The 288,358-nt window shown below is 47.2% G+C and overlaps 1 protein-coding gene, 1 long non-coding RNA gene and 1 other non-coding gene across 5 annotated transcripts; 1 reads left to right on the forward strand and 2 right to left on the reverse strand.

Moving 5' to 3' along the window:
• Nucleotides 1-1,904: 1,904 nt before the first annotated feature.
• Nucleotides 1,905-1,976, reverse strand: TRNAQ-UUG (transfer RNA glutamine (anticodon UUG)). The gene has a single exon. It is a non-coding gene; the product is annotated as a tRNA-Gln (tRNA).
• A 60,402-nt stretch (nt 1,977-62,378) lies between these two features.
• NLE1 (notchless homolog 1) lies at nt 62,379-214,025 on the reverse strand. Of its 3 annotated transcripts, XM_063954009.1 has the most exons (14): nt 213,834-214,021; nt 207,423-207,525; nt 203,435-203,571; nt 202,120-202,337; nt 201,950-202,029; nt 165,753-165,829; nt 140,429-140,526; nt 138,837-139,029; nt 124,606-124,741; nt 123,575-123,621; nt 101,462-101,664; nt 91,741-91,900; nt 90,431-90,501; nt 62,379-62,734 (listed from the first exon to the last, which is right to left on the reverse strand). In XM_063954009.1, exons 3-14 carry the CDS (start codon nt 203,567-203,569, stop codon nt 62,722-62,724), a joined length of 1,431 nt encoding a protein of 476 aa, XP_063810079.1. In that variant the 5' UTR covers nt 203,570-203,571; nt 207,423-207,525; nt 213,834-214,021; the 3' UTR covers nt 62,379-62,721. The 3 variants fall into 3 exon arrangements, with proteins under 3 accessions (XP_063810079.1, XP_063810078.1, XP_063810080.1); XM_063954008.1 differs by lacking the exon at nt 207,423-207,525 and having other exon boundaries at nt 213,834-214,022; XM_063954010.1 differs by lacking the exons at nt 123,575-123,621; nt 124,606-124,741; nt 207,423-207,525 and having other exon boundaries at nt 213,834-214,025.
• A 52,858-nt stretch (nt 214,026-266,883) lies between these two features.
• Nucleotides 266,884-268,686, forward strand: LOC135050920 (uncharacterized). The gene is made up of 4 exons (XR_010241923.1): nt 266,884-266,947; nt 267,616-267,657; nt 267,961-268,041; nt 268,624-268,686. It is a non-coding gene; the product is annotated as an uncharacterized LOC135050920 (long non-coding RNA).
• Nucleotides 268,687-288,358: the final 19,672 nt, after the last annotated feature.

Consider the following 288,358-nt stretch of genomic DNA (forward strand, 5'->3'; position numbering starts at 1 on the left):
ATTTTCACTGTGTGTTTGTAAATTTCTTAGGCTAATTACCCATAGCAATACAACTGCACATATAACATGTGTTGTTAATGCATGTTAACTCGATGTAAACATATGTGCAAATAAGTAATTGTGCTAAACAAGACTACACACATTTGCACTTTGCGTCTAGGTTGCGCTGAATTAGTTTTATACTCTTGGGGGTAATTCAGACCTGTGCGTTTTCACACAGCGGGCGATCAGGTCTGTACTGTGCATGCATATACACCGCAATGCACCAGCGGGTCGGACGACTGCACCGGGCATCGGTACATAGAGACGGGATGGTGCGAAAAAAGCGATTGCATGGGCGATCGCAAGTTGACTGACAGGAAGAGGCCGTTTGTGGGTGGCAACTGACCAGTTTAGAGGAGTGTCCAGGGAAATGCAGGAGGGACCAGGCGTTTGGAAGGAGGGTTTCTGACGTCAGCTCCGGCCCCGATCATCGCAGCGGCTGAGTAAGTCTTGGATTGAGCAGAAACTGAACAAAATGATGTTTATGAAGTTATGCTACAAATGCGATCGCACATCTGCGCACAGCTAATACCTTCCCCCTGTATGCGGCGACTACCTGATCGCAGGGATGCAAAAAACACACCCTAGCGATCAGGTCTGATTTACCCCCCTTGTTCCGTTTCAGTGTATCTGACATATGCCAGCACAGTTGAAAATATATAATAATTTCAGTTGGAGCCAGAGGAGGATTCAGGCTGCATCTGGCTACACACTAAGGGACTAATTCCTAGATGTAGCTGGATTTGCTATCACTGCTGCTTCCTTTAATAGAGCATGTTGGAAACAGGTTGAAATGCAATATATAAAGTTGATAACCATAATAATACCAACCAATCTATAGTAGAAGAAAACTTCAGGTCAGGTCAGTGGTGGCACCGGGGTCGGTGACACCTGATGCAGCCAAAAAATAAACCCCTGCGTGCACCGAAGATGCATGCTTGAAAAGGGGTATGGCTTTGTGGTCTTGTGAGGCCCTGCTGATGTCACTAAAGGGGGCGTAGCCTCACAGGGGAAGCCCCTGATTACCTCACTGTGAGGGTGCGCAGGCTGCCCCAGAGACTCTTCCAGCACTGGCGGCTCATTCTCAGTGACAGGAGCTGAGTGCTGTTCCTCCTGCAGAGGAGTCAGCAATTCTGTGTCACACCTTGGAAGGGTGACACCCGGGTGCAGCCTGCACCCCCTTGTGATGCTTCTGCTTCAGGTAATACATACAAGTTTTGTTTCTGTCTGATGTAATGACCACAGATTTATATTAAAGTTTTTTTCTAAGACAGCATCTGAAGGGTTTGGTATGATATGTGGGCAGTCATAACGTCAACTGTCATCATGTGACCATGTCGACATGCCCATAGACACTGATGAAATGTGGACATGTTAGAATGTTGAAATAGTGTTTCTGGTGGCCCAGCGGTGACGACTTAACTTCTCCTGGCAGCTGTAGCATCTCCAGCAGCATCGTGTGGGTCCCGGTGGTCATATCTTCTGGGTCAGACCTCTGCTCCTCCTTCATTCCAGTAAGTTATTTCTTCACTATCCTTAACCCTAAATCCTACCCCTCCCTCTAGTGTCTCCGCATCCTACCTTCCTGCCCGCAGCCTAACCCTAATGTCAACTTTCTGACAATGTCTGCATTTTAAAATACAAATCCCCAAGAGAGGGGAAGGACAAAAGAAACCAGGTATACTTTGTGGTGCACTCTACCCAACTGACAATTTTTAAATAAGATTTCACAGAAATGTATATCCTCAGTAATATTAGTAAGTATTGGTTTAAATGCCCATAACCAAAATGGTTGCCTGAAATTATTTTTCTAATGGGACTAAATATGTCCTTTATTAATAGAGCGAAAAATAAACAACGTTAGGTCCCACCGAGATTTTAGCTCGGATTACTGGATTCAAAGTCCAGAGTGCTAACCATTACACCATGGAACCCTCAACTATTCGCTCTATTAATAAAGGACATATTTAGTCCCATTAGAAAAATAATTTCAGGCAACCATTTTGGTTATGGGCATTTAAACCAATACTTACTAATATTACTGAGGATATACATTTCTGTGATATCTTATTTAAAAATTGTCAGTTGGGTAGAGTGCACCACAAAGTATACCTGGTTTCTTTTGTCCTTCCCCTCTCTTGGGGATTTGTATTTTATAGCCTCACTCAAACCAGGTGGTAGCACCTTTTTGAGCCTTTAAAAAAAAATTGTTTTTTTTGTTTACCACATACATTTGTAAACTCCCAAAATTAGGGTTTGATTGGATATAGTAAAAGGCATCCCAACTTTGTAATGAAAACTGTTATCAATTTATCTTGGTGCGGGTTACCCCCCAGTATCTGGCAGGATTGTCTTGCCTGACCAGCACTGGAACTTTTGAATGTCTGCATTTTCCCTGTCTGAGAATGCCAACACATTGGCTGTCAACATTTTAAAAATGTCAGTATAATTACTGTTGACAAGTTGCACCTTTTGACTGCAGATAAGTAATAAAAAAAAATATTGTATCCACAGCAGTTTTGGTCTCTGGCAATAAACCTTATGTCTCCTGTACTGTTCCTAAGGATCCACTAGTGCTTCTATTGCAGAGGCCTTGCATCCAGCATCTAAATCTGACAACAAATTGATTACACATATGTGTAATGCTTCTAAACTCCTAATACCCAAACACTGGAAATCCCCTCAGACTCCCACTCAATCTGACCTTGTTAACCGGTTGGTATATTTCTTCCATGGAGCATATTACCTCCCTATTAAACAATGCTTTGTCTACATAACATCACACATGAAGGTCTTGGTTAATTTTCCACAAATCCACTATGCTGGAAGTGCACCCTTGTTACCTTTCTTTTACCTTACTATTATTATTTCCCTTTCACGTCTGGTGAAGAGCTATCAGATAGCACTCCATGAAACAGCAACCAGATCATACCATAGATTGTATTACCAGGAAGGTTTATTGCATTGCTCTAACTGGGTGTCCCGATGCCCTGAGTGTATGATGTCATGTGGAGGGGTGGGGCCGCCATTGTAGTGAATTACAGCAATACCCAGAGCATTTTTAGGATGACATGGGTGTACATACTGCAGTGTGCACATCTGAAGCAACGTGGGACAGTGGGGTGGCGGCAGTGGCACAGAGAGGGGAGGTGTACTAATTACCCAGGACTTATGGAGGGGTCCGCCAGTCACTTGCCACCACCCCCCCTCCGCCCCTCCTTACCTGTCAGCTCCCTTTTAGTGTCCCCAGCCTGGCCTGCATTGTGTAAGGAACCTGCAGCAGGGGTAGCATTCACACTGATCATGCCCCCCTCCTGATCTGCTCCTGGCTGCCTCTTCACAGCGCCATAAAAACTATTTTTAATTATATATATTTTTTTGTAAGGAGACGTCATGCCACGCCCCAAATTAGTGGGCCCGGGGACAGAGAGGGAGAGGCAGAGAATGAAAGGAGAGACATGGAGAAAAAAGGAGAGAGACATGGAGAGAGTCATATATGTATGCAATATATGTATAATGTATAAGTGCAATACTAAGTGCAACAGACCTTTGTATCAAAAGGGTTAGGAAAAGCACCAGGAAAAGGAAGCCAGTGTGGTTCACAAAAGAAGTATCAATTAGTGTAAAAGCAAAAAAGATGGCTTTTAGGAAATATAAACAGACTCAAAATAATAACGACAAAGAGGTGTATCTTGACAGACGGGAGGATGCTAAGAAAGTAATCAGACGTGCAAAGGCAGAAGCTGAGGAGAAAATGGCCCAGTCAGTAGATAAAGGAGGCAAAACTTTTATTAAATATATAAGTGAAAGGAGAAAAACAAATGGAGGAATAATAAGACTTAAAACAGAGAGTGAGCATTTGGTGGAGGGTGACAAGGCAATAGCAGATCACCTAAATAATTATTTTTCTCAGTATTTACTACAGAAGAAGGGATGGGGCCACAGTTAAGTTGCAAGGACATTCATAAAAAAAAGGCAGATGATAGTACATTTACAGAGGAGAAGGTCCTAACAGAACTTTCAAAACTAAAAGTGGGTAAATCAATGGGACCAGAAGGGATACACCCAAGGATACTCAAAGAGCTAAAAGATGTGCTGGTTACACCTTTAGCAGAATTATTTAACCAGTCACTAAATACAGGTGCTATTCCAGAGGACTGGAAAAGAGCAAATGTAGTTCCACTGCACAAAAGTGGAAGCAAGGAAGAAGCAAGTAACTACAGACCAGTAAGCCTCACATCAGTAGTAGGGAAAGTAATGGAAAAACTATAAAAATAAAGAGTTGTGGAATATCTTAAATCAGACAACTTACAGGATCCAAAACAGCATGGATTTACTGGTGGGAGATCATGCCAAACAAATCTTATTGACTTTTTTTGACTCTGTGACAAAAATAATAGATCAAGGGGGAGCTGTAGATGTAGCATATCTAGACTTTAGTAAGGCATTTCACACTGTCCCACATCGCAGACTGCTAAATAAACTTGAAAGCGTGGGGGTGGATTATAAAACAGTTAAATGGATAAGAACTTGGTTGCAGGATAGGAAACAGACAGTTGTAGTAAATGGAGTACAATCTATGGAGGGAAATGTTACCAGTGGAGTACCCTAGGGATCTGTACTTGGTCCAGTTCTCTTCAATATCTTTGTTGGTGACATTGCAGATGGTATTGAAGGGAAGGTATGCCTTTTTGCAGATGATACACAGATATGCAACAGGGTAGGCACACCGGGAGGAGTAAAACAAATGATTGATGACCTAGCTAGGCTTGAGAAATGGTCAAGAACGTGGCAACTACAGTTTAATGCTAAAAAATGCAAAATCATGCACTTGGGTCTCAAAAACCCAAAGGCTAAATATAGTATCAAGGGTACTATAATGGAAACTACTGAAGAGGAAAGGAATTTAGGAGTCACTATTTCAAGTGACTTGAAATCAGGAAAGCAATGCAGCAAAGCAATGAGAAAGGCAAGTCAGATGCTTGGTTGCATAGGGAGAGGAATCAGTAGCAGGAAAAAAGAAGTGATAATGCCACTGTATACAGATGTAGCCACCTTTATCTTGAGTGGCTGAGGCGTTTGTCCCGATCGAGCATACGCAGCATACTGGGGCGTAGGGAGGCGCCCCTAGTCACAGAGAGGCTATCTAATCGCACGGAGACAGACGTTTGGCGTTTGGCGTTACCTTTACGTGTAATACCTGCGATCATTCACCAGACGTCGCTTTTTACAATCACCACTGCGCATGCGTGTGGGCTCCCGTAAAATATAATACTGAAATACTGTATACTGTATAGTAAGGACTACTTTACTAGTGCGTCTCGATACGCTGAATCCCGCAGACAAAGCAACATAAAACCAGTAGTGTACACTGACGCAAATGGACGTGTTAGAGGTTCATTATTGCCTAATGATATTAGGAATATTGGCCCTCATTCCGAGTTGTTCGCTCGCAAGCTGCTTTTAGCAGCATTGCACACGCTAAGCCGCCGCCTACTGGGAGTGAATCTTAGCTTATCAAAATTGCGAACGAAAGATTCTCAAAATTGTGAATAGAAATTTCTTTGCAGTTTCAGAGTAGCTCGGGACTTACTCTGCCATTGCAATCAGTTCAGTAAGTTTCGTTCCTGGTTTGACGTCACAAACACACCCAGCGTTCGCCCAGACACTCCCCCGTTTCTCCAGCCACTCCCGCATTTTTCCCAGAAACGGTAGCGTTCTTACACACACACCCATAAAACGGCCAGTTTCCGCCCAGAAACACCCACTTCCTGTCAATCACACTCCGATCACCAGAACGAAGAAAAAACCTCGTAATGCCGTGAGTAAAATACCAAACTTCTTAGCAAATTTACTTGGCGCAGTCACAGTGCGAACATTGCGCATGCGCAATTAGCGGAAAATCACTGCGATGCGAAACAAAATAACGAGCGAACAACTCGGAATGAGGGCCATTGTACAGTATGTTAGCATCCTAATCCCGTAGCCATTATGGCTTAATCAAAACTAATGGATTTATTCATCTGTCTGCGGCGAAGTGGTGAAGTGTTCCGCTTCCTATACTCAGAGTCCCGTGTTCGATTCCTAAAGTACTGTACAGTACGAACGCATGTTAGTTTTTTCCAGACACTTTATAAAATTTTTTATTCACATAAACCAGGGCAAAGCTGCAGGAGCAGATGTACTGTTAAGGTTCTATGCACCATACGGTACACATACAATTCTGTAGCAGGGCAGACTCAATTGAAATGGCTACTGCCTGTGACTCCTTGCCCCATGGAGGCCCTCAGCTATGGAGCAAGTGATGACATAGATTTTGCGGACAACGGGGCAGTGCTGAAGGTGCGTCACAATCCCCTCGCTAAAATACATAGGGGCGATAGGAATAAGCGAGGTCTATGTACTTTACGATACACCGGACTTGATCGCACTATGGAGCAATGCTGAAGGAGCGTCACAAACCCCTCGCTAAAATACATAGGGGCGATAGGAATAAGCGAGGTCTATGCACATTACGGTACACCGGACTTGATCGCATAGCACACTGTCAAAATGGCCGTCGCCCCTGAACCCCCACCACGTGGCAGGCAGCGCTCGGAGATGGAGTAAGAGATAGCTGTAGTCTTGAAGGCTACGGGGCAATGCTGAAGGAGCGTCACAATCCCCTCGCTAAAATACACGGGCGATAGGGATAAGCGAGGTCTATCATTACGGTACACCGGACTCGATCGCATAGCACACTGTCAAAATGGCCGTCGCTCCTAAACCCCCACCACGTGGCTGGCAGCGCTCGGAGATACAGTAGGTAAGTTCTGTCACCATAAGCTGTCTGCTGTGTATAGCAGATTTCCATCTGGGATGCATTTGTGTGTTTGTAATAAGAAAAAAACATTTTACTGTACATTTAGTGGATACAGTATTTCTCCCAGATAACGGCACATCATACTGTACAGTTACCCCCATGTACTGTACTGTACCATACTGTATAATGGAATATTTAATGGAAAAGCATCAATATTAATGTAAAAAAAAGTATTTATTACAACATCCGATTGCATGTACTGTACTGATCAAAATGTACAGTACTCTTATTCAGGACTTATAAAACAGAAAATAACTGTTCATACACATCAATAACATTACTACTGTATAATATTCTACATTAGTTTATGCAATAATCAGACAAAGGCAATTTTAAAAACATTTTTAATAATGCACCAATTTAAAATTTTAAACAGAAAATACAGTACAGAACTACATATTTGTGGCTTGACCATTTCTTTCGACTATAACAGGTAATACTTTATACAGGTGATTTAAATAATTATTACAATGTTCAGGTGTGAGTACTTCTAGCCAAAATGTCTTTATCCCATCCAACAGCTGCTGTTTTGTTGTTGGCTTCGCAACACTCCTAATGTACCTCTTCAATTGAGCCCACACTAATTCAATTGGATTCATGTCTGGTGATCTATAAAAAAAAAAGAGTATAGAAAAAAAGTTAGTCAATTAATGACATTAAATAGAGAAAATTAAACATACGGTATTGTACTGTATATTAAACAAAAAATACATTTACAGTACTAGAGTGCTATCCAAAATTTTACTTGTACACTGTTGAAAGAATACTCACTCTGGTGGTGTGCGTTCCCAATTCATACCTTTCTCTTCCATAAATTTGGCTAAGGCGGAGTGTTTAGGATCATTGTCTTGGAATATCCTATGGTGAGTTGGGTAATATTTATTCACAAATGGCACCATACATCCCTCTACTATTGTTTCTTGGAAAGATTTCTTATCCATGATCCCTACAGAAATAAAAAAATGTTGTTCATTAATAAGCAACTCATTTTATTGTGCAGTTACATGTACTCTACAGTACAACATGTATTTTTAAAGAACACAGGCACAGAATAAAGTATAGTACCTTCGAAAAATAATAGGGGACCAGCTCCTAATCGTGATATGCCTCCCCATACATGGACTTTCAATGGATGCTTTGGGCGTGGTTTTAATGAGATATGGTTACGTTTCCGGAATGACATTCTGGAGAACCGCTCAAGGGCAACAGACGATTCATCTGTGAAAATGACATCATGAAATGTTTCACCACTCTCAATCCATCGCCGTGCCTGTTCCACTCTCTTTTCTTTATTCACATCTCTTATCATGGGAGATATCCTGTGAAGAGCCAAAAATAATGAAATCAGATACAGTAATGAAAGAGATTACTGTATATACAGTAGACTGTATGTTCAGTATACTGTATTATATACCTACTGTATACATTAAACTGTACATACATTACAGTATATACAGAGTAATATATATATATATATATATATATACATACATACACACACACACACACACACACACACACACACACACACACACAAACAAACACAGTATACAGTATGTAATCATCACAATAAGCCGGCAAAGCTTCATTGCTGTCTCTGAGTGCCTATACAGTAGGTATCTCTTTTGGGATAGATTATATATATATATATATATATACATATACACACACACATACGGTATATAGTATAAAGTACACACTCTGTATAATGATTTATGTCATTGTTATATCACTTATCAAGGGATTATTAACAGTGAATAAGTGTGCATTTACCATCGTCATCCCGTAGCGAAGCACGGGTATTCAGATATCTACAATGTTATTTATACTGTGTGTTTAATATTTACATTTAGTTTTGTAAACAGACATTCTTAACATCACGGGCAACCAGATCTCACAGGAAGTGTCCCACCCTCCCTCCCATCTGGATTGCAGTGAGTTATCTGTGCTGGTCAGGACAGGGGGGTGGGACTGTATAAATCACTACAGTATGTACACTACTGTATTTGACAATACTTACCAGCTTGGCGGCACCTGTCCCGCCTTCTGTGCCGTCGTGCTCCCAGCCCTGTAAAAATATATATACAGTATAATGGCAGCATACTGTAGAGCCAATGAAGTTAAAAATTGACAGCATCTTTATGACATCACTATCAATGGAATTGTTCATTCTAGTACCCTGCACCTAATCACTCAGGCGGGCATAGTGTACCGTACTGTCTTCAAAACTTAAGGGGCACATTTCTAAATGTGACATACAGTACACTTACAGTCTCGCTACAGTACAGTAGGTCCAGGGACAGGGAGGGAATTCAGGTCCTGTGCAATACACAAACGCCGAAAATGTACAGTACTGTTTTGCTCAATTAGTTGCGTCAGAATACACTAATTTCTACTCATTGCCGCTGTGTAGTTGCATTTAGCGTAAAGAATCGCTCCTGCAGATGTACTCTGATTTATATGTAACTTGTGTGCACCCTTCCATTGACTGTCTTACAATGAAAATAAAGTAATACAGTATATTATTACAATAAAAAAAAATAAAAAAGAAGGCACATCAGGTCTCGAACCCTGGATCCCCAGCGTGGGAGGTGGGAGCCTTCATCGCTAGCCCACGATGCCTCATGAGATTCCCAAATTCGTGTGTAAAAGTACAGCAAACAGCGCCCGGCCCCCTCCCCATTGGTGTTGGTTTATGCCTTAGGGGACTCGGACGCTCGCATTTGTAAAGCACGGTATTTTCCACTGCCTCCCGCTAGCCCATCGCCCTTCCCCCCTGGGAGCCTGCACAGATCATGCAGTGGACCTGGAGGGAATTCAGGTCCTGTGCAATACACAAACGCCGAAGATCTACAGTACTGGTTTATTCACTCAGAATACACTCATTTCTACTCATTACCGCTGTGTAGTGGCATTTAGCGTAAAGAATCGCTCCTGCAGATCTACTCTGATTTATGTGAAACTTGTGTGCATCCTTCCATTGGATGTATTAGAGAGAAAAAAAAATATTAAAGTGAATGTCACGGGAACACATAAAAAAAAAAGGTTGGCACTTCCTTCCCATTGGTGTTGGTTTATGCCGTAGGGGACTCGGACACTCATATAATTGCATTTCAAAGGCACGGTATTTTCCATAGTCTCCCCCTACCCCCATCGCCCTTCCCCCCTGGGAGCCTGCACAGATCATGCAGTGGACAGGGAGGGAATTCAGGTCCTGTGCAATACACAAACGCCGAAAATGTACAGTACTGTTTTGCTCAATTTGTTGCGTCAGAATACACTCATTTCTACTCATTGCCGCTGTGTAGTTGCATTTAGCGTAAAGAATCGCTCCTGCAGATGTACTCTGATTTATATGTAACTTGTGTGCACCCTTCCATTGACTGTCTTACAATGCAAATAAAGTAATACAGTATATTATTACAATAAAAAAAAAAAAAAAAGGCACATCAGGTCTCGAACCCTGGACCCCCAGCGTGGGAGGTGGGAGCCTTCATTGCTAGCCCACGATGCCTCATGAGAGATTCCCAAATTTGTGTGTAAAACTACAGCAAACAGCGCCCGGCCACCTCCCCATTGGTGTTGGTTTATGCCTTAGGGGACTCGGACGCTCGCATTTGTAAAGCACGGTATTTTCCACCGCCTCCCGCTAGCCCACCATACCCATTATGCCTTAGGGAACTCAGACGCTCATTTACTGTACATGTATTTTAAAAGCACGGTGTTTATACATTGTACTGTACATTCTTCCTTTTACACAATTAGTTGCGTCTCCATAGGTCACCATCTTTTTCCACCGCCTCCCGTTACGCCTACAGTATTAACATTACAGTCGTCACTGACCAATTGCCAGAGCTGTAGATCAATCCTCCGCTATACTGTACGATTGAAAGTACTGGATTAGTGGAGCATTAGCCACCCAGTGGTGGAGATGTGTAATGCATGCTGAATATCTAGAATCGCCTCAACGTGCCTGCCTGTGATTAAACTCAGCTATCGCCTTAGCGTGACTAAACGTCCGTCTAGGCGGAGAATCGGTCAAGATAAAGGTGGCTACATCTGTAGGTCATTGGTGCGGCCCCATCTGGAATACTGTGTCCAGTTCTGGAGACCATATCTCCATAAGGATATAAATACATTAGAGAGTGTACAAAGAAGGGCAACTAAAATGGTGCATGGCCTACATCACAAAACTTACCCGGAAAGGCTAAAAGATCTTAACATGTATAGTTTGGAGGAGAGAAGGGAAAGGGAGGACATGATAGAAACTTTAAAATATATCAAGAGTCTTAAAGTTCAGGAGGGAAACATTCTTCAAAGGAAGAGAAATATTAGAACTCGAGGACATACACTGAGACTGGAGGTGGGGAGGTTCAGGGAAAATTTAAGGAAATATTACTTCACAGAAAGGGTAGTGGATAAGTGGAATAGCCTCCCATCAGAGGTGGTAGAAGCTAAGACTGTAGAGCAATTTAAACATGCTTGGGATAGGAATATGAATATCCTTACAAAGAATTAAGGTTCAAAAAGGGTTGAGATTACCTAAAGGATAAAAAAAAGGGGCAGACTAGATGGGCCAAGTGGTTCATATCTGCCGTCAAATTCTATGTTTCTATGATGTGTGTGCGAGAGAGAGATAAAAATGTAGAGAGACATTTAGAGAAACAGAGAGCGAAAAAGTGTGAGAGAGGTGTCTGAGCTGAGAGAGAGGAGTGTGAGAGAGAGGTCTTTGGGCAGTGAGAGAGAGGAGTGTGAGAGAGAGGTGTCTGGGCTGAGAGAGAGAGCAAATGAGTGTGAGAGAGAGAGTTGGCTGGGATGAGAGAAACAGGAGTGTGAGAGAGGTGTCTGGGCTGAGAGAAAGAATGAGGGAGTTGGCTAGGCTGAGAGCAGGTGAGACACTGCCAGAAAATGAAGCAGGGGGAGTCGGAGAACATTAAAGGCCACTCATGCAGCTGGCTCACTTTGGGAATAGAGAGAGTTGCTCAGGGCTGGCCAGTGCACTGACACATGAGCAAGCTAACACAGACACTGGCCCCTTCTGTTAATTTATTTTTATTGAATAAGGGAAAGGTCAGCTGAGTTGAGGAGATAGATAAGAGATAAGATAATAGTTTTTTGTCACTAAAAACATTAGAAAAATGCAGAAGTGAAATAGCAATACAGTACACTTATGCTTCAATAGACAAATGAGAGTTCAAACCAACAATTATATAAGGAAAAACTGTTCCTCATCCTGCTAGTATGGCAACCAAGACACCTATAACGCTTCCCAGAGGGCAAGAGGGGAAAAATTGAATGAAAAGGATTATTATTATTATTATTATCCTTTATTTATATGGCGCCACAAGGGTTCCGCAGCGCCCGATTACAGAATACATAAACAAATAATCAAACAGGAATACAGCAACTTACAGTTGATGACAGTATAGGACAAGTACAGGGTAAATAAACATAGTTACATCAGCAGATGACACTGGGATAAGTATCAGGTGGCAGAAGACTGCTGGATGTGGTGCAGTTGAAGATTATTAAAGTAAGAAAGGATAAGCACATGAGGAAAGAGGGCTCTGCTCGTGAGAGCTTACATTCTAAAGGGGAGGGGTAGACAGACAGGGGTGACACAGATGGGGTACATAGAGAGCGTAGAACAGAGGGTTAGGATGAGATTTGGCTGGGTTTGGTGAAGAAGTGGGTCTTGAGAGATCGTTTGAAGTTTTGTAGAGAGGTGGAGAGTTTGAGGGGGAGAGGTAGGGAATTCCAAAGAAGTAGTGCAGCACGTGAAAAATCTTGGAGGTAGGAGTGGGAGGAAGTAATCCGTAGGCAGGAGATTCGGCGTGCATTAGCAGAGCGAAGAGGACAGGTGGGAGTGTAAAGGGAGATAAGGTCAGAGATGTAGATGGGAGAGGAGTGGGTGAGGGCTTTGTAAGCGAGTGTGAGAAGCTTGAAATGGATTCTGAAAGGGAAGGGGAGCCAGTGAAGGTCTAGTAAGAGAGGAGAGGTGGACGTATTGCGTTTGGTGAGGAAGATGAGCCGGGCAGCAGCATTGAGGATAGATTGGAGTGGAGAGAGGTATTTGTCAGGAGTGCCAGTCAGGAGCAGATTACAGTAGTCCAGTCTGGAGATGACCAGTGAGTGGATAAGAGTCTTAGTAGCATCCTGGATCAGATAGGGTCTGATCCTGGAAATATTTTTTAGATGAAAATGGCAGGTTTGTGAGAGGTGCTGAATGTGTGGTTTGAAGGAGAGGGAGGAGTCAAGGATTACTCCAAGACAGCGCACTTGGGGGCTAGAGGAGATAGTAGTGCCATCAATAGATAATGAGATTGTAGGAGGTGAGGTTATGCGGGAGGGAGGAAAGATGATCAGCTCTGTCTTAGACATGTTAAGTCTAAGAAAGCGCTGGGACATCCAGGAAGAGGTAGCAGAGAGACAGTTGGAGATACGAGTGAGGAGAGCAGGGGAGAGGTCTGGAGAGGAAAGATAGATTTGGGTGTCATCAGCATAGAGATGATATTGGAAATCAAAAGAACTAATGAGCTTACCTAGTGAGGACGTATAAGAGAGAAGAGAAGAGGACCAAGGACAGAACCTTGGGGTACCCCTACAGTTAGTGGAAGTGAGGGGGAGGTGGAGTCATGAGAGGAGACAGAGAAAGAACGGTCAGAAAGGTAGGAGGAGCCAAGAGAGGGCAGTGTCACGCAGACCAATGGAGTGAAGAATTTGCAGTAGGAGAGGATGGTCCACAGTGTCAAAAGCAGCAGAGAGATCAAGTAGAATAAGTATAGAGTAGTGTCCCTTAGATTTAGCAGCATGGAGGTCATTGCATACTTTTGTAAGGGCAGTTTCAGTGGAGTGGAGAGGATGGAAGCCAGACTGGAATGGGTCAAGCAGTGAGTGTGAGGAAAGAAAGGAAGTAAGGCGGTTGTAGACAATACGCTCAAGGAGTTTGGAGGCAAAAGGGAGGAGAGAGATGGGTCGGTAGTTGGAGAGAGTGTTTGGATCAAGTGTAGGTTTTTTAAGAATAGGAGAGATGAGTGCATGCTTGAAGGCAGAGGGGACAGTGCCTGATGAGAGGGACAGATTGAGAAGGTGGGAAAGATGGGAACAAGCAGAAGGAGAGAGGTAGCGGAGGAGGCGGGAGGGGATAGGGTCAAGTGGGGAGGTGGTGAGGGGACAGGAACGAATGAGGGCCATGACTTCCTCTCCAGATGCATGGAAGAAAGATGTCAGAGTAGGTGCGAGGGATGGGGAGGGTTGGTAAGGGATGGGAGAAAGCTGGTTACTGATGGTCTGGTGTGATGTGATGTCCTGACGTATGGAGTCAATTTTGGATGTGAAGTAAGTGGCAAAGTCAAGAGCAGAGAGTGAGGAAGGGAGATGAGGTGGAGGTGGGCAGAGGAGTGAGTTGAGAGTGGCAAAGAGGCGCCGAGGGGTTGGAAGACTGGGAGGAGATGAGGTTCTTGAAGTATGACTGTTTAGCAATAGAAAGGGCAGCACTGAAGGATGAGAGCATAAGTTTGAAATGGAGGAAGTCTGCCTTAGAGTGTGATTTCCTCCAGTGTCGCTCAGCAGTACGTGAGCATTTTTGCAGATATCTGGTGCATTTGGTGTGCCAGGGTTGAGGTGTTAATTTGCGACGGTGAATAGTGGTTGGTGGAGCAACAGAGTCAAGAGCAGAAGTAAGGGATGCATTGTATGTGGAAGTGGCTTGTTCAGGGCATGAGAGAGAGAGAATAGGAGAGAGAAGTGAATCAAACAGGGAGGAAAGGAATGTGGTGTCAATAGCTTCAATGTTACGCTTAGTGATGGTAGCCTTAGGAGGTAGAGATGGGGAAGTCGAGAGAGATAGGTTAAAGGAGAGCAGGTGGTGGTCAGAGTGGGGAAATGGGGAGTTGGAAAAATCAGAAATATCACAGCGGTGAGTGAAGACCAGATCCAGTGAGCTCCCATTCACATGGGAGGGTGAGGAGGTCCACTGGGAGAGACCAAGTGAAGAGGTGAGGTTAAGGAGTTTAGAGGCAGGGGATTGTGTGGGGATGTCAATAGGGATGTTGAAATCGCCTAGGATAATGGAGGGAATGTCAGAAGAGAGGAAGTGAGGAAGCCAGGAAGCAAAGTTGTCGATGAATTTGGAAGCAGTGCCAGGGGGGCGGTAAATGACAGCTACTCTAAGATGGACTGGTTGGAAGAGGCGTATGGCATGGGCCTCAAATGTAGAGAATGTAAGGGATGGTTCTATCCCTAATGGCTACTATCCCTAATTATCCTATTAGCCTTAGCCACACTCCTTTTATTAAATATCTCCTCCAGTTTAGACAGGGGTTTACCAATAATCCTCTCAGCAGATTTAAGTACCCTACACAGTGTATTACGATCAGCACATTTTGTATTACCATACCACACAGTGATTGCATATGTCAGACTCTCAATCACGCAGCAGTAGAAATTAACTAGAATCGGATTTTGCAAACCCGCTGCCGAAGTCTTTGCAAACAGAAAAGGCGTTGCTCAGCAGTAATATGCGAAGACCAAGACAGATCTTCAGAGAAATTTATTCCTAAAATTTTTATTTTGGAAACCCTTTCTACTTCCTCGCCATTGAGAAAAAGCGGATGTACTGGATTTTTCCTAGACTTCCTAAAGTCAATAACAACTTCCTTTGTTTTCTTGTTGTTTAACAGCAGGTTATTATGCTCTCCCCATTCTATTAGTTGCTTTACTTCCTCCCTATAACTATCCTCCTCTCCTTTATTAATCAATCCCACAAGTGTAGTATCATCAGCAAATATTACCATAAAATTTGAATCTGAATGGGACATACAATCAAAGATATACAAAGAATATATAAATGGACTTAAGACACATCCTGAGGGACTCCTACATTTAATACCAATTCTGATGAATAGACAGGGCCCATCCTGACTGACTGAGGACGATTCGTCAAAAAGTCCAACAACCAATCACAGATATGCGTGTCATAGCCAATCTTTAAAAGCTTATCAATCAATATAGTTGGCAAAACAGTATTAAAGATATTTATACTTTTCTGTGCGGACTTAGGGGGTCATTCCGACCCGTTCACACGCTGCTGTTAGTCGCAGCAGTGTGAACGGGTTGGGTCTGCACTTGCGCGGCGGCCTCAATGCGCATGTGCGTCATTGCCCAGTGATGGCCGTCGCCGGGCAATGACCTGAAGAACGAAGAAAGCGTTCGCTGGAGCGATCGCAAGAAGATTGACAGCAGGAAGGCATTCCGGGGCGGCAACTCACCATTTTCTGGGAGTGGTAAGTCCAACGCAGGCATGTCCAGGCGTTTGGAGGGCGGATGTCTGACGTCAATTCCGCGACCTGCATCGCTGGATCGATCGCACAGGGTAAGTCTTACCCTGGTCTTCTTTTACAGGAAACTTAGCCCTGCTATGCAGAAATACACTCCCCCATAGGCAGCGTCTAGTTGATCGCACGGGCAGCAAAAAGTTGCTATGTGCGAGCAACTTGGAATGACCCCCTTAAACACTGCTTCTTACACAGCAGAACTATTCACCTTCTGGGGCAGCAAGAAAGCTGCTTCACCCCCGAGTCACACCTGATATTGCATTTTCTCCTTTCCAAGAAAGTGTTTATAAGTAAAACGACCGATGTCTCATAAGAACTGTCTGACCAGAGCCCATTAACTAAAGCTGGCCATAAACAAGAACAATTTTAGGTATTAATACATGATTTGGACGCCTTGATCGATGCATCATGTGAACATCGTGCATTATTTGGGTACAATTACGATTCGATGCACGGTCCCACGGGTCGAATGTTGCATCCTCTGATCATACGTGCAGCCCATATTATCTGACGTAATTGTATGCACATCCTACCATGTTTTATGTACGTACAATGCATTGTTTGATGGATCGTTCGATCAGCGTCATTTAAGTGTATGCTTTTTGTGAGGCATACGATGGATCGAGAGATGATCCATTGTATAGGGGTGCACGATGGGTCGTAAGATCGTATGCACATCGTATGTACATCGTATGTATATCGTGTGTCATACAAACACCAAATCGTGAGTCTAGGACTGCCAAGGAATTCAAGGGAAATTGTGAGAATACTCGCATCTGATGCTGGTCATTCTAATATATGGCCAGCATACCTTACAGGCTGACATTTCACTAGGGAGCAGACTGGCAGCACAAACTCCCCCTACAAACATTGAGAGGGGGGGGGGGGCGGGGGGGGGGAGGAAGAAAGAGTCCCTTTAAAAAAAAGTCTGACTTGACCAGTATCCCGCACGGCTGCTGAACTCAGATTTCATAACATCCCGACCCAGGAGGGAGATTATTAAATAACATTCAGTAAATATGGGTTACATCTTTAATACACAAGTTAACATCAAGGGGTATATTTACTGCGCAGCAGCTGCTTGCCTGCAGCTCCGGACACAGGAAGTACAACAGCCATAATATTACATGTAACAACAGGCGTGTTGTACATTTAATATTATGTCAATGTAAATCCTGCGGCAAGGACTGATGGCAAGAGGCAGCGCTGAAAAGCTGCCGCTTAGTTAGATATACCCCCACGTGCTTCACAATGATTTTTCACAATTGAAATATTTAATAGCTAACTAATATAAAAGCTTTAAACACCCATTATCCTCCTGTACAGAACTAAGGTAAAAATTAGACTGAATGTAATTACTCACCATACTGAGATTGCTGCCACCAGGGCCGCAACTAGGGGGGGAAAGGGGCCTAGGGGGGCGCATGCCCCGGGCGCCAGACTCTAGGGGGCGACTTAAAGCTTAATTAAAACTTCTGCTCCACTTTCTGTCCGCCCGCTGGTAATCACGGACGAGAGGAGCTGCGCACATACAAGCTACAGTTGCACACTGACAGACTACGGAGTTGTCAGCATGCCACGCCTCCCTCCCTCCACACCCCGGCCGGGACCCTACACTTCCGGCCAGAGACCACGCTGACTACGGAGACTCCAATCCCTCCCCCCACACACACACGCTGGCTGGGAATCTGCACTTCAGGCTGGCTCTGCACGTTCATCAGATAGGTGCAGTCAGTCAGCCCACACACTGCAGCCAGATAAGGGACTTTATTATCAACTCACTGTCCCTGAGGTCATTCAAGCATCAAGCTGCTGCCATTAACTGTTGCATTACATTTTATGGGGACACTGTGTATGGTATAAGTTGGGGACACTATGGCATACTATTGGGATGCTGTGTGGCATATGTGGGGACACTGTGTTCCATAATATGGGGATGCTGTGTGGCATTATATGTGGGGACACTGTGCGGCATTATATGTGGGTACACTGTGTGACATTATATGTGGGGACACTGTGCGGCATTATATGTGGAGACACTGTGTGACATTATATGGGAACGCTGTGTGACATAATGTGGGGACACTGTGGCATTATGTGGGGACACTGTGTGCCATAATATGGGAACGCTGTGTGGCCTTATATGTGGGGACACTGTGCGGCCTTATATGTGGGGACACTGTGTGACATTATATGTGGACGCTGTGTGACATAATGTGGGGACACTGTGTGGCATTATATGGGGATGCTGTGTGGCATTATATGTGGTGACACTGTGTGGCATTATATGGGTACGCTATGTGCAATAATGTGGGGACACTGTGGCATTATGTGGGGACACTGTGTGCCATAATATGGGAACGCTGTGTGGCCTTATATGTGGGGACACTGTGCGGCCTTATATGTGGGGACACTGTGTGACATTATATGTGGACGCTGTGTGACATAATGTGGGGACACTGTGTGGCATTATATGGGGATGCTGTGTGGCATTATATGTGGTGACACTGTGTGGCATTATATGGGTACGCTATGTGCAATAATATGGGGATGCTGTGTGCCATTATATGGGGATGTTGTGTGCCACAATGTGGGGACACTGTCTGCATAATGTGGGGGGACCTTGTGTGGGATATTATGTGGGAACACTGGCATAATATTGGGACACTATGGCATAATATAGGGACACTGTGATGTATGGGGTACCCTATGTGGCATAATGTAATATTTCATGAAAAGTCACAGTCTGTAGTTATGCCGCGGGGGGGGGGGGGTGTTACTGCCTTTCCCCGGGTAACAAAAATCCTAGTTTCGGCCCTGCTGCCACACAAGAGCAGAGCATAATAATGCCAGACTTTCCCCACTCCCAGTAGGACTTTCCAACAAACAATGCTGCTTGCAGTTCCATACTCTCATGATCTGGCACAGAAAAAACATTTCAATGTTTTAGGAAGTTTTAACAGAAATGCAATGTAACACAATGAATTGTTGTGTATTGCCAGGGCCGGATTAACAATGGGGCGGATGGAGCTGCAGCTCCTGGCCCCACATTGAAAATAGGCCCACAGCCTGCCACAGTTGAGAGGGCCATAATCGCCGGCATTAATGAGTCACTCTGACTCATTTTATGTTGCTGCCAGACATTGCCTTGGCCCCCAGTCTGCAAATCCCGGCCAGAGCAGGAGGAGTCACCGATCTCCTCTTGAGCGTTTCCTCCCCACAGATTATTGATCTGCCTGGCCAGTGGGGAGGAGGAGCCGCTTTCCCCTCTACTCCAACTCCTCCCCCCTAGACTTTAGTGCTGCGGATGAGGACGGTCCAGCCGGTGGGGGAGGAGGGGCACTGCAACGTAACTGCTGCACCACCTCCGCATTCACACCAGTTGCCCGCACCGCACACAGCAGTGGTCTGACTTCCTGCCACCTGCACCACACACCGCACTGGCCGCCACCCCTCCCCCCACAGCTGCCTCCCACACCGCACTGGCCTCCACCCCTCCCCCCAGCCGCCTCCCGCACCGCACACCAAGCTGGGCGCCATCCCTACCCACCAGCCGCCTTCCGCACTGCACACTACGCTAGACGCAAACCCCGTCGCCCGCCTCCAACATCACACCGTGCTACCTTTTTTTTTTGTTAGGTTTTTTAAAAGGAGAAGATTGACATGATTTCCTGGTGGGCTGGCCAGAGATGGGGCTGTGGAAAGGATTTTTTTCCTGGGCCTGCCCTGTATTGATGTACTGCCTGGAGAGGACTGGTTACAAGAGCAGTGCCAGTGCTCCACCACTTACTGGAGCTCCTCGCTTTTACACCCTGCCTAATTAGGTAATAACAATATTATATGTCTGTTACATATTACACAACTGTTATTCTCTGGTACTCATGTTATTTTGTATATCTATTTTATCCTGTTTTCATTCTCTTTCCACCAATATCCCCCTGTTAATCCCCCTGTGCTGCTCTCGTCTCCCCTTTATTCCTCCTGTATTCCTCGTCTTCCTCCGTTATTCCCCCTGTGCTGCCCTCATCTCCCCGTTATTCTCTCTGTGTTCCTCTTGTCTCCATCATTATTCCCCGTGTTCCTTGTCTCCCCCCATTATTCCACCTGTGTTCCTCTTGTCTCCCCACGTTATCCCCCTGTGTTCCTCTTGTCTCCCCCCGTTATTCCCTGTGTTCCTCGCCTCCCCCCGTGTTGCTCTTGTCTCCCCCCGTTATTCCCCGTGTTCCTCGTCTCCCCCAGTTATTCCCCGTTTCTCTTGTCTCGTCCCATTATTCCCCGTGTTTCTTGTGTATTCACTTGTCATTCCCCATTTGTTACTCTTGTCTCCGCCCCATTATTCCCTGTATCTCTTGTCTCCACCGTTATTTCCCCTGTGTTTCTCATGTATTCCCCCGTCATTCCCCTTGTGGTCCTCCTGTGTCCCCTCGTTATTCTCCCTGTGTTCCTCTTGTCTCCCCCCGTTATTCACCCTGTGTTCCTCTTCCACTGACGCATATACAGTTTAGGAGGGGGGCACACTGATGCATACACAGACTAGGAGGGGGGCACGCTGACGCATTTACAGACTAGAAGGGGGGCACACTGACGCCTATACAGACTAGGAGAGGAGGGGGGCACACTGATGCCTATACAGACTAGGAATGGGCACACTGATGCCTATACCGATTAGGAGGGGAGGGGGGCACACTGGCGACTATAGAGATTAGGAGTAGAGGGTGGGCACACTAATACACATACAGACAAGGATGGCAGGGGGGCACACTGATGCCTATACAGACTAGGAGGGGGCACACTGAAGCCTATACAGATAAGAAGGGGAGGGGGCACACTGATACATATACAGACTAGGTGGGGGCACACCGACGCATATACAGACTAGGAGGGGGCATACTGACGCATATACAGACTAGGAAGGGAGGGGGCACATTAATGAATGTACTTTGAAGGACACATTCCTTTTCAGTGGCCATGTCCCCTTTTTAGGCGTGCGCAACAGTAATCCCATTTCATTTGCCATACCCCTACTTCAAAATTCCGACTTCCACGACCTCTGTATGTATGTGTGTGGTTGAAGGTAGACACTAGCTATGACCTCCATGGAAATAACCACACCCATGGCAAAAGCCACACACCCTATTTATACTACCCTCATCGCAGCGCTTGTCATACCTCCTGCCAAAGCACACAATAGGCCCTTCATGCATTTCAGCTCCAGGCCCATGTGGACCTTAATCTGGCACTGTTATTGCCTAGACTAGTAATAAACATGTTACATTTACATATGCATCAAACGGTGCGTTCCAATCTTACTAGTAAAATGCTAACAGCTGAACCAACAATACTTAACCAAGTAACAGTGCAGGAAGAACGAAGCACCGGGCGGGCGCCCAGTATCCTCTACAGACTACGAGAAAAGGATTTACCAGTAGGTAATTAAAATCCTATTTTCTCTTACGTCCTAGAGGATACTGTGGTTCCATTTAGTACCATGGGGATGTACCAAAGCTCCCAAACCGGGTGGGAGAGTGCAGAGGCTTCTGCAGAACAGATTTACCAAACTGAAGGTCCTCAGAGGCCAAAGTATCGCAAACGTGTTCGAACCAGACCAAGTAGCCGATCGACAGAGCTGTAAAACCGAGATACCCGGGCAGCCGCCCAGGAAGAACCCACCGACCTAGTAGAGTGGGCCTGTGCAGATTTTGGAACCGGCAAACTTGCCGTGGAATAAGCATGCTGGATAGTGAACCAGATCCAGCGTGCAACTGACTGCGTTGAAGCAGAACACCCAATTTTATTGGGATCATATAGAACGAACAGCGAGTCGGATTTCCTGTAACGAGCTGTCCTCTTTATGTATACCTTCAAAGCCCTCACCACATCCAAAGACTTTGAAGTAGCAGAGGTGTTGGTGACAACCGGAAACCACAATAGGCTGGTTGATGTGAAACTCAGACACCACTTTCGGAAGAAATTGCTGATGAGTTCTGAGTTCAGCTCTGTCCTCATGGAAAATTAAATAGGGGCTCTTGTGAGACAAAGCCCCAGCTCCGACACACGTCTTTCTGAAGTCAAGGCCAACAGTGTGACGGTCTTCCACATAAGATATTTTACGTCTACCTTCTGTAACGGTTCAAACCAGTCCGAATGGAGGAACTGCAGCACCAAATTAAGATCCCAAGGTGCCAGTGGCGTGCGGTGAGGTCAGTGGCTGGCGAGGCACTGCAGCCATAATCTCTGTGAAGTCCCGACGATGTTATCTTCTGCCGCCGTGCCAATGCCCAATACTGCCGCCACTAATGGATGCCGACCCGGCCAATGGCCTACAAAATCGCCGCCATCAACTGCCTGACCCCCAGCCGCTAACCTGCATCTCAGTCTGATGCTGCCAGTGCCTGCAGCCTTCCTGCTCATCAAACTTGTGATGAGCAGGCGGCTAATACATTGTCAAATTTTATAAATTTATGGTAGACAGAAAGGTGGAATATGGGGAGATGGGAGAGAGAAGAGAAATATGGGGAGATGGGAGAGAGAGTGAGTTGAAATATGGAGACAGGAGGAATAGGGATAGATGAGAGAGTAGGAATAGGGGGAGATGGCAGAGAGAGAGAGAGAGAGAGAGAGAGAGAGAGAGGGTAATAGGATGAGAAGGAAGAGAGACGGAATAGGGGGCAGAAGGAAGATAGAGAAGTAATAGTGGGATAGAGGGAGATGGGAGAGGAGGAATAGAGGAGATGGCAAAGAGAGAGGAGAAATAGGGGTATACGGGAAAGAGGAATAGCGAGGAAACAGGAGAGAGAGAGGAATAGAGGGAAATGGCAGAGAGAGAGAAAGGAGGAATAAGGAGAGACGAGAGAGAGAGAGAGAGAGAGGAGGAGCAGGCTGGCAGACTGGGCGTAGTAGTGGTGGAGAGCAGGGGGCAGGATTGGAGTAACAGTAGTGCAGAATAGGGGGACAGACAAGGAGTAATAGAAGGGGGTAGCAGGATGGGAGTAGTGGTGGGAAAAAGTGGGTAGTATGGGATCTCACCTCCTCTTATGCAGCTCCCAGCCATTGCTCCTTCCATGCAAGCTCACACAGGACGGACAGACAGCCTCAGTAGAAGTTATGGGTTCCGCTCCTCTGGTGTTCTCTGCATAGTCCAGGGGAGCATGGGCGTGGCCTGCAATCGGGTTGGGGGTGGGGCAGGGCCGCACATCCGCACCAGGTGTACATAAGGCTCTTCGTTTTCTGGCTGCCCGCAGCAGTGCCCTCCTCATCACTGGAGCTGTCTGTCCCAGTTCACTTTGTGACAGTCCAGGGGCAAATGCAGGATTTTTAGGGGGGGTTCCAGATATGAGAGAGAGGGAGAGAGATAGAAATAGAAGAGAGTGCACATATATGGAAACCTCCAACCCACTGCAAGTGTGTGTATATGTGTGAGAGATATATAAACAAAGAGCTAAGGAGACATGGGGAGGGAAAGACAGACAGACATGGGGAGAGAGGGGGACATGGGGAGTGAGACACAGACATGTTGAGAGAGAGAGACATACATGCTGAGAGACAGTTCTGGAAAGAGAGTAACTTGGGTGGGAGAAAGAGACACAAACATGGAAAGAGAAATGGACATGGGGAGAGAGAGACAGACATAAGGAGGGATAAGACATGGAGAAAGAGACAGACATGGGGAGGGAGAGATACAGGGAGAGAGAGAGAGTGAGAGTGCAATTAGCATTAAAATCACATATGTTTAAAAAGTACATGATGTAATATGTAACAGTTTATGCCCCTGTTCCAATAATACAGAATACATTTCAGTATACCTGTTCCTAGTGTAGTCCCTGGGGTGTGATAGGCAGTCTACCGATGAGCACAAAATCAGCAGCATTGAATAGTTACCGCAGCTGATGGTATGGTCACAATGGACAAGGTCGCATTCTGGCGGCGGGGATCCCGACGATTGACCCTACCATCAGCTGCGGTAACTATTCAATGCTGCTGATTTTGTGCTCATCAATAGACTGCCTATCACCCCCAGGGACTATACTAGGAACAGGTATACTGAAATGTATTCTGTATTATTGGAACAGGGGCATAAACTGTTACATATTACTTCATGTACTTTTTAAACATGTGATTTTAGCACAGATTGCAAGCTGGTTGTCACTTTACTATTTCTGTAATATACATGGGATATTTGCCATATTAAAGTGTTTTAATATATTAACCATGCCATCTCTTTTATATTATTATATCATTATATGTTATTCTATTGAGTGCTCTTTCATCATGTATTTTTTCGTACAGCGGAGAGAGATAGAGACAGAGACTGACATATGGAGGGAGAGAGGCATGGAGAGACAGACACAGGGAAAGAGACAGAAACAGGGAGAGACATATATGCAGAGAGAGAGAGAGACAGACATGAAGAAAGTGATATGGGGAGGGAGACTGGTATGGGAAGGGACTCAGAGAGAGAGAGAGAGAGAGAGAGAGAGAGAGAGAGAGAGAGAGAGAGAGGAGGGGGGCACACACAGCTAGACACATGGAGAGAGAGAAAAACAGGCATGGGGAGAGAAGACTACTTAACCGATCAGCCGGCCAGCCATCCCCCCTCCAGCATGCCAGTCACGAACCCATACCTCCCAACATGACCCTCTCCAGGAGAGACAGAATGCTCTGCTCCTGCTCTTCTCTCTTAATGTATGATTGCCATCACCTGTGGTGAAACACCTTTCTTATCAAGTAACTAGTTCAACACAGGTGAGGGCAATCCTACATTAAGAGGGAAGTCCAGGAACAGAGCATTTTGTCCCTCCTGGAGAGGGTCATATTGGGAGGTATGCGAACCTGCTGCAGAGTCACTTACTCACCCGACCTCTGAACTCTCAAAGGCCCATGGGAACTGCCTGAGAGGAGCTGGCCGGGTGAGGAAGTGACTCTGCAGCTCCCCCTACGTTCAGTCAGCCCAGCCCCCACATAAGGATAACATACCTCTCAACATGACCCTCTCCAGGAGGGACAGAATGCTCTGCTCCTGGATTTCCCTCTTACTGCATGATTGCCATCACCTGTGCTGAAACACCTTTCTTATCTATTAGCCTGTTCAACACAGGTGTCGGCAATCATACACTAAGAGAAAAGTTCAGGAGCAGAGCATTGTGTCCCTCCTGGAGAGGGTCATGTTGAGAGGTATGGGATGAGGCTTTGCTGCAGCTGCTCATTACAGATAGAGCCTGCACTGCTGCCCTGAAGTCCTCCGTCTCCGGTAAACATCGGTGGGGGAAGGGGGTCACAATCGGCAGCAACTGGTGTTAGCTCGGATTGCTGCAGTCAGCCCGGGAAGGCAGGGGCGTGCTCTCATAACTTCTAGAGGTGCCGCTTGCAGGTCTTTTTGTAATGGGCTTTTACTGCCCGATGCCTGGCCCCGTTCCCCGCTTCCGGCCCTTTCACATAGCCAGCGGGATTCACAAGTAAAACAGTTTTTTTACATAAATAGATGATTAAAATAATATAAAGGCTAAGCACATACTTATGACACATCATGTGTGTCATAAGTATCTTCTTTCTATTATTTTGATCATTTAAGACAGGGGAGGCCCTGCCTCCCCCGACTGCATGTCCCTGTAAGGTGCCATGGGAGGCACAAAGGGAGGGTGGATGCGCAGAACCCCTTTCAAAAACATATGTACCTCAGGGAGAAAAGCCAATTGTTTCTGAAAGAAAAAGGACAAGGCCAAAATCTGGTCCACACCCACACCTGCCTGCAGAAAAAGCAGGAAACGTCCAAGGTGAAATTCCACCGCAGAATAAGTTCTGCTCTCGCACCAAGAGACTTATTTCTTCCAAATACGGTGGTAATGTATGTAGACGTTACCCCCTTCCTGGCTTTAATCATAGTCAGGATAACATTGTTAAGGATCCCTCTTCTGGCTAAAATCAGCCGTTCAACTTCCATGCCATCAAACGTAGCCACGGTAAGTCCTGATAGACGAATGGGCCCTGTTGCAGAAGATCCTCGCGAAGAGGTAGAGTCCACGGATCTTCGAAGAGCATCTCCAGAAGGTCCACGTACCAGGCCCTTCTTGGCCAGTCCGGAGCAATGAATATTGCTTGAACCTTTTCCCTTTTTATTCTTTTGAGAATTCTTAGGATCAGAGGAAGTGGAGGAAACACGTACACCGTCTGATAGACCCATGGAGTCATCACAGCATCTACCACCACTGCCTGTGGGTCTCTCGACCTGGAACAATACTGCTTTAGCTTCTTGTTGAGACGAGAGGCCATCATGTCGATCTGTGGATACTCCCACTGACGTGTAAAGCACCTGCACACTTCCGGGTGAAGGCCCTACTCCCTCGGGTGAAGGTCGTGTCTGCTGAGGAAGTCCCTTTCCCAGTTGTCCACTTCCGGAATGAAGAACGCTGACAACACCACAGCATATTTTTCTGCCCAGAAGAGAATTCTTGACACCTCTGACATTGCTACTCTGCTTTTTGTTCCGCCCTGTCAGTTTATGTGCATCACTGCCGTCACATTGTCCGACTGGACCTGAATGGCCCGATCATGAAGAAGATAAGAGGCCTGCAGAAGGGTGTTGTATATGGCCCTGAGTTCCAGAATGTTGATTGGAAGGGTGACTTCCTGACTTGACCATTTTCCTTGAAACTGCACCCCCTGGGTGACTGCCCCAACCTCTGAGGCTTGCGTCCGTGGTTAACAGGATCAGTCCTGAATTCCAAACCACCGACCCTCGACGAGGTGAGAAATCTGTAACCACCACAGAAGAGAGATCCTGGCTTTGGGTGACAGATGGTTCCTCTGGTGCATGTGAAGATGTGATCCCGACCATTTGTCCAACAGATCGAGCTGGAAGGGTCTTGCGTGAAACCTTCCGTATTGAAGTGCCTCGTAAAATGCCACAATTTTCCCCAGAAGGCGAATGCATAGATGCACCGATATCCGGGTTGGCTTCAGGACATCCCGAACCATCGACTGAATTACCATTGCCTTTTCCAATGGAAGGAACACTTTCTGTGACTCCATGTCCAGTATCATTCCCAGCAATGGGAGCCTCCGTGCTGGCTCTAAGTGAGATTTCGGAAGGTTCAGAATCCACCCGTGATCCTGGAGAAGTTTTGTTGAGAGGCCAATGCTGTCCAACAACCTCTCCCTGGACGGCGCCTTTATCAGAAGTTCATCCAGGTACGGAATTATGTTCACTCCCTGCTTGCGAGGGAGAAACATCATCTCTGCCATCACTTTGGTGAATACCCTCGGTGCCGTAGAGAGACCAAATGGCAGGGCCTGGAACTGGTAGTGACAGTCCTGCAGTGCAAACCGTAGATAAGCCTGAGGAGGAGGCCAGATCGGAATGTGAGGGTACGCATCCTTGATATCCAGAGAAACAGGGAATTCCCCTTCCTCCAGACCTGAGATCACCACTCTCAGAGACTCCATCTTGAACACTCCTAAGAACGGATTCAAGGACTTGAGGTTCAGAATTGGTCGTACCGAACCGTCTGGTGCAGATGAGGTGGAACTGGAACAATGACTTGCATCTGTACCAGTTTTTGGATGGCCTGCTGTAAAGTTATACTTGCCTCCTGTGAAGCTGGTAAGCCTGACCTGAAGAATCTGTGAGGTGGGAGGTCTTGGAACTCCAGTCTGTAGCCCTGGGATATAACATCTATGACCCAGGGATCCCGGCACGAACTTGACCAGATATGACTGAAGAATTTTAGTCGGGCTCCCACCTGACAGCCCTCCAGACATCGCGGTCCACCGTCATGCTGAAGGCTTTGAGGAAGCAGAGCCTGAGCTCTGTTCCTGAGCACCTGCATTTGCTGGTTTGCGTGGTTTACCTCTTGCACCTCTGGAAGACGTAGAAGCACCTCTGGATTTTCCCTTAAACTTGGCCGCCCGAAAGGACTGTAAATTTGAAGCTGAATAAGCTTTCCTGGCTGGGAGAGCTGCGGAAAGGAAGATACGTAGACTTATCCGCAGTAGCTTTGGAGATCCATTTGTCTAGTTTGTCTCCAAACAAGGCCTGTCCTGTGAATGGCAGGCCTTCCACGCCTTTCCTGGAGTCCGCATCAGCAGTCCACTGGCGTAGCCACAAGCCCCTGTGTGCTGACACTGCTATAGCGGTTGTGCGTGCATTAAGCAAACCAATCTCTTTTATGGCTTCCACCATAAAGTTCGCAGAGTCCTGGATATGCTGCAGGAGTAAAACAACATCCCCCCTAGACAAAGAATCTAACACCTCAATTTGTTACCTGACCATTTAGCCATCGCTTTTGTGATCTATGCACATGCAATAGTGGGTCTTTGTGCCACCCTAGCAGCTCTGTACAATGGCCCTCATTCCGAGTTGTTCGCTCGCTAGCAGATTTTAGCAGCATTGCACACGCTAAGCCGCCGCCCTCTGGGAGTGTATCTTAGCTTAGCAGAATTGCGAACGAAATATTAGCAGAATTGCGAATAGAAATTTCTTAGCAGTTTCTGAGTAGCTCCAGACTTACTCAGCCATTGCGATCAGTTCAGTCAGTTTCGTTCCTGGTTTGACGTCACAAACACACCCAGCGTTCGCCCAGACACTCCCCCGTTTCTTCAGACACTCCCGCGTTTTTCCCAGAAACGTCAGCGTTTTTTCGCACACGCCCAGAAAACGGCCAGTTTCCGCCCAGAAACACCCACTTCCTGTCAATCACAGTACGATCACCAGAACGATGAAAAATCCTTGTTTTGCCGTGAGTAAAATACCTAACTTTTGTGTAAAATAACTAAGCGCATGCGCTCTGCGAACCTTGCGCATGCGCAGTAAGCGACTAATCGCAATATAGTGAAAATCGTCAACGAGCTAACAACTCGGAATGACCACCAATGATTTGAGTGAAGTCGTAATTTTACGATCAGCCGTATCTTTTAGGGAGGCTGCACCAGGGACAGATAATACAATTTTGAGACTGTGTCCACTATCGGTGGATTTTCAAATTTTTTCCTATCCTCCAGAGGAAAAGATGAGAGCAACCTTTTAGGGACTTGAAATTTCTTATCAGGATTAACCCACGGTTCTTTAAACAGGGTATTCAATTCCTTTGACGTAGGAAAAGTGACTGAGGACTTCTGTTTTACATTAAAATAAGATTCCTCACACTCCTCTGACACCTTATCAGGAATTTGCAGAACATCTCTGATATCCTCTATAAGAGCCTCTATTCCCTGTGACAGAGTGGCATCCCCCACTCCAAATCCACCTCACCCTCCTCCATGTCTAACCTGTCAGAGTCAGACTGCAGGATATGGGCCCTGCTTAGCTAAAAAAGTTTTGTGTAAAGCAAGACCAGCCCTAGACACACTTACCCTGTGCGACGATCTCAGCGTTGATGGGCTCGGCTTTGACGTAACACCTCCGCCCTCCGTTTGCCTGGACACACCTGCGTTTCACTTACCACTCCCCGAAAACATCAGGAAACTGTAAGGTGACGCCCAGGAACGCCCTCGCGACGTCCATCTTCTTGTGGTCGCCACTGTGACTGCTTTCTTCATTGTAAGCACCGTTGCCGCAATGCGCACGTCGTGTATGCGCATTCCGGACCTGTTCGCACCGCAGCTGCGAGCGAATGGGTCGGAATGACCCCCTGGGTCTCTATTCATAAACTCATCCATAGTCTGTCTTAAGTATTACGTCTCTTTCTCATTGTGGGATAGCTTTGTAGAAATATTTGAGATCATTCCCTTAATGGAATTAACCCAATCCGGTTCAGCCCCGCTATTATGGGAAAGTTTGAGTCCCCACAGTAGTGAGCCCCCTGTGAAGAGGAACACTCCGCTGTATAAGAAACACACTCACATAATGTAAATGTGACAGCACGCACGCACGCACGCACGCACGCACACACACACACACACACACACACACACGAAAAGGTTAAGCACAATTAACCCACAGAGAGCCCTTCAGGGAGACACAGAGTAATCTGGAGCCAGCCCCCACCGCGCCCTTATCGCTAATGCCAAGCTTAGCCGGGTCGCAGACTAAGTACCCTGATAGAGACTTAGGGGGTCATTTCGACCTGATCGCACATTGCTGTTTCTCGCAGCGCAACGATCAGGTCACTACTGCTCATGCGTATGCACCGCAATGCGCAGGCGCGGCGTACGGGTACAAAGCGTATTGTTGCTATGTGATGGATTTAACGAAGAATCCATTCGCACAGCCGATCGCAAGGACAGGAAGAAGGCGTTTCTGGGTGGCAACTGACCATTTTCTGGGAGTGCTGTAGAAAACGCAGGCTTTTGCAGGGCGGGTGTCTGACGTCAAATGCCGGGACCTGACAGCAGGGCCGGCTCCAGGCTTACTAGCACCCTGAGCGAGAAAATGTCAAAGCGCCCTCCCCTATGCGCGCGCCTTCGGCGCTCGCGCGCTCATGGGAGAGTAGGTGTGACCTCCTGGAAGAGTGGGCGTGGCCTCGCAACGTCAGATTATCAAACCATAAGTAAATATATTTTCACCCCCCCTCTACGCACACAATTAGCAGCCTTACACATAACAGCCATAGTAGCATTCCTTACGCACAATGGTGGTCATTCTGACCTGATTGCACGCTGCAGTTTATCGCGATTGGGTCAGAACTGCACATCATGCCAGACGGCCGAAGGCCATCTTTGCAGTACGAACGCCTCTGCCTGACTGACAGGCAGAGGCGGTTGCTGGGCGGAGGGGGACGAAACGGCATTTCGTGGGCGCGGTCCAGCCAATGCAGGCATGGCTGGACCGTGCTGACGTCACATGCAGCCGCTGAGGGTCGGTGACTAAAGCTGCGCTGGCCAGGAGCTACAGTACTCCTAAAGTGCAAAAGCATCACCGCTGTGCGATGCTTTTGCACTTCTACTGTAATACTTGTTGCTCCCCTGCCTACATGCAAAACGATAGACAGTGTGCGCCGAAGGCGCGCAGCAAAAATTTAGGGGCTTTGCTTCGTGGGGAAGGGGCGGGGTCTCATAATAGTGGCAATTCGCATTACACCACACAGTAGTGCAGCTAATACACATTGCACCAGGTAGAACATCCTATACACACTGCGACAGGTAGAGCACATTATACACTTTGTGCCAGGCAGAGCACGTTATACACTTTGCGCCAGACAGAGCACTGAGATACATTGCACCGAGACACATTGCCTAGCCACAGACGCCTAGCGGGAACACTACATGACATGTCCCCCAGCAGTGCCAGCTACACATGACATGCCCCCCAGCAGTTCCGGCTACACATGACATGCCCCCCAGCAGTGCCAGATACACATGACATGCCCCCCAGCAGTGCCAGATACACACGACATGCCCCCCAGTAGTGCCAGATACATAAATGCCACCACAGTGCCAGATATGCCCCCACAGTGCCAGATACACATGACATGCGCCCCAACAGTGCCAGATACATATGACTTGCCCCCCAGCAATGCCAGATACACATGACATGATACATAAATGCCCCCACAGTGCCAGATACATAAATGCCCCCAGTGTCAGATATGCCCCCACAGTGCCAGATACATAAATACCCCCAAAGTGCCAGATATGCCCCCACAGTGCCAGATACATAAATACCCCCACAGTGCCAGATATGCCCCCACAGTGCCAGATACATAAATACCCCACAGTGCCAGATACATAAATGCCCCCACAGTGCCAGAAACATTAATGCCCCACAGTGCCTTGCCCAATGCATAAATGCCCCCACAGTACCTGTGCTGGAAGGGGGAGTGCTGAGGGCCGCGGGCGGGCTTTTGCTAAACTACAATACGCACAGCTCCCCTGCACAAGCGATCGCACACTTGCTATGCGAAAATACACTCCCTTATAGGAAGCAACTATCTGATCGCACGGCTGCAAAAAAGTGCTACCGTGCGATCAACTCGGAATGATCCCCTTAGTACACTAATTATCGCTCCCCCCTGCTATGCGACCCTGGTACCGCTGAGGTAATCTGGAGTCACACTGGAGGAGCTGCGTGTCCCTGTCAGTCAGCGTCTGTGTCCACTGCAAAGGGAAAATGACACTGGTGAGCTGCTGGATCCTCTCATAGTGAAGTCCCGCCCCTTCAATGGCGCGCGGTCTTCCAGCTTTTTTTATACTGGCTGAGGTAATCTGTTGCTTAAAATGGAGAGAAAAACGTTTTAAGGCTGTTTTTGCCAGTGTGGGTACTGTGTACAGTGTACTGAGACGCAGCTGTGTACTGTGTCTGAAGACGCATTCTGCCCCGGTTTGAAGCTGTGCGTCTCCATACCCTCATGGCGCGATGATGGCCGGCGATCCGCTAGTCGGGACGCCGGCTTAGTACTTAACACTCTTCTTTCTTCTAGCTCTGTTAGGGGTGGCAGTGTGCGCCAGGAATGTACACTCGCCGTGGTGGGGCTTGCGAATAGTTCCCTCAGGAGCTGTGTCCTGGCGGCGAGGAACAAGACCATTAACCCTTCAAGAGGTTGGGCCGCCCCCCCTACCCCCCCCCCCCTAAATCCCATGAAGGAGGCAGGCTGGTGCCAACCAGCCATGCCTGAAAATAACAAACATATAAAATAAATGCAGAAAACTCTTCAGGAGCTTCCATAAGCATGACCGGCTCCTCCTCTAAACTGAGTCTGATAGGAGGGGCATAGAGGGAGGAGCCAGCCATTCTTAAAGTGCCGATGGCTCCTAGTGGACCCGTCTAACCCAGGGTACTAAATGGAACCCCAGTATCCTCTAGGACGTAAGAGAAGAGAAAAAAAACACTTGTCAGCCTTGTACTATACCTTTATATGGTCACTGTGGAGACTCCTCCTGTCTGTTTCAGTAAACGGGGGTGGATGCCATATATTATGCACAGACAGGAAATTGGTATAATCTGGATGGATTAAAAATCCTGTGCTGTAGTTCTTTTAAGCAGTCCACCAGCAAACTTTGGAGTCAATCCAATTGCTGGCGATGTTTTCGCCACCATGAGTTAGGGGGACATGTACTAAGCAGTGATAAAAGTGGAGAAGTGAGCCAGTGGAGAAGTTGCCCTTGACAACCAATCAGCTGCTCTGTATACTTTTATAGTATGCAAATTATAAATGTTACGGCAATGCTGATTGGTTGCCATGGGCAACTTCTCCACTGGCTCACTTCTCCACTTTTATCACTGCTTAGTACATGTACCCCTTAGTACTTTACGGCAGCTCGGACACACACAATTTAGGGCCTAATTCAGACCTGATCGCTACACTGCGTTTTTGCAGAAGTTTGTGATCAGATAGCCACCGAAATCACCTTTCATTTCTGACCTGTGAGGTTAATTCCTGAGCGGGAATCGGATTTACCGGTTGGCAAGCCGATGCACTAAGCTCTGCCATGAAGCCATACTGCAAACAGTGAACTGACTTTTCAGGGAAAAACTTGGTCAGTACAACACAGCCGCATGGCTGCACCGAGACCTGACTGCGAAGCCGCACTGGGGACAGCGAGCTGCACTGTGAACAGCGAGCGGACCCGTCAGGGAAGCACCCGGACAACACAACACAGCCACACTTCTGTACTGGGACCAGGCTGTAAACGAGCTACCTGTGGATAACCATAATAAGAAACATGCTCGCTATATGAAGGCTGGCCGATATATTCAGGTATTAACCCAATACATCAGACAGTGCCAATAAAGATAAAACCATTGAGACATAATAATAGCATCTAAAATCCCTAATTTTCAGATCCGATTGCTCCTAATCTACTATCATGCGGAGAGACATTAGGGATTAATAACAACTAATCCAACAAAGGATTGTTTACTGTATAAAATCCCTCAAAAACTATATTATTCCGTAGTGCAGACGGATTTAAGGGACACTGGTATTTCAGGAGTCGAGAGGTTATTTGTTTAAAATCATTTTCCTATTAATGGCTATTTCTATAAAGAATTGAGGTTTTTATGTTTTATATATGTATATCTATTTATGACAGAGTGATATTAAATTAAATATATTTTTACACTTAATTTCACCTTTTTGCGCTCCCCCTACCTTTGTTCTACGTTTACCTAAGAGTATTGGGGGTTGGCAATCCCCACGTTTCTGAGGGTGAGCTGCACTAAGGTCATTCTCCAGTATCCTAGGCTATATATGGGCGCCCCTTCCTTAGTTGTAGTTATATAAGAGGACAAAGAGATTTATGGTAGACTTACCATTGTTAAATCTCTTTCTGCGAGGTACACTGGATTCCACAGGGAATAACATCGGGGTGTAGAGTTGGATCTTGATGCGAGGCACCAACAGGCTAAAGCTTTGACTGTTCCCAGGATGCACTGCACCGCCTCCTCTAGGCACTGGAGCTCAGTTTTGTTAACCAGTCCAATGCAGTAGCAGGTAAGAGAGACGGTAGATGTTAGTAACACAGAACCACATTCTCACGACAGGAGAAGGGACTAGCTGCTAATGCCATACAAACCCAAAGAAGCTAAGTGCGTCAGGGTGGGCGCCCTGTGGAATCCAGTGTACCTTGCAGAAAGAGATTTAACAATGGTAAGTCTACCATAAATCTCCATTTCTGCAGCGGGTACACTGGTATTCCACAGGGAATTACATCGGGGATGTCCTAAAGCAGTTCCTCATGGGAGGGGACGCACTGTAGCGGGCCCAAGAACCCGGCATCCAAAGGAAGCATCCTAGGATCCAGAAGTATCAAAGGAATAGAACCTGATGAACGTGTTCACTGAGGACCACGTAACCGTCTAGCATAATTGTTATGCGGACGCGCCACGGCAGGCCGCCCAAGAAGGTCCAACAGACCAAGTAGAATGGGCTTTAATAGCAGTAGGAGCTGGGAGCCCAGCCTACGCATAGGCTTGTGCAATCACCATTCTAATCCATCTGGCCAAGGTTTGCTTATTCGCAGGCCAGCCACGTTTGTGAAAACCAAAAAGTACAAAAAGGGAATCTGACCTCCTGATAGAGGCAGTCCTTTCCACATAAATACGGAGAGCCCGTACCACATCCAAAGACCCTTCTTTGGAAAACAAACCAGAAGAGATGAAGGCCGGAACCACAATCTCCTGGTTAAGGTGAAAAGATGATACCACCATAGGCAAATAACCTGGGCGAGTTCGAAGAACTGCCCGGTCACGGTGAAAAATCAGAAAGAGTGGATGACAGGACAACGCGCCTAAGTCCGACACCCTCCTAGCAGAGGCAATAGCCAACAGAAACACGACCTTAAGCATAAGGCATTTAAGGTCCACAGATTCAAGAGGTTCAAATGGAGACTCTTGCAGGGCATTTAGGATGACAGACAGATCCCATGGAGCCACAGGAGGGACATAGGGAGGCTGAATCCGTAGAACACCCTCAGTGAAAGTTTGAACGTCAGGAAGAGATCCAATTTTTCTCTGAAACCACACCGAAAAGGCAGAGATATGAACCTTGAGGGAGGCCAGACAAAGGCCCAAGCCCAGGCCTTGTAGAAAAGCCAAAAGTCTGGGAGTTTTTAAAGTATATGCATCATAATTCTTAGCAGCACACCATGTGAAGTAAGAATTCCAGACCCTGTAATAAATCCGAGCCGAAGCTGGTTTATGGGCTTTCAACATAGTTTGAATGATCACCTCGGAGAATCTTTTTGCCCTCAGAAGTTATGCTTCAAAAGCTACGCCATCAAAGCCAGTCTGGCCAGGTCCGGGTAGACACAAGGGCCCTGAACGAGGATGTCTGGGCGTTGAGGAAGTAGACGAGGACGCTCGATCGATAGACCCTGCAGGTCTGAGAACCAATGCCGTCTGGGCCACCCTGGAGCGACTAGAAGTAGTATTCCTCGTTCTTGTTTAAACTTCCGTATTACGCTGGGCAGGAGTGACACTGGAGGGAACATGTATGGCAGCCGAAAGTTCCACGGAATTGCCAGGGCGTCCACAAACGCTGCTTGAGGATCCCTTGTCTTTGCTCTGAAGACCGGAACCGTATGATTGTGTTGAGACGCCATCAGGTCTACATCTGGTAGGCCCCACTTGTCCACTAGGAGTTGAAAGACTTTGGGATGAAGACTCCACTCTCTGGTGTGCACGTCCTAACGACTGAGGAAGTCCACTTCCTAGCTGAGCACTCCCGGAATGAACACTGCCGATATGGTTGGCAGACAGCGTTCCGCCCATTGTGGGATTTTTGACACTTTCACCATTGCCATGCGGCTTCGAGTGCCGCCTTGATGATTTATGTATGCCACCATGGTGGCGTTGTCTGATTGTACTTGAACAGACCTGTTCTGTACCAGAGGCAGAGCCAGTGTCAACACACTGAACACTGCCCGCAATTCCAGAATGTTTATTGGGAGAAGAGATTCCTCCCTGGTCCACCAACCCTGGAGAGAGTGCTGTCCAACACCGCGCCCCAACCTCGCAGACTGGCATCCGTTGTCAGGAGGACCCAGTTGGAGATCCAGAAGGGACGGCCCCTGCTCAGTGGCCGATGAACCTCCGGAGTCAAGGAGATCATTTGAGACCTGATCTGATGAGGCAGGCCATCCCATTTGGAAAGGATTAACCTCAGCAGAGGGCAAGAATGAAATTGAGCATACTCTACCATGTCGAAAGCCGACACCATGAGACCTAGTACTTGCATCGCCAAGTGAATCAACACACTCTGGCAAAGAGGAAGCATCTGATCTTGTCCTGAAGTTTGAGGACCTTCTCCGGAGACAGGAACAGTCTTTGGCTGTGTGTGTCCAGCAACGCCCCCAGGTGCTCCATGCTCCGAGCAGGGACCAACTAGGACTTTTTCCAATTGATGACCCACCCGTGGGCTTGAAGGAATTAGACTGACATCTCCAGTTGACTGAGGAGGACATCTTGGGAGTTTGCCAGAATCAGCAAGTCATCTAGATACATCAGGATCCTGATTCCCCGATGACGGCGGAAAGCCGGCATCACAGCCATTACCTTGGTGAAAATCCGAGGTGCCGTGGCCAGTCCAAATGGCAGAGCCTGGAATTGAAAATTAGGGTTGCCAATAGCAAACTGCAGATATTGCTGATGCGAAATGGCAATAGGTATGTGCATCCTGTATGTCCAGGGATACAATATAGTCCTCGAGTTCCATGGCCAGAACAATAGAGCGCAGGGTTTCCCTACAGAATTTGGACACTCTTACAAATGTGTTCAATGAATTGAGGTTGAGGATAGGCCAGAAAGACCCATTTGGTTTCGGAACTAGAAACCAGGTCGAATAGTATCCCCTGCCTCTCTGGGACAGTGGTACTGGCACTACCACTCCTGTTTCCAGGAGGGAACGTACAACCAGGTGTAGAGCTTGCACTTTCAACGAATCCGACGGGGATAACCTTTGAACAGAATTGGCGAGGGGGACGTCTCTTGAAAGAGATTGCGTACCCGTGAGAGACAACTTCCCGCACCCAGGCATCTGAAGTGGTCTTTAACCAGGCCTGGGCGAACTGCAGAAGTCTGCCTCCCACCCTGGGGTCCCCCAGGGGGAGGCCCGCCCCATCATGCAGCAGGCTTCTCTTGTTTGAAAGCAGGCTGATGGGCGGCCCAGGACTGTTTAGATTTGGGCTTAGTGATTTTAGAAGTATGAGCCTGTCTCGGGTACGTCTGAACTTTTGCTTTACTTTGAGTCCAAAAGGAATGAAAAGTTGTACTATTAGCCTTCTGAGCAGAAGGATTAGTAGTTGGGAGAAATGCAGTCTTGGCCGTCGCCAAGTCAGTTACAATCTTGTTCAGATCCTCCCCAAATAGTATATCTCCCTTGAAAGGAAGCACCTCCAAGGTCTTTTTAGAGTCCAGATCCACTTTCCAGGACCTCAACCAAAGTATCTGGTGAGCCAGGATAGACGTAGTAGAAGCCTTGGCCGCCATGACCCCTGCATCAGAGGCCGCCTCCTGAATATAGTTAGAGGCTGTGGTAATATACGACAGATATTGTCTGGCAGTGTCAGAAAAATCCTGAGGTAGCTCAACCTCAATTGCCTGAACCCATGCTTCAATTCCTTTTGCCACCCAAGAGGCCGCCATAGTTGGACTATGTACAGCACCGGTAAGAGTGTAATTATACTTCAGGCATCCCTCCACATGCTTATCTGTCAGTTCCTTCAGTGAGGTGACAGGCAGAGTAGATGACACCACAAGAAAGACAGGCGACATGAGAGTCCACCGGCGGTGGAGTTTCCCACTTGTTACTCAACTCCGCAGGGATTGGATAACGAGCTAGCATATTTTTACACAGGGAAAATTTCTTTCCTGGAGATGACCAGGATTCCTGACATATGTCAATTAAAAGGTCAGAATGTGGTAAAACAACTTTAGTAACCTTCTGACGCTTAAACTTATCTTAAACGTAACAGGGGGCTCAATTCATCATCAATCTGGAGAATCAGCTTGATAGCCTCCGCAAGGTCAGGAACATCAACCTGGGTTGTAGATTCCGCATCAGAAGCAACTGTATCAGCGTCTGACGGATCAGTATATTCACCATCCTCATCGGAAGAATTATCCAAAATATTAGTGGATTGTGAGGAAGAAATTGCCCTTTTAGATGACCCCTTGGTCCCAGAGGGCGTGGGGTGGACTTTTGTCTACCCAAAGTTTGATTTAGGTAGACGGAGTATCCGCCCATGGCGGATTGACTACAGGGACAATATGTGGCTGTAATGGCATAGGAGGCCCCACAGGGGGCGTAAGATGCGTTACAAGCGTAGTCAGCATATTTAAAAAAGCTGCCCAAGTTGGGTCCTGATTGGCCGCAGGCGGACTGGGAGATGTATGACACCCAGCGCCTGAACCAGCAGCTAACACTTCCCCCACTGGTGAATCTGTGGCAACAGCACTGCATGATGCAGTAGCGTCTGCAGATGTCCCGCCCTGTGAAGCAGTCATTGTATGGGATGTAGCCTTAGGGTGTAACAGTACAATATAGCCAGACAAACAAAAACCAGCAAATAATCCCCTGTGTTATTGTGTTATTGTGACAGTAAACACAGAGCACAAACAGAGGATTTAAGCGGTGTGGGGTGACTGAAAAACACAGTGAGAAATACAAACAGTATACCCTGTGTAGCACTATATATTATATTATATGAGACCCTGACGCACTTAGTTTCCCAGGGTACAGAATATAGTGATATCAAAATGTGTGATACACAAGAAAGGAATCCACACAGCTATAGCCACACTCAGTCACAGGTACAATGTAGGAATTACTATATATAAACAATAAAACTGCACTGGATTAGTAAATTACATATAAGTATGTATGTACACAGATATAACAATGCACAGTAAACACTGGATGTTTATCACAGAATACTTGTACTAAATACAGGTTGAGTATCCCATATCCAAATATTCCGAAATACAGACTTTTTTGAGTGAGAGTGAGACAATGAAACTTTTGTTTTTTGATGGCTCAATGTACACAAACTTTGTTTAACACACAAAGTTATTAAAAATATTGTATTAAATGACCTTCAGGCTGTGTGTATAAGGTGTATATGAAACATAAATAAATTGTGTGAATGTAGACACTTTGTTTAATGCACAAAGTTATAAACAATATTGGCTAAAATTACCTTCAGGCTGTGTGTATAAGGTGTATTTGTAACATAAATGCATTCTGTGCTTAGACTTGGGTCCCATCACCATGATATCTCATTATGGTATGCAATTATTCCAAAATACGGAAAAATCCGATATCCAAAATACCTCTGGTCCCAAGCATTTTGGATAAGGGATACTCAACCTGTATTCAGATAGCAGTACACTTGTTCTTAACTAACACTGTCTAAAATTACATGTAGTATACTTAAGTGTCTGTAAATGACCAGCGCTGATGAGACAGGCGGATTTACAGAGGAGACAGTGCCCAGCAGTCCCGGAGATCAGCCCAGCTAGGTAATGGCGCCAAAATCTCAGTCAGTAAGTGAGGGAAAGAGAACTGCAGCTCCAGGGCAGGAACACCAGCAGTAGATGGCGCCCGGAACTGGGGGAGTGGCTGCAGGTTAGTGCCTTATCCCCTCTGCTGGACTTCACCGGGTACTGTGGAGCCTTTTATAAACAGATTTTAGTAAATCGAACCTGTGCTCCTTGCCCTGGTGCAGGGCCGGCTCTAGGCATGTTCGAATAGAGCGGCCGCGCAGGGCGCCACCCTTAATGGGCGCCGCCATATTCGAACATGGAGCCGGACCTGTGCACTGCAGCATCGTCCTTGACTTGTGTGCGCTATACGCGCTGAGCGGCGCCGGTGTCTAACGTCAGACGCCGGCGCCGCGCGCACACAAGCGCCTTGGACTTGGAGGCCTCCTGGCAGCCTGCCCGCACCTGCACTGCACCCGCCCGCACCCGGACAGCAGTACTCCTCCCCCTCCAACGCCGCAGGTATTGGGGTGGGGGGGGGGGTGAATCATTTATGGATGGCACTGTGGGGGCATTTATCTGGCACTGTGGGGGCATTTATCTGGCACTGGGGGCATTTATCTGGCACTGTGGGGGCATATCTGGCACTGTGGGGGCATTTATCTGGCACTGTGGGGGAATTTATCTGGCACTGGGGCATTTATCTGGCACTGTGGGGGCATTTATCTGGCACTGTGGGAGCATTTATCTGGCACTGGGGGCATTTATGTGCACTGTGGGGTCATATCTGGCACTGTGGGGTCATTTATCTGGCACTGTGGGGTCATTTATCTGGCACTGTGGGGGCATTTATCTGGCACTGTGGGGGCATTTATCTGGCACTGTGGGGGCATTTATCTGGCACTGTGGGGGCATTTCTGTATCTGGCAGTGTAGGGGCATTTATGTAGGGACATATCTGGCACTGTGTGGCCATTTATGTATCTGGCATTGCTGGGGGGCATGTCATGTGTTGCTGGCACTGCTGGGGGCATATCTGGCACTGTGGGGTCATATCTGGCACTGTGGGGGCATTTATCTGGCACTGTGGGGGCATTTATCTGGCACTGTGGGGGCATTTATCTGGCACTGTGGGGGCATTTTTCTGGCACTGTGGGGGCATTTATCTAGCACTGTGGGGGCATTTATCTAGCACTGTGGGGGCTTTTCTGTATCTGGCACTGTGGGGGCATTTCTGTATCTGGCACTGTAGGGGCATTTATGTAGGGACATATCTGGCACTGTGTGGCCATTTATGTATCTGGCATTGCTGGGGGGCATGTCATGTGTTGCTGGCACTGCTGGGGGGCATGTCATGTGTAGCTGGCACGGCTGGGGAGCATATCATGTAGTGTTCCCGCTAGGCGTCTGTGGCTAGGCAATGCGTCTAACGTGCTCTGCCTGGCGCAAAGTGTCTAACGTGCTCTGCCTGGCGCAAAGTGTCTAACGTGCTCTGCCTGGCGCAAAGTGTCTAACGTGCTCTGCCTGGCGCAAAGTGTCTAACGTGCTCTGCCTGGCGCAAAGTGTCTAGGAGGTTCTACCTTGTGCAGTGTGTATTAACTGCACTACTGTGTGGTGTAATGCGAATTGCCAGTATTATGTGGCCACGCACCTTCCCCACGAAGCAACGCCCCTAAATTGTTGCTGCGCGCCTTCAGTGCGCACTGTCCATGCTTTACCATGTAGGTAGATGAGCACCAAGCATTACAGTATGTACATAATTTTGCCCTCCTAACTTAAAAATGTGCCCTCCCTGCCCTAAAAAGTGAACACTATCGTGTAGCTGGCACTGCTGGGGGGCATATTGTGTGTAGCTGGCACTGCTGGGGGGCATATCATGTCTATCTGGCACTGCACATTGTGTATCTGGCACTATACTGGAGACATTATGTGTATCTGACACTATACTGGAGACATTGTGTGTAAGGAACACTACTGTGGCTGTTATGTGTAAGGCTGCTAATTGTGTGCGTAGAGGGGGTGTGAAAACATATTTATTTATAGTCTAATAATATGAAGTTATGAGGCCACGCCCATTTTCCAAGAGGCCACGCCCACTTTCCCTGGAGCGCGCGCACCGGGGTGGGGGGTGGGGGTGCTTTTACATGTTTTCGCTCAGGGTGCTAGTAGGCCTGGAGCCGACCCTGCCCTGGTGGATATGGTGGGGTCTCTGTCCGACACAGTGTCCACACCAGCGGCGCAGTCCGTCTCCTGGGACCGCAACCGGATCGAGATTTACCGGCGGGTCCTACCTGGGGGACCCTCTTACCTCCTCCAGTTAGTGCAGCCACGCGATCCTGGAGAGTGACAGCGGTGGTGTGCCTGAAAATCGGTGTGTCTCCGCTGCAAGTACCCGGGAATCAGGCCGTGGGAGTATGCAGTGCCGCTGAGGGAGGTGATGGAGCCACAGCACAGCATGTCATAAAGACATAGAAAGTGCTGCGGCCCTTGAAGTCTTCTAAAAAGCTCTTTTCAGGGCTGCCTAGCACAGCCCCACCTGTTAGTGACATGCACTGTAGGCATCAACTTACAAACTGAGCTCCAGTGCCTGGAGGCGGAGCTATAGAGGAGGCAGTTCAGTGCATCCTGGGAACAGTCAAAGCTTTAGCATGTTGATGCCTCGGATCAAGATCCAACTCTACACCCCAATGTTATTCCCTGTGGAATACCAGTGTACCCCGCTGAAGAAATTGAAATATCTAATTTGTCTATTATTAAATACACTGCTCAAAAAAAATAAGATTTTACTCACCGGTAAATCTATTTCTCGTAGTCCGTAGTAGATGCTGGGTACTCCGTAAGGACCATGGGGAATAGACGGGCTCCGCAGGAGACTGGGCACTTTAAAGAAAGATTTAGTACTATCTGGTGTGCACTGGCTCCTCCCTCTATGTCCCTCCTCCAGACCTCAGTTAAGGAAACTGTGCCCGGAAGAGCAGACATTATAAAGAAAGGATTTTGGAATCCCGGGTAAGACTCATACCAGCCACACCAATCACACCGTATAACTTGTGATACACTTATCCAGTCAACAGTATGAACAACAACAGGGCATCAACAATGGATGACAACATAACATAACCCATTATTAAGCAATAACTTTTATACACGTATTGCAGAAAGTCCGCACTAGGGACGGGCGCCCAGCATCCACTACGGACTACGAGAAATAGATTTACCGGTGAGTAAAATCTTATTTTCTCTAACGTCCTAGTGGATGCTGGGGACTCCGTAAGGACCATGGGGATTATACCAAAGCTCCCAAACGGGCGGGAGAGTGCGGATGACTCTGCAGCACCGAATGGGCAAACTCAAGGTCCTCCTCAGCCAGGGTATCAAACTTGTAGAATTTTGCAAATGTGTTTGAACCCAACCAAGCAGCAGCTCAGCAAAGCTGTAAAGCCGAGACCCCTCGGGCAGCCGCCCAAGAAGAACCCACCTTCCTTGTGGAATGGGCTTTCACTGATTTTGGATGCGGCAATCCAGCCGCAGAATGAGCCTGCTGAATCGTGTTACAGATCCAGCGGGCAACGGTTTGCTTTGAAGCAGGAGCACCCAACTTGTTGGGGGCATACAGGATAAACAGCGAGTCAGTTTACCTGACTCCAGGCGTTCTGGCTACATAAATCTTCAAAGCCCTGACTACATCTAGTAACCTGGAATCCTCCAAGTCACGAGTAGCCGCAGGCACTACAATAGGTTGGTTCAAATGAAAAGATGACACCACCTTTGGCAAAAATTGGGGACGAGTCCACAATTCTGCCCTGTCCATATGATAAACCAGATAGGGGCTTTTACATGACAAAGCCGCCAATTCTGACACACGCCTAGCCGAAGCTAAGGCCAATAGCATGACCACCTTCCACGTGAGATACTTTAGATCCACGGTCTTAAGTGGTTCAAACCAGTGGGATTTTAGGAAACCCAACACCACGTTGAGATTCCAAGGTGCCACTGGTGGCACAAAAGGGGGCTGAATATGCAGCACTCCCTTAACAAACGTCTGAACTTCAGGAAGAGACGCCAGTTCCTTTTGAAAGAAAATGGATAGGGCCAAAATCTGGACCTTTATGGATCCCAACTTCAAGCCCATAGTCACTCCAGACTGTAGAAAGTGCAGAAATCTGCCCAGTTGGAAATCCTCTGTAGGGGCCTTCCTGGCCTCACACCAAGCAACATATTTTCGCCATATGCGGTGATAATGCTTTGCTGTCACGTCCTTCCTAGCCTTTATCAGCGTAGGAATAACTTCCTCCGGAATGCCTTTTTCCGCTAGGATCCGGCGTTCAACCGCCATGCCGTCAAACGCAGCCGCGGTAAGTCTTGGAACAGGCAGGGCCCCTGTTGCAACAGGTCCTGTCTGAGAGGCAGAGGCCATGGGTCCTCTGTGAGCATTTCTTGCAGTTCCGGGTACCAAGGCCTTCTTGGCCAATCCGGAACAATGAGTATTGTTCTCACTCCTCTTCTTCTTACGATTCTCAGTACCTTGGGTATGAGAGGAAGAGGAGGAAACACATAGACCGACTGGAACACCCACGGTGTTACCAGGGCGTCCACATCTATCGCCTGAGGGTCTCTTGACCTGGCGCAATACCGTTGTAGCTTTTTGTTGAGACGGGACGCCATCATGTCTACCTGTGGCAGTTCCCATCGATTTGTAATCTGAATGAAAACTTCGTGATGAAGTCCCCACTCTCCCGGGTGAAGGTCGTGCCTGCTGAGGAAGTCTGCTTCCCAGTTGTCCACCCCCCGAATGAACACTGCTGACAGTGCTTGCACGTGATTCTCCGCCCACCGAAGAATCCTGGTGGCTTCCGCCATCCGACTCTGCTTCTTGTGCCGCCCTGGCGGTTTACATGAGCCACCGCGGTGATGTTGTCTGACTGAATCAGCACTGGTTGGTTGCGAAGCAGGGGCTCCGCTTGACTCAGGACGTTGAATATGGCCCTTAGTTCCAGGATATTTATATGCAGACAAGCCTCCTGACTTGACCACAACCCTTGGAAGTTTCTTCCCTGAGTGACTGCCCCCCACCCTCGGAGGCTCGCATCCGTGGTCACCAGGACCCAGTCCTGTATGCCGAACCTGCGGCCCTCGAGAAGGTGAGCACTCTGTAGCCACCACAGAAGAGACACCCTGGCCCTGGGGGACAGGGTGATCAGCCGATGCATCTGAAGATGCGATCCGGACCATTTGTCCAACAGATCCCATTGAAAGATCCTCGCATGGAACCTGCCGAAGGGAATGGCTTCGTACGATGCCACCATCTTTCCCAGGACTCGCGTGCAGTGATGCACCGACACCTGTTTCGGTTTTAAGAGGTCTCTGACTAGAGTCACAAGCTCTTGAGCCTTCTCCATCAGGAGAAACACCTTCTTCTGGTCTGTGTCCAGAATCATGCCCAGAAAGGGCAGACGCGTCGTAGGAATCAGCTGCGACTTTGGGATATTCAGAATCCAGCCATGCTGTTGCAACACTTCCTGAGAGTGCGCTACATTGATCTGCAACTGCTCCCTCGACCTCGCCTTTATGAGGAGATCGTCCAAGTATGGGATAACTGTGACTCCTTGCTTTCTCAGGATCACCATCATTTCTGCCGTTACCTTGGTAAATATTCTCGGTGCCGTGGAGAGCCCAAACGGAAACGTCTGGAATTGGTAATGACAGCCCTGTACCACAAATCTGAGGTACTTCTGATGAGGCGGATAAATGGGGACATGCAAGTAAGCATCCTTGATGTCCAGAGACACCATAAAATCCCCCTCTTCCAGTTTTGCATTGACCGCTCTGAGCGATTCCATTTTGAACTTGAATCTTTTCAGATAAATGTTCAGAGACTTTAAATTTAATATAGGTCTGACCGAACCGTCCGGTTTCGGTACCACAAACATTGTGAAATAGTATCCCTTTCCCTGTTGAAGAAGGGGAACCTTTACCACCACCTGCTGGAGAAATAGCTTGTGAATTGCCGCTACCACTACTTCCCTTTCTATGGGGGAAGCAGGCAGGGCCGATTTTAGGTAACGTTGAGGGGGCATCACCTCGAATTCCAGCTTGTATCCCTGAGACACAATCTGTATAGCCCAGGGATCCACCTGTGAGCGAACCCACTGGTGGCTGAAATGTCGGAGACGCGCCCCCACCGCTCCTGGCTCCACCCGTGGAGCCCCAGCGTCATGCGGTGGATTTAGTGGAAGCCGGGGAGGACTTCTGTTCCTGGGAACTAGCTGTAAGGTGCAGCTTTTTTCCTCTACCCCTGCCTCTAGCAAGAAAGGAAGCACCTCTGACCTTCTTGCTTCTTTGTGCGCGAAAGGACTGCATTTGGTATTACGGTGCTTTCTTAGGTTGTGAGGGAATATATGGCAAAAAGTTTGACTTCCCAGCAGTAGCTGTGGAAATCAGGTCCGAGAGACCGTACCCAAACAATTCCTCACCCTTGTAAGGTAACACCTCCATGTGTTTTTTGGAGTCGGCATCACCTGTCCACTGCTGAGTCCACAGGACCCTCCTGGCAGAAATTGACATTGCATTAATTCTAGAGCCCAGTAGGCAAATGTCCCTCTGGGCATCCCTCATATATAGGACAGTGTCTTTTATATGCCCCAGGGTCAGCATAATGGTATCCCTGTCCAATGTATCCATTTCCTCAGACAGATTATCTGTCCACGCTGCTACAGCACTACACATCCACGCCGACGCAATTGCCGGCCTCAGTAGAGTCCCTGAATGTGTATAAACAGATTTCAGGATACTTTCCTGCTTTCTATCTGCAGGATCCTTTAGGGTGGCCGTATCCTGCGACGGCAGGGCCACCTTCTTAGATAAGCGTGTGAGAGCTTTATCTACCCTAGGGGAGGATTCCCAGCGCACCCTGTCCTCCGGTGGGAAAGGGTACGCCATAAGCAACCTTTTGGAAATCAGGACTTTCTTATCTGGGGAATCCCACGCTCTTTCACATAACTCATTTAACTCATGTGAAGGGGGAAAAGTCACCTCTTGCTTTTTCTCCCCATACATATAAACCCTCTTGTCAGGGACAGGGTTTACCTCTGATATGTGTAAAACATCCTTCATCGCTATAATCATGTAACGTATAGCTTTTGTCATTTTCGGTTGCAATTTTGCATCATCGTCGTCGACACTGGAGTCTAAATCCGTGTCGACATCTGTGTCAACCATTTTGGATAGTGGGCGCTTTTGAGACCCTGAGGGCCTCTGCGCTGTAGGATCAGGCATGGGTTGAGACCCTGACTGGCCCGAGGTATCAGCTTTATCCAACCTTTTATGTAACGAGTTTACATTATCATTTAACACCTTCCACATATCCATCCAATCAGGTGTCGGCACCGTCGGCGGCGACACGTCAGTCAACTGCACTTGCTCTGCCTCCACATAGCCCTCTTCGTCAAACATGTCGACACACGCGTACCGACACACCACACACACAGGGGAAGCTCTAAATGAGGACAGGACCCCCACAAGGCCTTTTGGAGAGACAGAGAGAGAGAGTATGCCAGCACACACCCCAGCGCTATATAACCCAGGGATTACACAGTAACTTAGTGTTTACCCAGTAGCTGCTGTATTATGATTATTGCGCCTAAATTTAGGTGCCCCCCCCTCTCTTTTTCACCCTTCTACCGTGATTCTGCAGGGGAGAGCCTGGGGAGCTTCCTCTCAGCGGAGCTGTGGCAGGAAAATGGCGCTGGTGAGTGCTGAGGACGAAGGCCCCGCCCCCTAAGCGGCGGGCTTCTGTCCCGCGATTTTCTGTAAAATAAATGGCGGGGGCTCATACATATAACAGTGTCCCACTGTCTATATGCAGTTTTCGCAAGGAGGTATCAATTGCTGCCCAAGGCGCCCCCCCCTGCGCCATGCACCCTACAGTGACCGGAGTGTGTGGGTTAGTGTGGGCGCAATGGCGCACAGCTGCAGTGCTGTGCGCTACCTCATGTGAAGACAGGAGTCTTCTCCGCTTCTGCCGGCTTCTGTCTTCTGGCTCTGCGAGGGGTACGGCGGCGCGGCTCCGGGAACGGACGACAAGGTCAGGTCCCGTGTTCGATCCCTCTGGAGCTAATGGTGTCCAGTAGCCTAAGAAGCGCTACTTAGCCGCAGTTAGTAGGTTTGCTTCTCTCCCCTCAGTCCCACGTAGCAGAGAGTCTGTTGCCAGCAGAAGCTCTCTGAAAATAAAAAAACCTAACTAAAATACTTTCTTATTAGCAAGCTCAGGAGAGCTCACTAAAAGCACCCAGCTCTGTCCGGGCACAGATTCTAACTGAGGTCTGGAGGAGGGGCATAGAGGGAGGAGCCAGTGCACACCAGATAGTACTAAATCTTTCTTTAGAGTGCCCAGTCTCCTGCGGAGCCCGTCTATTCCCCATGGTCCTTACGGAGTCCCCAGCATCCACTAGGACGTTAGAGAAATAAAGGGAACACTTAAACAACACAATGTAACTCCAAGTCAATCACACTTCTGTGAAATCAAACTATCCACTTAGGAAGCAACACTGAATGACAATCAATTTCACATGCTGTTGTGCAAATAGAATAGACAACAGGTGGAAATTATAAGCAATTAGCAAGACACCCCCAATAAAGTAGTTGTTCTGCAGGTGGTGACCACAGGCCACTTCTCAGCTCCTATGCTTTCTGGCTGATGTTTTGGTCGCTTTTGAAAGCTGGCGGTGCTTTCACTCTAGAGGTAGCATGAGATGGAGTCTACAACCCACACAAGTGGCTCAGGTAGTGCAGCTCATCCAGGATGGCACATCAATGCGAGCTGTGGCAAGAAGGTTTGCTGTGTCTGTCAGCGTAGTGTCCAGAGCATGGAGGCGCTACCAGGAGACAGGCCAGTACATCAGGAGACGCGGAGGAGGCCGTAGGAGGGCAACAACCCAGGACCGCTACCTCCGCCTTTGTGCAAGGAGGAACACTGCCAGAGCCCTGCAAAATGACCTCCAGCAAGCCACAAATGTGCATGTGTCTACTCAAATGATCAGAAACAGACTCCATGAGGGTGGTATGAGGGCCCGACGTCCACAGGTGGGGGTTGTGCTTACAGCCCAACACCATGCAGGACGTTTGGCATTTGTCAGAGAACACCAAGATTGGCAAATTCGCCACTGGCGCCCTGTGCTCTTCACAGATAAAAGCAGGTTCTCACTGAGCACATGTGACAGACGTGACAGAGTCTGGAGACGCCAAGGAGAACGCTCTGCTGCCTGCAACATCCTCCAGCATGACCGGTTTGGCAGTGGGTCAGTAATGGTGTGGGGTGGCATTTCTTTGGGGGGCCGCACAGCCCTCCATGTGCTCGCCAGAGGTAGCCTGACTGCCATTAGGTACCGAGATGAGATCCTCAGACCCCTTGTGAGACAATATGCTGGTGCGGTTGGCCCTGGGTTCCTCCTAATGCAAGACAATGCTAGACCTCATGTGGCTGGAGTGTGTCAGCAGTTCCTGCAAGACGAAGGCATTGATGCTATGGACTGGCCCGCCCGTTCCCCAGACCTGAATCCAATTGAGCACATCATGTCTCGCTCCATCCATCAACGCCACGTTGCACCACAGACTTCCAGGAGTTGGCGGATGCTTTAGTTCAGGTCTGGGAGGAGATCCCTCAGGAGACCATCTGCCACCTCATTAGGAGCATGCCCAGGCGTTGTAGGGAGGTCATACAGGCACGTGGAGGCCACACACATTACTGAGCCTCATTTTGACTTGTTTTAAGGACATTGCATCAAAGTTGGATCAGCCTGTAGTGTTTTTCCACTATAATTTTGAGTGACTCCAAATCCAGAGCTCCATGGGTTAATAAATTTGATTTCCATTGATCATTTTTGTGTGATTTTGTTGTCAGCACATTCAACTATGTAAAGAACAAAGTATTTAATAAGAATATTTAATTAATTCAGATCTAGGATGTGTTATTTTAGTGTTTCCTTTAATTTTTTGAGCAGTATATAGTTTTCGTGAAGCCTCCATCGCGGGCCCCCTCCTCTCCAGGCAGCAAATAGGCTCTGGCATAAAGCCAGAGTGTACTGCGCATGCGCTGGTCACCAGAAACATGGCGCCCGCGCCTTGTTTCCAGGGACAACTCTAGTACGCTTGCACAAATCACTTGAAAATGGGCGCAGCGCCCATTTTCAGAGTGATTTATGACCACACTGGAGGGCAGCCGCGCGGGACTCCGGAGTGATACAGATGGAACCACGCTCATCTGAGGCGGCTCCATCGCAGGCGTACACTCCCGGCATGACTAGGCGATCCATGCGCCTAGTCACGCCGGGAGTGCATAGAGACATTCTCTCATTCATAGAATAGGAGAGCGTCTCCATCTGGGCACGCGTGCCCGCCCGCCTGGATGGAGACGCTCTTCCATACTAGTGAATGGGGCGGTCTCGGTCATGGGCAAGTGCGCCCAGCCAGGGACGGAGACGCCCGAGTTCTAGGCACAGACGGAGCCACAACTAGCGTGGCTCCATCTGTAAGTATAATATATGGGTGCAGTGTGCGCAGTATGGGCCCATGTGCACTGCACCCACTATAGAAACGCCTATGATAGTTTTCTTTTGCATTGTCTATGTCTTTATGTGAGGAATTCAATGACATAAGGGTATAATTCAAAGAAACTGTAATTGCCACTGTTTTGACAATTCCTCTAGTCTACCTAGATCCTCAATCATTTATTTTATCCCTCCTGGTAAAGTTCTGTAATGGTTATCCGTTCACATTATTGGGGATGAGTACCGCTGGATACAGCGGTTCCTTTCGCCCCAAATATGACAATCTCCTGTGAAACACATAGACCGAGTGGTGGAACGCAAATCGCGTCACCGCAAAGCGTCCGCTTCCGGAAACAGGCAGTGGAACGCATGTACGTGCCGTGGAACGCATACATGCGCCACGAAGAAGTAGCGGCGGGCGCCATGTGCGGATGCCGTCAAGCCTGTGTACTATGCACAATGGAACCTTCTCTACGAGCCCAAGTTTACGAGGGAAAACTTACACCAGCCCACATCTTATGGGCTCGTTTCCTGCTAGATTATGCATTACCTAGTTTAAAATTAACCAAATTGTAGTTTTTGCACAATATGCTTGCTTTGCGGAGATGTTTTCTTAATTTAGAACACGTAAATTCACAATTTTATTTATATTGACCTTAATTCATTACATGAATGTGAGGTCATGTCCTGTATACCTCATTGGTCAGTGCCCAGATAAATAGCATGGGGCTGCACAGTGCCCACATGTCTTGAGGAAGGCTCCTGTTGAGCCGAAACACGTCGACAATACTGGGCACTGTGCAACCTCTTTTACTCCAAGAAGCCAACCTTTGAGGTATTTTTTATTATCTAATGCATTTTATGAAATTTGGATTTTTTAATATATTTTTTGTTGCGATTTATGTTTTTATTTGAGTCTCCTTCCACGGAGTAACTAGCGACTGTTTGTATGAATTACATTTTTTATAAAAATGGATTGATTGGCACCATTTTTTATTTCTTGATTTGGAACTGCCAAACTACGTACTGGTTCTCTGAAGTCTGAAATAATTGTGGACTCAAAAGATACCTTGATAAGAATATCTTAACTTCTTGTCTTGTGAGTGTGGTACGCAACTTTATTGATACAACAATATAGGAGAAAGATACCTTTATACACTTGACTCTCCCCACTTTAAAGTGAGTTTAGGTATGCTTTTCCATGCATACTATATGGTGAAGGACACTCAAAGAGGGTGAAGAATTCCAAAAGAAACCTTTCTGTGCACACATTCGTTCTCCTTAGTGTGAGTTGGGGTACGCACTCTATCCCCTATCTATTCTAGTGTCCCTTTCTATTCTGATGGGATAAGGACAGCTCTATCCATCTAAAAAGAAAATAGCGCATTAAAACAATACTACACATTGTATGTTTGCTTCTTCTGTCTTCATATAAAACCACTGGATATCAACTGCTCCTATTGAGAAACACTTGTTGAGCCATCAGTTTCCTGAAGTCTGAAGTGGCTGTGGATCTCAAAGATACCTCGATAGGAATATCTCCACTTTTTGTCCTGTGAGTGTGGTACGCATTTCCATTTGATACAGCAGTAATAGGAGAAAAGATACCTTTATATATTTGACTCATTCCCACTTTAAAGTGAGTTTAGGTATGCTCTTCCATGCATACTTTATGGTGAAGGACACAAAGAGGGTGAAGATATCATTAGAAACCTTTCTGTACACATATTCGCTCCTCCTAGTGTGAGTTGGGGTACGCACTGTATATAGATCCCCCACCTACGCTATTGCTTCCTTTTTCCTGATGGGATTAGGTCAATTTTATATATGAAAAGAAAAACATCACACAAAACAATACTACACATTGCATGTCTGCTTTTTCTGTTTTCATATAAAATCACTGGACATTATCCACATCAATTGAGAACGTTCTTTGAACAATTGAGGATCAACCCAACGAGAACATCTCCAAGGGACGTATATATTATATTTATTCCATTTTACTTTTTACTCTGGTGCTTATACTGAAAAAACTTGTCTTTTTCTTGTGAAATATAAAAATAATTAGACTAACACAAAGAAGATATTTCTACTATAGTCTTTGTATTTTTCATATACTTTATATAGTCAAAACTCTGAACTCTGGTGTATAAGTTAGTATGACAGGAGAGGCTCTGCCTCACTTCACCTCGCGTCACTGGCATCAGCATGCCGACCGCACGACATTCTGTGGTGCGATTCCGGCAGCAAAATTGGCGGTTAGAGACCGCCACGTTACTGCCGGGCTGGGGAACACAGTGGTGGCCAGGGGCTCTAGAAACTAGGTGAGAGCTGCGCACTACGGGGGCATTATGCCGCATGTAATGCAACCAAGCCAGGTAATATACACCTAGCTCCGGTTGCATCACGTGCGACTATGCCAGTTAAGTGGTTAATATTTCCAACTGCCTCACCATCATCACTGCAAACATAACATGAAAAAACGAGATGTTAAGAACTTGCCGTTGTTAAATCTCTTTATGCGAGGTATACTGGGCTCCATAGGGATTAACATTGGGGTGTAGAGTAGGATCTTGATCCGAGGCACCAACAGGCTCAAAGCTTTGACTGTTTCCAAGATGCACAGCCCCGCCTCCTCTATAACCCCACCACCGTGCACAGGAGCTCAGTTTCGTTAACCAGTCCAATGCAGTAGCAGGTACTAGAGACGACAATCGTGAGTAGCCACATACACCACACACTCACTACAGGAGAGGGTGTCACCGGCTAATGCCACACAAACCCAAAGAAGCCAAGTGCGTCAGGGAGGGCATTTTGTGGAGCCCAGTATACCTCACAGAAAGAGATTTAACGGTAAGTTCTTACCATAAATCTAGTTTTCTGCTGCGGGGTACACTGGGCGCCACAAGGATTAACATCGGGATGTCCTAGAGCAGTTCCTTATGGGAGGGGACACACTGTAGAAGGCACAAGAACCCGGCGTCCAAAGGAAGCATCCTGGGAGGTGGAAGTATCGAAGGCATAGAACCTAATGAACGTGTTCACTGAGGACCACGTAGCCGCCTTGCACAATTGTTCAAGGGTCGCACCACGGCGGGCCGCCCAAGAAGGTACGACAGACCAAGTAGAATGGGCTTTAATGGTAGCAGGAGCTTGAAGGCCAGCCTGTACATAGGCATGTGCAATCACCATTCTAATCCATCTGGCCAAAGTCTGCTTGTTAGCAGGCCAGCCACGTTTGTGAAAACCAAACAGTACAAAAAGAGAATCAGATTTCCGAATGGAAGAGGTGGTCTTCACATAGATACGGTGAGCCCGTACCACATCCAAAGACCGCTCTTTAGATGACAACTCAGGAGAATTAAAGGCCGGAACCATAATCTCCTGGTTAAGGTGGAAGGAAGACACCACCTTGGGTAAATAACCTGGGCGCGTTCTAAGAACCGCCCGGTCACGGTGAAAAATGAGATGGGGGACTTGCAGGGTAACGCACCCAAGTCCAAGACCCTTCTAGCTGAAGCGATAGCCAGCAAAAACAAAACCTTAAGGGATAGCCACTTAAGGGCCGCAGACGCAAGAGGTTCAAATGGAGACTCTTGCAAGGCCTCCAGAACCACCGACAGATCCCAAGGGGCCACAGGTGGTACATAAGGAGGCTGAATCCGCAACACGCCCTGAGTGAAGGTATGATCATCAGGCAGAGCAGCAATCTTTCTCTGAAACCAATCCGACAAGGCAGAAATGTGAACCTTGAGGGAGGCCAGACGAAGGCCCAAGTCCAGGCCCTGTTGTAGGAAGGCGAGCAGTTTGGCATAATGGGTGCAGTGTATATGGGCTCATACTGCACCATTATACTTACAGATGCCCCATGGAGGTTCGGATTCAGAAGGCTGAGACAGTATATTATAGTCCAGAGTACATGGGATAGACTCTTCAGGAGAAGATACACACTCTGCAGCACAAGATACAGAGTCCCTAGACATGGTTATGTGAGCTATACAAACACACACACAGGAAAATGTCAAGCACAATTTCCCCCAGAGTACCTTCAGAGAGACACAGAGTATAAGGAGCCAGCCACACAGCACCCCATTAGGCAGTTTATAGAGTAAATAGCCAGCGCTGACTGAATAACCTTAATAGATTAAACAGCTATTTCTAAACTCTCCCCTCCTGTCTATAACACCCTGGTACCGCAGAGGTATGCTGGAGTTATGTGGAGGGCAGTGCTCCCCCTCAGCGTCTCTTCAGTGTGATCTGCAGGGAGAAAATGGCGCTGGTGAGTGCTGGATCCACTCTGAGGAAGCCTCGCCCCCTGTAATGGCGGGGCTTCCCGCTTTCCAGGATTATACTGGCCTGAGGTGATTTAGCTGCTAACAGTGGGACTAGCCCCTGTTAGCATAGTGACCAGTGTAGGGTATTTGCGCTGGCCCAGGGCGTCCCTCACAGCGCCGCACACAAGTACCGCTGAGCCCTCTGGAGCGCAGCCTGTCAGATCTGCACTCCTACCCTCGTGCCGCCATTCCCGTCGGCGTCCCGCTTCCCGGGGCGCCGGCGTCATACTCGCCACTCCGACTTCTGGCTGTTAGGGGGCGGCGGCCGTGCTGCGGGAGTAAGCGGTCGCCTCGGGGGCTTGTGATCACCACCCTCAGGAGCTCAGTGTCCTGTCAGCGGAGATAGAGAACCAATAACCTCTAGGGTTGGTTCCTACTCCCCCACTAAGTACCACGAAGCAGGGAGGCTGTTGCCATTAGCCTCCCTGAAGCTAACTCTTTTAAAAAACAATAAAACTAGAAAAACTCCTAGGAGCTCCCCTAGCTGTGACCGGCTCCATCGGGCACATTTTCTAAACTGAGTCTGGTAGAAGGGGCATAGAGGGAGGAGCCAGCCCACACTATTAAACTCTTAAAGTGCCCATGGCTCCCATCTTTACCCCATGGTACTAATGTGGACCCCAGCATCCTCTAGGGCGTAAGAGAAACATAGTTATGCGCTTGGGTAGTTAGAATCTTTTAGAAGGCTGTGCCCAAGCAACCTCTAATAGGTCCTCAAGTTGCGATGAGGTAGGACACAGAGTTGTCTCCTCCTTTTTCTTGGAGAGGTGCCTTGTCTCTAGGGGACGGGTACGCCTCCACAATTTGTAATACCTCCCTAATGGACTTGACTAGGGCCTCTACATCTGTCAGTGAAAGGAATCTTCTGGGACTGAGGCTGACCCAAACTCAGACGTGACAGACCCACTGTCATCTTTATCTGGGAGGTGTCCCAGCTCAGATTCACCCTCTTAAACCGGGGTAGAGCTCTTGTGTACTGGAAACCTATGCGCGGAAGTCCTTTCCCTGTCCAGTAGTTGTTGAACTGAAGTGTACGCCTGCGCTAAGTTCTGCACAGATTGTGTAAATGACTATCCATGGTGGTTCTGTAGTGGGAAAGGTGTTAGCCTGCATAGGCGTGCCGACTACGGGAGCAGGTGTAGGGGCTAATAGCTGAGACATTACCTGTGTCAGCATAAAAGCCCATGAAGGTTTCTGTTCTTCATGTAGCCCCTCTTGATGGTGTCCGCTCTTGCCGGCACCAATATAAAACTGGCGGGCCCGGGCTAGGGTGTATGGGACAGGAGGCCTGAGGGGTGATGGATAAAGAAAAGTAACCCATTGGTGCCCAGATGCCTCCCCATCCAGCCTATACCCAACGTAATGACAACTGTGCCCCCTAGTGGACAAAAAAGAAATAAGATATACACACAGGCAAAGCCACAGGTAGAAGCTAGTATACCTATAAATGTGTGTATACTAGTGATGAGCGGGTTCGGTTCCTCGGAAACCGCCCCCCCCCGAACTTCACCCATTTTACACGGGCCTGAGGCATACTCTGATTCTCCCGTATGGCTCGGTTAACACGAGCGCGCCCGAACGTCACCATCCCGCTGTCGGATTCTCGCGAGATTCGGATTCTACATAAGCAGCCGCGCGTCGCCGCCATTTTCACTCGTGCATTGGAAATGTTAGGGAGAGGACGTGGCTGGCGTCCTCTCCGTTTATTAATGTTGATGCAAATATTTGTGCTTATTGCTTAATTGTGGGGACTGGGGAGCAGCTGTATAATATAGGAGGAGTACAGTGCAGAGTTTTGCTGACAATGACCACTAGTGTACGTTGTCTGCCTGAAAAACACTCCATATCTGTGCTCAGTGTGCTGCATATATCTGTGCTCACACTGCTTAATTGTGGGGACTGGGGAGCAGCTGTATTATATAGGAGTACAGTGCAGAGTTTTGCTGACAGTGACCACCAGTATACGTTGTCTGCCTGAAAAACACTCCATATCTGTGCTCAGTGTGCTGCATATATCTGTGCTCACACTGCTTAATTGTGGGAACTAGGGAGCAGCTGTATTATATAGGAGTACAGTGCAGAGTTTTGCTGACAGTGACCACCAGTATACGTTGTCTGCCTGAAAAACACTCCATATCTGTGCTCAGTGTGCTGCATATATCTGTGCTCACACTGCTTAATTGTGGGGACTGGGGAGCAGCTGTATTATATAGGAGGAGTACAGTGCAGAGTTTTGCTGACAGTGACCACCAGTATACGTTGTCTGCCTGAAAAACACTCCATATCTGTGCTCAGTGTGCTGCATATATCTGTGCTCACACTGCTTTATTGTAGGGACTGGGGAGCAGCTGTATTATATAGGAAGAGTACAGTGCAGAGTTTTGCTGACAGTGACCACCAGTATACATTGTCTGCCTGAAAAACACTCCATATCTGTGCTCAGTGTGCTGCATATATCTGTGCTCACACTGCTTTATTGTGGGGACTGGGGACCAGCTGTATTATATAGGAGGAGTACAGTGCAGTTTTTTGCTTACAGTGACCACCAGCATATATAGCAGTATGGTACGGTAGGCCACTGCTCTACCTACCTCTGTGTCGTCAAGTATACTATCCATCTAGATTCTATACCTGTGGTGCATTTTAATTTTGCAGTTTGCTGACAGTGACCACCAGTATATATAGCAGTACGGTACGGAAGGCCACTGCTCTACCTACCTCTGTGTCGTCAAGTATACTATCCATCCATACCTGTGGTGCATTTCAGTTGTGCGCAGTATATATAGTAGTAGGCCATTGCTATTGATACTGGCATATAATTCCACACATTAAAAAATGGAGAACAAAAATGTTGAGGTTAAAATAGGAAAAGATCAAGATCCACTTCCACCTCGTGCTGAAGCTGCTGCCACTAGTCATGGCCGAGACGATGAAATGCCATCAACGTCGTCTGCCAAGGCCGATGCCCAATGTCCTAGTAGAGAGCATGTAAAATTAAAAAAACAAAAGTTCAGTAAAATGACCCAAAAATCAAAATTGAAAGCGTCTGATGAGAAGCGTAAACTTGCCAATATGCCATTTACGACACGGATTGGCAAGGAACGGCTGAGGCCCTGGCCTATGTTCATGGCTAGTGGTTCAGATTCACATGAGGATGGAAGCACTCATCCTCTCGCTAGAAAAATGAAAAGACTTAAGCTGGCAAAAGCACAGCAAAGAACTGTGCATTCTTCTAAATCACAAATCCCCAAGGAGAGTCCAATTGTGTCGGTTGCGATGCCTGACCTTCCCAACACTGGATGGGAAGAGCTTGCGCCTTCCACCATTTGCACGCCCCCTGCAAGTGCTGGAAGGAGCACCCGCAGTCCAGTTCCTGATAGTCAAATTGAAGATGTCACTGTTGAAGTACACCAGGATGAGGATATGGGTGTTGCTGGCGCTGGGGAGGAAATTGACAAGGAGGATTCTGATGGTGGGGTGGTTTGTTTAAGTCAGGCACCCGGGGAGACACCTGTTGTCCGCGGGACGAATATGGCCATTGACATGCCTGGTCAAAATACAAAAAAAAAAAAATCACCTCTTCGGTGTGGAATTATTTCAACACAAATGCGGACAACTGGTGTCAAGCAGTATGTTGCCTTTGTGAAGCTGTAATAAGTAGGGGTAAGGACGTTAACCACCTAGGAACATCCTCCCTTATACGTCACCTGGTCCGCATTCATCATAAGTCAGTGACAAGTTCAAAAACTTTGGATGACAGCGGAAGCAGTCCACTGACCACTAAATCCGTTCCTCTTGTAACCAAGCTCCTGCAAACCACACCACCAACTCCCTCAGTGTCAATTTCCACCTTACACAGGAAAGCCAATAGTCCTGCAGGCCATGTCACTGGCAAGTCTGACGAGTCCTCTCCTGCCTGGGATTCCTCCGATGCATCCTTGAGTGTAACGCCTACTGCTGCTGGCGCTGCTGTTGTTGCTGCTGGGAGTCGATCGTCATCCCAGAGGGGAAGTCGGAAGACCACTTGTACTACTTCCAGTAAGCAATGGACTGTCCAACAGTCCTTTGCGAGGAAGATGAAATATCACAGCAGTCATCCTGCTGCAAAGCGGATAACTCAGGTCTTGTCAGCCTGGGTGGTGAGAAACGTGGTTCCGGTATCCACCGTTAATTCCGAGGCAACTAGAGACTTGATTGAGGTACTGTGTCCCTGGTACCAAATACCATCTAGGTTCCATTTCTCTAGGCAGGCGATACCGAAAATGTACACAGACCTCAGAAAAAGAGTCACCAGTGTCCTAAAAAATGCAGTTGTACCCAATGTCCACTTAACCACGGACATGTGGACAAGTGGAGCAGGGCAGACTCGGGACTATAGGACTGCGACAGCCCACTGGGTAGATGTATTGCCTCCCGCAGCAAGAACAGCAGCAGCGGCACCAGTAGCAGCATCTCGCAAACGCCAACTCGTTCCTAGGCAGGCTACGCTTTGGATCACCGCTTCCATAAGAGGCACACAGCTGACAACCTCTTACGGAAACTGAGGAACATCATCACAGAACGGCTTACCCCAATTGGACTCTCCTGGGAATTTGTGACATCGGACAACGCCACCAATATTGTGCGTGCATTACATCTGGGCAAATTCCAGCACGTCCCATGTTTTGCACATACATTGAATTTGGTGGTGCAGAATTATTTAAAAAACGTCAGGGGCGTGCAAGAGATGCTGTCGGTGGCCCGAAGAATTGCGGGCCACTTTCGGCATTCAGCCACCACGTGCCGAAGACTGGAGCACCAGCAAACAGTCCTGAACCTGCCCTGCCATCATCTGAAGCAAGAGGTGGTAACGAGGTGGAATTCAACCCTCTATATTCTTCAGAGGATGGAGGAGCAGCAAAAGGCCATTCAAGCCTATACATCTGCCCACGATATAGGCAAAGGAGGGGGAATGCACCTGACTCAAGCGCAGTGGAGAATGATTTCAACGTTGTGCAAGGTTCTGCAACCCTTTGAACTTGCCACACGTGAAGTCAGTTCAGACACTGCCAGCCTGAGTCAGGTCATTCCCCTCATCAGGCTTTTGCAGAAGAAGCTGGAGACATTGAAGGAGGAGCTAAAACAGAGCGATTCTGCTAGGCATGTGGGACTTGTGGATGGAGCCCTTAATTCGCTTAACCAGGATTCACGGGTGATCAATCTGTTGAAATCAGAGCACTACATTTTGGCCACCGTGCTCGACCCTAGATTTAAAACCTACGTTGTATCTCTCTTTCCGGCAGACACAAGTCTGCAGGGGTTCAAAGACCTGCTGGTAAGAAAATTGTCAAGTCAAGCGGAACGTGACCCGTCAACAGCTCCTCCTTCACATTCTCCCGCAACTGGGGGTGCGAGGAAAAGGCTAAGAATTCCGAGCCCACCCGCTGGCGGTGATGCAGGGCAGTCTGGAGCGAGTGCTGACATCTGGTCCGGACTGAAGGACCTGGCAACGATTACTGACATGTCGTCTACTGTCACTGCATATGATTCGGTCACCATTGAAAGAATGGTGGAGGATTATATGAGTGACCGCATCCAAGTAGGCACGTCAGACAGTCCGTACGTATACTGGCAGGAAAAAGAGGCAATTTGGAGGCCCTTGCACAAACTGGCTTTATTCTACCTAAGTGGCCCTCCCTCCAGTGTGTACTCCGAAAGAGTGTTTAGTGCAGCCGCTCACCTTGTCAGCAATCGGCGTACGAGGTTACTTCCAGAAAATGTGGAGAAGATGATGTTCATCAAAATGAATTATAATCAATTCCTCCGTGGAGACATTCACCAGCAATTGCCTCCAGAAAGTACACAGGGATCTGAGATGGTGGATTCCAGTGGGGACGAATTAATAATCTGTAAGGAAGGTGATGTACACAGTGAAAGGGGTGAGGAATCGGAGGATGATGATGAGGTGGACATCTTGCCTCTGTAGAGCCAGTTTGTGCAAGGAGAGATTGATTGCTTCTTTTTTGGTGGGGGCTCAAACCAACCAGTCATTTCAGTCACAGTCGTGTAGCAGACCCTGTCGCTGAAATGATGGGTTCGTTAAAGAGTGCATGTCCTGTTTATACAACATAAGGGTGGGTGGGAGGGTCCAAGGACAATTCCATCTTGCACCTCTTTTTTCTTTCATTTTTCTTTGCATCATGTGCTGTTTGGGGACAATTTTTTTTGAAGTGCCATCCTGCCTGACACTGCAGTGCCACTCCTAGATGGGCCAGGCGTTTGTGTTGGCCACTTGTGTCGCTTAGCTTAGTCACACAGCGACCTTGGGGCGCCTCTTTTTTTCTTTGCATCATGTGCTGTTTGGGGACTATTTTTTTTTTTAAGTGCCATCCTGCCTGACACTGCAGTGCCACTCCTAGATGGGCCAGGTGTTTGTGTCGGTCACTTGTGTCGCTTAGCTTAGCCATCCAGCGACCTCTGTGCAAATTTTAGGACTAAAAAAATATATAGTGAGGTGTTCAGAATAGACTGAAAATGAGTGTAAATTATGGTTATTGAGGTTAATAATACTATGGGATCAAAATGACCCCCAAATTCTATGATTTAAGCTGTTTTTGAGGGGTTTTTTTGTAAAAAAAACATGCGAATCCACAACACACCCGAATCCGACAAAAAATTTTCAGGGAGGTTTTGCCAAAACGCATCCGAATCCAAAACACGGCCGCGGAACCGAATCCAAAACCCGAAAAATTTCCGGTGCACATCACTAGTGTATACACACACTCGAACACATCTTGTGCACACATTTAAAAAAAACAAAAAACATTTATTCTAGAACATATAAGTTTTCAGCCCTGTTACTCCTTCAATTTTAAAACGCTACATAAAGTATATTTGACATCCTTATACTGAGAGAGCCTAGTGAATTACCTTTTCAAGTAAAATATATTAAAATTAACTGTAAAAAGTTACAAAGTCCTGAATAATATATTACTATGTAAACCAGACCAATAATAAATATTTATTGTAAACTGACTGATCACAAACTCCAGAATTGGCTTGTTGATAAAAGTTAAAATTTTGGTAAATGTGTAAGTGGATTTTTGTTTGTGCATATCAGTGCTTAAAGAGTAAGGAAACTTATCATTGCACTTTCATAGTAGCCTTAATTCTACTACGGGTACACAACCCATGATGAGGTATCTGCTCTGTGCCCCTTTAGCTTACTCCCTGGTGCATTTTGGACATTTCTTTGTATGCCGACACAAAGTGTATAACAAACAGATTTCCAGAAATGTTTACTATGACTGTCTTTGGCATTGCAGCCTGGGTAATGAGCAGAACAGCATCAAGTGATTGAATTCCAGATGGGCCCTCCACGAGCTGCCTGGGAAATACAAAAGCTCAGTGCGCTGCATCTTGGAAATGCATGGAGTTCTAAGTTGATAACCATAAGGCATTTAATATAGAAAGGAGAAGAAAAACAACATCAATTATGTTTATATAGTACAAATCTGTGATGTGCTGTCTGCACAATGTTTTCTGTGCCGTTTTCCTCAATCCAAAGATCAACTCTTACTCCGTTCTCTTCTGAAAACTCTTATCAGAGTCACATTTCCGGTTGTATTTAGGTCAACATAAACAGATTTGCCCATTTGCAATGGGTCTGTAGAAATGTTAACAGTAAAATGTCCTCTGCTTTAGGTCGTGTTCACACAAACTCCCATCTTCATAATGAAAGTGTCATTCATTCTCGCAAGCAAGTCATTTGACTGGACTTACCGTCTCCATCTGTATTAGAAAGACACAGCGTTACATAATAATGGTCATGGCAGCTATAAACAGGCATGTACTGTAGGAAGACTTTCTTGCAGTAACGTATCATCAGGATAGCATGGGCCATTTATAACACTGGAAATCATATTAATGGAAAATGAAATGATCATTAACAGAAATTAGATTTGGATAGAATATATACGTTATGGTAAGAACTTACCGTTGATAACGGTATTTCTCCTAAGTCCACAGGTTCCACAGGATAACAATGGGATATGATGGAGCGACTGCGGATTGGCACCAAATGATCACAAGCTTTCAGGCCTCCCAGGATGCAACGGGCCCGTCCATATATCCCCGCCCACTGGCTCAGGCAAATCAGTTGGATTCCAAAGCATCTAGGCAGGAGCATCATGTAGAGCCCTAATCAGGCGAGAAGAACACACATGCACACCCTTCCGTACAAGAAGGAAGAGGTTAGTGAGTTGCAAGATCCTCAAATCAGGTGAGTCAGGGTGGGATCTCTGTGGAACCTGTGGACTTAGGAGAAATACCGTTATCAACGATAAGTTCTTACCATAACGTATATTTCTCCGGCAGGGTCCACAGGTTATCCACAGGATAACAATGGGATTTCCCAAAGCAATTTTGGTGGTGGGGAAGCTCCTGATTGGACAGGAGAACCTTTCGCCCAAATTCAGCATCATGAGAGGCAAAAGTATCCAAGCATAATGTCTATTGAATGTGTTAATGGAAGACTATGTGGCTGCCTTACATATCTGTTCTGCTGAAGCACCATGTTGTGCTGCCTATGAAGGACCTACCTTACGAGTAGAGTGAACACAGACATTAGCCGGAACAGGGAGATTCGCTTGAGTATGCTTCCGAAATCGTCATTCGAAGCCCTCTAGCCAGCGTCTATTTAGTAGCAGGCCATCCGCTCTTGTGAATTCCGTAGAACATGAAGAGAGAATCTGTCTTTCTGATGGCACTTGTGCGATCCACGTAGATCCTTAATGCTCGGAGTACGTCCCGTGACGCATCTCCCGCAGAAAATCCCGATACCTCAAAAACTGGGACTACATTTTCTTCATTAAGGTGGAAATTAGACACCCCCTTAGGAAGATACCCAGACCTAGTTCTGAGAACTGCTTTATCTGGATAAAAAAAAAACAGAAAAGGAGAACAATATTACAGCGCTCCTAAATCTGACACTCTTCTAGCTGACACCATAGCCAGTAGAAAGAGAACTTTAGCTGTTAACCATTTAAGATCCACTTTATCAAGTGGTTCAAACGGAGCAACTTGAAGGGCTTTGAGGACTAGACATAAGTCCCAAGGCACTGTAGAAGGAACAAAAGGAGGTTGAATGCACAGCATTCCCTGGAAAAAGTACGCACATCCTGTAAATTGGCAATTTTTCTTTTGGAACCCTACAGTCAATGCTGATACTTGTACTCTCAAGGAAGCCACCTTCAAACCCTTATCCATTCCTGCCTGAAGGAAATCTAAGATCTAGGAAACTTGGAAAGATTTCAGGTCCAATTTTTTTCACTGCACCATGAATATAGGCCTACCATATTCGGTGATAAGTGCGAGCTGAGGAGGGTTTCCTTGCTCTGTGCAATGTTTGAATTTAACTGTAGTGAGAATCCTCTTGACTTCAGGATAGAAGTTTCAAGAGCCACGCCGTCAACGATAGTCGATCCAGATGCCTGTGATAACAAGGACCCTGCATTAGTAGATCTGGACGTTGAGGGAGCAGACGTGGAGCATCCATCGACATTCTCTGTAGATCTATGTACCATTGCCTTCTGGGCTAAGCCAGAGCTATTAGAATCACGGCACCCTTTGCTTCTTTTATCTTCCTCACCACCCTGGTAGCAGGATGATCGGAGGAAATAGACACGCCAGATGAAACTCCCATTTCACTGACAAGGCGTCCACAAAAATCACTCCCGTATGCAGGCACTTAGTTGTTCAGACGGGACGCAATGAGATCTATCTCTGTCAAACCCCACTTGTCTACCAGAGTCTGAAAGACTTCCGGGTGTAGAGCCCATTCGCTTGCTTGAATGGCGTGTCGACTGAGAAAATCCGCTTCCCAGTTTAGGACTCCTGGAACAAATACTGCAGACAATGCTGGAAGATGGAGTTCTGCCCACTTTAGTATGTGACTTACCTCCTTCATTGCTATTTCGCTGTGCGTTCCTCCCTGATGGTTGAGGTACGCTCCCGCTGTTAAATTGTCCGAGCGGATCTGGACTGGTCTTCCTTGAAATGTGTCTTTTGCCTGAATCAGCGCCATGTATATGGCCCGAAGTTCTAACAGATTTATTGGCAGGCAACTTTCTTCTATGGTCCATTGTCCCTGGAACCATAATCTTCCGGACACTGCTCCCCAGCCCTGGAAACTGGTAGCTGTTGTCAGGATCTCCCATCTGATATATTGTATGCCGGAGAAAAGTATATAGAGGTTTCATTGTCTGATAAATCATCCTGTGTAGCCTGTGCAGTTGATGATTTATTTACACTCGGTTTCTCAGCTTGTTTTATTAGAGAAGCTGTTGGGGATACCTTAGGTAGAGAGCTGCCTGTATGGGTTAATAATGAACCCTATTCCTGGTATCGAAGCTTTAGGAATTAACCTTTCAGCTATCCTGGACAAGGTCTGTTAAAACATCACCCAAAGGGGATTTATCTATTATGCTGACAAGAAAACCATTTTACAAATTAACCATCCTGTACCAGATCAGAGAAGATAATACAGTTATTGCAAGACAACATAATATGAGTGTTGGTGTTACTTTAAGTGTACTCTCGTCACCTTTGCCGCTCTTAGACATGATAAATAATCACAGTGTACTACACAATTTGTGACTAACCACTTTATTGTTCTAAAGTGATATCAATCTAATCCCCTACCCATGCACCAGCATTGAGGATCAGAAGACCAACTGACAAACATATTAGTCAGCAATCACACTAGCAGTCACGTTATATATGTCATATGAGCACATAATCAACTACAAACACATTTTAAAGTATGTAGGAGTACATATTACTGAATTCTGTTTTATACAGATCTTAATGTATTCAGACGCATTGCGAAAACAACAGTAATGTACACAGATTCATATGCAATAGGCACCTAAACTTAACTATTCATACTGACAAAAGTAGATAGAAATTTAGTGCTGTATAACCTGTACTTGGTAGAGTGGGTTACAGGGAGACTCACCTCACTTCCAAGATCGATCAATACGTTAGCGAACGTTGAGTGGATCCAGACGCTACTAGTGTACACCGGCGCTCCGGGAACTTTAAGTGAACACAGACGCACTGTGCATACAGATGCACCGGCCATACAGACGCCTGTATTGCGACCGGGTCTCCTCGTGGTAGCGCTTAATGAACACAGACACAGCGGCCTATGCTGCGACCGAGACCCCTCGTGGTAGCGTCTGAGATGGAAGTAAGGCAACAGTTCATGGCGGGAGACTCGTGGAAACTGGTCATGAACTGGTGGGAGGGGCGACCAGGAGAGCGTCCAACTCCCCACCGCTGACATTAACCCTAGGGATCGCAGCCTCATACTATTCCTGGTGCCTTATGATCCCTAAGGCCTAGCGCTGGAGCACCCGTGGTGGCGGCGCGTCAGCTACTGTTTCGTAGTCTCCTTCCAATACAGTGCGTCTGTGTCCGTATTCCCAGACTTACGGGGAACCGATGCCTTACCTCTCCCCGTGCTCCAGCCACAGCCTGGTCACGTCTGCTGGACCTACTAGTATATCCGACACAGACGCCCGCCGAGACAGCACTGTACACATGGGTAAGCATTGTTGCAACCCGGCGGAGAGTTTTTGGAGCGACTCTTTCCAATATGCGTATAAGACGCTGTTAAGAAAGATCGCTCAAAAACATAGTAAGACTATAAAAATAAAATAAGAAAGCTTAGGGCTGCCCCAGAACAGCAGCCCTCTGACCATGGTCCGACTCCTGCCGCACCAAACAAAAAACTTATTTGCCTGAGCCAGTGGGCGGGGATATAGAGACGGGCCCGTTGCATCCTGGGAGGCCTGAAAGCTTGTGATTGTTTGGTGCCAATCCGCTGTCGCTCCATCATATCCCATTGTTATGCTGTGGATAACCTGTGGACCGTGCCGGAGAAAACCTAAGTAAAATCTAATCCCATAAAGGTTACTTCCCTGAGGCCTGTTGTTTTAGCTATCTAGCAGGTTCCAACACCCACCACTGCACTCTCTTAGCATGGTCAGTGGACACGACTGAAGAGTCCCATGCTTTCTAACTTCTTCCTGCCAGCCAACTCTACAGGCACTGGAATCAATGTGTAGCCTGTACGCTGGATCAGTAGTAAGTTACTTTTTTTTTCTTTTTTAAATGGTAATGGTATACTTTGGACAGCTCACTTTGTAGGAAGCCTCCTCCACAACCACATTTGGAGTTTTTATTCCTCTATCTTTGATGGCCCAAGACAACATTGAGACCAGTAGTTGGATTAATGCAGCCTTCCTATCTAACCATGACCTAAAGGATAACTTAGGGCCTGATTCAGAGATGGATGGTTTTGCTGTGCATCAATATGCTAGTGACTGCATTGGACTTCTGAAGGAAAATTTAAGACACCTCCTGCCAGCATCGCAGTTCCAAGTGCTGCGTCCAAACATCCTGCGTCTTGGGGGAGTTAAAGATCCTGTTGCTGTAAAGTGCAGCGTGTACCACACTGGTTTGGCCGGGTGAAGGCATTCGTCGGCAATTAAGTCACCCTCCATAAAATCTTTTCAGCATTAAAACGGAGGATTTTGGTATTTACCGATAAATCCCTTTTTCGGAAGACATATGGGTCACTGGCACAACTTCAAGACTGTGGGGTGATGATGGTGGCTTACAGGGAGCTGGCACTTTAAATAATCCTTGAAGTGTAACAGGCTCCTCCCCCTCTATCCTCCCATCATCCCTCAGTTATGAATTAGCCGAGAGGAGACGGGAACAAGAGAAAAGAACTATCCGAAGAAAGAGAGCACATACTCAAACAGAACAGAACAATGAAGGCAAGAGAACAGCAACGGGCGGGCGACCAGTGTCCCCTATGGCTTCCAAAAAGAGATTTATCGGTAAGTACCAAAATCCTCCTTTTTCTGTCAACCACTAGGGGACACTGGCACAACTTCAAGACCGTGGGGACGTCCCAAAGTTTCCCCCCTGGGCGGAGATCGCCGAGGAACTTGCAAAGCAAGACGGCCAAACCGTGAAGATGAAGCCACAAAAGTATCAAACTTGTAGAACTTGGCAAACGTGTGAATACTGGACTGAGTCGCTGCTCTACAGAGTTGAGACGTGGTGGCCCCCCTACTGGCGGCCCAGGAAGACTCAACTGAGCGTGTAGAGTGGGCCGCAATGGATAATGGAGGTTTCCTAGATTGGTGTAGATAGGCTTGACGAATAGTCAACCGAATCCAGTGGGTCAAGGTCTGCTTTTCTAGCAGACCACCCTCGCCGCGGAAGATCATAAAGCACAAATAAAGCATCAGTCTTTTGTAACGGTGCTGTCCGTTCCATGTAGCTTTTCAACATTCTCACTACATCCAGAGAAGGAGGTGTCCCAGAGTCCTCCTGTAAGGACGGTACCACAATCGGCTGATTTATATGAAAAGCTGACACGACCTTGGGAAGAAAGGAAGCATGTGTTCTCAACTCAGCCTGAAATCAGGCTGAAAAATCAAGTCGGGAGTCATACAAAACAATGCACTTCATTCAGATACCCTCCAGGCTGAACCTATGGCTAATAGAAAAACAGTCTTCCAAGTAAGATAGTTAATATCTGCACCTTCCAAGGGTTCAAAACAGAGTGACTGCAGATAATTCAGCACCAAGTCCCAAGGAGCTGAAGAGGGAACAAACGGGGGTTGTACCCGAAGGACCCCTTGTAGGAAAGTTTGCACATCCGGTAGGAGTGCTAGGAGTCTCTGAAAGTCGATAAGGCAGATACCTGAACTTTCAGGGATCCTAGACAAAGTCCGGAATTTAAACCTACCGGAAGAACGAGCAAGAACCATGAGAGACTAAAAGAATCTGATTGAAACCCCTTTCAGTCACACCAAGAGATATAAGAACGCCACATGCGATGGTAATGGGCTGCCGTAACAGGTTTTCGTGCATGCAACATCGTGGGAATCCCACTTTCCGAAATCCCTTTGTGTTTTAGGATGTCTGCCTCAAGAGCCATCCCGTTAAACGTAGTCGTAGTAAATCTGGATACACGAATGGCCCTTGTTGGAGTAGATACGTTTGCAGAGGTAGAGGCCAAGGATCATCCGCTAGCAGAAGGCGCAGGTCTGAAAACCAATCTCTCCAAGGTCAATCTGGTGCCACCAAGATCACGGTGATTGACTCTTGAGAATTCGAGACAATAGAGGAAACATGTATACTAGGTTGTACGGCCAAGGCACAGCCAGAGCGTCTACAGCTTCCATCTGGGGATCCTGTGTTCTGGATATGTATCAAGGAAGCTGATGATTGAGATCGGACGCCATGAATTCCACCTCCGGACACCCCCCAGCGTTGTGTCAGAGTACCCATTCACCCAGATGCAGCTCCTGACGGCTGAGGTAGTCTGCTTCCTAATTGTCTACTCCTGGAATGAATACTGCTGAGAGGACTACAGCATAGCATTCGGCCCACTGGAGTATGTCTGTCACCTTTCGCATTGCTTGGCAACTGTGAGTTCCTCCCAGCTTGTTTACATATGCTACGGCAGTCGTTTTCCCAAACAAACGAATGCATAAATGAACTGATACCAGCCTTGGCTTGAGGACAGCTTGAACCAGTTTCTGTATACCCAGAGCTTTGTCTTGAGGCAGAAAAACTTTCTGGACGTTGGTGTCCAGGATCACACTGAGAAACTGGATACGCTGTGACGGCTGAAGGTTGGCTTTCTGAAAATTGATTATCCGTGTTCCACTAACACATTGTATGTTAACAGAGCATGCTCCTAGAGAATGAGATCTGATGGAGATTTGAGGAGGTGGTCATCTAGGTATGGTATTACTGGGACTCCCAGTGATCTGAGGTGAGCAATCATCACGACAGGACCTTGATAAACACCCTGGGGCTGTGGACAGACCTAATGGCAAAGCTCTGAACTGAAAATTATCCTGTTGAATCGCAAACCTGAGAAACGCTTGGTGTGGTTCCCATATCGGAATGTGGACATATGCATCCTTGATGTCCACAGATATCATAAATTCCTTAGGTTCCAGGCTCGAGATCACCGAGTTGAGCGACTCCATCTTGAACCGGTAATAAGACAGAAACTGATTTAACGATTTCAGATTTGGTCGTACAGTACCGCCTGGTTTCGGTACTACGAAAAGTTTGGAATAGTAACCCTTCTTTCGTTGAAGCAGTGGTACCTGCATTAACACAGCCGATTCTACCAAGAACTGTATTGCACCTTGAAGGGCCAATCCTTTATCCAGAAGAAGTGGAAGACCTGTCATAAAATATTTCTTTGGTGGCAAAACTTCGAAATCTAACTTGTACCCTTGGGAGATGATATTGTGATCAACGCTTTGATATCTTGAACCAGGCATCCTGAAAGTTTGGAAGCCGCGCCCCCACCGTACTTGAGCCGCGGTGGGAGGGGAGACCGTCATGCCATGGTCTTTTCTGCAGGCTTTAGGTCTTGACGACGAGCAGCGACTGGTTGCTTGCCGTGACCTCTACCTCACAAGGGTGTAGCTCTTCCGCGCCCTCTAAAAGGCTGAGTGCAACAAAAAGGACCGAAAGGAAATTCCAGTATAAGAGCGCTTAGGTGGTGGCGGAAGGGTTGGTAAAAAGGTAGATTTATCACCCGTAGCCTGAGAAATTAACAAGTCTAGTTCTTTTCCAAAAAGAATGTCACTTGTAAACGGAAGTGCTTCCGCCGCTCTTTTTGACTCAGCGTCAACTTGCCATGACCGAAGCCAAAGAACTCTTCTGGCTGCAATAGTTACTGCTGAGATTCTCGAGTTAACTTGTCCGATATATCTAGCCGCTTCTCCTAGGTATATAGCTGATATAATATGTTCCGCTAAGATCAATACTTCTTCTAACGGAACTCCCTCTTGTAAGTCCTTTATCAATTTAGTGGCCCAATGCTCCGCTGACTTGTTCACCCAGGAACTTACCAAGGTTGGTCTAAGTGAGACACCTGCAGCCGAACAGATGAACTTCAACATGGTGTCCAGCTTCCGGTCAGGCGGGTCTTTCAACGAAGTTGCTTCCAGAACACGTAATGCAGTCTTTTTGGACAACCTGGATAGAGAAGAGACCACTCGAGGTCACATCTCCCATTTATCCGTCATAGTTGATGGAAATGGATAAGTACTCAGAAAACTTTTAGGCATTTGAAACCGCTAGTCCGGGTGTTTCCAAACCTCCGTCAGCTGCTCATCCAGTTTCTTGGAAAAAGGATGTGACCGATAAATGCTGCTTTCTACCAAATAAAGCAGTATATGGTGAATCCAATTTCAAAACTTAACCACCTGAGAAAGTTCCTGTGGAACTTCTTCGTCTGGGTCAGTAATTTCACCCAGCTCACGATCATCCTCTTCAGCTTCGTCCTGAGAGAGAAGAGAGAAGACCTGCCACCTAGGGTGGTTCTGTAGCAAAAGAAAGTGCATAACGTTGATGAATCTCCTTAACCATCTTTCGTAAAGCAGACACCTCATTATGTAATTGTGAGATGGTTAACTAATGTAACCTCTGAAGCACCAGGAAGGAATCGTCTGTGAGCTTTGTTTTTCTTCTTCTTTTCTTTACACCTAGCACAGATAAATAGTTTTTGTGATGCTTTATTAGCTGGTCCCTTGTCTGCAACTGCGACGGACAGAGTGGAGACACATACAATTCACACTAGCACTCTCAATAACACAGAGAGAGAGAGAGAGAGAGAGAGAGAGAGAGAGAGAGAGAGAGAGAGAGGAGACTATCAGAAGGATAGAGGGAGGTATAATATTAGTACTACTCCCCCTATTCTAACTCTCTCTGCCATTAACCTGTATTTTATGTGCAGGCTTTCAGGTTTCTGGCAGTCTGACGTAATGTGCACCTGTCTCTGCTAACAGTTGCTGAATCCTGAGGAGAGAAGAAACATTGTTGCTATTCATGAGCTGCCTAGCTGAGGAAGGCGCCTGTTTCTGTGATTTGACAGTTTGAAAACCTGCCAACGGTGCACAGGGGGATCCTGTCTCTAGGTCGACAGTAAACAGGTCGACCACTATTGTTCGACAGTAAGTAGGTCAACATGTTTTTTTTAGGTCGACAGGGACTCTAGGTCGACATGGTTTTTAAATTTTTATTTTTATTTTTTTAACTTTCTCATTATTTACGATCCACGTGGGCTACAATTGGGAATGGTAACCTTGCCCGAAGCATGGCGAGCCATGAGAGGGGACATGGTGCACTAATTGAGGTTCCCGGTCACTGTACAGAGAAAAAGACATCAAAAAATAAGAATTTACTTACCGATAATTCTATTTCTCGGAGTCCGTAGTGGATGCTGGGGTTCCTGAAAGGACCATGGGGAATAGCGGCTCCGCAGGAGACAGGGCACAAAAAGTAAAGCTTTTACAGGTCAGGTGGTGTGCACTGGCTCCTCCCCCTATGACCCTCCTCCAGACTCCAGTTAGGTACTGTGCCCGGACGAGCGTACACAATAAGGGAGGATTTTGAATCCCGGGTAAGACTCATACCAGCCACACCAATCACACCGTACAACTTGTGATCTAAACCCAGTTAACAGTATGATAACAGAGGAGCCTCTGAAAGATGGCTCCCTAAACAAAATAACCCGAAATAGTTAACAATAACTATGTACAAGTCTTGCAGATAATCCGCACTTGGGATGGGCGCCCAGCATCCACTACGGACTCCGAGAAATAGAATTATCGGTAAGTAAATTCTTATTTTCTCTATCGTCCTAAGTGGATGCTGGGGTTCCTGAAAGGACCATGGGGATTATACCAAAGCTCCCAAACGGGCGGGAAAGTGCGGATGACTCTGCAGCACCGAATGAGAGAACTCCAGGTCCTCTTTTGCCAGGGTATCAAATTTGTAAAATTTTACAAACGTGTTCTCCCCTGACCACGTAGCTGCTCGGCAGAGTTGTAATGCCGAGACCCCTCGGGCAGCCGCCCAGGATGAGCCCACCTTCCTTGTGGAATGGGCCTTAACAGAATTAGGCTGTGGTAGGCCTGCCACAGAATGTGCAAGTTGAATCGTGTTACAAATCCAACGAGCAATCGACTGCTTAGAAGCAGGTGCACCCAACTTGTTGGGTGCATACAGTATAAACAGCGAGTCAGATTTTCTGACTCCAGCCGTCCTTGAAATGTATATCTTTAAAGCTCTGACAACGTCCAACAACTTGGAGTCTTCCAAGTCGTTTGTAGCCGCAGGCACTACAATAGGCTGGTTCAGGTGAAACGCTGACACCACCTTCGGGAGAAAATGCGGACGCGTCCGCAGCTCTGCCCTATCTGAATGGAAACTTAAATAAGGACTTTTATAAGATAAAGCCGCCAGTTCTGATACTCTCCTGGCCGAAGCCAGGGCCAGTAACATAGTCACTTTCCATGTGAGATATTTCAAATCCACCTTCTTAAGTGGTTCAAACCAATGGGATTTGAGGAAATCTAAAACTACATTTAGATCCCACGGTGCCACCGGAGGCACCACAGGAGGCTGTATATGCAGTACTCCTTTGACAAAAGTCTGGACCTCAGGAACTGAGGCCAATTCTTTTTGGAAGAATATAGACAGGGCCGAAATTTGAACCTTAATAGATCCCAATTTGAGACCCATAGACAATCCTGATTGCAGGAAATGTAGGAAACGACCCAGTTGAAATTCCTTCGTCGGAGCATTCCGACCCTCGCACCATGCCACATATTTCCGCCAAATGCGGTGATAATGCTTTGCGGTGACTTCTTTCCTTGCCTTAATCAAGGTAGGAATGACTTCTTCAGGAATGCCTTTTTCTTTTAGAATCTGGCGTTCAACCGCCATGCCGTCAAACGCAGCCGCGGTAAGTCTTGAAAAAGACAAGGACCCTGCTGAGGCAGGTCCCTTCTCAGAGGTAGAGGCCACGGATCGTCCGTGACCATCTCTTGAAGTTCCGGGTACCAAGTCCTTCTTGGCCAATCCGGAGCCACTAGTATCGTTCTTACTCCTCTTTGCCGTATAATCCTCAATACCTTTGGTATGAGAGGCAGAGGAGGAAACACATATACCGACTGGTACACCCAAGGTGTTACCAGCGCATCCACAGCTATTGCCTGCGGATCTCTTGACCTGGCGCAATACCTGTCCAGTTTTTTGTTGAGGCGAGACGCCATCATGTCCACCATTGGTTTTTCCCAACGGTTTATTATCATGAGGAAAACTTCTGAATGAAGTCCCCACTCTCCCGGGTGAAGATCGTGTCTGCTGAGGAAGTCTGCTTCCCAGTTGTCCACGTCCGGGATGAATACTGCTGACAATGCTATCACGTGATTCTCCGCCCAGCGAAGGATCCTGGCAGCTTCTGCCATTGCACTCCTGCTTCTTGTGCCGCCCTGTCTGTTTACATGGGCGACTGCCGTGATGTTGTCCGACTGGATCAACACCGGTCTTCCTTGAAGCAGAGGTTCCGCCTGGTTTAGAGCATTGTAGATTGCTCTTAGTTCCAGAATGTTTATGTGAAGAGACTTTTCCAGGCTCGTCCACACTCCCTGGAAGTTTCTTCCCTGTGTGACTGCTCCCCAGCCTCTCAGGCTGGCGTCCGTGGTCACCAGGATCCAATCCTGTATGCCGAATCTGCGGCCCTCCAGTAGATGAGCCTCCTGCAACCACCACAGAAGAGATACCCTTGTCCTTGGAGACAGGGTTATCCGCTGATGCATCTGAAGATGCGATCCGGACCATTCGTCCAGCAAATCTCCCTGAAAATGTTTTGCGTGAGATCTGCCGAATGGAATCGCTTCGTAAGAAGCCACCATTTTTCCCAGGCCTCCTGTGCATTAATGCACTGATACTTGGCCTGGTTTTAGGAGGTTTCTGACTAGGTCGGATAACTCCCTGGCTTTCCCCTCCAGGAGAAATACCTTTTTCTGGACTATGCCCAGAATCATTCCTGGGAACAGCAGACGTATCATCGGAAAACACAGCTGCGATTTTTGGAATATTTAGAATCCACTCGTGCTATCGTAGAACTACTTTAGATAGTTCTTTTCCGACCTCCAACTGTTCTCTGGAACTTGCCCCTTTCAGGATATCGTCCAAGTAAGGGATAATTAAGATGCCCTTTTCTTTGAAGAGAGTCATCTTTTCGGCCATTACCTTGGTAAAGGCCCTGGGTGCCGTGGATAATTCAACGGCAACTTTTGAAACTGATATTGACAGTTCTGTATCACGAACCCGATGTACCCTTGTTGAGAAGGGCAAATTTGGACATGGAGGTAATCCTTGATGTCCAGGGACACCATATAGTCCCCTTCTTTCCGGTTCGCTATCACTGCTCTGAGTGACTCCATCTTGATTTGAACCTTTATGTAAGTGTTCAAAGATTTCAGATTTAGACTATGTCTCACCAAGCCGTCTGGCTTCAGTACCACCATATAGTGTGGAAGACTAATACCCTTTTCCTTGTTGTAGGAGGGGTACTTTGATTATCACCTGCTGGAAATACAGCTTGTGAATTTTTCCCAATACTGCCTCCCTGTTGGAGGGAGCCGTTGGTAACGCAGACTTCAGGAACCTGCGAGGAAAAGATGTCTCGACTCTCCAATCTGTACCCCTGGGATAATACTAGTACGATCCAGGGGTCAACTTGCGAGTGATCCCACTGCGCGTTGAGACTCTTGAGACTACACCCCCACCTAACCTGAGTCCGCTTACACGGCCCCAGCGTCATGCTGGGGACTTGGCAGACGCGGTGGAAGGCTTCCTTTCCTGGGAAGGAGCTGTCTGCTGCAGTCTACTTCCCTTTCCTCTATGTCTGGGCAGATATGACTGGCCTTTTGCCCGCTTGCCCTCATGGGAACGGAAGGATTGAGGCTGAAAAGACGGTGTCTGTTTCTGCTGAGATGTAACTTGGGGTAAAAAGGTTGGATTTCCAGCTGTTGCCGAGACCCCCAGGTCCGTTGGACCGACCCCAAATAACTCTTTCCCTTTATACGGCCATACTTCCATGTGTCGTATGGGATATGTATCACCTGACCACTGTCGTGTCCATGACATCTTCTGGGAGATATGGATCACGCACTTATTTTGATGCCAGAGTGCACATATCCCTCTGTGCATCTCGCATACATAAATATATAATGCATCCTATTAAATGCTCTATATCAATCAAATATTTTCAGTCAGGGAAACCGACCAAGCCAACCCAGCACTGCATCTCCAGGCTGATGGCGATCGCTGGTCGCAGTATAACCACCTTATGTGTGTATATACTTTTTAGGATATTTTTCCAGCTGCCTATCAGCTGGCTCCTTGAGGGCGGCCGTATCTGGCGACGGTAACGCCACTTGATAAGCGTGTGAGCGCCTTATTCATTCCCAACGCGCCCTAACTTCTGGCGGGAAAGGGTATAACGCCAATATTTGCTATCGGGGTAAACCCACGCATCATCACACACTTTATTTTATTTTATCTGATTCAGGAAAAACTACAGGTAGTTTTTTCACTCCCACATAATACCCTTTTTTGTGGTACTTGTAGTATCAGAAATATGTAACACCTCCTTCATTGCCCTTAACGTGTGGCCCTAATAAGGAATACGTTTGTTTATTCACCGTCGACACTGGATTCAGTGTCGGTGTCTGTGTCTGTGTCGACCGACTGAGGTAAATGGGCGTTATTAAAAACCCCTGACGGTGTTTCTGAGACGCCTGGACCGGTACTAATTGTTTGTCGGCCGTCTCATGTCGTCAACCGACCTTGCAGCGTGTTGACATTCTCACGTAATTCCCTAAATAAGCCATCCATACCGGTGTCGACTCCCTAGAGAGTGACATCACCATCATAGGCAATTGCTCCGCCTCCTCCAACATCGTCCTCATACATGTCGACACACACGTACCGACACACAGCACACACACCGGGAATGCTCTGACAGAGGACAGGACCCCACTAGCCCTTTGGAGAGACAGAGGGAGAGTTTGCCAGCACACACCAAAAAAACGCTATAATTACATAGGGACAACCTTATATAAGTGTTTCTCCCTTATAGCATCTTTAATATATTTATGTCGCCAATTTAGTGCCCCCCCTCTCTGTTTAAACCCTGTTTCTGTAGTGCAGTGCAGGGGAGAGCCTGGGAGCCTTCTCTCCAGCCTTTCTGTGAGAGAAAATGGCGCTGTGTGCTGAGGAGATAGGCCCCGCCCCTTTTTCGGCGGGCTCGTCTCCCGCTATTTATTGTATTTAGGCAGGGGTTAAATATCTCCATATAGCCTCTGGGGGCTATATGTGAGGTATTTTTAGCCTTATATAGGTTTACATTTGCCTCCCAGGGCGCCCCCCCCCAGCGCCCTGCACCCTCAGTGACTGCCGTGTGAAGTGTGCTGAGAGGAAAATGGCGCACAGCTGCAGTGCTGTGCGCTACCTTTAGAAGACTGCAGGAGTCTTCAGCCGCCGATTCTGGACCTCTTCTTGCTTCAGCATCTGCGAGGGGGCCGGCGGCGAGGCTCCGGTGACCATCCAGGCTGTACCTGTGATCGTCCCTCTGGAGCTTCATGTCCAGTAGCCAAGAAGCCAATCCATCCTGCACGCAGGTGAGTTCACTTCTTCTCCCCTCTGTCCCTCGTTGCAGTGATCCTGTTGCCAGCAGGAATCACTGTAAAATAAAAAACCTAAGCTAAACTTCTCTAAGCAGCTCTTTATGAGAGCCACCTAGAATTGCACCCTTCTCGGCCGGGCACAAAAATCTAACTGGAGTCTGGAGGAGGGTCATAGGGGGAGGAGCCAGTGCACACCACCTGACCTGTAAAAGCTTTACTTTTTGTGCCCTGTCTCCTGCGGAGCCGCTATTCCCCATGGTCCTTTCAGGAACCCCAGCATCCACTTAGGACGATAGAGAAAAAGTAAAAAAACAAACAAACCTCATGTCGACCTTTTCTCATATCGACCTAGTACATGTCGACCTAGAGTCCCTGTCGACCTAAGTCTAATCTACCTAATTTACCACACCCTGCACAGGCACCCATCTCAACCAGGTCCAGAAGCGCCATTTGAGTGGGTGCCTTACACAATTAAAATCAGCCTTTGGCTGCCCCCAACTCACAAGGTGCTCCAGATGCTGTCTACCTTCTAGTTAAATGCCCTGCGCCTTAGCCCCAGATCCGCTGCTTACCGCAGATCCGCTCAACTATCCTCCGCTGTATACTCCCTCTATTCTGCACTGAGTGAGCAATGTTGTCGCGCTGTGTACTGTCAGCGCGACAGTGCACTGGAGGCCACGCCGTGGCCACTCGCGCACAGTGCCCCGCACAAAGAGGCTCACTCACCGACACTGCATACTGTCAGCATGGCAGTGTAGTGGAGACCGCGCCGCTGCCAGTCATAGCCTGCGGGGAGAGGAGGGAATGTGGGGGACACCGCTGCACTGGACGCAGGCGCTGCACAGTGCATCACACAAGGAGGCTCACTCACCCAACCAGAGCCTCAGGATGTGGTTGTCTCAGGAGGAACAGTGCTTCTCAGGTTAAGCGCTTTTCTCCTTGCTGTCTCGGTAGGAATAGTGCCTCTCAGGTTAAGCGCTGTAATCCTTGTGCAGTTTGACGCATGTAACCCGGACCCCACATATAAGTGGCGAAGGGTTCCTGAGGCTGAGGGATCCAAGTCCCATGAATAAAAAAGCAAAATAAATTAAATAAATGAAAGTAAATATAGACTGAGCTGGAGCTCAGTCAGCAGTGACCGCCTCCCTCGGCACAAATTAAAATCAGGATTTTGGTACTTACCGATAAATCCCTTTCTCCGATTCCACAGGGGCCACTGGAGCGTAGTTACAATGGGGAATAGTAGGCAGTAATTGGGAGCTGGCACTTTAAAATTCTTCACACTGTGGCTAGCTCCTCCCCTACTATCTCCCCTCCAAGCCAGTCTACGTAAAACTGTGCCCGAGGAGAGCTGGAAAAACCCAAACCGTAAGGTAGAGGAGGTTAATGAAGCCCTGTAAACCAGGATAACACAAATCAAACCTGGAACAGAACCTAACAAACAACCGGCTAGCCCGAACTCAACAAGCAGTCATATGGTGATCTGCAAACCGTTAAGCAAAAAACAAGGAGGAACAGCGCTGGGCGGGCGTCCAGTGGCCCCTGTGGAATCGGAGAAAGGGATTTATCGGTAAGTACCAAAATCCTGATTTCTCCTTCATCCACTAGGGGCCACTGGAGCGTAGTTACAATGGGGACGTCCCAGAGCTCCCAAAAACGGGTGGGAGAGCGCTGAGAGTCCTGTAAAATCGCTCGGCCAAACTGTGATGCAGAGGCCGCAAAAGTGTCAAACTTGTAGAATTTGACAAAACGAATGTCGGTCTGACCAAGTAGCCGCCCGACATAAAGTATTCATGGAGACCCCACTGGCAGCTGACCACTAAGGTCCCATAACGCGCGTAAAGTGCGCTGAAATGGAAAACGGAGGCTCCCGAGCCACCGCTAAGAAGCCTGTGTGATGGTCAGATGTATCCAACAGCCCAGCATATGCTGGGACCCCGGCTATTTAGTACGGGAGCATCGTACAGAACAAAGAAGAAAACCCCTTTGTCGAATAGCCTAAGACCTCTGTAGAGAGAGACGGCGAGCCTTGACAACAGTCAACTAGTAACTGAAAAAACACTAGTGTCAGATTTATATGAAAAACGGACATCCCCTTTGGAAGAAACGACCTCTGAGGCCGAAGCTCAGCCGGGGGAGTTGCCAATAGAGTACTCCCTAAAAGAGAGCCCAAACTTACGGCCGCCAGGCTAATCTCTTTTGGAAGAAAACCGAAAAAGGCAGAGACCTAAAATTCAGGTCAATGTGGTTTTAAGCGCAGCGGAGCAAAACCTCCCATAGAAACCAAAGATGACGGCCGAATGGTAACTGAAAGAAGGGGAAAACCCCCTTTTATCCTTACTATGTACCATACAGTTTTCCAAAGGTGGCAAAAGCGAGAAGAGGTAACAGACTTCTGAAATCGGGGCCCAGTAGGCCTAACCGAACTAGGGAACTCCTCCCTTCAGAGGTCTCGTGAACAGTCACACGGTTAAATGAAACCAGTGTAAGATTGAACAAAGAAAAGGACCCTGTTGAAGTAGACCGTCCAGTCGAGGTAGGAGCCAAGGCTCCTCTACCGACAACAGTTGTAGCCGTATCTTCAAGTCATGGGTGGCCCAACCAGAGCCACCGAGAGGACTAGCACGCATACTCTCCTCCTGTGTTACCGAAAGTGAGGTAGAAATAGAAAAGGAGGCAGGATAGAATAACCAGAAACTCCCAGGAGCCCCGAAGGCATCCTCCGCTACTGCCACCAGAGCTCACGTCCGTGAGTAGTAAAGGGTTAAAGAGTCAGTCAGAACGCCCTGAGGTCGATTCGAAATCTCCGCCCACAGCAGACCAGCTGACAAAACTCCGGGGAATGTTCCCTCACCCAGGAGTCTGACCTGGTGGCCTGACCTGGAAAGAAGATTGTTGTCCCCCGCTCAGAGGGGAATGTAGGCGACCACTCATTGCGTCGCAACTTGACTGAAGAAATAGAGTACCTGGTGCCGAGGAAGGAAAAATCCTCTGACGGACCGTGTTGAGAAAACGTCTACGAGGAGCATAAATTGGATCTGTGTCGAACCAAAAGCTCCTGGATCCTCGGGATATTCAGAAGCCACCTAATGTACAGAGTGGGATAGTAGCAGTAGATTGTCCCAAAAGGGAACCAACGTCACCTCTTGCCTTTGAAAAAGTTATTCTGCGAACTTCCTGAACCCTGTGGGATCGGAAGAGAGACCGAAAGGAAAGGACTGACAGTGAAAATGAGAATCCTGTAATGCGAATCTGAGAAAAGCCTGATGAGGAAACCCAACCGAAATCAGTAAACAGGCATCTCTGAAGACAAGGGACACGTAAAACTCCCTTTCTTGTTCAAACTAGTAATCACAGACTGAAAGGATTCTAAGGCCAGAATATGCCTAGCCAAGCCCACTGGCTTCGGAACGTGAAAAGAAGACAAAGACCTGAGAACTGTCCCGATTCAAATGATATGTGAAAAACAGGGATCAACACCCTTTGCGGTTAGGAGTATATAGAGCGCCGCCTGCAGTATGACTCTTGTCATCGTAAATCGTCCGACCCATGCCGAGGGACTCCTGAGACGGTTGTACTCTAAAATCCAGTCTGTAACCGCCCAAGCCTTCTCCCACTGACATGCGCCTATCCTGGGACCCTCCAGGTGGTAGGAAGGTCTGACCTGTAGTGGGTGTATAGGATGATCAAACATCAGACTGGACCGAGGCTGTTGAACCTCTGCTTCAGCCTTTTACCTGAGATCCCCTGGCGACGGAGATATCGCCCGTGTGGAGTCGAAAGCTTGAAAGGGCACGGAAAAATCTAAAGGAAAGACCGGTAAAGGTCTGTCTTGGAGCTGGGGCAGTAGTAGGCTAAAGCAAAGTGGACTTACCTCCAATGGCTCAAGAAATCCTGCAGCAAGTTCCTTCCTCTGAACCATCTGCCCCGTAGGATTTCATGTTCACCTGTCACTGTCGCAGCCCCAGAGGTCGTCGGGTTAAGACAGCCCAAATGAAAATGCAGGTTCCGAGTCTGCAGACGTGGAGACCTCCAAAGAACATAAAGCAGAATCGTGATTCTGATCTATACCAAAGTATCAAATGATCCTGATGCGAAACATCCTGTAACCTAGAGGATAATTGTTCCACAACCTACCTGCTCCGGACAAGGTAGGACCCAGCTGCCACATATGTGTCTTCGATGGATCCCTGAGCAAGGTTGCCTCAGGAAAACGGCAGCTTGGTGGACCGGCGATACATCGAGGGGTATACCCTGGAGAGGTCCTGATACCATTTCCTGCCGTCTGCGGGTAAAGGATAGGAAAACAAACATTGTTTGATACCTGAAATTGTGTATTCGGGTGTCTGCCGGCCGCCCACCGGAGCCTACCCAGCTCATCCGAAACTGGACCAGTCGCTGTCCTTTCGTCATCGGCGTCGACCCTGATGTACTTGACGTGCCCGCCTCCTTTACCTGCAGTATCAGCCGAACTGCTGTATAATGCACCTGGAAATTCTGAGACACTGGTTCAGACTCTGGACATCTTTCTCCACCTCCCGGAGAGGCCTTTCCACTGCTGAGTTGTGTAACATGGAAGGTTATCAAGGCTCTTTTAGAAACCTGGAGAGGTGAAATGACGTACAAGGTCTCTGGTTAACAGCGACATTACCTGCATAATCTGAGCTTGTCAAACAGGAGTGTCCTGCAGGTGCGTGGAGGGCTAAGCAGATGGCTCCACCGCATACTTCACACCTAAGAGGGAATTCCTTGACTATCCCAGGTGAGACAAACGAAAGGAGAAAAGGTGGGTTAAATAAACACAGCCCTCTGCAAGGTCTGCACTATAATGTGTAGTGACAGACACGTTCAAATAAACTTTCTGGAGCAGCGGAGACCTGAACCATTAGGTCTGCGCTGTGGGACATGAGTCTTAGCCACTAGACTATAGGTCCCTTCAGATACCCGCTACAGCAACTGTCTGATGCCACACACATTCCCCAAATTACTACCAGTATTATTATTATTATTAAGTGAAACAAAGGAATAATACAGGGAAGGTAACACCCGCCCTGTATGTAAGGTACTGCTAAATTAGGAAGACGCAATACATGTTTCTCGGAGGCTCCGCTGGTTTCCCAAAATGGCGTGCAGTCTGCGAGAAAGGCCGGGGGGAAAAGTTATGTGGCAAGGCGGAGCTAATGTGAAACCAGTCTTATAATAAAAACATTGCTACTATATATGGTAGTGTAACAGCATACACATATATATACATACATATATATATATATACACACACACACCCATACATAACCCCATACATATATATATATATATATACCCACATATTTACATATATATATATACATAATTAAGCCAATTGGGTAGAGGGTGATATGTGAACCTGGGTTCCTAATCAGCTCCACTATTATGCCAATGCATTCATGAGCCCCTGATATAGAGCAGGCTCTAATCCATGTGTGTGTGTGCTGGGGAGTGGGGAGCCCGCTGAGCAAAGCGGGATTAAGCTCCTTTGAGATCTTAAATGAAGCGGTAAACTCCCTGACTCTCCCTCCAGCAATGTGTGAAATGAGGCAGGGAGCCCGCTGTGCAGAGCGGAATTAGGTCCAAAATTTAACTAACCCGCTTCAGTTCCACGATGAGCGCCCTGTATCCCCCTCCGGCAATGCGTGCGGGGAGCAGGGAGCCCGCTGTACAGATCGGGAAATGCAGTGGATGGAGAGCGGGGCGCTGAGTGCAGCGCGGGAGCCTGTAGCTTACCCGGAGCGGTGAGCGCCCAGTATCCCCTGCCGGCAAAGCGTGAGCAGGGAGCCCGCTGTACAGAGCGGGAAATGCAGTGGCTGGGGAGCGGGGTGCTGAGCCTGCAGCGCGGAAGCCTGTAGCTTACCCGGAGCGGTGAGCGCCCTGTATCCCCTGCCGGGGAGCCCGCTGTACAGAGCGGGAAATACAGTGGCTGGGGAGCGGGGCGCTGAGCCCGCTGTGCAGCCCGTGAGTATCCTGGCCGGGTCGCGGGGAGCGCTCGCTGTACCGAGCAGGAGTTAGCTCCGCCCCCCGCTCTGGTGCAAAATTTAAACAAACCCGTCGGTGAGTGCCCTGCATCCCCCGCCGGCAATGTGTGTCGCGGGCGGGGAGCAGGGAGCGCTGAGCCGCAGTACAGAGCGGGCGCTGTGCATAGCGCACTGAAGCTCCGCCCACCCCTTAAAGGCGCCAAATTTGAATCAGAAAAGGCGCCTTGATCATACAGTGGCACACTGAAGGAATAAACCTATTACTTAGAGCACATTGCACCAGTAAATGTGTAATGTGATATATAAATCATACATCAATGTGAAGGGGGGGTGTTTACTCACCACTGCTTGCAGATGATGGAGTGGCCCCGACACGCGCCGCACGCAGCGGTGTCCGGCCTCTGTTAACGGAGTGTGCGCCGCACGCAGCGGACAGAGTGGCCCCAACACGCGCCGCACGCAGCGGTGTTCGGCCACTGTTACTTACCACTGCCGTGCTGCCGGAATCTTCTGCTGGATGGAGTGGCCGCGACACGCGCCGCACGCAGCGGTGTCCGCCAACTCAGGAGAGCTCAGTGTCTCCCTCAGCCGGGGCCCATCCCGAGCCGCACGCAGCTGCGATGGGACCCCGCCGGCAGCTCCCACGGTGCAGACTGGCAGTGGCAGAGCTGCCAGTCTGTGCGTGTATGTAAGAAAAAAGAAAATAATAAAGAAAAAAGAAAAATTCTTCAGCTAAACCCAAGTGAACCAGCTCCCTCGGGCACTAAACTAAGACTGGCTTGGAGGGGAGATAGTAGGGGAGGAGCTAGCCACAGTGTGAAGAATTTTAAAGTGCCAGCTCCCAATTACTGCCTACTATTCCCCATTGTAACTACGCTCCAGTGGCCCCTAGTGGATGAAGGAGAAATCTGAGGGATGATGGGGATAGAGGGGGAGGAGCCTGTTACACTTCTTAAAGTGCCAGCTCCCTGTAAACCACCATCATCACCCCACGGTCTTGAAGTTGTGCCAGTGTCCCCTGGTGGCTGACAGAAAAAATCCAGAACTTAAAGCAAGTTTTATTAATTGAAGCATTAACATATGATAAGGCAAATAAATATCCATGTAAGCTGTGTAGTGTGGGCCTGAATGACCAGTCCCAGCTATTCTAGCATGTCAAACCAACAGATCACGGGACTTTAAAATACGGTAAAACTACTCTAAAATAAGAATTTACTTACCGATAATTCTATTTCTCGGAGTCCGTAGTGGATGCTGGGGTTCCTGAAAGGACCATGGGGAATAGCGGCTCCGCAGGAGACAGGGCACAAAAGTAAAGCTTTTACAGGTCAGGTGGTGTGTACTGGCTCCTCCCCCTATGACCCTCCTCCAGACTCCAGTTAGGTACTGTGCCCGGACGAGCGTACACAATAAGGGAGGATTTTGAATCCCGGGTAAGACTCATACCAGCCACACCAATCACACCGTACAACTTGTGATCTAAACCCAGTTAACAGTATGATAACAGAGGAGCCTCTGAAAGATGGCTTCCTAAACAATAACCCGAATTAGTTAACAATAACTATGTACAAGTATTGCAGATAATCCGCACTTGGGATGGGCGCCCAGCATCCACTACGGACTCCGAGAAATAGAATTATCGGTAAGTAAATTCTTATTTTCTCTATCGTCCTAAGTGGATGCTGGGGTTCCTGAAAGGACCATGGGGATTATACCAAAGCTCCCAAACGGGCGGGAGAGTGCGGATGACTCTGCAGCACCGAATGAGAGAACTCCAGGTCCTCCTTTGCCAGGGTATCAAATTTGTAAAAATTTACAAACGTGTTCTCCCCTGACCACGTAGCTGCTCGGCAGAGTTGTAATGCCGAGACCCCTCGGGCAGCCGCCCAAGATGAGCCCACCTTCCTTGCGGAATGGGCCTTAACAGATTTAGGCTGTGGCAGGCCTGCCACAGAATGTACAAGTTGAATTTTGTTACAAAACCAACGAGCAATCGACTGCTTAGAAGCAGGTGCACCCAACTTTTTGGGTGCATACAGTATAAACAGCGAGTCAGATTTTCTGACTCCAGCCGTCCTTTAAATGTATATTTTTAAGGCTCTGACAACGTCCAACAACTTGGAGTCCTTCAAGTCGTCTGTAGCCGCAGGCACTACAATAGGCTGGTTCAGGTGAAACGCTGATACCACCTTAGGGAGAAAATGCGGACGCGTCCGCAGCTCTGCCCTATGTCGAATGGAAAATTAAATAAGGGCTTTTATAAGACAAAGCCGCCAGTTCAGATACTCTCCCGGCCGAAGCCAGGGCCAGTAACATAGTCACTTTCCATGTGAGATATTTCAAATCCACATTCTTTAGTGGTTCAAACCAATTGGATTTGAGGAAATCTAAAACTACATTTAGATCCCACGGTGCCACCTTAGGCACCACAGGAGGCTGTATATGCAGTACTCCTTTGATAAAAATCTGGACCTCAGGGACTGAGGCCAATTCTTTGTGGAAGAATATTGATAGGGCCGAAATTTGAACCTTAATAGATCCCAATTTGAGACCCATAGACAATCCTGATTGCAGGAAATGTAGGAAAACGACCCAGTTGAAATTCCTCCATCGGAGCACTCCGCTGCTCGCACCACGCAACATATTTTCGCCAAATACGGCGATAATGCTTCGCGGTGACTTCCTTCCTTGCCTTTATCAAGGTAGGAATGACTTCTTCTGGAATGCCTTTTCCTTTTAGGATCTGGCATTCAACGCCATGCCGTCAAACGCAGCCGCGGTAAGTCTTGAAAAAGACAAGGACCCTGCTGAAGCAGGTCCCTTCTCAGAAGTAGAGGCCACGGATCGTCCGTGACCATCTCTTGAAGTTCCGGGTACCAAGTCCTTCTTGGCCAATCCGGAGCCACTAGTCTTACTCCTCTTTGCCGTATAATCCTCAATACCTTTGGTATGAGAGGCAGAGGAGGAAACACATATACCGACTGGTACACCCAAGGTGTTACCAGCGCGTCCACAGCTATTGCCTGCGGATCTCTTGACCTGGCGCAATACCTGTCCAGTGTTTTGTTGAGGCGAGACGCCATCATGTCCACCATTGGTTTTACCCAACGGTTTAATAGCATGTGGAAAACTTCTGGATGAAGTCCCCACTCTCCCGGGTGAAGGTCGTGTCTGCTGAGGAAGTCTGCTTCCCAGTTGTCCACGCCCGGGATGAATACTGCTGACAGTGCTATCACGTGATTCTCCGCCCAGCGAAGGATCCTGGCAGCTTCTGCCATTGCCCTCCTGCTTCTTGTGCCGCCCTGTCTGTTTACATGGCCGACTGCCGTGATGTTGTCCGACTGGATCAACACCGGTCTTCCTTGAAGCAGAGGTTCCGCCTGGCTTAGAGCATTGTAGATTGCTCTTAGTTCCAGAATGCTTATGTGAAGAGACTTTTTCAGGCTCGACCACACTCCCTGGAAATTTCTTCCCTGTGTGACTGCTCCCCAGCCTCTCAGGCTGGCATCCGTGGTCACCAGGATCCAATCCTGTATGCCGAATCTGCGGCCCTCCAATAGATGAGCCTCCTGCAACCACCACAGAAGGGATACCCTTGTCCTCGGCGACAGGGTTATCCGCAGGTGCATCTGAAGATGCGACCCTGACCATTTGTCCAACAGATCCCTTTGCATGGAATCTGCCGAAAGGGATTGCTTCGTAAGAAGCTACCATTTTTTCCCAGGACTCTTGTGCATTGATGTACAGACACCTTTCCTGGTTTTAGGAGGTTCCTGACCAGGTCAGATAACTCCTTGGCTTTTTCTTCGGGAAGAAAAACCTTTTTCTGAACTGTGTCCAGAATCATCCCCAGGAACAGCAGACGAGTTGTCGGCATTAATTGGGATTTTGGAATATTCAGAATCCATCCGTGCTGCTTTAGCACCTCTTGAGATAGTGCTAAACCCATCTCTAGCTGTTCTCTGGACCTTGCCCTTATTAGGAGATCGTCCAAGTATGGGATAATTAATACGCCTTTTCTTCGAAGAAGAAATATTATCTCGGCCATTACCTTTGTAAAGACCCGAGGTGCCGTGGACAAACCAAACGGCAGCGTCTGAAACTGATAGTGACAGTTTTGTACAACGAACCTGAGGTACCCCTGGTGTGAGGGGTAATTGGAACGTGGAGATACGCATCCTTGATGTCCAAGGATACCATAAAGTCCCCTTCTTCCAGGTTCGCTATCACTGCTCTGAGTGACTCCATCTTGAACTTGAACTTCTTTATGTATAGGTTCAAGGACTTCAGATTTAGAATAGGCCTTACCGAGCCATCCGGCTTCGGTACCACAAATAGAGTGGAATAATACCCCTTCCCTTGTTGTAGAAGAGGTACCTTGACTATCACCTGCTGAGAATACAGCTTGTGAATGGCTTCCAAAACCGTCTCCCTTTCTGAGGGGGACGTTGGTAAAGCAGACTTCAGGAAACGGCGAGGTGGCTCTGTCTCTAATTTCAACCTGTACCCCTGAGATATTATCTGCAGGATCCAGGGATTTACCTGCGAGTGAGCCCACTGCGCGCTGTAATTTTTGAGACGACCGCCTACCGCCCCCGAGTCCGCTTGCGAAGCCCCAGCGTCATGCTGAGGCTTTTGTAGAAGCCGGGGAGGGCTTCTGTTCCTGGGAAGGAGCTGCCTGTTGCTGTCTCTTCCCTCGTCCTCTGCCTCGTGGCAGATATGAATAGCCCTTTGCTCTCTTATTTTTAAAGGAACGAAAGGGCTGCGGTTGAAAGGTCGGTGCCTTTTTCTGTTGGGGAGTGACTTGAGGTAGAAAAGGTGGATTTCCCGGCCGTAGCCGTGGCCACCAAATCCGATAGACCGACCTCAAATAACTCCTCTACGCATCGCCTGTCCACTGTCGTGTCCATAAAGCTCTTCTGGCCGAAATGGACATAGCACTTACCCGTGATGCCAGTGTGCAGATATCTCTCTGTGCATCACGCATATAAAGAAATGCATCCTTTATTTGTTCTAACGACAGTAAAATATTGTCCCTGTCCAGGGTATCAATATTTTCGATCAGGGACTCTGACCAAACTACCCCAGCACTGCACATCCAGGCAGTCGCAATAGCTGGTCGTAGTATAACACCTGCATGTGTGTATATACCTTTTTGGATATTTTCCATCCTCCTATCTGATGGATCTTTAAGTGCGTCCGTCTCAGGAGAGGGTAACGCCACTTGTTTTGATAAGCGTGTTAGCGCTTTGTCCACCCTAGGAGGTGTTTCCCAGCGCTCCCTAACCTCTGGCGGGAAAGGGTATAAAGCCAATAACTTCTTTGAAATTAGCAGTTTTTTATCGGGGCACCCCACGCTTCATCACACACGTCATTTAATTCTTCTGATTCGGTAAAAACTACTGGTAGTTTTTTCACCCCCACATAATACCCTGTTTAGTGGTACCTGTAGTATCAGCTAAATGTAACATCTCCTTTATTGCCAAAATCATATAACGTGTGGCCCTACTGGAAAATACGGTTGATTCGTCACCTTCACCACCGGAATCAGTGCCTGTGTCTGGGTCTGTGTCGACCGACTGAGGCAAGGGACGTTTTACAGCCCCTGACGGTGTTTGAGGCGCCTGGACAGACACTAATTGAGTGTCCGGCCGCCTCATGTCGGCAAACGACTGCTTAAGCGAGTTGACGCTATCCCGTAATTCCACAAATAAAGGCATCCATTCTGGTGTCGACCCCCTAGGAGGTGACATCCTCATATTTGGCAATTGCTCCGCCTCCACACCAATAACGTCCTCATACATGTCGACACACACGTACCGACACACAGCAGACACACAGGGAATGCTCTATACGAAGACAGGACCCACTAGTCTTTGGGGAGACAGAGGGAGAGTCTGCCAGCACACACCAAAAAGCGCTATATATGACAGGGATAGCCTTATGATTAAGTGCTCCCTTATAGCTGCTTTTATATTTATATATTGCCATTTATTCTGCCCCCCCTCTCTGTTATACCCTGTTTCTGTAGTGCAGTGCAGGGGAGAGACCTGGGAGCCTTCCTGACCAGCGGAGCTGTGACAGAAAATGGCGCCGTGTGCTGAGGAGATAGGCCCCGCCCCTTTTTCGGCGGGCTCGTCTCCCGCTATTTAGTACATTTAGGCAGGGGTAAATATCTCCATATAGCCTCTGGGGCTATATGTGAGGTATTTTTAGCCTTTTTAAAGGTTTTCATTTGCCTCCCAGGGCGCCCCCCCCCAGCGCCCTGCACCCTCAGTGACTGCCGTGGGAAGTGTGCTGAGAGGAAAATGGCGCACAGCTGCAGTGCTGTGCGCTACCTTAAGAAGACTGCAGGAGTCTTCAGCCGCCGATTCTGGACCTCTTCTTGCTTCAGCATCTGTGAGGGGGCCGGCGGCGTGGCTCCGGTGACCATCCAGGCTGTACCTGTGATCGTCCCTCTGGAGCTTCATGTCCAGTAGCCAAGAAGCCAATCCATCCTGCACGCAGGTGAGTTCACTTCTTCTCCCCTCTGTCCCTCGTTGCAGTGATCCTGTTGCCAGCAGGAATCACTGTAAAATAAAAAACCTAAGCTAAACTCTCTAAGCAGCTCTTTATGAGAGCCACCTAGAATTGCACCCTTCTCGGCCGGGCACAAAAATCTAACTGGAGTCTGGAGGAGGGTCATAGGGGGAGGAGCCAGTACACACCACCTGACCTGTAAAAGCTTTACTTTTGTGCCCTGTCTCCTGCGGAGCCGCTATTCCCCATGGTCCTTTCAGGAACCCCAGCATCCACTTAGGACGATAGAGAAAATGCATTACTTCTCACATCCATACTATATTCATTATCGTATAAAAGAGTATGTGTGTGTCCATACTTACATCCTTAAGCATTTATCCTTTCCTCCGCTGGCTACTCTCTGCCCATCTGGGCTCCAATCAACAGCAAAAACCTAGAGAAAGAATATTAATTTAAAGCAGGGTCAATATGGAACTACAGCTGTGTCCTCATACATCAAGCCTCAATACGCCATGCACCTCGATATGATTAGCGTGAGCCGGCAGTTCCAAGGCAGCTGTGCTAACATCGGCCACCTTTTTTTTTTTTGCATTGCTATGCGACGAAGACGCACAAGCAGACTCTGCTGATTAAAATGATATGTGGCATGACTAAAATCACTAGTTCTATGGGAAGTGTTTGAAGAACCCTTTCTGGATCACGGCTGCTTGTTTAAATAATCCATACAGGCGGATATTCAACCCTTGATGTGGCTGCAAGTGCACACGCATCGTGGTTCTATCTTGCAGCTCCAGGGTGCAAAGAGCTGCACCCGAAGATTGTACAATGTAAAGCGAGCACAAAATAAAGAGTTCGGTGTACAGAGCATAGGACACAGCTTGTCAGGAAATATGGACAGTGTTATAGAAACCTCATTGTGCCAATCTTGGGAGGAATCCAATTGCCGACCGGAATATTAAAAAACCCGGCTGAGCAGGATTTTTCCAGCAGCCACCAGGTTTTGGTATTCAACTGCATGACAGAAAGTGGACCAAGGAGATTTCTATTGAAATCACTGCATGTTTGTTCCCGAACCTCCAAAAACGAGTCTGATTTTTCCTACAATCGTTAATTTTAGGAAAAATCACAGGGACCTGCTCTGGCACACCCCCTGAGGACTGATTAAGCAGCTGGAAGTTTCCTATTAGCTTAGTCAATAACTCATCTGCCGACGTAGTGTCTTCTGTATCCAGCGCTGGGAGCCAGGTCCTCTGGAGCAGGGTGAGTATGTATTAGTGTGTATAGATGACCTCGGAAAATGGCCGCTAGGAAAAACCATTTCCCAGTAGCCCCTGTACCTCCCTGCAGCCACCTCCCCAGCCAGAAGATAGAGGGGAGACCACCGGACAGGTATCAGTTTTTTTTTTTTCCACGCTGCAGGGTTTTCAGTGCTGAAGACACTGATCAATTTTTTTTTTATGATTGGATACCGCGGGTATCGGGAGATGCGTACCAGCGGTAATCCAAAATTGGGTGCGTGGTAACCAAGGTTTTTTACCTCACTAAAACTTGCTCCCAATTTAATCTGCCCCTTTGTGTGACATTTTGATATTTTCAATGGAGTGTAATTAATGAGGGCTGCAGTACAGCAAGGTAAAACTGAATATTGAACAACTGTATGAGTATCACATACCTCATCTGCATGTCCTGGGAGATCCACAGACAGCTTCTTGGTTTTTGTATCCCAGACTTTGAGTGTGCTATCACTACTCCCACTGACCAAAAGTCTGCTATCTGCTGACCAGGCAATCTGATAGACCGCAGACACGTGACCACGCAAAGAAGTAATGTACCTAAAATTCAACAATAAAACAAGACATTTATGCTTCAGTTTAAACAATAATCTCAATTCAGTCGCTTGTGACCAGCACCAGTTTTCCACCGATTATCTGTAATTTTCATTAGGTTGCAGTAACTGGACTTAAGCATCAAAACTTTGTTTTCAAAAATAAAATTGTTGGTCCATACAACAGAACACGGGTACTGTACTTTCCACATCTTAATTTCTTCCTTTTGTGGCTATGAAGGATATAAGGGCTCATTTATCAATACATTTGCACTGACCAATATCAACCTATCACCTTTAAAAGTCTAGTACAGTGGCTCCCAAACTCGGTCCTCAAGGACACCCAACAGTTCCTGTTTTCCAGGTCACCAAGCAGTAGTACAGGTGTATTCATTACGCACTGACATATTTTAAAAGATCCACAGGTGGAGCAAATTATTTAACTTGTGATTCTGTGAGGATAACTGGAAAACATGAACTATTGGGGGTTCTGAAGTCGAAGTTTGGGAACCACTGGTCTAGTACAATAAAAATCAAAACCAACAATAAATGTATGCTTAGAGAAGTAGAATTTTGCACCTAAATCCAGTGTTGATAAATGAGCTCTAATCTGTGTATTTATAAATTTAATAGTTTAAAAACCAAATAAAAACTGAATACCGTTGGAGCTGTATAAATACACGTAAATGGATCACACTCAAATGTATTTATAGTGTTCAATAATTCATAAAAAACATTGTAGAATACAAAGCCCACGTGTTTTGGGTTTTACCATAGCAAATAGCAAAGTGGTATGTAGCTACAGCTCAACTCACCATAACTAAAGCTGGGCATACAGAGTCAGATAAAATGTCAGGATGGCGGGCATTTTTTCTGACAGCCTGACACCAATTCAATATCATGGGCATACATCTCACAGTGTATGACCACGCGATATCTTGGTTCCCTCCCCTGGCAAGGAGGCATTTACCCTGTTGATCAGTGGCGTAAGTCCGTCCCAGTTGCCGGGAGGCAAGACAAATATTGGTGCCCCCAACCATATTTAGATAAATATATTTTGTATGTGTGCGTGTGTACGTGTGTATGGAGTGTTCTGAAAAAACAAATAGATATACTGTATGTATACATTTCATTGTCTTTTATTTTAAATCACACATTTCTTAGCAGTAATACCCAGGATTAGAACCCATGACCTGTTACACTGACAGCAGACACTTTACTGATGGAGTTATTTGTTCCTGTACAGTAAGCATGAGAATTCTAACTATATGAAGTTACGTGTAATTGTCAGAAAAGTAACTTCATATAGTTAGAACTCTTATTTCCTATACAGGAGCAAACAGTGCTTCTAATGTAATAGGTTGTGGTTTCTAATCCTGGGAATGACACTTGTAAAATGTGTATCTACAGTATAATAAAAATGGTGTGATTTGTAAGGTGCAGGGACCAGTGAGGAAGTTGGCCACTGAAGAGATAGTGGCAGCTATCAATTAACTTAATAAAATGGTGTCACAGAATGGAAGGAGAGGTGCCCCCCTCCAGAGCAGGAGCCCGGCGGCAGATTACTCCGTGGCCTCCCAGAGTTACGCCTCTGCTGTTGATCTCTGATCAGGTCAGTTGGGCATGTTGCAAGATTTCTCATTCCGGACTGTCTGATCAGTCATGGCACACACTGTTGGATCTGCTTACTGATGCACATAGTACAGTTGTTTGGTACTGTGCACACACACACAGGACCTGTTGTGCAAATGCACGGAAGGGTCCTGCGATGTAGGAAGCAAACTGGCATCAGACTGTCAGTGATTGATAGCCTGATGCCATTTTGGGGGCAGCAACGGCCTCTGTTTGTGAAAACGGAGGCGTGTCGCTGTTTAGGGGGAGGGAAGAGGCCAGGGATCCCCGTCATCGGACAGAGTTCCTGGCCTCCGCACGGGCGGCTTGCGCTTCCCTATGGGTGCCGCAAACCACCCAATGGCGAGTCAGTGATCTGATGCCTGTGACCTAGGAGGCGTCTACTTGTAACAATCTGCCAATAATCCAAGGATCGAGCAGATAACTGCATAATATATGCCCGGTATAACTAATGCCATCAGTCTCCTACTGACTCATGTACTCTAGCACCTCCCTAATTTCCAGCTATGGTTTTGTGTGCTATCTTTTAAGAAAAGTGCCCCAAAGTTTCATATAACTCAGATATATAAAATCCAATACACATGAACAGTAATTTTAGCAGTGTGTGTACTTTGCCTAAATATATAAAAAAAACATTTCCCCAGGTATGCAACAGGTTCCTATTATTCTTCCTAGATCAACATGCAGTATAAACGGTGATGTTTGTCAGCACAGGTTACTTCATTAACACAAGAATTAGGACTACAAGTAGCTGAAAGTATGAAGGCGCATTACAAGCTTGATACTGTACATGTGACAAACAAATCAATGTCTGAATCTTTCACAGTCTGTGTTGGCCAGTGCTACTGAATGTCTTTCTGCCATTTCATCTTGGTTGCCCTCTTGCCACCTCTAACAGAGTTCATATTATTTCCCACAATTCAACAGAAGCTGCCTACATGATATCTCTATCTGTGAGCAATACAAAAACAAACCCTACTCATCTAGCTCAATGCCTATTTTGGCTAATCCCTATTCTTTCTTCCCCTCATCCAGTCTTCATCCAAATCCTGTGACATACAAGGTGGTGCATAAACATTAATTCATAAACTCATCGGATTGACTATTGCAAATTACATTTTACTGGTCTTTGCCTAAACATATGTTCACCCTTACAATTTTAAATGCATTGGCTAGATTGAAGTTCCTGAAATCTGCTCTGCTCTTTTAGCCCCTACACAGGTTGCCTGTATTCTATGAAAAATGATTTTGGTACTTACCTTTAAATCTCAGATTCTATAGGGGACGATGGAGTTACACTGGAGTATAGACGAGTGAAGAGTGGAGCTGGGCACTTTAAGTTTCTTAAGAATTATAGTTGGCTCCTCCCTTTCTATACCCTGCAAGACCAAAGCTGGGCACGCACTTGAGTGACGTGCATTCATTCTAACATCGGAACTAATGCCCATAAGCCCTGAACAATCATGTTTTGTCCTTCATTAGCATACTACAGGATGCTAGCGATATCGTCAGGTTTGATACCAGGATGATCTCACTAGCGATCGTGGGCACCCACATATTAGGCATACACACTGCCTGATATGCGATGTGGGCTATATATCGTACCGACCAGCCAGATCGGACCTACATATCGCTTAGTGTGTACCCAGTTTAAGTTAACATTAACTAAGCCACAGTGGAGACGTACAGTAAGGACAACAAAGTAAGAGGACAAGGAACAAACAGAACCATTAGGAATCCCGTCCAAGGACCGTAACAGAGAAAAAGTAATACTGCAGGCATCAACATTCAGGCATAACAAGAACAATGGCAGGAAAAGAGCAGCACTGGGCAGGTGTCCAGTGACCTCTATGGAATCGGAGGAAGGGATTCAACGGTAAGTACCAAATTCCTGTTTTCTCCTTCATCCACTAGGGGACACTGGAGTTACACTGGGGATGTCTCAAAGCTTCCTTCTCAGGTGGGAGACCTGCGAAACCCTGCAGCCAAACCCTGCATCAGAGGCAGCAAAGGTATCTAAAACAGTAAAATAAAACGTGTGGATCGAGGACCAAGTGGCTGCACGGTAAAGCTGTAGCACAGAAGCACCTCTGCGAGCAGCCCAGGAGGTACCAATAGAGTGCATAGATGGAAACAGGTGCTTGGAAGCAGGCCAACTGTCTTAACCAAAGAAATAAATCTGCACAGGATATAACAATTGTAGTTCAGTGGATTAGAAATATTATTGAACCAAAGTAAAAGCCTACTTTAATGATTAATTCAGCAAACGGTTGGTGGTGCTCCCGGAGGATAGTTATGACAACTATGAAACAACAGGTATAGTCTTTTGAAGAGACAAAAGACCAAAAAAGCAACTATAAGCCTTTTCCAGGGCACACTTGAAAAATTGAAATTGTGAAATTATTAAAATATAACTTTTATTAGTATATACTTAAGAAAAGACGAGAGCTGGCATCGATAATTAGAGAGCATAAATGTTCACAAGTACTAATGTACCTATTATAGGCGAAATAATAATATAGGTAAGCGAAAATAAATGAACCCTCATTCAAAGAAATAATGCATACATATCCTCTGTAATCGAGATTTTATTCGAATGAGGTCACTACCTCGGGTCTGATATAGTCTAATAAATGACCAAGCTCTCGGAGCGAAACGTGCGTCACTTCCGGTTCCGGTGCCCGAACTTCCGGTCGCACGGACCGCGGCCACCGGCGCCTCACTCCTCGGCTCATGCTCTGTCCCTTGATCTGCGGCCTTCCTGAACAGGTTGGGTAAGATGGCCATCGGCCCTTGGCCGAAAACGGGTTTTCCCTACCCAGCCGCAGCTCCCCCTTCTTTAGCCATAAGATTCACCACGTATTTCCCCAATTAATAGGGGACGGAAAAAACTTTTCTGCTATGCTTTGTGATGTATTTACACTCTTGTGTCTGGCAGCATCATAGAGCACAAAAAAGTAAACTGATTTGCTTAGCGATGCTGTCCTGGCAAGGTAGATACGGACAGCCCGAACCACATCCAGTGATGGAGAAGATGCATCATCAGCTGACAATACTTCAACCACAATAGGTTAAATTATGTGGAATGCGGTACCACCTTTAGCAAGAAAGCCTTGTGCGAATACTTGGCTCGATCGTCATGGAATACGAGATATGGGGAGCAACAGGATAATGCCCCAAGCTCCGAAACCCTCAGAGTTTAAGCCAAAAGGAGAACAGTCTTCCAATACAGGTACTTGAGGTTCACCTCATGCAGGGGCTCTAACACGGCAGACGGGATAAAAGGTTAAGACCCCAAGGTGCTATAGGAGGTACAAAGAGTGTCTGGACTCAAAGAACGCGCTGGAGGAATGTCTGTAGCTTCAAAAAAATACCAGCATCCAGACCCGCCTGCAGTAACAGAAGGCGGGGGAAATAGCCAGAAGTAAGTTGTGGAGAGCACACAGCGTTCACACCACACCACGCCACATAAGACCTCCAAATGCGATGGTAGTGTGTGGATGTTACCGGCTTCCAGGGCTCGAAGCATGGTAGGAACAGCAGCTTCCGGAACACCCCTGCATTTTAGGATTGCGAGCTCAACAGCCATGCAATAAAATGCAGATGTGGTAAGTTGAGGTACACGAACGGACCGTGATGAAGAAGACCTGACCTAAATGGAAGCAGCCAAGCAGAAAAAGGACTGAATACCACACATGGCAAAGTCAATCAGGCGCCATCAGAATGACTCTGGCAGACTCTGGCTTGATGAGATTGAGCACCTGCGGAACAAGGGTAAAGGGAGGAAACAGATAGACGGTACCGCCACGAGCCACGGAACGGCAAGAACATCCAGTGCCTCCGCTGCTGGATCCTGCATCCTGGAGCAATATCTTGGAAGCTGGTGATTCTGCCGAGAAGCCATGAGATCTATACGAGGCTGGAATAGCTGCTGGATACCTCCGGATGAAGGGCCATTTTCCTGGGATAGCGATCCTGGCGACTGGACTCACGAAGGGACAAGCGACAGAGTCATCCCCCCGTATGCGTAAGCTGGTGTCCGTGGTCAGGAAAATCCAATCCCAGATGCCCAAATAGTGACCCGCTGTGAGATGAGAGGACTGAATTCCACACAGCAGCGAGATAAGAGTCTGAGGAGACAGTCAAACAAGTATGTCATTTGAAGATGGGACTCGGACCACTGGGACAGAAGGCCTCGGAATACGCCACTATCCTGCCAAGCAGTCGAATACACAGGTAAACAGAAACCTTCAGCTTGAAAACCATCCTGGCCGATTCTCAAATTGCCTCAGTCTTGTCCGATTACTCCCAAAAACTGAAGACGCTGTGACGGCACCAGATTGGACTTCTGGTTAACAAGCGGACAATGCAGCAAAGCTAGATGAGAACTTGTGTCAAGGTAACGTGACAGAAAAGCCTTTCTGCCGACGGAGCCTTGCTGAGAAGGTCTTCAAGGTACTGCACAATGAACACCCGAGTCCGTACATGGGCAACAACCACTGCCATTTACCTTGGTAAATTCCCTGCGGGCAGAGCTTAAAACTGGGAATGGGAGCCCCTAGGGAAAACTGGAGAAATGCCTGATGCAGTTCCCAAATCAGGATGTGGAGATAAGCATCCTTGATGTTCAAGGACACTAAACAGTTCATAGCCTTCAGACCCGTAATCGCTGAATATAGATATGCACAATCGAAGTGGTGAAACATCAAATAAACATTTAAGGAGAGATTTAAGACAGGTCGGCCTGAGCAGTCCGACTTCGGAACTACAAACAGATTTGAGTAAAAGCCGGGAGTGCACTAATGCACTTGGAGAAAAATTTCTGAGACTAGCAGCTGTGTACTGCTTGCTGTATTCAGGACTGTGGTAAAAAAACAAACTGGTTAAACAAAACAAACTATCTTGTAAGCATGGGAAACGCAGAAGGCTAGCACCCACCCATGGAGCCACCAGGTGAGACGGGAGACCATCATGCAGCTGGTTTATCTACAGGCTTGAGGTCTGGAAGACAGGCAGATCTAGCAAGACAACTACTGGACTTACCGCAGATGGGCTCGAAAAGAGCAAAAAGTTCCGAACAGGACCAGCATGGAGCCACAGTGTATGAAGGCAAAAAAGGTATAAACACTTGGACATCTGGAATTTTTATCTGGATATTTCCAAGCTGTGGATACCTGCTCCACTAATTGAAGGGTAGTGGGAAAGGTATACGCAAGCTTCTTTTTCTTGCTAAATAGAGAGGTGTCCTGAGTCCCCGCTGCGTCCGAGTTGGAGATCTTAAAAACCCAACAGACTACTGTGATGAGGGACTCTATCCCCTGGGCCATAGAATCTAATTCTAGCAGCAGGGATTCTTCCCAATCTGAGTTCTCCCAACCTCAACTTCCTCCCCTTGCAAGGAACGTGCTGCATCTGAGTCATCCTCAGACTGAAGGACCACAGGAAGAAGCCTCTTCCGAATCGGAAGCCTAGCAGTGCTATTCGAAGTCTTGGAGGGGGACTCCAACATTTTGTCTCCTAGCCTCTCTAAGGAGGAAGAGACCTGCATTAAACCCTCAACTGAGAAAGCTAACCCTTGAGCCCATGCTGGCTCTGACACCTGGGAACAAGGCAGGGAACCAGAACCATCTCTCCTTGCGGACCTCTGTTCCCGACGGGAGGCCGACAGTTCAGACAAGGCTCCTGCTAAAGGAAGCCACCAAGGGTGGTGTATCAGCAGATGCAACAGCCACAAGACACACAGAGAGCCGCACACTCCGAGCGGGCCTGTGAACATTTTTTGTTGCTCGTTCCAGCAAAAACATTTTGGCCAGTAACCTTGTCTGAGGAAGCTCCTTTTCCTGCCATCTATACACACAGGGCACCAGAATAACAGAAGAAATACTCTGCACTAAACACATTTACTAACAACAGCACACAAACACACAGAATGTCGTGTTGGGAAATGACAGACAGCGGTATAACAAGCAGCACACTGCCAGATTGCACAGAAAATACAGATAAAACGGCAATTGAGAGGAGAGAACATAGGGAGCGAGTCCCACAGAGAATCAGTAGCTCTGTCCTGCACTACTGTACCAACAGAGATGTAGTACAACTCACTGCCCCATAGTGTCCTGAAGGATGAAAGCACTGTGGAGCTCTGCTGGCTGCCGGTGCTGCAATGCAATAGAAAATTTCGGGCATACACATAGAGCAGCATGCCAATTCAGAGAAGAAGACCAATTTCCTGTAGGGGCTGAAGGAATGGTCGGACCAATAAGGGCTAATGCAAGTCAAAAGGCCTCCGCGGCGCAGCATCCAAACAGGGGTGTGGGATTGGCTGCACCGCCACCAAGCCCCAAACCAATTTTAATTTTAGGTGCACGCCATGGCGGGCAACTGTACGGAAAGCAGTAATATCGATAGAGGAGAATGTGCTGACTGCACTGCTAGCTGAGTGTCATTACACAGAAGCACAGTGGGTCTGCTGTCATTCTACGCAACCTAAGCTGACTAGGCGTATCCGTGACTTTAGGTACCCATCTACCAAGGAAAATGGGGTATACTCACAGCTGCTTGCCTGCCGGTGTGCGGGGGCACAGAGGGTCCAATGACTCTGTGGCCAAGGACCCGGACACTGGGCAGGTAAGCTGTGGCGGTTCCCTCCAGCAGCTCCCACAGCATAGGCAAACTGCGGGAGCATGCAGTCTGCCTGTACTCAAAGAAGAAGATCAAATAAATAAAAAAATAGTAAAGGAATTTCTTTTTTCTAAAGGCTGGAGACAGCTTAAAAGCACCTGCCTCCCTTGAACACAATCTAAACTGAGTCTTGTGGGGTATAGAGAGGGAGGAGCCAACTAGAATACTAAAGGAATTTAAATACACGGGTGCCCACTGTCGCTAGTGAAATCATCCAGGTTTCAAACCTGATGCTATCGCTAGCATCCTGCAGTATGCTAATGAAGGACAGAACATGATTGTTTCGTCATTTATTAATATCGATCCTTTGTGTGTGGGCAATCAGGGTTTATGGGCATTAGTTCCAATGTTGGAATGAATACCCGTCGCTCAAGTGTGTGCCCAGCTTTGGTCTTGTAGGGTATAGAAAGGGAGGAGCCAACTATAATTCTTAAGACACAAAGTGCCCGGCTCCACTCTTCACTCGTCTATATCCCAGTGTAATTCCAGTGTCCCCTAGTGGATGAAGGAGAAATATAAAAAATACTTCTAACATACAAAGCAATTCATAAAACCACACATCTCTCTTCCATTGTCTCTATATATCTCCCAACTCAACCCCCAGCTCTGCATATGTCATCCATACTCATTACTTGAGACCATACTTGATTACAAGGCTGCACCTGTTCTTTGAAATTCAACCCACTGTACAACAAGACTTCCCCTTTGTCCCCATGCTTTTAACTGCTCCCTGAAAACTCACCCCTTTAAACAAGCTTACCAAATTCCTGAGCCTACTTCCCTAGGCATTTATATTGGATTACCACCTCTCTTTACAGTTCATGTAACTTACAGACACCATACTTATACAGTATATAAAAAAATCCTGACTCATGTCCAGATAATAAAGCCTCACTAAGAATGTGTTCCCATAGCTAACTGACTACATCAATAAATAGTAAGTGGCATTTAACCTTATGGGGGGAATTCAAATGTTTGAAAAGTCGGTTGGGTGTCTGTTTTTTTCCTGTCTATTAGATAGGAAAAACAGACACCCAACTGACTTTTAAAGCAATTGAATACCCCCTTATGTATCAAACTCCTATTTGACGTAAATTGTAATGTTGACAGAATGGCTTTCTTTTTACTTTGTCTGTCAATTACTAATCTTGTTCTATTACTTTGTTTACCACTAATTGTCAAGTGATGTGGAATATGCTGGCATTATAATTAAATATTAATAATAGTTTTAATTAGGTGACAAAAAAAGACTTACTTTCCGGTTTTACCATCCCACAGCTTTACTGATTTGTCAAAAGAGGCACTAGCAATGACTCTAGTGTCAGGAGAAAAGAGAACTTCATTGATGAGAGCCTGATGTCCAGTCATTCTCTGCAAAGGCTTCTTATCCTCAGCTGGGGCCCAAAGGAAGAGTGTGAAGTCATCAGAGCCAGACACAAGTCTCTCAGGAGCTTGCCCCTGTTTAAGGTCAAGAAGGTTAGCAAAACAATTAAAGAAAAAAGGATTTTCATACCTACTGGTAAATCCTTTACTCGTAGTCCATAAGGTATACTGGGGTCACTTAGTACAATGGGGTATAGATGGGGTCCAAAGGAGCCGGTGCACTTTAAATTTCTTCAACTGGGTGTGCTGGCTCCTCCCCTCTATGCTCCTACAACCAGTAGAGGTAAAACTGTGCCCGAAGGAGAATGAACATACTTGAGAGAAGGAACATAACAGTGAGTGGTGAGAATCATACACCAGCACACCAACAACATAAAACGACCAGCAACGGCTGGTAACAAACAGCAACAGCTGAACAGGTAAACTTCCTGAAAAGTAACCTGCAGACACGTCAACGCACTGAGGCGGGCGCCAAGTATCCCTTATGGACTACGAGAAAAGGATTTACCAGTAGGTATTAATATCCTATTTTCTCTAACATCCATAAGGGATACTGGGGTCAATTAGTACAATGGGGACATCCCAAAGCTTTCAGAACGGGTGGGAAAGTGCGGAGACGTCTGCAGCACCACCTGCTCAAACTGGGAATCCTCTTTGGCCAGGGTATCAAACTTGCAGAACTCCACAAAAGGTGTTCTTCCCCGACCAGTTAACAGCTTGGCATAGTTGCAAGGCCGGGACCCCACCGATCTTGTAGAGTGGGCCTTTAGAGACTGCAGAACAGGTAAGGCTGCTGACACATAGGCCTGTTGGATAGTAAGCCTAAGCCAATGAGCAATGGACTGCTTAGAAGCAGGGAAACCCTTTTTCTGCACATCATAAAGCACAAACAAGGAATCCGTCTTCTTGATATAGATCTTCAATGCTCGCACAGCATCCAATGCCTCCGGAGGAGCAGAAGTGCCAGAGCCTGACGGAACTACAATAGGTTGATTTAATTGGAACGCATAGACGACCTTCAGCGGGAATTGCTGCCTAGTCTTGAGCTCCGCTCTGTCCTCGTAAAAGACCAAGTAGGGATTTTTACACGACAAGGCCTCCAATTCTAAAACACGCCTAGCAGAAGCCAGGGCCAGTAACATCACTGTCTTCCACGTGAGGTACTTGTCTTCTACCATCATCAGAGGTTCAAAACAGGAGGACTGTAGAAATTCCAGCACTACACTCAAATCCCAGGATGCCGTGGGCGGCACGAAAGCAGGTTGTATGTGGAGTACCCCTTGCAAGAAGGTCTGGAAGAAAATTAAGAGCTGAAATCTGGACCTTAATAGAACCCAGACGTAAGCCCTTACCCACACCAGCCTGAAGGGAATGTAATAAACGTCCCAAGTAGAACTTTGCAGGCAGATACGTGCGTTCCTTGCACCAAGAGACATTTTTTCTCCAGATATGATAGTGTTTTGACGTCACAGGCTTCCTGGCCTGAACCATGGTAGCAATAACCTTTTTGGAAAGGCCCTTGTGAGCTAGGATATTCCGCTCAACCTCCATGCCGTCAAACGAAGTCGCCGTAAGTCCGGGAAGACGAACGGTACTTGTTGAAGATCTCTTCTCATTGGCAGAGGCCAGGAGTCTTCGACAGACATGTCCAGAAGATCCACGTACCACGCCCTCCGAGACCAATCCGGGGCAATCAGAATTGCCTGGACTCCTTGATTCCTGATTCGCTTGAGCACCCTTGGGATCAATGGAATCGGAGGAAACAGGTAGACCAGCCGGTAAGGCCAAGGCGACGTCAGTGCATCTACTGACGTCGCCTGAGGGTCCCTGGTTCGTGAGAAGCCCCACTAGTCGATGATCTGCTGAAACCCCACTTTCCCGGGTGGAGATCGTAACGACTCAGGTAGTCCGCTTCCCAGTTGTCCACTACCAGAATGAAGATTGCGGACATTGCGCTTGCATTTCTTTCTGCCCAGAAGAGTATCTTTGACACTTCTCGCATGCAGGCCCTGATTTTTGTCCCTCCTTGTCGATTTATGTACGCCACGCCGTGGCGCTGTCCGACTGAACTTGGATCGCGTAATTCTTGAGTAGAGGAGAGGCCTGATGCAGGGCATTGTAGATCGCCTGAAGTACCAGAATGTTGATCGGAGGAGGGCTTCGTGGGCTGACCACCTGTCCTAGAACTGTCTCTCCTGGGTGACAGCTTACCATCCGCTCAGACTTGCATCTGTCGTGAGGAGGATCCAATTCTGAATCCCGAAACTTCGACCTGGTGGCTACAGGTTTGAGGACTGTAGCCACTATAGGAGGGAAATCCTGGCCTGAGGTGACCGCCGTATTATCCGGTGAATCTGAAGATGTGATCCGGACCACTTGCTCAGGAGATCCAATTGAAATGTTCTGGCATGGAACATTCCGTACTGGATCGCCTCGTACGAGGCTACCATTTTTCTCAACAATCTTATGTAAAGATGGATGGATCTTCGAGTAGGCCGTAGAACCAGACCATCTCCAGTAGTGTTCTCGCTTAGTCCTCTGAGAGGAACACTTTCTGAGCCACAGTATCCAGAAACATTCCCATGAACAAGAGCTGCTGAGTTGGCTGCAGGCGGGACTTCTGTAAATTGAGGATCCACCCATGGTGTGACAGAACCTGAATAGTGTTGTCTATATGGAGCAATAAAAGCTCCCTGGATCTCGCTTTTATCAAGAGATCGTCCAGACAAGGGACAATATTGACCCCCTAGACCCGAGCTGGATCATCATCTCCGCCATCACCTTCGTGAACACCCTCGGAGCTGTGGACAGGCCGAAGGGTAGCGCCTGGAACTGGTAGTGATCGTTCAGCAGGGAAAACCGCAAGTAAACCTGGTGAGGTGGCCCAATCGGGATATGGAGATAGGCGTCCTTTATATCCAGCGAGACCATGAACTCACGTTCTTCCATACCCGCAATCATTGCTCGCAAGGATTCCATCTTGAACTTGAAAACCTTTAGGTAAGGGTTCAAGGATTATATATTCAGAATGGGCCTTACCGAACCGTCCGGTTTAAGTATTAGCCCTTTCCCTGTTGTAGTGGCACTGGAACAACGACTTGGCACTAGAACAACTTTAGGATGGCCTGTTGCAGCGTAACTCATGTATCCTCTAAAGCTGGTAAGCTTGATTTGATAAATCGTTGGGGGAGGAGCGCTGTCGAACTCCAGCTTGTAGCCCTGAGCTTTCCCAGATGCGGCTGAAGTGACGCAGTCGAGCTCCCACCTCGAGATCCCCCCCGGATGGTGGGTACCGTCATGCTGAGGCCTTAGTGGAAGCTGAACTGGTGCTCTGTTCCTGAGAACCTGCAGTTGCTGGTTTTCTTGTCTTACCTCTGGTGCTTCTAGTCTCATTGGAGGAACCTCTGGCTCTAGATCTAAATTTGTTAGACCGAAAGGACTGGGCAGACAGCCCCGGGTAGGAAAGTCTAGCCGGCGGGGCACCAGAGGGGAGAAACGTGGATTTCCTTGCAGTAACCTTAGAAATCCACGTATCCAACTCAACCCCCGAATAGTCACTCCACCGAGAAGGGGGGAGACTCCACACTGCGCTTAGAATCTGCGTCCGCAATCCACTGACGCAGCCATAGGGCTCTGCATGCCGACACTGCCATGGCAGTAGTCCTAGCATTGAGAGCGCCTAATTCCTTGGCAGAATCACACAGGACGTGTGCAGTGTCTTGGATGTGTCTTATGAGGGTCACCGTAGTAACCAGGGGCATATCACCCCTAAGACCATCCTGAATTGTGACATACACTGCATAATTGGTGTTTGACCATGTTTACAGTAGACAACACACACACACACACACACACACACACACACACACACACACACACACACACACACACACGTATTACAATAGCAAGACTGCCTTACTATATGTGAGGAGGAGACATAAAATGAGAGAGGGACAGCACACCCAAGCTTGTCAGGCTCAGTGAGACTGCAAGTTGTATCTATACATATATCACAATGAAACATCGGAATTATTGTTCTTTTCAGGACATTATATAGTGTACAATAACGGTTCTCCCCCTTATTTACACCCCTGTACCAGTTTTCTAAGTATCTGTGAGTGTCTGGAGGAGCTGTGTGTCCTTGCTGCTGCAGCTGGAAGCAGAGGAAGGCGCCAAACCGCCGCTAGTCCTGCTCTGAGGAAGCTCCGCCCCCTGTAATGGCGCCGGAGCTAAGGAGATATTTATGCTGGCAAAGTCTCCCATACAGTGTAAAACATCACATAAATGCTAGTTTTCACTTCCGCTGCCAGTGTACACAGGGGTGCTATAGCGGATCCCCCCAACCCTGTGCAGCACCAAGAACAGGGGGTTCCGCCTAGCGGACCCCTGGTTTGTACTCGCCACTCTTCTCACCAGACTATGTTAGGGGTGTGCGGCGTGCTGCGATTGCGTTCGCTAAGGCTCAATGCCCTGCGGTACCAACAACCTCTCAGGACGGTGGTCCTGCAGTGGGGAAGCGGCTCTGACGTCTTAAGAGACCGGTAACCGCTTCTCCTTAACTCCCACGGTGCAGGTATACGGTTGCTTAAACTGTATACCGAAAATAACAAAGTTTAAAATAAACTGAAGAACAAATTATCTGGAGCTCCATAGTGTGCATCCTCTCCTGGGGGCACATTTTTCTAAACTGGCTGTAGGAGGGGGCATAGAGGGGAGGAGCCAGCACACCCAGTTGAAGAAACTTAAAGTGCACCGGCTCCTATGGATCCCATCTATACCCCATCGTACTAAGTGACCCCAGTATCCCTTATGGATGTTAGAGAAAATACAGTGTCTAAATTTGTTACGGGCCCCATACTTTATCCCTCTTACAAGCACAGCATTATGTATCTAATGTGATCTCCCTTCTCTCATCCATGGATTGGGTGAATAAGTTCGGCTCTTACCTTCTACTGAAGCTGGGCTAACTCTCCTTTTTATAAGATTATTTGAATTCCATCAGCAGGATGTAATGCAGTCTGAGACTGCCAGAGGTGCGGGTTGGGTGCGGGTTGCCGGGCGATCCCGGACGTTTTTTTTAAAGAGATAATCGCTTACAAGGCAAAACCATGTCTATTAAGTTATTGTCCCTTTTAAAAAACGTCAGACCGGATGGAAACCTGCACCTTCGGCGACCTCGGACTGCATTACATCCCGCCACATATTATAGTGGACACTATGTCAGAGGTATAACACAATGGCAGAAACATTTTACACATTTCAGCAAATTTAAAATCTTACAGGCACTTCTTTATTCTATTCAGGTTCTTACTAGCCACTAAGTATATAAGGAATGTTTTCTAAAAGGTTTTATAGAGAATATCTATCTCCTCCTGTTGTCACTTATTGGTATTTCTTCCTCGTCATCTTACCCTTAGTGTGCTAGACCGGCTGCTTCCCTATATCACTGTTTTTGGGATAATCAAGAAATTATGGCTTCAAATTAAACAATTTGCTCTACTAGATTTAGTTAATTTTTTTGACATTCACACCTGCATGGGCTATTTTTGGCATTCTGACAACTAATTCTAGAATTTCGCCAGATTACCATAAATTACTTTTGATACTTTCAGCCGTGAAAAGGAAATGCATACTCCAGCAATGGATACACCCTTCTCCACCTTCCATACAAATTTTTTAAAAGATATATTATTGTATGTTTTCAAGATGGATTCGATAGAAACATCACATCGATTTGAAAAGTTATTTTCTGTTTGGCAATCCTTTATGGAACTCTTACACTCAGATTAAATAACAAATCCATAATTGTATTTGTGGTACTTTATGCTATGAGACTAGATTATATTTGTATGACACTCCTGTTCAAATGTGATGTTCACCATGTTTGCAAGTGTTATTGGTCTGTAGGTGATCTATCCCCATTACACCCTCTACTCTCATTTTGCACACGTTTCAGTATCATCCTGGTATGTTTTATACATACTGTATTATGCTCTATGTAGCCTGTGTGTAATGTTTCTTGGTCACTGTGCATTGTTTGTAGTGTCAACATCTTTCTTTCTGTTACTCAATGCATCGTCTTTACAATTTTGTAATTTTTATATCAAAGTTTCCAATAAAAACAATGAAAAAGAAAATACCATGTATCTATAAAAAGTCTGCAAAGATGTTCTGTTCAAGACTTAGGGGGGACATTTACTTAGCAGTGATAAAAGTGGAGAAGTTAGCCAGTGGAGATGTTGCCCATGGCAACCAATCAGCATTGACGTAACATTTATAATTTGCATACTATAAAAAATAAGATTTTAAACCTACCGGTAAATCTTTTTCTCGTAGTCCGTAGAGGATGCTGGGGACTCCGTAAGGACCATGGGGATAGACGGGCTCCGCAGGAGACATGGGCACTTTAAGACAGACTTTAGGTATGGGTGTGCACTGGCTCCTCCCTCTATGCCCCTCCTCCAGACCTCAGTTAGAGAAACTGTGCCTAGAGGAGACGGACAGTACGAGGAAAGGATTTTGTTAATCCAAGGGCAAGATTCATACCAGCCACACCGTATAACTTGTGATATACTAACCAGTTAACAGTATGAAACCAACATAACATCAGTCCAAGGACCGATGAAAACTATAACATAACCCTTATGTAAGCAAAACTATATACAAGTCTTGCAGAAGTAGTCCGCACTTGGGACGGGCGCCCAGCATCCTCTACGGACTACGAGAAAAAGATTTACTGGTAGGTCTAAAATCTTATTTTCTCTTACGTCCTAGAGGATGCTGGGGACTCCGTAAGGACCATGGGGATTATACCAAAGCTCCCAAACGGGCGGGAGAGTGCGGATGACTCTGCAGCACAGACTGAGCAAACAGGAGGTCCTCCTCAGCCAGGGTATCAAACTTGTAGAACTTTGCAAAGGTGTTTGAACCCGACCAAGTAGCAGCTCGGCACAGCTGTAGTGCCGAGACCCCTCGGGCAGCCGCCCAAGAAGAGCCCACCTTCCTTGTGGAATGGGCCTTGACCAATTTTGGTAACGGCAATCCAGCCGTGGAATGAGCCTGCTGAATCGTGTTACAGATCCAGCGAGCAATAGTCTGCTTTGAAGCAGGTGCGCCAACCTTGTTGGCCGCATATAGGACAAACAGTGCTTCTGTTTTCCTGACTCTAGCCGTTCTGGCCACGTAAATTTTCAAAGCCCTGACTACATCAAGGGACTCGGAACCCTCCAAGTCGTGCGTAGCCACAGGTACCACAATAGGTTGGTTCATATGAAAAGATGACACCACCTTAGGCAAGAATTGAGGGCGGGTCCGCAATTCCGCTCTATCCATATGGAAAACTAGATAGGGGCTTTTATGAGACAAAGCCGCCAATTCCGATACTCGCCTAGCCGAAGCCAAGGCTAACAACATGACCACTTTCCAAGTGAGATAATTTAACTCCACCGTTTTAAGTGGTTCAAACCAGTGTGACTTAAGGAAACTCAACACCACGTTAAAGGTCCCAAGGTGCCACCGGAGGTACAAAAGGAGGCTGAATATGCAGCACTGCCTTTACAAAAGTCTGTACTTCTGGGAGAAGAGCCAATTCCTTTTGAAAGAAAATGGATAAGGCCGAAATCTGAACCTTAATGAAGCCTAATTTTAGGCCCAAATTCACTCCAGTTTGTAGGAAATTAAGGAAACGGCCCAGATGGAATTCTCCCGGAGGAGCATTCCAGGCCTCACACCAAGCAACATATTTTCGCCATATACGGTGATAACGTTTAGCCGTCACGTCCTTCCTAGCCTTTATCAGAGTAGGAATGACCTCATCCGGAATGCCCTTTTCCGCTAGGATCCAGCGTTCAACCGCCATGCCGTCAAACGCAGTCGCGGTAAGTCTTGGAACAGACAGGGCCCCTGTTGCAACAGGTCCTGTCATAGAGGAAGAGGCCATGGATCTTCTGTGAGCATTTCCAGTAGATCCGGATACCAGGTCCTTCGTGGCCAATCTGGAACAATGAGAATTGTCTGTACTCCTCTTTTCCTTATTATTCTCAACACCTTTGGGATGAGAGGAAGAGGAGGAAACACATAGACCCACTGGAACACCCACGGTGTCACTAGGGCGTCTACAGCTACCGCCTGAGGGTCTCTTGATCTGGCGCAATACCTCTGTAGCTTTTTGTTGAGGCGGGATGCCATCATGTCTATCTGGGGCAGTCCCCACTGACTTGCAATCTGTGCGAAGACTTCCTGATGAAGTCCCCACTCTCCTGGATGCAGGTCGTGTCTGCTGAGGAAGTCTGCTTCCCAGTTGTCCACTCCCGGAATGAACACTGCTGACAGTGCTCTTACATGATTTTCCGCCCAGCGAAGAATCCTGGCGGCTTCAGCCATTGCCACTCTGCTCCTTGTGCCGCCCTGGCGGTTTACATGAGCCACTGCGGTGATGTTGCCTGACTGGATCAGAACTGGTCGGTCTCGCAGTAAGGTCTCTGCTTGACGTAGGGCGTTTTATATGGCCCTCAGTTCCAGGATGTTGATGTGAAGACAAGTCTCTTGACTTGACCAAAGACCTTGGAAGTTTCTTCCCTGCATGACTGCTCCCCAACCTCGGAGGCTTGCGTCCGTGGTCACCAGGATCCAGTCCTGAATGCCGAACCTGCGTCCCTCTAGAAGGTGAGCACTCTGCAGCCACCACAGGAGAGATACCCTGGCTCTGGGGGACAGGGTGATCAACCGATGCATTTGTAGATGTGACCCGGACCACTTGTCCAATAAGTCCCATTGGAAAGTCCTCGCATGGAACCTGCCGAAGGGAATGGCTTCGTATGCTGCCACCATCTTTCCCAGGACTCGAGTGCAGTGGTGCACTGACACCTGTTTTGACTTCAATAAGTTCCTGACCAGAGTCATGAGTTCCTGAGCTTTTTCTATCGGAAGATAAACCTTTTTCTGGTCTGTATCCAGAATCAAGCCCAAGAAAGTCAGACGAGTCGTAGGAACCAACTGCGACTTCGGGATATTGAGAATCTTCCGTGTTGCTGTAACACCTGAAATTGACACACTGTTCAGTAACTGCGCTCTTGATCTCGCTTTTATGAGGAGATTGTCCAAGTACGGGATAACTGTGACACCTTGCTTGCGCAGGAGCACCATCATTTCCGCCATTACCTTGGTGAAAATTCTCGGGGCCGTGGAAAGCCCAAATGGCAACGTCTGAAATTGGTAATGACAATCCTGTACCACAAATCTCAGGTACGCCTGATGAGGTGGATAAATGGGAACATGAAGGTATGCATCCTTTATGTCGAAAGATACCATAAAATTCCCCCCCTTCCAGGCTGGCGATGACCGCTCTGAGCGATTCCATCTTGAACCTCTTCAAGTATAGGTTCAGGGATTTTAAATTTAAAATGGGTCTGACCGAACCGTCCGGTTTCGAGACCACAAATAGGGTTGAGTAATATCCCCTCCCTTGTTGAAGCAGGGGAACCTTGACCACCACCTGTTGAAGATACAATTTGTGAATTGCATTTAACACTATCTCCCTTTCCGGGGGAGAAGCTGGTAGGGCCGATTTGAAAAACCGGCGAGGAGGCACCTCTTCGAATTCCAGCTTGTAACCCTGGGAAACAATTTCTATTGCCCAGGGATCCAACTGGGAGTGAACCCAGATGTGGCTGAAAACTCGAAGACGTGCCCCCACTGGGGCGGACTCCTGTAGCGGAGCCCCAGCGTCATGTGGTGGATTTTGTAGAGGCCGGGGAGGACTTCTGTTCTTGGGAACTAGCTGTGTTGTGCAGATTTTTTCCTCTGCCCTTACCTCTGGTAAGAAAGGACGCACCTCGTACTTTCTTGTTTCTTTGTGATCGAAAGGACTGCCTTTGATAATGTGGCGCTTTCTTAGGCTGTGAGGGAATAAAAGTTAGAAAATTTGATTTACCAGCTGTAGCTGTGGAGACCAGGTCCGAGAGACCTTCCCCAAACAATTCCTTACCCTTGTAAGGTAAAACCTCCATATGCCTCTTTGAATCGGCATCCCCTGTCAATTGCCGGGTCCATAGGACTCGTCTAGCAGAAATGGACATCGCGTTGATTCTAGAACCCAGTAGACTAATGTCTCTTTGAGCATCTCTCATATATAAGACCACATCTTTTATATGCCCCAGGGTCAATAAAATGGTATCCTTATCTAGGTTCTCAATATCCGCTGATAAGGTATCTGTCCAAGCTGCTACAGCGCTACAAACCCAGGCCGACGCAATCGCCGCTCTGAGTAAAGTACCAGAGTGTGTGTAAATGGACTTAAAGATAACCTCCTGCTTGCGGTCAGCAGGGTCCCTGACGGTAGCCGTATCTTGGGATGGCAGCGCTACCTTTTTGGATAAGCGTGTTAATGCCTTATCCACCTTAGGGGAGGATTCCCACCGTATCCTGTCCGTTGGCGGGAAAGGAAGGATACGCCATAAGAATCCTTTTGGGAATCTACAGGTTTTTTTTCTGGTGATTCCCAAGCTTTTTCACATAATTCATTCAACTCATGTGAGGGGGGAAAGGTTACCTCAGGTTTCTTCCCCTTATACATGTGTACCCTTGTGTCAGGGACAGGGGGTTCCTCTGTGATATGCAAAACATCTTTTATTGCAATGATCATATATCGAATACATTTAGCCACTTTTGGCTGTAATTTTGCATCATCGTAGTCGACACTGGAGTCAGAATCTGTGTCGGTATCTGTGGTTACAATTTGTGATAGTGGGCGCTTCTGAGACCCCGAAGGTCCCTGCGACATAGGGACAGACATGGGTTGACTCCCTGGCTGTTCCCTAGCTTCAGCTTTGTCTAATCTTTTGTGCAATAAAATAAGATTTTACTTACCGATAAATCTATTTCTCATAGTCCGTAGTGGATGCTGGGGACTCCGTCAGGACCATGGGGAATAGCGGCTCCGCAGGAGACAGGGCACAAAAGCAAGCTTTTAGGATCACATGGTGTGTACTGGCTCCTCCCCCTATGACCCTCCTCCAAGCCTCAGTTAGGTACTGTGCCCGGACGAGCGTACACAATAAGGAAGGATCTTGAATCCCGGGTAAGACTCATACCAGCCACACCAATCACACCGTACAACTTGTGATTTGAACCCAGTTAACAGTATGATAACAATGAAGTAGCCTCTAAAAAAGATGGCTCACAACAATAATAACCCGATTTTTTTGTAACAATAACTATGTACAAGTAATGCAGACAATCCGCACTTGGGATGGGCGCCCAGCATCCACTACGGACTATGAGAAATAGATTTATCAGTAAGTAAAATCTTATTTTCTCTAACGTCCTAGTGGATGCTGGGGACTCCGTCAGGACCATGGGGATTATACCAAAGCTCCCAAACGGGCGGGAGAGTGCGGATGACTCTGCAGCACCGAATGAGAGAACTCCAGGTCCTCCTCAGCCAGGGTATCAAATTTGTAGAATTTAGCAAACGTGTTTGCCCCTGACCAAGTTGCAGCTCGGCAAAGTTGTAAAGCCGAGACCCCTCGGGCAGCCGCCCAAGATGAGCCCACCTTCCTTGTGGAATGGGCATTCACAGATTTTGGCTGTGGCAGGCCTGCCACAGAATGTGCAAGCTGAATTGTACTACAAATCCAACGAGCAATAGTCTGCTTAGAAGCAGGAGCACCCAGCTTTTTGGGTGCCTACAATATAAACAGCAAGTCAGACTTTCTGACTCCAGCCGTCCTGGAATTATATATATATATATATATATATATATATATATATATATATATATATATATATATATATATATATATATATTTTCAGGGCCCTGACAACGTCTAGCAACTTGGAGTCCTCCAAGTCCCTAGTAGCCGCAGGCACCACAATAGGTTGTTTCAGGTGAAACGCTGACACCACCTTAGGAAGAAACTGGGGACGAGTCCGCAGTTCTGCCCTGTCCCGAATGGAAAATCAAATATGGGCTTTTGTAAGACAAAGCCGCCAATTTTGACAATCGCCTGGCCGAGGCCAGGGCCAACAGCATGGTCACTTTCCATGTGAGATATTTCAAATCCACAGATTTGAGTGGTTCAAACCAATATGATTTGAGGAATCCCAACACTACGTTGAGATCCCACGGTGCCACTGGAGGCACACAAGGGCTGTATATGCAATACTCCCTTGACAAAACGTCTGGACTTCAGGAACTGAAGCCAATTCTTTCTGGAAGAAAATCTATAGGGCCGAAACTTGAACCTTAATGGACCCCAATTTGAGGCTCATAGACACTCCTGTTTTCAGGAAGTGCAGAAATCGACCTAGTTGAAATTTTTTCGTGGGGCCTTCCTGGCCTCACCCACGCAACATATTTTTACCACATGTGGTGATAACGTTGTGCGGTCACCTCCTTCCTGGCTTTGACCAGGGTAGGTATGACCTCTTCCGGAATGCCTTTTCCCTTAGGATCCGGCGTTCAAACCGCCATGCCATCAAACGCAGTCGCGGTAAGTCTTGGAACAGACAAGGTCCCTGCTGGAGCAGGTCCTTTCTTAAAGGCCGATGCCACGGTTCCTCTTGGAACAGACATGGTACTTGCTGAAAGCAAATCCCTTCTTAGCTCCCGAGGCCATTAGTCCTCTGTGAGCATCTCTTGAAGTTCCGGTTACCAAGTCCCTCTTGGCCAATCCGGAGCCACGAGTATAGTTCTTACTCCTCTATGTCTTATAATTCTCAATACCTTGGTTATGAGAAGCAGAGGAGGGAACACATACACCGCCTGTTACACCCACGGTGTTACCAGGACGTCCACAGCTATCGCCTGAAGGTCTCGTGACCTGGCGCAATACCTGTCCCATTTTTTGTTCGGGCGGGACGCCATCATGTCCACCTTTGGTCTTTCCCAACGGTTCACAATCATGCGGAAAACTTCCCGATGAAGTTCCCACAATCCCGGGTGGAGGTCGTGCCTGCTGAGGAAGTCTGCTTCCCAGTCGTCCACTCCCGGAATGAACACTGCTGACAGTGCTATCACATGATTTTCCGCCTAGCGAAAAATCCTTGCAGTTTTGCCACTGCCCTCCTGCTTCTTGTGCCGCCCTTTCTGTTTACGTGGGCGACTGCCGTGATGTTATCCCACTGGATCAATACCGGCTGACCTTGAAGCAGAGGTCTTGCTAAGCTTAGAGCATTATAAATTTGCTCTTAGCTCCAGTATATTTATGTGGAGAGAATTCTCCAGACTTGATCACACTCCTTGTGTGACTGCTCCCCAGCCTCTCAGGCTGGCCTCCGTGGTCACGAGCATCCAATCCTGAATGCCGAATCTGCGGCCCTCTAGAAGATGAGCACTCTGTAATCACCACAGGAGAGACACCCTTGTCCTTGGATATAGGGTTATCCGCTGATGCATCTGAAGATGCGATCCGGACCATTTGTCCAGCAGATCCCACTGAAGAGTTCTTGCGTGAAATCTGCCGAATGGAAGCGCTTCGTAATAAGCCACCATTTTTACCAGGACTCTTGTGCAATGATGCACTGACACTTTTCCTGGTTTTAGGAGGATCCCGATTAGCTCGGATAACTCCCTGGCTTTCTCCTCTGGGAGAAACACCTTTTCCTGGACTGTGTCCAGAATCATCCCTAGGACCAGCAGACGTGTCGTCGGAACAACTGCGGTTTTGGAATATTTAGAATCCACCCGTGCTGTCGTAGAACTACTTGAGATAGTGCTACTCCGACCTCCAACTGTTCTCTGGACCTTGTTCTTATCAGGAGGTCGTCCATTTTCTTTGAAGACGAATCCTCCTTACGGTCATTACCTTGGTAAGGACCCGGGGTGCCTTGGACAATCCAACGGCATCGTCTTGAAACTGATAGTGACAGTTCTGTACCACGAACCTGAGGTACCCTTGGTGAGAAAAGGCAAATTTTGGGACATGGAGGTAAGCATCCCTGATGTCCCGGGACACCATATAGTCCCCTTGTTCTTTGCTATCACTGCTCTGAGTGACTCCATCTGGATTTGAACCCTTGTAAGTGTTCAAATTTTTCAGATTTAGAATAGGTCTCACCTAGCCTTCAGTACCACCATATAGTGTGGAGTAATACCCCTTTCCTTGTTGTCGGAGGGGTAATTTTATTATCACCTGCTGGGAATACAGCTTGTGAATTGTTTTCAATACTGCCTCCCTGTCGGAGGGAGACATTGGTACAGCAGACTACAGGAACCTGCGAGGGGGGAAACCTCTCGACATTCCAATCTGTACCCCTTGGATACTACTTGTAGGATCCAGGGGTCCTGTACGGTCCCAGCGTCATGCTGAGAACTTGGTAGAAGCGGTGGAGGGCTTCTGTTCCTGGGAATGGGCTGCCTGCTGCAGTCTTCTTCCCTTTCCTCTATCCCTGGGCAGATATGACTCTTATAGGGACGAAAGGACTGAGGCTGAAAAGACGGTGTCTTTTTCTGCAGAGATGTGACTTAGGGTAAAAAAACGGTGGATTTTCCAGCAGTTGCCCTGGCCACCAGGTCCCATGGACCGACCCCAAATAACTCCTCCCCTTTATACAGCAATACATCTTTGTGCCGTTTGGAATCTGCATCACCTGACCACTGTCGTGTCCATAAACAACATCTTGCAGATATGGACATCGCATTTACTCTTGATGCCAGAGTGCAAATATCCCTCTGCGCATCTCGCATATATATAAATGCATCCTTTAAATGCTCTATAGTCAATAAAATACTGTCCCTGTCAAAGGTATCAATATTTTTAGTCAGGGAATCCGACCAAGCCACCTCAGCTCTGCACATCCAGGCTGAGGCGATCGCTGGTCGCAGTATAACACCAGCATGTGTGTGTATACTTTTTAGGATATTTTTCAGCCTCCTATCAGCTGGCTCCTTAAGTACGGCCCTATCCGTAGATGGTACCGCCACTTGTTCTGATAAGCGTGTGAGCGCCTTATCCACCCTGAGGGGTGTTTCCCACCGCGCCTTAACTTCTGGCGGGAAAAGGTATACCGCCAATAATTTTCTATCGGGGGAAACCCACGCATCATCACACACTTCATTTAATTTATCTGATTCAGGAAAAACTACAGGTAGTTTTTTCACCTCACATATAATACCCTTTTTTGTGGTACTTGGAGTATCAGAAATATGTAACACCTCCTTCATTGCCCTTAACGTGTGGCCCTAAAAGAAAATACGTTTGTTTCTTCACCGTCGACACTGAAATCAGTGTCCGTGTCTGGGTCTGTGTCGACCGACTGAGGTAAATGGGCATTTTACAGCCCCTGACGGTGTTTGAGACGCCTGGACAGATACTAATTTGTTCGCCGGCCCTCTCATGTCGTCAACCGGCTTGCAGCGTGTTGACATTGTCACGTAATTTCCATAAATAAGCCATCCATTCCGGTGTCGACTCCCTAGAGAGTGACATCACCATTACAGGCAATTTGCTCCGCCTCCTCACCAATATTTTCCTCATACATGTCGACACACACGTACCGACATACAGCACACACATAGGGAATGCTCTGATAGAGGACAGGACCCACTAGCCCTTTGGGGAGACAGAGGGAGAGTTTGCCAGCACACACCAAAACGCTATAATTATCCAGGGACAACCTTTATATAAGTGTTCCTCCCTTATAGCATTTTAATATATATACATATCGCCAAATCAGTGCCCCCCCTCTCTGTTTTAACCCTGTTTCTGTAGTGCAGTGCAGGGGAGAGCATGGGAGCCTTCCCACCAGCCTTTCTGTGAGGGAAAATGGCGCTGTGTGCTGAGGAGAATAGGCCCCGCCCCCTTTTCGGCGGGCTTCTTCTCCGGAGTTTTAGATATCTGGCAGGGGTTAAATACATCCATATAGCCTCAAGGGCTATATGTGATGTATTTTTCGCCATACAGGTATTATACATTGCTGCCCAGGGCGCCCCCCCCCAGCGCCCTGCACCCTCCGTGACCGCTGTGTGAAGTGTGCTGACAACAATGGCACACAGCTGCAGTGCTGTGCGCTACCTGATGAAGACTGAGAGTCTTCTGCCGCCTGGTTCCGGACCTCTTCATCTTCAGCGTCTGCAAGGGGGGTCGGCGGCGCGGCTCCGGGACGAACCCCAGGGCGAGCCCTGTGTTCCGACTCCCTCTGGAGCTATGTCCAGTAGCCTAAGAATCCAATCCATCCTGCACGCAGGTGAGTTGAAAATCTCTCCCCTAAGTCCCTCGATGCAGTGAGCCTGTTGCCAGCAGGACTCACTGAAAATAAAGAACCTAAAAACTTTTTCTAAGTAACTCTTTAAGAGAGCCACCTAGATTGCACCCTTCTCGGCCGGGCACAAAAACCTAACTGAGGCTTGGAGGAGGGTCATAGGGGGAGGAGCCAGTACACACCATGTGATCCTAAAAGCTTGCTTTTGTGCCCTGTCTCCTGCGGAGACGCTATTCCCCATGGTCCTGACGGAGTCCCCAGCATCCACTAGGACGTTAGAGAAATTTACATTAGCACTTAAAACCTTCCACATATCCATCCAGTCAGGTGTCGGCGTTGTCGACGTAGACACCACACTCATTCTCTCCTCCTCCTCCCCCTGAAAGCCTTCTACCTCAGACATGTCGACACACGCGTACCGACACACCACACACGCAGGGAATCCTCTTCTCTGAAGACAGTTCCTCCTCAGCCAGGGTATCAAACTTGTAGAACTTTGCAAAGGTGTTTGAACCCGACCAAGTAGCAGCTCGGCACAGCTGTAGTGCCGAGACCCCTCGGGCAGCCGCCCAAGAAGAGCCCACCTTCCTTGTGGAATGGGCCTTGACCAATTTTGGTAACGGCAATCCAGCCGTGGAATGAGCCTGCTGAATCGTGTTACAGATCCAGCGAGCAATAGTCTGCTTTGAAGCAGGTGCGCCAACCTTGTTGGCCGCATATAGGACAAACAGTGCTTCTGTTTTCCTGACTCTAGCCATTCTGGCCACGTAAATTTTCAAAGCCCTGACTACATCAAGGGACTCGGAACCCTCCAAGTCGTGCGTAGCCACAGGTACCACAATAGGTTGGTTCATATGAAAAGATGACACCACCTTAGGCAAGAATTGAGGGCGGGTCCGCAATTCCGCTCTATCCATATGGAAAACTAGATAGGGGCTTTTATGAGACAAAGCCGCCAATTCCGATACTCGCCTAGCCGAAGCCAAGGCTAACAACATGACCACTTTCCAAGTGAGATAATTTAACTCCACCGTTTTAAGTGGTTCAAACCAGTGTGACTTAAGGAAACTCAACACCACGTTAAAGGTCCCAAGGTGCCACCGGAGGTACAAAAGGAGGCTGAATATGCAGCACTGCCTTTACAAAAGTCTGTACTTCTGGGAGAAGAGCCAATTCCTTTTGAAAGAAAATGGATAAGGCCGAAATCTGAACCTTAATGAAGCCTAATTTTAGGCCCAAATTCACTCCAGTTTGTAGGAAATGAAGGAAACGGCCCAGATGGAATTCTCCCGGAGGAGCATTCCTGGCCTCACACCAAGCAACATATTTTCGCCATATACGGTGATAACGTTTAGCTGTCACGTCCTTCCTAGCCTTTATCAGAGTAGGAATGACCTCATCCGGAATGCCCTTTTCCGCTAGGATCCAGCGTTCAACCGCCATGCCGTCAAACGCAGTCGCGGTAAGTCTTGGAACAGACAGGGCCCCAGTTGCAACAGGTCCTGTCAGAGGAAGAGGCCATGGATCTTCTGTGAGCATTTCCAGTAGATCCGGATACCAGGTCCTTCGTGGCCAATCTGGAACAATGAGAATTGTCTGTACTCCTCTTTTCCTTATTATTCTCAACACCTTTGGGATGAGAGGAAGAAACACATAGACCCACTGGAACACCCACGGTGTCACTAGGGCGTCTACAGCTACCGCCTGAGGGTCTCTTGATCTGGCGCAATACCTCTGTAGCTTTTTGTTGAGGCGGGATGCCATCATGTCTATCTGGGGCAGTCCCCACTGACTTGCAATCTGTGCGAAGACTTCCTGATGAAGTCCCCACTCTCCTGGATGCAGGTCGTGTCTGCTGAGGAAGTCTGCTTCCCAGTTGTCCACTCCCGGAATGAACACTGCTGACAGTGCTCTTACATGATTTTCCGCCCAGCGAAGAATCCTGGCGGCTTCAGCCATTGCCACTCTGCTCCTTGTGCCGCCCTGGCGGTTTACATGAGCCACTGCGGTGATGTTGTCTAACTGGATCAGAACTGGTCGGTCTCGCAGTAAGGTCTCTGCTTGACGTAGGGCGTTTTATATGGCCCTCAGTTCCAGGATGTTGATGTGAAGACAAGTCTCTTGACTTGACCAAAGACCTTGGAAGTTTCTTCCCTGCATGACTGCTCCCCAACCTCGGAGGCTTACGTCCGTGGTCACCAGGATCCAGTCCTGAATGCCGAACCTGCGTCCCTCTAGAAGGTGAGCACTCTGCAGCCACCACAGGAGAGATACCCTGGCTCTGGGGGACAGGGTGATCAACCGATGCATTTGTAGATGTGACCCGGACCACTTGTCCAATAAGTCCCATTGGAAAGTCCTCGCATGGAACCTGCCGAAGGGAATGGCTTCGTATGCTGCCACCATCTTTCCCAGGACTCGAGTGCAGTGGTGCACTGACACCTGTTTTGACTTCAATAAGTTCCTGACCAGAGTCATGAGTTCCTGAGCTTTTTCTATCGGAAGATAAACCTTTTTCTGGTCTGTATCCAGAATCAAGCCCAAGAAAGTCAGACGAGTCGTAGGAACCAACTGCGACTTCGGGATATTGAGAATCTTCCGTGTTGCTGTAACACCTGAAATTGACACACTGTTCAGTAACTGCGCTCTTGATCTCGCTTTTATGAGGAGATCGTCCAAGTACGGGATAACTGTGACACCTTGCTTGCGCAGGAGCACCATCATTTCCGCCATTACCTTGGTGAAAATTCTCGGGGCCGTGGAAAGCCCAAATGGCAACGTCTGAAATTGGTAATGACAATCCTGTACCACAAATCTCAGGTACGCCTGATGAGGTGGATAAATGGGAACATGAAGGTATGCATCCTTTATGTCGAAAGATACCATAAAATTCCCCCCCTTCCAGGCTGGCGATGACCGCTCTGAGCGATTCCATCTTGAACCTCTTCAAGTATAGGTTCAGGGATTTTAAATTTAAAATGGGTCTGACCGAACCGTCCGGTTTCGAGACCACAAATAGGGTTGAGTAATATCCCCTCCCTTGTTGAAGCAGGGGAACCTTGACCACCACCTGTTGAAGATACAATTTGTGAATTGCATTTAACACTATCTCCCTTTCCGGGGGAGAAGCTGGTAGGGCCGATTTGAAAAACCGGCGAGGAGGCACCTCTTCGAATTCCAGCTTGTAACCCTGGGAAACAATTTCTATTGCCCAGGGATCCAACTGGGAGTGAACCCAGATGTGGCTGAAAACTCGAAGACGTGCCCCCACTGGGGCGGACTCCTGTAGCGGAGCCCCAGCGTCATGCGGTGGATTTTGTAGAGGCCGGGGAGGACTTCTGTTCTTGGGAACTAGCTGTGTTGTGCAGATTTTTTCCTCTGCCCTTACCTCTGGTAAGAAAGGACGCACCTCGTACTTTCTTGTTTCTTTGTGTTCGAAAGGACTGCCTTTGATAATGTGGCGCTTTCTTAGGCTGTGAGGGAATAAAAGTTAGAAAATTTGATTTACCAGCTGTAGCTGTGGAGACCAGGTCCGAGAGACCTTCCCCAAACAATTCCTTACCCTTGTAAGGTAAAACCTCCATATGCCTCTTTGAATCGGCATCCCCTGTCAATTGCCGGGTCCATAGGACTCGTCTAGCAGAAATGGACATCGCGTTGATTCTAGAACCCAGTAGACTAATGTCTCTTTGAGCATCTCTCATATATAAGACCACATCTTTTATATGCCCCAGGGTCAATAAAATGGTATCCTTATCTAGGTTCTCAATATCCGCCGATAAGGTATCTGTCCAAGCTGCTACAGCGCTACAAACCCAGGCCGACGCAATCGCCGGTCTGAGTAAAGTACCAGAGTGTGTGTAAATGGACTTAAAGATAACCTCCTGCTTGCGGTCAGCAGGGTCCCTGACGGTAGCCGAATCTTGGGATGGCAGCGCTACCTTTTTGGATAAGCGTGTTAATGCCTTATCCACCTTAGGGGAGGATTCCCACCGTATCCTGTCCGTTGGCGGGAAAGGAAGGATACGCCATAAGAATCCTTTTGGGAATCTACAGGTTTTTTTCTGGTGATTCCCAAGCTTTTTCACATAATTCATTCAACTCATGTGAGGGGGGAAAGGTTACCTCAGGTTTCTTCCCCTTATACATGTGTACCCTTGTGTCAGGGACAGGGGGTTCCTCTGTGATATGCAAAACATCTTTTATTGCAATGATCATATATCGAATACATTTAGCCACTTTTGGCTGTAATTTTGCATCATCGTAGTTGACACTGGAGTCAGAATCTGTGTCGGTATCTGTGGTTACAATTTGGGATAGTGGGCGCTTTTGAGATCCCGAAGGTCCCTGCGACATAGGGACAGACATGGGTTGACTCCCTGGCTGTTCCCTAGCTTCAGCTTTGTCTAATCTTTTGTGCAATAAATTTACATTAGCACTTAAAACCTTCCACATATCCATCCAGTCAGGTGTCGGCGTTGTCGACGGAGACACCACACTCATTCTCTCCTCCTCCTCCCCATGAAAGCCTTCTACCTCAGACATGTCGACACACGCGTACCGACACACCACACACGCAGGGAATCCTCTTCTCTGAAGACAGTTCCTCCACAAGGCCCTTTGGAGAGACAGAGAGAGAGAGAGTATGCCAGCACACACCCAGCGCTATATGACCCAGGAAAAAACACTATATAAATATATGTTTACCCAGTAGCGCTGTTTGTACATGTATATATGCGCCAAATTATGTGCCCCCCCCCTTCTTCAAAACCCTCTTTCACCGTGGTTAAGCAGGGGAGAGTCCGGGGAGCTTCCTCTCAGTGCTGTGCTGTGGAGAAAATGGCGCTGGTGAGTGCTGAGGGAGAAGCCCCGCCCCCTCGGCGGCGGGCTTCTGTCCCGCTCAAATATACTGAAACTGGCGGGGGCTCATTATATATACAGTGCCCAACTGTATATATGTCTATTTTTGCCAGAAAGAGGTTTATATGCTGCCCAGGGCGCCCCCCCTGCGCCCTGCATTCTTACAGTGACTGCCGTGTGTGAGGTGTATGGGAGCAATGGTGCACAGCTTCACCGCTGTGCGTTACCTCAGTGAAGATCATGAAGTCTTCTGCCGCCTTTGAAGTCTTCTTTTCTTCTCATACTCACCCGGCTTCTATCTTCCGGCTCTGTGAGGACGACGGCGGCGCGGCTCTGGGACGTACGGCGAGGGTGAGACCTGCGTACCGATCCCTCTGGAGCTAATGGTGTCCAGTAGCCTAAGAAGCAGAGCCTTGAAACTCACAGAAGTAGGTCTGCTTCTCTCCCCTCAGTCCCTCGATGCAGGGAGTCTGTTGCCAGCAGGCTCCCTGAAAATAAAAAACCTAACAAAATACTTTCTGACAGGAAACTCAGTAGAGCTCCCTGTAATGTACCCAGTCTCCTCTGGGCACAGTAGTAAACTGAGGTCTGGAGGAGGGGCATAGAGGGAGGAGCCAGTGCACACCCATACCTAAAGTCTTTCTTAAAGTGCCCATGTCTCCTGCGGAGCCCGTCTATCCCCATGGTCCTTACGGAGTCCTTAGCATCCTCTAGGACGTAAGAGAAATATACAGAGCAGCTGATTGGTTGCCATGGTCAACTTCTCCACTGGCTCACTTCTCCACTTTTATCACTGCTTAGTAAATGTCCCCCTTAGTCAAAAAGTGTAACGCTATAAGCACAAAAGAGCAAATACAGAATTCTTGCAAATTTTTTTATAATGCAGTAACTCTAGCAAGGCAAAATTTTCTTATCATATACACACCCGAACTTGATTGTATCTCTGCAAAGCTTTCTCCTTCAGATCCTCCACTAGAATGTAGCAAACAAACACTCTTATTGACAAATATAGAAAATATCTTCTAGCATGTAACTGAATATAGTATTTTGAAATTTTCTTCTAGAACCTAATCCTTAAAGGCCAACAAACATTTTCATCTTCGCAATTGTCAAGTTCCAAATGATTGCATAATAATTTACAATTGCAGATTTGTCTTAAAGCAAACTTCAACTTGCTTACAGAGCCTTGTTTTATAAGCTTCAATCCCTCTACAAAATATTTATAGGCGACTTCCCTCTCAAATTAAATACTTTGGAAAACACCTCATGACAAAGAAATGCATCAGACATTACTAAGTTAATGGTATTATTGGAGATCCCAGGTCCCAAAAAATGACAGATCAGGCAAGGGAATGAAACCACGATCCTTTGAAGCTGGCTCATCACCTACACAGAAATAAGATAAAACGAACATATGCAATCTCCTGTGCTAGGGACAACGTATTGAAGTAACAGTGCCTTTAAGAGCTAATGATATAATTTTGAATGTGAAGTCTATCTATAAAATATACAGGATAATAACAGAACTCTGCATTAGTACTGATTTTATGACTTACTATTTTCAAATAGGGGTCTATTTACTAAGCCTTGGATGAAGATAAATGACCAGCCAATCAGTGTCTAACTTCCATGTCACAGGCTGGGTTTGAAAAATGACAGGAGCTGAATGGCTGGTACTTTATCTCCGTCCACTTTATCTCCATCCAAGGCTTAGTAAATACACCCTTAGGGGGACATTAACTAAGCAGTGGTAAGAGCGGAGAAGTGAGCCAGTGGAGAAGTTGCCACATCAACCAATCAGCAGCTCTGAATAATTTTATAGTATGCAAATTATAGATGTTACTTCAGTGCTGATTGGTTGCCATTGGCACTTCTCCACTGGCTCACTTCTCCGCTGTAATCACTGCTTAGTAAATGTCCCCCTAAGTGTAGCATTAACAAACAAAAGACACTTACAGGAGCCACGCATGTCTTGGGGATTGATGGAGGCTTCAGCTGGATTGAAAGCCCCTGTGCGAAGAACGTAGTCTGTGCTAAGTGCCATGGTGTTAACCCAGTGTGCATGACCTTGTAGAGTGCGACATAGAACTCCCTATAAGAAATTTTAAGATATAAACCTGACCTGCAAGAAAATAAGATTTTAAACCTACCGGTAAACCTTTTTCTCTTAGTCCGTAAATGATGCTGAGGACCCCGTAAGGACCATGGGGTATAGACTGGCTCCGCAGGAGACATGGGCACTATAAAGAACTTTAGATGGGTGTGCACTGGCTCCTCCCTCTACGCCCCTCCTCCAGACCTCAAATAGAGAAACTGTGCCCAGAGGAGACGGACAGTACGAGGAAAGGATTTTTGTTAATCTAAGGGCAAGATTCATACCAGCCCACACCATCCACACCGTATAACCTGGAATATACGCAACCAGTTAACCGTATGAACAAAACAGTATCAGTCAACGACTGATCTTAACTGTAACATAACCCTTATGTAAACAACAACTATATACAAGTCATGCAGAAATATGTCCGCACTGGGACGGGCGCCCAGCATCCTCTACGGACTAGGAGAAAAAGATTTACCGGTAGGTTTAAAATCTTATTTTCTCTTACGTCCTAGAGGATGCTGGGGACTCCGTAAGGACCATGGGGATTATACCAAAGCTCCCAATCGGGCGGAAGAGTGCGGATGACTCTGCAGCACCGATTGAGCAAACATGAGGTCCTCATCACCCAGGGTATCAAACTTGTAGAATTTTGCAAAAGTGTTTGAACCCGACCAAGTAGCCGCTCGGCAAAGCTGTAAAGCCGAGACGCCACGGGCAGGCGCCCAAGAAGAGCCCACCTTCCTTTACAGAATTTGGTAACGGCAATCCAGCCGTAGAATGAGCCTGCTGAATCGTGTTACAGATCCAGCGAGCAATAGTCTGCTTAGAAGCAGGAGCGCCAACCTTGTTTGCTGCATACAGGACAAACAGTGCCTCTGTTTTCCTAATCCGAGCCGTCCTGGCTACGTAAATTTTTAAGGCCCTGACTACATCAAGTGACATGGAGTCCTCCAAGTCTCCCGTAGCCACAGGCACCACAATAGGTTGGTTCATATGAAACGATGACACCACCTTAGGCAAAAATTGAGGACGAGTCCTCAACTCAGCTCTATCCACATAGAAAATGAGATAGGGGCTCTTATGAGACAAAGCCGCCAATTCGGACACCCGCCTAGCAGATGCTAAGGCCAACAACATGACCACCTTCCAAGTGAGAAATTTTAATTCAACTGTTTGAAGAGGCTCAAACCAAAAGGAGGCTGGATGTGCAGCACTCCCTTCACAAAAGTCTGGACTTCTGGGATAGAAGCCAATTCATTCTGGAAGAGTATAGATAGGTCCGAAATCTGTACCTTAATAGAGCCTAACTTTAGGCCCATATCCACTCCTGTCTGTAGAAAGTGGAGAAAACGGCCCAAGTGGAAATCTTCCGTAGGAGCATTCTTAGCTTCACACCAAGATACATACTTCCTCCAGATACGGTGATAATGTTTCGCCGTCACCTCCTTCCTAGCCTTTATCAGAGTAGCGATGACCTCCTCCGGAATACCTTTCTCAGCTAGGATTCGGTATTCAACCGCCATGCCGTCAAACGTAACCGCGGTAAGTCTTGGAACACGCAGGGCCCCTGTTGCAACAGGTCCTCTCTGAGAGGAAGAGGCCACGGATCGTCTGTGAGCATCTCCTGTAGATCCGAATACCAGGCCCTTCGAGGCCAATCTGGAACAATGAGTATTGTCTGCACTCTTGTTCGTCTTATGATTCTCAATATTTTTGAGATGAGCGGAAGAGGAGGGAACACATAGACCGACTGAAACACCCACGGTGTCACCAGGGCGTCCACCGCTACTGCCTGAGGGTCCCTTGACCTGGCACAATACCTCCGAAGCTTCTTGTTGAGGCGTGATGCCATCATGTCTATTTGAAGAAGTCCCCAAAAACTTGTTATCTCGGCAAAAACTTCTTGATGAAGTCCCCACTCTCCTGGATGGAGACCGGGTCTGCTGAGGAAGTCTGCTTCCCAGTTGTCCACTCCCGGAATGAATACCGCTGACAGAGCGCTTACGTGATTTTCTGCCCAGCGCAGAATCCTGGTGGCTTCCGCCATTGCCACTCTGCTCCTTGTCCCGCCTTGGCGGTTTACATGAGCCACGGCTGTGACGTTGTCTGATTGAATCAGAACCGGTAGGTCGCGAAGAAGATTCTCCACTTGTCGTAGGCCGTTGTATATGGCCCTTAATTCCAGTATGTTGAGGTGTAGATAAGCCTCCTGGCTTGACCATAGTCCCTGAAAATTCCTTCCTTGTGTGACTGCTCCCCATCCTCGGAGGCTCGCGTCCGTGCTCACCAAAACCCAGTCTTGAATGCCGAACCTGCGACCCTCTAGAAGGTGAGCACTCTGCAGCCACCACAGGAGAGACACCCTGGCCCTGGGGGACAGGGTTATTTTCTGATGTATTTGAAGATGGGACCCGGACCACTTGCCCAGAAGGTCCCACTGAAAAGTCCTCGCATGAAACCTGCCGAAGGGGATGGCCTCGTAGGTTGCCACCATTTTCCCCAGTACTCGAGTGCATTGATGGACTGACACTCTTTTTGGTTTTAGCAGGTCTCTGACCATGTTCTGGAGTTCCTGTGTTTTTTCCATTGGGAGAAAAACCCTCTTCTGTTCCGTGTCCAGAATCATGCCTAAGAAAGATAGTCGAGTCGTTGGAATCAACTGTGACTTTGGTAGGTTTAGAATCCAACCATGCTGCTGCAGCACTCTCAAGGAGAGCGACATGCTTTTTTGCAACTGTTCCTTTCATCTCGCTTTTATCAGGAGATCGTCCAAGTACGGGATAATTGTGACTCCTTGCCTGCGCCTTGCCTTGCCATAATTTCCGCCATTACCTTGGTGAAAACCCTCGGGGCCGTGGAAAGCCCAAACGGCAACGTCTGAAACTGGTAATGACAGTCCTGTACAGCGAATCTCAGGTATGCCTGATGAGGAGGATATATGGGGACGTGAAGGTATGCATCCTTTATGTCCAGTGACACCATAAAATCCCCCCCTTCCAGGCTGGAGATAACTGCCCTGAGCGATTCCATCTTGAACTTGAACCTTTTTAAGTACAGGTTTAGGGATTTTAAATTTAGAATGGGTATGACCGAGCCATCCGGTTTCGGGACCACAAACAGATTGAATAATACCCTTTTCCCTGTTGAATTAAGGGAACCCTGATAATCACTTGCTGTTGACACAGCTTTTGAATTGCAGCTAAAACTATCTCCCTCTCTGGGGGAGAAGCTGGTAAAGCCGATTTGAAGAATCGGCGAGGAGGCACGTCTTCGAATTCCAGCTTGTAGCCTTGGGATACAATTTCCATTGCCCAAGGAGCCACGTCCGACTGAACCCAGACGTGACTGAAGAGTCGAAGATGTGCCCCCACCGGCGCGGACTCCCTCAGTGGAGCCCCTGCGTCATGCGGTGGATTTAGTAGAAGCCGGGGAGGACTTCTGCTCCTGGGAACTAGCCGTAGCCGGCATTCTTTTCCCTCTACCCTTACCTCTGGCGAGGAAGGAAGAGCCTCGACCTCGTCTGGACTTATGCGACTGAAAGGACTGCATCTGATACTGTGGTGTTTTCTTTTGCTGTGGGGGAACATAAGGCAAAAAAGTAGATTAACTCGCGGTAGCTGTGGAAACCAGGTCCAGACCTTCCCCAAATAAAACCTCACCCTTGTAAGGCAAAACTTCCATATGCCTCTGAGTCGGCATCACCCGTCCATTGGCGGGTCCACAGTGCTCGCCTAGCCGAAATCACCATGGCGTTGGCCCCCGAACCTAGTAGCCCAACGTCTCTCTGAGTGTCTCTCATATATAAGACTGCGTCTTTGATGTGACCTAATGTCAAAATGGTATCCCTATCAAGGGTATCAATTATCAGCTGACAAGGTATCTGTCCAAGCTGCTACCGCACTACAAACCCAAGCCGATGCTATTGCCGGTCTGAGCAAAGCACCCGTATGTGTATAAACTGATTTTAAGGTCGTTTCCTGTCTACGATCAGCAGGATCCTTGAGGGCTGCCGTGTCTGGAGACGGTAGCACCACCTTCTTGGATAAGCGCGTTAAAGCTTTGTCCACCCTGGGCGAGGATTCCCACCGTACCCTGTCCTGTGCAGGGAAAGGGTATGCCATAAGAATTCTCTTGGGAATCTGCAGTTTCTTGTCTGGAGTTTCCCAAGCCTTTTCAAATAGCGCGTTCAGCTCATGAGATGGGGGAAACGTTACCTCAGGTTTCTTTTCCTTAAAGATGTGTACCCTCGTGTCAGGGACAGAGGGGTCATCTGTGATATGTAAAACATCTTTTTGCAATAATCATATAATGAACACTTTTGGCCACCCTTGGGTGTAACCTTGCATCATCGTAGTCGACACTGGAGTCAGAACTGGTATCAGTGTCTGCTATTTGGGATAGGGGGCGTTTTTGAGACCCTGCAGGGCCCTGTGACACCGTCAAAGCCATTGATTGACTCCCTGTATCATCCCTGGACTCAGCTTTGTCCAATCTCTTATGTAATAAAGTCACATTTGCATTTAAAACATTCCACATATCCAACCAATCAGGTGTCGGCGTTGCCGACGAAGACACCACAATCCTCTGCTCCACCTCCTCCTTAGATGAGCCTTCCGCTTCAGACATGCCGACACGCGTACCGACACCCCCCCCCCCACACACACACACACACACACACACACACACACACACACACACACACAGGGGTATATGTTTATGGAGACAGTTCCCCAATAAGGCCCCTTGGAGAAACAGAGAGAGAGAGAGAGAGTATGCCAGCACACACCCAGCGCCAACTGACACTGGAAATCAATTCCCAGATAAACAGCGCATATATATATATATATATATATATACACACATATACATACACACACACACCTCACTGCGCCAATTATAAGTGCCCCCCACACCCCTCTTTTTGCCCTCTGTCACCGTGTTCAGCAGGGGAGAGTCCGGGGAGCCAGCTTCTCTGCAGTGTGCTGTGGAGAAAATGGCGCTGGTTAGTGCTGTGGGATCAAGATCCGCCCCCTCAGTGGCGGGCTTCGGTCCCGCTCAAATTTTCCATACTGGCGGGGGATTATATAATCTACTGCCTCCGCAGCCTATATAACTTATTAGCCAGTCCTAGAGGTATATTATTGCTGCCCAGGGCCCCCCCCCCCCTGCACCCATCCGTGCGTGCAGTGTGTGTTGCGTGTGGGAGCAATGGCGCGCAGCGTTACCTCAGAAAAGAACTGAAGTCTTCTTTCTTTTAATACTCACCCGGCTTCTATCTTCCGGCTCTGTGAGGAGGACGGCGGCGCGGCTCCGGGACGAGCGGCGAGGTTGAGACCTGCGTTCCGACCCTCTGGAGCTAATGGTGTCCAGTATCCTAAGAAGCAGAACCTATCATTTTAGTAGGTCTGCTTCTCTCTCCTCAGTCCCACGATGCAGGAAGCCTGTTGCCAGCAGTGCTCCCTGAAAATAAAAAACCTAACAAAATTCTTTTTCAGAGAAACTCAGGAGAGCTCCCCTGTAATGCACCCAGCCTCCTCTGGGCACAGAATCTAACTGAGGTCTGGAGGAGGGGCATAGAGGGAGGAGCCAGTGCACACCCATCTAAAGTTCTTTATAGTGCCAATGTCTCCTGCGGAGCCCGTCTATACCCCATGGTCCTTAAGGAGTCCCCAGCATCCTCTAGGACGTAAGAGAAAAACATTGTAATTGAGGCTCATACAAATGGGTGGTTTTACATCTGTTCTGCCAGGAGTTCAGCTTGAACACTTAAAAAGTAGTGCTCACTAGAAGTCTAGACAGTGCTTTTAGAAAGCACTAGATCAAATAAAACATAGTAAGTAGCAGTTCAAGGTAGGAGCGACATTTGCTAATACAGTATACCATAGTTTAAAGGCAGTGCCACACTGGACAATATTTTAAACTATATCGCTCATTTTCACCTTTCAGAGCGACATAGTTTAATATATCGCCCAGTGAGTCCGGTACAAACGATGCACCTACCGCGGTTCGTAAACTCAGTAGTCTGTCCCTGCAGCTCAATTCTAGCTACTTTATTGGCGACACAGTGCATATCATTCAGGTGTTCATGAAATTGCTCAGTGTGGCCGCACTTTCGCATTCACTATCGTTCAACTGGGAGTACGGGAAATTCAAGGGAAAATAATGAACGACATCGTTCATGCTGTCCAGTGTGGCACTGCTCTAAGTATTTACAGTAGTGGTCTATCACCATTTTGATAAGTGTCCAATCTGTGGACATGATTTGAACGTTCAACAGGGCTTAGTACTGTGAAAGAGTTAAACCAATGGATCCCTTACAATACTTTCATCAGCTACATTATTGGTCAATTAACCACTTAACTGGTGTGGTTGCATGGGATACGACAGCAGCCAGCAGTGGTTTAGCTGACTAGGTTAAATCACATGAGACCGCACAGCCCTGCTGTGTAGCCTGGTTTTTGACAAGAACATCCAGTCTGCAGATGTGCAGAACTGGTCTCCTTTGACTCCCTGGACCCCCATGCAGTGATGCGGCAATATATGAAAGCTGACATCAAAGCTGGAATCGTGCCCCATAATGCCATGCAAACGGGATCAAAGTCTGAGTAGGGAAATTACCCTCCCCAGGCACCATTTGCCTGATCTCTGAAAGTGATCAGTAAACAGGGAGACTAATCATCAGTCTCCCCCAACACACACTGCGCTCTTCACGTGAGGGGGTGAGTAAATAAGAATTTACTCACCGGTAATTCTATTTCTCGTAGTCCGTAGTGGATGCTGGGTACTCCGTAAGAACCATGGGGAATAGACGGGCTCCGCAGGAGACTGGGCACTCTTAAAAGAAAGATTAGGTACTATATCTGGTGTGCACTGGCTCCTCCCTCTATGCCCCTGCTCCAGACCTCAGTTAGGGAAACTGTGCCCGGAAGAGCTGACATTACTAGGAAAGGATTTGGAATCCAGGGTAAGACTCATACCAGCCACACCGTACAACTTGTGATAACTATACCCAGTTAACAGTATGAACAACAACTGAGCCTCATTCAACAGATGGCTCAGAACAATAACCCTATAGTTAAGCAATAACTATATACAAGTATTGCAGAAAGTCCGCACTTGGGACGGGCTCCCAGCATCCACTACGGACTACGAGAAATAGAATTACCGGTGAGTAAATTCTTATTTTCTCTGACGTCCTAGTGGATGCTGGGTACTCCGTAAGGACCATGGGGATTATACCAAAGCTCCCAAACGGGCGGGAGAGTGCGGATGACTCTGCATCACCGAATGAGCAAACTCAAGGTCCTCCTCAGCCAGGGTATCAAACTTGTAGAATTTTGCAAAAGTGTTTGATCCCGACCAAGTAGCAGCTCGGCAAAGTTGTAAAGCCGAGACCCCTCGGGCAGCCGCCCAAGAAGAGCCCACCTTCCTCGTGGAATGGGCTTTTACTGATTTAGGATGCGGCAGTCCAGCCACAGAATGTGCAAGTTGAATCGTGCTACAGATCCAGCGAGCAATAGTCTGCTTAGAAGCAGGAGCACCCAGCTTGTTGGGTGCATGCAGGATAAACAGCGAGTCAGTTTTTCTGACTCTAGCCGTCCTGGAAACATAGATTTTCAGGGCCCGGACTACGTCCAGCAACTTGGAATCCTCCAAGTCCCGAGTAGCCGCAGGCACCACAATAGGTTGGTTTAAATGAAACGCTGATACCACCTTTGGGAGAAATTGGGGACGAGTCCTCAATTCTGCCCTGTCCATATGGAAGATCAGATAAGGGCTTTTACATGACAAAGCCGCCAATTCTGACACACGCCTAGCCGAAGCCAAGGCCAAAAGCATGACCACTTTCCACGTGAGATACTTCAACTCCACGGTCTGAAGAAGTGGCTCAAACCAATGTGATTTTAGGAAATCCAACACTACGTTGATATCCCAAGGTGCCACAGGAGGCACAAAAGGGGGCTGAATATGCAGCACTCCCTTAACAAACGTCTGAACTTCAGGCAGTGAAGCCAGTTCTTTTTGAAAGAAAATAGACAGGGCCGAAATCTGGACTTTAATGGATTCCAATTTTAGGCCCATAGTCACTCCTGACTGTAGGAAATGCAGAAATCGACCCAGCTGAAATTCCTCTGTTGGGGCCTTCATGGCCTCACACCAAGCAACATATTTTCGCCATATGCGGTGATAATGCTTTGCTGTCACATCCTTCCTAGCTTTTATCAGCGTAGGAATGACTTCAACCGGAATGCCCTTTTCCATCAGGATCCGGCGTTCAACCGCCATGCCGTCAAACGCAGCCGCGGTTTGTCTTGGAACAGACAGGGCCCCTGCTGTAGCAGGTCCTGTCGGAGCGGCAGAGGCCAAGGGTCCTCTGAGATCATTTCTTGTAGTTCCGGGTACCAAGTTCTTCTTGGCCAATCCGGAACGATGAGTATAGTTCTTACTCCTCTCTTTCTTATTATCCTCAGTACCTTTGGTATGAGAGGAAGAGGAGGGAACACATAAACCGACTGGTACACCCACGGTGTCACTAGAGCGTCCACAGCTATCGCCTGAGGGTCCCTTGACCTGGCGCAATATCTTTTTAGCTTTTTGTTGAGGCGGGACGCCATCATGTCCACCTGTGGCCTTTCCCAACGATTTACAATCAGCTGGAAGACTTCTGGATGAAGTCCCCACTCTCCCGGGTGGAGGTCGTGCCTGCTGAAGAAGTCTGCTTCCCAGTTGTCCACTCCCGGAATGAACACTGCTGACAGTGCTATCACGTGATTCTCCGCCCATCGGAGAATCCTTGTGGCTTCTGCCATTGCCATCCTGCTTCTTGTGCCACCCTGTCGGTTTACATGGGCGACCGCTGTGATGTTGTCTGACTGAATCAACACCGGCTGGTTTTGAAGCAGGGGTTTTGCTTGACTTAGGGCATTGTAAATGGCCCTTAGTTCCAGAATATTTATGTGTAGGGAAGTCTCCTGACTCGACCATTGTCCTTGGAAGTTTCTTCCCTGAGTGACTGCCCCCCAACCTCGGAGGCTTGCATCCGTGGTCACCAGGACCCAGTCCTGAATGCCGAATCTACGGCCCTCGAGAAGATGAGCACTCTGCAGCCACCATAGCAGAGACACCCTGGCCCTCGGGGACAGGGTGATCAACCGATGCATCTGAAGATGCGATCCGGACCACTTGTCTAACAGATCCCACTGAAAGATCCTTGCATGGAACCTGCCGAAGGGAATTGCTTTGTAAGAAGCTACCATCTTTCCCAGGACTCGCGTGCAGTGATGCACCGACACCTGTTTTGGTTTCAGGAGGTCTCTGACCAGAGATGAAAACTCCTTGGCCTTCTCCTCCGGGAGAAACACCTTCTTCTGTTCTGTGTCCAGAATCATGCCCAAGAACAGCAGACGCGTCGTAGGAACCAGCTGCGACTTTGGGATATTCAGAATCCAGCCGTGCTATTGTAGCACTTCCTGAGATAGTGCTACTCCGACCAACAACTGCTCCTTGGACCTCGCCTTTATAAGGAGATCGTCCAAGTACGGGATAATTATAACTCCCTTCATTCGAAGGAGTATCATAATTTCGGCCATTACCTTGGTAAATACCCTCGGTGCCGTGGACAGACCAAACGGCAACGTCTGGAATTGGTAATGGCAGTCCTGTACCACAAATCGGAGGTACTCCTGGTGAGGTGGGTAAATGGGGACATGTAGGTAAGCATCCTTGATGTCCAGTGATACCATAAAATCCCCCTCTTCCAGGCTTGCAATAACCGCCCTGAGCGATTCCATTTTGAACTTGAGCTTCCTTATATAAGTGTTCAAGGATTTCAAATTTAGAATGGGTCTCACCGAACCGTCTGGTTTCGGTACCACAAACATTGTGGAATAGTAACCCCGTCCCTGTTGAAGGAGGGGAACTTTGATTATCACCTGCTGGAGGTACAGCTTGTGAATTGCCGCCAGTACTACCTCCCTTTCCTTGGGAGTAGCTGGCAAGGCTGATTTGAGGTAACGGCGAGGGGGAGACGTCTCGAACTCCAGCTTGTATCCCTGAGATACCACTTGTAGAACCCAGAGATCCACCTGTGAGCGAACCCACTGGTCGCTGAAGTTCCGGAGACGGGCCCCCACCGCACCTGGCTCCACCTGTGGAGCCCCAGCGTCATGCGGTGGACTTAGTGGAAGCAGGGGAGGATTTTTGTTCCTGGGAACTGGCTGTCTGGTGCAGCTTTTTCCCTCTACCCCTGCCTCTGGGCAGAAAGGACGCGCCTCTGACCCGCTTGCCTTTCTGGGGCCGAAAGGACTGTACTTGATAATACGGTGCTTTCTTAGGCTGTGAGGGAACCTGAGGTAAAAAAGTCGACTTCCCAGCTGTTGCTGTGGACACGAGGTCCGAGAGACCGTCCCCAAACAATTCCTCACCCTTATAAGGCAAAACTTCCATGTGCCTTTTAGAATCAGCATCACCTGTCCACTGCCGAGTCCATAATACTCTCCTGGCAGAAATGGACATTGCATTAATTCTAGATGCCAGCCGGCAAATGTCCCTCTGTGCATCCCTCATATATAAGACTACGTCTTTAATATGCTCTATGGTTAGCAAAATAGTATCCCTGTCAAGGGAATCAATGTTATCTGACAGGGAATCAGACCATGCTGCTGCAGCACTACCCATCCATGCTGAAGCAATAGCAGGTCTCAGTATAGTACCTGAGTGTGTATACACAGACTTCAGGATAGCCTCCTGCTTTCTATCTGCAGGCTCCTTTAAGGCGGCCGTATCCTGAGACGGCAGTACCACCTTTTTTGATAAGCGTGTGAGCGCCTTGTCCACCCTAGGGGATGTCTCCCAGCGTAACCTATCCGTTGGCGGAAAAGGGTACGCCATTAGTAACCGCTTAGAAATCACTAATTTCTTATCTGGGGAACACCACGCTTCTTCACACAATTCATTTAACTCATCAGATGGGGTAAAAGTCACTGGTTGCTTTTTCTCCCCAAACATAATACCCTTTTTTGTGGTAACCGGGTTAATGTCAGAAATGTGCAACACATTTTTCATTGCCGTAATCATGCATCAGATGGCCCTTGTGGATTGTACATTTGTCTCATCCTCGTCGACACTGGAGTCAGACTCCGTGTCGACATCTGTGTCTGCCATCTGAGGTAGCGGGCGTTTTTGAGCCCCTGATGGCCTCTGAGACGCTTGGGCAGGCGCGGGCTGAGATGCCGGCTGTCCCAAAGCTGTTACGTCATCGAACCTTTTATGCAAGGAGTTGACACTGTCGGTTAATACCTTCCACATATCCATCCACTCTGGTGTCGGCCCCGCAGGGGGCGACATCACACTTATCGGCTCCTGCTCCGCCTCCATGTAAGCGTCCTCATCAAACATGTCGACACAGCCGTACCGACACACCGCACACACACACAGGGAATGCTCTGACTGAGGACAGGACCCCACAAAGTCCTTTGGGGAGACAGAGAGAGAGTATGCCAGCACACACCAGAGCGCTATATAACAGAGGGATTTACACTAATACAAAGTGAATTTCCCCCCAATAGCTGCTTATATCACCTTTTGCGCCTAAATTTATGTGTCCCCCCTCTCTTTTTTACCCTTTCCGTAGTGAATACTGCAGGGGAGAGCCTCGGGAGCGTCCTTCCAGCGGAGCTGTGAAGAGAAAATGGCGCTGGCTGTGCTGAGGAAGATAGCCCCGCCCCTTCAGCGGCGGGCTTCTCCCGCTTTTTTAATAATATTTATGGCGGGGGATTAGGCACATATACAGTTTAGAACTGTATTATGTGCATTTTGCGAGGTAAGGTATACAAATTGCAGCCCAGGGCGCCCCCCCCCAGCACCCTGCACCCACCAGTGACCGGAGCGTGTGGTGTGCTGTGGGAGCAATGGCGCACAGCTGCAGTGCTGTGCGCTACCTTATTGAAGACCGGAGTCTTCAGCCGCCGATTTTCTCCTGGATCTTCCGTCTTCTGGCTCTGCAAGGGGTACGGCGGCGCGGCTCCGGACGATCGAGGTCGGGCCCTGTGTTCGATCCCTCTGGAGCTAATGGTGTCCAGTAGCCTTAGAAGCACAAGCTAGCTGCAAGCAGGTAGGTTTGCTTCTCTCCCCTAAGTCCCACGTAGCAGTGAGTCTGTTGCCAGCAGATCTCACTGAAAATAAAAAACCTAACAAATACTTTCTTTTCTAGTAAGCTCGGGAGAGCCCACTAAGTGCATCCAGCTCTGGCCGGGCACAGATTCTAACTGAGGTCTGGAGGAGGGGCATAGAGGGAGGAGCCAGTGCACACCAGATATAGTACCTAATCTTTCTTTTAAGAGTGCCCAGTCTCCTGCGGAGCCCGTCTATTCCCCATGGTCCTTACGGAGTACCCAGCATCCACTAGGACGTCAGAGAAATGGGGATAAGGGATCTGCTATCAGTGGGTGTGCAGAAGGTAATATATATATATATCTCCAAATGAACAGAGAGCACTCACCAGGCTTCAAAGTAATGATGAAAGTGAATTTATTACTTCATATTGCGACACAAAGGCAGCTTCTTCACTTGGCCATCTGGTCTTGAGGAAGGGCCATGCTGGGCCCGAAACGTCGACAACTGCCTTTGTGTCGCAATATGAAGTACTAAATTCACTTTCATCATTACTTTGAAGCCTGGTGAGTGCTCTCTGTTCATGTGGATGTATTTTGGTCTGATCTGACCCTCAAATCAGTCACGGTCTTCTGTTCAGCCCCCCATCACATCTTTTGAGCTCACACCTGTAAAGGTGAAGGTGTTTTTCCCAACTGTTGAGACTGACTGATTTCCTAAACTGTACTGAGATTTTAACTGTATATGTATCTTTTAATAAAAAGCATATTTGGCATCTAATTGTGGCCTTTGGCCATTTTCTTTTTTGGTGACCTTTTGGTGTGAGGGTATATTTACAGGTACACAATCTATACCGTGGAGAGAATTTCCTGGATTGTATATGGAAGAATTTGGTTACTTCAAGGCTATGTACTGAGCGCAGTTGGTTTTTTGTTATCTCTCTCTCTGTTGGAAGGGGTAAAACAGGGAGGGTTGGCTTATATATTAGGTATTCTCTTACTACTAATGGTGTGTGTACTATTAATAGGATTTGTGGGGTCTATTACCAATGGGGTATGGGAGGTGATTTTACAATAGGGGCCTATGGACACGGGGTGGTGCCACCCTCTTTTGCGCCCTTGAGCATCAGATTATTTTTTGCACCCACAGACCACAAGTTTCTTATTGAGAAAGTCAGGGGGAAAAAAGAAAGTAAATTGTGTTTATATGTCACTCTTAGGTTCAGTTATGTGGTGAGGGTCAGAATTTACTACTATTTGTCCACATTATTGTATGACTGGCAGCCACCAACACTAGTTTTGTCTATTACATTGACCATAAAAAATTTGAGTCGGTCCTTGACCACCAACCCAGGGCACTCCTACAAGTGTCCTGAGACACACAATTTTTTAAACGACAATTGCTAAATGGTTTTGCAGGGGGAAAAAAATCATCAGTTACAGATGTGTCCGCATACATCTTTGCTGCAGTCATGAAAACAGCCCCAATTGACAAGCCAGGTCTTGCAAGAATCTTCTAGCGTCGGGCGTCTTTTTTGCAAAAAATGTGTCTTATTTGTAATGCAATGGGACTAGGACACACAAGGAGACTGCTAATTAATTTGATATATGGCACTTGTATATGTATGCAACTGAGCCTCTGAATCTGTACACAAAATGCTACAATGTAGCAGCCGCAGCTTTTTTCCAATGCAAGTTCTGTTCTGTATACAGATTCAGACACACACAATATCAAATGTCATATCAAATTAATCAACAGTCTCTTTGTGCGTCCTAGTCACGTTGTGAATAAGACGCATTTTTGTAAAAAAAAAACGCTCAAGGTTAGCAGAGTTGCACGGGAACTGGTGGTTCACTCACGCCAGGCATCTTGCGCTGCACGGCGTATTGAGGCTAGATGTTTGAGGACACATCTGTAAGAGGTCAAAAGGACAACACAAATTGTAATGTCCCAAATACTCTTGTAAACTTACATCAGTGACTCTCCATACTTTAATGGTTCTATCCTGAGAAGAGGAATACAGTAAGCCATCTCCACCCCACTTAACAGCAGTCACTGACTGTGTATGGCTGGTAAGAATCTTCTGACACTGGCTCATGACAGTATCCCAGATACGAATGCTGCAGTCTTTGGAGGCACTGGCAAGGTATCTACACTCTGGGTTTCTAGAAAGAGGGAACCAAGAAAGGAAATTACGTGGCAATACTCAGAAAGTTAAACAGTCATGTCACAGATTTACATAAATAAGCAGCAAAACAGAATGATAACAGTATATACTATTAGAGTTTTATAGCTATGACATACATTAGGAGCATAATGCTAAACAAGAGCTTTTGCTAAAAGAGAGCTCCGTGTTAGGGCCTTATTAATTCTATAAACCTCACAGTATTAAAACCATAAATGCCATAGACCTGGGACCTATGTGGTTTAGCAGATACTCTCTAACAACTGGGAGAAATATAAAAGCAAACTGCAGTCATTGGGGGTAATTCAATACATTTGCACTTGGGGGGTAATTCAGACTTGATCGTAGCAGCAAATTTGTTAGCAGTTGGGCAAAACCATGTGCACTGCAGGGGAGGCAGATATAACATGTGCAGAGAGAGTTAGATTTGGGTGTGGTGTGTTCAAACTGAAATCTAAATTGCAGTGTAAAAATAAAGCAGCCAGTATTTACCCTGCACAGAAACAAAATAACCCCCCCAAATCTAACTCTCTCTGCAAATGTTATATCTGCCACACCTGCAGTGCACATGGTTTTGCCCAACTGCTAACAAATTTGCTGCTGCGATCAGATCTGAATTACCCCCTTAGTCCAAAAGATAAATTCCTGCAACAGAGCTGAATCACCCCCATTGAGTTACTGTCATTACAACTTACTAGACAGCTGATGTCCAATCATCTCCATTTACAATTACTCTGTATTTTGCATTTAATTTCAACTTTCTCGCAAGCCACCTTGGAGCGGGATTACAGACAGTGGCAGAGTGATTATCTCTAGATCAACTCTGGGAATAAATATGGAAACTGTGGCTTTTTTCATATGAGGATTTTCAGAGGAAATAAGAATAACTTCTGTTACATTCTTCCAGGTTTAGCACTGAACCGTCAAACAGAAAAAAGAAAAAGAATACTTTATAAATGCACATGATGATTCAGACCTACGGCTCACACAGAATGATGGAAATCAGTGAAAAATTGTTTTCCAGTTGTATGGATTTCTCCAGGTTAGTAATATACCAATTAATATATTTGGGGGTCAATTCAATAAGGGGTGAGTCTCTGCTGCACAGAAATGCCCCCACGCTGTCCTTTTCCCGCCACTATGGGGCTGCGAAACAAAAATTAGTGACTCCAGAGCTACCGAAAATGTGGCATATATGAGCACTTACTCACAGATATGAGAAAATTGCAGTTAATTGCAGACCATTTTAGTCAAACTCAAACTGAAAAAAAATTACTAATTACATCACTATGGCAACCTAAGGTCACAGGTTATAGCTCTCCAGCCATTGCTGTAACACAACTCTTTTCTATAAGGAAAAAAAATTAAGTCTGGCTTACAAGTGAAGAGGTTCCCAGCACAGCCATGTAATCCACTTAGAGTGTCCTATTAATGTTTTGCCAATCTGCTTTCCTGTGTTTGGGTCCCAAATGAAAATCTGAAAAGAAGTTAAACATACAAGTAAATATTTAAGATGAATAAAAATTGAGATTGTGATACTAATATGGGGAGAAGGGGGGAGTAAAAATTCAGCATGCCAGATGGCTAGATTACTCAAGGAAATACAAGAACGTCACAAAAGTGGTGAATGGGTTCTACTAGCAGTTATGTGTATGGGGTCCAAAGCAGCACTTTAAATTTCTCCAGCTGGGTGTGCTGGCTCCTCCCCTCTATGCCCCCTCCCGCAGGCAGTTTAGAAAAAAGGGCCCTCAGGAAAGGATGCACACTCTGGAGCTTCAGAGAGTTTTCTTCAGTTTCTTTTAAAACTTTGTTATTTTTGGTATGCTGTTTGGGTAACAGCATACCTGCACCGTGGGAGTTACATGAGGGACGGTCACCGGCCTCTGTAAGGTGTCAGAGCTGCTTCCCCACTGCCGGACCACCGTCCTGAGAGGTTCTAGTACAGCGGGGCACTGCGCTTTAGCGGTCACAATCGCAGCACGCCGCACACCCCTAACAATTGCCTGAAGGTGGCGACAGTGGAGAGTATAAACCGGGGGCCACGCTAGGGTGTTCCCCCAGTCCATGGTGCGGCAATAACTCAGGGGAGGCCTAAGAGACCCTCCAGGGGGGGGGACCCGATATAGCCGCCTGTGTATATTGGCAGCGGTGGTTAAAACTAGCACTTGCTGTGATGTTTTTAAACTCCTAGGGAGACTTTGCCAGTGTAAATATAACTGAAACTCCGGCACCGTTACAGAAGAAACTGGATTTTAATTACACACCAGTAAATCCATTTCTCGTAGTCCATAAGGGATACTGGGGTGACTTAGTACGTTGGGGTATAGACGGGGTCCAAAGGAGCTGGTGCACTTTAAATTTCTTCACTGGGTGTGCTGGCTCCTCCCCTCTATGCCTCCTCCCACAGGCAGTTATAGGTAAAACAGTGCCCGTAGGAGAAAGGGCATATATGAGAGAAGGAACATTATAACAATGGGGGTCTTTCAGAGTTGATCGCTAGCTGCTGTTGTTCGCAGCGATCAGGCTAAAAAATAGCATTTCTGCACATGTGTATGCCCCGCAATGTGCACGCGCGACGTACGAGTACAAAAGCCCATAGTGGTTGTGCACAGGTTCTGGTAAAGTTTTAGTCGCCCTGACGGCCGCAAGAAGATTGACAGGAAGAGGGCGTTTCTGGGTGTCAACTGACTGTTTTCAGGGAGAGTTTGCAAAAACGCAGGCGTGTCTGAAAAAACGCAGGCGTGGCTGGGCGGGTGTATGACGTCAAATCCGGACACGAATAGGCTGAAGTGATCGCAAGCGCTGAGTAAGTTTAGAGCTACTCAGAAACTGCACAAACTTTTTGCAGAGCTCGGCTGCACATGCGTTCGCACTTTTGCTAAGCTAAAATACACTCCCCAGTGGGCGGCGGTATAGCGTTTGCACGGCTGCTAAAACTAGCCAGTGAGCGATCAACTCAGAATGACCCCCTATGAGTGGTGAGATTTATACACCAGCACACCACTAACATACAACAATGGCTGGTAACAACAACAGCAATAGCTGAACAGGTAACCACATAAAAGAGAACCTGCATAAAAGTCAACGCACTGAGGCAGCGCTTAATATCCCTTGTGGACTACAAGAAAAGGACTTGCCAGAAGGTAATTCAAATCCCATTTTCTCTAGCATCCATAAGGAATATTGGGGAGACTTAGTACGATGGGGACATCCCAAAGCTACCAGAATGGGCGGGAATGTGCAGAGACTGCTGCAGCACCGCCTGCCCAAACTGGGTATCAAAACTTGTAGAACTCCACAAAAGTGTTCTTCCCTGACCAGGTAGCAGCTCAGCATAGTTGCAAGGCCGAGACTCCACCGGCAGCCGCCCATGAAGACCCCACTGATCTTGTAGAGTGGGATTTCAGAGATTTAGGAATAGGCAAGGCTGCCGACACATAGGCCTGCTGGATAGTAAGCCTAAGCCAACGAACAATAGACTGCTTCGAAGCAGGACCTCCCTTTATCTGCGCATCATATAGCACGAACAAGGAATCCGTCTTTTTGATCCGAGCCGTCCGACTGATATAGATCTTCAAGGCTCGCACAGCATCTAACGCTTCCGGAGGAGCAGAAGATCCAGAACTTGACGGAACCACAATAAGTTGATTCAGGTGAAATGCGGAGACAACCTTCGGCAGGAACTGTTCTCTAGTCCGGAGCTCCGCTCTGCCCTTGTAAAAGACCAAATATGGACTTTTACACGACAAGGCCCCCAATTCTGAGATACGCCGAGCAGAAGCCAAGGCCAGCAATATCACAGTCTTCCACGTGAGGTACTTGTCTTCTACCGTCATCAGAGGTACAAACCAGGGGGACTATAGAAATTCCAACACTACATTGAAATCCCAGGGTGCCGAGGGCGGCACAAAAGGAGGCTATATGTGGAGTACTCCATGCAAGAAGGTATGAACTTCTGGCAACATTGCCAATTTCTTCGGGAAGAAAACGGAGAGAGCTGAAATCTGGACCTTAAAGGAACCCAGACGTAAGCCCTTATCCACACCAGCCTGCAGGAAACGTAAGAAACGTCCCAAGTGAAACTCTGCAGATGGATACGTGCGGTCCTCGTACCAAGAGACATCTCTCCAAGATATGATGATAGTGTTTTGACGTCACAGGCTTCCTGGCCTGAACCATGGTAGCAATAACCTTTTTGAAAAGGCCCTTTATGAGCTAGGATGTTCCGCTCAACCTCCATGCCGTCAAACTAAGTTGCCGTAAGTCCGGGTAGACAATCGGTCCCTGTAGAAGAAGCTCTCTTTTTAGTGGTAGAGGCCAAAGGTCTTCGGCGGACATGTCCAGAAGATCTGCGTACCACGCCCTCCGAGGGGCAATCAGAATTGCCTGGACTCCTTGATTCCTGATTCGCCTGAGCACCCTTGGGAGCAACAGAATCAGAGGAAACAGCTAGACCAGCCGATAAGGCCAAGGCAATGTCAGTGCATCCACTGCCCTCGCCTGAGGGTCCCTGGTTCGTGAGCAATACCAGTGAAGTTTCTTGTTGAGACGAGAAGCCATAATGTCTATCTGTGGGCAGTCCCACCAGTAGATGATCTGCTGGAACTCCTGCTGGTGGAGATCCCACTCCCCCGAGTGTAGATCGTGATGACTCAGGAAGTCCGCTACCCAGTTTACTCCCGGAATGAAGATTGCGGACATTGCTCTTGCATTTCTTACTGCCCAGAGGAATATCCTTGATACCTCTCGCATGCAGGCTCTGCTTTTTGTCCCCCCTTGCCGACTGATGTACGCCACTGCTGTGGCATTGTCAGACTGTACTTGGATCTCGTGACCCTTGAGCAGAGGAGAGGAGAGGCCTGAAACAGAGCATTGTAGATCGCCCAAAGTTCCAGAATGTTGATCGGAAGGAGGGTTTCGTGGGCTGATCACCTGCCCTGGAACTGCACCCTTGGGTGACAGCTCCCCATCCTCGTAGACTCGCATCTGTCGTGAGGAGGGTCCAATCCTGAATCCCGAAACTCTGGCCCTTCAGTAGATTGGAGGACTGCAGCCACCACAGGAGGGAAATCCTGGCCTGAGGTGACAGCCGAATCATCCAGTGCATCTGTAGATGTGATCCGGACCACTTGCTCAGGAGAGCCAAATGAAATGTTCTGGCATGGAACCTTCCATATTGGATCGCCTCGTATGAGGCGACCATCTTTCCAAACAATCTTATGCAAAGATGGATGGACACTCGAGTAGGTCGGAGCACCTAAAGTGTTCTCGCCTTGTCCTCTGGTAGGAACACCTTCTGGGCCACAGTATCCAGCAAAATCCCCAGGAACAGGAGCTGCTGTGAGTTGGCTCCAGGTGGGACTTCTGTAAGTTGAGGATCCACCCATGGTGTGACAGAAGGTGGATAGTGTGGTCGATATGGAGCAACAAAAGCTCCCTGGATCTCGCTTTTATCGGAAGATCGTCTAGGTAAGGGACAACACTGACCCCCTGGACCCGGAGCTGGAATATCATCTTCGCCATCACCTTTGTGAATACCCTCGGAGCTGTGGACAGGCCGAAGGGCAGTGTCTGGAACTGGTAGTGAGCGTCCAGCAGTGCAAACCTCAGGTACGGCTGGTGAGGTGGCCAAATCGGAATATGAACGTAGGCATCCTTGATATCCAAGGAAACCATGAATTCCTGTTCTTCCAATCCTGCTCGCAAGGATTCCATTTTGAACTTGAACACATTCAGGTAAGGATTCAAGAACTTCAGATTCAAATGGGTCTTACCGAACCGTCCGGCTTTGGTACCACAAACAGGTTGGAGTAGTAACCTTTGCCTCGTTGTGGTATAGGTACTGGAACAATGACGTGGGACTGGACCAACTTTTGTATGGCCTTTCGCAACGTAACCTGCCTTTTCTCCAAAGCTGGTAAGCTTGATTTGAAAAATCGTTGGGGAGGAGCACCGTCAAACTCAAGCTTGTAGCCCTGAGAAATTAGATCCTTCACCCAGGTATCCTGGCAGGAAACCTCCCAGATGCGGCTGAAGTGACGCAGTCGAGCTCCCACCTCGAGATCCCCTTGGGGTGGGTGGGCACAGTCATGCTGAAGCCTTAGTGGAAGCTGAACTGGTGGACTGTTCCTGAGAACCAGCGGTTGCAGGCTTTCTCGTCTTACCTCTGGTGCCTCTAGCCGCATTGGAGGCACCTCTAGCCCTAGATCAAAATCTGTTAGACCAAAAGGAGGAACGTCTCACTGGCGGGGCCCCAGAGGGGAGAAATGTGGATTTCCCAGCAGTGACCTTGGAAATCCACATATCCAACTCAACCGTAAAGAGTCATTCACCAGAAAAGGGGAGGGATTCCACACTTCGCTTGTATTCTGCTTCCGCTATCCACTGACGCAACCTCAAGGCCCTGCGCGCCGACACTGCCATTGCAGAAGTCAGAGCATTAATATTCCCCATCTCCTTGAGCGAATCACACAGGACGCGTGTAGCGTCCTGAACGTGCCTTAGGAGGGTCACCGTAGTGACCAGAGGCATAGCCCAGGAGAGGCCCTCTTGAATTTGAGCGGCCCATGAATGAATGCCAAGGGTCATCCAGCAATCCGCTATAACCGGCCTTTGCGATACACCTGCTACCATGTAAATAGATTTGTGTGTAGCTTCTATTTTTCTGTCTCCAGGATCCTTTATAGTAAAGGAGCCCAGGGCAGGCAGCACCGCCTTTTTGGACAGTCGAGAGACTGATACATGAACCCCCGGGGGGTTCCTCACAGAATTTCCTACCTTCAGGAGCAAATGGGAAAGTGCGCAAAAACATTTTTGACACTTGAAAATTTTGTCTGGATTTTTCCAGGCTAACTTGAATAGGTCATCTAACTCTGCAGAATCAAGGAAAGTCACATTAGGCTTGTTTTGTGCAGCGTCCTCTAGAGGAAGCTTTAACACGTCCCGTATAGCCAGAATGAGGGGTTCAATACCCTAAGCAGAATCGGAATCCCCACTAACGGGATCCAAGTCTTCCTCATCCTCCTGTATTTCCTCATCTGAATCAGAGAGCAGAGCAGGGAAACCACGCTTCTGTGGTCCTGCATGGGAAGGGAGGGGGGGGGGGGTGGAGGGGGGGCCGCTGTGTAACATCTGCCCTGGCAGCTAAGTCTGCAACAGCCTGTTGTAGTAACAGAGTTTTCTGTACATTAGCAGTGAGCTGGGGTGACATATCAGACATCATAGTTTGAGAGACCCTGGCCAGGAGGGCTCTGTACCCTCTCCCTCTCCCCCAGCCCCTTCACTTGTGAAGATTGGATGCATTGTTCACAAGAAATAGAATCAGATGATAATGGTGATAATCTAGTGTGACATACACTGCACAGCTTGTGTTTACCCATGTTTCACAGTAAGCACAACAACATACACACACAGACCGTAATACTTTTCAAGCCTGCCTTTACTGTGAGAGGAGACACGGAGAGAGAGACCCCAGCACACCCCTAGCTGCACAGCCCCAGTGAGGCTGACCGCTAATTTTATCACAGTAACACTAATAATTTCTGTCCTGTAGAGGACCCAGATAGTGTACAATAGCGGCTCTCCCCCTTTGCTACACCCTGGGGTATATTTACTAACATTCGTAATTCTCCCGATTTGGTGGGAGAATAATCACGAATGACATCGAAAGTGTAAAACTGCAACTTTTTGAATTTATTACGACTAATTTACTAAGCTGCCGTATTCTGCATTTTCGGGTTTTCCGATGTCGATGTCATTCGTGTTTTTTTTTTTTTTTTTACGGCAGTGATTAGCAAAACACTGCCGACTTTTTCTAAATGAATCTCGGCCGGATTTGTGTGATCCGTGCTGGGGTTCTTTTTTTTTTTAGAGAAAGATTGCATGTTCCTGCGTATAGTTATGTGCGTATAGTTAAGAATATAGATATAAACTGTATTTACTGTATATTATGTATGCGGCGGGAATCCAGAGGTGACCACCCACAAGATCAGTTGGAAAAGACATCGCCCACCTTTTCAAATCAACCTATGACCTCTCCTGTAATGTAAAGATGCATCTCTGTGTCCAATGGACAATGAGATCACAGTAACCATTGTATTGTTTATGGAAGTAGTGTATAAAAAGCCTGTTGCTGCCTGGCCGGTCAGAAGAATCTGAACGCTATCTACCTGATGAGCGGAGGACTGGTCCAGGTTGCGCAAGCGAACATTCTCACGTATGCACATTGACTGTATCCATTATTCTGTTGTAGATTTATCTTGTTAGCCTTGTAGTGTATAATTTGTATTGTTATCCCCTTTTCAAATAATCCACTGTGGCCTTAGAACCCAACTACATATCGGTGTTGTGTCTTCATTTTCCCTGCTAGGGTTTAAAGCGTATTTAACTGTATAAGGTTTAAGAGTGTATTGATAAGGTGTGTACGCACTGCGGGTACTTTATACCGTCAGCGCTGCGTAAGGTTTAAGGTATAACATCACTGCATCGTATTACTAATAAGGTTTAAAGTTTATCAAGAGTGTGAGCGCGCGCTGTGCGTACTTTGTACCCCCAGCGCGGCGTGTGTACGTTAAGTCCGTACAACTTACGGGACTCTGTACGCAAATAGCGTATGTCAAAGTCGGAAAAATATCATGCTACACATTGCCATATATCCACCCCATGCGCGTGCCTGCTGCACGTGCACATTCTCTCCCGTGCGTACGGATACTCGCAGCTGCGTGATGGCGCCTCCTCGGCCATGCGCTCGAGCGCGTGGTATGTGCATTTACGGTAGAGTTCGTGTGCGTCTAGCGGGCGACTCAATCGTTAAATAATAAAACCAAATAGTATGTTTTATAGATAATGTTCCCCTTAATAATGACACTAAGTTTGTTTAATGTAAATGGTCGCTGGACAGAGGAATTCCTCTTTGCATGGTACGAAGGGTCAGACAGGGTTTGAGCAGCTGTGTCTGGTACCTAACTAAAGAACATTTTATTAGAAACAATCCGGTGCTGGTTAGGTAAAGATTAATCGCTCCTGCGTATAGTTATGGCCATTAGTATTTTCTGGACATTTACTATATTTGCGATTCATTACCCATGCGGCGGGAATCTTCAGATTCCCTCCCACCTGAGCAGTTTGATATAGTCACAGCCCACCTGTTCAAACTAACCTATGACCTTTTGTTATGATGCGAGGAGACATTCCTGTGTCCAATGAACAATGAGATTATAGGTCCCTTTGTAGTGTACTGTACGCAGTGTATATAAGATCAGCCAGCCTGGGCGAACTCTCCACAAACGGTTTTCATCTTGACTAGCTTGGAGCTGGTACCAGAAGCTGCGCAGCGATCGTTCCCAGTGTGTGTAAGTTATTCTCTGTAACCAACTTGTTCTCTGTTTGTATTGGCCATACTCTCTCTCTCTTTGTTATAGTATAGGATTGTGACGCTATTGTATATTTCTCCGACGTCCTAGTGGATGCTGGGAACTCCGTAAGGACCATGGGGAATAGCGGCTCCGCAGGAGACTGGGCACAAAAGTAAAGCTTTAGGACTACCTGGTGTGCACTGGCTCCTCCCCCCATGACCCTCCTCCAAGCCTCAGTTAGATTTTTGTGCCCGGCCGAGAAGGGTGCACACTAGGGGCTCTCCTGAGCTTCTTAGTGAAAGTTTAGTTTTAGGTCTTTTATTTTCAGTGAGACCTGCTGGCAACAGGCTCACTGCATCGAGGGACTAAGGGAAGAAGAAGCGAACCTGCCTGCTTGCAGCCAGCTTGGGCTTCTTAGGCTACTGGACACCATTAGCTCCAGAGGGACCGAACACAGGCCCAGCCTCGGAGCTCGATCCCACAGCCGCGCCGCCGGCCCCCTTACAGAGCCAGAAGCAAGAAGAGGTCCGGAAAAATCGGCGGCAGAAGACATCAGTCTTCAACAAGGTAGCGCACAGCACTGCAGCTGTGCGCCATTGTTACTCAGGCACACTTCACACTTCGGTCACTGAGGGTGCAGGGCGCTAGGGGGGGCGCCCTGAGCAGCAATGTAAACACCTTGGCTGGCATAAATACACCACATATAACCCCCAGGGCTATATGGATGTATTTTAACCCCTGCCAGAACTCACCAAAAAGCGGGAGAAAAGGCCGCCGAGAAGGGGGCGGAGCCTATCTCCTCAGCACACGGGCGCCATTTTCCATCACAGCTCCGCTGGAAGGACGTCTCCCTGACTCTCCCCTGCAGTCCTGCACTACAGAAAAGGGTAAAAAAGAGAGGAGGGCACTAATTTGGCGCAGTTTTGATACTAACAGCAGCTATAAAGGGAAAAGCACATTTTATAGTGGTATTCCTGTCTAAATATAGCGCTCTGGTGTGTGCTGGCATACTCTCCCTCTGTCTCCCCAAAGGGCTAGTGGGGTCCTGTCCTCTATCAGAGCATTCCCTGTGTGTGTGCGGTATGTCGGTACGATTGTGTCGACATGTTTGAGGAGGAAAATGAGATGGAGGCGGAGCAATTGCCTATTATAGAGTTGTCACCCCCTAGGGAGTCGACACCTGAGTGGATGAGCTTATGGAAGGAATTGCGTGACAGTGTCAGCTCTTTACGACAGACAGTTGACGACATGAGACAGCCGGCTACTCAGCTTGTGCCTGTCCAGGGGTCTCAAACGCCATCAGGGGCTTTAAAACGCCCGTTACCTCAAATGGCAGACACAGACACGGATACGGACTCCAGTGTCGATGATGAGGAGACAAACGTGACTTCCACTAGGGCCACACGTTACATGATTGAAGCAATGAAAAATGTATTGCATATCTCTGATAATACAAGTACCACTAAAAAGGGTATTATGTTTGGTGAGAAAAAACTGCCTGTAGTTTTTCCTGTATCCGAGGAATTAAATGAAGTGTGTGATGAGGCGTGGGTTTCCCCCGATAAAAAACTGATAATTCCTAAAAGGTTATTGGCATCGTACCCTTTCCCGCCAGAGGATAGGGCACGTTGGGAAACACCCCCTAGGGTGGAAAAAGCGCTCACACACTTGTCTAAACAGGTAGCACTACCCTCTCCTGATACGGCCGCCCTAAAGGAACCTGCCGATAGAAAGCAGGAGAATATCCTAAAAAGTATATACACTCACACGGGTGTTATACTGCGACCAGCAATCGCCTCAGCCTGGATGTGCAGTGCGGGCGTGGCGTGGTCGGATTCCCTGACTGAAAATATTGATACCCTAGATAGGGACAGTATATTACTGACTATAGAGCATTTGAAAGATGCATTTTTATATATGCGTGATGCACAGAGGGATATTTGCCGACTGGCATCAAGAGTTAGCGCGCTGTCCATTTCTGCAAGAAGAGGTTTATGGACGCGGCAGTGGTCAGGTGATGCGGATTCTAAAAGGCACATGGAAGTATTGCCTTATAAGGGGGAGGAGTTATTTGGGGTAGGTCTATCAGACCTGGTAGCCACGGCAACTGCTGGAAAATCCACATTTTTACCCCAGGCAGCTTCTCAACCTAAGACGCCGTATTATCAGGCGCAGTCCTTTCAGCCCCATAAGGGCAAGCGGGCAAAAGGCGCCTCATTTCTGCCCCGTGGCAGAGGGAGAGGAAAAAGGCTGCAGCAAACAGCCAGTTCCCAGGAACAAAAGCCCTCTCCCGCCTCGGCAAAGTCCTCAGCATGACGCTGGGGCTTTACAAGCGGACTCAGGCACGGTGGGGGCCCGTCTCAAGAAATTCGAGACGTCTCCCCCTCGCCGTTTCATAAAGTCTGCTTTACCGACGTCTCCCTCAGACAGGGAGGCAGTATTGCAAGCCATTCACAGGCTGTATTCCCAGCAGGTGATAATCAAGGTACCCCCCCTGCAACAGGGAAAGGGGTACTATTCCACACTATTTGTGGTACCGAAGCCGGACGGCTCGGTGAGACCAATTTTAAATCTAAAATCCTTGAACACTTACATACAAAGGTTCAAATTCAAGATGGAGTCACTCAGAGCAGTGATTGCAAACCTGGAAGAAGGGGACTATATGGTCTCTCTGGACATCAAAGATGCTTACCTACATGTCCCAATTTACCCTTCTCAAAGGGTACCTCAGGTTTGTGGTACAGAACTGTCACTATCAGTTTCAGACGCTGCCGTTTGGATTGTCCACGGCACCCCGGGTCTTTACCAAGGTAATGGCCGAAATGATGATACTCCTTCGAAAGAAGGGAGTTTTAGTTATCCCCTACTTGGACGATCTCCTGATAAGGGCAAGATCCAGGGAACAGTTGGAAGTCGGGGTAGCACTATCTCAGATAGTGCTGCGGCAGCACGGTTGGATTCTCAATATTCCAAAATCGCAGCTGCTCCCGACGACACGCCTTCTATTCCTAGGGATGATCCTGGACACAGTCCAGAAAAAGGTGTTTTCTCCCGGAGGAGAAAGCCAGGGAGTTAACCGAACTAGTCAGAAACCTCCTAAAACCAGGCCAAGTGTCAGTGCATCAGTGCACAAGGGTCCTGGGAAAAATGGTGGCTTCCTACGAAGCAATTCCATTCGGCAGATTCCACGCAAGAACTTTCCAGTGGGACCTGCTGGACAAATGGTCCGGATCGCATCTTCAGATGCATCAGCGGATAACCCTGTCACCAAAGACGAGGGTGTCTCTCCTGTGGTGGTTGCAGAGTGCTCATCTTCTAGAGGGCCGCAGATTCGGCATTCAGGACTGGGTCCTGGTGACCACGGATGCCAGCCTGCGAGGCTGGGGAGCAGTCACACAGGGAAGAAACTTCCAGGGCTTGTGGTCAAGCCTGGAGACATCACTTCACATAAATATTTTGGAGCTAAGGGCCATTTACAATGCCCTAAGCCAAGCAAGACCTCTGCTTCAAGGTCAGCCGGTGCTGATCCAGTCGGACAACATCACGGCAGTCGCCCACGTAAACAGACAGGGCGGCACAAGAAGCAGGAGGGCAATGGCAGAAGCTGCAAGGATTTTTCGCTGGGCGGAAAATCATGTGATAGCATTGTCAGCAGTGTTCATTCCGGGAGTGGACAACTGGGAAGCAGACTTCCTCAGCAGGCACGACCTCCACCCGGGAGAGTGGGGACTTCACCCAGAAGTCTTCCACATGATTGTAAACCATTGGGAAAAACCAAAAGGTGGACATGATGGCGTCCCGCCTAAACAAAAAATTGGACAGGTATTGCGCCAGGTCAAGGGACCCTCAGGCAATAGCTGTGGACGCTCTGGTAACACCGTGGGTGTACCAGTCAGTGTATGTGTTCCCTCCTCTTCCTCTCATACCAAAAGTACTGAGAATTATAAGACGGAGGGGAGTAAGAACTATACTCGTGGCTCCGGATTGGCCAAGAAGGACTTGGTACCCGGAACTTCAAGAGATGCTCACGGAGGACCCGTGGCCTCTACCTCTAAAGAAGGGACCTGCTCCAGCAAGGACCCTGTCTATTCCAAGACTTACCGCGGCTGCGTTTGACGGCAGGGCGGTTGAATGCCGGATCCTGAAGGAAAAAGGCATTCCGGATGAAGTCATCCCTACCCTGATCAAGCCAGGAAGGATGTAACCGCAAAGCATTATCACCGCATTTGGCGAAAATATGTTGCGTGGTACGAGGCCAGTAAGGCCCCGATGGAGGAATTTCAACTAGGTCGATTCCTGCATTTCCTGTAAACAGGAGTGTCTATGGGCCTAAAATTGGGGTCCATTAAGGTTCAAATTTCGGCCCTGTCAATTTTCTTCCAGAAAGAACTAGCTTCACTACCTGAAGTTCAGACGTTTGTAAAAGAGGTACTGCATATACAGCCTCCTTTTGTGCCTCCAGTGGCACCTTGGGATCTCAATGTAGTTTTGGGGTTCCTAAAGTCACATTGGTTTGAACCACTTGAATCTGTGGAGTTAAAATATCTCACATGGAAAGTGGTCATGTTGTTGGCCCTGGCCTCGGCCAGGCGCGTGTCAGAATTGGCGGGCTTTATCCTGTAAAAGCCCTTATCTGATCCTCCATTCAGACAGGGCGGAATTGAGGACTCGTCCTCATTTTCTCCCTAAGGTGGTTTCAGTGTTTCATCTGAACCAACCTATTGTGGTACCTGCGGCTACTAGTGACTTGGAGGACTCCAAGTTGTTGGACGTAGTCAGGGCCTTGAAAATATATGTTTCCAGGACGGCTGGAGTCAGGAAATCTGACTCGCTGTTTATCCTGTATGCACCCAACAAGCTGGGTGCTCCTGCTTCTAAGCAGACTATTGCTCGTTGGATTTGTAGTACAATTCAGCTTGCACATTCTGTGGCAGGCCTGCCACAGCCAAAATCTGTAAAAGCCCATTACACAAGGAAGGTGGGCTCATCTTGGGCGGCTGCCCGAGGGGTCTCGGCGTTACAACTTTGCCGAGCAGCTACTTGGTCAGGGGCAAACACGTTTGCTAAATTCTACAAATTTGATACCCTGGCTGAGGAGGACCTGGATTTCTCTCATTCGGTGCTGCAGAGTCATCCGCACTCTCCCGCCCGTTTGGGAGCTTTGGTATAATCCCCATGGTCCTTACAGAGTTCCCAGCATCCACTAGGACGTCAGAGAAAATAAGAATTTACTTACCGATAATTCTATTTCTCGTAGTCCGTAGTGGATGCTGGGCGCCCATCCCAAGTGCGGATTGTCTGCAATACTTGTACATAGTTATTGTTACAAAAATCGGGTTATTATTGTTGTGAGCCATCTTTCCAGAGGCTCCTCTGTTATCATGCTGTTAACTGGGTTCAGATCACAGGTTACACGGTGTGATTGGTGTGGCTGGTATGAGTCTTACCCGGGATTCAAAATCCTTCCTTATTGTGTACGCTCGTCCGGGCACAGTATCCTAACTGAGGCTTGGAGGAGGGTCATGGGGGGAGGAGCCAGTGCACACCAGGTAGTACTAAAGCTTTACTTTTGTGCCCAGTCTCCTGCGGAGCCGCTATTCCCCATGGTCCTTACGGAGTTCCCAGCATCCACTACGGACTACGAGAAATAGAATTATCGGTAAGTAAATTCTTATTTTCTGTCTAGATATTCTGTTAGAATGATATGTTAGCTTGTAGTGTATGACTTGTAAACTGTTTCCCCTTTTCAATATAACTAAAAGCTTGTTAGTAAAGGTGTTGGAACCTTAGCAAGGTATCGTGTGTTTATTATATTGCAGAGGGTAATAGGAGCGTCTCAAACGCTCAAGCAGCTTTAGCATTAACAAGGTTAAGCAGCGTTACATCGCTACAGTATTTCAGTACAAGGTTTACAGTATAAGAGTATCCTTTCTGTGTGTTACATTCAAGGTTTACTGATTGTCATCCCGTGAGCGTCTGCGCCGCTCGTGTTCTCCTCGTGGACTCGAGCGTCCGCTACGCTGGTAGCGTAGCATTACGGTAGTCGGCCGCCTATAGCGTGCTCGACACCACGCATTAAGCTGTGAGCGAGCATGTCGCATGTGCGTCTCGATCACGGCCGAGCGTATGCTACGCTAAGTGCGTACCCTTACGGTACCCCACACGCCAATTGCGTACTGAGTCTCTTACCCATTTATAGTGAATGTTATAAGATAGTTAGCTTTATCAATTGGCGGCTCGTCCGTCCTCCACATATCCGCACTAGCGAACACAGACTTTATCTGTCAGCAAGGGCGGGAAGGCAGTATCCCTTCGTATCGGGATACAGTAGTGCTGGCTAGATAAGCGTCTGTTTCGCTACGTTGAAGGAGTGCTGGTGGAATCCGGAACCGGAGGTAAGAACAATACGCTATTGTCTTTTAAAACTGTTTATTTCTGTTTTGCGCACGCACGCACACACCTGTATTTCTTTTCATTTGTGTATTTTCACATATCACTTTCCTGTTTGCCATTTCACAATTGATAACGTGCTGAGAAAGATGTGTTGCTATTGGTAGTTAAAAGTAATATTAATACGTTAAGGAGTAATTTGTAAAACACGCGCACGGCTTGCCGAAGATACAAGGAAATTCGGTGTGGTGTTCGGTAGATGATTACAGTTAAAGATCATCTACATTGATATAAACGTGTTAATTGTATTTCTGTGGATATACCTGGCTTGCGTACACGTGTCTCTAACAAAGGGCGGGACTAGCGTACGCGACGCAAGGGCCGACGCACGGAGCGTATATTACGCAACGGAGCGTCCGGGTACGCCCACATAATACAAATAACACGATAGTATTGTTTTAGTTAGGCGATAAGGAGGCAACGCGATAACAGCGCAAACCAATCTCAGTGTCCAAAATTTTAAGCTAATAGATCCTTCTCTAGTTGCAACTCCTCGGGATTAGCCTGCGATACTGAATGAAAGGGATTTCTGCGCAGAAACGAAAGTAAAGAGTATATGAGGTGAAAGAGTGTGTATACATATATATAAGTTTCTAATTTTTGGGGTTGAACCACAGGAAATCATCGAGTTCTCGTGAGGTACATACGTGTAAGTGACGGCACGGTGGCTTGGGAGGCATCCCTTGTTAAACATTTAAAAAAAAGAGCATTAGAGTATAGCAGACCAGGAGGTCTACTGTAGCACAGACCAGGAGGTCCAGACAGACCAGGAGGTCTAGGTACAGCAGACTAAGAAGTCCGCTATAGATAAAGAGTAAAGGAGCACAACACCAGGAAGGGTTGGTGCGGTACCCATATAGGCCATTAAGCTCTGGCTGAAGGAATTCGCAGCCACAATTTTCGATTCCACTGGTCGCTCCGCACATAAGATTAGTTGCTTATGTGCAGAACGATTGTACCGCACGTAATTGTGTGCATTAGTTAGTAACTTGACCCAGTACCATTTGCGTACGTAGAGGGGTCATAAACGCTATTTGTACATTCTAACGTGATTTGTGTAATTTTTTTTATTTTACGGGAGGTTCGCTGGTCACTCGGGAATTCTCTAACAACCGATACTTGCTGGGGACTGGTAGGTCCAACACGCCCCAGTAAATAAAGGTTCATAGGGGCCCTAGGTTGGGTACAGCAGCTCTGAGTCAGTGATTGCAGTACTGGCCAACGTGGGCGAGGAGTGAGTGGAGGTACTCGGTAAACTTCCGCCGCCGTCCTACCCCGGACATCTTGGTTTTTGTAAGGGTTCGCTGAAGACCCTGATTTGAAGGTCAGAGTTAGTGAAAGCAACACCTGCAAAGATGGGGGCCAGTTGTTCAGGTAGGGGGCGATCAACCTCGGTTCGGGTTGACTTAGTAAACCGACCAATCGGGTCGGCAAGGTATGTAATGTGTGAGAAATACGGTTCACACACAGAGGTTTTGTGCGATGAATGGGAAAGAATGACTGTGCATGATGGGGAAAAGTTCCCACGGGTAGGCAGTTTTAGTCCCGAAGTGTTACAGAATCTAAGGAGAAGGATATGTCTCATTAAATCTGCAAAGAGACGGATCAAACATTATGATTATTTACAGTTATGGCAACGGGAAGGTGAAATACAAGGAGGATTAGCTTACACAGCTGACTCTCACTGTGGTAAGAAAAATATGGCAACGGGAGAGAAGGTGGTTACAGAGAATGGCACACTGGTGTATGATAAAAATGCACTTAGCAACTGTACTATAGATGATAAGGATAAGTGTAACAAATGTAACAATTATAAAAGTAAAACTGTTAAATGTACAACTGTTAACCCGTGCAAGTTGCACTCCATGTTAAACTTCCCTCAGGATCACCAGCAAGAAAGTGAGCCCAGCACGATGTCGGCACCTTTTCCAGCAGCCATCACACAAGACATCCAGGTTGACGCGACCAATTCGGTAAAGGCAATAATCAAACCCCCTAACGGAGGGTCAGGTGAGGTCGTGTCCACAGGTACGTACGGTGTTATATATCACGCACAAACAAATGTACCTCATATTGTAGAACCAACACAAGATGATGTAATTGAGTTTAATCCTGTCAGGGTGATCACAGTCCCCAATGGGAAGACTGACGCTCAGGGAACCATTCCCGTCAGGGACAGTGCAATGCGCCGTCCCTGATCCCGGACAGAATTAAGGACAATTATGTCTGAATTTCCTGATCCTAGGAAAAATCTAGTTGCATGTCAAAGGTTTATTAAAGAACTAGGAAACTCCACAGAACCCACCAACAAAGATTGGCGGACAGTGCTGAGGGCAGGTTTGCCCTCCAGTGTTGACCCTGCAAAATTTATTGCTGATTGTAAATTAGACACAGAGGTACCTCGTACGGAGGAACACAATCAGGAATGTATTAAGCAGATCAACCGGCAGTTAGGAGTATATTTCCCAGCCATTGTCAAGTGGGACAAAATCCTCTCCATAAGACAAGGAGAAGGGGAAAGTACTTCTGATTACTTCAATCGAGCACTGCAAGTAATGGCTAGAGACACTGGGATCACGGACATCAAAACAAATGCACCGCATAGAGAGATAGCGGTTAAGGTATTAATGAATGGTTTAAAGGAAGTGTTGAGAACAAGGGTACAGACCACCAACCCAAACTGGAGAAATATCTCGGTGGCTGCATTAAGAAAGTCCGCTGTTGAGCATGAGCAAAACATCAGCAAGCACAGGGAAGCACAGAGAGGTAAGAGGCCTCAGATCCCTGTGGGTAAGTCAAAGGTGATAAGGTGTTATAATTGCCAGAAGGAAGGTCATTATGCACGAGATTGTAGGTTTAAAGAACCACAGAAGGTATATAAACCCCCTAGACAAAGACATGAGCAGAGTCATGACACACAAAATTGTAATCAGGGATCACATAGGAAGGAGTTTGGGCCGCACCTGTAATATGCAGTCGGGAAAGGTGATCATTAGGACTGATAGTAAACCTGAGGTTACAGTTAATGATATTGGGAGGTCAGTTCCTTGTAGACACAGGAACGGCCGGGTAAACGTTGTAAAATTTATTTGTAAATGTTTCTTTTTCCCCATCTCTGACGTTCATCGGCAGAACTCAAACATCACATAGCTACTTGGTCTTTGCAGAAGTCTACCTAACCCCAGTGTGACCTACAGACATCGGTGTGTCCTGGCCAGGCACAAAAGGGTGGAGTGTGGGAATACTGGTGGGGAGAGGACTGCGCAAAGATACCGGTGGATGTGTTGGTGTGACAGCCTGATGGTGAACGGAAGATCTGACAATGTTTTTTTTTTTGTTGGTTAATGCAAAATGTGATGAATTGTTCTCTCGTTTGTTTTTTCCCCCTCTTCTTTCTCATGTTCTCATGCTTTAAAGATGGTATGTCACACATCAGTTGGACAAATGGTAATGCAAGATTTTTGCTCCTTACAGAAAGATCGCAGATTTGGAAGGAATATTGTATCACCAGAATGTTCGTTTGGAAGACTGAGAGACAGCACCTTTGAGATGACAGCAGAGCAAGAAGAACAACAAGACTAGAGGACAAAAGCATCATAACATTTTTTCTTTCCCCTCAAAGTATTTTTTTGTGCCCCCATTACAAATTTCTCTTTCTCCTCCTGTAAGATGGACTCGCCCCAAGAGACTGTGATCCGGATTTTCCTGTTGACCATGATGTTGACCAGAGCAGTCTGTTTCGGTGAGAGTACCAGTGAGGTCGAGAAAGGATCCGGAATGGGTTTCTGATGACTGAGACGGAGGCGTAAATTTCCAATAGCAACACAATCACCAAGCAAAGGCGAGTACCAGAAAACGATCTAGCAGCCATGTTATTTGTAGACATTGTGAAGGATTGTTAGCTAAAGAGAACTGCATCTGTAGGCATTGTGACAATATAGTTGAGGATGGGTGCATCAACAAATGTCAGTCCAGTTTTAATATCCACATGGACCGGCATCCATTGAGTGACTATCACTCCTTAGTGGGTAAAGTGTTAAAACAGACAGACTGTTGGGTATGCTCTCAAGTACCTCAAGGTCATAGCAAATCAGGACTAGTACCATTCCCTTTAACTGTAGGAGAGGTACCTGAGTTAAGTGGTGGGAGGCCGGTGGACAAGAGGTTTAATATCTCTAGTCCTCCTAGTTTGAAGCTCCACCAATATCATGTGGATAGGTCCTTAGTATGCTTTAACATTTCTAATCCCCGAAAGCCGGGAAATTGGGAAGTGTCATGGAGTAATCAAACCATGACCTTTTCATACAGACCCGACAGAATGCCCATAGACACAGAACTTATATGCCAGATAGCCGACCATAGGAAATTTTTCCGGTATAGGTACACCTTAGGAAGTAGGACCATGCGAGTTGGAGAAGTATCACCAGGATACTGTGCACAGATCGTACAAACTGATACGTGTACTAAACAGATGGGAGAATTAGGGTTAGGAGATTTCACATGGAAAATTTGTAACATGATAATGTCACACTCCGTCCCATATGTTCTCCCCGATGATGCATATTTCATATGCGGGAGGAAGGCATATAAGTGGCTTGCCCCAAACTCAGAGGGATTGTGCTATATTGGAAAAGTACTGCCTGAAGTAATGACTGTAACCCAAAACAAAATCATTACGAGCACGTCGTTAAACGGCACCTGATAGTGAGGACAGAGCATTCAGCCTCTGATCTGATCCATGAATCCACCGGGATTCAATTCCTACTCGCGTTAGATATCACTCGTACCGCCAGAGGAGTGATAAATTACAAATATATATCTGCGTTTGCAAATTTATTAGACAATATCACCGAAATGTATGACAACACATTCAGGTACACTGGGAAAGAGTTACAAGCCTACAAAACAGAACTGGTTCAGCATAGGATGATTCTCAATTACCTCACAGCTGTGACAGGCGGGTATTGTGTTACCCTAGCAACTCAATATGGAATAAAGTGCTGCACATACATTACAAACAGCACGGAGGACCCAGCCGAGGTCACAGACCAAAAGATGGATGACATTTTACAATTAAAGTGGGAGTTTCGAAGGAAACACAATCTCACACTCGCTGCTGTGGGTAATGAGCTGACCAGTTGGGTGTCATGGTTGAACCTACGAAATTGGTTCTCGGGCTTAGGAGAATGGGCCCAAAGTATTATTATGGATGTAGGGAAATTTCTTTTGTGTATTCTGGGAGTCGTCATATTGGTTGGCCTGATATTTAGATGCGTTCGGGTTTTAACGAGGTGTAAAGGTAGTACCCGGGTGATGAGTCTGAGGAGCGAGGACACTGTACTAACAACAACTAATTTGATGTATGATCCAACGATAGAGACAATGTTGTGATGACAATGTGATTCCACGGTCCGTTTCTTTCACCCGTTTCTCCTTTGTTTTCCTCCAAGGTACAAAGACATCCGCTTGGAAGAAGAATTTGACAACCTCTTTTATACAGACCATTGATGAACTATGCTACAAGCCCCATTTTCCCTAGTGACTTTAAATTTTACGATAGCCCAAATATTTTAGTGACTAACTTTCTGGACAATGGAAAAACTTTTGCCGTCATTTATAGCAAAAGCATCAGGAGACTACAGTCAACATGTACATCGAGACAAGACACAAGACAAGACCTTAATCGGCAAATGTATATTAAACTCACATAGTTTATGACTGCATTTACCATAATTGCTTCTTATCTTAATTTCTACAACCTTCAGGTAATGACACACATAGTCAATAGGGAATATAGGCACAGATATCAGCACTCACATATCCCCCCATTCATGTATCATCAACTAAAATGTGCTCCCCCATTTTGTTACAACTAAAAGCCGAAAAGAGCTCGGTAAAGTTTGACAGCCCATCCACAGACCCTTGATACGGGATAAGAAGGAATTCAAATGTATACTTCGCAATACCTCGAAGCTTGATTTAAAACACGTACGGCACGATGATACATGACCCCTCAAACATGGATTCATACACACATGCTTCTACTATCTCACTAGGTCATACCTTTTTCCCACCTGCTCCTCTCCTCCCTTTACCCAATCATAAAATGGTATTTACATTATGACATATATTTTTCTTTTTTGAACTGTTTTAGGAAGTGGCAGTTATTGATGACTGCCAAAGGGTGGACTGTCAAAGTCGGAAAAATATCATGCTACACGTTGCCATATATCCACCCCATGCGCGTGCCTGCTGCACGTGCACATTCTCTCCCGTGTGTACGGATACTCGCAGCTGCGTGATGGCGCCTCCTCGGCCATGCGCTCGAGCGCGTGGTATGTGCATTTACGGTAGAGTTCGTGTGCGTCTAGCGGGCGACTCAATCGTTAAGTAATAAAACCAAATAGTATGTTTTATAGATAATGTTCCCCTTAATAATGACTGTAAGTTTGTTTAATGTAAATGGTCGCTGGACAGAGGAATTCCTCTTTGCATGGTACGAAGGGTCAGACAGGGTTTGAGTAGCTGTGTCTGGTACCTAACTAAAGAACATTTTATTAGAAACAATCCGGTGCTGGTTAGGTAAAGATTAATCGCTCCTGCGTATAGTTATGGCCATTAGTATTTTCTGGACATTTACTATATTTGCGATTCATTACCCATGCGGCGGGAATCTTCAGATTCCCTCCCACCTGAGCAGTTTGATATAGTCACAGCCCACCTGTTCAAACTAACCTATGACCTTTTGTTATGATGCGAGGAGACATTCCTGTGTCCAATGAACAATGAGATTATAGGTCCCTTTGTAGTGTACTGTACGCAGTGTATATAAGATCAGCCAGCCTGGGCAGCTTGCGAACTCTCCACAAACGATTTTCATCTTGACTAACTTGGAGCTGGTACCAGAAGCTGCGCAGCGATCGTTCCCAGTGTGTGTAAGTTATTCTCTGTAACCAACTTGTTCTCTGTTTGTATTGGCCATACTCTCTCTCTCTCTCTTTGTTATAGTATAGGATTGTGACGCTATTGTATATTTCTGTCTAGATATTCTGTTAGAATGATATGTTAGCTTGTAGTGTATGACTTGTAAACTGTTTCCCCTTTTCGATATAACTAAAAGCTTGTTAGTAAAGGTGTTGGAACCTTAGCAAGGTATCGTGTGTTTATTATATTGCAGAGGGTAATAGGAGCGTCTCAAACGCTCAAGCAGCTTTAGCATTAACAAGGTTAATCAGCGTTACATCGCTACAGTATTTCAGTACAAGGTTTACAGTATAAGAGTATCCTTTCTGTGTGTTACATTCAAGGTTTACTGATTGTCATCCCGTGAGCGTCTGCGCCGCTCGTGTTCTCCTCGTGGACTCGAGCGTCCGCTACGCTGGTAGCGTAGCATTACGGTAGTCGGCCGCCTATAGCGTGCTCGACACCACGCATTAAGCTGTGAGCGAGCGTGTCGCATGTGCGTCTCGATCACGGCCGAGCGTTTGCTACGCTAAGTGCGTACCCTTACGGTACCCCACACGCCAATTGCGTACTGAGTCTCTAACCCATTTATAGTGAATGTTATAAGATAAATAGTTAGCTTTATCACGTACATAGTACGTAGCGTGTGTATTAAGTCTAGCGGCTCCATGATAAAAGTGTGTTTAAAGGTATAGCTTTATGGTTTAAGATAATATCGACATTATCACCGGTCATAGCAGGTTGCTGGATGACTCATGCTAATCATACAGTGGCTACTCAAATTCAGGAGTGCCTCTTGGGGGATATGTCCCTGGTCACTACAGTGACTCTCCCAAAGCACATTCAGGACACTGCACGCGTCCTGTGTGACTCTCTCAAGGATATAGGCAATATTAATGCTAGGACATCTGCTATGGCAGTGCTGGCGCGCCGGGCTTTGTGGTTGCGTCAGTGGATAGCGGTTGTAGAGTCCAAGCGCAGTGTAGAGTCTTTAGCCTTTTCAGGGGAATAGCTCTTCGGGGTGGAATTGGATACGTGGATTTCTAAAAATAGTGCGGTTAAACACACGTTTCTCTGATCTGGGGCCCCGCCGGCTAGACGTTCCTACCCAGGGCCGTCTACTCAGTCCTTTTGGTCTAACAGATTACGATCTAGAACCAGAGGTGCCTCCAATGCGGCTAGAGGCACTAGAGGTAAGACAAGAAAACCATCTGTCTCTGGAGGAGAGCACCAGTTCAGCTTCCACTAAGGCCTCAGCACGACGGTGCTCACCCACCCCAAGGGAATCTTGAGGTGGGAGCTCGACTGCATCACTTCAGCCGCATCTAGGAAAATTCCTGCGAGGATACCTGGGTAAAGGACCTCATTTCTCAGGGTTACAAGCTAGAGTTCGACGGTGCTCCTCCCCAACGATTTTTCAAATCAAGCTTGCCAGCTTTGGAGGATACGCGTGTTACGCTGCAACAGGCCATCCTAAAACTGGTCCAGTCCCAGGTCAATGTTCCAGTGCCACTACAACAACAGGGAAAGGGTTACTACTCCAACCTGTTCGTGGTACCGAAACCGGACGGTTCGGTAAGACCCATTTTGAATCTGAAATCCTTGAACCCTTACCTAAAAGGTTTTCAAGTTCAAGATGGAATCCTTGCAAGCATTGATTGCGGGTCTGGAAGAACAAGACTTCATGGTCTCCCTAGATATCAGGGATGCCCATCTCCATATCCTGATTTGGCCACCTCATCAGACTTACCTGAGGTTTGCCCTACTGGACGAGCACTACCAGTTCGAGGAGCTACCCTTTGGTCTGTCCACAGCTCCAAGGGTGTTCACGAAGGTGATGGCGGAGATGATGTTCCAACCCCGGGTCCAGGGGGTCAATATTGCCCTTATCTGGACAATCTCTTGATAAAAGCGAGATCCAGGGAGCTTTTCTTGCTCCATATCGACCACACAACTCGGCTTTTGTCGCACCATGGGTGGATCCTCACCTTACAGAAGTCCCACCTGGAGCCAACTCAATGGCTCCTGTTCCTGGGAATGTTGCTGGATACTGTGGCCCAGAAAGTGTTCCTCCCAGAGAAAAAACCAAAACACTTCAGGAGATAGTCCGCATGGTGCTCCGGCCTACTCGAATATCCATCCATCTTTGCATAAGAATGTTGGGGAAAATGGTTGCCTCGTACGAGGTGATCCAGTATGGAAGGTTCCATGCCAGAACATTTCAATTGGATCTCCTGAGCAAGTAGTCCGGATCCCATCTTCAGCTGCACCGGATAATACGGCTGTCACTTCAGGCCAGGATTTCCCTCCTGTGCTGGCTGCAGTCCGGATCCTCCTCACGAAGGATGCGAGTCGGAGAGGATGGGGAGTTGCCACCCAGGGGGCTCAGTTCCAGGGCAGGTGGTCAGCCCACGAAGCCCCCCTTCCAATCAACATTCTGGAACTTCGGGCGATCTACAATGCTCTGATTCAGGCCTCTCCTCTGCTCAGGGATCAAGCGATCCAGGTACAGTTGGACAACGCCACGGCAGTAGCATGCATCAAACGACGAGGAACAAAAAGCAGGAACTGCATGCGAGAGGTGTCAAAGATACTCCTCTGGGCAAAAGGAAGTGCAAGAGCGCTGTTCGCAATCTTCATTCCGGGAGTGGACAAGCATCCTTCCTGAGTCATCATGATCTCCATCCGGGAGAGTGGGGGCTTCAGCAGATCATCGACCGGTGGGGCTGCCCACAGATAGACATGATGGCTTCTCGTCTCAATAAAAAGCTTCATTGGTATTGCTCACGAACCAGGAACCCTCAGGCGAGGGCAGTGGATGCACTGACGTCGCCTTGACCTTACCGGCTGGTCTACCTGTTTCCTCCGATTCCCTAACTCCCAAGGGTACTCAAGCGAATCAGGAATCAAGGAGTACAGACAATTCTGATTGCCTCGGATTGGCCTTGGAGGGCGTGGTACGCGGATCTTCTGGACATGTCCGTTGAAGACCCTTGGCCTCTGCCACTGAGAAGAGATCTTCAACAAGGTCCGTTCATCTACCCGGACTTACGGCGACTTTGTTTGACAGCATGGAGGTTGAGCGGAACATCCTAGCTCACAGGGGCCTTTCCAAAAAGGTTATTGCTACCATGGTTCAGGCCAGGAAGCCTGTGACGTCAAAACACTATCATCATATCTGGAGGAGATAGGTCTCTTGGTGCGAGGACCGCACGTATCCGCCTGCAGAGTTCCACTTGGGATGTTTCCTCAGTTTCCTACAGGCTAGTGTGGATAAGGGCTTACGTCTGGGTTCCATTAAGGTCCAGATTTCAGCTCTCTACATTTTCTTCCAGAAGAAATTGGTAGTATTGCCAGAAGTTCAGACCTTCTTGCAAGGGGTGCTTCACATTCAACTTCCTTTTATGCCGCCCACGGCACCCTGGGATTTGAATGTAGTGTTGAAATTTCTACAGTCCTCCTGGTATGAACCTCTGATGACGGTAGAATACAAGTACGTCACGTGGAAGATGGTGATGTTACTGGCCCTGGCTTCTGCTCTGCGTGTCTCAGGATTGGGGGCCTTATAGTGTAAAAGCCCTTACTTGGTCTTTTATGAGGACAGAGTGGAGCTCAGGACTAGGCAGCAGTTCCTGCCAAAGGTCAATTTTGCGTTCCACTTGAATCAATCTATTGTGGTTCTGTCAAGTTCTGGCTCTTCTGCTCCTCCGGAGGTATTGGATGCTGCGCGAGCCTTGAAGATCTATGTCAAGAGAACGACTCAGATCAGACAGACTGATTCCCCAATTTAGATATATGTTTGAACAGCCCCTACTCAAATCTAACTCAGTCTGCACGTTATATCTGCCCCAGATGCACTGCAACATGGTTTTGCCCAATTGCTAACAAACCTGAAAAAAACCTCATAATAAGCATATAATAGAGTACATAAACTCACCTGGCTATTCTTACAGCCCGATGCAAGTTTCTTCCCATCTGGGGACCACGCAATACTGAGCACCCAGTGTGTATGCCCTGTGGTTCAGACAAAATACTAACATATAAGTATTCATTTTACCATAAAGAAGAAAAATAAAATAAAATAAAACATAGCAAGCAATGTCGTGTACAAACTGTAAGAAAGCAATAAATATAAATATATTTTCCATAGACAAGAAAGCTTGAGGTTTTACATGCCCCATTAAGGCTTCTTACACATGATCTGAAATTTCATAAAACTACAGAAACTCTACCACTCAAACTCGAAAAAGCCATGAAATGCCAATCATTAAGGCTGACACCTTAATAGAGGTGTTCCTTGTGCAATACAGATTTGGTATGCCATCATACCCTGTGGATAACTGCACATTAAGCACTCTCATGACGTCAGACTACTGTAACTCACGCAATGGTGGAGCTGCTAATTCACAGATTTATGTGTGCATTGGAATACACGCATGCCGTCTGTAGCAGGTGGACAATCAAGTGTTGCGTACCTCCACCATCACATTAACCATCACCAAAACTGGTCTGCCCAGTGCTGAAATTCCTCAGAAATTAGAGTCCCCCTTACAAGCAGAAAGCCCAGAGCTATGCCCCCCGCACCCATGGTGGCGGTGAGTGCAGGGTGCATGATATCTTTACAGGCAGCCTACAGGTCTCAGCAAGACAGACCCAGCATGCTGGCACTTGGAGAACAACAAGTGCCAGCATGCCCAGACTTAAAGGCCCGCTGGCACCTGTAGTCCGTCTGTAAAAAAATATAATAATAAAAAAGCCAGGAATCCTGGATTTTGCACTAAAATTGTCCGGGATTGAATCCCAGGATTGGAGCTTCCAATACTGGGATTTCAGAATTAACCAGATTTGCTTTTTTTTTTTATGCCGGCCAGCGCTGAACTCTTTCAGCAGACAGTTCAGATGCTGCCCGCCGCCTCCTTCCCCCAGCTGCGCGGCTGCTTGCAACACGGCCTGATGTAACAGCCTACGCAGCCTAACACTACGCCATCTGTCAGGCAGACTGTACTCCACAGTAGGCTGTGCCGCCTGCCAGACCGCCCGCCTGCTTAATAGAAGGCCCTTAGTACAAACACGGTTTTGTAGGAGGTGGGAGTAGGATAGAGCATAGTGAAGCGGAACATTTTAAGCTTAATGGGTGTATCCAATTATAGGCGGAACTGTCAGAATACACCAGTTATTCCTAAACTCGATACATAACGCACCCCCTTCCCCCAACAGCTCATGTTTCAGGATTTCCTTAATCATGCATACATGTCTGTCTATGGAAAGTGGTAGGATAATTACTGACCCAACCAACTAGACTTATAAACAAGAGCTACTGAAACAGAATTAGAAAACACTGGTTTAATGGTTATGTCCTTTTTTAATATATGCCAATATACCTATAAACAAAAGGTACATAAAGAGATGTTCAAAAGGGATCAAACAGTGTAACTGCCCTGTTTTCTGCATCTTAAAGCAGTAAATTTCTATTGCAAAGTATGCACTGTGTGCAGAGGTAATGTTAAATATCTTTACACAAAAATATTTAAGATCAATAAGCCGTCAGATTCCATAAAGTTATATTTTTGCAATACTTTTCTATATATCCGACATAATTTTGAATTATTTGTCATTACAAAAACTTAATAAATGTATCAGTTTTTCCTCACTATGGGGCAGATGTATTAAGCCTAGAGAAGTGATAAAGCAGTGATAGAGAAGTGATAAGTGGAAGGTGATAACTCACCAGCCAATCAGCTGCTGTCATTTTTTTAAACCCGTAATGATTGGATGGTAAGTTATCACCTTTCACTCATCACTACTGTTTTATCACTTCTCCAGGCTTAATACATCTGCCCCTATATGCAAGATGAGCTGCTAATATTTATTAACCACTTGCCTGGCATGGTCGCATCAGATGCGACCACACCAGGCTGGGCTTTCCCTGACATGGTCACATCTGATGCGACCAGTCAGAAACTCCAACTAGGCGGCTGCTCAAAGTTAATCTTCCAGTAGTCACCTATAACGATGGGACCTCCAGGTCCCTCTGCAGCCCAACCCTGCACCATGTATGTCCCGATCACTGCTGGCTACAGTGATCGGGCTCGTATGTAGCAACTCCCACACCCAGCTCTGCAGTGCAGCTCAATCGTAGCCACGGCTCTCCCTCACTTTAAAGAGAAGCCACGGCCCCGCCCCCTTGTGTCCCAATCACTGTGCTCAACACTTGGACAGCACTGATCAGGCAGCCCGCAGCACATCCCCAGACCCTCGCACCCAGCTCCGGTGCCTCAGCGTGTCCTCCTCCCGCCGGCTTCAGCCTCCTGTTAGTGGCAGTGCAGGAGAGGGAGGAGAAGGGACGGAGTCTGTGTCTCTGCAATACCTCCCATTTACCCCTTTACCGCTCACCTGCCGGTGATGAAGAAAAAAAACAAGAATACATTAGAGTAAATAAATTATTATATGTATGTGTGTGTGTGTGTGTGTGTTTTTCTTCTCAAAGTCATTTGGAATCGCTTTAACCACTTAACTGACGATTTTTACCCCCAAAATATGCTCAGAAATTGTATTTTTTTTTATTACTTAATAACGTTTAAAAAGTATTTTTAATGGTATATTCAAATTTTTTATTTACAAAAAATATATATTTCTAGGGGGGCGTTTTACACCTCCCCCATCCCCCCATGTATATAGGGCCCCATTATAACATAAATTCCCACCCCCTATTGGCAATAGACCTCCGAATGGTCTTAAATCCTAATAGTACTCCCCCACCCCTTAGTAATAAAAAGTAGTAGTAGTAGTTTGCAACCATGCCCTTATTTACATGATGATGCACTAAAGAATTGATTTTTCACTAAGACCACCTGGTTTCTTCTACTGTACATCGGGAGTCCCACTCCAGGGAACCACTTCTGCATTGTATGTGAGAGAGAGAGAGAGAGCGCGAGCGTGTGTGTGTGTGTGTGTGTGTGTGTGTGTGTGTGTGTATATATATATATATATATATTTCTCTAACGTCCTAAGTGGATGCTGGGGACTCCGTAAGGACCATGGGGAATAGCGGCTCCGCAGGAGACTGGGCACATCTAAAGAAAGCTTTAGGACTATCTGGTGTGCACTGGCTCCTCCCCCTATGACCCTCCTCCAAGCCTCAGTTAGATCTCTGTGCCCGAACGAGAAGGGTGCACACTAGGGGCTCTCCTGAGCTTCTTAGTGAAAGTTTTTTATTTTCAGTGAGACCTGCTGGCAACAGGCTCACTGCATCGAGGGACTAAGGGGAGAAGAAGCGAACTCACCTGCGTGCAGAGTGGATTGGGCTTCTTAGGCTACTGGACATTAGCTCCAGAGGGATGATCACAGGCCCAGCTTGGATGGGTCCCAGAGCCGCGCCGCCGGCCCCCTTACAGAGCCAGAAGGCAGAAGAGGTCCGGAAAATCGGCGGCAGAAGACGTCCTGTCTTCAACAAGGTAGCGCACAGCACTGCAGCTGTGTGCCATTGCTCTCAGCACACTTCACACTTCGGTCACTGAGGGTGCAGGGCGCTGGGGGTGGGGCGCCCTGAGACGCAATAAAAACACCTTGGATGGCAAAAAAATGCATCACATATAGCTCCTGGGCTATATGGATGCATTTAACCCCTGCCAGAATACATAGAAAAACGGGAGATAAGGCCGCCGATAAGGGGGCGGAGCCTATCTCCTCAGCACACTGGCGCCATTTTCCCTCACAGCTCCGTTGGAGGGAAGCTCCCTGGCTCTCCCCTGCAGTCACTACACTACAGAAAGGGTTAAAAAAAGAGAGGGGGGCACTAATTAGGCGCAGTATTAACTATACAGCAGCTATAAGGGGAAAAAACACTTATATAAGGTTATCCCTGTATATATATAGCGCTCTGGTGTGTGCTGGCAAACTCTCCCTCTGTCTCCCCAAAGGGCTAGTGGGGTCCTGTCCTCTATCAGAGCATTCCCTGTGTGTGTGCTGTATGTCGGTACTTTTGTGTCGACATGTATGAGGAGAAAAATGATGTGGAGACGGAGCAGATTGCCTGTAATAGTGATGTCACCCCCTAGGGGGTCGACACCTGAGTGGATGAACTGTTGGAAGGAATTACGTGACAGTGTCAGCTCTGTATAAAAGACAGTGGTTGACATGAGACAGCCGGCTACTCAGCTTGTGCCTGTCCAGACGTCTCATAGGCCGTCAGGGGCTCTAAAGCGCCCGTTACCTCAGATGGCAGATATAGACGCCGACACGGATACTGACTCCAGTGTCGACGGTGAAGAGACGAATGTGACTTCCAGTAGGGCCACACGTTACATGATTGGGGCAATGAAAAATGTTTTACACATTTCTGATAATACGAGTACCACCCAAAAAAAAAAAGGGTATTATGTTCGGTGAGGAAAAACTACCTGTAGTTTTCCTGAATCTGAGAAATTAAATGAGGTGTGTGATGATGCGTGGGTTTCCCCCGATAACAACTGATAAAATGTTATTGGCATTATATCCTTTCCCACCAGAGGTTAGGGTGCGTTGGGAAACACCCCCTAGGGTGGATAAAGCGCTCACACGCTTGTAAGAACAAGGGCTCTACCCTCTCCTGAGATGGCCGCCCTTAAGGATCCTGCTGATAGAAAGCAGGAGGGTATCCTAAAAGGTATTTACACACATACTGGTGTTATACTGCGACCAACAATCGCCTCAGCCTGGATGTGCAGTGCTGGGTTGGCGTGGTCGGATTCCCTGACTGAAAATATTGATACCCTAGATAGGGACAGTATATATTAGAGTTATTTGGGGTCGGTCTTTCAGACCTGGTGGCCACGGCAACAGCTGGGAATTCCACGTTTGTACCCCAGGTCGCCTCTCAACATGAGAAGACGCCGTATTATCAGGCGCAGTCTTTTCGTGGACAAGCGGGCAAAAGGTTCCTCATTTCTGCCCCGTGACAGAGGGAGAGGAAAAAGGCTGCAGAAATCAGCCAGTTCCCAGGAACAGAAACCCTCTCCCGCCTCTGCCAAGCCCTCAGTATACGCTGGGGCTTTACAAGCAGAATCAGGCACGGTGGGGGTCCCGTCTCAATGAATTTCAGCGCGCAGTGGGCTCACTCGCAAGTAGACCCCTGGATCCTTCAGGTGATATCTCAGGGGTACAAATTAGAATTCGAGACGTCTCCCCCTCGCCGTTTCCTAAAGTCGGCTTTACCGATGTCTCCTTCTGACAGGGAGACAGTTTTGGAAGCCATTCACAAGCTGTATTCCCAGCAGGTGATAATCAAGATACCCCTCCTGCAACAGGGAACGGGGTATTATTCCACACTGTTGTGGTACCGAAGCCGGACGGCTCGGTGAGACCGATTCTAAATCTAAAATCTTTGAACACTTACATACAGAGGTTCAAATTCAAGATTGAGTCACTCAGAGCAGTGATTGCGAACCTGGAAGAAGGGGACTACATGATGTCTCGGGACATCAAGGATGCTTACCTTCTTGTCAAAATTTACCCTTATCACCAAGGGTACCTCAGGTTTATGGTACAGAACTGTCACTATCAGTTCAGACGCTGCCGTATGGATGGTCCACGGCACCCCGGGTCTTTACCAAGGTAATGGCCGAAATGATGATATTCCTTCGAAGGAAGTGAATTTTAGTTGTCCCTTACTTGGACAATTCCCTGATAAGGGTAAGATCCAGGGAACAGTTGGAGGTCGGTGTAGCACTATCTCAGGTAGTGTTGCGGCAGCACGATTGGATTCTCAATATTCCAAAATCGCACCTGGTTCCGACGACGTGTCTTCTGTTCCTAGGGATGATCCTGGACACAGTCCAGAAAAAGGTGTTTTCTCCCGGAGGAGAAAGCCAGGGAGTTATCCGAGCTAGTCAGGAACCTCCTAAAACCGAGCCAAGTCTCAGTGCATCAATGCACAAGGGTTCTGGGTAAAAATAAGATTTTACTTACCGATAAATCTATTTCTCGTAGTCCGTAGTGGATGCTGGGGACTCCATCAGGACCATGGGGATTAGCGGCTCCGCAGGAGACAGGGCACAAAAATAAAGCTTTAGGATCAGGTGGTGTGCACTGGCTCCTCCCCCTATGACCCTCCTCCAAGCCTCAGTTAGGATACTGTGCCCGGACGAGCGTACACAATAAGGAAGGATTTTGAATCCCGGGTAAGACTCATACCAGCCACACCGTACAACTTGTGATCTGAACCCAGTTAACAGTATGACAACGTAGGAGCCTCTGAACAGACGGCTCACAACAAGAACAACCCGATTTTTTTGTAACAATAACTATGTACAAGTAATGCAGACAATCCGCACTTGGGATGGGCGCCCAGCATCCACTACGGACTACGAGAAATAGATTTATCGGTAAGTAAAATCTTATTTTCTCTAACGTCCTAGTGGATGCTGGGGACTCCGTCAGGACCATGGGGATTATACCAAAGCTCCCAAACGGGCGGGAGAGTGCGGATGACTCTGCAGCACCGAATGAGAGAACTCCAGGTCCTCTTTAGCCAGGGTATCAAATTTGTAGAATTTTACAAACGTGTTCTCCCCCGACCACGTAGCTGCTCGGCAGAGTTGTAATGCCGAGACCCCTCGGGCAGCCGCCCAGGATGAGCCCACCTTCCTTGTGGAATGGGCCTTGACAGATTTAGGCTGTGGCAGGCCTGCCACAGAATGTGCAAGTTGAATTGTGCTACAAATCCAACGAGCAATCGTCTGCTTAGAAGCAGGAGCACCCAGCTTGTTGGGTGCATACAGTATAAACAGCGAGTCAGATTTTCTGACTCCAGCCGTCCTTGAAATATATATTTTCAATGCCCTGACAACGTCCAGCAACTTGGAATCCTCCAAATCGCTAGTAGCCGCAGGCACCACAATAGGCTGGTTCAGGTGAAACGCTGACACCACCTTAGGCAGAAAATGAGGACGCGTCCGCAGTTCTGCCCTGTCCGAATGGAAAATCAGATATGGGCTTTTATACGATAAAGCCGCCAATTCTGACACTCTCCTGGCTGAAGCCAGGGCCAGTAGCATGGTTACTTTCCATGTAAGATATTTCAAATCCGCCGATTTGAGTGGCTCAAACCAATGGGATTTGAGAAAATCCAAAACTACATTAAGGTCCCACAGAGCCACTGGGGGCACAACCGGGGGCTGTATATGTAGTACTCCTTTTACAAAAGTCTGGACTTCAGGAACTGAAGCCAATTCTTTCTGGAAGAAAATCGACAGGGCCGAAATTTGAACCTTAATGGACCCCAACTTGAGGCCCATAGACAATCCTGTTTGCAGGAAATGTAGGAATCGACCCAATTGAAATTCCTCCGTGGGGGCCTTCCTGGCCTCACACCACGCAACATATTTTCTCCAAATGCGGTGATAATGTTGTGCAGTCACCTCCTTCCTGGCTTTAACCAGTGTAGGAATGACCTCTTCTGGAATGCCTTTTTCCCTTAGAATTCGGCGTTCAACCGCCACGCCATCAAACGCAGCCGCGGTAAGTCTTGGAATAGACACGGTCCCTGCTGAATCAGGTCCCGTCTTAGAGGTAGAGGCCACGGATTTTCCGTGAGCATCTCCTGAAGTTCCGGGTACCAAGTTCTTCTTGGCCAATCCGGAGCCACGAGTATCGTTCTTACTCCCCTTTGCCGTATAATTCTCAGTACTTTGGGTATGAGAGGCAGAGGAGGAAACACATACACTGACTGGAACACCCACGGTGTTACCAGAGCGTCCACAGCTATTGCCTGAGGGTCTCTTGACCTGGCGCAATACCTGTCCAGTTTTTTGTTGAGGCGAGACGCCATCATATCCACCTTTGGTTTTTCCCAACGGTTCACAATCATGTGGAAGACTTCTGGATGAAGTCCCCACTCTCCCGGGTGTAGATCGTGTCTGCTAAGGAAGTCTGCTTCCCAGTTGTCCACTCCCGGAATGAACACTGCTGACAGTGCTATCACATGATCTTCCGCCCAGCGAAGAATCCTTGCAGCTTCTGCCATTGCTCTCCTGCTTCTTGTGCCGCCCTGTCTGTTTACGTGGGCGACTGTCGTGATGTTGTCCGACTGGATCAACACCGGCTGACCCTGAAGCAGGGGTTTTGCCAGGCTTAGAGCATTGTAAATCGCTCTTAGCTCCAGTATATTTATGTGAAGAGACATCTCCAGGCTTGACCATACTCCCTGGAAGTTTCTTCCCTGTGTGACCGCTCCCCAGCCTCTCAGACTGGCATCCGTGGTCACCAGGACCCAGTCCTGTATGCCGAATCTGCGGCCTTCTAACAGATGAGCACTCTGCAACCACCACAGAAGAGACACCCTTGTCCGTGGCGATAAGGTTATCCGCTGATGCATCTGCAGATGCGATCCGGACCATTTGTCCAGCAGATCCCACTGAAAAGTTCGTGCGTGGAATCTGCCGAATGGGATTGCTTCGTAAGAAGCCACCATCTTTCCCAGGACTCTTGTGCATTGATGCACAGACACTTTTCCTGGTTTTAGGAGGTTCCTGACAAGTTCGGATAACTCCTTGGCTTTCTCCTCCGGAAGAAACACCTTTTTCTGAACCGTGTCCAGAATCATTCCCAGGAACAACAGACGTGTTGTCGGGGTCAACTGAGATTTTGGAAAATTCAGAATCCACCCGTGTTGTTGCAGCACTACTTGGGTTAGTGCTACTCCGTCCTCCAGCTGTTCTCTGGACCTTATCAGGAGATCGTCCAAGTAAGGGATAATTAATACGCCTCTTCTTCGCAGAAGAATCATCATTTCGGCCATTACCTTGGTAAAGACCCGAGGTGCCGTGGACAATCCAAACGGCAGCGTCTGAAACTGATAATGACAGTTTTGCACCACGAACCTGAGGTACCCTTGATGTGAAGGGCAAATTGGGACATGCAGGTAAGCATCTTTTATGTCCAGGGACACCATAAAGTCCCCTTCTTCCAGATTCGCTATCACTGCTCTGAGTGATTCCATCTTGAACTTGAATTTTTGTATGTACAGGTTCAAAGATTTCAGATTTAGAATAGGTCTTACCGAGCCGTCCGGCTTCGGTACCACAAATAGCGTGGAGTAATACCCCTTTCCCTGTTGTAGGAGGGGTACCTTGACTATCACCTGCTGAGAAAACAGCTTGTGAATGGCTTCCAATACCGTCGCCCTGTCTGAGGGAGACGTTGGCAAAGCAGACTTTAGGAACCGGCGAGGGGGAGACTTCTCGAATTCCAACCTGTAACCCTGAGATACTACCTGCAGGATCCAGGGGTCCACCTGTGAGCAAGCCCACTGCGCGCTGAAATTCTTGAGTCGACCCCCCACCGTTCCTGAGTCCGCTTGTAAAGCCCCAGCGTCATGCTGAGGGCTTTGCAGAACCCGCGGAGGGCTTCTGTTCCTGGGAAGGAGCTGCTTGCTGCCCTCTCTTACCCTTTCCTCTGCCTCGGGGCAGATATGACTGTCCTTTTGCCCGCTTGTTCTTATAGGACCGAAAGGACTGCGGCTGAAAAGACGGTGTCTTTTTCTGTTGGGAGGGGGTCTGAGGTAAAAAGGTGGATTTCCCGGCAGTTGCCGTGGCCACCAAATCCGATAGACCGACGCCAAATAATTCCTCCCCTTTATACGGCAATACTTCCATATGCCGTTTGGAATCCGCATCACCTGACCACTGTCGTGTCCATAAACTTCTTCTGGCAGATATGGACATCGCACTTACTCTCGATGCCAGAGTGCAAATATCCCTCTGAGCATCTCGCATATAAAGAAAAGCATCCTTTAATTGCTCTAAAGTCTGTAAAATACTGTCCCTATCCAGGGTATCAATATTTTCAGTCAGGGAATCCGACCAGACCACCCCAGCACTGCACATCCAGGCTGAGGCGATGGCTGGTCGCAGTATAACACCAGTATGTGTGTATATACTTTTTAGGGTAGTTTCCAGCCTCCTATCAGCTGGATCCTTGAGGGTGGCCGTATCAGGAGACGGTAACGCCACTTGTTTTGATAAGCGTGTGAGCGCCTTATCCACCTTAGGGGGTGTTTCCCAGCGCGCCCTAACCTCTGGCGGGAAAGGGTATAATGCCAATAACTTTTTTGAAATTAGCACTTTTCTATCTGGGTTAACCCACGCTTCATCACATACATCATTCAATTCCTCTGATTCAGGAAAAACTACAGGTAGTTTTTTCACCCCCCACATAATACCCCTTTTTGTGGTACTTGTAGTATCAGAGATATGCAAAGCCTCCTTCATTGCCGTGATCATATAACGTGTGACCCTACTGGAAAATACGTTTGTTTCTTCACCGTCGACACTAGATTCAGTGTCCGTGTCTGGGTCTGTGTCGACCGACTGAGGTAAAGGGCGTTTTACAGCCCCTGACGGTGTCTGAGACGCCTGGGCAGGTACTAACTGGTTTGCCGGCCGTCTCATGTCGTCAACTGATTTTTGTAATGTGCTGACATTATCACGTAATTCCATAAACAAAGCCATCCATTCCGGTGTCGACTCCCTGGGGGGTGACATCACCATTACCGGCAATTGCTCTGCCTCCACACCAACATCGTCCTCATACATGTCGACACACACGTACCGACACACAGCAGACACACAGGGAATGCTCTATTGAAGACAGGACCCCACTAGCCCTTTGGGGAGACAGAGGGAGAGTTTGCCAGCACACACCCAAGCGCTATAATATATATGGGAACAACCCTATATAAGTGTTGTATCCTTATAGCAGCTTAAATATAGTAATATCGCCCAAAAAAGTGCCCCCCCTCTCTGTTTTACCCTGTTTCTGTAGTGCAGTGCAGGGGAGAGTCCTGGGAGCCTTCCTCACAGCGGAGCTGAGCAGGAAAATGGCGCTGTGTGCTGAGGAGAATAAGCCCCGCCCCCTATTTCGGCGGGCTCTTCTCCGGAGTTTGTGAGATCTGGCAGGGGTTAAATACATCCATATAGCCTCAAGGGCTATATGTGATGTATTTTTAGCCATAAAAAGGTATTATACATTGCTGCCCAGGGCGCCCCCCCAGCGCCCTGCACCCTCTGTGACCGCTGTGTGAAGTGTGCTGACAACAATGGCGCACAGCTGCAGTGCTGTGCGCTACCTCAGGAAGACTGAAAAGTCTTCTGCCGCCTGCTTCTGGACCTCTTCCATCTTCGGCATCTGCATGGGGGGTCGGCGGCGCGGCTCCGGGACCGGACTCCATGGCTGGGCCTGTGTTCGATCCCTCTGGAGCTAATGGTGTCCAGTAGCCTAAGAAGCCAATCCATCCTGCACGCAGGTGAGTTGACTTCTCTCCCCTAAGTCCCTCGATGCAGTGAGCCTGTTGCCAGCAGGACTCACTGAAAATAAAAAACCTAAAAACTTTTTCTAAGCAGCTCTTTAGGAGAGCCACCTAGATTGCACCCTGCTCGGACGGGCACAAAAACCTAACTGAGGCTTGGAGGAGGGTCATAGGGGGAGGAGCCAGTGCACACCACCTGATCCTAAAGCTTTATTTTTGTGCCCTGTCTCCTGCGGAGCCGCTAATCCCCATGGTCCTGACGGAGTCCCCAGCATCCACTAGGACGTTAGAGAAATGGTGGCTTCCTACGAAGCAATCCCATTCGGCAGATTCCACGCAAGAACTTTCCAGTGGGACCTGCTGGACAAATGGTCCGGGTCGCATCTTCAGATGCATCAGCGGATAACCCTGTCACCAAGGACAAGGGTGTCCCTCCTGTGGTGGTTGCAGAGTGCTCATCTTCTAGAGGGCCGCAGATTAGGCATTCAGGACTGGGTCCTGGTGACCACGGATGCCAGCCTGCGAGGCTGGGGAGCAGTCACACAGGGAAGGAATATCCAGGGCTTATGGTCAAGCCTGGAGACATCACTTCACATAAATATCCTGAAGCTAAGGGACATTTACAATGCTCTAAGCTTAGCAAGACCTCTGCTTCAAGGTCAGCCGGTGTTGATCCAGTCGGACAAAATCACGGCAGTCACCCACGTAAACAGACAGGGTGGCACAAGAAGCAGGAGGGCAATGGCAGAAGCTGCAAGGATTCTTCGCTGGGCGGAAAATCATGTGATAGCACTGTCAGCAGTATTCATTCCGGGAGTGGACAACTGGGAAGCAGACTTCCTCAGCACGACCTCCACCCGGGAGAGTGGGGACTTCACCCAGAAGTCTTCCACATGATTAAAAACTCGACAGGTATTGCGCCAGGTCCAGGGACCCTCAGGCAATAAACTGTAGACGCTCTGGTAACACCGTGGGTGTACCAGTCAGGGTATGTGTTCCCTCCTCTGCCTCTCATACCCAAGGTACTGAGATTGATAAGATGGAGAGGAGTAAGCACTATATTCGTGGTTCCGGATTGGCCAAGAAGGACTTGGTAACCGGAACTTCAAGAGATGCTCACGGAGGATCCGTGGCCTCTACCTCTAAGAAGGGACCTGCTCCAGCAAGGACCCTGTCTGTTCCAAGACTTACCGCGGCTGCGTTTGACGGCATGGCGGTTGAACGCCGGATCCTGAAGGAAAAAAGGCATTCCGGATGAAGTCATCCCTATTCTGATCAAAGCCAGGAAGGATGTAACCGCAAAAACATTATCACCGCAATTGGTGAAAATATGTTGCGTGGTGCGAGGCCAGTAAGGCCCGACGGAGGAAATTCAACTGGGTCGATTCCTACATTTCCTGCAAACAGGAGTGTCTATGGGCCTGAAATTGGGGTCCATTAAGGTTCAAATTTCGGCCCTGTAAATTTTCTTCCAAAAAAGAACTAGCTTCAGTCCCTGAAGTTCAGACGTTTGTAAAAGGGGTACTGCATATACAGCCTCCTTTTGTGCCTCCAGTGGCACTTTGGGATCTCAATGTAGTTTTGGGTTCCAAAAGTCACATTGGTTTGAACCACTTAAATCTGTGGAGTTAAAATATCTCACATGAAAAGTGGTCATGCTGTTGGCCCTGGCCTGGGCCAGACGCGTGTCAGAATTGGCGGCTTTATCCTGAAAAAGTCCTTATCTGATTTTCCATTCGGACAGGGCGGAATTGAGGACTCGTCCTCAGTTTCTCCCCAAGGTGGTTTCAGCGTTTCACCTGAACCAACCTATTTGTGGTGCCTGCGGCTACTAGGGACTTGGAGGCTTCCAAGTTGCTAGACGTTGTCAGTGCCCTGAAAATATATGTTTCCAGGACGGCTGGAGTCAGGAAATCTGACTCGCTGTTTATCCTGTATGCACCCAACAAGCTGGGTGCTCCTGCTTCTAAGCAGACTATTGCTCGTTGGATTGGTAGTACAATTCAGCTTGCACATTCTGTGGCAGGCCTGCCACAGCCAAAAATCTGTAAATGCCCACTCCACAAGGAAGGTGGGCTCATCTTGGGCGGCTGCCCGAGGGGTCTCGGCTTTACAACTTTGCCGAGCAGCTACTTGGTCAGGAGCAAATACGTTTGTAAAATTCTACAAAATTGATATCCTGGCTGAGGAGGACCTGGAGTTCTCTCATTTGGTGCTGCAGAGTCATCCGCACTCTCCCGCCCGTTTGGGAGCTTTGGTATAATCCCCATGGTCCTTACGGAGTCCCCAGCATCCACTTAGGACGTTAGAGAAAATAAGAATTTACTTACCGATAATTCTATTTCTCATAGTCCGCAGTGGATGCTGGGCGCCCATCCCAAGTGCGGATTGTCTGCAATACTTGTACATAGTTATTGTTACAAAAATCGGGTTATTATTGTTGTGAGCCATCTTTCAGAGGCTCCTCTGTTATCATGCTGTTAACTGGGTTCAGATCACAGGTTATACGGTGTGATTGGTGTGGCTGGTATGAGTCTTACCCGGGATTCAAAATCCTTCCTTATTGTGTACGCTCGTCCGGGCACAGTATCCTAACTGAGGCTTGGAGGAGGGTCATAGGGGGAGGAGCCAGTGCACACCAGATAGTCCTAAAGCTTTCTTTAGATGTGCCCAGTCTCCTGCGGAGCCGCTATTCCCCATGGTCCTTACGGAGTCCCCAGCATCCACTACGGACTATGAGAAATAGAATTATCGGTAAGTAAATTCTTATTATTTAAAAAATAGGAATTTGATACCCAACTGTAATTCCTTTTCTCCTAGTCCGTAGGGGATACTGGGATGGTAAGAGTTACCATAGGGTTTTGATGAGGTCCATTGGAGCCGTGGCACTTAAAAATTTCTTCAGTGAGTAAAGGGAACCTGCTTACAAGCTCTGGCATACAAAGTACTGCCTGTCCCTGTCAGAGCCCTCCACATCCAGTGTGATGGTCTTCTACATGGAAGATGGGAGGTGAGTCTCACTTAAGGGGAAGCCCTGCTGTTTACACTCAGTGCTCCATAACCACCTCATCACTCGCCGAAATTACATCCAGATCATAAATCTTACACAGCAACATATCTGGGTGAGTGTCTGCAATACCACCCTTTGCCTGCCACCTACTTCTAATCTCAACACATCTAGGTGTTATATGTGTACAGCTATTGTGGAAGGACATTTCATATATAAAAAAAAATCAGCTCAGTGTGTGCAGCTCTCTGCTGCTGGACAGGGGGGCTGTGCACTGCTGCTCTGTGACCTTTTAATATATAATACTTCTCACACTCTCTTGAGGAAACAAGTGGGACTTTATATTTTGTGATTCTCTATATAATTCTCCTGTATTCATTGACACAATGGACAAATTCATGGCTAAACCACAGAGAGGCCTAAAAGGAGGCCAGCAAATTAAAGGACATGGGAAAAGCAACACATCTAATTCTTCTCCATCCTCTCCTGTTGTGAGACCTGGAGACGCCTCAGAGGACGGAGATATTGATCAGATGCCCTCTCCAGTTGGTAGTTCCATATCCACACAAGAAATAACAGCTATCCTTGCGGCGTTACTAGATCAGAAATTAGCGCCATTGAAAGATTCAATTGATTCTGCTGTAACCCAGCTTATGCAACATGATCAGCGACTGTCTGAGGCGGAGCAAAGAATTTCCGATCTGGAGGATGAACTCTCGACGTCTAAAGCTACCATTATTGCACAGGAATAGATGGTTACCTCCATCCATGACAAACTGGAAGATTTGGAGAATCGCAAAGACGAAACAATGGGCCTAATTCAGAGTTGATCGCAGCAGCAAATTTGTTAGCAGTTGGGCAAAACCATGTACCCTGCAGGAAGGGGCAGATATAACATGTGCAGAGAGAGTTAGATTTGGGTGGGGTGTGTTCAAACTGAAATCTAAATTGCAGTTTAAAAATAAAGCAGCCAGTATTTACCCTGCACAGAAACAATATAACCCACCCAAATCTAACTCTGCGATCATCTCCGCGATCATCTCCGAATTACCCCCAATGTACGCATCAGCGGCCTACCGAAATCAGTCAAAAATGCCGACTTTGTGTCATTGGTCGCGGAGTGGCTACCACATGAATTGGACTGTATGCCTACAACTGGTCAGTTTTTGGTAGAGAGAGTGCACCAAGTTGGCCCAGACAGTCAGATGTCACGAGAAAGACCCAGACCAGTTATCTTAAGAATTCTCAATTACACGGACAAAGTACGTCTCCTAGACGCGTACAAGAAATGCTCTACTCTCCAATACCAAGGTAAAAAGTTATTACTATTTCAAGACTTTTCATTCCTAGTGGCCACGAAAAGAAGAGAATTCGCTCCTGCATGCAAGAAGCTGTTTGAACTGGGTTGTAAATTTGCATTACTCTATCTGGCCAAATTGCGGGTCTATCAAGAGGGGGACCATATTTTCTGCACACACACCACAGGCTGCGAAGAACTTTATAGACTCTCTCTCCGCTCCAGCTGCCTCCAATATGTCAGATACTGACTGATAACATTTCCTTTCCATTGTTGCTATATCTTTTAATTCATTTACGTTCCGGCTATATATGTATATCATTTTTCTCATTATCTCACTATATTGTTGTTTGCATATATCTTGGTTCATTAAGGTGGCCCAAAGACAAGGATGGTTGGTTTGTGTTACATGATATATGATTCTTGATAACGTTTCAATTTTTAGGGTTTCCACGGCAAGGCTTACGGATCAACATACCGTCCGTAAGTCCATTGTTGTTGCACGTACCCATTGTTTTCTTACCCCCACTACAGAATTTCAAACTTCCCCCATATGGCACCAGATATTTCTTGTTCTAAAGCAGTTCGTGGAACTCCTCTGCTGGGTTCAAAAAAACGTATAACATACTTTTCTATGTTATTCAATCTATTTATTTATTTTAGGAAAATTGTTTTATATGCAGGTACGGTACAATTTCTTAGGCTTATACTACCGTTTCATAATCCGCTCGCTGGGAGGGGTTGGAAACTATCAAAGATAATGTTATTTACAGTGTCATGGCCTAGGAGAGGTATTGGTTAGATATGACTCTCACAGTTAATAACTCAACTAGGATACAATCCTCACTAAAATTTGTTTAGTGGAACATTGAGGGACTGAATTTCTCAATTAAAAGACAAAAGATCTTAACTCATCTAAAACGTCTTAAGCTAGACATCTCATTTTTAGAGGAAACACATTGGGATATTAAAGATCCTAATACAATTAGAGACTCCTAGATAGGCAACTTAAACAAGCCTCTTTTACTGCAAAACGCAGGGGCGTTCTAATTCTGTTTCGCAAACCCCCCCCTTATGTTATAAAAGATGTGTGGCCAGATCCTGAGGGTCATTTTATTTTCATAAAACTCAATGTTCGGTTCTATATACACCTTAGCAGCGGTGTACGCTCCTACGGGTAAACACAAAATGTTTTTCACAGCTATATACGTGAAACTACAATAGAGTAGAGGGTGAGCTAATAGGTGGAGATTTTAACTGTGTTCAATCTAGAGGGTTGGATAGGTCTTCAGGTGTTGGCCAGTGCGGTGCGAGGAAATATACCCTCCCCTATGTCAATGTTGTCTGCAGCTATGTGATCCCTGGAGGTGCCAACACCTGTTATCTCGCGAATATAATGTCTACTTGCACCCCCATCATACTTTTTCTAGAATAGATTACTGGCTAATATCAATGTCCTTATATCCTAAAGTGTAAGACTCAGGTAATAATTCCATAGCCTTATCAGTTCATGCGCCGATATGGTTCACCCGATATTAACATCTTACAATTGGAGATTCCCCTCCTATTTCACTTAATCCAGATTTTCATTCCCACTTAGAGAGAGCAGTTCTTACTTATATTGAGGACAATAAAGAACGCGTCAAAGACATAAACCTGTTTTGAGCAGTAACTAAGCCAGTGGTTAGAGGCAAAATAATTGACTATGTGGCCAGGAAATGAAAGAAACTGAATGCTACTATCTCAGATTATAGCAAACTACTGGCGGTTGCTTATGATAATTTACTTTTACATGAGTCTGCCGAAAATAGACAAACGTATTTGTCTGACAAGCAATTACATGACACCTTGTGTACGGAGAGAGCCCAATTCACCCAAAATGGCAAACGTAATAAATATTTCCGTGGCTGTAATAAATCTGGGAGGTTATTAGCTAATTTAATACGTTCTCATAACACCCCATCTCGAATTTTACAATTTAATACTCCCTCGGGATTATCTGTCACTGATCCTATAGAGATTTTACAGATGTTCTAGAAGTATTATGAACACCTATATACTGCTCCGCCATTTTCTTCAGCTGGCTGACATGCTGATACTTAAACCTGAAGACCGAGAATTTTTAATGGCTCCTCTCATTGAATTAGAGTTGTCCCCTGTTATCAGATCTTTGGTTGCAGGTAAATCCCTGGGCCAGGATGGCTTTAGGTCCAAATAAAATCAAATGGTCCATGACCAACTACTACCTTACCTTATATCTTTAATTCCTTACTATCTGAGAAGCCGCCACCCCCAGGATTTACTGAAGCCAGAATAGTTGTCTCTCCAAAACCTGGGAATGACCCCACGAAAGTACAATCCTATAGACCAATATCCTTATTGAATCAGGATTTAAAGTTGTTCACTAAGCTGATGGCTCAACGTCTGCAATCCATTCTTCCCAGAATCTCACACCCAGCACAAAATGGGTTTGTTAAAGAGCTTAACTCCGTGCACAATATACGCATGTTGGTGGCAGCCATACATCGTATTAACCAATTTAACAATAAAGAAGCTATTATAGTTAGTTGAGATGCCGATAAGGCTTTCGATAGGGTTTCCTGGTCCCATAGCCTTAGAGTACTTCAAATACAGCAATTTGGTGAAGGCTTTATAGATCTTTTTCAAATGCTATATACCTGCCCTACTGCACACTTGACAATTAAACAGCTTAAATTCACCTTATTTTCTGCTATTTAGGGGAACACGTCAGGGCTGCCCCCTTTCACCCCTTTTTAATTTGGCTCTAGACGCGTTAATTTGCGCCTTCTTCAATGATAATACATGGAAAGGGATACAGTTAGCGGACATGGAAATCAAGGTCTCAGCTTTCGCAGATGACCTGTTATTATACATTAGTAATCCGAAAACAGCTGTGCCTAGCCTGCAAAAGATCTTGACTGATTTTCAAATCATATCGGGGTTCTTGATAAATTTTGATAAAACAGAAGCTTTAGCAATATATGCCAATGCTAAATTGGGATGGATCGTACAGTTTCCTTTCCGTTGGACCCAAGAATTTTTAGTATATCTGGGACTGAGATTCCCTGGTAAATTGTCTGATTTATATTCAACAAATTACTCTTATTTTATTAATCAAATGCAGAATGACTTTGACAAAAGGAAACACTTGCCGCTGTCTTACATTGGTAGGTGTAATTTGTTTAGGATGGTCTCCTTCCCACGGCTTCTCTACCTAGTCCAGACGCTACCCTATCTCTTGACTCAACAAGACATGACATCTATTAATAGAGCCATTACTAAGTTTATATGGATGGGGAAACGCCCCAGGATCTATTTAAATTACAGCAATCTTTGTTGTTGGGAGGCATTAACCTCCCAAATATTCAAGATTATGCTCTTGCTTCTAACTTACGATACGCTCTGGACTGGGTGGGAGGCGTCGGTAACTATGTACACCAGACCCTGGACCAGGCATTTCTCACAGGTACTTCATTAGTAGCATTTTTACATATATCAATGTCTTCCCTCCCACAGGAGATAAAAGAATATCCCCTGCTACAGATGTAGCCACCTTTATCTTGACCGATTCTCCGCCTAGACGGACGTTTAGTCACACTAAGGCGATAGCTTAGCTTGCCGAGTTTAATCACAGGCAGGCGCGTTGAGGCGATTCTAGATACTCAGCATGCATTACACATCTCCACATCTGGTTAATGCTCCACTAATCCAGTACTTTCGATCGTATAGCGGCGGATTGATCTACAGCTCTGGCAAATGGTCAGTGACGAATGTAATGTTAATAGATGGTGACCAATGGTCAGACGGTGAGAGTTCCCAATATAAATAAATAGTTTATACAGACACAAACGAACATGTTAAAACACTTGTGTATGCAGACGCAAGATTGTGTATGGAGACGCAAGTAATTGTGTAAAAGGAAGTATGTACAATGCATAAACACCGTGCTTTTGAAATACATGTACAGTATGAGCGTCCGAGTTCCCGTGACATTCATTTTGTTAGAATTTTTTTTTCTTTGCTATACATTCAATGGAAGCGTGCACACAGGTTTCACATAAATCTAGTCTTGTAACCTGATCGGAACTCCCTACCTGTCTACTGCATGAACTGTGCAGGCTCCCAGGGGGGGAAGGGGAAAGTGGGATGGGGGTCGGGCGAGGCAGTGGAAAATACAGTGTTCAAAGAACGGGCCAATGCTGAAGGAGCGTCAGAATCCCCTAGCTAAAATACACAGGGTTGATAGGGATAAGCGAGGTCTATGTACGTAACGATACACCAGACCCCATTGCATCACAAAGTGACAAAATGTCCGAGGCACATGAACCCCCGTTTTGTAGAATTATGTGCATACACCTCTCTTAACCCTATCGCCCCTGTGTATTTTAGCTAGGGGATTCTGACGCTCCTTCAGCATTGCCCCGTGACCTACAAAATCTGTGCTGTTACTTGCTCCATAGCCAAGTGCCTCCATGGAGCTAGGAGTCACAGGCGGTAGCCATTTCAATTGAGTCTGCCCTGCTATAGAATTGTACCGTACGGTGCATAGAACCTTGACAGTAGAAACTCTTCTGCAGCTTTGCCCTGCTTTATGTAAAACTTGTGTTTTGTCAGTTTGCTATGTGATCGAGCCCGGTGTAACGTAATGTGCATAGACCTTGCTTATCTCTATCGCCCCTGTGTATTTTGGCTAGGGGATTGTGACGCTCCTTCAGCATTGCCCCGTAGCCTGCAAAACTTTTGCCATCTCTCACTCCATATCAGAGCGCTGCCTGCCACGTGGTGGGGGTTCAGGGGCGGCGGCCATTTCGCCAGTGTGCTGTGCGATTGAGTCCGGTGTACCGTAATGTGCATAGACCTCGCTTATTCCTATCGCCCCTGTGTATTTTAGCTAGGGGATTGTGACGCTCCTTCAGCATTGCCCCATAGCCTGCAAAATCTGGACTGTTACTTGCTCCGTAGCCTAGGGCCTCCGTGGGGCAAGGAGTCATAGGTGGTATGCCCTGCTACACAATTGTATGTGTACTGTACGGTGCATAGAACCTTAACAGTAGAACCGCTCCTGCAGCTTTGCCCTGGTTTATGTGAACAAAAAAATAATAAAGTGTCTGGAAAAAACTAACATGCATTCGTACTTTAGAAATCGAACTCGGGACTCTGAGTATACTCTGAGTATAGGAAGCGGAACACTTCGCCGCAGACAGATGAATAAATCCATTGGTTTTGATTATGCTGTAATGGCTATGGGATTAGGACGCTAACATACTGTACAAAATTCCTAATCTCAAGAGGCAATAGTGAACTTCTAACACGTCCATATGCGACAGTTTACACTACTGGTTTTATGTTGTTTTGTCTGCAGAACTTGGACGCTCACATATTCATAAAGTACTGTAGATGGATCATATACTGTATGCTGTACTATTTGCGTCTGTACCGTATCTACTGTATTAAATAATGCAGCATAATGAGTATTTACTGTATGCAGTGTAATGAGACGCTTAGTAAAGGAGACCACACACATGCGCAGTGGTGATTGTAAAAGGTGACATCTGGCAGATGATCGCAGGTATTACACGTAAAGGCAACGCCAATCGCTCTGTCTGCCTCCGTGCGATTAGGTACGCCTCTCTGTGACTAGGCGCGCCTCCCTACGCCCCGGTACGCTGCGTATGCTCGCTCGGGACAAACGCCTCAGCCAGTCAAGATAAAGGTGGCTACATCTGTACATGGCCTGGCGCACTTCTCACAAAAGATTTAAATTAACAAATACTCGTTCCCTTTTTTTTGTCACTGAATAACAATCGTGATTTTCAAGAAGGTAAAGCGGATGCAGTTTTTAAAACTTGGCACCTCCGAGGTTTACATTTAGTATATCACTTTTTGAATGAGGATTTTACATCTGTACTTGCTTTACCTCGACTCAAGGAATTGTTCCCTAACCTATGCTTTCCTATGTTTGCTTACTTTCAAGCTCGTAGTTACAGCTCAAAGTTGTTAACCGAGCTTACATCGGCTTAAAAGAACAATACGTTAAACATGTTAATAATTACACGTACGGGTAGACCTCTTTCCACCTCTGTATTATATTAGATTTATCGGCAGTTACTACAGGCTTGACAAAGTGGCGAGATTCTTTTCCTGATTTCACGTCCCAGAATATAGTCAGACTGTCGGTCCGACTGAATAAACAATTGGTCTCGGCCTCTTTTGCAGAAATGCAATATAAAATATTACATAGGGCCTACTATACCCCGAAATTACGATACATAACCGGGGTATCTAGCAACTCCAATTCTTTTAAATGCTCTCTGCCTGAGTCCGATATCACCCATTGTCTATGGACGTATAATATAGTACAGAAGTTTTGGACCGATGTCCAAACTTATATTACGAATACTTTACACATCCCGTTTAGTTACTATGACATGGGCCGTGTGGAATTACTCCCCATTCCTCACTCATAGACCGACAGCTGGTATACGCCTCCTTTTAACTAAGATAGCAGCGACGGCTAAAAAAAACTATTTTATCCAAATAGATACAATCTCCATGTCGTATATGCTGCCCAGGCTAATCTATGCATACCATATGGATTGGGTCAAATGTACATTGGATGTGGAATCAAGAGCATCCAAATTCTTTGATATATGGCTGCCATACATTCTCACTCTATACACTACAGAAAAGGATAGCATCAGGAAAACGGTTAGATTAACCACGTGGTATAACATGTATGTACTGGAAAATGAGGCATCCCTATTGTGACAAAGCTGTCTATCCAACTTGGTCATGCTGAACTAATGTTTTTCCTACTTAATGTTGTGTTATTTGAAATGTTCCAAGAATTTATTGGAATATGATGTAATCAACCATAATTATTGTACCCTACATCTATAGATCTAATCCTAATCTCTTCACTTACCGTATTGTATATAGCTGCCTTGAAATGTACAGTATTTATGTTTTCCTTTATATATTTCAATAAGTATATTTAATAAAAAAAATATGTCTTCAGTGTGCTGGCTCCTCCCCTCTATTCCTCTCCTGCAGACTCAGTCTAGAAAAACTGTGCCCGAGGAGACGGACATACTTTGAGAGGAGGAAAACAGAAAAGAAAGTGGTGAGATATGAACCTGCACACAACATAACAAGAGGACAGCAACACAATCCACAAACAAGAAACAAGGGACAGCAACAGCAGACCCAAACAGTAACACAAAAACAACCATAACAGGAAGTTGAAGCACCAAGGCGGGCGCCCAGTAAACCCCTATGGACTAGGAGAAAAGGAATTACCGGTAGGTATCAAATTCCTATTTTCTCTTAACATCCTAGAGGATACTAGGATGGTAAGCGTTACCATGGGGATGTCTCAAAGCTCCCAGAACAGGTGGGAGTGTGCTGAGTCCCCTGCAAAACCGAGCAACCAAACTGAAGGTCCTCAATATCCAAGGTATCGAACCTGTAAAACTTTACAAAAGTGCTCGAACCAGACCAAGTAGCAGCTCAGCATGATTGTAAAGCCGAGACACCACGGGCAGCCGCCCAGGAAGAACCCACGAACCGTCTGGAGTGGGCTTGAACAGAGCTCGGCAGCGGCAAGGCTGCTGGAGAGTAATCCTGTTTGTTATGGTCATCCGAATCCAACGAGCAAGAGATTGCTTCAAAGCAGGACAGCCAATCTTCGTAGCATTATAGAGAACAAATGGAGTCCGACTTTCGGGGGCAAGCAGTCCTCTTGACATACGCCTTCAGAGTACGAACAACGTCCAGGGATCTTGAGGGACTTGACACATCAGACAGCACAGGAACCACTGTATAGGCAAAAAAAAAAAGTGGTTCCCAGGGACCCCTCACTTTTAAAAATTGGGGTCCTACCGGTCTTTTTCTGGGTCCCATTGGAATGAATGTTCGTATTAATCTTGTTTGGACACCACAAAAGTGTTGCAAGGTGGGGGGACGGGGTGACAATGCTGCTGGGCTGTGTAGCATGCAGGACACCCTGCACCAGAGGTGTAACTAGACATTTTGGTGCCCGTAGGCAGAAAGTGAATTAGTGTTCCACCTCCCAGACCGCAAAGCATAGGCGGTGTGCGCCGAAGGCGCTTTGCAAAATTTTAGGGGCGTGGCTTCATGGGGATGGGGCGTGGCCACATAATAGTGCCAATTCACATTACACCACACAGTAGTGCCGCTTATACACATTCCGCCAGGTAGAGCACGTTATTATACACATTGCGCCAGGCAGAGCACGTTATTACACACATTGCGCCAGGCAGAGCACGTTATTACACACATTGCGCCAGGCAGAGCACGTTATTACACACATTGCGCCAGGCAGAGCACGTTATTACACACATTGCGCCAGGCAGAGCACGTTATTATACACATTGCGCCAGGCAGAGCACGATACAGACACATTTACACATGCATACAGACACACACGTACTTATTATAAGTACACAAACATCGACACACATGTATATATACAGAGACAAACACAAGCTGCCCATCCCTGTTACCGAGTTGCTGGGTGCTGAGAATGGCAGGAAAACCATGACGATAAGGTCACAACCTGGGAGTAGCTGCGGATTAAGGAATTAGCCGGGAACAGAGCTCTTTCCACTCCTGCTGCCCGCAACCAGGCCCGAGCTCCATAGACATTGTGCCTGACATGCTGTCCTCCCCCCGCCGGCAGGTAATCACTGATCCGTTCTGGGCGCCGCTCTCTCTGCTGTGTAGGGCCGGCTGTGAGTGAGGGGAGGCGGCAGCAATGTCTATCAGTGACCCGGGGGGACGGGGAGCTCACGGCAGCAATTGTAAGGAGACGGGGAGACGGCACCAACCATGCTCCACCCACCCTGTCTATCAGTGACCGGGGGGGGGCTCCCGGCAGCGCAACACCAATTGTAAGGGGACGGGGAGGCGGCACCAACCATGTTCCACCCACCCTATCAGTGACCGGGGGGGGGGGGGGGCTCACGGCAGCACAACACCAATTGTATGGGGACGGGGAGGCGGCACCAACCATGCTCCGCCCTCCCTGTCTATCAGTGACCCGGTGGGGGGAGCTCACGGCAGCGCAGGACCAATTGGAAGGGGAGGCAGCAGGAGGATTATTACACTGGCTGGTCGCGGTGTGCAGCGGTAATCACAGCGCGTCCTGTGGGACCCGCTGATTTTTGTAAACTGGGTCCCTTACTGCTTATAGCGCGTAAAATACGCGCTATAGAGAGTATTTGCGATCACTGCGGCTGGTTAATTTGAAAAGCCGACACAACTTTAGGCAGAAACTTTGGGCGAGTCCTGAGCTCCGCTCTATCCTCGTGGAATACCAGATAAGGGCTCTTACAGGATAAGGCCCCTAATTCCGAGACACGCCTTGCCGAGGCCAAGGCCAACAACATGACAGTCTTCCACGTCAAATACTTCAAATCCACCCGGTGCAAAGGTTCACACCAATCCGATTGCAGAAAGGTCAGAACCAAATTGAGGTCCCACGGTGCCGTGGGAGGCACAAAAGGAGGCTGAATACGAAGGACACCTTTAAGGAACGTCTGGACTTCCGGGATCACAGCCAATTGTTTCCGGAAGAAAATAGACAGAGCACAGATCAGTACCTTAATGGAGTCTGAACGAAGGCCTATATCCACACCTGCTTGAAGGAACAGCAAAACCCTGGCCAGATGAAAATCTGCAGCGGAGGACTGTCGACCCTCACACCGAGAGACGTACTTCTTCCAAATGTGGTGGTAATGCTTTGACTTGACCACCTTCCTTGCCTGGACCATGGTCGAGATAACCTTGGCATGGAGGCCTTTACTGGCTAAAATCTCCCTTTCAACCGCCATGCCGTCAAACGTAGCCACGGTAATTTTGAAGCGGCAGAGGCCAGGCCTCTTCGAGGGACATAGCCCGGAGATCCGCATACCAGGCTCGGCGAGGCCAATCCGGGGAAATCAGAATTGCCTGAACACTTTCCCTATTTAGTCTCTTTAGAACCCTGGGAATGAGTGGAATTGGAGGAAACAGGTAGATGAACTGGTAAGTCAACGGCACCATCAGAGCATCCACTGCAGCGGCTTGTGGATCCCTTGTCCTTGAGCAGTAGCAACGTAGCTTCTTGTTGAGTCGAGAAGCCATCATGTCGATCAGCGGGCAGCCCCGCCGCTGAACCAACAGCTGGAACACTTGCGGATGTAGGCCCCATTCTCCTGGGTGCAGATCGTGTCTGCTGAGGAAGTCTGCTTCCCAGTTGTCCACTCCTGGAATGAAGATGGCCAACATGGTTATGGCGTTGCTTTCCGCCTGGAGGAGTGTCCTTGACACATCTCGCATTGTGGCCCTGCTTTTTGTTCCTCCTTGTTTGTTTATGTACGCCACCGCCGTGACGCTGTCTGACTGGACCTGTATGGCCCGATGTTGAAGGAGAGAAGCAGCTTGCAGAAGGGCATTGTAAATCGCCCTGAGTTTCAGGATTTTTATAGGGAGAGAAGCATTTTTAGGCGACCACCAACCCTGAAACTGAGCCCCCTGAGTGACAGCACCCCGACTTCGGAGGCTAGCATCCGTTGTCTGTAGCACCCAATTCGGAGTCCCGAAGCGTCGATCCTCCACTAGGTGAGGGATTTGTAGCCATCACAACAGAGAAATCCTTGCTTTTGGGAACAGAGGGGGGTAATTCCAAGTTGATCGCAGCAGGATTTCTGTTAGCAGTTGGGCAAAACCATGTGCACTGCAGGGGAGGCAGATTTAACATGTGCAGAGAGCGTTAGATTTGGGTGTGGTGTGGTGAATCTGCAATCTAATTTGCAGTGTAAAAATAAAGCAGCCAGTATTTACCCTGCACAGAAATAAAATAATCCACCCAAATCTAACTCTTTCTGCACATGTTATATCTGCCTCCCCTGCAGTGCACATGGTTTTGCCCAACTGCTAAAAAATTTCCTGCTGCGATCAACTTGGAATTACCCCCAGAGATATCTTCTTGTGCATGTGCAGGTGTGAGCCTGACCATTTGTCCAGCAGATCCAGCTGGAACGGACAGGCATGAAATCTGCCATAATGGATTGCCTTGTATGAGGCAAACATCTTGCCCAACACTTTGATGCAAAGATGTACCGAAACCTTCTGAGGTTTCAGAACGGAGCGCACCATTGCCTAAATTGTGAGAGCGTTGTCCAGAGGAAGGAACACCTTCTGAGTCACCGTGTCCAGGATCATCCCCACGAACTGTAGCCTCTGTGATGGCACCAGGTGCGATTTTTGCAGATTGAGAATCCACCCGTGATCCGTCAGAAGCCGTGTGGTCCGGGCAATGCTCTCCAACAACTGAGCGGCGGACACCGCTTTGATAAGGAGATCTTCCAGGTATGGAACGAAGTTCATACCTCTCACTCAGAGCAGAAGCATCATCTCCGCCATCACCTTGGTGAACACCTAAGGGGCCGTGGATAGACAAAATGGTAGGGCCCGGAACGGATCTAACTTCAGTGCAAACCTGAGGTAAGCCTGTAGAGGAGGCCATATTGGGATGTGAAGGTACGCATCCTTGATATCCAGGGACACCAGGAATTCCCTCTCTTCCAGGCCTGAAATCACTGCTCCGAGGTACTCCATCTTGAACTTGAATACCTGTAGATAGGGATTCAGAGACTTGAGGTTCAAGATCGGTCGGGCTGAACCGTCCGGTTTCGGTAGCATGAACAGGCTGGAATAAAACCCTGGTTTCTAAGTAGAGGGGGAAGAGGGACGATGACATCCATTTGCTGTAGGCGTTGTTTGGCCTCTAGCAAGGTAACTTTGGACACGTGTGAAGCTAGTAAGCTTGACCTGAAGAATCTGTAAGAAGGGAGCTGTTGAAATGCCAACCGGTATCCTTGGGAGACCAGAGCTCTCACCCAAGGATCCAGGCAGGAATACACCCAAACATGGCTGAAATATTTGAGGTGGGCACCTACCTGAGCCACACCCTGGGCCCCAGGCCCAAAAACGTCACGCGGAGGGCTTGGCAGAGGTAGAACCTGAGCTCTGTTCCAGGGAACCTGCGTTTGCCGCTCTGCGAGACTTACCTCGACCTCCACGAGCTGCGTTGGGAGCACTCTGCCTCTGCCCCTGAATCCGGCCACACAAAAGGACTGGAGAGTGGGTCCGGGATAGGCAGGAGGTGTTGCCGACGGGAGGTAGGGTGGATTTATCCGCATTTGCCTGAAAAATCCACTTGTTCAGTTCCTCACCAAACAAAGCCTCCCCTGTGAAAGGAAGGTTCTCAACAACTTTCTTGGAATCAGCGTCCGCCATCTATTGTCGCAGCCACAGAGCCCTGCGCACCGACACAGCAGGAGTTGAGAATGCCAATCTCCTTAATTGCTTCACTCATGAAGTTAGCTGAATCCTGAATGTGTTGCAGGAGTGTAAGAAGTTCATCCTGCGGCATGGTATCAAAGCCCTCTATTATGTTACCAGACCACTTAACAATGGCCCTGGACACCCAACCACAAGCAATGGTGGGTCTCTGTGCAACACCCACCGCAGAGTAAATGGATTTGAGTGTAGTCTCGATCCTACGATCAGCGGGATCCTTTAAAAGGTGACAGCACCAGCTTACGTGACAGCCTGGATACTGAGGTATCCACGGGTGGGCTGATTTTCTCACACTTTCCTACCCTCAATAGGGAAAGGGAAGCAGTTTAACAACCTCTTAGGGGTTTGAAACTTTGTATCAGGATTAACCCACGCTTCTTTAAAAAGTGTGATTAATTCCTTAGATACAGGAAATGTGGCAGCAGACTTTCATTTTATATTAAAAAACGACTGCTCTTCAGTTTCTGCCTCCTTATCAGTGATATTCAGGACCTCCCTAGTAGAATATATAAGGGCCTCTGAGTACTGTCCCCAGAATTCACCTCCACTTCTCCCTCCTCTAACTCCGGTATGTCATTATCAGAGTCAGATTGGAGCACATGTGTAAGTGCACGCTTCTGAGAGACCAGCAGAGGGGGCTGAGAGGCAGGTCTGAGATCAGAAGCCTTAGTCATAAAATCCTCCATAGATTTCTTAAACACTAGCCTTTCCTGCTCAGATGAGAGGTTAGTCATAATGTCTTTTATAGAATCCAGCCACTGTGGGTCCTGTGTGCTGTTCCTTAGTGAAGGGAGACTGCACTGTGTACACAGAAGTGACCCCCCTGGACTGGGAGTAAACTTTGTATTACAAGACTGACATGCAATCTTCTTGGCAGACATGCTCAAACAGCAGAATACACACACACGAACACACACAGAGACACACAAATGAGCAGAATTATAACACAGAAACTCAGTGTAAGCCTGGAAGGAGTGAGAGAAAAGGAACCAGCCACCGTTGCCTCTATTTAGCTATAGCAATGCTTTGCTGGGCAGAAAACTAGAGCCTTAATAAGGTAACTAGTTTGATGTATGTATAAATACACAATATAGAGCTCCCCCACCCTCTTCTGTAAAACCTCCTGGTAACAGTTCAATATAGAGCTCCCCCACCCTCTTCTGTAAAACCTCCTGGTAACAGTTACAAGGTGTTTTGAAGGTCCGTTTGAGGAGCAGCGCTTCCCTGCATGCAGCCTGGAGTCTGATGCAGCAGGAAATGGCGCCAGAGAGCTGCTGGTTCTGCTCTGTGGTAAGCCCCGCCCCCTTAATGGCGCCCGGTCCCTGTGACTTATTTATACTGGCAATTACTCCTTATTAGCAGAAAACAGGGTTAAAATAAGATTTTAATTGCCTACCGGTAAATCATTTTCTCGTAGTCCGTAGAAGATGCTGGGGTCAATTTAGTACCATGGGGTATAGACGGGTCCTTTGGGAGCCACTGGCACTTTAAGAGTTTAATAGTGTGGGCTGGCCCCTCCCTCTATGCCCCTCCTACCAGACTCAGTCTAGAATCTGTGCACGAGGAGACGGACATACTTCAAGAGAAGGAAATACAGATAGTGTGGAGATTCACACCAGCTCACACATAACAAAAAGGAAAGCCAAGCTAACCAACTTGGAACAATTCAGCAACGGCTGAAACAACAATACTGAACCAAGTAACAAAGCAGGAATACGAAGCACTGGGCGGGCGCCCCGCATCCTCTACGGACTACGAGAAAAGGATTTACCGGTAGGTAATTCAAATCCTATTTTCTCTTATGTCCTAGAAGATGCTGGGATCCATTTAGTACCATGGGGATGTACCAAAGCTCCCAGTACAGGACGGAGAGTGCTGAGGTTCCTGCAGAACCGGCTGACCAAACTGTAGGTCCTCAGAGGACAAAGTATCGAACTTGAAGAACTTAGCAAACGTGTTCAACCCAGACCAAGTAGCTGCTCGGCAAAGGTGAAAAGCGGACACACCCTGGGCAGCCGCCCAGGAAGAACCCACTTTACGAGTAGAGTGGGCCTTAACAGATTTTGGACACGGCAAGCCTGCCGTCGAATAAGCATGTAAACCTGATCCAGCGAGAAACAGTCTGCTTAGAAGCAGGAAACCCAACCTTGTTGGGATCATAAAGGACAAATAAAGCGTCCGACTTCCTGTAACGAGAAGTTCTCTAAACATAAATCTTCAAAGCCCTCACCACATCCAAAGACTTTGAGGTAATTGAGGAGTCAGTAGCCACTGGCACCACAATAGGTTGGTTGATATTAAAAGCTGGCACAACCTTCGGAAGAAATTGCTGACGCGTTCTGAGCTCAGCTCCATCTTCATGGAAAATCAAGTAGGGGCTCTTGCATGACAATGCCCCCAATTCTGACACATGTCTAGCAGATGCCAATGCCAACAGTGTGACTGCCTTCCAAGTAAGAAATGTGACGTCCACATCCTTCAAAGGTTCGAACCAATCCGATTACAGGAACTGCACCACCACATTAAGATCCCAAGGTGCCGTAGGAGGCACAAAGGGTGGTTGGATGTGCAGAACCCCTTTCAAGAATGTCTGAACCTCAGGGAGGGCAGCCAATTGTTTCTGGAAGAAAATGGACAAGGCCGAAATCTGGACCTTTATGGAGCCCAAGTGTAGGCCCACATCCAGACCTGCTTGCAGAAAGAGGAGAAACCGTCCCAGTTGAAACTCCGCAGTTGGAAACTTATTGGATTCACACCAAGACACATACTTTTTCCAAATACAATGGTAATGCTTAGACGTAACCCCCTTCCTAGCTTGTATCAGCATAGGAATTACCTTTTTCGGAATACCCTTCAGAACTCCATGCCATTAAGCGTAGCCGCGTAAGTCTTGATAGGCGAACGGCCCCTGTTGCAGGAGGTCCTCGCGAAGAGGAAGAGGCCTCGGATCCTCCAGCAATAATTCCAGAAGATCCGCGTACCAAGCCCTCCTTGGCCAGTCCGGAGCAATGAGGATCGCCTAAACTCGTTCTTTTTATTAGTTTGATAATCCTTGGGGTGAGTGGAAGTGGAGGGAACACATACACTGACTGGAACACCCACGGAGTTACCAGTGCGTCCACCGCCACTGCATGTGGGTCTCTCGACCTGGAACAGTACCTCCGAAGCTTCTTGTTGAGGAGAGAGGCCATCATGTCTACCTGAGGAGAGAGGCCATCATGTCTACCTGGGGTACACCCCATCGGCTTGTCACCTCTGCGAACACCTCCGGGTGGAGGCCCCATTCTCCTGAATGGAGATCGTGTCTGCTGAGGAAGTCCGCTTCCCAGTAGTCCACTCCCAGAATGAAGATTGCTGATAGCGCCACCGCGTGCTTTTCTGCCCAGAGGAGGATTCTTGTTACCTCTGACATTGCCGCTCTGCTCTTCGTTCCGCCCTGTCGGTTTATGTAGGACACTGCCGTTACATTGTCCGACTGAACCTGAATGGCCTGATCTTGCAGAAGATGTGACGCTTGTAGAAGGCTGTTGTATATGGCCCTTAGTTCCAGAATGTTTATCGGAAGGATGGATTCCAGACGTGACCACTTTCCTTGGAAGTTTTCCCCTTGGGTGACCGCTCTCCAACCTCTGAGACTTGCATCTGTGGTTAGAAGGATCCAATTCTGAATCCTGAACCTGCGGCCCTCGAGTAGGTGAGAAGTTTGCAGCCACCAGAGGAGTGAAATTCTGGCTTTTGGCGACAGGCGTATCCGCTGGTGCATGTGAAGATGTGATCCCGACCATTTGTCTAGGAGATCCAGGTGGAAGGACCTCACATGCAATCTTCCGTACTGAAGAGCCTCGTAGAAAACTACCATCTTCCCCAGAAGGCGAATGCACTGATGAACAGATACCCGGGCTGTCTTCAGGACATCCCGGACTATTGATTGGATCACCAACGCTTTTTCTACCGGTAGAAACACCCTCTGCACTTCCGTGTCGAGTATCATCCCCAGGAAGGGCAGTCTCCTTGGGTCTGGGACTCCAGGTCAACAACAAAAAGGTCGACGCCAATTGGTCGACACACCTTAGGTCGACATGGGCAAAAGGTCGACATGGACAAAAGGTCGACAGGAACAAGGTCGACAGGAACAAGGTCGACAGGAACAAGGTCGACAGGAACAAGGTCGACAGGAACAAGGTCGACATGAGTTTATGTTTTTTTGGTGTCGTTTTTTTCGTAGTGTGACCGGGAACCCCAATTAGTGCACTGCTTCGCTCGGCACAGATTACCGTTCCAATCGTAGTCCACGTGGATCGTTAAGTATGAAAAGGTTCCAAAAAAGAAAAAAATTGTGAAAAACTCATGTCGACCTTTTTCCATGTCGACCTTGTTCCTGTCGACCATTTGTCCATGTCGACCAATTGGCGTCGACCTAAGGTGTGTCGACCTTTTTGTTGTCGACCTGGAGTCTGGATACAGTCTCCTTGTCTGCTCCAAATGTGACTTTGGAAGGTTCAGCATCCACCCATGATCCTGGAGTAGTCGAGTTGAGAGAGCAATACTCTGCAACAACCTCTCCCTGGAAGATGCTTTTATCAGCAGATCGTCCAGATATGGAATTATGGTCACTCCTTGCCTGCGGAGGAGTAGCATCATCTCTGCCATGACCTTGGTGAACACTCTCGGTGCTGTGGAGAGGCCAAAAGGCGGTGACCAAAACCGATAGTGACAATCCAGCAGCGCAAATCTGAGATAAGCTTGGTGAGGCGGCCAGATCGGAATGTGAAGGTATGCATCCTTGATATCCAGGGATACCAGGAATTCCCCCTCCTCCAGACCTGAGATCACCACTCTCAGAGACTCCATCTTGAATTTGAATTCCCTCAAGTAGGGGTTCAATGACTTTAGGTTAAATATCGGCCTTACCGAACAGTCCGATTTCGGTACCACAAACAGGTTTGAGTAATAACCCTTGTGTTTTAGGTGAGGTGGAACTGGCACAATAACATTTGTTTGGACCAATTTTCGAATGGCTTCCTGTAGGATAGCATTTTCGGTCAGCGAAACTGGTAAGCCTGATTTGAAGAATCTGTGAGGTGGGAATTCCTGAAACTTCAGTCTGTAGCCCTGGGTAACAATGTCCGTCACCCAGGGGTCTAGGCATGATGATGCCCAGATGTGACTGAAATCCTTTAGTCTCGCTCCCACCCTCCCGATCTCCAGGTTGGGAGGTCCACCGTCATGCTGAAGATTTTGAGGAAGCAGAACCAGGTTTCTGTTCCTGAGAACCTGTTGGTGCAGGTTTTCTGGATTTTCCCCGACCACCCCTAAAGAAGGTGGAAGGGGATTTGGATTTTTTAAATTTTGCAGTCCGAAAGGACTACAATGTAGACGTCGGATAAGATTTCCTACTGGGTGGTGTTGCTAAGGGGAGAAAGGTTGACTTACCCGCCGTTGCCGTGGAGATCCACGCATCCAATGCGTCCCCCAAACAGATCCTGACCTGTGAAGGGTAGGTTCTCCACACTTTTCTTGGATTCTGCATCCGCAGTCCATTGGCGTAGCCAGAGTCCTCTGCGTGCCGAGACCGCCACGGAAGTAGCCCTTGCATTCAGCATGCCAAGATCCTTCATGGCCTCCACCATGAAGCCAGCAGAATCCTCTATGTGACGTAAAAACAAGTCAATGTCACTCCTATCCATAGTATCTAAGTCCTCTAGTAATGTGCCTCACCACTTTACTATGGCTTTAGAAATCCACGCACAAGCAATTGTGGGCCTTAAAGTCACGCCTGTAGCAGTGTATAGTGATTTGAGCGTAGTCTCAATCTTGCGGTCAGCCGGCTCTTTTAAGGCAGTTGAACCAGGGACAGGTAAAACCACCTTTTTAGACAAACTAGATACAGAAGCGTCTACTATGGGTGGGTTTTCCCACTTCTTTCTATCCTCTTCAGGGAATGGGAAAGCAATGAGAACTCTTTTAGGGATCTGCATTTTTTTCTCTGGGTTTTCCCAGGATTTTTCAAATAAAGAGTTTAACTCCTTAGAAGCAGGGAAGGTAAGCGAGGATGTCCTATTTTCTGTAAAATAAGATTCCTCTACTTGTTCAGGTACCTTCTCAGAAATATGTAAAACATCCCTAATGGCTTCAATCATTAGCTGCACCCCTTTAGCAAGGGATGCATCACCCCCCTGCATATCCCCATCACCGTCCCATGTATTAGAGAGTCGGTATCAGTGTCAACTTACATTATCTGGGCAAGTGTACTTTTTTTCGGGTATGTAGGTGGGGTATTTGAGGAAGTAGTGGGAGCTGAATACTTCAAACCCTCTACAGATTTTCTCAAAAACTGCGTCTCTTTCTCATTATGTGACATCCTTGATAATCTGGGATATCATTCCCCTTAAAGAATCCACCCATGGGGGTTCGGATTCAGAATGCTGGGAAAGCACATTGCAGTCCTGAGTACATGGAATAGACTCCTCAGGAGAAGATACACACTCTGCAGCACATGACACAGAGCCCTTAGACATGGTAATGTGGATATATACACTCACACACACATATACAGGAAAATGTCAGACACAGTTTGCCCCAGAGTACCTTCAGAGAGTCACAGAGTACGAGGAGCCAGCCACACAGCGCCCCTGTGTGCAGTTATTATGATAAAAGCCCAGCTCTGACTAACTAACCTTAATAGGTTAATTAGTGCTAACTACACTCCTTCCCCCTCTCTATAACACCCTGGTACCGCAGGGGATAACTGGAGTTATGTGGGGTTCAGTGCTCTGTCAGCGTCCTGCTTCAGTGATCTGCAGGGAGAAAATGGCGCTGGTGAGTGCTGGATCCGCTCTGAGGAGAAGCCACACCCCCTGTTATGGCACGCGGCTTCCCACACAATTAGATTATACTGGTCTGAGGTGTTTGATGCCAACAGCGGGATTAGCCCGTTAGCTGTATTTACCAGTCTTAGGGTGATCACACTGGCCCAGGACGCCCCTCAGCAGCATCTACATATGCATGTTGCTGAGCCTTCATGGAGTGCAGACTGTCAGAGCTGCGCTCCCACCCTTGTGCCGCCATTCCCGCAAGCGTCCCGCTAATCGGGTCGCCGGCGCTGTTCTCACCACTCTTCTTTCTTCTGGCTCTGTAAGGGGGTGGCGGCCGTGCTGCGTGAGTGAAGCGGTCACCTTGTGGGCTTGCAATCAGCACTCTCAGGAGCTTAGTGTCCTGTCAGCGGAGACAGAGAACCATTAACTTCAAGAGTTGGTTGCTACTCCCCCCCCCCCCCTTAAGTCCCATGAAGCAGGAGGCTGTTGTTAGGTACAAGGAGGCTGCTGACAACTCGTAGAAAATAATAAAACTAGAAAAATTCCTAGGAGCTCCCCTAGCTGTGACCGGCTCCTTCGGGCACATTTTCTAAACTGAGTCTGGTAGGAGGGGCATAGAGGGAGAAGCCAGCCCACGCTATTAAACTCTTAAAGTGCCAGTGGCTCCTAGTGGACCTGTCTATACCCCTTCGTACTAAATGGACCCCAGCATCCTCCAGGACGTAAGTGAAAACCCCTATATTGCGTCAGCGCCAGTGTGGGCTCCCACAGCGTGCACCGCAGCCTCCAGCGCCGAGTGCACACCACGCCCTAATGCCGCTATTGGAACCAGGGACCTGCAAACCGGGACCCCGGTTTCTGTACTCTCCACTCTAGCGTCTTCAGCTTTGTAAGGGGTGGCGGCATGCTGATGGAGTGCTCGCACACCCAGGGGATAAAGCGTAACAACACCTCAGGAGCTTACTGTTCTGTCAGCGGGGATCCGGACCATTAACCCTATAAGAGGTTAGGTTGGGTTGGTTCCCCATCCCCCTCAAGTCCCACGACGCAGGCAGACTGGTGCCAGCCAGTGCTGCCTGAAAATAATAAACTAAAAAAGTTTTGAAGAAAACCCTTTGGAGCTCCAGAGAATGCACCCGGCTCCTTGGGCGCATTATTCTAAATGGAGTCTACAGGAAGGGCATAGAGGGAAGAAGCCAGCATGCTGAAGAAATTTTTAAAGTACCATAGCTCCAATGGACCCCATCTATACCCCATGGTAACTATTACCATCCCAGTATCCCCTTGGATGTTAGAGAAATAAATAAATAACACCAAACACATGACAATTTTTGTCTCTGCTCACCCTTGGAAGTAAAATGAGGGGTTTCTGTGCTGAGGTCCCAGAAACGAACAGTTGTATCTCCTGAGCCACTGGCCAAGTACCTGAAAAAAAACATAATATGAAAATATTCAGCACTATTTTATTCTGATGCGTATTAAAAATAAATTTCTACATTTTGCAATCATGCTTACTTTCCAGTTGGGCTGAAAGCTACAGAGATAACAGCTTCGGTGTGGCCCTCCAAAGAGCTGGTGCATCGTGTCACAGCGCGAACCTTGAATACAGCTTGTGGCTGATAGATTATATCTAAGACCTTCTCTGTTTCTACTGACTGCTTATCCAAAGTTTTATCCAAAGACGTCACAATCTCCACATCATGGACAAAAAACGCTAGTGGCACTGGCTCCTCCTAATACACATCAAAACAAAACATTTTGTACTTAAAGACTCATAGCAATGTAGATGGGAAGCAGTAAACATACCGCCAGTCGGAATTCTGGCATTTACAATACAGACGCCGGAATCCTGACAAGCGGTGAAGTGCAGACACCGGAATACCGGCGACACAGGCTATTTTCCCTCTGCGGGTGTCCACGACACCCATAGAGGGAGAATATAACCTGTGGCAAGCGCAGCGAGTTACCATTCCCGCAGTGAATGGTAACTGGCGAGCACAGCGAGAGGCTTTCTAGCACTCGCCCCGTTGCTCGCATACTGGTGGCCGGGATGCCACCGTCGGTATACTGACGGTCGGCATCAAGGCCGCTGGTATATCATACTGATTACATGTAGTTAAGTTAATCAATGTCTATTGTGGACCAAATGCTTTAATGGTTGTGACTGCATTCATTATGGCACCAAATCAATTTTGATTCTATTAATTGTACATTGGCCTAATTCAGACCTGATTGAAGCAGCAAATTTGTTTAGCTAATGGGCAAATCCATGTGCACGGCAGAGAGGGGGGAGGGGGGGGGGGGCAGATAAAACATGTGCAGAGAGAGTTAGATTTGGGTGGGTTATTTTGTTTTTGTGCAGGGTAAATACTGGCTGCTTTATTTCTACACTGCAATTTAGATTTCACTTTCAACACACCCCACCCAAAACTAGCGCTCTCTCTGCACATGTTACATCTACCCCCCATGCAGTGCATATAGTTTTGCCCATTAGCTAACAAATTTGCTGATGCGATCAGGTCTGAATTAGGCCCATTGCCAAGTTATTAGCAAGAGTTTTGCAGGCTGTAATAAACAGTACTGAGAGTTTCAAGGTGCCCTGGTCAAAGAACGGGGTCATGTTGGTGTGATAGGTAGACATTCACACATACAGATACATTTTTCCTAAGAACATTACTTTCATATAATATATTCTATAGCAACAATGCTGAGTTGATCGCACACATACTGTGTGTAAGTGTGCTCTTTCATCTTGAGGTGTATTGGTCACAATAGACAGCAATGGTGACGTATGCAGTAATGTTTGTCATGCATAGGTGGTTGCCAATACCTCCTGTATAAGAGCATTGCAGACCAGCTGCAGTTTATCGGGGGTAATATCCAGTGGCACATCAAAGGAGGATCCCAGCACCTCTCCATTTTCATTTTTAAACTGAATTAAAATTCGCCCCACGTCCTCCTTCATTTCTGTAAATAAACCCACAATCTATTAGTATTGAAGGAACATTATTTAATTACAGGAAAAGTAAAACATTTTTAAACATATCTACCTTTTTTCCCACAACTATTATACAAAAACACCCCACTTACTGATTTGTAGGCTAGCCACAGTACAAGATCACAAATGTCACTGGTATGGCCAATCTATCACTACTCCAGCTAAAGCAACCCCCCCCCCCCCCCAAACTCACCTTCCTGTACATCCTGTCATCCTATATAATAAAGGGTAACATGGGTCTTCACCTATAAAGGGCGAGAATTCAAGTGTTTTGTGCCCCGGCAGCCACTAGATGGTGCCTGACAGAGCAATTCAAATGTTGCTACATTTGGGCATGTATAACAGTAAAGCTAACATTACTGTTATGTTGTTCCATCATTTTGACAGACTGGTAACTAGTTACTAACAGCACCATAAGTAATTTATGTGCTTTTAGTATTTTAAATGGGAGAATCTGTATTTAAGTTAGTCTGATATCTAGACATCAGTCTTAAAAACTATACCCCTTTCAGACTGCCAGCAATAACCCGGGTTATTGCACGTGAACGCACAGCAACCCAGGTTGCGGCACAGTCTGAAAGGGGCCAGTTGAAATAACCCGGTTAATTCAACCTGGGTAGCGAACAGGGTTTAACACAGGTTCAACATGGCTCACGGTGCAGTGTGATCAGGTAAGCCGGGCATCCATTCACTGCATAGGAAGAGGTGGCGCTTGGAGATCATCTCATCTCCAAATGCCTCCTTGGCATGCGTCGGCGGTTACGTCACCAACTTGACAATAAGCCAGGGGCAGCCAGTCTGAAAAGTGTCTCAGCTGGAAATTACCTGTGTACAAAATCCCAGGTGAGACCTGGCATAGCGGTCGGAAAGGGGTGCTAAGGCCCATACACACTAGCCCAGGGGTGGGCAATTATTTCAGCTGGGGGGACGCTTAACACTTCCAGCGAATATTCGAGGGCCACACACAAAATACTCAAAAAGAGTCCCCTTTTTACACATTACGGCAGACAGCGTGCCCTTTTTTTTACACATTACGGCAGATAGCGTTCCCCTTTTTACACATTAAGGCAGACAGCATCCCTTTTTACACATTACAGCAGACAGCGCCCCCGTTTTACACATTACGGCAGACAGCGTGCTCTTTTTACACATTATGGCAGATAGCGTCCCCCTTTTTACACATTAAGGCAGACAGCATCCCTTTTTACACATTACAGCAGACAGCGTCCCCTTTTTACACATTACAACAGACAGTGCCCCCTTTTTACATATTACGGCAGACATCGTCCCCCTTTTTACACATTAGAGCAGACAGCGCCCCCATTTTTACACATTACGGCAGACATCGTCCCCTTTTTACACATTACGGCAGACATCGTCCCCTTTTTACACATTACGGCAGACATCGTCCCCTTTTTACACATTACGGCAGACAGCGTCCCCTTTTTACACATTACGGCAGACATCGTCCCCCATTTTACACATTACGGCAGACATCGTCCCCCTTTTTACACATTACAGCAGACAGTGCCCCCTTTTTACACATTACGGCAGACATCGTCCCCCATTTTACACATTACGGCAGACATCGTCCCCCTTTTTACACATTACAGCAGACATCGTCCCCATTTTTACACATTACGGCAGACAGCGTCCCACTTTTTTACATATTATGGCAGACAGCGTCCCCTTTTTACACATTACGGCAGACAGCGTCCCACTTTTTTACATATTATGGCAGACAGCGTCCCTTTTTACACATTAAGGCAGACAGTCCCTACCCCCCTCCCCCCCCCCCCCCTCCCCTCCCCTAAACCCATATTGCAGTTTTTAACTCCGCTGCCTCCCCACCCCTAAACCTATATGGCAGCTTAAGCGCTGATCCAGGGGCTGGCTGGACAGGGGGTTTACCTGTCTGTCACAGTGGCAGACGATCCCCACTGTCCGAAGATCCGCGCTGCTGCTGCCGCCTGGAGTCGCTTCTTCTCCTCACTCAGCCGCCGCTCCTGCTCACTGCAGTGCCCGCCCCCCGTGCCCCCCAGCGCGCGCATGGTAACAGAGAAAATCCCGGTCAGAAACCCTGTGACGTGACCGGGATTTCCTCAGCGGCGCCGCGTCTGAGAGCAGTGCAATGACAAGCGGCCTGTCGGGCCGCTTGTCATTGCACTCTGGTGGGGCACAGCGGGCCAGGCACGATCGGTCCGCGGGCCGCATCCGGCCCGCATGTTGCCCTCCCCTACACTTACCAATTTTGAGCTTAAAGTAGCTCACTTTTTTTAGCTCAAACTCGGCCAGTGTGTATGGCCAGGCAATGAGCGCTTGTGCGCACTCCCGCATCATCGCTGCCCGCTGTCGTCCGTCGGCCTGTTTTACCAGACGAGTGAAGCACTTTCTACAGTCTCCTACTGTGGAAAGTGGTTCACACCCCGTGAACATCACTGGGCACAGGGAAAATCGCTCGGTGTGTATGCACTGAGCTATATTCCTACCAGCGATGTCCACATCATCGCCCAGTGTGTATGGACCTTTAGTCTGCAGTCTTATTAATAGTATAAAAGTATTAACTACTACTCAACTCCTGTTGGTTTTAGTTGCTGGATGGATTTTTCAGTTCTTCATTTTTATTTTGCGAGAGTTATTTTAATACAGAAAGAGTACGTATAAAATTACGGATTAATATATCTTCAGGGTATTGTTCTATGTCTGTATAGAGTGTAATAGCATGGCACAGGTTGAGTCTCCCATATCTAAAAATCCGATATCCAAAATTTGAGTGTAACAGATAGTGACACCTTTGCTTTCTGTCGGTACAATGTATACAAATTAAGTCTTGCATAAAATTATCTGCACGCTATGTATATAAAGTGTACAGTATATTAAACATATGCATTTCATGTATTAGACTTGGGTCCCATCTCCAAGATATCTCATTATGGTATGCAGATATTCCAGATATCCAAAATACTTCTCGTCCCAAGCATTTTGCATATGGAAGACTAAACTTGTATTTTAAGGACAATGCAGAAGGCTTCATATTTATTTATAAATATGTAACTGATGTTTTACTAATTTTAGTGTGTATGCATATTGATAGCATTGCCTTGCCTAGGATGTCGTTAAATTGGGATCGAACTGGCATACCGACGGACAGCATGCTGGCAGTCAGGAGACCAGCGACGGAATCCAGACACCTGTCAGAGTGCCAATGCAGGAATCCTGAATGTAAGTATGCCGAGGAGGGTTAGGGCTGGCTGTGGAAGAAGGGTTAAACTGCATTGGGAGGAGGGCACGACCACTTTGTGCCAGGCCATTAAATCAAGCCTGGCACAAAGTGATTCTGGTAGTGACAGAGGACAACTTAACTTGCACCAAGGTCCATGTTACCCGTTTATATAGTTCATTTTTAAGAGTTACAGCAGACCTGGCTGAAAGGTAGATTGCCATCTACCAGTAGCTTGCGGGGTATCCGCCGGTAGATCGTGGACAACTTAACAAAAATAAACCTGGGATGGCTTCTGGGATCTCAGTAATGAAGTGCGCGGGTGATGTCATATTGTCAACCGCTCTCTGTGGAGAACTTAGAAACCGTGCTGCAGGACCAGAAGTATCGGAGAGCAGGTCATGAATTATCTACCCTTTCGCTCTGACGTACGCTGCTACATAGTGTGGGCAATCATGCTACTGGCTCCCTGCTGCTACAGGCGAGCGTTGCAATATAGCGGCACTCTATGCAGACATACAAGCATCCAGGGCATAGACAGTCACGCTGTCTGTGAAACATCACGCAGCAGAGGATCACTGAGCGGTCCAGCTCACCCACCTCCTGTACACTGGCAGCGACAGCCGCATGCATTAGTTGTGGGTGTCCAGGATGTCAGCTCCGAGTCTCTCTACAGTCACTCTATTAGCGCTGAAGAATACCTCTAGATACAAAAGGAGGATCAAGAGCTTAGAATATGAACTGTGGTGGCAAGGCAGGCACAGTATTCATCTTAAACACATTTCTATTGGTGGGAGGTCATCATACATATTCATAAAAGGAGCTATAAACATTATACAGTTCTGTCCGTAAAAGTTAGGTGTGACCAAGTCTGTATCGGTAGCAAAATGTTTTTTTCCAGGATGTATTTTTGGTTTACAATTAGTCACAATATTTGTCCATACTCATAGCTGCACGGATCCCACTGATCTCTACTGCAGTATTCTTTATAAAATATAAATTAGTGTCCTCCACATTTCTAAAAGTTTAACTCACGGTACACACTTGCTGTCTCCGGCCACTCATGGTACACACTTGATATGTGACAGTCATCGTACAATTAGGTTTAGGCGTGCACAGTAAGGGTTTTGTGGAGTTTCACACATGCACGGTAGCACAAAATTGCGCAACACCTCAATCATCAGTATAGAGTCACCATCTGAATCAGGTCCTGATTCAGATTGCATTGTGTGGAGCCTGGCTTGCATAACATCACTGCCAAGAGAAAAATAAGAATTTACTCACCGATAATTCTATTTCTCGTAGTCCGTAGTGGATGCTGGGAACTCCGTAAGGACCATGGGGAATAGCGGGCTCCGAAGGAGGTTGGGCACTCTAGAAAGATCTTAGACTACCTGGTGTGCACTGGCTCCTCCCACTATGACCCTCCTCCAAGCCTCAGTTAGGTACCGTGCCCGGACGAGCGTACACAATAAGGAAGGATTTTGAATCCCGGGTAAGACTCATACCAGCCACACCAATCACACCGTACAACTCGTGATATGAAACACAGTTAACAGTATGAAACAATAGAGCCTCTCAACAGATGGCTCAACAATAACCCGATTTAGTTAACAATAACTATGTACAAGTAATGCAGATAAACCGCACTTGGGATGGGCGCCCAGCATCCACTACGGACTACGAGAAATAGAATTATCGGTGAGTAAATTCTTATTTTCTCTAACGTCCTAGTGGATGCTGGGAACTCCGTAAGGACCATGGGGATTATACCAAAGCTCCCAAACGGGCGGGAGAGTGCGGATGACTCTGCAGCACCGAATGAGAGAACTCCAGGTCCTCCTCAGCCAGGGTATCCAATTTGTAGAATTTTGCAAACGTGTTTGCCCCTGACCAAGTAGCTGCTCGGCAAAGTTGTAAAGCCGAGACCCCTCGGGCAGCCGCCCAAGATGAGCCCACCTTCTTTGTGGAATGGGCATTGACAGATTTTGGCTGTGGCAGGCCAGCCACAGTATGTGCAAGCTGAATTGTACTACAAATCCAACGAGCAATAGTCTGCTTAGAAGCAGGAGCACCCAGCTTGTTGGGTGCATATAGGATAAACAGCGAGTCAGATTTTCTGACTCCAGCCGTCCTGGAAACATATATTTTCAGGGCCCTGACAACGTCTAGCAACTTGGAGTCCTCCAAATCCTTAGTAGCCGCAGGCACCAAATAGGCTGGTTCAGGTGAAACGCTGACACCACCTTAGGGAGAAACTGGGGACGAGTCCTCAATTCTGCCCTATCCATATGGAAAATCAAATAAGGGCTTTTTCAAGACAAAGCCGCCAATTCTGATACTCGCCTGGCAGAAGCCAAGGCCAATAACATAACCACCTTCCATGTGAGATATTTCAGATCCACGGTTTTTAGTGGTTCAAACCAATGTGATTTTAAGAAAACTCAACACCACGTTGAGATCCCAAGGTGCCACAGGAGGCACAAACGGGGGCTGACTATGCAGCACTCCTTTTATAAATGTCTGAACTTCAGGTACTGAAGCGAGTTCTTTTTTGAAAGAAAATCGACAGAGCCGAGATCTGTACCTTAATGGAACCCAATTTAAGGCCCATAGTCACTCCTGCTTGCAGGAAATGCAGAAATCGACCTAGTTGAAATTCCTCTGTTGGGGCCCTTTCGGCCTCACACCATGCAACATATTTTCGCCATATGCGGTGATAATGAGTTGCTGTAACCTCTTTCCTGGCTTTAGTAAGCGTAGGAATTACTTCCTCCGGAATGCCCTTTTCCTTCAGGATCCGGCGTTCAACCGCCATGCCGTCAAACGCAGCCGCGGTAAGTCTTGGAACAGACAGGGCCCCTGCTGCCGCAGGTCCTGACTGAGTGGCAGAGGCCATGGGTCCTCTGATATAAATTCTTGAAGTTCTGGGTACCAAGCTCTTCTTGGCCATCCACGAGTATCGTTCTTACTCCTCGCCTTCTTATTATTCTCAGTACCTTTAGTATGAGAGGCAGAGGGGAGAACACCTAAACCGACTGGTACACCCACAGTGTTACCAGAGCGTCCATAGCTATCGCCTGAGGGTCCCTTGACCTGGAGCAATATCTTTTATAGCTTTTTGTTAAGGCGGGACGCCATCATGTCCACCTGTGGCCTTTCCCAATGGTGTACAATCCTATTGGAAGACTTCTGGAGGAAGTCCCCATTCTCCCGGGTGGAGGTCGTGTCTGTTGAGAAGATCTGCTTCCCAGTTGTCCACTCCGGGAATGAACACTGCTGACAGTGCTAACACATGATTTTCCGCCTATCGGAGAATCCTTGTGGCTTCTGCCATCGCCATCCTGCTTTTTGTGCCGCCCTGTTGATTACATGGGCGACTGCCGTGATGTTGTCTGATTGGATCAGTACCGGCTGGTTTTGAAGCAGAGGCCTTGCTGGCCTCAGGGCATTTTAAATGGCCCTCAGATCCAGAATATTTATGTGTAGGGAAATAACCTGACTTGACCAAAGTCCCTGGAAGTTTCTTCCCTATGTGACTGCCCCCCAGCCTCAAAGGCTGGAATCCATGGTCACTAGGACCTAGTCCTGTATTACAACTCCCTTTTTTTTGAAGGAGTATCATCATTTCGGCCATTACCTTGATAAAACACCCTCGGTGCCATGTACAGTCCAAACGGCAGTGTCTGGACTTGGTAATGGTAATCCTGTACCACAAATCTGAGGTACTCCTGGCGAGGATGGTAAATGGGGACATGCAGGTAAGCATCCTTGATGTCCCGGGATACCATGTAATCCCCCTCGTCCAGGCTTGCAATAACCGCCCTGAGCGATTCCATCTTGAACTTGAATTTTTTTATGTTCAAGGATTTTAATATAAAATGGGTCACACCGAACCATGCGTGTGGAATAGTAACCCCGTCCTTGTTGAAGTAGGGGCACCTTGAGTATTACCTGCTGGGAATACCGCTTATTAATTGCCTCTAGCACAGCCTCCCTGCCTGAGGGAGTTGTCAGCAAGGCATATTTTAGGAAACGGCTGGGGGGAGACATCTCTAATTCCAGCTTGTACCCCTGAAATACTACTTGGAAGAAACAGGGATCCACCTGTGAGCGAGCCCACTAATTGCTGAAATTTTTGAGGCGGCCCCCCACCGTACCTGGCTACACCTGTGGAGCACCCGCGTCATGGTGTGTACTCACAGGAGGCGGGGGAAGAATCTTGATTCTGGGAACAGGCTGACTGGTGCAGCTTTTTCCCTCTACCCTTGTCTCTGTACAGAAAGGAAGCGCCATTTGACCCGCTTGCTTTTCTGAAGCCGAAAGGACTGTACCTTTTTCTGTGAGGAAACCTGAGGTAAAATTATTTCTTCCCAGCAGTTGCTGTGGATACGAGGTCCCAGAGACCATCCCCAAATAATTCCTCACCCTTATAAGGCTCTCTATGCGCTTTTTAAGTCAGCATCACCTGTCCAGTGACAGGTCTCTAATACCCTCCTGACAGAATGGACATTACATTTATTTTGGATGCCAGCCGGCAAAATATCCCTCTGTGCATCCCCCATATATAAGACAACGTCTTTAATATGTTTTTATGTTTGCCAACTATTATCCCTGTTTGACAGGGTCACCAACCACGCTGCAGCAGCACTATCTGCAGGTCTCAGTCTAGTACCTGAGTGTGTAAATACAGACTTCAGGATAGCCTCCTGTTTTTTATCAACAGGTACCTATTAAAGTGGCCGTATCCTAAGACGGCAGTGCCACCTTTTTTGACAAACGTGTGAGCGCCTTATCCACCCTAGGGGATATCTCCCAGCGTAACTTATCCTCCTGGCGGGAAAGGGTACGCCATCAGTAACTTTTTATAAATTACCAGTTTCTTAACGGGGGAACCCACGGTTTTCACACACTTCATTTATTCATCTGATGGGGGAACAAAACCCTGCCTGTTTTTTCTCCCCAAACCTAAAACCCATTTATAGAGGTTAAAGTCAGAAATGTATAACACATTTTTTATTGCCGGGATCAAGTCACGGATTGGATTGTGTATATGTCTCCACCTTGTCGACACTGGAGTCAGACTCCGTGTCGACATCTGTGTCTGCCATCTGAGAGAGCGGGCGTTTTTGAGCCCCTGATGGCCTTTGAGACGCCTGGGCAGGCGCGGGCTGCGAAGCCGGCTGTCCCACAGCTGTTACGTCATCCACCCTTTTATGTAAGGAGTTGACACTGTCGGTTAATACCTTTTACCTCTCTATCCACTCTGGTGTCGGCCCCACAGGGGGCGACATCACATATATCGGCCTCTGTTCCGTCACCATATAAGCCTCCTCATTCAACATGTCGACACAGACGTACCGACACACCGCAGACACACAGGGAATGCTCTAAACGAGGACAGGACCCACAAAAGCCCTTTGGGGGGACAGAGTGAGAGTATGCCAGCACACACCAGAGCGCTATATACTGCAGGGACTAACTGAGTTATGTCCCCTATAGCTTTATATCTATATATATAATGTATACTGCGCCTAAATTTAGTGCCCCCTCTCTCTTTTTTTAACCCTTGTAGACTGCAGGGGAGAGCCAGGGAGCTTCCCTCCAACGGAGCTGTGAGGGAAAATGGCGCCAGTGTGCTGAGGAGATAGGCTCCGCCCCTTTTTCGCGGCCTATTCTCCCGTTTTTTATGGACTTCTGGCAGGGGTATTTACCTCATATATAGCCCCTGGGGCTATATATTGAGGTATTTTTGCCAGCCAAGGTGTTTTTATTGCTGCCTCAGAGCGCCCCCCCCCAGCGCTCTGCACCCTCAGTGACCGGAGTGTGAAGTGTGTATGAGGAGCAATGGCGCACAGCTGCAGTGCTGTGCGCTACCTTGGTGAAGACTGAGTCTTCATGCCGCCGATTTTCTGGACCATCTTCTTGCTTCTGGCTCTGTAAGGGGGACGGCGGCGCGGCTCCGGGACCGAACATCAAGGCTGGGCCTGCGGTCGATCCCTCTGGAGCTAATGGTGTCCAGTAGCCTAAGAAGCCCAATCCGGCTGCAAGCAGGCGAGTTCGCTTCTTCTCCCCTTAGTCCCTCGCTGCAGTGAGCCTGTTGCCAGCAGGTCTCACTGAAAAGAACAAATTCTAAGACTATAACTTTCTAAGAGCTCAGGAGAGCCCCTAGTGTGCATCCAACCTCGGCCGGGCACGAAATCTAACTGAGGCTTGGAGGAGGGTCATAGTGGGAGGAGCCAGTGCACACCAGGTAGTCTAAGATCTTTCTAGAGTGCCCAGCCTCCTTCGGAGCCCGCTATTCCCCATGGTCCTTACGGAGTTCCCAGCATCCACTAGGACGTTAGAGAAAAACTATTGTTTGATGGGGTTTTAATTGTGTGCATTATTATTGGTGCTATTATTTGATAAGGGTATAATTATTAAGGCTATTTTGTGACCACCTTAACGCCAGATTACCTACTGCCCTGATTTTTCAAAGCTTGTTGACACCATACAGTGCAAGTCATCTCACCAATACATTTTGCATTAAGTTTCAACGTATTGATGCTGGTAGACCACTACTGTGAACATAAAATACTGTACAGGACAGCTGCAGTGAATGCAGATACATGGTCCAAGTTACCCTACAATCTCGTTAGGTCCACAGTGGTTCTGATAGGACAACCGGCCACTGTAACCAGACCAAAATAAATTAGATACCAACAAAGTTTTACAGGTCATGATGGGTGATGTTGTGTCCTGTCAGGTACAGAACCACAGACCTTGGTTTATTTCTAAACGTCAGTGCATGTAGCCCACATACAGCCACAGTAACTACCGCAGAACTTTCCACTACACGGTCAGCTGCGTTACGGCTACAGCGTACCACTGAAACACCGAGCTGTCATGATACTACTACAGCACCACAGCCGGGTGCATGTAGCGTGACCTGTACTTGCCACTATGCCCGGAATACCCAGCGTTCTGTTACCAGTGAATAGAGCTAGTGCGCCCCATATCCCGGCATACCTGACGCCTGTAACTTCTCCGTACTGCGGGCAGCAGCCATGTGTGAGCTGGGCACACGTGTGGGAGTGATGTCATCAGTGGCGCGACATGGACACCATTGGCGAGCTTCTCTGACAAGAGCGACACCACAGAGTACAGCAGCGCCCCTGCCGGATGCTAAGCACTCTGGCGCAGGCGCCCTGTAACTATCGCTCACTCAGCAGCACGGGTAGCAGTACTGTGTGTACAGTGTTGTACTACTGTGTGTTGTTGCTGCTGATGCTGTGTACGCCAGTCTGTTGAGATTATTATATACTATATAGCGATGGGCAGATATAGTTGTACCCTCACTGCACTTCGGAGTACCATATTGCAAGAACCAAGTTAAATTATATATGTCAGACTGTAGATAGCTGAGTAATATGCGTACTGGTATACTGTAAATAGAATGGTTGTACTGAATGGCCATCATGCTCTCAGTAGGTTGCCATGTCGGGTGTGATACAGCAGACACTGTGACTGACAACTTCACAGACTTGCTATAAAGAACATTTGCAGTGAAAGTAAAGTACATTAAGTAGCTGTAACTAAGTGCTGAACTAATGTCAGCTCTCCTGGGTTCATCCTTTTGTGGGCCCTTCCTGGAGGCTTGGGCCTATTGGTCATTTTCAATGAACATCTAGGCCATCAGACAGATTTCCTTTGAGAACTTGCTTGAAGATATTTTCTCATATGTCCTAGAGGATGCTGGGGACACCATAAGAACCATGGTGTATAGACGGGATCCGCAGGAGACATGGGCACTTTAAGACTTTGAATGGGTGTAAACTGGCTCCTCCCTCTATGCCCCTCCTCCAGACTCAAGTTTAGAATCTGTGCCCAGGCAGACTGGATACACACTGAGGACCTCTACTGAGTTTCTCGGAAAATACTTTATGTTAGGTTTTTTATGTTCAGGGAGCACTGCTGGCAACAGTCTCCCTGCATCGTGGGACTTAGGGGAGAGAAGTCAGACCTACTTCTAGTGAGTTTAAAGGCTCTGCTTCTTGGCTACAGGACACCATTTGCTCCTGAGGGTTTGGAACACTAGGTACGCCTAGGGGTTCATTCCCAGAGCCCGCCGTCACCCCCCTTGCAGAGCCAGAAGTCAGAAAACAGGCGAGTAGAAGAAGATAGAAGACTTTAGTGACGGCTTCTGAGGTACCGCACAGCGATCGCGCTGCGCGCCATGCTCCCACACACAGCGGCACTACAGGGTGCAGGGCGTGGGAGGGGGGGGGCGCCGTGGGCAGCATTAAAAACCTCTTTTGAGACTGGCAAAGTGCAATTAGAGTGCCTAGGCACTAAATTCTTACCCCCGCCAGTATAATTAGGGGAAGGGGGCGGGGCTTAGCCCTCACAGCTCTCATCAGCGCCATTTTCTCTTCACAGAGCTGCAGAGACGCTGGTCCTTCCTCACCACGAGATCAGTACTAAATGCCGCCGGCCGGAACCCTGGCGGTCGAAATACCGACGCCGGAATCCCGACCACACAATCCCGACAGGGGTGGCGAGCGGAACGCAGCCCCTTGTGGGCTCGCTTCGCTCGCCACGCTGCGGGCACGGTGCCTCGCTACGCTCGGCACACTATTATATTCTCCCTCTATGGGTGTCGTGGACACCCACAGAGGGAGAATATGTCGGGATTGTGGCGGTCGGGATTGTGGCGGTCGGGATTCCGGCGTCGGTATTTTGACCGCCGGGATTCCGGCCGGCGGCATCTTGACCGCATCCCCTCACCACTACTGTACAAGTAACGGTGCAAAACGGGGGGGGGGACAGTAAATTTGGTGCTAAAATAAGTTATTATAAAAGCGCTGCAGGGTCTGAGGCATTATATTAAGGTTTCAGAACCAGGATAAGCGCTGGGTTGTGAGCTGACAAACTCCCTCTGTGTTTCTCTGACAGGCTTTACTGTGGATCTGTCCCCTATTGGCCCAGTGTGTCTGTGGGTGTCGGTAGACGTGTGTCGGCATGTCTGAGGCGGAGTGCTCTTCCCAGGAGGAGACTGTGTTAGGGGCAAAAACGGCTGTGGGAGTGACCCTGTCGGCACCGCCAGCTCCTGATTGGGTAAATGTGTTGAATGCTTTGAATGCTAATGTGGCTCTTATTAATAAGAGATTAGATAAATCTGAGTCTCAGCACCAGGTATGGAAGAAATCTGTGGAGGGCGTGTTGTCACAGGTCCAGACCCCCTCGGGGTCACATAAACGTTCGTTTGCTCAGTTGGCAGACACAGATACCGACACGGACACTGACTCCAGTGTCGACTATAGTGATACCAGATTAGACCCAAAATTGGCTAAGAGCATTCAGTACATGATTGTGGCAATAAAAGACGTGTCGCATATCACAGAGGACCCTGCTGTTCCTGATACTAGGGTCTGTATGTATAAGGGAAAGAAACCTGAGGTAGCGTTTAATCCCACTCATGAACTGAATACCCTTTTTGAAAAAATTTGGGAAAATCCTGACAAAAAGTTTCTGATTCCCAAAAGGATTCAAATGGCGTATCCGTTCCCCTCTGGGGATAGAGAAAAGTGGGAGTCACCTCCCATTGTGGACAAGGCGCTATCACGGTTGTCTAAAAAGGTGGCTTTACCGTCTCCTGACACGGCAGCCCTTAAGGATCCTGCGGATCGTAGACAGGAAAATACGTTAAAATCTATTTACGTCACCACAGGTACACTACTCAGACCAACTATTGCATCTGCGTAGGTGAGTAGTGCTATCGAAAAGTGGGCAGATAACTTGTCATCTGATATAGATACCCTAGATAGGGTTAACATCCTTTTAACGCTGGGTTATATCAGGGACGCTGTAGCCTACCTAAAGGAAGCTGCGAGAGATATTGGCCTTTTGGGATCAAGGGCCAATGCCATGGCGGTCTCAGCTAGAAGAGCATTATGGATTCATCAATGGAATGCTGATGCTGACTCAGAAAGCTATGGAATCTCTACCGTATAAAGGTAGTGTGTTGTTTGGTGAAGGTCTCGCTGATTTGGTATCTACGGCTACCGCGGGTAAGTCGTCATTTTTGCCTTATGTTCCTCCACAGCAAAAGAAAGCTCACCATTTGCAGATGCAGTCCTTTCGGCCAAATAAATACAAAAAAGGCAGAGGTTATTCCTTCCTTGCTAATAGAGGAAGAGGAAAAGGTAAAAGATCTCCGGCCGTGGCAGGTTCCCAGGAACAGAAGTCGTCCCCGGCTTCTGCCAAATCCACCGCATGACGCTGGGGCTCCTCTGCGGGAGTCCGCACCGGTGGAGGCACGTCTCAAGCTCTTCAGTCAATTCTGGGCTCGTTCGGCCCTAGACCCATGAATTTCAGAAATAGTGTCCATGGGGTACAAACTGGAGTTTCAAGACGTTCCCCCTCGACGTTTTTTCAAATCAGCCTTACCAGCTTCTCTTCCGAACAGGGAGGTAGTATGTGATGCAATACAAAAGTTGTGTCTGAATCAAGTCATTGTCAGGGTTCCCCCGTCACAACAGGGAGAAGGCTTTTATTCAAGCCTGTTTGTGGTCCCGAAGCCGGGCGGCTCGGTCAGACCAATTCTGAACCTAAAGTCCCTCAATCTTTACCTAAGAAAATTCAAATTCAAGATGGAATCTCTCTGAGCAGTGATCTCCAGTCTGGAGGAAGGGGATTCATGGTGTCGGTCGACATAAAGGATGCCTACTTACACGTCCCCATATATCCTCCGCATCAGGCTTTCCTGAGGTTTGCTACTCAGGATTGTCATTACCAATTTCAGACATTGACGTTTGGTCTGTCCACGGCTCAGAGGATTTTCACCAAGGTAATGGCGGAAATGATGGTTCTTCTTCGCAAGCAAGGAGTCACAATTATCCCTTACCTGGACGATCTCCTGATAAAGGCGAGATCCAAAGACAAGCTGGAGCAGGACATTGCGCTCTCCCTGACAGTTCTGCAACAACATGGTTGGCTCCTAAACCTGCCGAAGTCACAGTTGAATCCGACGAAGCGGCTGTTGTTTTTGGGAATGATTCTGGACACGGAATTACAGAGAGTTTTTCTTCCAGAAGAGAAGGCTCTGGAAATTCAGAGTTTGGTCAAACAAATTCTGAAACCAGCGAGAGTATCAATTCATCAATGCACTCGGTTGCTGGGGAAGATGGTGGCGGCTTACGAGGCCATTCAGTTTGGCAGATTCCATGCCAGAGTGTTTCAGTGGGACCTATTGGACAAGTGGTCCGGATCCCATCTGCACATGCACCGGAAAATAATCCTATCCTCCAAGGCCAGAATCTCACTCCTGTGGTGGCTGCACAGCTCTCACCTCCTAGAGGGACGCAGGTTCGGGATCCAGGACTGGATCCTAGTAACCACGGATGCGAGTCTCCGAGGCTGGGGAGCAGTCACACAGGGGGAAACCTTCCAAGGAAAATGGTCAAGCCAGGAAGTTTGTCTACACATAAACGTTCTAGAGATAAGGGCCACTTACAACGGCCTTCTTCAAGCGAGACGTCTTCTTCGCAACCTGCCCGTCCTAATACAATCGAACAATATAACAGCAGTAGCGCACATAAACCGCCAGGGCGGAACAAAGAGCAAGGCGGCAATGGCAGAGACCACAAAAGTTCTATGCTGGGCGGAAAGACATACAAGCGCTCTGTCAGCAATCTTCATTCCAGGAGTGGACAACTGGGAAGCAGACTTCCTCAGCAGACACGATCTCCATCCAGGAGAGTGGGAACTTCATAAAGAGGTCTTCACAGAAGTGACAAGTCTTTGGGGAATTCCACAAATAGACATGATGGAGTCTCGCCTCAACAAGAAACTTCAGAGATCTTGTTCCAGGTCGAGGGACCCTCAAGCAATAGCGGTGGGCGAGCTGGTAACACCGTGGGTGTTTCAGTCGGTGTACGTGTTCCCTCCGCTTCCACTCATTCCAAAGGTGCTAAAGATCATAAGGAGAACAAAGGTTCAGGCAATCCTCATTGCTCCAGACTGGCCAAGGAGGGCTTGGTATCCAGATCTTCAGGAATTACTCATAAGAGATCCCTGGCCTCTTCCTCTACGAGAGGATCTGTTATAGCAGGGGCCGTGTGTGTATCACGACTTACCGCAGCTACGTTTGGCGGTTGAACGCCGGATCCTAGCCCGAAAAGGGTATTCCCAGTGAAGTTATTCCCACACTTCAGGCTAGAAAAGGAGTAACATCTAAACATTATCACCATATTTGGAGAAAATATGTGTCTTGGTGTGAATCCAAGAAGGCTCCTACGGAAGAATTTCAGCTAGGGCGTTTTCTCCATTTCCTGCAAGCAGGTGTGGATGCGGGCCTGAAGTTAGGCTCTATTAAAGTACAAATTTCGGCCTTATCGGTTTTCTTTCAAAAACAATTGGCCTCCCTTCCAGAAGTTCAGACTTTCGTGAAAGGAGTTTTGCACATCCAACCTCCATTTGTGCCCCCAGTGGCACCATAGGATCTTAACGTGGTGTTGCATTTCCTTCAATCACATTGGTTTGAACCTTTACAGAAGGTTGAGTTGAAATTTCTCACTTGGAAAGTGGTCATGCTATTGGCCATAGCATCCGCAAGGCAGGTGTCTGAGTTGGCGGCTTTGTCTCACAAGAGTCCTTATTTAATCTTCCCTGAAGATAGAGCGGAGTTGAGGACTCGTCAGCAATTTCTGCCGAAGGTGGTTTCATCGTTCCACATAAACCAGCCTATTGTGGTACCAGTGGCTACTGACGCCTTCGCGGAGTCAAAATCTCTCGATGTTGTCAGGGCCTTGAAGATTTATGTCGCCAGAACGGCTCAACTTAGGAAAACGGAAGCTCTGTTTATCTTGTATGCTGCCAACAAGAATGGAACGCCTGTTTCCAAGCAGACTATTGCGCGCTGGATCTGTAATACGATTCAGTATGCTCATTCTACGGCTGGATTGCCGTTACCGAAATCAGTGAAGGCCCACTCTACCAGAAAGGTGGGCTCATCCTGGGCGGCTGCCTGCCGGGTCTCGGCATTACAACTATGCCGACCAGCTACTTGGTCGGGCTCAAACACTTTTGCGAAATTTTACAAGTTTAATACCCTGGCTGATGATGATCTCATGTTTGGTCAATCCGTGCTGCAGAGTCATCCGCACTCTCCCGCCCGTTCTAGAGCTTTGGTATAAGCCCCATGGTTCTTATGGTGTCCCCAGTATCCTCTAGGACGTATGAGAAAATAGGATTTTAATACCGGTAAATCCTTTTCTCTTAGTCCATAGAGGATGCTGGGCGCCCGTCCCAGTGCGGACTCTATCTGCAGTTATTAGTTATGTTTACACACGGGTTGGGTTATGTTATAGTCAGCCTTGTTGCTGACGTTGTTCATGCCGTTGACTGGAGTTCTGTTAAATGCCATGTTGTACGGCGTGTTGAGGCGTGAGCTGGTATGTATCTCACCTTAGTTTAACAATAATTCCTTTCCTCGAAATGTCCGTCTCCCTGGGCACAGTTCCTATAACTGGAGTCTGGAGGAGGGGCATAGAGGGAGGAGCCAGTTCACCCCCATTCAAAGTCTTAAAGTGCCCATGTCTCCTGCAGATCCCGTCTATACCCCATGGTTCTTATGGTGTCCCCAGCATCCTCTACGGACTAAGAGGAAAGGATTTACCGGTAGGTATTCAAGTCCTATTTTTGTATAGATATTTTCACACAGGAAGCCTGGAATATACTGTATTACTCTCTTTTTATTCTCTTAATAAGATAAGCAGTCCTATTTATTATGCAAGCACTGTACTCATCTTTTTAGTCTAGAACAGCACAAAACATTTTGCTGTGTGTAGTTTAATCTCCTTGGTCACATCCAATAAACTCGCAATCACTCAGCTCCGAAAGAACCATACACAACGATTAGCAGAGTAGCTTAAAGTGCCCCCTTCTCTAGACATAGTGGGGACATACGGTTCTTCGGCTAAATCAATGTTCTTTAAATTGTAGCTTTTCATATCAATAAAGGCATCATGAGCCCTGTTGTTTGGTGTTATACCTTTATTTTCACAAGGAGCGAGCAATGACTCCACGAACATTCTGTTAGCTCAGTTGCTCTTTCCTCGTCTGTGGGATGAATCTGTGCCTTGTGGAATCACCACCTGAATTCTAACCCACAGTGATCTAAAGTTAAGCATTAACTAGTCGATTTGCCCAACCACCACACTGTGGAATCTCTTATATGGATGCATATCTAAATCTGACTGTGCCGAATCTGCTCGGATGCAGACATCAGCCAACTGAATTTACTGACAGTCCTGTCTGACATTAGCTGGCCACCTATAAAATATTTACTGGGATTGGTGGTCTTGTTGGACTGGCAGAGGCTGTGACCTAAGACCAGTGAGGCGTAAGATGCCCCAACTCTTTGTCAGTATAGTAGTACTGTAGTTTGTTCACATTATATTTAAAGCAGACTTACTACTGGATGTTGGGAATAATGGCCCTCATTCCGAGTTGATCGCTCGGTAATTTTCATCGCATCGCAGTGAAATTCCGCTTAGTACGCATGCGCAATATTCGCACTGCGACTGCGCCAAGTAATTTAACAATGAAGATAGTATTTTTACTCACGGCTTTTTCTTCGCTCCGGCGATCGTAGTGTGATTGACAGGAAATGGGTGTTACTGGGCGGAAACACGGCGTTTTATGGGTGTGTGGATCAAAACGCTACCGTTTCCGGAAAAAACGCAGGAGTGGCCGGAGAAACGGGGGAGTGTCTGGGCGAACGCTGGGTGTGTTTGTGACGTCAAACCAGGAACGACAAGCACTGAACTGATCGCAGATGCCGAGTAAGTCTGAAGCTACTCTGAAACTGCTAAGTAGTTTGTAATCGCAATATTGCGATTACATCGTTCGCAATTTTAAGAAGCTAAGATTCACTCCCAGTAGGCGGCGGCTTAGCGTGTGTAACTCTGCTAAAATCGCCTTGCGAGCGATCAACTCGGAATGAGGGCCAATGTGTGCAGAGGTATGGTGTTATGGCAGAGGTATGTACACATGAAGCTTCTCCTCAGGAACCAACATGGAGTTTGCGCAATAGCGCACTGCAATATCAACACCCTCCCTCTCACTAGAAGCTTCTCCATGTTACACAATCAGTTAAATAAAGCTTTCTCATAGCAACCTGTAAGAAAGGTAGGGCTAGACATATAATAAAACATCAACATATCACGTGAGTATGGTTTTCTCTTCTTGGTAGATATATCAGTCATTCACTGACAGCTAGGACCATACAACAGTCTCTCAACGCATGAACTTGGGACTGCTGTTACTGTCACATTTCTTGATGTCATTCACACCTGTAACTTTTAAATCTTGCAAAATCTTTTTTCTTATCTTGGACTTACACACTAATTGAATCATGACTTTTTACTTCTGGATGTCTTTAGGTTCACTGGATGCAATGTTTGCAAATTCCTCATCATACCTCTTAGGTGGATTGCCAATATTTAATCTTGCAAAAGATCTTTTCTATGGTAGAACTTCCACACTGGTAGTTTCAAGTTCAGATATACAGTATTACCAGCTACTGGTATGTCCAGTGAAATAAACTTGTTCTGCATATAAAAATCCAGCTTTTCTGTAATTTGTTTCTTTGACTATATTTAACATCTCTTGACTTGACTTTTTGGTATTTAAATTCCACAATCTGTAGCCTTTACTTTCATGGAAATCACCAAGCACGATGCACTTTACAGATTCTGAATCCAGCTTGCATCTTCTTTCTTTTGGTATGTGTTCATGGGCAATACTTCCAAATGTTTTGAGATGTTTTACACTGAATAAGAAGAAAAACTAAACAGATGCTAAGGAGCTACCCCTTTGACTGCACAGAGATATATCAGCACCTGGCCACTGTACCATCACATGGTTTCACTATCTGAAGGAACTCTGCTGTCACACAGGTGATGTGAGCACCAAAGTCTAGCTTCATTCAGTACCCGCCAAGGTTCCAATTCAAGTACACACAGAAGCAGAAGGTTGGTGCATTGCTTTCCTTCATCCCAGCCCATCCATCTTGTGCTTGGTCAAGCCGTGTGAGTAAAGCACGTTTAATTGTGCATAGGGAACGGACATCCACCTACCTTTGGGGCAGTGCCGGATCCGGGGGGGGGGGGGGGGGGGGGCACCCAGGCACGTGCCCCCCCTGTCATTTAGAAGATTTTTTTTAACTTTAATTTTAGCGTGCATTAAGTGGCGGAACAGCCGGAGACAACGGAGTCAGGTGCCGCGGGCACCTCCTCCGTTGTCTCCCGTTCCGCTTGTACCAGTTCCACTCAGCTACTGTGAGAGCCGAGGATTCGGGAGCCACTGAGCGCTGCGCCCCTCAGCATCAGCGCGCTGGCTCCTCCTGCTGTGTGACCTGGTGCCAGTGGTGATCTCTGTGCTCTGGTCACGGATGTCACGTGGTTTCCAGCCGCGACACAGAGCCTGACTGGGGAGCCGTCTGCGCTGTGCAGTGTGTGAGGGACTCAGGAGTGCAGAGATGATGCGGCTGTCATTGTGCAGGTGGGCGGGAGAGCAGCAGGCGCCGCGCAGCAGGGTGCATAGAAGAGTCTGTAACTATGTGGCCCAAAATACAATGGGAAGGGGGGATAGTGTATTAATGTTTTAACATTCTGTGGCTGTGTTTGTGTGTATATGTGTGTGGGTGCATATGTGGTTGTTTGTATATATGTGCTGTGTGTGTATATGTGGCTGGTTGTGCTTATGTGACTGTATACTGTATATGGCTGTCTGTATATGTGACTGTGTGCGTGTGTGTACTGTATATGGCTGTTTGTGCATATGTGGCTGTCTGTGTATACTGTATCTGGCTGTCTGTATACAGTATGTGACTGTGTGTGCATATGCAGCTGTCTGTGTACACTTAAACTGTATGTGGCTGTGTGTGTGTATACTGTATGTGGCTGTCTGTGTATAAGTGACTGTGCATATGTGGCTGTGTGTATATGCGACTATATGTGACTGTGTTTACTGTATCTGGTTGTTTGTGTATATGTGACTGTGTGTGTATACTGTATGTGACAGTCCATCCATATGTGACTGTGTATTGTATGTGTCTGTATCTGTGCATATGTGGCTGCGTATATGAGATTGCCTGTGCATATGTGACTGTGTACATGTGGCTATGTGTGTGTGGCTATTTATGTGTGTGGCTGTGTATGTAATTGTGGCTATGTGTGTGTGGCAGGTCCCCTACCAGGCCTGTCCCCGCACAATTGCCCTGTCCCCGCACACTCACCCTGTCTCCTACCAGGCCGGTCCCCGCACACTCACCCTGTCCCCTACCAGGCCTGTCCCCGCACACTTGCCCTGTCCCCGCACACTCACCCTGTCCCCTACCAGCCCTGTCCCCGCACACTCGCCCTGTCCCCTACCAGGCCTGTCACCGCACACTCACCCTGTCCCCTACCAGGCCTGTCCCCGCACACTCGCCCTGTCCCCGCACACTCACCCTGTCCCCTACCAGGCCTGTTCCCACACACTTGCCCTGTCACCGCACACTCACCCTGTCCCCTACCAGGCCTGTCCCCACACACTTGCCCTGTCCCCGCACACTCACCCTGTCTCCTACCAGGCCTGTCCCCGCACACTCGCCCTGTCCCCTACCAGGCCTGTCCCCGCACACTCGCCCTGTCCCCTACCAGGCCTGTCACCGCACACTCACCCTGTCCCCTACCAGGCCTGTCCTTGCACACTCGCCCTGTCCCCGCACACTCGCCCTGTCCCCTACCAGGCCTGTCCCCACACACTTGCCCTGTCCCCGCACACTCACCCTGTCCCCTACCAGGCCTGTCCCCACACACTTGCCCTGTCCCCGCACACTCACCCTGTCCCCTACCAGGCCTGTCCCCACACACTTGCCCTGTCCCCGAACACTCACCCTGTCTCCTACCAGGCCTGTCCCCGCACACTCGCCCTGTCCCCTACCAGGCCTGTCCCCGCACACTCACCCTGTCCTCTACCAGGCCTGTCCCCGCACACTCGCCCTGTCCCCTACCAGGCCTGTCACCGCACACTCACCCTGTCCCCTACCAGGCCTGTCCCCTACCAGGCCTGTCCCCGCACACTCACCCTGTCACCTACCAGGCCTGTCCCCACCCACTTGCCCTGTCCCCGCACACTCACCCTGTCTCCTACCAGGCCTGTCCCCGCACACTCGCCCTGTCCCCTACCAGGCCTGTCCCCGCACACCAGAGCCGTAACTAGGTATCAGGATGATCTGGGGCGCAACCAGCAGCCGCCACCACAATCAATATTAGGTGACGGTCAGCTCTGCCTCCCCCCGCCCCAAGCCGGAGCTTAAGACTGACAACAGTGCGCACAGTGAGTGACAGGAGGAAATGATGCTGCTGCAGTGCGGCCACCTGTTTCCTCCCCGTCCGGCGCTGCCAATTCGGGTCTCCTCACCGCCGCGGCCACCTGTCTCCTCCCCGTCCCGGCGCTGCTATTCGGGTCTTCCCCCTTCACCGCCGCGGCCACCTGTCTCCTCCCAGTCCCGGCGCTGCTATACAGTTAGTTTCCCCCTCACTGCCGCGGCCACTCAGGATGCTGGGGCATGCGCGCGGCGTCACTATAGCAGCAGGAGCTACGGAGGCAGCGGGCCGGGAACGCCAGAGCTGGGGGACGCGATGCGGCGCTGGGCAGCGCTGGAACCGCTCCTTACCTTCCTTGTCCTCCGCACTCCTCACAGCAGCACCTGCACCCTCTGGGACGGGGGCCCGCGGCATCACCACACAGGCGAGATGAGGGGGCGGGGGGGACATGGGGGGGCGGGTTGGGTAGCTGTACTGGGTGGGAAGTGTCTGGCCAGCTCACCCTCAGATCACCTGGACTGCAGCTCACCCTCAGATGATCTGGGGATGAGCTGCAGTCCAAGTGACCTGGGGGTGAGCTGCAGTCCAAGTGATCTGGGCCAGATCACTTGGACTGCAGCTCACCCTCAGATCACTTGGACTGCAGGGACATGGAGGAATAAATAAAATAAATGTAACAAAATTAAATTTTTTATATATATATATATATATATATATATCACAGCCGCCCACAGCTGACCAACGCTCACTGACCAACGCACGCTGCACTGCCACTGAAAGCTGACCACAACTGGCGGTGGTCAGGGGGACATCAACGCCGCAGCAACAACGGACAGCTTAGTACTGCCGCATCCCCCGCAGACCATGGGGTCCTCCTCCGCCACCGCCAACCGTCCCTTCCGCACCTCCGCTGCACGTATCAGGTAATGTTTCCCTGCTTCCCTATATCCCTGCTGTCACTTTCCCTGTCCCTTCTGTCACTCTCTGTCCCTGCTGTCACTCTCTGTCACTCTCTCTCTCCCTGTCCCTGAAATGTGGATCATACCGTGTGCTGTAATGTGAATTTTGGTTCATACCGTGTGCTGTAATGTGAATTTCGGCTCATACCGTGTGCTGTAATGTGAATTTCGGCTCATACCGTGTGTTGCCTGTAATGTGAATTTTGGCTCATACCGTGTACTGTAATGTGAATTTTGGCTCATACCTTGTGCTGTAATGTGAATTTCGGCTCATACCTTGTGCTGTAATGTGAATTTCGGCTCATACCGTGTGCATAAATTTGTGTGGCCAGCACTTTTTTAAATAAGCTATTCAGCCCCGCGTGTTTATCCCGGCGCACTCCTTTTTAACAGCAATCGCTGGAATATATACATATGCCAGAGGGGGCACACACACATGTGACGTTTGTAGGGTCAGTAGGGAGCCGAAACACTGCACGGAGAGGCAGCGAGACAGCTCCGCAGTGGTGGTGGGTGAGCATTGATGGCGCTGGGAGCCATGAACACTGGCTGATCATGGCAACACACACATACACACTACACCTTACTCACACTTTCTCTCTCATTATGTAGGGGCTCTTACTGTGCTGTAACGTGCATAAGGGGCTCTTACTGTGTTGTGCAACATGTATAAGGGGCTCTTACTGTGTGGTGTAATTTGAACAACGGATACTACTGTGAATTGGTACTAATCAGTGGCCACGCCCCTTCCCTTTGAAGCCACGCCCCTGTATTTTAGACGCGCGCCTACAGCGAGCACGTACCTTGTTTAAAATATGAAGGGGGAGGCGCCAATGCTGTTTCTTGCACACAGCGCTAAAATGTCTAGTTACGGCACTGCCGCACACTCACCCTATCCCCTACCAGGCCTGTCCCTGCACACTTGCCCTGTCCCCGCACACTCACCCTGTCCCCTACCAGGCCTGTCCCCGCACACTCACCCTGTCCCCTACCAGGCCTGTCCCTGCTTACTCACCGTCCCCGCACTCTCATCCTGTTACCCACTGCCCTTGTACTCCATGCCCCCAGCGTGATGAAACCGAGGGCGTGACTCATGGGTATGGCATTCTCTGTGAGGCCAAACCCCTTGTTACAAAGCCACACCCCTCTCACAGGAGCACATGTACCGAACCCCCCCCCCTTCCTTCCCCTGCTGTGGTGCCCCCACTGTCATTTTGTTCTGGATCCGCCCCTGCTTTGGGGGTAATTCAGAGTTGATCGCAGCAGCAAATTTGTTAGCAGTTGGGCAAAACCATGGCCCTTATTCCGAGTTGATTGCTAGCTGCCATTATTCGCAGCACAGCAATCAGGCTAAAAATCTGCATTTCTGCGCATGCGTATGGACTGCAATGCGCACGCGCAATGTACTGGTACAAAGGTTTTGCACAGGTTCTAGCGACGTTTTCATTCGCACTGGTGACCGCAAGAAGATTGACAGGAAAGGGGCGTTTCTGGGTGTCAACTGACCGTTTTCAGGGAGTGCTAAGAAAAATGCAGGCGTGCCAGGGAAAACGAAAGGTGTGGCTGGGCGAACGCTGGGCGGGTGTGTGACGTCAAAAGCCAAGACACCAACGTTAGAATCAATGCACACGAAGAGTAAGTACAGGGCTGGTCTTGTTTTTCCACAAAATATTTTTGCAGGCGCTCTGCTGCACAAGCGTTTGCACTTCTGCAGAGCGAAAATACACTCCCCAGTGGGCGGCGGCAATGCGTTTGCATGGCTGCTAAAAACTGCTAGCGAGCGAACAACTCTGAATGACCACCCATGTGCACTGCGGTTATGGCAGATATAACATTTGCAGAGAGAGTTAGATTTAGGTGGGTTATTTTGTTTCTGTGCAGGGTAAATACTGGCTGCTTTATTTTTACACTGCAATTTAGATTTCAGTTTGAACACATCCCACCCAAATCTAACTCTCTCTGCACATGTTATATCTGACCCCCCTGCAGTGCACATAGGGGGTAATTCCAAGTTGATCGCAGCAGGATATTTTTTAGCAGTTGGGCAAAACCATGTGCACTGCAGGGGAGGCAGATATAACATTTGCACTATGTTAAATGTAATCTTCCTAATATATCGGGAAGTAAGAGAATTAGTGATGTGTCAGTCAGTCAGTGAGTAAGTGAGTGAGGGCTTTCACATTTTTGTGGTTTATTAAATTCTACACACTGGAGGTGCAATCCAAATTTTGAGTCGATTGTCCATTTGGGCATTATCGTTCACACAATGCAAGCCACGTATCGGTAATGACGTCATTATGATGAATACCCCCTTTTCATCCCCTCAGGGAAGGTTTATTAATATTCTAGATATGTGCACAGAAATTTTTCGGGTTTGGTGTTTTGGTTTTGGATTCGGTTCCGCGGCCGTGTTTTGGATTCGGACGCGTTTTGGCAAAACCTCCATAAAAAATTTTTTGTCGGATTCGGGTGTGTTTTGGATTCGGGTGTTTTTTTACAAAAAACCCTCAAAAACAGCTTAAATCATAGAATTTGGGGGTCATTTTTATCCCATAGTATTATTAACCTCAATAACCACAATTTCCACTCATTTCCAGTCTATTCTGAACACCTCACACCTCACAATATTATTTTTAGTCCTAAAATTTGCACCGAGGTCACTGGATGACTAAGCTAAGTGACCTAAGTGGACGGCACAAACATCTGGCCCATCTAGGAGTGGCACTGCAGTGTCAGGCAGGATGGCACTTAAAAAAATTAGCCCCAAACATCATATGATGCAAAGATAAAAAAAAAAAAAAAAGAGGTGCAAGATGGAATTGTCCTTGGGCCCTCCCACCCACCGTTATGTTGTATAAACAGGACATGCACACTTTAACAAACCCATAATTTCAGCGACAGGGTCTGCCACACGACTGTGGCTGAAATGACTGGTTGGTTTGGGCCCCCACCAAAAAAGAAGCAATCAATCTCTCCTTGCACAAACTGGCTCTACAGAGGCAAGATGTCCACCTCCTCCTCATCCTCCGATTCATCACCCTTTTCACTGTGTACATCCCCCTCCTCACAGAGTATTCGTCCCCACGGAAATCCACCATCTCAGGTCCCTGTGTACTTTCTGGAGGCAATTGCTGGTGAATGTCTCCACGGAGGAATTGATTATAATTAATTTTGATGAACATCATCTTCTCCACATTTTGTGGAAGTAACCTCGTACGCCGATCGCTGACAAGGTGACCGGCTGCACTAAACACTCTTTCGGAGTACACACTGGAGGGGGGGCAACTTAGGTAAAATAAAGCCAGTTTGTGCAAGGGCCTCCAAATTGCCTCTTTTTCCTGCCAGTATACGTACGGACTGTCTGACGTGCCTAATTGGATGCAGTCACTCATATAATCCTCCACCATTCTTTCAATGGTGACAGAATCATATGCAGTGACAGCAGACGACATGTCAGTAATCGTTGGCAGGTCCTTCAGTCCGGACCAGATGTCAGCACTCGCTCCTGGCTGCCCTGCAGCACCGCCAGTGGGTGGTTTTGGAAATCTGATCCTTTTCCTGGCAGCTCCAGTGGCGGGAGAAAATGAAGGAACTGTTGGCGGGTCACATTCCGCTTGACTTGACAAGTGTCTCGCCAGCAGATCTTTGAACATCTGCAGATTTGTGTCTGCCGGAAAGAGAGATACAACGTAGGCTTTAAACCTAGGATCGAGCACGGTGGCCAAAATGTAGTGCTCTGATTTCAACAGATTGACCACCCGTGAATCCTGGTTAAGCGAATGAAGGACTCCATCCACAAGTCCCACATGCCTAGCGGAATCGCTCCGTTTTAGCTCCTCCTTCAATGTTTCCAGCTGCTTATGCAAAAGCCTGATGAGGGGAATGACCTGACTCAGGCTGGCAGTGTCTGAACTGACTTCACGTGTGGCAAGTTCAAAGGGTTGCAGAACCTTGCACAACGTTGAAATCATTCTCCACTGCGCTTGAGTCAGGTGCATTCCCCTCCTTTGCCTATATCGTAGGCAGATGTATAGGCTTGAATGGCCTTTTGCTGCTCCTCCATCCTCTGAAGCATATATAGGGTTGAATTCCACCTCGTTACCGCCTCTTGCTTCAGCTGATGGCGGGGCAGGTTCAGGAGTGTTTGTTGCTGCTCCAGTCTACGGCACGCGGTGGCTTAATGCCGAAAGTGGCCCGCAATTCTTCTGGCCACCGATAGCATCTCTTGCACGCCCCTGTCGTTTTTTAAATAATTCTGCACCACCAAATTCAATGTATGTGCAAAACATGGGACGTGCTGGAATTTACCCAATTGTAATGCACGCACAACATTAGTGGCGTTGTCCGATGTCACAAATCCCCAGGAGAGTCCAATTGGGGTAAGCCAATCTGCGATAATGTTCCTCAGTTTCCATAAGAGGTTGTCAGCTGCGTGCCTCTTATGGAAAGCGATGATACAAAGCGTAGCCTGCCTAGGAACGAGCTGGCGTTTGCGAGATGCTGCTACTGGTGCCGCCACTGCTGTTCTTGCTGCGTGAGGCAATACATCTACCCAGTGGGCTGTCACATTCATATAGTCCTGAGTCTGCCCTGCTCCACTTGTCCACTTGTCCGTGGTTAAGTGGACACTGGGTACAACTGCATTTTTTAGGACACTGGTGATTTTTTTTCTGACGTCTGTGTACATTCTCGGTATCGCCTGCCTAGAGAAGTGGAACCTAGATGGCATTTGGTACCGGGGGGACACTATCTCAAGAAATTCTCTGATTGCCTGTGAACTAATGCCGGATACCGGATGCACGTCTAACACCAACACAGCTGCCAAGGCCTGAGTTATCCGCTTTGCAACAGGATGACTGATGTGATATTTCATCTTCCTCGCAAAGGACTGTTGGACAGCCAATTGCTTACTGGAAGTAGTACAAGTGGTCTTCCGACTTCCCCTCTGGGATGACGATCGATTCCCAGCAGCAACAACAGCAGCGCCAGCAGTAACAACAGCAGCAGTAGGCGTTCCACTCAAGGATCCATCAGAGGAATCACAGTCAGGAGAGGACTCGTCAGACTTGCCAGTGACATGGCCTGCAGGACTATTGGCGTTCCTGTCTAAGGGGGAAATTGACATTGAGGGAGTTGGTGGTGTGGTTTGCAGGAGCTTGGGTACAAGAGGAAGAAGGGATTTAGTTGTCAGTGGACTGCTTCCGCTGTCACCCAAAGTTTTTGAACCTGTCAATGACTTCTGATGAATGCGCTCCAGGTGACGTTTAAGGGAGGATGTTCCTAGGTGGTTAACGTCCTTACCCCTACTTATTACAGCGTGACAAAGGCAACACACAGCTTGACACCTGTTCTCCGCATTTCTGTTAAAATAATTCCACACCGAAGAGGTGATTTTTTTGGTAATTTGACCAGGCATGTCAATGGCCATATTCATCCCACGGACAACAGGTGTCTCTCCGGGTGCCTGACTTAAACAAACCACCTCACCATCAGATTCCTCCTTGTCAATTTCCTCCTCAACGCCAGCAACACCCATATCCTCATCCTGATGTACTTCAACAGTGACATCTTCAATTTCAATATCAGGAACTGGACTGTGGGTGCTCCTTCCAGCACTTGCAGGGGGCGTGCAAATGGTGGAAGGCGCCACCTCTTCCCGTCCAGTGTTGGGAAGGTCAGGCATTGCAACCGACACAATTGGACTCTCCTTGGGGATTTGTGATTTAGAAGAATGCACAGTTCTTTGCTGTGCATTTGCCAGCTTAAGTCTTTTCATTTTTCTAGCGGGAGGATGAGTGCTTCCATCCTCATGTAAAGCTGAACCACTAGCCATGAACATAGGCCAGGGCCTCAGCCGTTCCTTGCCACTCCGTGTCGTAAATGGCATATTGGCAAGTTTACGCTTCTCCTCAGACACTTTTAATCTAGATTTTTGAGTCATTTTACAGAACTTTTGTTTTTTGGATTTTACATGCTCTCTACTATGACATTGGGCATCGGCCTTGGCAGACGACGTTGATGGCATTTCATCGTCTCGGCCATGACTAGTGGCAGCAGCTTCAGCACGAGGTGGAAGTGGATCTTGATCTTTCCCTATTTTACCCTCCACATTTTTGTTCTCCATATTTTAATGTGTGGAATTATATGGCAGTAATATATCAATAGCAATGGCCTACTGTACCGTACTGCTATATATATATATATATATATTGGTGGTCAGCAAAATTCTGCACTGTCCTCCTACTATATACTGCGCACAACTACAATGCAGCACAGATATGGATAGTATACTTGACGACACAGAGGTAGAGCAATGGACTACTGTACCGTACTGCTATATATATACTGGTGGTCAGCAAAATTCTGCACTGTCCTCCTACTATATACTGCGCACAACTACAATGCAGCACAGATATGGATAGTATACTTGACGACACAGAGGTAGACCAATGGACTACTGTACCGTACTGCTATATATATATATATATATATATATAGTGGTGGTCAGCAAAATTCTGCACTGTCCTCCTACTATATACTGCGCACAACTACAATGCAGCACAGATATGGACAGTATACTTGACGACACAGAGGTAGAGCAATGGACAACTGTACCGTACTATATATATACTGGTGGTCAGCAAAATTCTGCACTGTCCTCCTACTATACACTGCGCACAACTACAATGCAGCACAGATATGGAGCGTTTTCAGGCAGAGAACGTAGATATTAGCTGCACACTGAGCACAGATATTTGCAGCACACTGAGCACAGATATTTGCAGCACACTGAACACAGAAACTGAGAGAACGCAGCCACGTCCTCTCGCTATCATCTCCAATGCACAAGTGAAAATGGCGGCGACGCGCGGCTCTTTATATGCAATACGAATCTCACGAGAATACGACAGCGGGATGATGACGTTCGGGCGCGTTCGTGTTAACCGAGCAAGGCGGGAAGATCCGAGGCTGGCTCGGACCCGTGTAAACCACGTGAAGTTCGAGGGGGTTCGGATCTCGAGGAACCGAACCCGCTCATCTCTAATTCTAATTATGTAGTTTTCCTATTTTCCACCTGCAAAATACCTATGTTAAATTTAATTTCATACAGTACCTAACGTATCGGAAAGTAAGAGAACTAGTGATGAGTCAGTTTAGTGAGTGTATCGCATATCACAAGGACTGGACTGACATACTGTGTGCATGTGTGTGCGTCATACTTACTGACTTTTTGGCTGCTTTTTCCGGGAGAGATCAGCCAGGTCGGATCAGCAGGGAACGGGAAAGGGTAGTGACGAGAGGAGGGAGCGGAGCAAAGGCGGAACAGGGGTGGGGGCGTGGCTGATGTATCGCATCATTTAAGCCATGCCCACCGCTGTATAATGCCGCTTTTACCGGCATTATACTGCAGGGGACGTGGCTATGATGCGATTCAATAAGAATCGGCTGCCCAGACCGCCCACTTTACTCACTGAGTTGGCGGCCGGGCAGGGGGGCACACAGAAATCGTGAGGCTTCCCTGCTTTTCCGGGGGGCCATTCCGGGTGTATGTGGGTATAATATTTTCGACTTCGACACAGGAGAGTAGGCAAGTATGGTGTGTGTGTGTGTGTGTGTGTGTGTGTGTGTGTGTGTGTGTGTGTGGCTCCAAACTGATATCCTGCTTAGGGCCCCATGAGGTCTAAATCTACCTCTGTTAGCTCTGTTAGAAAGTGTAGTTTTAATATCCCATTTAAATCACACTTCTCTACACAATTCTAGAGTAGATAGGTGATGGGAAGTTTATATTTTTATAAATCACTTTATATTCCCACCTACTATTGCTTTAAGGCTAACATATATTTTCCTCAATTACGTTTTAAATTATCATTAGTGTCAGGGAAGATAAGCACTGTATTCATGCCTACCATAATTTAGGGGTGTATTCAATAAGAGTCGTAAGCTGCCATCTTGTCGGAAAGATGGCAGCTTACAACTGATTGAGGTCGGAAGGGCTTCCGACCTATTCATTACCGGCAGTTTTTTCCGATGAGCCAGCAAATCTGACTTGTAGGAAGCCTGTCGGAATCCACGCAAAGCCGCCGAGCCGCGTGTACTGTTGAAAGCAGGGCCAAACCCGACAGGTTTTAGTCCCGTTTCCGACAATGCCAATCCGACTTTTAAAAAGTTGGATTGACACTGTCAGGATCGGGCCAAATCTGCTGGATTTAGCCTGGCATTGAATAGAGTGCTGTCGGGTCCTTTCCAGCAGGGCTGGTTCTAGACCTTGTGGCGCCCAGGGAGAAGGTTTCCTTTGGCGCCAACCCCCCCCCCCCCCCCCACACACACACCCCCCGACAGGTAAAAAAGGTTCAGTGCTCGCCCCCAGTAGATTTGACTCCAGAACAGCTGTGGCCCCTGTAGAAATTTGCCCCCTGTAGCTGTACCCCCAGTAGAGTTGTGCCCCCTGTAGTTTTGCCCCCGGTAGAGTTGTGCCCCCTGTAGTTTTGCCCCCTGTAGCTGTACCCCCAGTAGAGTTGTGTCCCCTGTACAGTGATGTCTGCTATTCACATTACACAGCACCGTGATGTCAGCTATTCACATTACACAGTACAGTAGGTTCCATTAGTCACATTACACAGCACAGTAGTGTCCATTGTTCACATTACACAGCACAGTGGTACTCCATATACATGTTACACCACCCAGTAGAGCCTCTTATACACTTTACGTCACAGCAGAGCCCCTTTTAGGACCCAACAGCCATTGAATATATGCCAAGTTAGTGTCAGGGCTTTTATTGTTTTTTTGTAAATGACATTTTCTTAAATAATTTGAATACGAAATTGGAAGAAATCCTACCGCGCCCTCTGGATCCCTGCGATGGGTGTGTAGAGGGAGATGTCGCATAATCTCCAAGGGGGCAAGTCAACAAAAAAGAAGGTACTACCACCTATTCGCGCTATCCAACACAATTTATCAAAGATACATAAATAATATATTTTCTCTGACGTCCTAGTGGATGCTGGGAACTCCGTAAGGACCATGGGGAATAGACGGGCACCGCAGGAGACTGGGCACTCTAAAAGAAAGATTTGGTACTATCTGGTGTGCACTGGCTCCTCCCTCTATGCCCCTCCTCCAGACCTCAGTTAGAATCTGTGCCCGGCTGAGCTGGATGCACACTAGGGGCTCTCCTGAGCTCCTAGAAAGAAAGTTTAATTTAGGTTTTTTATTTTACAGTGAGACCTGCTGGCAACAGGTTCACTGCAACGAGGGACTAAGGGGAGAAGAAGCGAACCTACCTGCTTGCAGCTAGCTTGGGCTTCTTAGGCTACTGGACACCAGTAGCTCCAGAGGGATCGACCGCAGGACCCGTCCTTGGTGTTCGTTCCCGGAGCCGCGCCGCCGTCCCCCTGACTCCGGTCACTGAGGGTGCAGGGCGCTGGGGGGGGGCGCCCTGAGCAGCAATAAAAACACCTTGGCTGGCAAAATAACCACAATATATAGCCCCAGAGGCTATATATGTGGTAATTACCCCTGCCAGAATACAGAAAATAGCGGGAGAAAAGTCCGCCGAAAAAGGGGCGGAGCCATCTTTCTCAGCACACTGGCGCCATTTTTCCCTCACAGTTCCGCTGGAAGGAAGCTCCCTGACTCTCCCCTGCAGTCTACACTACAGAAAGGGTAAAAAAGAGAGGGGGGCACTAAATTTAGGCGCAGTTTAATACTATAAGCAGCTATAAAGGGTCATAATTCAGTTAGTCCCTGCATTATTATAGCGCTCTGGTGTGTGCTGGCATACTCTCTCTCTGTCTCCCCAAAGAGCTTTTGTGGGGTCCTGTCTTCTTTAAGAGCATTCCCTGTGTGTGTGCGGTGTGTCGGTACGGCTGTGTCGACATGTTTGATGAGGAGACTTATGTGGAGGCGGAGCAGATGCCTGTAAATGTGATGTCACCCCCTGCGGGGCAGACACCTGAGTGGATGGATTTATGGAAGGAATTACGTGCAAGTGTCGACTCCTTACATAAAAAATTTGACGACATGCCAAATGCGGGACAGCCGGCTTCTCAGCTCGTGCCTGCCCAGACGACTCAAAGGCCATCAGGGGCTCTAAAGCGCCCGCTACCTCAGATGGCAGACACAGATGTCGACACGGATACTGATACCAGTGTCGACGACGATGAGTCAAATTTAATGTCCACTAGGGCCATTCGTTGCATGATTGAGGCAATGAAAGAGGTATTACACCTTTCTGATATAAACCCAGGTACCTCAAAAAAGGGTATTATGTTTGGGGAGAAAAAACTACCTATAGTTTTTCCCCATCTGAAGAATTAAATGAAGTGTGTGAAGAAGCGTGGGCTTTCCCCGATAAAAAATTGGTGATTTCAAAAAAATTACTAAAGGCGTTCCCTTTCTCGCCAGAGGATAGGTCACGTTGGGAAACTCCCCCTAGGGTGGATAAAGCGCTCACACGTTTGTCTAAAAAGGTGGCACTACCGTCTCCGGATACGGCCGCCCTAAAGGAACCTGCTGATAGAAAGCAGGAGGCTATCCTAAAGTCTATATATACACACACTGGTGTTATACTGAGACCAGCTATTGCTTCAGCGTGGATGTGCAGTGCTGCTGCTGCTTGGTCAGATTCCCTGTCGGAAAATATTGACACCCTAGACAGGGACACTATATTGCTAACCGTAGAGCATATAAAAGACTCAGTCTTATACATGAGAGATGCACAGAGGGAGATCTGCCGGCTGGCATCTAGAATAAGTGCATTGTCCATTTCTGCTAGGAGAGGCTTATGGACTCGGCAGTGGACAGGAGATGCAGATTCTAAAAGGCACATGGAAGTTTTGCCTTATAAGGGTGAGGAGTTATTCGGGGATGGTCTTTCAGACTTTGTTTCCACAGCTACAGCTGGGAAGTCAGCATTTTTGCCCCATGTCCCCTCACAGCCTAAGAAAGCGCCGTATTACCAGGTACAGTCCTTTCGACCCCAGAAAAACAGGCGGGGAAAAGGCGGGTCCTTTCTGTCTAGAGGCAGAGGAAGGGGGAAAAAGCTGCAACGCACAGCAGGTTTCCAGGACCAAAAGTCCTCCCCCGCTTCTTCCAAATCCGCCGCATGATGGTGGGGCTCCACAGGCGGAGCCAGGTACGGTGGGGGGCCGCCTCAAAAATTTCAGCGATCAGTGGGTTCGCTCACGGGTGGATCCCTGGATCCTTCAAATAGTATCTCAGGGGTACAAGCTGGAATTCGAGGCGCCTCCCCCCCGCCGTTTCCTCAAATCGGCCTTACCGACAACTCCCTCGGGCAGGGAGGCTGTGCTAGAGGCCATTCACAAGCTGTATTCCCAGCAGGGGATAGTCAAGGTACCCCTGCTTCAACAAGGACGGGGTTACTATTCCACACTGTTTGTGGTACCGAAACCGGACGGTTCGGTGAGACCCATTTTAAATTTGAAATCCTTGAACACATACATAAAAAAATTCAAGTTCAAGATGGAATCGCTCAGGGCGGTTATAGCAAGCCTGGACGAGGGGGATTACATGGTATCCCTGGACATCAAGGATGCTTACCTGCATGTCCCCATTTACCTTCCTCACCAGGAGTACCTCAGATTTGTGGTACAGGATTGCCATTACCAATTCCAGACGCTGCCGTTTGGACTGTCCACGGCACCGAGGGTGTTTACCAAGGTAATGGCAGAAATTATGATACTCCTTCGAAAAAAGGGAGTTTTAATTATCCCGTACTTGGACGATCTCCTTATAAAGGCGAGGTCCAGGGAGCAGTTACTGGTCGGAGTAGCACTATCTCGGGATGTGCTACAACAGCATGGCTGGATTCTAAACATTCCGAAGTCACAACTGGTTCCTTCCACTCGCTTACTGTTCCTGGGGATGATTTTGGACACAGAACAGAAAAAAGTGTTTCTCCCGCAGGAGAAAGCCAAGGAGCTGTCATCTCTAGTCAGAGACCTCCTAAAACCAAAACGGGTATCGGTGCATCACTGCACACGAGTCCTGGGAAAAATGGTGGCTTCATACGAAGCAATTCCATTCGGCAGGTTCCATGCAAGGACCTTCCAGTGGGACCTCTTGGACAAGTGGTCGGGATCGCATCTTCAGATGCATCAACTGATAACCCTGTCTCCAAGGACCAGGGTGTCTCTACTGTGGTGGCTGCAGAGTGCTCATCTTCTAGAGGGCCGCAGATTCGGCATACAGGACTGGGTCCTGGTGACCACGGATGCCAGCCTTCGAGGCTGGGGAGCAGTCACACAGGGAAGAAACTTCCAAGGACTATGGTCAAGTCAGGAGACTTCCCTGCACATAAATATTCTGGAACTAAGGGCCATTTACAATGCCCTAAGTCAGGCAAAACCCCTGCTTCAAAACCAGCCGGTACTGATCCAGTCAGACAACATCACGGCAGTCGCCCATGTAAACCGACAGGGCGGCACAAGAAGCAGGATGGCGATGGCAGAAGCCACAAGGATTCTCCGATGGGCGGAAAATCACATAATAGCACTGTCGGCAGTGTTCATTCCGGGAGTGGACAACTGGGAAGCAGACTTCCTCAGCAGACACGACCTACACCCGGGAGAGTGGGGACTTCATCCAGAAGTCTTCCTACTGTTGGTAAACCATTGGGAAAGGCCACAGGTGGACATGATGGCGTCCCGCCTCAACAAAAAGCTAAAGAGATATTGCGCCAGGTCAAGGGACCCTCAGGCGATAGCTGTGGACGCGCTAGTGACACCGTGGGTGTACCAGTTGGTTTATGTGTTCCCTCCTCTGCTTCTCATACCAAAAGTATTGAGAATAATAAGAAGGCGGGGAGTAAGAACGATACTCGTGGTTCCGGATTGGCCAAGAAGAGCTTGGTACCCGGAACTTCAAGAAATGATATCAGAGGACCCATGGCCTCTACCGCTCAGACAGGATCTGCTACAGCAGGGGCCCTGTCTGTTCCAAGACTTACCGCGGCTGCGTTTGACGGCATGGCGGTTGAATTCCGGATCCTAAAGGAAAAGGGCATTCCGGAGGAAGTCATTCCTACGCTCATAAAAGCCAGGAAAGAAGTAACCGCAAACCATTATCACCGTATTTGGCGGAAATATGTTGCGTGGTGTGAGGCCAGGAAGGCCCCTACAGAGGAATTTCAGCTGGGTCGTTTTCTGCACTTCCTACAGTCAGGAGTGACTATGGGCCAAAAATTGGGTTCCATTAAGGTCCAGATTTCGGCTCTGTCGATTTTCTTCCAGAAAGAACTGGCTTCACTGCCTGAAGTTCAGACTTTTGTTAAGGGAGTGCTTCATATTCAGCCCCCTTTCGTGCCTCCTGTGGCACCTTGGGATCTCAATGTGGTGTTGAGTTTCCTAAAATCACATTGGTTTGAACCACTTAAAACTGTGGATCTGAAATATCTCACGTGGAAAGTGGTCATGTTGTTGGCCTTGGCTTCGGCCAGGCGTGTGTCAGAATTGGCGGCTTTGTCATGTAAAAGCCCTTATCTGATTTTCCATATGGATAGGGCAGAATTGAGGACTCGTCCCCAGTTTCTCCCTAAGGTGGTATCAGCTTTTCACTTGAACCAACCTATTGTGGTGCCTGCGGCTACTAGGGACTTGGAGGATTCCAAGTTACTGGACGTGGTCAGGGCCTTGAAAATTTATGTTTCCAGGACGGCTGGAGTCAGGAAAACTGACTCGCTTTTTATCCTGTATGCACCCAATAAAATAGGTGCTCCTGCTTCTAAGCAGACTATTGCTCGCTGGATTTGTAGCACAATTCAGCTGGCGCATTCTGCGGCTGGATTACCGCATCCAAAATCAGTAAAAGCCCATTCCATGAGGAAGGTGGGCTCATCTTGGGCGGCTGCCCGAGGGGTCTCGGCTTTACAACTTTGCCGAGCTGCAACTTGGTCGGGGGCAAACACGTTTGCTAAATTCTACAAATTTGATACCCTGGCTGAGGAGGACCTTGAGTTCTCTCATTCGGTGCTGCAGAGTCATCCGCACTCTCCCGCCCGTTTGGGAGCTTTGGTATAATCCCCATGGTCCTTACGGAGTTCCCAGCATCCACTAGGACGTCAGAGAAAATAAGATTTTACTCACCGGTAAATCTATTTCTCGTAGTCCATAGTGGATGCTGGGCGCCCATCCCAAGTGCGGATTGTCTGCAATACTTGTATATAGTTATTGACTAACTAAAGGGTTATTGTTGAGCCATCTGTTGAGAGGCTCAGTTGTATTTCATACTGTTAACTGGGTATAGTATCACGAGTTATACGGTGTGATTGGTGTGGCTGGTATGAGTCTTACCCGGGATTCAACATCCTTCCTTATTGTGTCAGCTCTTCCGGGCACAGTATCCTTACTGAGGTCTGGAGGAGGGGCATAGAGGGAGGAGCCAGTGCACACCAGATAGTACCAAATCTTTCTTATAGAGTGCCCAGTCTCCTGCGGAGCCCGTCTATTCCCCATGGTCCTTACGGAGTTCCCAGCATCCACTACGGACTACGAGAAATAGATTTACCGGTGAGTAAAATCTTATTATAAATGTCCAAGCAGTGTATTGTCAACGAAGAATGTCCCAAATGGTAGAGGAATGTGTGGGTAATCTTGGAGAAGGGTATTCAAAGGAAAAAGTTCCTGGGAGCAGAACAGGAGTTCGACGGGGTACACACCGTACTCACGTTGATGAAGGATGATCAATGTTCGTAAAGGTTTCTTTTTCAGTCAAGAATTCGTTGGGTGGATGTCCATGGAGAAAGGGCTCTTCAAAAACTGGTGTGTGATTTCATCGGAAATACAAACAATAGAGAGACTGATAGTGTAGTATGTATCAACCAATATGTATAAATGGATGGTAAGGGAAGCTGGAATTATTCTAAGCGGCGGAGAGAATTCTATCGTACCGAACTTACGTGGGTACGTATATGGATCCGTACATAAAGGTATCTTTGGTGGGTGAAAGGAGTGGATACTTCAAAAGGGGATATCCTAGGGAGCAGAGGTGAATTTTTCACTGGGTACACACCGTACTCATGTAGATTCAAAGTAGTTGAAGCTCATAAAGGTTTCTTTTTCCAGTCGGGAGTTTGTCTCGTTGATGTCCTTTTAGTGGTGCCTCTTCATACCGATGAACGGTCTCCCAGATAGAAGCGGAAATATAAGCAGTAAAAAAACCAATGGTATGGTATATCCCACCCGTAAAGAAGAAAAAAAGGTGGCAAGGGGGAAATGGAGATGATGCGGGCAATGGAAAACGTACCAAACTTACATACGCATAAGTAGGGATCCTTATATAAAGGTATCTTTAACAAGTGGAGGAGATGAGGAGGGAAAAGGAGGGATCTTTAAGGAAGGCGTACCCAACTCACGTGGAAAAAGTGATGGATAAAGCTCATAAAGGTATCTTTCGGTGGTTTCTCCCTCAGATATTCTATTTGTCCTGAACCGGCACTGGCTTTCCAGCAGGATATGTTATTCCAGCGGCCTCCTTCTTTCTGCTTTCTCTCGTGATACCACAGAAACAAGCAGAAACAGGGAACCAATTGTTGGTAATCACTGGCCAGTTCAGGTGGAGGTAATTATCCCTCCTTTATCAAATATATATTTGTAATGAAGGGGTTACCCAAGATATATATAAAAACAGTTTTAATGATGAACCATTAAAAGTACATCTACAGTGATGTATATAGAAGCACATGTAACTTGGGGGGCAGATGAAATAAACAGAACCTGGATAGTGATGATGTCCGGACTGTCACACTCCTAGGGCTTTACCCACCAAGTAAACAGGTGTCTTCTAAGTAAAACCAACGCGTTTCGACATACAGTCTTTCCCGGCACCGCTGACACTGACAGTGGGGATTTCCCGTCCGCCTCGCTCTCACCACACTGTCAGTGTCAGTGGCGCCGGGCGACTCTCAGCGAGGCGGCTGCTGCTGGACAGGATGTATCACACAGGACGGCAGGGGCGAAGGAAGCCGGTCAGCGTGAGGTATATATTAGTGCTTATTTAAGAAAATGTAATTTTTAAAAATCAATAACAGCCCTGTGTGTGACATTAGCTGCATGGACGCCGGCCAAATCCGACAGTCGGATTAGGCTCAGATCCGACAGTGGGATTTGGCCACTCTTTGAATAGGGGTTGTCGGATCTATTCCGACAAGTGCATGTCGGAATGGATCTAACTCTTATTGAATACACCCCTTAGACATGCAAAAATAAGACCCATCTAATCCATGCAGACTCCACCCTGTTTTAACCACAAATGCACACTTTCAAATTTAAAAGCTAATTTTAATGTACCCAAATCGGGACTGTCCCAATAAAATGGGGAAAGTTTAGAGGAATGTGTATTTTTTACATGTATTACTTCCTTATCTGCTTAAAGCTTTTTTATTTATTTGGTTAAAGCAGGCATTCCCAACCACGGTCCTCAAGGCACACTAACAGTGCAGGTTTTAGTGATATCCAGGCTTCAGCACAGGTGACTTAATTAGTAGCTCAGCTATTTTGATTTAACCATCTGTGCTGCAGCCTGGATATCACTAAAACCTGCACTGTTGGTGTGCCTTGAGGACCGTGGTTGGGAATGCCTGGGTTAAAGTGTGCTTAGAATTGCAATTTGCTGTTAAAGTGTAAGTGGTAGGTGCTAGTGGTAGGTGCATGCAAATTAAAAATATAAGACAAGACAAGGGGGGTAATTCTGAGTTGATCGCAGCAGGAACTTTGCTAGCAGTTGGGCAAAACCATGGCCCTCATTCCGAGTTGTTCGCTCGCTAGCTGCTTTTAGCAGCATTGCACACGCTAGGCCGCCACCATCTGGGAGTGTATCTTAGCTTAGCAGAATTGCGAACGAAAGAGTAGCAGAATTGCTACTAAATATTTTCTTGCAGTTTCTGAGTAGCTCCAGACCTACTCCTAGATTGCGATCAGCTCAGTCCATTTAGTTCCCGTTTCTCCAGACACTCCCGCGTTTTTCCCTGACACGCCTGCGTTTTTTAGCACATTCCCAGAAAACGCTCAGTTACCACCCAGAAACGCCCCTTTCCTGTCAATCATTCACCGATCAGCAGTGCGATTGAAAAGCGTCGCTCGAACACCAGCAAATCTACTAAGTTTTGTGTTGAATAACTTAGCGCATGCGCTCTGCGTACCATGCGCATGCGCAGTTAGCAACAAATTGCAGCATAGCGAAAATCGGCAACGAGCGAACAACTCGGATTGAACCCCCATGTGCACTGTAGGGGGGGCAGATATAACATGTGCAGAGAGAGTTAGATTTGGGTGGGTTATTTTGTTTCTGTGCAGGGTAAATACTGGCTGCTTTATTTTTACACTGCAATTTAGATTGCAGATTGAACACACCCCACCCGAATCTAACTCTCTCTGCACATGTTATATCTGCCCCCCCTGCAGTGCACATGGTTTTGCCCAACTGCTAACAAAGTTCCTGCTGCGATCAACTCAGAATTACCCCCATGACCCGATCTCAGGGGAGTTGGATAGAGAAATCATTGTGAGAAAAAGGAAAAAACAAGGAACACCCCTTTAAATGCACATATGGACTATAGGGCCTATTTATTAACATTATTTTTACTGAAATAATGTGAAAAAGGGTGTTTTCATACCATATTCACATTATTTTAGTATCACCTGAATGTATTAAAGGGCATTTGGAGTAGTTTTCATGAAAAACTGCTCCAGACCCTTTAATTGTCTTTTTTTTTTTAGTAAGCCACATCACATATCCCATACTTATAATGGGAAATGCAATGTGGTCGAATTTACTTTAAAAAAAAAACAAAATGTAAAAAAAAATCTGCAGTGTGCCCTGTGATAATTTTGCCAGCTCAGGCTGGTGAATTCACAGGGCAGCACTGCGATGTACACCCTTTGCCCAGCTTTCTCTGCTCCCTGGCAGAGAAAGCTGTGCGGGGACTGGGCTCCAGTGATCAGCTGATCACAGTGTAAAAAAACCCCAAATAAACCAACCATACCTACCAGTCCGGGCGCCGGGTCCTCCATATGCAGCGCTGTGACCCTGGTGCAGTAAAGTGACACTGCAAAGGGGTAGCGTACTTTACAGCACCGGGGGTCACCGCAGCGCACAGGATCTGGCACCTGGCAGCCCAGCAGGAGCAGCGTGGACCGTCTCCCATGGAGTGGTAAGTATACTGACCGGCAAAAGTCCGCAGCAACACGGGAGGTAGTCGCAATGTGGGTGGTCGACCCGGCGGCGGCAACAGCGATAGCGGCGTTGGTGACGTATGTGCAGCAGGACATTGGGGTATTTTTTTTTAAAAATATCCTGTTGATGCTGCGGAGTGTCATCGCAGGGACAGAGATGTAATCAGTTATCGCAGTGCAATTATGTGCGATTTTATCATCTCACCATCTGCTGATGGTGATAAATAGGCCCCTATTTATTACATTTAAATAATGTAATAACACCACCATCATCAAAAAATGAAACAAGTCATAAAGATAGATTTAGCCATCAATGTAACAAAATTCTCACACAAAGAGGTACAATAATGAGTGTCTGCAGGCAACAGTGAGCACGGTGGAGGGAGGTTTGCCATCAGGGTAATACTGGGGGCACAGCTGGCCCGGGCGAACAGTGTCCCCTGCTGGGATGGCAGACCTGCAGCGACGGCGGTAGCAGCGGCCTGGGGGGGATGGGAATTCCCTGACAATGAGCAGAACCCCTGGCAACAAGCAGGTACTGGGCATAATATGTGCGGTCATAATATGGTGACAAGGGCATTACTGTGTGTGGCATAATATGATGACAGGGTCAGGGGGGGTAAGCCCTGCCTATTTTGTCAGTCCCAGGCCCCACAATTTCTGATGGCAGCCCTAGGTGGAGGTTCCTTGCAAGTTTGAGGCTGCATTTCAGCAAATGGAGTTGGGGATTTGGTCAGGATTAGTGGTATCCTCAATGCTGAGAAACACAGGCAGGAACTTATCCATCATGCAATACCATCAGGGAGGCATTTTATTGGCTCCAAATTTGTTTTGTAGCAGGACAACGACCCCCAAACATACAATCTATGTCATTAAGAATTATCTTCAGCGTAAAGAAAAACAAGGAGTCCTGGAAGTGATGATTTGGCCCCTACAGAGCCCTGATCTCAACAGCATCAAGTCTGTTTGGGATTACATGAAGAGACAGAAGAATTTGAGCAAGCCTACATCTACAGAAGATATGTGGTTAGTTCTCCAAGATGTTTGGAACAACCTCCCTGCTGAATACCTTCAAAAACGGTGTGCAAGTGTACCTAGAAGAATTGATGCTGTTTAGAACAGAACTAACCTGAGCAAGGAGCTACCTAAGTACAAACAACAAGTCACGTGTCCCACTAGGGAAGGGCGCACCCTTGATCACTGCTACACTACCCTCAAGTCTGCCTTCGGTCTATCCCACGTGCTGCACTCGGCCTATCTGACCACTGCCCCGTCCACCTACTCCCTACCTATGCACAGAAGCTGAGAGCGGTTAAGCCTGCCATCAAGACTGTTAAGAAATGGACCAACGAGGCTAAGATGAAGCTCCAGGTGTGCCTCGACTGCATGGAATGGGAGGGTCTTTCAAGCCTCTGCAACCGACCTGAACAACCTGACAGACACTGTCATATCCTACATCAGCTACTGTGATGACATGTGTGACAACAATAACAACAAGCCCTGGTTCAACACCCAGCTCAACAATTTCGTCGGGCCAAAGAGGAGGCCTATAGCAGCGGTGACAGAGCACTATACAACTGAACTAGGAACTCTCTGGCTAAAGAAACCAGGCTAGAAAAAAGTGGTTCTCTGAGAAGCTGACCAAACGATCTCTCCACCAATGACCCCGTATCTGTATGGAAAGGAATGCAATCCATAACCAACTACAAGAAAACATCGAAGTCCACCACCATGCACCAAGATCTAGCAGAGGAGCTGAACCATTTTTATTGCAGATTCGCAAAAGAAGTGCCCTGTGACCCAAACAATCACCTATACGATGCCACGAACACCGACGGCCAACTCCAGGCACTGCAAGTCGCCCAAAAAGAGGTGAAGGCATTGTTCAAAAGGGCCAAACCCAGGAAAGCTCCGGGTCCTGACAGAGTGTTACCATCTGCCCTAAGAGCATGTGCGGGTACGCTCATCCCCATATTCACCAAGATCTTCAATAAATCGCTGAAGCCACAGAAAGTCCCTTCCTGCCTCAAAAGGTCTACTATTGTCTCGGTTCCCAAGAAGCCCTCTATCACGAACCTGAACGACTACAGGCCAATAGCACTGACGTCTGTGGTCATGAAAACGTTCAAGCGTCTGGTTTTGAATCACCTGAAAACTGTGACTGGGCCCCAACTGGACCCCCTACAGTTTGCCTATCGATCGAATCGGTGTGTCGAGAATGCAGTCAACCTGGGCCTGCACTACATTCTACAGCACCTAGACATTCCCGGTACCTACGCGAGGGTCCTGTTTGCCGATTTCAGCTCGGCCTTCAATACAATCATCCCCAGCATCCTCCACCCCAAATTACTTCGCCTAGGGGTCCCAGAAGCTACCTGTTCCTGGATAGTAGACTTCCTGACAGATAGGACACAGGTGATGAAAGCGGTGGGAATTCACCTCTCAAGCGCGGCCCATTAGTACAGGGTCCCCTTAGGTCTGTGTCCTGTCACCCCTGCTCTTCTCCCTGTACACAAATGACTGCACCTCAGAGGCGCAACCAGTAAAGATCATCAAATTCGCCAAGGACACCACCGTCATCCGCCTCATCAAAGACGGGCCTATAGACGTGAAGTAGACCAGTTGGCCCAGTGGTCCAGCCACAACAACCTTGAGCTCATCCCCCTCAAAACTGTCGAGATGATAGTGGACATCAGGAAGAAGTCTGCTAGTGCACCTCTGCTAACGATTGCTGACAGTGTGGTATCGCTAGTTTGTAGGGACCACAATCTCCCGGGACCTTAAATGGGGGTCCAACGCTGACGCCACTGTTGGGAAAGTGCAAAAGTGTCTTTCCCCAAGCGGTCCACCTGCTGAACTCCTGAACATTGACTGACTAGACGTACATGTAACTCACTTGTGTCCCTACGGTACGCCTATCTGTATGACTTTACTCGCCCCCCCCTCAACCTGCTTATCTGTTACCCACTTGGCTGTTGTATAGCAAACCGAAGACAAATTCCTAGTATACGCAAGTATACCTGGCCAATAAAGCGATTCTGATTCTGATAAGGCAAAGGGTGGTTACCCCAAATATTAAATTTTGTTAATTAATAAAAAATAAACTATTAACAATTCTACTTTTGAAAGCATTCTTACTTTGCAGCATTTTTTCCACACCTGCCTAAAACTTTTGCACAGTACTGTATATTTATATACCTTTTGCGGAGATGTATTTGGTCAGTAGTCCATTCAGATGCATATGCTGCCAATCACAGACATTAACTTGGAAGAAATGACAATGCAAAACTAACAGTAATGACATCATCAATTCATTAGTTTACTTGGAGAAACTAATGTCTATAAATAGGTACCTAAATGTGCTTACAATGGCTGTCTTATTTTGGCAACTCTGTTTGTGCATTGACCTTCTCTGTGCACAATGTGATTCACTGTGGATGCAGCCAGCAATGCGTACAATGTAAAACATTATATTGTTAGTATAATGATCAGGTGTATTGGATACTCTAGTTTAATGTGTAGCATGTGACTCTAAAAGTAGAGGTCATACATCACTATGCTTGGGTAGACGGAAAATGTCTTGTATAGGGCAAATAAAAGAGTTGAAAAGGATCCTTTTTACATAGATCAGAATAGTCTGATGCTTGTCTGATGCCTAGGTACTGAGAGGCATGAAAATTATCATGATAGTAATATTTATTGAATATACAGTAGTGCTCAAAAGTCTTTTGATAAATAGTTTTCTATAAATTTCTTCTGTGTTTCCCACTGTGAACAAATGCCACTTATCATTTCATAACCTTAGTATAAAATGACAAAGATTGGTAACAAATTTGGTCACTGTACTGAGGTGACGTTTGTACTTCCGATATGCTTTTGCGTGTCAGACTGTCAGCTCAGGCGATCGCCTGTCGTCAATAGACTTTTGAGCATTTTTTAATATCTCTATCCTATTTTGAGTTGTATGGAACTTGGTTGAATCTGTCTCTCCGTGAAATTGGATGTTTCAGGGCAGTACTTGTGGCAGTGTTATGGATTATGTGTATTAAAAGCTCTGTGCTAATCTGAGTCATGAGGAATTGTATGGGGGAAGGGAAACCTGTTTCTCACAGAACTGTCTTGCAAGTTCCGATACTAATAATGACTATTGTGGCAGCTGGTATAAAATCAGTGGGCAGCACAGGATTCGCCCTACGGATTCTCGCATTAGGCATTAAATATGACTTCCATGGCTGCCCACAACTACAGTCAATTGCGTGAGGCTCAAAATGAGCCCCATGATTTTCTCTTTTAGGAGCCTATTAATCTCTGCGGACCAGTTAGCCACCGATAACTAAGTATTCAACTCGTCATGAGTTGCAGTGGTGGATACATACAGTAACTACTGGAGCAAGTCAGTATTGCTCTGGTGTTGGGATAGTTGCTCTAAAAGGGATGCAGTCAAGTTACCTACAATCAAAATCCAAACAGTCAAAATAAGACAACAATTGACCAATGGTCAAAATCCCGACAAGGTTGAAATCCCAACATGGTCAAAATACCGACATTTAAAATACAGACAAGATCAAACCGACAGGTATAGCTCAGGACGCCAGTCCTTCAGGACACTGCAGTGCCTAGTATATGAAGTGCCTAGTTATACAGTGGCAGCTAAAATCAATAGCAGTGTTATACCTGTATGTCATTAGTTACATCTTCAACTGATATCGATTGCAAAATTGACTCCTCCTCTCTCCTTCTCATCAACAGGTAGACAATATTGCAGACTATTTCAACTGCCTTAACTAAAGTTTTATTCGGTAAACAATATTGCAGACTATTTCAACTGCCTTTACAAAAGTTTTATTCGGTAAACAATATTGCAGACTATTTCAACTGCCTTTACTAAAGTTTTATTCTGTAAACAATATTGCAGACTATTTCAACAGCCTTAACTAAAGTTTTATTCGGTAAACAATGCTGCAGACTATTTCAACTGCCTTAACTAAAGTTTTAGTCGGTAAACAATATTGCAGACTATTTCAACTGCCTTAACTAAAGTTTTAGTCGGTAAACAATATTGCAGACTATTTCAACTGCCTTAACTAAAGTTTTATTCGGTAAACAATATTGCAGACTATTTCAACTGCCTTTACTAAAGTTTTATTCGGTAAACAATATTGCAGACTATTTCAACTGCCTTAACTAATGTTTTATTCGGTAAACAATATTGCAGACTATTTCAACTGCCTTAACTAATGTTTTATTCGGTAACCAATATTGCAGACTATTTCAACTGCCTTTACTAAAGTTTTATTCGGTAAACAATATTGCATACTATTTCAACTGCCTTTACTAAAGTTTTAATCGGTAAACAATATTGCAGACTATTTCAACTGCCTTTACTAAAGTTTTATTTGGTAAATAATATTGCAGACAATTTCAAATTACATTGCATGGTTAAAAGTTTAGAAAGCAGTTCTAAGTGGATTTATATCTGTACTATGCAAAGAACCTATAGTGATTGAGTGGGGTTTACTGACCTTAAATTTGTTAGATTTGATTAACACCTTTTGCTGAAGGTGGAGGATTGCTGTGTGGAGGAGGGGGTTGTAATTCGGATGAACATGTGATTGTAGACTTATTTATTCAGCATAGGTCAGGATGCTGCAGTGCCTAGTATATGAAGTGGCTATTTATAAAGTGGCAGCTAAAATCAATAGCAGTGTTATACCTGTATTAAACCGAAGGAAAACAGAAGGCAAACAAACCAACAATATAACAGAAGAACTTCATTACAACCACAAAGCTCAGGATCATTATGTTGCCTCTCCTCATCTCTCCCATGAGATCTCCAGGATCAGGATTACCACCTCTCCGACTGAGAACATCAAGTCTGCCCCTGGGCCTAACCCTCAAGATGAGCAAGGAGCTGTAGGGGGAGAGCACCAGGACCAGGCTCAGCAGGGACAGCTCCATTGGTCCTGAGTGTGCTCCCCACATTCTCATCCCCACCCGTACTATGACCTTAGCAAAATAATATTATCCCAATTTTCCTTCTGACACTGGTTACCTGCAATAATTTTTTTTTTCCCCTGTTGTGTTTCCCCCCCCCTCTTCCACCCCACTGTGTGCTTTTCCTGTAATGCTATGCAGATAATACACAACTGTACTTGTCCGTTGCTCCGGGCACTGATAACCCAGTAGCAACCCTAAATGGCTGTCTAGCTGAGCTCCAGGAGTGGATGAGCGCCAGTTGGCTGCGACTGAAACCGGATAAAACAGAGGTCCTTATGATAAAACTGCAATATCAAAGGACAAGACTGCAGCATAGCCAATGAACTGTACTTACACTCGGGGATTCAGAATTACAAACCACTGATCGTGTGCGGAATCTTGGTTTGTCCTGCATGGTGGCTTGACACTTAAATATCAGATATCAGCTACAATCAAATCCTCATTCTTTCACCTGAGGAACATAGCCAGAATCAAGCACTTAATTCCCTCAGATGATCTGCCAAAAGTCATACATGCATTTGTATCATCTCAATAAGACTACTGTAATACCCTCTACCTTGGTATCCCAGCAAAAGAATTGCACCACTTACAGCTAGTGCAAAACACAGCTGCCAGGCTGTTAACCAACCAGCCCTGTTCTAGCCACATAACACCCATCCTCTACACCCTTCACTGGCTGCCTGTAAGATGGCGAATCATCTTTAAGATAGGCTTACTGAGTTTCAAAGCACTACATGACCAGGGCCCAAGGTACCTGAAACAACTTCTGACCCCTTACTGCCCCACTCGATTACTGCGATCTGTAGATGAAGGAATTTTAGCAGTACCTAGAATCTCCCGTAATTCATCTGGGAGTCAAGCTTTTAGTCATGCGGCTCCGACTCTATGGAACTCACTTCTCCGCACAGTGCGAGAGGCCCCAACTATAGAAACCTTCAAAAGTAGACTCAAGACTTTCCTGTCCACTCAAGCATTTCCATAATGTCCCTTTAGTATCTTTATGCTTCTGTATTTTAAGAAAAGCTGTACTGTACTTCATTATTTTCTGTACAATATTATGCTCTGTATCTGTTAAGTGCCTTGAATCCTATTGGAGAAAGAGCGCTATATAAATAAAATTATTATTATTATTATTAATGTTTACCTCTACTGATTACACACCCAGCCATTGCGCTCTACATACAGGGTACATCATATTACTACACAAGTGTCTTCCCATATATGCACTGGGCCCCTGTTTGGCTCACCTCCCACAGTGTAACCTTCGTAGTGCACCCAACATGGCTGCCTCATCTGGTACGCTTGTGGATGGGATGAAAAATACACAGACTTGGTGGTTTTGTTGAAACCCCATTCTGAACGTTAGGACTCTGAAATCACCCCCATTTTGAGTCATCTCTTCTAGGGGTAGACTATTCCACCCTGGGTAATCCTATGCAGAGCGCCCAAGATGGCTGTATTTTGACCTTGGCTGTATTTTGACCTTGTCTGGATGTTGACCCTCGGTCAATTGTCGGTATTTTGACCGTCGGGATTTTGATTGTAGGTATTTTATACTAAACCCCCTCTGAAAAGCAGCTGTCCCTGTGATACCTTACACAGCTTACAAAGATGAATTGGGAGCTTTGATAAATGATGACAAATTAAAAGCTGAAATACTGAACAACTTTTTTTTCTCAGTATTCACCAGGGAGGATGAGCCGTTGACAGTAGTGCATAACAAGAGGGATGGTAATGACTCGTGGCTTGATGCTTGTTTAAATGAGGAAGTAGTCCTGGAGAGACTAAGCAAGGTAAAGATTAATAAATCACCAGGCCCAGACGGTTTTCATCCGAGGGTTATTAGGGAGCTTAGGTCACAGCTAGCAAAACCCCTATACTTGATTTTCCATAGTTCAATTAGATCAGGCATGGTACCAAAGAATTTGCACATAGCTGAGATAGTGCCTTTATTTAAAAAGGGAACTAAAAATAATCCTGGAAACTATAGACCAGTTAGTTTAACCTCTACAGTGGGTAAAATATTGGAAGGCATTTAGAGGGATAGCAAAGAGGAGCACCTACAGGATACTAAGTTTATGAGCAAAAGTCAGCATGGGTTAGTAAGGGACAGAACATGTCAAACCAACTTAATTAGTTTCTACAAGGAAGTGAGCGAGAATCTTGATCCTAGAAAAGCAGTGGAATTAGTGTATTTAGATTTTGCAAAAGCCTTCGATACAGTGCCTCATAGGAGACTGATCAACAAATTAAGGGAACTTGGCCTAGGATATACTATTTGTAGATGAATAAGTAATTGGCTGGATAACAGAGTACAACAAGTAGTGGTGGTCAATGGGATGCTCTCCAGCTGGGCATCAGTAGTCAGCGGAATACCACAAGGGTCCGTTCTTGGCCCACTGCTGTTCACTATATTTATCAATGATCTAGGAATAGGCCTGGAAAGCACAGTGTCAATCTTTGCAGATGATACTAAACTGTGTAAGGTAATTAATTCAGAAGGCGATGTGGAGTCTCTACAGAATGACTTACTGTATTTAAACTTCAGACGTGGGCGTATAAATGGAGAATGAGGTTCAGTATAGAAAAATGCAAAGTTATGCGCTTTGGGACAAAAAACACACTTGCATCCTACACTCTAGATGGGGAAAATATAGGGGTAACTATGGTGGAAAAAGATTTGGGGATGCTCATAGATAATAGCCTTAATAACAGTACACAATGTCAAATTGCAGCAAAGAAGGTAAGTAAAGTGCTTGCGTGCATTAAACAGGGCTTGCATGCATTAAACGGGACGAGGTTGTAATCCTGCCGCTGTACAAATCATTGGTACGTCCGCACCTGGAATATTGTGTTCAGTTCTGTGCACCGTATTATAAAAAAGATATCGGGGAACTAGAAAGAGTTCAAAGAAGAGCTACTAAATTGATTAAAGGGTTAGAGACACTGGAGTATGAGGAAAGGCTTACTAGGTTAAATATGTATACACTAGAAAAGAGGCGACTAAGAAGAGACATTATTATCTTCAAATATGTAAAGGGTCATTACAAGGAGCTAGCAGCGGATTTGTTTATTAAAAGAACTCTGTATAGGACGCGTGGGCACTCGCTGAGTCTAGAGGAGAGAAAATTCTGTATACAACGTAGGAAAGGGTTCTTCACGGTAAGGGCAATAAAGATTTGGAACTCCCTGCCGGAGAAGGTAATAATGGCAGACTCTGTAAATGCATTTAAAAACGGATTGGACAAATTTCTAACTGGAAAATGTATCCAGGGCTATAGCATTTAACATATTGACATTAAATTATCTGGGTGTAGTAAGTTTCATAGCTGTCAATTAGTACTAAACCATTACTCCAGCAGGCACATTATAATATGAACAGATTAACACAGAACACAGGTTGAACCCGATGGGCATTTTGCCTCTTTTCAACCTCACTGACTATGTAACTATGTAAATGTGTAGCTACGGAAGTAGCTATGATACTTACCCCTGCTGATTAAGCTGAGTTTGCAACCTGGGTTTCCTTCCCATGGGAAGGAGCGAGGTTCTGGGAAACAATGCCATTCGAAGATGGTGTCAGTTCCTGCAAGCAAACTCAAAAAAACTTTCAGTTTTCAGAGACTGCTGAATATTAGGCATTCTGCAGCGTCCATTCCAGCCTGACCGAATACTTCAGATCTGCTGTATGCTCTGCACACATTTGTCTTGCAACAGTCTGTGAGACATGTCTGCACTTAACCTCCACCTCAAACGCTGTATACAGTACAGCTGAGCCGCAGAGGAGGATGACGCTAGCACTACTCTAGGGTCCAAGTAATTCCGGGCACTCTGGGGGCCATCTCTGTGTGGGGGTCCCAGGACGGACGGCCCTGTTGCCCCCCTGGTAATGGCCCATACCAGATAATGAATAGGTCCTTTTTTCTTATAATTTGATGGACCTGGAATTCAAGCTAGACTTTTATATTGTTAATCGCTACCTCTAGAAGGGTCAGCAGTTGTTGCGATGCTCTGTCTCTTTACAGTGATAATATCTGAGGGTTTGTTTTGTATAATTTTGCAGTTTACTGATGTAAATATGTTTATTTATTTATTATTTATTTATAAACCGTTTCTTATATAGCGCAACAAATTCCAATGCACTTTACAACTGGAAACAACAGTGGTAAAAACATTAACAGTGAAATCCTGCATACAATATGTCTAAAAATTGCTGTACGTCAGCATATGAAAATACCAATTGCTTTATCCTTTGCCAACAGGAAAAAAAAAGTACTTCTTTAACTTTGACCTTAAGGTCATAAAAGTACTCAGAGCCAATTAAAATGCATGGGATACACAAACCATTAAAGTCAAAACTATTAAAGTCACAATTATAGTTTTGTTTATATGATTCAATATGTACAGGGTAAAGATCATTTTAATACCTCTGTATAGAGAGTACAAACATTTAAACATTATGTATAGATGGTGTATGTCAGTATTTCTGTTAATGAGTTATACAGCTCTCATTCTCTCATTCTAGCAGATGCTTACAGAATTCAGACAGTAATATTTTCGACTAACAGATTGAGTATGGATGTTTTGTCAGCTAATGCAAATTCCTTTTCCTCTGAAGTGGTCACCATTATGTACATTGTTGATTATGTACTGGGAAAGATAAACAGTACCTTTTCACTGCCATACCTATTGTCACGATCCGGGTATCTGGACGCCATTTCTTACCCATCAGATGCCTCCTAAGGCTGGCTCAGCGCTCCAGGACCGGATCCCATCTGTTATCCTAATGTTCACATTCCTGCATCCTCTCCTGTCTCTCTGAGACGCTGTCACAGTAACGCCTTATTACATCTGGCATGGCGTCTCCCGCGGCCTCCGCCGCCGTCCCTGAGCTTCTGCATGCAGAGTGTCAGAGTGGCGATTACGTCAGCCGCGGCCTCCGCTGTGTCCGCGTGGTTGGATGTGCACTTGTCAGCCTGGCGTCTCCTGTCTCCAGTGGCCGGCGCCGCCATTACTGTTTTCATTACCACATGGATTACAAACCAAACTTCCCTCCAAGTGTCTGCATGGGCGCAGCCATCTTGGATTCTGTCAGCTGATCATTTCCTCCAATCTGTTGTCAGTATTGTTAATCTGCATAATTGCCTAGCCAATCCCTTCCTTGCTGCAGGTATAAATACACTGTGCCTGAGCAAGGAAGGCGTCAGTGCTTTGGTTGTCAAACCTAGTTCCTGTTTGTCTCTCTCCTGTGATTGTCTTCCAGGTTCCAGCTCCTGTCTCAAGACTTCCACCATAGAGACCCGCACCAGCATTCCACCTGCGGTGTAGCCTGACTCTCCAATCCATTGTGGATTCATCTGTTTCCAGCTACAACATTACCTGCTTCCAGCTCAGCTTCCAGCAGAGTACAGCTTCCCTTAAAGGGCCAGTGTCCTTTCTACACTTTACCACTCTCCACCGGTATTATTATTTCTCCGCTCTCAAGTTCTACATTTCAGTTCATATTTCATCGCTCCCAAGTTCATTTATTATTTAACTGGTTCCAGCCAGTATCCACTCCGTGCTAACAACAGTCTGGTTCCAGCCAGTATCCACAGCAGCTGTTTTATCTTCAGCAACCCAGCTTTTCCTGGAACACCAGCTGGCACAATCCTGGGTTATCTCCATTGCTACAGTCGGGCCTGGTAAGGACTTTCCATCTAGAAGATCATAAGAACTATCTCACACTACCAGTGCCCTGTGGCTCCTGCCATCCTGTAGTACCCAGGAACTGTATTTATTCTTTGCTGACTTTTACGTTTTCTTTTACTGCTGCTGTGTTGCGGAGTTGTCATAATAAACATCATTGACTTTTATCCAAGTTGTCGTGGTCACGCCTTCGGGCAGTTATTATTCATGTTACTTACATGTCCAGGGGTCTGATACAACCTCCCAGGTTCCGGTACATCTCAGCCCCTACAACTGAGGCTGCCTCCCGTCAGCTCAGGCCCTCAGTTGTGACAGTAAGCACTGACCTAATGAATCCAGCCGGAGACCAGGATCAAGCGGCCAGGCCGATGCAAGAACTTGCAGCCCGACTAGAACATCAGGAGGCTGCACAGGGCCACATCATCCGCTGTCTCCAGGATCTCTCTACTCGGCTGGATGGGATTCAGACAACTCTCCGTGGATCAGGCGCGTCTGGTGCGTCAACCACAGTGACTCCAGCTATAACCCCACCCACCTTACCCACTTCTGCTCCACGTCTTCATCTTCCAACGCCAGCAAAATTTGACGGATCTCCAAGATTCTGCAGGGGATTTCTCAACCAGTGTGAGATTCAGTTTGAGCTACAACCTGGCAATTTTCCCAGTGACCGTACAAAAATTGCCTACATTATTTCTCTTCTCAGTGGCTCAGCCCTTGATTGGGCATCACCGTTATGGGAGAGGTCCGACACCCTGCTATCTTCCTACACTGCCTTCGTGTCAACATTCAGGCGCATCTTCGACGAGCCAGGCCGGGTAACCTCAGCTTCATCCGAGATTCTCCGTTTACGCCAGGGGTCACGTACTGTAGGACAATATCTGATACAGTTCCAGATCCTGGCATCCGAACTGGCATGGAACGACGAGGCCCTGTATGCTGCATTCTGGCATGGCTTATCTGAGCGTATTAAAGATGAGTTAGCTACCAGAGACTTACCTTCTAAGTTAGATGAGCTAATCTCACTCTGCACGAAAGTTGATTTACGTTTCAGAGAGAGAGCAACTGAGCGTGGAAGATCATCTGCTCCAAAATCTTCTGCTCCTCCTCCTCGTCAACTGTCACCATCTAAAGATGAGCCCATGCAACTTGGCCGTTCCCGTTTAACTCCTGCTGAGCACCGAAGACGTCTCTCCGAGTTTCTCTGTCTCTATTGTGCAGCTCCGTCTCACACCATTAATGCCTGTCCCAAACGTCCGGGAAACTCCAAATCCTAGCTCGCCAAGGAGAGGGCCGGCTAGGAGTAATGATCTCCTCTCCATCTCCTCAAGATTGTAATCTCCCAGTCTCGCTTCAAGTTGCTCAACGTTATCGGAACGTCATTGCCCTCCTTGATTCCGGAGCGGCTGGGAACTTTATTACCGAAGCCTATGTTAAACGGTGGTCCCTACCCACCGAGAGACTTCCTTCGTCCATTTCTTTAACTGCCGTGGATGGCTGCAAAATTTTTGATGCAGTTATTTCTTTAAGGACTCTACCAGTTCGTCTGAGAGTGGGAGTTCTTCATTCCGAACTTATTTCTTTTTTAGTGATTCCAAGAGCCACACATCCTGTGGTCCTGGGCCTTCCATGGCTCCGTCTTCACAATCCTACAATTGATTGGACGACTACGCAAATCCTGGCATGGGGTTCCTCCTGTGCTGAGACATGTTTGTTTAAAGTATTGCCTGTCTGTTCTTCCTCCCCCAGGTCGTCTGATGTTCCACCTCCTCCATATCAAGATTTCACGGATGTGTTCAGTAAAGCTTCTGCTGATATCCTTCCTCCTCATAGAGAATGGGACTGTCCGATTGATCTCGTTCCAGGGAAGGTTCCACCTCGAGGCCGAACTTATCCGTTGTCTCTGCCTGAGACGCATTCTATGGAGGAATATATTAAAGAGAACCTAGCAAAGGGGTTCATTCGACCTTCTTCTTCTCCAGCCGGCGCAGGCTTCTTTTTTGTAAAAAAGAAAGATGGTGGTCTGCGGCCGTGCATCGACTACAGAGGTTTGAACGACATTACCATCAAGAACCGTTATCCTTTACCCCTGATTACTGAGCTCTTTGACAGAGTTAGCGGAGCTACCATCTTTACAAAGCTGGACTTGCGAGGTGCATACAATCTCATCCGGATCCGTGAGGGTGACGAGTGGAAGACCGCCTTTAACACCCGTGACGGACATTATGAGTACCTCGTCATGCCCTTCGGATTGAGCAATGCTCCAGCTGTCTTCCAGCATTTTGTCAATGAGATCTTCAGAGACATTCTATACCGTCATGTCGTGGTCTATCTAGACGATATCCTCATTTTTGCCAACGATTTAGAGGAACATCGTTTTTGGGTTAAAGAGGTTCTGTCCCGTCTCCGTGTCAATCATCTCTATTGCAAATTAGAAAAATGCGTCTTTGAAGTCAAGTCCATTCCGTTTCTAGGGTACATTGTGTCCGGTTCCGGACTAGAGATGGATCCTGAGAAACTACAAGCAATCCAAAATTGGCCGGTACCCTTAACCCTCAAAGGGGTCCAGAGGTTCTTAGGGTTCGCCAACTATTACCGAAAGTTTATACGAGACTTTTCCACCATTGTGGCGCCTATTACTGCTTTCACTAAGAAGGGTGCTAACCCGTCCAAGTGGTCGGAAGAAGCCATGCAAGCATTTCATCTTTTAAAACAAAGGTTCATCTCTGCGCCTGTTCTGAAACAGCCTGACATCGACTCTCCTTTCATCTTAGAGGTGGATGCCTCCTCCGTTGGAGTAGGAGCGGTGTTATCTCAGAGGGCTAAAGATGGCCATTTACACCCTTGCAGTTTCTTCTCCCGGAAGTTCTCCCCAGCTGAGCGCAACTATGCCATTGGCGACCAGGAGTTGCTAGCCATCAAGCTCGCTCTAGAAGAGTGGAGGTATCTGTTGGAGGGAGCTTCTCATTCAATCACCATACTTACAGACCACAAGAACCTTTTATACCTGAAGGGCGCACAATGTCTCAACCCTCGTCAGGCCAGATGGGCACTTTTCTTTTCCAGGTTCGACTTTAAACTCCAGTTCTGTCCGGGCTCTCAGAATCGCAAGGCCGATGCCCTTTCCCGCTCATGGGAGCAAGAAAATGAGTCAGAGTCTTCAGACAAGCATCCTATTATAAATCCGTTGGCATTCTCCACGGTAGGGATGGACTCTACGCCCCCATCAGGGAAAAGTTTTGTGAAGCCGATGCTAAGGAAGAAGCTCATGCATTGGGCCCATGCTTCCCGTTTTGCCGGACATACAGGTATCCAAAAAACCCTGGAGTTTATCTCTAGGTCCTATTGGTGGCCAACTCTGAAAAAGGACGTCTTGGAGTTTATTGCATCTTGCCCAAAGTGTGCCCAACATAAAGTATCCCGCCAGTCGCCTGCGGGGCAACTGGTTCCACTATCCGTTCCCCGTCGACCATGGACTCACTTGTCGATGGATTTCATTACAGACTTACCCATGTGCAACAAGTTCAATACCATCTGGGTGGTAGTTGACCGGTTCACCAAGATGGCACACTTCATTCCTCTCACCGGTCTTCCGTCAGCTTCCAAGTTGGCTCAAGTATTCATACAAGAGATCTTCCGACTCCACGGTCTTCCTGAAGAAATTATCTCAGATCGAGGAGTTCAATTCACAGCCAAATTCTGGCGAAGTTTATGTCAAGTCCTTCAAGTCAAGCTAAAGTTTTCCACGGCTTACCATCCTCAGACCAATGGTCAAACCGAGAGGGTGAATCAGGACTTGGAGGCCTTCCTCCGCATCTACAGATGTAGCCAACTTTATCTTGACTGTTTCTCCGCCGAGACGGGCGTTTAGCCACGCTAAGGCGATAGCTGAGTTTAATCACAGGCAGGCGCGTTGAGACGATCTAGATACTCATCATGCATTACACATCTCCACCACTGTGTGGCTAATGCTCCACTAATCCAGTACTTTCGATCGTACAGTATAGCGGCGGATTGATCTACAGCTCTGGCAATACTGTAGGCGTAACGGGAAGCGGTGGAAAAAGTATGGAGTACAGTACTGTATGTGTATGGAGACGCAACTACAGTAATTGTAATTGTGTAAAAGGAATAATGTACAGTACAATGTATAAACACCGTGCTTTTTAAAATATGAAATATACTGTATGAGCGTCTGAGTTCGCTAATGCATAATGGGAATGGAGGACTAGCAGGAGGCGGAGGAAAACACCGTGCTTTACAAATGCGAGCGTCCGAGTCCTCTAAGGCATAAACCAACAGCAATGGGGCGAGGGCCGGGCGCTGTTTGCAGTACTTTCACACATGAAATTAGAAATCTCTCATGAGGCGTCGTGGGCTAGGGGTGAAGGCTCCCACCTCCCTCGCTGGGGGTCCAGGGTTCGAGACATGATGTGCTTTCTTTTTTTTTTTTTTTTTTCTGTAATAATGCACTGTATTATTTTATTTCCATTGTAAGACAGTCAATGGAAGGATGCACACAGGTTTCACATAAATCAAAGTACATCTGCAGGAGCGATTCTTTACGCTAAATGCACCCAAACAGCGTGAATGAAATGAGTGTATTCTGGCGCTACCAACTAAGCAAAACAGTACTGTAGATCTTCAGCGTTTGTGCATTGCACAGGACCTGAATTTCCTCCCTGTGCAGGCCCCCAGGGGGGAAGGGCGATGGGGGTAGGGGGGAGACGATGGAAAATACTGTGCCTTTGAAATGCAATTACATGAGCGTCCGAGTACACTACGGCATACTGTAAACCAACACCAATGGGAAGGAAGTGCCAACCTTATTTTTAATGTGTTCCCGTGACATTCACTTTAACATTTTTTTTTTTCTCTCCAATACAGTACATCCAATGGAAGGATGCACACAGGTTTCACATAAATCAAAGTACATCTGCAGGAGCGATTCTTTACGCTAAATGCAACCTACAGTACGGTACTGTAAGTGAGCAAAATAGTACTACAGTGGGCGTTTGTGTATTGCACATGACCTGCATTCCCTCCCTGTCTACTGCATGATCTGTGCAGGCTCCCATGGGGGAAGGGCAACAGGCTAGCAGGAGGCGGAGGAAAACACCGTGCTTTACAAATGCGAGCGTCCGAGTCCTCTAAGGCATAAACCAACAGCAATGGGGCGAGGGCCGGGCGCTGTTTGCAGTACTTTCACACATGAAATTAGAAATCTCTCATGAGGCGTCGTGGGTTAGGGGTGAAGGCTCCCACCTCCCTCACTGGGGGTCCAGGGTTCGAGACATGATGTGCTTTCTTTCTTTTTTTTTTTTTTTCTGTAATAATGCACTGTATTATTTTATTTACATTGTAAGACAGTCAATGGAAGGATGCACACAGGTTTCACATAAATCAAAGTACATCTGCAGGAGCGATTCTTTACGCTAAATGCACCCAAACAGCGTGAATGAAATGAGTGTATTCTGGCGCTACCAACTAAGCAAAACAGTACTGTAGATCTTCAGCGTTTGTGCATTGCACAGGACCTGAATTTCCTCCCTGTGCAGGCCCCCAGGGGGGAAGGGCGATGGGGGTAGGGGGGAGACGATGGAAAATACTGTGCCTTTGAAATGCAATTACATGAGCGTCCGAGTACACTACGGCATACTGTAAACCAACACCAATGGGAAGGAAGTGCCAACCTTATTTTTAATGTGTTCCCGTGACATTCACTTTAACATTTTTTTTTTCTCTCCAATACAGTACATCCAATGGAAGGATGCACACAGGTTTCACATAAATCAAAGTACATCTGCAGGAGCGATTCTTTACGCTAAATGCAACCTACAGTACGGTACTGTAAGTGAGCAAAATAGTACTACAGTGGGCGTTTGTGTATTGCACATGACCTGCATTCCCTCCCTGTCTACTGCATGATCTGTGCAGGCTCCCATGGGGGAAGGGCAACAGGCTAGCAGGAGGCGGAGGAAAACACCGTGCTTTACAAATGCGAGCGTCCGAGTCCTCTAAGGCATAAACCAACAGCAATGGGGCGAGGGCCGGGCGCTGTTTGCAGTACTTTCACACATGAAATTAGAAATCTCTCATGAGGCGTCGTGGGTTAGGGGTGAAGGCTCCCACCTCCCTCACTGGGGGTCCAGGGTTCGAGACATGATGTGCTTTCTTTCTTTTTTTTTTTTTTTTCTGTAATAATGCACTGTATTATTTTATTTACATTGTAAGACAGTCAATGGAAGGATGCACACAGGTTTCACATAAATCAAAGTACATCTGCAGGAGCGATTCTTTACGCTAAATGCACCCAAACAGCGTGAATGAAATGAGTGTATTCTGGCGCTACCAACTAAGCAAAACAGTACTGTAGATCTTCAGCGTTTGTGCATTGCACAGGACCTGAATTTCCTCCCTGTGCAGGCCCCCAGGGGGGAAGGGCGATGGGGGTAGGGGGGAGACGATGGAAAATACTGTGCCTTTGAAATGCAATTACATGAGCGTCCGAGTACACTACGGCATACTGTAAACCAACACCAATGGGAAGGAAGTGCCAACCTTATTTTTAATGTGTTCCCGTGACATTCACTTTAACATTTTTTTTTTCTCTCCAATACAGTACATCCAATGGAAGGATGCACACAGGTTTCACATAAATCAAAGTACATCTGCAGGAGCGATTCTTTACGCTAAATGCACCCAAACAGCGTGAATGAAATGAGTGTATTCTGACGGACTGTGCATCTTCGGTATTTGTGTATAGCATAAGACCTGTGAAGGCTCCCAGGAGGGAAGGGCGTAGGGCAAGACAGTGGAAAATACTGTGGTCAAAGAAAGGGCATATGTAAAACTAAGGGAAACTGTCACAAAGTACAGTAACTACAGTACTGTACGTTGAATGCCTGGAACGCACGACGTCTGAGACGCACGACGTCTGAGACGCACGACGTCTGGATCGCTCATTGAGCATAAGCATGGCTGCTGTACCTGTAGTACGTGACCGTCCCTATGCTCTGGGTGAGCTGCGTCTCCTCGTTCGCTGGCGGGACAGAACTCTCGCCAGCAACGAGGAGAAAGTTAGGGCATATAGGAGGGCCAGCAGGGATATCCTCCGGACCTACAACCGGAGGAGAACGGTGAGGTCTCTCCAGAGGAGATGGAGCGACCTCGTGAGGAGGACCCCACGACGCCTGCAGGCCATAAGGGATTGTAAGTACAGTACATTACTGTAGATTACTGTACTTTAAGTTACTGTAGTTACAGGTACAGTACATTATAGCAGGGGCTGCTGTAGCAGCAGGTATCCGGTCTATACAGCACTGTACAGTATTTGTGGTAAACAAATGGTTAAACAAGGACCAAACATTAACCCGGGTCAAAAGGTCAATTTGTTTTTTTGCGTCGACCTAGATGGTGCGGCTTTTGAAATTGGTTGACACCAGTTACTGTAGGTTGACATGGTCGTTAAGTTGACATGGAAAAAGATCGACATGCGTTTTACAAAAACAATTGTTATTTTTTTAAACTTGTGTATATACAGTAGTTCTTTACAATCCAGGTGGTCTACGATTGTGCAGTGTACAGTATCATGCAGTGTACAGTATATGCAATGTATCACAGTGTATCGTGCTGCGTAATTGCAGCGTGTCATGCAGTGTACATTCAGTATATGGTATTGTGCAGTGAGTGTAATACATAGTGAATCACATCGTGCAGCAGAGCCGGCCTTAGGCATAGGCAAACTACAGTAGGCAAATGCCTAGGGCATTTGCTATGCTTAGGGGCACCAGCAGCTTCTGCTGATTAAAATGATATGCGGCATGCCTATATTTTGCGTGACTGCGGCTGTATCTGTACCTGGCTAGGGCCAGCACTGTCGTGCAGTGTACTGTATACACATGTGGTAATTGCAGTTTTTTGTGTAGTGTACATTGTATCATATTTTGCAGGGAAATGTGCAGTTTGTCATATCACGCAGTCGTGCAGTGCATTGTGTGGTTTAATTGCAGTGTGTCGTGCAGTGTGCCGAAATTTGTGTTTCAGATAGTACAGTGTTCTAAGGGATGTTACTTTGGCAGAAATTATTCTAAGGGATGTTACAGTGGCCTAATGTGTTCTGACGTGCATTACTCTTGCATAAGGTTCATGACTGGCAGATCTCTACTTTGTGACGTAATGTGGATATACTACTGCACTACTGTGACGTACAGTAACGTGAATAAGGTGCTCTACTGTGTGACACAACGTGAATCAAGGACAGTACTGTGACGTGAATACGGTGCTCTACTGTGTGACACAACGTGAATCAAGGACAGTACTGTGACGTGAATACGGTGCTCTACTGTGTGACACAACGTGAATCAAGGACAGTACTGTGACGTGAATACGGTGCTCTACTGTGTGACACAACGTGAATCAAGGACAGTACTGTGACGTGAATACGGTGCTCTACTGTGTGACACAACGTGAAGCAAGGACAGTACTGTGACGTGAATAAACTGCACTACTGTGACATGACGTGAATAAGATGAATTCAGGTGAGTACTGCATCATCTGTCATGAAATCAATTTGTAATGTAATGAACAGTACTGAGATGGTTAAGGGTGGGAGGGCTGCATGCTGATGTGTGTCATAATGTTTATAAGGGCAATGCTTATGTGTGTTACAATGTCTATAAAGGTAGTGTTCTGTCTAATACCCTGGACCTACTGTACTGTAGCGATACTGTAAGTATACTGTATGTCACATTTAGAAATGTGCCCCTTAAGTTTTGAAGACAGTACAGTACACTATGCCCTCCTGAGTGATTAGGTGCAGGGTACTAGAATGAACAATTCCATTTATTGTGATGTCATAAAGATGCTGTCAATGTTGAATTTCATTGGCTGTACAGTATGCTGCCATTATACTGTATATATATTTTTACAGGGCTGGTAGCACGACGTCACAGGAGGCGGGACAGGCGCCGCCAAGCTGGTAAGTATTGTCAAATACAGTAGTGTACAGTACATAGTGATTTCTATAGTCCCAACCCCCTGTCCTGACCATCACAGATAACTCGCTGCAATCCGTTAATGTTAAGAATGTCTGTTTACAAAACTAAATGTAAATATTAAACACAAAGTATAAATAACATTGTAGATAGCTGAATACCCGTGCTTCGCTACGGGATGAGGATGGTAAATTCCAGTGATAGTTGTTTGTTAATTTACGTTTGTTGGCGATCTACTGTAGTATATAGTACTGTATACTTTAAGCATACTGTATCTTGCTTCTCTGATGCAGATTGTTTATTGGCCGGACCCCTTTTTGGTCCTGGATACTGTGCAGTACATGTTTCAAATTGACAGCTTCACTTACAGTACTGTTATTTTTTTTCCCACAGTACCACCACCACCACCACCTGCTGCGCTGCCAGGTATTGTGTAACGAGAATTCTGGTGCTACTGTCATCGTTGTTACACTACTGTACATGTGTCCTGGATACTGTGCAGTACATGTTTCCAATTGACAGCTTCACTTACAGTACTGTTATTTTTTTTCCCACAGTACCACCACCACCACCACCACCACCTGCTGCGCTGCCAGGTATTGTGTAACGAGAATTCTGGTGCTACTGTCATCGTTGTTACACTACTGTACATGTGTCCTGGATACTGTACAGTACATGTTTCCAATTGACAGCTTCACTTACAGTACTGTTATTTTTTTTCCCACAGTACCACCACCACCACCACCTGCTGCGCTGCCAGGTATTGTGTAACGAGAATTCTGGTGCTACTGTCATCGTTGTTACACTACTGTACATGTGTCCTGGATACTGTACAGTACATGTTTCCAATTGACAGCTTCACTTACAGTACTGTTATTTTTTTTCCCACAGTGCCACCACCACCACCACCTGCTGCGCTGCCAGGTATTGTGTAACGAGAATTCTGGTGCTACTGTCATCGTTGTTACACTACTGTACATGTGTCCTGGATACTGTACAGTACATGTTTCCAATTGACAGCTTCACTTACAGTACTGTTATTTTTTTTCCCACAGTACCACCACCACCACCACCTGCTGCGCTGCCAGGTATTGTGTAACGAGAATTCTGGTGCTACTGTCATCGTTGTTACACTACTGTACATGTGTCCTGGATACTGTACAGTACATGTTTCCAATTGACAGCTTCACTTACAGTACTGTTATTTTTTTTCCCACAGTACCACCACCACCACCACCTGCTGCGCTGCCAGGTATTGTGTAACGAGAATTCTGGTGCTACTGTCATCGTTGTTACACTACTGTACATGTGTCCTGGATACTGTACAGTACATGTTTCCAATTGACAGCTTCACTTACAGTACTGTTATTTTTTTTCCCACAGTACCACCACCACCACCACCTGCTGCGCTGCCAGGTATTGTGTAACGAGAATTCTGGTGCTACTGTCATCGTTGTTACACTACTGTACATGTGTCCTGGATACTGTGCAGTACATGTTTCCAATTGACAGCTTCACTTACAGTACTGTTATTTTTTTCCCCACAGTACCACCACCACCACCACCACCACCACCACCTGCTGCGCTGCCAGGTATTGTGTAACGAGAATTCTGGTGCTACTGTCATCGTTGTTACACTACTGTACATGTGTCCTGGATACTGTACAGTACATGTTTCCAATTGACAGCTTCACTTACAGTACTGTTATTTTTTTTCCCACAGTACCAACACCACCACCACCACCACCTGCTGCTGCATCCGAGAGCTCCGGAAGTGGTAATAATTACTTTTTGTTACAGACACACTAGTTTCCTACAGTATTACTGTAATTTTTGTATTTTACAATACTTGTCATCTTTTACACACAGACCGCCTCGTAATTGATACAGAGGAGGAGCTCATTCCCATTGATTCGGGGGAAGAGGAGCCAGATTATAGTAAGTACAGTAGGATTTTCTCAAGCCCATTCTTAAAAGTATTGACCAAGTCCACTTTTATTACTTTTCAGGCAGGGAATTCCAAACATGTACTGTACAGTATTTAACTCACTGTGAAGACCCCTTTTCGCCTCTGTGCGAAATCGCCTCTACTTCAACAAGAGTTACTGTGCACGTGTCCTCTGTGTCCATCTTATCAAAAACCGTTCCTGTGTATTGTCCCCTTACTGTATACAGTATATTTGTAAAGGTTAATCATGTCCCCTCTTAATCTCCTCTTTTCCAATGTAAACATGCCTAGCCTGCCTTTCCTTGTATTCCATCTTCTCAATCCACTTCATCACTTTGGTCGCCCGCCTCTAAACCTTTTGTAGTTCCACGATATCCATTTTGTATTATGGTGCCCAAAATTGTGCATCCGACCCACCCTCCACTAGCCTAACCCTCCAATCATACTCTGAATCCACACTCTGCATTCTGAATGTCGGGATCCAGACAGCAGGTCTTTTAAATACAGTACTGTATGTCCCCTACCGCTGGACAGTCATTCTGCTCCTACTGTATTATGAATATATCTCTGCCTCCTGTAGCACTGTACTACTGTGCAATTTTGTAGTAACTGTACTCTACTGTATTTTGTTTATAATATTTTTTTATTTTCAACTCAGTAATTATTGACAGTGAGGATGAAAAACCCTCTCCCCAACTTGGTAAGTAAACTGCAGTATTGTACTGTACTGTACATTGTGTTAAACCAATGGGTTGGGTTTGCGTGACCAGCAGTCAGGATTCTAGCGGTCAGGTGACCGACAGTGGCATCCTGATTGCAGCAATCCCAACAGGGTGAGGTACGGTATCCTAACCCTCCTCCACTACCCCCTGATTCTGGCCTCGACATTCTCGTCTCTGTGTGCGAAATTTACTCTCCTCCTCCAATTCCTGACTGAATTTTTGCTTTACTGTATTCAACACAGAATACAAAAGTATATTTCATGGATTTTTTGCTTTCACAGGCCCTACACTGTCACAGGCGGTGGCGGAGGAGGAGGAGGAGGACCAGGACTCTCTGTCCCTCACCACACTGCACCCATTAAGTAAGTCCAGTCCGGTACATCGTGCCTCTGTAGAGCCAGTTTGAGCAAGGAGAGATTGATTGCTTCTTTTTTTGGTGGGGGCCCAAACCAACCAGTCATTTCAGCCACAGTCGTGTGGCAGACCCTGTTTATATAACATAAGGGTGGTTGGGAGGGCCCAATCACAATTCCATCTTGCACCTCTTTTTTTATTTATTTTTTTATTTATTTATCTTTGCATCATGTGATGTTTGGGGAAAATTGTTATAAGGTTTGATGTAAAAAAAAGGTTAAAAAAAAGAGGCAGATTAGATGGGCAAAGTGGTTCTTACAGTATTTGTCATCAAATTCTATGTTTCTGTATGCAGACCCTCCAACATGACCCGCCGCACTGCTCTGTTTCTAGACTTCCCTCTTAATTTATGATTTCCATCACCTGTGTTGAACTAGTTATATGATAAGAAAGCTGTTTCTTCACAGGTGATGGCAATAATAAATTAAGAGGGAAGTCCAGAACCAGAGCATTTTGTACCATGTTGGAGGGTATGTGTATTTCCTGGAATTAACCTTTTTTTTTTTTCACATTAATGTTTTTTTTCACAGGCCCTACACTGGAACAGGCCACGGAGGAGGAGGAGGATGATGATGATGCTGCTGCATTTAGTGGTAAGAATTATTACTGACATTGATCTGATGCCATCAGAGTAGCACTTTTCATCAGATTTTTCTGGCAAATGCGTAGAAATCGGATGAAAATTGTTTTTGTTTGAACTGGTGATATTGCCCATACAGTAGCAACCGATCACATCCCACATTAACATTTACAGTATCTAGTTACACTTACAGACGATAATACAGTACAGTAGGTAATATTTGATTGGTTGCTACTGTATGGACAACATCCTGTTCTAAAAAAAACACCCATCTTACTCAATTTCTCTCTCTCTCTCTCTCTCACCCCTTGTCACTGTCTCTCCATTCATCTCTCTAGATACTGTCAGTGATGAATTTCCCATTAGGCTCTTTTATTCACATTCAAAAGTACCTGTACAGTATGCTCTGTGATTGGTGTAAGGATGAATGCGCCTATATTGGCACCAATCACAGCGGTAAGAATTCCTTTTGTGTGAATGTGAATAAAAGAGCGTCTCAGTCACCGCCCCGCTACCCACTTTGCAAAGCTGTTTCCTCGTAGGCAGACTTGCTGTGTGGATCTTCTCCGACCTTTCAGAAATCTCCTGATAATTTGCTCTCCGTTTCTGCCTTCGATAACTTCTTCACAGGCCATACTGTTCCAGCTCATTGACACAGTTTCGTCATACAGTATTTGACCGGTAATTCTTTCATTTACGGTTTACAATTATTTATATACTGTACGTAAATGATGAATGTCCCTGTGCATTGCTCCATGGCCTGTACAACTTATCCCGGTGTATTTTAAAATGTATACCATCTCTCACTACATATCCGAGCGCTGCCACGTGCTGGGAGTTCACGGTCGGCGGCCATGTTGTCAGGTTGCTAAGCGATCCAGCTCGGTATACCGTAATGTGCATAGACCTCGCTTATCCCAATGTAATTGAGCTAGGGGATTGTGACGCTCCTTCAGCATTGCCCCCTGAACTGTGAAATGTCTGCCATATTGTATCTCACTACATATCCGAGCGCTGCCACGTGCTGGGAGTTCACGGTCGGCGGCCATTTTGTCAGGTTGCTAAGCGATCCAGCTCGGTATACCGTAATGTGCATACAGTAGACCTCGCTTATCCCAATGTAATTGAGCTAGGGGATTGTGACGCTCCTTCAGCATTGCCCCCTGAACTGTGAAATGTATGCCATACTGTATCTCACTACATATCCGAGCGCTGCCACGTGCTGGGAGTTCACGGTCGGCGGCCATTTTGTCAGGTTGCTAAGCGATCCAGCTCGGTATACCGTAATGTGCATACAGTAGACCTCGCTTATCCCAATGTAATTGAGCTAGGGGATTGTGACGCTCCTTCAGCATTGCCCCCTGAACTGTGAAATGTATGCCATACTGTATCTCACTACATATCCGAGCGCTGCCACGTGCTGGGGGTTCACGGTCGGTGGCCATTTTTTGTGTGCATAGAACTCGCTTATCCACATAGGCCCCTGTGTTTTTAACTACTATATTGAGATGCACATTTCTAGGCCTACAGTATTTAATATACAGTAAGCAGCATTGTTGTTAGGCAATAATTGAAGAATTTACATACAGTACTGACATGTACTGTATGTAATGCTTGTACATCATGTCAGTCGACCCTTATGCTGTACACTACTGTAAGTCTCACAGGGCCCATGCACTTCCAAGGAGGGTTAGTTACTGTACTGTATCTGTTTCATACAGGAAACTAATTGCAGTCCATAACACTGAAGTTGTATTTTCAGTACTGTACAGTATACAATACTTAAATTTGAACATCAGGTACTGGATAGTAAACATGTACAGTATTAACTTCTATCATAAAACTCTTATGCATTTTCAGATGTGTAAATTTTAGACTACAGTATTCACAAATGTTTTCTCTCCATACAGGAATTATAGTTGGACAACATGCCAGTAACTATCAACAAAACGATGAGCAAGATAATCGCCAACATGAAAAAAGAAAATAAAACCATCAAAGAGATCCATGCATGGCTCAAGGAAAGTGGCATTATAGTCACTTTAGAAACGGTGCGCTATCATGCATTCGAGAGAACAACGCCCAGATTTGTATTTCCTACAAAATGCACATGGTACGTACTGTACACTACTGTAATGTTTAAATGACTTGCTTTATACCATAAACAATTTTTTTGAAATAAAATAAAAACTTCATCAATTGTAACTGTGATTGTGCTGTTCATGAATTCATATTTTTCATACTGTATTGTACTGTAGGAGAGTGCAACAAATTGTGGAGGAACTAACTCGTGAGGATGATGAGCGTACTGCTCTGCAAATAAAACGAATTCTCCATTCCAAGTATGACCTGGACATATCGGCCACCAGCATCAGAAGGATGCGACGGAAAATGGGATGGACCTTTGGCGCAACAAGGTAAAATACTGAAAGCAGTATAAACCATACAGTAAATGCACTGTTAATAATCCCTTGATACGTGATATAATAATGCCATAAATCATTATACAGAGTGTGTACTTTATACTATATACAGTATGTGTGTGTGTATATACTGTATATACAGTATTCTATCCCAAAAGAGATACCTACTGTATAGGCACTCAGAGACAGCAATGAAGCATTGCCGGCTTATTGTGATGATTACATACTGTATACTGTGTGTGTGTGTTTGTGTGTATGTACAGTATGTATATATATATTACTCTGTATGTAACTTAATGTACTGTATGTACAGTTTAATGTATACAGTAGGTATATAATACAGTATACTGCACATACAGTCTACTGTATATACAGTAATCTGTAAATCTGTAATTTCATAACTGTATCTGATTTCATTATTTTTGGCTCTTCACAGGATATCTCCAATGATAAGAGATGTGAATAAAGAAAAGAGAGTGGAACAGGCACGGCGATGGATTGAGAGTGGTGAAACATTTGATGATGTCATTTTCACAGATGAATCGTCTGTTGCCCTTGAGCGGTTCTCCAGAATGTCATTCAGGAAACGTAACCATATCTCTTTAAAACCACGCCCAAAGCATCCATTGAAAATCCATGTATGGGGAGGCATATCACGATTAGGAGCTGGTCCCCTATTATTTTTCGAAGGTACAGTACAGTACTATACTTTATTCTGTGCCTGTGTTCTGTAAAAATACATGTTGTACTGTAGAGTACGTGTAACTGCACAATAAAAGGAGTTGCTTATTAATGAACAACATTTTTTGATTTCTGTAGGAATCATGGATAAGAAATATTTCCAAGAAACAATAGTAGAGAAATGTATGGTGCCATTTGTGAATAAATATTACCCAACTCACCATAGGATATTCCAAGACAATGATCCTAAACACTCCGCCTCAGCCAAATTTATGGAAGAGAAAGGTATGAATTGGGAACGCACACCACCAGAGTGAGTATTCTTTCAACAGTGTACAAGTAAAATTTTGGATAGCACTCTAGTACTGTAAAAAAAATTTTTGTTTAATAAACAGTACAATATTGTATGTTTAATTTTCTCTATTTACTGTAATGTACTGTAATTAATTTTTTCTATACGCTTTTTTTTTTTTTTAATTAGATCACCAGACATGAACCCAATCGAATTAGTGTGGGCTCAATTGAAGAGGTACGTTAGGAGTGTTGCAAAGCCAACAACAAAACAGCAACTGGTGGATGGGATAAAGAAATTTTGGCTAGAAGTACTCACACCTGAACATTGTAATAATTATATAAATCACCTGTATAAAGTATTACCTGTTGTAGTTGAAAGAAATGGTCAAGCCACAAATATGTAGTTCTGTATTTTCTGTTTAAAATTTTAAATTGGTGCATTATTAAAAAAAATGATAAAATTGCCTTTGTCTGATTATTGCATAAACTAATGTAGAATATTATACAGTAGTAATGTTATTGATGTGTACTGTATGAACAGTTATTTTCAGTTTTATAAGTCCTGAATAAGAGTACTGTACATTTTGATCAGTGCAGTACATGGAATCGGATGTTGTAATACTTTATTTTTACATTAATATTGATGTTTTTCCAATAAATATTCAATTTTACAGTATGGTACGGTACAGTACATGAGGGTACCTGTACAGTATGATACGTCATTATGGGGGAGAAATACTGTATCCACTAAATGTACAGTAAAATGTTTTTTTCTTATTACAAACACACAAATGCATCTCAGATGGAAATATGCTATACACAGCAGACAGCTTATGGTGACAGAACTTCCCTACTGTATCCCCACCCATAGTCGTGGTATATTTTAGATTGCCTAATGAGACACTCCTGCAGCATTGCCAATGATTCATGTAAAACCTGTGTGCAAACAGTATCTGTATTGAATGCAAAGTACAGTAAGAGTACAGTATACAGTATTATCAGAGCCAAACCTGACCAACATGATGCCCTAGGCTAGATTTTGGCTGATGCCCTCTTGCACAGATGCTACGTAGTTCCGCCTCTAACCCTGCACCCCTTTCCCAGCACCATCACCCATTTTGGCGCTCCTACCCCCTATAATCTAAATAAGAACAATGTGCACATTTAGTGCCAGCCCAAAACAGTGTACAGTATGTTCTTGCTGGGAAGGGGCATGGTAACACAATAATACCCGAAGATGAAATGACACAACACAGTACTGCAACTTTATTCACATTATATCATGCAGTGGTGTCTCTTATTCTCATGACATCATATCATAGTACCACATTACTCCTAACAGTAATGCCCCTTATTCACATTACACCCCACCACATTCATCTTTATTTACATTAGACCACAGGTTCTCAAACTCAGTCCTCAGGACCCCACACAGTGCAGGTTTTGCAGGTCTCACAGAATCACAAGTGAAAAAATTAGCTCCACCTACTGTATGGACCTTCTAAAATGTGTCAGTTAGTAATGAATACATCTGTGCACTTGCTGGTTTACCTGCAAAACATGCACTGTGTGGGGTCCTGAGGACCAAGTTTGAGAACCACTGCATTAGACCATGCAGTAGTGCCCTTTCCTTATGTTACACCAGAAAATATTGTAGTACACCTTATACACATACAGTACAGTAATGCCACACATTAGTAATGCATTTCATATTTAAATTTTCTGATTTAATTTCATAGAGCCGCAGTCACTCACAGAATATAGGCATGTACTGTAGCATCTCATTTTATTCTGCAGAAGCTGATTATTCCCGTTTGGCTAGTTTGCCGCCTCTGTACAGTATATCACAATAGAAAAAAGTTATAGTGTCAGTGAAAAAAGCACCTCATGACAGATACTGTACACAAGCTCATGTCTAAATACTGTATACTGTAAGCAGTGACATTAAGGGGTACAGTACTGTATATGCAATTGCAGTCGAATTCCGGAAGGAATACGGAAAAAATGGACACGGGATCCCCCATCTTTTTAGAACCAGCACCGGGCTCTGCGCCTGGTCCTGGTGCAAAAAATAAGGGGGACAAAAAAAGCGTAGGGGTTCCCCATATTTTTTGAATCAGCACTGGGCTCCACTAGCTGGACAGATAATGCACAGCCGGGGGAGACTTTTATACAGGTCCCTGCGGCCATGGAATTAAATACCCAACTAGTCACACCTGGCCGGAGTACCCTGGAGGAGTGGGGGCCCCTTAAATCAAGGGGACCCCCCTCCAGCCACTCGATTATCTCTATCACCCCTGTGTATTGTAGCTAGGGGATTGTGACGCTCCTTCAGCATTGCCCCGTAGCCTGCAAAATCTGTGCTGTTATTTGCTCCATAGCTGAGTGCCTCCTAGGAGCTACTGTAGGAGTCACAGGCGGTAGCCATTTCAATTGAGTCTGCCCTGCTATAGAATTGTACAGGTATGTGTACATTACCGTACGGTGCATAGAACCTTTACAGTAGAAACTCTCCTGCAGCTTTGGCCTGCTTTACTGTATGTACTGTAAAACTTGTGTTTTGTCAGTTTGCTATGCGACCGAGCCCGGTGTAACGTACTGTACAGTACTGTAATGTGCATAGACCTCGCTTACAGTATCTCTGTGTATTTTGGCTAGGGGATTGTGACGCTCCTTCAGCATCGCCCCGTAGCCTGCACAGCTTATGCCATTTCTCATTCCATACCCAACTGCTGCCTGCCACGAGGTGGGGGTTCAGGAGGTGGGGGTTCATGGGTAGTGGTCGTTTTGACAGTGTGCTATGCGATTGAGTCCGGTGTACCGTAATACTGTATGCAATCCTACAGTAGCTTATCCCTCCCCTGTGTATTTTGGCTAGGGGATTGTGACGCTCCTTCAGCATTGCCCCATAACCTGCACAAGGGTTCAGGGGCGGCGGCCATTTTGCCAGTGTGCTACAGTATGTCATCGAGTCCGGTGTACCATAATATGCATACTGTGTATTTTAGCTAGGGGATTGTGACGCTCATTCAGCATTGCCCCATAGTCTGTACAATCTGGACTATTACTTGCTCCGTAGCCTAGGGCCTCTGTGGGGCAAGGAGTCATAGGTGGTAGCCATTTCTATTCAGTCTGCCCAGCTACAGAATTGTATGTGTACTGTGTACGGAGCATAGTACCTTAACCTGCATAGAACCTGCAGATTATGGTACACCGGACTCGATCGCATAGAACCGCTCATGCAGCTACTGTATGCCCTGGTTTGCAGTATGTGAATAAAAAAAATAATAAAGTGTCTGAAAAAAACTACAGTAACATGCATTCGTACAGTACTTAAGGAATCGAACCCTGGACTCTGAGTATAGGAAGCGAAACACTTCACCACTTCGCCGCAGACAAATGTATAAATCCGTTGGTTTTGATTATGCTGTAATGGCTACGGGATTAGGACGATAACACTGTAGAAAATTCCTAATCTTGAGAGGCAATAGTGAACTTGTAACACACATCCATTTGCGACAGTGTACACTACTGGTTTTACAGTACTGTGTTTTGTCTGCGGGACTTGCACGCTCACATACAGTATTCATAAAGTATTGTAGATGGATCATATACTGTATGCTGTACTACTGTATTTGCGTCGGTGTCGTACTGTATATACTGTACAGTACTGTATTAAATAATGCAGCGTAATGAGTACAGTATTTGCTGTATGCAGCGTAATGAGACGCCTTAGTAAAGTAGTCCTTATTATGTATGTCAGTATTGTATTTTACGGGAGACCACACGCATGCGCAGTGGTGATTGTAAAAAGCGACATCTGGTGGCTGATCGCAGGTATTACACGTAAAGGTAACGCCAAACGTCAAATGTCTGTCTCCGTGCGATTAGATAGCCTCTCTGTGGCTAGGCGCGCCTCGCTACGCCACAGTACGCTGCGTATGGTCGAACGGGACAACCGCCGCGGCCACTCAAGATAAAGGTGGCTACATCTGTATGTGTCCTCCTCTCAAGATGACTGGGTTCAATTACTTCCCTGGGCCGAGTTCTGTCATAACAACCAGTATCATTCTTCATCTGCTTCAACACCATTCTTCACTAACTTTGGATTCCACCCTAAAGTCCCTGAGTTCCAACCGCTTCCAGCAACTTCTGTTCCCGCAGTGGATATCATCTTGCATCAGTTTGCCAATATCTGGAAGAGCGTACGATCAGCTCTGCTCAAGGCATCGTTCAGGTACAAGAAGTTTGCGGATAAGAAGCGTCGAGCAGTTCCTGCTCTCAAGGTGGGTGATCGGGTATGGTTATCCACGAAGAATTTGAGGTTAAGAGTTCCCAGTATGAAGTTTGCACCTCGCTATATCGGTCCTTTCAAGATTGAACAAGTCATCAATCCTGTTGCTTACAGACTTCAGTTGCCTCCCTTCTTAAAAATACCCAGGACATTCCATGTTTCCCTGTTGAAACCGCTGATCTTGAATCGGTTTCATTCCTCATGTCACGATTCGGGTATCTGGACGCCATTTCTTACCTATCAGATGCCTCCTAAGGCTGGCTCAGCGCTCCAGGACCGGATCCCATCTGTTATCCTGATGTGCACATTCCCGCATCCTCTCCTGTCTCTCTGGACGCAGTCACAGTAACGCCTTATACATCTGGCATGGCGTCTCCCGCGGCCTCCGCCGCCGTCCCTGAGCTTCTGCATTCTGAGTGGCGATTACATCAGCCGCGGCCTCCGCTGTGTCCGCGTGGTCGGATGTGCATCTGTCAGCCTGGCGTCTCCTGTCTCCGGTGGCCGGCGCCGCCGTTACTGTTTTCCAGACCACATGGTTTACAATCCAAACTTCCCTCCAAGTGTCTGCATGGGCGCAGCCATCTTGGATTCTGTCAGCTGATCTTTCCTACCAATCCGTTGTCAGTATTATTAATTTGCATAATTGCCTAGCCAATGCCTTCCTTGCTGCAGGTATAAATAGGTTGTGCCTGAGCAAGGAAGGCGTCAGTGCTTTGGTTGTCAAACCTAGTTCCAGTTTGTCTCTCTTCTGTGAATGTCTTCCAGGTTCCAGCTCCTGTCTCCAGACTTCTGCTATAGAGACCCGCACCAGCATTCCATCTGCGGTGTAGCCTGACTCTCCGATCCATTCTGGACTCACCTGTTTCCAGCTACAACATCACCTGCTTCCAGCTCAGCTTCCAGCAGTGTACAGCTTCTCTTAAAGGGCCGGTGTCCTTTCTGCAGTTTACCACTCTCCACCGGTATTATTATTTCTCCGCTCTCAAATTCTACATTTCATCTACATTGCATCGCTCTCAAGCTTTATTTATTATTTAACTGGTTCCAGCCAGTATCCACTCCGTGCCAACACCTGTCTGGTTCTAACCAGTACCCACAGCAGCATTTTATCTACAGCAGTCCAGCTTTCCCTGGAACACCAGCTGGTACGACCCTGGGCTTTCCTCATTGCTACAGTTGAGCCTGGTAAGGACTTTCCAACTTGCAGATAATAAGAACTGTCTCATACCACCAGAGCTCTGTGGCCCCTGCCACCCTGTAGTACCCAGGAACTGTATTATTATTTCTCTGCTGATTTTTATGTTACTTTTTACTGCTACTGTGATGCATGGAGTTTGTCATAAATAAATATCATTGACTTTTACTCAAGTTGTCGTGGTCACGCCTTCGGGCGGTTTCTCTTCATGTTACTTACATGTCCAGGGGTCTGATACAACCTCCCAGGTTCCGGTACATCTCAGCCCCTACAACTGAGGCTGCCTTCCGTCAGCTCAGGCCCTCAGTTGTGACAGTAAGCACTGACCAAATGAATCCAGCCGGAGACCAGGATCAAGCGGCCAGGCCGATGCAAGAACTGGCAGCCCGACTTGAACATCAGGAGGCTGCACAGGGCCACATCATCCGCTGTCTCCAGGATCTCTCTACTCGGCTGGATGGGATTCAGACAACTCTCCGTGGATCAGACGCGTCCGGTGCGTCAACCACAGTGACTCCAGCTATAACCCCACCCACCTTACCCGTTTCTGCTCCACGTCTTCATCTTCCAACGCCAGCAAAATTTGACGGATCTCCAAGATTCTGCAGGGGATTTCTCAACCAGTGTGAGATTCAGTTTGAGCTACAACCTGGCAATTTTCCCAGTGACCGTACAAAAATTGCCTACATCATCTCTCTTCTCAGTGGCTCAGCCCTTGATTGGGCATCACCGTTATGGGAGAGGTCCGACACCCTGCTATCTTCTTACACTGCATTCGTGTCAACATTCAGGCGCATCTTCGACGAGCCAGGCCGGGTAACTTCAGCTTCGTCTGAGATTCTCCGTTTACGCCAGGGATCACGTACTGTAGGACAATATCTTATACAGTTCCAGATCCTGGCATCCGAACTGGCATGGAACGACGAGGCCCTGTATGCTGCATTCTGGCATGGTTTATCTGAGTGTATTAAAGACGAGTTAGCTACCAGAGACTTACCCTCCAAGTTAGATGAGCTAATCTCACTTTGTACAAAAGTTGACTTACGTTTCAGAGAGAGAGCAACTGAGCGTGGAAGATCATCTGCTCCAAAATCTTCTGCTCCTCCTCCTCGCCAACTGTCACCAACTAAAGATGAGCCCATGCAAATTGGCCGTTCCCGTTTAACTCCTGCTGAGCGCCGAAGACGTCTCTTCGAGTCTCTCTGTCTTTATTGTGCAGCTCCGTCTCACACCATTAATGCTTGTCCCAAACGTCCGGGACTCCAGACCCTAGCTCGCCAAGGAGAGGGCCGGCTAGGAGTAATGATCTCCTCTCCATCCCCTCAAGATTGTAATCTCCCAGTCTCGCTTCAAGTTGCTCAACGTTATCAGAACGTCATTGCCCTCCTGGATTCCGGAGCAGCTGGGAACTTTATTACCGAAGCCTATGTTAAACGGTGGTCCCTACCCACCGAGAGACTTCCTTCCTCCTTTTCCTTAACTGCCGTGGATGGCAGTAAAATTTTTGATACAGTTATTGCTCTAAGGACTCTACCAGTTCGTCTGAGAGTGGGAGTTCTTCATTCCGAACTTATTTAACTTTTAGTGATTCCAAGAGCCACACATCCTGTGGTCCTGGGCCTTCCATGGCTCCGTCTTCACAATCCTACAATTGATTGGACGACTACGCAAATTCTGGCATGGGGTTCCTCCTGTGCTGAGACATGTTTGTTTAAAGTGTTGCCTGTCTGTTCTTCCTCCCCCAGGTCGTCTGATGTTCCACCTCCTCCATATCAAAATTTCACGGATGTGTTCAGTAAATCTTCTGCTGATATCCTTCCTCCTCATAGAGAATGGGACTGCCCGATTGATCTCGTTCCAGGGAAGGTTCCACCTCGAGGCCGAACTTATCCGTTGTCTCTGCCTGAGACGCATTCTATGGAGGAATACATTAAAGAGAACCTAGCAAAGGGGTTCATTCGACCTTCTTCTTCTCCAGCCGGCGCAGGCTTCTTCTTTGTAAAAAAGAAAGATGGTGGTCTGCGGCCGTGCATCGACTACAGAGGTTTGAACGACATTACCATCAAGAACCGCTATCCTTTACCCCTGATTACTGAGCTCTTTGACAGAGTTAGCGGAGCTACCATCTTTACAAAGCTGGACTTGAGAGGTGCATACAATCTCATCCGGATCCGTGAGGGTGACGAGTGGAAGACCGCATTTAACACCCGTGACGGACATTATGAGTACCTCGTCATGCCCTTCGGATTGAGCAATGCTCCAGCTGTCTTCCAGCATTTCGTCAATGAGATCTTCAGAGACATTCTATACCGTCATGTCGTGGTCTATCTAGATGATATCCTCATTTTTGCCAACAATTTAGAGGAACATCGTTTTTGGGTAAAGGAGGTTCTGTCCCGTCTCCGTGTCAATCATCTCTACTGCAAATTAGAGAAATGCGTCTTTGAAGTCAAGTCCATTCCGTTTCTAGGGTACATTGTGTCCGGTTCCGGACTAGAGATGGATCCTGAGAAACTACAAGCAATCCAGAATTGGCCGGTACCCTTAACCCTCAAAGGGGTCCAGAGGTTCTTAGGGTTCGCCAATTATTACCGAACGTTTATACGAGACTTTTCCACCATTGTGGCGCCTATTACTGCTTTCACCAAGAAGGGTGCTAACCCGTCCAAGTGGTCTGAAGAAGCCATGCAAGCTTTTCATCTTTTGAAACAGAGGTTCATCTCTGCGCCTGTCCTGAAACAGCCTGACATCGACTCTCCTTTCATCTTAGAGGTGGATGCCTCCTCCGTTGGAGTAGGAGCGGTGTTATCTCAGAGGGCTAAAGATGGCCATTTACATCCTTGCAGTTTCTTCTCCCGGAAGTTCTCCCCAGCGGAGCGCAACTATGCCATTGGCGACCAGGAGTTGCTAGCCATCAAGCTCGCTCTAGAGGAGTGGAGATATCTGTTGGAGGGAGCTTCTCATTCAATCACCATACTTACAGACCACAAGAACCTTCTATATCTAAAAGGCGCACAATGTCTCAACCCTCGTCAGGCCAGATGGGCACTTTTCTTTTCCAGATTCGACTTTAAACTCCAGTTCTGTCCGGGCTCTCAGAATCGCAAGGCCGATGCCCTTTCCCGCTCATGGGAGCAAGAAAATGAGTCAGAGTCTTCAGACAAGCATCCTATTATAAATCCGTTGGCATTCTCCACGGTAGGTATGGACTCTACGCCCCCATCAGGGAAAAGTTTTGTGAAGCCGACACTAAGGAAGAAGCTCATGCATTGGGCCCATGCTTCCCGCTTTGCCGGACATACAGGTATCCAAAAAACCCTGGAGTTTATCTCTAGGTCCTATTGGTGGCCAACTCTGAAAAAGGACGTTTTGGAGTTTATTGCATCTTGCCCAAAGTGTGCCCAACATAAAGTATCCCGCCAGTCGCCTGCGGGGCAACTGGTTCCACTATCTGTTCCCCGTCGACCATGGACCCATTTGTCGATGGATTTTATTACAGATTTGCCCATGTGCAACAAGTTCAATACCATCTGGGTGGTAGTTGACCGGTTCACCAAGATGGCACACTTCATTCCTCTCACCGGTCTTCCGTCAGCTTCCAAGTTGGCTCAAGTATTCATACAAGAGATCTTCCGACTCCACGGTCTTCCAGAGGAAATTATCTCAGATCGAGGAGTTCAATTCACAGCCAAATTCTGGCGAAGTTTATGTCAAGTCCTCCAAGTCAAGCTAAAGTTTTCCACGGCTTACCATCCTCAGACCAATGGTCAAACTGAGAGGGTGAATCAGGACTTGGAGTCCTTCCTCCGCATCTATGTGTCCTCCTCTCAAGATGACTGGGTTCAATTACTTCCCTGGGCCGAGTTCTGTCATAACAACCAGTATCATTCTTCATCTTCTTCAACACCATTCTTCACCAACTTTGGATTCCACCCTAAAGTCCCTGAGTTCCAACCGCTTCCAGCAACTTCTGTTCCCGCAGTGGATATCACCTTGCATCAGTTTGCCAATATCTGGAAGAGCGTACGATCAGCTCTGCTCAAGGCATCGTTCAGGTACAAGAAGTTTGCGGATAAGAAGCGTCAAGCAGTTCCTGCTCTCAAGGTGGGTGATCGGGTATGGTTATCCACGAAGAATTTGAGGTTGAGAGTTCCCAGTATGAAGTTTGCACCTCGCTTCATCGGTCCTTTTAAAATTGATCAAGTCATCAATCCTGTTGCTTACAGACTCCAGTTACCTCCTTTCTTAAAAATACCCAGGACATTCCATGTTTCCCTGTTGAAACCGCTAATCTTGAATCGGTTTCATTCCTCACTTCCTCCAACTCCGAAAGTCCAAACTCAACGAGGCGTTGAGTATGAAGTGGCCAAGATCCTGGACTCACGTCACCGTTACGGTCAACTTCAGTATCTTATTGACTGGAAGGGTTATGGCCCTGAGGAACGTTCATGGACCAATGCTTCTGATGTCCATGCTCCTGCCTTGGTCCGGAGATTCCATTCCAAGTTTCCTCAAAAGCCAAAGAAGTGTCCTGGGGCCACTCCTAAAGGGGGGGGTGCTGTCACGATCCGGGTATCTGGACGCCATTTCTTACCTATCAGATGCCTCCTAAGGCTGGCTCAGCGCTCCAGGACCGGATCCCATCTGTTATCCTGATGTGCACATTCCCGCATCCTCTCCTGTCTCTCTGGACGCAGTCACAGTAACGCCTTATACATCTGGCATGGCGTCTCCCGCGGCCTCCGCCGCCGTCCCTGAGCTTCTGCATTCTGAGTGGCGATTACATCAGCCGCGGCCTCCGCTGTGTCCGCGTGGTCGGATGTGCATCTGTCAGCCTGGCGTCTCCTGTCTCCGGTGGCCGGCGCCGCCGTTACTGTTTTCCAGACCACATGGTTTACAATCCAAACTTCCCTCCAAGTGTCTGCATGGGCGCAGCCATCTTGGATTCTGTCAGCTGATCTTTCCTACCAATCCGTTGTCAGTATTATTAATTTGCATAATTGCCTAGCCAATGCCTTCCTTGCTGCAGGTATAAATAGGTTGTGCCTGAGCAAGGAAGGCGTCAGTGCTTTGGTTGTCAAACCTAGTTCCAGTTTGTCTCTCTTCTGTGAATGTCTTCCAGGTTCCAGCTCCTGTCTCCAGACTTCTGCTATAGAGACCCGCACCAGCATTCCATCTGCGGTGTAGCCTGACTCTCCGATCCATTCTGGACTCACCTGTTTCCAGCTACAACATCACCTGCTTCCAGCTCAGCTTCCAGCAGTGTACAGCTTCTCTTAAAGGGCCGGTGTCCTTTCTGCAGTTTACCACTCTCCACCGGTATTATTATTTCTCCGCTCTCAAATTCTACATTTCATCTACATTGCATCGCTCTCAAGCTTTATTTATTATTTAACTGGTTCCAGCCAGTATCCACTCCGTGCCAACACCTGTCTGGTTCTAACCAGTACCCACAGCAGCATTTTATCTACAGCAGTCCAGCTTTCCCTGGAACACCAGCTGGTACGACCCTGGGCTTTCCTCATTGCTACAGTTGAGCCTGGTAAGGACTTTCCAACTTGCAGATAATAAGAACTGTCTCATACCACCAGAGCTCTGTGGCCCCTGCCACCCTGTAGTACCCAGGAACTGTATTATTATTTCTCTGCTGATTTTTATGTTACTTTTTACTGCTACTGTGATGCATGGAGTTTGTCATAAATAAATATCATTGACTTTTACTCAAGTTGTCGTGGTCACGCCTTCGGGCGGTTTCTCTTCATGTTACTTACATGTCCAGGGGTCTGATACAACCTCCCAGGTTCCGGTACATCTCAGCCCTACAACTGAGGCTGCCTTCCGTCAGCTCAGGCCCTCAGTTGTGACACCTCACTTCCTCCAACTCCGAAAGTCCAAACTCAACGAGGCGTTGACTATGAAGTGGCCAAGATCCTGGACTCACGTCACCGTTACGGTCAACTACAGTATCTTATTGACTGGAAGGGTTACGGCCCTGAGGAACGTTCATGGACCAATGCTTCTGATGTCCATGCTCCTGCCTTGGTCCGGAGATTCCATTCCAAGTTTCCTCAAAAGCCAAAGAAGTGTCCTGGGGCCACTCCTAAAGGGGGGGTGCTGTCACGATCCGGGTATCTGGATGCCATTTCTTACCCATCAGATGCCTCCTAAGGCTGGCTCAGCGCTCCAGGACCGGATCCCATCTGTTATCCTAATGTTCACATTCCTGCATCCTCTCCTGTCTCTCTGAGACGCTGTCACAGTAACGCCTTATTACATCTGGCATGGCGTCTCCCGCGGCCTCCGCCGCCGTCCCTGAGCTTCTGCATGCAGAGTGTCAGAGTGGCGATTACGTCAGCCGCGGCCTTCGCTGTGTCCGCGTGGTTGGATGTGCACTTGTCAGCCTGGCGTCTCCTGTCTCCAGTGGCCGGCGCCGCCATTACTGTTTTCATTACCACATGGATTACAAACCAAACTTCCCTCCAAGTGTCTGCATGGGCGCAGCCATCTTGGATTCTGTCAGCTGATCATTTCCTCCAATCTGTTGTCAGTATTGTTAATCTGCATAATTGCCTAGCCAATCCCTTCCTTGCTGCAGGTATAAATACACTGTGCCTGAGCAAGGAAGGCGTCAGTGCTTTGGTTGTCAAACCTAGTTCCTGTTTGTCTCTCTCCTGTGATTGTCTTCCAGGTTCCAGCTCCTGTCTCAAGACTTCCACCATAGAGACCCGCACCAGCATTCCACCTGCGGTGTAGCCTGACTCTCCAATCCATTGTGGATTCATCTGTTTCCAGCTACAACATTACCTGCTTCCAGCTCAGCTTCCAGCAGAGTACAGCTTCCCTTAAAGGGCCGGTGTCCTTTCTACACTTTACTACTCTCCACCGGTATTATTATTTCTCCGCTCTCAAGTTCTACATTTCAGTTCATATTTCATCGCTCCCAAGTTCATTTATTATTTAACTGGTTCCAGCCAGTATCCACTCCGTGCTAACAACAGTCTGGTTCCAGCCAGTATCCACAGCAGCTGTTTTATCTTCAGCAACCCAGCTTTTCCTGGAACACCAGCTGGCACAATCCTGGGTTATCTCCATTGCTACAGTCGGGCCTGGTAAGGACTTTCCATCTAGAAGATCATAAGAACTATCTCACACTACCAGTGCCCTGTGGCTCCTGCCATCCTGTAGTACCCAGGAACTGTATTTATTCTTTGCTGACTTTTACGTTTTCTTTTACTGCTGCTGTGTTGCGGAGTTGTCATAATAAACATCATTGACTTTTATCCAAGTTGTCGTGGTCACGCCTTCGGGCAGTTATTATTCATGTTACTTACATGTCCAGGGGTCTGATACAACCTCCCAGGTTCCGGTACATCTCAGCCCCTACAACTGAGGCTGCCTCCCGTCAGCTCAGGCCCTCTGTTGTGACACCTATTCCTGACCAGTAAAACTGTAGTAACATGAATTTTAGGGTCTTTCTTTCTTCCAAATGACCCCTACAAAGATCTGTGTGGGCAGCTTTCAAAACTGAAGGAACATGTACTTGTGGTATCAATAGTTGATCAATATTTTTCCCTTGAACAACCCCCACTCTATACAACATAATACTCTTAACAAAAAAATATGGTGCATCTTCTACCGGCCTATCAGCTTTCATTACATCATTGACTCCTACAACCAGGACCGGACTGCCCATCTGGCACTTCTGGCTTATGCCAGAAGGGCCGATGATCTGGTGGGCAGGTCCGGTCACTCAGTGAGCCGGTTAGGCAGCGCACAGTGCATCTTCTGGCTCTCTGTTTTGTCCTCCCACCCGCCCAAAGTGCCTTTCTCAAAATGGGTTGCATGGCGCGAGTCCACACCCCCTGACTCGCAGCATGCCCCATGAGCAGAGTCCACGCCCCCTTTCATGTGCACTTCGTGCTTGTTTGCACATAAGTGCTGGGGCTGAAAAGCAGCCCCAGTCCATCTCTGCCTACAACAGTTATAATTGAATTTCTAGGGTAACATCATTAAGTTGATCCCTGCACATTCTTGTAATGAAACAAGTCTTGGAATTGGGGACCAGTGTTTTGTACAATAGGGGGCATCAAAGTTTCCACTACAGTGTCCCCAGACCATGTTTGTTATGGTTGCTATTCACGTTGTCTTGGGCAACACTTAGGTTACGTAGCGGTAGTTCATCTGTATCCAAAATCCATAAACGACAGTCCTGTAGACTTCCTTCCCAAATTCAGACAGAGTAGGACTGTTTCCTTTAAGGTTGGACATTTGGCTGTGTATCAGTTGCAGATGGGTGTGGTTTGGTATGCCAGTGGCCGGGCTCCCGGCGACCAGCATACTGGCGCTGGAAACCCGACCGCCGGCATACCAACAGCGTGGCGAGCACAAATGAGCCCCTTGCTATTTATTCTCCCTCCAGGGGGGTCATGGAACCCCACAAGGGAGAGAAACTGTCGGTATGCCGGCTGTCGGGATTCCGGCGCCGGGATCCCGAAAGTCGGCAACCTGAAGACCACCCGTTGCAGATATGATATATGCAGGGGATTGGGTTGCCCAATAATATTGTGCCTAATGGCATCCTGACCCCTAAATTCTCCTCTGAAATCCAGCACTTTTTGCTAAAATACTACATAACATTGCTTTTATTCATTTCTATGGAAAAATAATGTAATAGTTAATAATACTGGTTCCCTAAGAATTGTATTTGTAATTTTATATATATATATATATATATAAACCATATTACACCCAGTGAATGGACGCCCTGCCCAGGGCAAGACCGCCTCATTAGACAGTTGCAACCTCTTGCCACTATGAGGCTGAAAAAAAATATTCTTCAGGAATAAGAAAATGACATGTTGTGCACATGCATCTAAAGCAACCTAGGGCCTAATTCAGGTCTGATCACAGATGTGCTAATCTATGATCACTTACTCTGACATGCGGGGGGACGACCAGCATATCAGAACCAACCCCCCCCCCCCCCCCCGCACAGGTGCAAAAGCATCGCATTGCAGCTACCTGCCGCATCCTGGGTCGCAGCAGCTGCGTGTGGCATCAAGCACCCACAGCGGCCCGCCTTCTCCAATGGTCCAGACACACCTGCATTGTCCAGACCACACCCTGCCAACGGCGTTTTCAAAGTCTGAATTAGGCACAAAGTCTTTTCTAAATTACCAGCTGATCCCTCCAGGACATTAAAAATTGAACTCTCCATGGTCCTGAGAAGTGCCGTGGACCAAAAATGAATTTCAGAGAAATGAATGGAAGCATTGGTGCCACAATATCTAGTGGTACCAGTTTTGTATACTACCCCTAGAGTACACATATCATTTGGTATGTCCGCCAAGATGCCCCATTATATCTTTTAGGGGATCCCTGTATCAGCCCACATCTGTCTATTTGGACACATTATTCCAACCATGCATTTGTAACCACCAGCGATATCTCATGGGCACATCTACTCTTCTCAGGAAATTGTATGAATTACCAGCATTGGAGGGTGAAATTTGGCTGTTTAGGGTGGATGTCAACAGTCTCTATACCATTATCCCCCACAAAGAAGGACTGTGTGCTGTTAAGGAATTTTTGGTCTAATTCAGACCTGATCACTCCTCTGCGAATTTGTAGAGATTTGTGATCAGATAGTCGCCGCCCAGACAGAGTGAAAATCTGCCCTGGGTAAGTCTGCTTACGCCATGTGAAAAGCTTTGCAAATACCGGTAAGCTGCAAATCCATTCGCAACTCACTCACCATCAAATTATTTTTCCAGTCGGGGCAGTCTGTGCGTTGTCCAGGACCTACTCCTACAGTGCGATACAAGCAGACTGATTGGGATGGAGCTGACGTCACATATCTTCCCTACAAACGCTTGGGAACACCTGCGTTTTTCCTGACACTCCCAGAAAATTACCAGTTACCACCCCCAAACGTCCACTTCCTGTCAATGAACTTACATACGCCTAGCGATCAAAAAATTCGCTGAATTCTTTCACAGTTTGGTCTCCCGCGTGCGCACTGCGATCTGTAAGCATGTGCTGTCGATCGATAATCGGCCACCTTGCGAATTTGTACAACAGCGATCAGGTCAAAATTGGGCCATTTGTCGGCACACCCTCTATATGAGGGCCCACACCTAGACCTTGTGTTGGAATTACTGACTCTGCTTCTATCAATGAATTTCTTCCTGTATAATAATACATTTTATCTGCAGTGTACAGGATGTGCAATGGGGTTCAATGTGGCCCCCTCGTATGTAAATATGTATATGTTCTGTGTTGAGGAGGCCACCTTTTTTGGCAATTAATCTTTAGCTAAATGTATTGTGTTTTGTACACATTATATAGATGACTTGCTATTATTTTGTAGAGGTTCAAAGGAGTTTCTGATACAGGTGATTGAGCTCCATAATCATGGGAACAGCCCAGTTAAATTTACATCTGTCTGCAATGATAGACAAGTTAATTTTCTTGATGTTACCATTAGACACAGAGATGGCAAGAGTAGTACCAGTCTATACACTAAGGCAGATGATAAAAACAAATTACTTTGTTGATATAGCTGTCCCTCTAAACCTCTTACAGATGGTCTCCCAAACTCCCATATGTTCAGAATCTAACGTATCACTTCTGATCTGGGCATACTAGATAGACAATTAAATGAGATGATTAGAAAAGTCACAGAGCGGGGGTATGTACCATAAACATCTTGATATGATTAGATACAAAGTGAATGCCCTGAATTGTGAGCAATTCATTTACCAACATAAGTGTGAGACAAAAAAGACATGTTTACCGT

This window comes from Pseudophryne corroboree, chromosome 2 (genome assembly GCF_028390025.1).
Source record: "Pseudophryne corroboree isolate aPseCor3 chromosome 2, aPseCor3.hap2, whole genome shotgun sequence".
Taxonomy (NCBI): Eukaryota; Metazoa; Chordata; class Amphibia; order Anura; family Myobatrachidae; genus Pseudophryne; species Pseudophryne corroboree.

Excerpts from the sequence above, each read along its gene's own strand:
- NLE1 (XM_063954008.1), bottom strand. The coding sequence starts at position 213,873 with ATGGCTGCTGCCCGCAGTACGGAGAAGTTACAGGCGTCAG. Across the intron at positions 139,030-140,428 it reads TGCTGGGAACCTCTTCACTT|AAACCCAGAGTGTAGATACC; the intron begins GTAAGCCAGACT and ends CCCTCTTTCTAG. Across the intron at positions 123,622-124,605 it reads CCAAGACATGCGTGGCTCCT|TGGAGGATCTGAAGGAGAAA; the intron begins GTAAGTGTCTTT and ends GCTACATTCTAG.